Source organism: Passer domesticus, chromosome Z (genome assembly GCF_036417665.1).
Source record: "Passer domesticus isolate bPasDom1 chromosome Z, bPasDom1.hap1, whole genome shotgun sequence".
Classification (NCBI taxonomy): Eukaryota; Metazoa; Chordata; class Aves; order Passeriformes; family Passeridae; genus Passer; species Passer domesticus.
Window position 1 is genome coordinate 42940173 of NC_087512.1, and position 288358 is coordinate 43228530.

The window sequence follows — 288358 nt, forward strand, 5'->3', positions numbered from 1 at the left end:
GGCTGCAGCCTGGAATTTCAGGCAATGAACTCCAGCATGACAAGGAGCAGCTATTCTTGTGTGGAACGTGAAATGGCTTTTTGGCATCACTCTTTTGCCCCAACATACAGCATAGAGAAATGCAGCAGGAGCTTCAACACGCTTGGGTATCTATCTCTTGAATCAAAAAAGTTCAGAAAGTTGTAAGACTGATACAAATCTTCCTTCTTTAGAATCACTCTTGTGTATTAACAGCAAATCTAAAGATCCTTCAGGAACTTTTAATCTTCAGGAACAGGAATTCAGGGTGAAACCGTCTTGGAGGGTATTTGACAACACCTAGCTTTTTTCTTCTGCTGAATCTCTGACATTCATACACACAAGTCTCAGTCTTGCCGCCATGGCAGCTATTAATATGGTCAGCACTGGGATCAATAGTAGAAGAAGGGCCAAAACTGAGTTGTTAACAGCCAGATCTGTAACATATGTTACCTGTTAGGAAGTCCTGTGACACGCACCAGCTAAAGATAAGGTGTATCATACCGTCATCTGACACAGCACAGCACAGACACAGACAGTCCAGCGTCAACGCTGAGCACTCACTCAGAAGATAAGCAAAATGGAACAGAGAGACAGACAGGAAGGATACCCAGCATTATCTTTTTTCTGCCTCTACTACATATATTCACGTTTATCCAGAGTCTGCTCTTGCACTTAAGTGGAATAATAATCGCAACCCCTCTCACTCTAACAGAATTCACTGTGATGATGATTCTCTGTGATGTCTCACTCAAAATTAAAGAACTTAATGGTAGTGCAGTCTGATTTTTGCTCCCACTAAAGACTTGGGCTTTCATATTCTTCAAGAAGACACTTGGTGGCACTCATTCAACATCGTTTTTACTCTCTGTACCACAGATTCTCTGGGTTAACCTAAAAACATGGAAAAAATTTGCCTTAGTAAGTGTATCCTATGAACTCTGAAACTAAGACCAACTTTTGAAGTCATTACTTACTTTTCAACTTAATCATTAATGATGTAAAGAAATATTTCTTTTTGTTTAAAAAAAAGCTAAAAATCACTCTGTGATAGTAACTGATCACTAAAGTTGAGCTTAGATGTTTTTGCCTACCAATAACTTTACAGAGTTGTCATGTTTCTGCTTTCATGGGTACTTAAAATTGACTCCCTGTGTAAAGTGAAATTCTTTGTCCCTTAACAAAGAATTTGCTCACTGCAATTTGCATACAGCTCTTTGAAAACAAACAAGAGAAACAAACCCTGACTGAACCATCTGGTAACCAGGATAGTTACTCAAAGACAGCTGCAAAGGAGGTAGAGAGTTTCACTGGCAGTACTCTGTAGTCCTTCTAATTTATACTTCTACAGCCATTTGCAACCGAATATTCATACTGTGTTTTGAGAAAGACATGGGAGAACCAGCAGCATCCTTCATTTAGATGAACAAATACCTGTAATCCCTCTATAAAATCCAGCTTTTCCAGGAACTACCCCAGTAGTTCCTCATGAACAGTACCCTAAAGTGCTGCCAAGGACCACAGCCTTATCACAGACACATGGCAGTTATTCTTATCAAGGCTGCTGAAAGATCTGACAGTCAGGAGGGGATTTATTTATTTATTACCCTTAAGAGCAGGACAGTATGACATTAGTTAAGGATAACCCAACACTGTTAGGTAGCCCAAAGCTTGCCTGAAGGTGCCTCCTTTGTGGGAGGGAGAAGATCATGCCCAGATGTCCCTGCAACTCTCCACTTACCACACTCAAAATGAAACTTTTGCAAAACAGACTACAAATAGGTCAGTGGCCACTCAGTGGAAATGTGTTAAAGCAACGGAGCACAGCTAAACACATTCTCAAAACACAGATAATGCTCTCACCAACAGTGTAAGTGGCCTTCCTCTAGAACAGAAACAAGGTTCATTGCCCATCCCCACCATCCTTCAACAACAGCCAAAAGAGTGACCCACAGCTGTTACTCCACGGTCACAGTGACCACAGAGCTCGATTACTCCATGGACACCCATTGGTCCTGAACCTATGAAAAACATGCTGCTAGGAAACTCCTTTCCCAGCAGTTTTACATTTGTTCCAAGTTTCACCAGCTGCACCAGGGGAACTTCAACTTTTTCAGTCAAAGTGACCATGCCATTATCTTCATGTACTTGAATGCAATTTGTATACTCAGTGGAGTTTACATACTTGAGGAAACACTTTGCTGACAAGTTCCATAGTTGTCTAATAATCTTTACTAAAATCCAGGAGACAGTTTTTAATGGACACAAACATTTTTGCATGTTAAAAAAAGCGCACCCAATGCAATTTATTTTTTTTTTTATTCCAGCACATTTTACTTCTGGCCTTTCTAGAAAGAGTATTATATTTAAAAATGTGAAAGTATTATCTGCCCCCTTTCCAGACTTTTGTGCAGCTAAAGGGCTTTTGCTCTAATATTCTTCTAAAAAGAGCAGAAGACAACCCATTGTTTTAGTAAAAACACAGGGAGGCAAAGCGCAATCCAAAAGCGAGTTACAATTAATCAGCCGAATATCGTACTGAGCACTATTTGACCACATTAAGCACATCAAATACAAAGCACTTACAATGTGCTCTTCACACCAAGCCAGTACTCAGCGTATGCTGTGTCAGACGTGTTTTGTCACCATAATCATACAGCCTTTCCCACACCAGGTGCCAGAGCATGAGCCGCAAAGGGCAGAGCCTCTCCAAAACGCTTTGATGTCCTGTCCCTTGCAGGGAGGTGGGGCTGCATTGTGCAGAACTGTAAACAGCGCCATTTCTGTGAATTCTAGGCGCTTCATATTTCATTACGGTTATTATTTGTTTTGTTAAAGGTTCGTAGGTGGGAGAAATAGTGGAGAATCAGGGGGAGCCGAGTCACAGCAGTCCCGGGGAAGCTTAGGGCAATGGGCGAGCTGACAGAAGCGGTGGTCCAGCGCGGCTGGTGCGTGTCCGCACGCCGCCCGGTGGGTGGTGCTGCGGGCACAGGCAGCCGGGCAGCCCATCCCGAGCAGCCGCGCTCCGCGCCCGGCGCATCCCCGCCGCTCCCGGCCGGCACCGCGGAGCCGCGCTGCGCTCCCAAGGGTTAAAAACCCTCGAGTCCCACGCGTGGGAGGCGTCGGGGCAGTGTGGGGAGAAATGCAGAAAAAGTAGGTCAGCTGCGCCCAGCGGCGGAGCGGGACAGGAGAGGGGGGCAGGGGGCAGGGGGCTCTCCCTTGCCGGGGTCTGCCGGCGCTCCCGCCCCGACTCCAGGCGCCTGCAGAGAATTTGCTGCCGGCCATTGGCAGGTACCCATAGTATTTACAACACGACTGCTCTACCGCTCGGTACACATTTGTATTTTGGTAAATACAGAGACACATTCAAGGAATTTCGGAGGGGGAGGGGAAAAAGAGGGGGAGGGGGGAATAGGAGGGGAGGGGAAGGGCGCTAGAAATTAAAAGTGAAGCACAATTTGAAACTCTGCCTACACCACAGCTTTTATAATCAGCTTGTGACATGCTTGGCACTAAACGCTGTTTATGTCCACAATTAATGCAGTTAATACTAGGTTAGTAACTGTGGCAGCCAGCCACGTGCACCGCCTGGCACATGGGTGCCTGCTCCCAGCCGAGGAGGCAGGCTTTGCTCTTCAGAGCACACAGCCAGGCCAGTTCAAGCACATCTGGAGCCAGTTTAACTGAGGCCTCCCTCCAATGCAGTACTCAGCATTGCCAGTGTATTCTTTCACACAAAATGCTATAAAAGGGGGAGAATGAATTAGGACAAAAATGGGAGTGAAAGAAGATTAAAAAAAATGGGAGTGCAAGGCTCTTTCCAGTGGAAGCCACCCTGCTGCATCAGGCTTCATAGCCTGCCTGAGCAAGACCCAGCATCAGGGAGCCCCTAACAGGGCCTCCTGAACCAGTTTGACCAGTTTCTGTTTTTCCTATCTCTCCATGCAGTTGGACATCTCAGCAAGCATTACAAACCTGGAGCTGCTGCTAGACATCTGCTGTCTCCACCTGATGAGGGGCAGTAGCAAGGTTGTTCTTGATGAAAGGTGGTTCACATAAGGACTGTGAACACTTACCAGGCATAAGCATGCAATCCCAAGTAAAGTTTTCCAAAAAAGTCTTTCTCAAGACAGAGTCACCATGTTGCAATGGGAAGATTTTATGAGCTGGTTGCAAAAATTAATTTGTACTTTTTAGGTGGGAGGTGAATTTTGAAACTGAATTTTTATAAAGCTCAAAAGCTCTAGCAAGACTTCTGCATCATGTTCAGGGCTTCCTTGGGAAATCCAGTATCTTCAAACATTGCTTCTATGTCAAGGCACACGCCTACGGACCTGCTCACTAATACACGAGGCACACCAGTAATAACATGACCTGTTTTTCTTTTGTGGCCACTTACAACTCCAGTGAGAGCAGAATATACGTGCGAATCGGTCACTCATTAAGTAACGTCACTATCATCTGTCACGTGTTTGTTCACTTATCTGCTTCCCAAGGAGAGGAGTGTTTGTTTTGAGGTTTTACATGCCTTCTAAACGTTTATTCCAGTAATGTCAAGGTCAAAGAAAGGTGTTCTTCACTTGCACTAGGAGCTGGTGTAATCTGAGATAAGGTCCCAAAGGGAGCCTACTTCACAGCCAGGGCTTGGCCATCGAAAACAAATGCATTCTGCACAGGCACACATCACCCTCCATCTGGAGGGCTACCTCATGTTAGAAGAACATCCTTGTCAACCCTCATGCTATAACCCAGTTCTCATATAGTCTGAAATGATCTGTCATATTCCCTCTTTCCTTGGCATGGTAGCATTAGAAGCAAACTCTGGTCTGTTCAAAACAAGTCCACAAGTACTAGAGTCATAGCTTCTTCAGTAATATTTTAATCAAAATTATTAGTATTCTCTTACTTTTTGCTGAGCAAAAGGGAAAATTTCAGCCTGTTTGTTGCTTTGATTTTGTTTGGGGTTTTTTTTAATTAAGCTGCAAATTCACTAAAGGAAATTAATACTTCACAGGATACAAAAGAATACAAAAGACCACATGTGTTTGCTGTTACTGTTCCCCAGGCTTCTTTCCTTTATTGCATTCTTAGTCACCCATTACTGCTTTTTCACCTGCTACAAGGCACAAGCAAGAGGGTAGCAAATACATGGCAATACATGCTTTAAAGTGAGCTATTCTTTCCTGTTTCAAGGCTTTAGAAGTAACTTTAATGCACACGCCTCCAAAGTGCAGCAAGAAACTCAAAATAACTGTCTTATTACCAAAAAAAACCCCAAAAAAACCCCAAAAAACCAAAAAGCCAAACCAATGAAAATTATCTTCAGCTGAGACACTTTTCATTTAGCCATGCTTAAATATCACAGAATTAACGCGCATATAGACAACAAAAGGGTCACACACTCATCAGGAATTAAAAAATTAACATCTAGCAAAGCAAAAGTGGAAACTTTTGAAAAAAGATTGTGTCCAAACAATGCAAGGATTACGAGGAAAGAAACTTCTATGCTCATTGAAGTGAAATGACATCCTATGCAGTGTGCATTAGGTATACTAGAGAGATATCTCCTAAATAACGAGGAAGGGGGGATTAGTTGTCGTCCCTGTTCATTGCGGGGTAAAACTTTTCACTATTTTTTCATCAACACAAACTTGTGTTTAGGAAGACAGGATAGTGTATGACACATATTCCCTCTCCTGCTGCTGAGCTCCTCACTGTATCGATTCAGGTGGGGAGACTTTCCCTGTTTAAAATGTCTTTTCTATCCATTTGCCTGCTGAGGGTAATCAGAGTGTTTAAGCATGGTGCATAGCCCCCACTCCTGGAGACAGAAAGCCAATGGAGCTAACATTATTTAGTGGTTTAAAGGTTGGATTCCTTGGAATCACTGCTATTCATTACATATTTTAAAACTTTGAAGATGGAAATGTACAAAGCTGAGAATGGACATGGAGTACACTCAGTCTTATTGTTGAAATCATTGTGTGTCAGTTATCATGTCCATACTCATGAAGTTAGCCAGACAGCTCTTCTACCTGCAGCTGGAGGGCACAGGTTGCTAGTGTAGCTCTCTTGGATAACTCCTAGTGGGAAGAAATGTGTGAGAAGCCCTGGTTTCAATACAGTGGTGCAGACTATGGAAGTCATTACAATCAATTGGCAGAGAGGTCATTTTAATTCATAGTGAAATCTAAGAGGAAGTCTGATGCATTTATGTACTCAGAGGGAGCCTTTTTCTCTGCCCAAGTGGCTGCAGCTTGCTTTGTTTCTTAGCAGCATGTTCAGGAAGAATCAAAGAGTGGGAGAGTGAGCTGGAGAACCCCTAGGCAATGGTCAGTGGAAGTGGAACGTAAACATGGAAGGCAGACAATGCCACCCCATGAGCAGCTATCAGCCCTCAGAACGAGCACTGCCTGTGGTATTCAGTGCACAGTCAAACCACATTTCACCAGCTGAAACAGGAAGAAAGGAGAATTTTACTCACTTTCTACTTCTTCATCCTGTTTCCTCAGATGTGCAGGAGTTATGAGAGAAAGGGATCATTATAAGATAGCCTTTGACCCACAATATACAATAATTGCCCTGTTACAGTTGCAACTGGATTCTGCTGTACACTGTGTGGGGTAGAGATGACTAAAATGTGTGCCTTCAGTCATTTGTTGACTAACCCAATCTTTGTGGCCAACTCATGCACGTTCCACTGCAAATGCTTTTGATAATGCTGCTATAAAGGCTTGTGAATGTCAGTGTAGGAGGGCAAAATATTTTGAGCTGCTCAGCTTCACTTTATAAATATTTTTGGAAGCCACCAGTGTGAAATGCTCCATTCACATTCAGCACTGAAAAAAATAATGGCTTCTTCTAAAACAAAGACACATCTGTCAGTGCAGTAGAGTATATGAATTTACATAATCTGCAGCACAGAAAAAGTACTTTCTCAAACAAATTAAGTCAAAGCAGGCAGAGAAAGAACAGCATGAAGCTCTCTATGCAATGTCAACAATAATTAACAGAGTACTTTATAGTCTGCCAGTGCTTCCCGTGAATAAGGTACTCTCAGACATTTGGTATGAACAGGCTGCCCTCCTGTTTCTCTGCTGCAACCCAAAGCTGCAAGTCTTCACTTTTACTGGCTAGCCTATCATTAACTTTTAAATGTTGTGTGCCACCCAACATTTCCCCTTAGAAGGACAAAGGACAGAGGGCATGAAGATTCTGTTGCAACTGCTGCAGAGATTCACGGGGTTTGCTTTGCTGTGTCATACTGGGAAATTCAGGGAATTTGCTTCTTTCTCAAATGCATCAAAAGAAAATTAAAAAGAAAAAACAAAAACCAAACAAACAAACCCAAACACGTGTCACCATGCACAGAACTTGTTAATCCCTTTATTCCTCAGTTTCTCTGTTGATACCTTGGGAAAAGGCAGCTTTCTTGTTTCTATTGCATACACAGAAAACATTTGGAAGTTTTCTTCAACTCCTACTGATTCTCCAGGGACGCAGACTGCAGACATTTTGAATCATGGAGTCTCTTCTCTTAGGCTGCCTGTGCACAAAATGCAGAACTGATGTGAGTCTGCTTTTGTGCACAGATACACTTTTGTGTATTGCTCCTGTACCTCTGATTTAATCACAGTGCCTTTGCATGTACTTACAGATTACATTTCCAGTATTGCCACAGAGTGGGACACTCCTGATTTCTTTCTCTTTTTGAAAAAGGTAAAACTGCAGCCCTGCCTAAAGCAGAGGGATTTCCCTTTTTGACTGATTTTGACTGATTTCTTCCATATAGAAGAGTGCTCAGAAGGTTGTCAGGGAGACAACTGTTGACACAGCTTTACCCTGGTATTTGAAGGGCCTGGGCAGTTGAGTGCTTTTCAGCAGATTGTGCATTGGTGCAGATGCAAGCACACTGTCAGACTGCAGACCTGGCTTATTCATTTGCTGGTCTGAGCTCACGAGCAAGCACTACCTCCAAACTACAGCTGTAAGAGGAGGTCAGCATACCTCAGCTAGTGTTATTTGAACTGGGTTGAGCAACAGAAAAAACCTGGTGACCAAAAGTCAAGTACAGTCAGTGTGAGACACAGGACTTATTTGGAAAGCTGGCCTCCACTGTGTACATTGCTGCTAGTAGCTCAGCTGGTTGTTTAAACTCATCCAGACCAATATAAAACACTGTAATAATGCTTCTCTGATGCCAGCATCCTTTGTAAAGTACAGCCCTGAGCCCAGAAATTCCCATTAGCCTGCAGTCTGTGTCATTGCCTCCACAGGTCCTCTGTGGATCTCAGAGCTTTCTTCCTTTCCTTCCTGCAAGCTGTGACCAAAATGAAATGAAAACCAGCCATCACGTTCCCTGAATTGGTGTAAAGGTTGAAAACAAGTATAATAAACTTTGCACTGACTGTGGCTAATTAGCACACAGGCAATCATTTATGATTAAGCCATATAAAATGTTTGTTATTAGTGAGAGAGCTGAATGCTTCAGTACACACAGCAAAGGTCCAGGGCACAGAGAAGTTAAGTGACTTGCTCAGTTTGATGCAGCAATTCAGTGACAGAGGTAGAAATAGGCCACTCAGTTTTCTCTCTCAAAACAGGTCTAATCTCTAGATCATACTTTGATCTCCCTTTAGCAGCAGAAAATAAAACCCCTCTGTTCACGGTATAAGTCTTTACAGAAATTACTTTCAAGTTACAGACTCGCCATTATCACATCACTGCAAGATCAAACAAAGAGAGGGGCAGTAGGAGAGGAAAAGAAGGGTTACTTTGTGTCATTTACTTCTACAGTCTGCTTAACAAAGCCAAAGAGGAAAAACAATTTTTTTCTCAGACAGATGTCTTTTACAGCACATCAAACACTTTTCATGGGTGTATGGCAGAGACATTTTACTACAAAGGCTTTGTCCTTTGCATTCACAGCAGCCCGGATGTTTATCAGGATTTTCCATTCCCTAAATTCAAGATCACATTGGGATCTGTGTTAAGATGGCAGCAGAAGTATATCAACAAAGTCCAAAGTACAAAATTCTTTGCAAAAAGAAAGCACTAACACAAATTGTTCCTGCACCAAGACTGTGGTCGGGGAGTTCCTGTCATCTCTAAAGGAATGTCTGGAGCAGGAAACAGCCTATTTTCAATGCACTGGTTTGGAGAAAGTCAGTAAGAGAGAATGATTGTCTTTCCTAATGGATTTACTTACAGTAAATGTTTAAGTGCTCCATGCAAAGCATGTGGCCGCAATATCATGAAGACAACATCCCATTATTTACTATATAACATCTCATACACATATTGTGCTCTCAGTGTGCCTGCAGCAATCCTCTGATTTGTTTATTCATATGGGCAGTTTGTAATTCTTGAAGTTATCTAGCACAACAAAGAGCATTACACACAGAGACAAACTAAATTTAATATTGCTATGTATTCTTCCTCTCTTAGGCCAGGACTCAACAGCATCTTGCATTTCCTCTCTCCTTGCCCTATGCTTATGGTGTGCATAATCTCAGTCCACAGATTGCTGCAGGATCCTTCAAAAAACTCTTGTATCCATCTTGGTGAGGTGTTCTTCTTTCTAGGAACAAAGCAGGTCACTGAGCGTTGCTCTAAGGCAGTGCTCCCAGCCTCTCTGCCAGTGGAACGGCACAGCAGAGGATGGTGCATGGTCCCCCAGCAAAGTGATCTGCTCCACTCCCTGGAAATCTGAATGACCAAGACATATCAGCAACAGTAGAAGCACCTGTCCCCAAACCCAATACTTTACTTTTTACACTTGGGATGACACTGAGCTTCCAGAAGACATTCTGTTCCCTGGCACCACCATAGATTGAAATGCTTCACTTGAGAGGAAATTTCATTGCAAGCCAGAAGGACAGCATGCTCCAACACTTATTGCAGAAAAAGAGGACAGGCAGAAATAGCAGAGATGTCTGAGGTCCCTTTTGTTTCTGTTTTGAATATAAACAATTTCACAATTCTTCTTTATGTCAATTCTCTTGTAGGCTGAATTAACTGTTTTCCTATTTTAGTGATTCTAGTTTCTCAAGAAGGTAAGACATCAGGTAATCCTATACTTTACTGTCTGCCTACCACCAGTGCTACAGTGTACCATTTGTGCACTGCCCTTGCATTCACCAGCAAGAAATGAACAGATCCATCCATCAGGCTCCAGAAAATGTGTATCTGCAGAGAGGGAGCTCATGTCTGTTTCTGGTAGCAGCAACTCCTTCCCCAGTGAGGCTGAACAGCCTCTCTCTCCAGGTTAAACCAAATGGCTTTGGTTGTCTCTCAGGGATGTGAGTGAATGGATGTGCCGCCCCAAAACTCCCACCTCTCAGATCATATACTACTTATGTGAAAACAGTGGGTAAGCTTCTGGCAGCTCTGCCTGTTTAAAATGGACTGGGGAAAAGCAGCATGTAATTTTCTGGCAGCAACACTGGAACAGTAAAACTAATGAGTCCCCACAGCTATTTCCACCTGTTCTTACAGCAATATTATTTTGGATATATACCCACCCATGAGTCTATCTGTGATGTTAGCTCAAACTATTAAAAAAACCGAAAATAACCCAAGTCAGACCCCAGACTTTCCTGCACAGGAAAAAGGGTGTAAAACAGCAGGTGGAAATTTCACCTGTTTTCACATCTCACTTGTGTCTAAACTCCTTCTATAGAAGGGAATAAAAGCAGGACAGATGTTTATTAACCTAAATGTGATATTGACCAGAGATACTGTAATACCTGAATATGGAGCAAGATGAGGGTGAGTCAGCAGAAGATGTTTGTCTTCTATGCAGAGTCCTAAAATTTGGCTGTCTGTTACAGGAAATTACACTAATACTGAATCACAGTTCTGTATGCATCATCATCATGTACAGATGTTTTCCATGGTGAGGAAGTTGTTGTTAGGTAAGTTTTAAAATTTTATGCAATAATTTTATTTCAAAATGTGTCCCAGGGTATCCAGTTTTTCTTGTGCATGAAAGTATCTGCAGTATTTATGATTTCTATTCTCTTCAGTAAAAGCTCTGACCAAGACACTCCTTGGATAGGTACAACAACCCTTCCATATTCTACCTGGAAAACACAAATAGTTTGTAACTATTCTGTAACAAAACACACAGAAAAGAAGATGAAAGAACTGAAAGGATCAGTGGAATGCTCATAAAATGGAGAGTTATGTCATGACAAATGCACTAGGATTGCCTAGGATTTCCTGAGATATCTTATTTATTCCATATGAATTTTTTGTTACTGGACGTATCTTCAGAAGGAATATACTAATTTAAAAATGCTTCCATTGTGATTAGAATAGGCAAGGTTCTGTGCTCCATAAACTTTTTAAAAAGTCTTGGGAAATAACTTTAAAAAGTCCCAAAGATTCTAGAGGTTGACAGGGAGTTAATTCAACTCATCTGTAGCAAAACATGTTTAACATTTATTTCTTTTAATAGCTATTATGTTGACAGTGCAATAAAGAGATGTGCTGATAATAGAAAAATCATCCTTTTTGCAAATAATAACAGTAATGAGGCATTATTGTACAAGGAGAAAAAGAAGAAACACATTTCATCCTGGATAGTCTTTCCCCTCAGATAATATGGTCATTGGCAAACTGTGATGTTACAGGTCTTTAAATAGTGATGTTTCCAAACAAAAGATTGTGCAAAAAAGATTTGAAGAAGAGATATTTATAATTAATGATGGAGCTTGGAAGAAGTCCAACAATTAAAGCAATTCTTTTTTTCTAACCTGAAGTACAAGCTTTCTATAAACACACAGAGAAGAAGCAAAATGATGAAGTGAAACAGGGTACACATACCATACTTGAAAATATTTCAGACTTTCATATATCCTCAACCAAGATTTAAGCTATCGGAGATAGATTTGGGATGTAACATCAGTGGAAGACTGCGGAGGCAACCTTGCTACTACAGCAATACAGCCCCAAATGATCCTGCTTCCTTTCATAGTTACTTCTGGGTGGAAACTATTCTACTATCTTTTCAGTAGCCCATAAGTCTGCATTGCATAGAGTGAAGCAGCTGAATTGCAGTTGTTCTTTTAGTGTTTAGTGTTTTGTTCTCTTGGTGTGTGCTGTTTTTATACATTCACTGCTAGTTCTCTGATTAAAGCTTTAGCCTAAATATAGGGGGAAAAGGAATGGATGGTTTGGTCTTTGCAAAAGCCAAACCAAAGCTGTTTCAGTTCCCATTTTTTCTGAGCCCTGAAAGTTAAAGCCTGGATGGCTTGGGTAAGTGCTTCTAATTCTAGCCTACTCTTATTTAAAACAAGAGGGAGGATGTGTTTTTAAGAAGCTAAAACTAGTATGGCCTGGAATGAAGTCTCTGAAGACATTTAGGGAGGATTCAGATAAACAATTCCATTCCTCTCCCCACCCCTTATATCTCTCATTAACTTTTACCCTATCCCTTCCTTGCTTTCTATCTCTCAGATATTGTTTGCTTCCCCTTGATTTCCAATGGAGCTTGAAATTAGATTTCATTTACCACCTTGCTAGTGAAAAAAGATCCGAACCACACATCCTGGTGAAAGTTAACTCCCAGACTGAGTCACTGAGTTATCTTCCCCCTCTGTACCTGAACTGGTGAAACCACACAAAAGAAATTACTGTGTAGCTCTGTGTCCAACTCACACCATTATTATTTGATTGTTGAAAGGATAACTCTGAGTTTAGTTGGACAGAAATAGAACCACCAATTGTAATGGATTTAGTCTCCATTTATGACAGCAGAAATTGGGCCACACTGTTACTCAAGATAGAAACAGCACTCATTGTCACAATTTATAACTTCATCAGGAGTTAACTTGGGAGCTGCAAGCTGGCAGCAATAATTCATACATTGCTGCAAACTGTATTTTCATAATTTCTGTTGATACTGGCAAAGTACTTGTTTTGGCTTTCTGCATGTTGCAGTCATTAGTATAATATAACATAGCCACTCAGATATATTTAGGGGAAGGTCATTTTTATACAAATTATTATGTACTGGGAAGTTAAATAAACAACCAAGTTAAAGATATCAACAATCCCGCTCCTTGATCCATGCCAAAGTGAATTTTAAACCCTAGTTTCAATTGGTTCAATTGGAGGAAAAGTCAAGCACTGATTATGTCAGTTGGAAGAGAGAAGACATTGCATTTCCTTTTATTTGAGGACTTACCTGGAATGCTACTCCTTGAAAATGGCTAAATACATCCATAAAGCTAGAAGTGCTCAAACACAAACTAGAACACACCCAGTCACTATACCATTAGCAAGATTACTCAACCTGTTCATAATAATGAAAATTCCTATTGAGACTTCAATGAGCAGAAAGTACAGTATCCTGACTATTTATTAACAGCTCTTTGGAATGTGTTTCCAAGCTACAAAAGGAAAATATCCAAGCTACGGACCTTGAAAATAGTATTTGGGTGGAAGTAAAAGTCCACAGTTTTAATTTTGCAAGTTTGTAACCATATAAGTTACAAAACAAGTCAGTTTTGAGAAGTACTCATCTTTTATGCTCATTAGATTGCAATCCAGCGATGACTGAACATGATATTTAAACAGTAGTGTTTTTGCCAATGAGTTGCATGATCAACACGAACTGCTAATGTTTTCTATTCTAAACCTTCTCAAAATGTCAAGTGTTCTTGTCAGCTGAGTGGAAGTGGCATAAAAGTAACTTTTGAAGTTGTTGTTGATGAGATACCCTTGGGAAACTCAGTATATATACTGAAATGATATTCACAATATTCTGTAATCTCCCCTGCTGCAAAAGAATTAGGCTCCAAATTCACACTTCCATTGATGGTAATGTAGCACACTCTAGGTCTTCCTTCCAAAAAAGACACTGATCATTCTTAAATAACAGAGGTCTTTTGTCCTGAATTTTCTTAAGTGGAAAGAAAATAAAAACCTAAATTAAAGAAATCAGTATTAAAAATCTAGACCTGATAACTACCTCTGTTACAACCCTCATAATTCCAGCAATGTTAATTTTTAGGGGTTTTTTACACAGCATATCACTAGGACAGCAGAAAAATTCACAGTTGTCTGAGTCACACTGGCTGTAGCAGATTCACAGATTTCTTGATTCCCACTTTCTTCTGTGCCTTGGAACATCAGACAAAGGTAAGGAAACTGGTGCATTACCTAAGAAGACCGGGGCTTACTCCCTGCTACTCGTGGTTGTCATGTGTGAACCTGTACAAGCCATACAGAACTATTTTGAATAACAAACTGAGGCAGAACTTTGATGTGCCTGTCCAGAGGTCTCGGAGCCTCAGTAAGGTGTCTCCAGTGCTATTTAGGCCCTTGTAAGACACAGTTGCCTCTCCTTGATTTCATCCCATTGCTGCAGAAAGAACCACAGGCTTCTAGGTTTTTGGCCCAAAGCAGTGTTGATGATGTTACACCATTTACAGCAAAAGCCATGAATTAATTTGCTTCTAAAGTTCCAATTAAGTAAAGATCATCACCAACACTGTATTTCCAGTGCCATGGGTCACAGGTGTTGCAGTTCAGGTGTTTCTGAGTCAAAAGGAGTCCCCTTTTTGACTACCAAACAAGAGTTTTTTTATTCAAAGTATTTCCCAAAAACTCAGTTAGACAGGGGAAACTTTATGAACTACTAGCTCAGGGACTGCACACTTGTGACCACTGTTTGGTACTTTATTCACACATCAGAGTCACAGAATGGGTGAGGTCAGAAGGGATCACAGCGGGTCACCTGGTCCAACTTCCCAGCTCAAGAAGGGCCATCCTAGAGCACGTGGCAGAGGATTATGTCCAGAAGGTTCCTGAATATGTCTTTTCCTCAGAAGGTGCTGAAATGCCACAGTCTCTGTTCACTTCTTGAAAGGCAGATTGATATTTTATGCTGCTGTCCAATGCACAAGTGTCTAATTGCAATAATAAGTGGTATTTTAGACAGGGAAACTCAGTTTTCAGTTTTAGCACACCACAGCAACTACAGTGGTACAAAGCATGAGTGTTTATAAAGATGAGCTTTTGTAAATGGTACTTTATGGGTGAAGTGAAAATAAGCATAAAAATCTAAAAGCAGGGTAGAATTTGGTATGCATTTTATTATTTGATTTTGTATCTGCATTTTTTCACTTGACCTGTAGCAAGCATTAGTTAGGATATCAGTTCCATTAAACATTTCAGAATTTGAGTGCTTTCAAATTGCTAACTGCTCATTTGTGATCATTTAGTAACACTCAGTGATGATGTCTCTATAACAAGTAATTAATGTCTAAACTGGCTTTCACATTGCTGAAATGCAAAAGTTCAAGCATGCTGGTAGAACAAGTTGTCCTCCTATGAACATTTCAGGGTCATTTCACATGTTTGGTCGCATCTGGTCTTGTAACTGTGACACTCCTGGATCTAAAAGCCTGTTTTCACCCAGGTAATATACAGTACTGCAGCCTCATTTGCATTGTATTCACAAACTTAGCAAGTGAGTTGAAAAATGCACAGCGATATTCAGCAGATAGGTTAACCCACATCCAGAGATATCCAGAATGTGGGTTATGTACAGGTAGAAGAGGTGGAAGAGCACAGCTGCCACATCCAGGTCAATGAGATGCATCTGGGTTCTCAGCCCATCCTTGCCTCAGCTGGCTTCCCCTGTAAACCAGGAAACCAGGCCAATTGGAGATGCTGCTTAGCAGCTCACCCTGCAAGGAGGGCACTTTCACTATTAGCCCAAACTGCCCACAGAGTCCTGACAGTTGTAAAGCCCAGCATTTTGCAATATTGACTCACTGCCATGAAGTATTACATTAATCTTTAGAACATAAGGTAGGAGCTTTCTTAGTTACTAACAAGGACCACAAACTCCTCAATGAAGTACAGAGACATAAATGCAACAAAAAAAGTCCTACCAGTATGAATTTTTAACCAAAACATCAGAAGCCAGGGGACTGATTAGAAGCAAGAGGCTACTGGTTTTTGTATGAAGTAATAGTGACTTTAATGCTTATAATTTTCAAGTGATTTTCACAATGAAGGAAGGCAAAACAATTCTGCCTGTGCTACATGGGGAAGACAAGGCAGCAAGAATGTAGAATCTGACCAAGGCCAGCATGAGGACTCTGGAATGCCTGGCTGCCAGCCCCATTCTCAAAATACATAGTTCCTTTCTAGAGAGAGCAGCTGTTTGTTCTCTGATACTTATAGAGCATCTAAGATTATTTCCATTGACGTTAATAATCTGTGCAGTCCAGTGAGAACAAAATTGGGTTGTAGATTTTTAAACTGGCCCAATTTCACTGAAGACTCCTGGTAAACTCATGGTTACACACAACTCTGTAATTATCAGGTTCAGTTTGGGAAGCTGAGTGGCACATGCAGAAGGCTGGGGCAGTAACACAGAAGCTGTGCACTCAGCTTTGTTCTGCCACAGCCATGGCCAGTCTTTTGGCCAGGACAATTCCTGTAGCCTGAAATGAAGCTGAGTTTTGCACACACTCTGTATCCTCCCATGCCATAGCTAGAGGTGTGTACCTTCTGCAAGGAAAATCCAAGCATTTCCCCAGCCTGTGACTGATGCAGGCACTGGAGATGTGAACGCACAATACCTTGGGCAAAAAGGCTTCCTCCAGGATATATGAGCATCCATCTGCATTTTAGATGTGTGATGGGCTTGTGCATCACATGACAACGAGAGCATTTTGGGGTTCAAGGGAAAGTGGCTAATGAGGGTGTATAGACAGGAGAATTGTCCCAGCAAAGCAGGATCCAGATTTGAAGCCCTGGTAGGATGTCCTTGTTATGCTCTAGTATCTTTGTGAGACTTTGGGCAAAACATAAGCATTTAAACTTTTTTCCACAGCAAAGGTGAGGATATTATATGTTTTTAAATGCTATGTTCACCAAAATTTGATCATTTTAAAGCAGCAGAATTGTATTGAAGCTGGTGGACAATATCTTGTGACTGCAAGAAAGACCTCAGTGCTTCTGATTTCCATCATGTTTTTGCACAAGCAGGACATAGAAGTCAGAAGCCATGAGCCACTGACATTTGTATATCAGGAACAGTAGCATTTAAATGAACATGCAAATTTCCATTGAAGAAATTTGTCCTTATTACTTTTTTTTTTTTGAGCAGTGGTAGGCAGAGTAAAAATGGATGTCAATCTGACTGCTTATTACAAACTTTCTCCTGCTTTTTGTTCCAGATTTGGCCTTTACTATATGTCCAGAGGGGATACTGAGACACTATAGGCATTTCACTGGGGCACTCTGGACATCCTTACTGTCACTGAAGAAATGCAGGTATCATGAAATGATAATGAAACCCACCTAAGAATCCCAAAGTGTGTCAAACAGCTAACACTGAGTCTTGTGTAATAACCTACAATTAGCATGTAATGCCCAAGGCATTTGCACATTGACAACATGGCTTAATCCAGTAATAAAGTAGGCTAAAATGATTATTTTAGCTAATAGTATTTTTAACAGAAGTGAAAATACAGAAAAGAAGCTACAGAAACATATTGATTTCAGTTGTGCCTCCCTGACAAGTCTGTATAGATTTTGTTATTTATGGTCCATTTTTTCAAAATGCACCCAAGGCAAATGTAGAAATCCCTGGTTGTATGAAATGGATGGTTGTGCATCAAAATGAGGGATTTGCATGTTTAACTGCCCATATTTGTATCCTTCTATCCACTTTGCATATGCAAAGGCAAAGATTGTTATATTTATCGGTGCATAAATGAAAGGAGAAGAGATAAATGACCTGGTTTGCAGAGGTGCTGAGCACATGCAGTTTCCATTTATTTCAACTGGAGTGTGAAAAACAGGCCCTAAGTGACTGGCTCAAGCTCACACAATGCATGATTGTCAGTGCCAGGAAGAAAACCCAGAAATCCTTCCAGTCTAATCCTCCCAGTCTAAATCCTCCCCAGTCTAAACTCTAAACACAGTCTCTCCAAGAAATAAAAGAAAAATAAAAATAATAAAAAACCCCTGTCCAATAGCCTGACCACACTCTTATTCCTATCTTAATTTGCTAAGAGAATAAAAAGAATGGGACATGAAAAACTCCTGCATAATCTTTAATGACTAGCAAATAATGCCAAGTAGGGCAAGTAAATATGTGTGAAGCATTGCTCACACACCCATCAACTTGCATGTGTGTCACAGATGGTTTTAGTGAAGAGCCAAAAAGAGAAGGAGAGAAAGGAAAAGGAAAACAAGTCTAGATAAAAAGTAAGCTAGAAAGAGAGACAAAGATATTCTCTGTTATTTAAAGAACAAAAAACAGTTAAAAATGCTACAAAAACTAATGATTAAAAAAAAAATCACTATTCCCTTTCCTTGATAACATGTAGGCTAATCTCTACATAAATAGAAATAACAGCCCTTTGAAATGGCAATGATTTGCTTGGAAAACATTCATTAAAAACGTCCTGCAATTATTGACTCTATCATTATTTCTTGGCAGCAGCTGAGTCTCACTGCATCTTGTGTTGTTTCTCCAATGAAAAGCAGAGCATTGTTTGGGGAAAAAAAACCTACAAAAACAGAAACAAAAAAAAATCAGAACAAAAAAAACCCCACAAGGACATTGTGTTTGAAATATGTGCTTGGTGACATGGAGCTGATTGCCCAAAGGAATCAGGATACATATATTTGTATTATTGTACACGTGAGCAGCTTGAATCATGTACTGCTCGCTCTCTTTGTTTGGATTATGCAGCTTGGCTGGGCAGCCATCCAAAAGATTCACATTAAATTCTAGCTATATTCAGCACAAAAGTCATCTAGCATCAGAGGATCAAAGTTACATCAACCAACAAGCACTAAGGAATTGATAAGCCACTAAAATTAGGTCATCTCCTAGCAGCTGCTTTTGATGGATGAAGTAGAATTTAGCCTCAGGTTTTCTATTTAAAGATCTGTTACAGCATCTTTTCCTGCAGCTACAATGAGAACACAACAAAGTATAATGCTTCTGATTAAATGTTTAATCATTACTCTTTACTCTTCTGATTGTTTCTGCCATGGCACAGATTTACAGCATATACTCTTTGCAGCTTTCCTAGCCCTTTTTAAGCTGACATTAAAACAGTCAGGATTTTAATTCCTTAGTTGAAAAAACTAATAAATTATTTTTTAAAATGTAGATAAAAATCTTTCAAAGCTGTTTACTTGCCACACTTAAAAAGCCAGATTGGCATTTACTGGAACTGAAAATGGATATCTAAGCAATTATCCCACCACTGTGCCCTCTGGAAGAATCAGCGCATCACTAGGAACTGTATAAATAAAAACGTACATATCTGTGCATAACTACATGGGAGGGGGCTAAGGAAATTCATACGTTTTTATGAATTTTATTTGTGGCTATATTTTGGTAAATGATCTCATTAATCTAATTAACACATACTTTTAAAAGTACTAGCTAGTGCACTAGGCTATCTTTCATCACTAGCGACCGGCATTTTAATTGCTAGAATACAACATATGCCCTACCAAGACATGCCTGTGGTATCAGGGTAATACAAATAGTGCCATCATTATCATCATTAGCATCAAAACCATGAAACAGCTTTAGAAGAGAGTTCAAAAGGAAATAAACAAGAAAAACGGAATTAGTTTCAAATGCATAGGACTTGCCCTTGACCTGTTCAGAACATCGGCTGGCTGCAGCCTGTGTAAAACACTGTTGTGTCATCATTTCACAAATGAAGCTAATGTAGGATTTCATTGTCAGGGTTTTCAATATCACATCTCTCACGTCTTTTAAAATCACTAGAGTCTTATTTAAATAACCTTGAGAAACAGGAAGGGAGAAGAAACTATATCTGTCCAATGTAAAAAATGAAGTAAATAGTCGTCTTTCCAAGTAAAAAAATGATAGGAGAGAAAGACTGAAAAATATAGTACATGACAATGCCACATAAGACACATAACTTTCTACAAATGACAGACACGTGCATGCTGCTCTAAAGCAGTCATCCTCTGTGTTCCCTTCTGCCAGCCTTGTAAGTGGGCTGTTGCTGGGTAAGAGTCGTAAGAGGTTGAAACACGCTGTCGTTTCCATTCCAAATTTGGTGTGCCTGGTCTTTAGTGCTTGCGAAAGCAACATTATGCACTGTAATTCAAAGTCTAGATCTAGCTTTTTCCAGCTACATACCTCTTCTTCAACAGAAAGCCTAAACTGGGGCGGGGGGGAAGAAGGGGGGGGATGTGTAATAATATGTCTGGAGTAGACAACACATCTGAAACTTTTTCTTTTCAAGAATCTTTACAGGAAGAATGTAAATTAGTTTAATTTATCAGTTCTTCTTAGTACTCTATTCTGCTTGGATCTCAAGCTAATCAGCTTTGTCTTTTGCTTGGGGCCCCAGAGAAAAAGCCAGCCAGGGAGCCAGCTTGAATGTGCCTATCTGGCTCATGGAGTAGGACATCTGGTGAGATGGGGATGCTTTGATGCCACATAAATTTCTGACAACCTCAGCTGAAGGCTGTCTGTCATAACATCTGCTGTCTTACTGCGCTATGACCATGCTATGTATTGAGCATATCTGATATTAAATCTTGGGATTTCAGTTTTGACTGGCATAAGTAGAGGTAGAACAAAAATGCCTCTTCTGTGCTCTAGCTGGCCTCCTTGGCATGTTTTGGGATTAACATCCTTTTTGTTCATTTGTTTACTAACAGTAACCTCGTCACCTCCTCATAAGTGTGCGCTAAAGGCAAAACTGGCCAAAGATGCCAGAAAGCAACAAGAGTTTGGTTTACATGGTTTACTTTGTGATATTGCATCTCTGCATTGATCTAAAGAAATAAACACAACGTTGTCTATTGTTAAACAAAATACCCAACCCTTTTTCCACTGAATAAAATCATGTATTCTCACGATGTCTACAAAGTTTGTTTAATTGAGGGTAGAAAAGTAGAATAACATTTTCAGAAGAAACTGTATTATCCCGGTAACTTTTTCTGGCAGTGGATCTCATTTAACATTAAACCAATTGCTGAATATTTCCTTCTTTCAAATTATTATTATTATTGACAGTGACAAGCACACATAGATGACAGTGGTAGTTTAGTTTACACTGAGTAAACTGAGTATACTGAGTCTGATACTAATCTCAAGGCAATGTAACATTACTTGATCCATGACCATATACTAAAACTTGATTGTTCCAAAATGGAGCTGAGGCAGGTCCATTCTGAAAAATCCAATGGGCCAATTAATCATTTGACAGTTTAAATTTTTTTTTTATTATTATTGTTTAAAAAAAAAATCTTTCTTTTGCCTGTTTCTTTTCCTAGGGTCACTTGCTTCAGCAAATCATGTGATGATCAGAATTTGGGGATAATCTAAGAAGGAAGAATAGCTGCCCTTCTCTTTTGTTCCATTAGCAGCTGTATCTACTATCAATATTCTTGAAAAGATTAATGGATATACAAATAAAACACCAGGAAAAATATATAAAAAAAGAAATCCATTTCTCATATTTAGGGCATTTGTCTGGTACACTACAATTCTTAGTTTTGATAAAATGCTGTTTTTAAATATCAGATTTGTAATTGTGATTGTGAGAAACTGTACTTTGTTAAAAATAATGTGAGGAACTGAAAATAGATCAAATCACATTATTATGAGCTGTAGTTCTATTCAACAGGTATGAAAGCTCTAATAGTGTTAGGTCTTGCTTTACCACACATGGTTGCTATGCATTATGTTCCAAAAACAAATGTACAAATCTCCTGGTAAGAGTCAATAAGAAGAGGAAAATTGTGGTTACACATCTTATTAGATGAAAATACCTGCTTCTTTTAGGTCTTTTTGCCTCTGCTCATGTCAGAAGAGTTGTGCCATCCTATCTGTATCTTCTTGGAAGGGCAATGTGTCCTATTTCCACTTAAAGGTTGAGGGTTTGGCAAGGAACGTTCTGATCTTCTAAGAGTGAACAAACATTGTGCAAGATCTCATTTCAGAGTTCCCAAGTGCCAGCCTAAAATGCTTTACCAGGCAATCACTATTTCCTGGGTATGCTTATGTACCACAAGGAGCTTGATATTTATGCAGCTTGCAGTATGCTGCGCATATAAAAATCAGCTACAAGAGAGAAAAAAGTGTTTATGGAAGAAGAGGTTGGTATACACTGACACATTTTGATGGGTTACTAATATAAACAAGCCAAAGCAAAGATTAAGCTGACAGTATGAGGTTTGGTTTGTGGTCATGTGTGCTGAGGAACCAGCTGTGCCAGCTGTCTTTCAGAAAGTGTTCATGTTGTTTTCCATACCCATGAGCTGCACTGGAGAAGAAAACTGAAAAGAATAATTAGACTCACAAAATCAAGCCCTTGAACCCGTGTAAATTAAGCAACAGGATTAAGGTTTTTCTCTGCCTCTTAACTGAGCCCCCCCATCATGCTCTCCAAGCTCAGTTTCCGTGGCCAAGTTCAGTTACACACTTCATACCTATAGACAAGTAAATAATATAAAACATGGTCAGGTATTTTGCTGGAACCTTGCCTTCTTTCAGTGAATGGGCAGTTACTCAATACTTATGTTTGTCCTACTCATTCAGCATGAGATCTCAGGTGTCATTTGCTGCATGATTTTCAAACCCTATAACAAAAGAGAAATTTTATTTTTCTCAGGCTTTTATCTGGGTTCTACATCATCATACGTTCACATTGTTTCCTGTTTTGGTTTTTGTTTTCCCTTTAAATAAACCTGAATACATTTACTAAAAGTGTGATGTTATTAGTAGCATTTTTAGATGCACAAAAGGATGAGTTTCAGTGAGGAAAAAAAGTTAAATTTGTCTATACTGTAAGCTATTTTGTGTGGCCAGTGGAGTTGCCAGCTCCAATTCTCAGTACTCAAGAGCACTCTATATTTGCCAAATATGATTCTCGCTGCCATCAGTTTCTGCTGTGAGGGTTTAGTATTTCTGCATATCAGATCAACGCTTCTGAACATGGATATTCCTAAATCAAGAACCTACTGTTCTTCCCCAGCCATCTAGGTCCTTCTCTTCACCTGCTATTTCTCACCTTTTCACTGATGCATTGCACCAAAGCTGCCATCTTCCCCTCCTACCAGGTCAGTAAGATTTGGATTGCAGCAAGGGTAGCATCTTTATTCTTGTGCCTAGTATTTAGCACCAGATAACTGCTGACAACACCAATTTCAAGGGAAATTTGCAATGAAAAGTCTCCTCCCATTTATGTATGTGCATGCTTGTGTGTGTAGCAGAAGCGACTGAAGTAGAAAATTAACATTTTCTCTTTTCTTTATCTAGCATCTTGTCTAAAAGCCTTTGATCACATCTCTTTCTCTATCCTGCAGCTTTTTGAAGGAGGTGTAGAACCCAGTTTGGGGTGCTCTACCCCTTTAACCTTTCCACCACTGCTACCACAGAGGTTTGGGCTGGGGTTGCTTATCTCAGGTCAAGACCTATAATTATGAATGGTTTCAATGGTAGTGGGAATAACAAGAAAAAAGAATAATGTTCACTAAATAAAAAGGAAAGAAATTATCATACTCAGGAATTAATTTAAATCCAGACAAGACTTCTAAGTGCAGTGGTGGAAGACCCACATCTCAGAGCTGTGAAATCAAGTGGACAAAACCCATTTTATATGTGTTTGTAGGGAATGATTTGAACATATTGTACCAGACCTTTTCTGGCTAAGATTCCTAGAACTAAAGCTTATTCTTGCGATGCTGCCAGCAGCCCATGTAAGCTTTGCCTACTGAAGTGGTCAAGAAAGGTACATTCACAGCTACATCAAGGCCTTTCCAACTTACTTGCAATAGCAGTAATGAGTATACAAAATATTTAACTTCCATTTTCCTTGCCATATATAGCAATTATTCTGTCATTCATCAAATGTACACAAATTTCTTTTCATATGTAAATAGACCATTTGCTTCACAGTTCTAGCCAAACAGTTGTGCAGTTCTTTGTTAAGAAGATAATATATTTAATGATGGAGTGCCTTGTTTCCATTGTATAGAACAGGTGTTGTTTAGTGGCACAGGCATTGTAACATTATATTCATTTATTAATGTGAGTGTAACGAACACATTGTAGAGACATGAATGTACTGGTCTCATAGTTAGGGTTAGTGGTTTCTTATGATGTGGTAAGTGTAGGATAGTGGCTTAGATTCAGACTGCAGAGAAGCAGGAGTTCATTATAGCAAATCCAAGTGATGTGGCTGGTTTTGGCCCTTGTTCACTTTTGAAAAGCAGAGAATACATGAAAGACTTCATTGAAAATGTGCAAGTTATTCAGTGTGGTTAATTCTACATTGGCTTTGCTCCCACCTTCTTTCAAGACTGTGTATGTGAACATGCTTTCTGAAACAGCAAAACCAATCTGCAATGCATTTATGTTGCTTTTGGATACATGCACAATCCCTAGTATCCTATTTCATGAAGTAATAACCTGTCTTCAAATATGAGGGAAGAAGTTTGTAGGTGATCCACTAAAGCCATGAAACAATACTTGCTTGGATAGTGCAGCTACAGAAAGTCAGTCCTTTGCTCTGTTTCACACATGCTGCCTCATTTTAAAAGTTTCTGCTCTGAGTGCTACTTATCTAGAATTGCTGCTCACTCAACAAGCAAGGTAGCTACAGCTGTACAGGCAAATCAGGTGTATGAGTGAAGTAACTACAGTATCTGATTTTTCTTACTGTGTGAAATTGCTCATGTGGTATCAGTCAGAGGGCCAGAATTGACAAGTGCAGGTAAATACTGGCAGTGTCCATTTGCTTTATGGAACTCAAATGCCCGCTTCAGTTTGTTTGGACATATCTCATATTTTTTTCTCTAGTGCCTCATGCTAACTTTGATGCCCTATATCACCATTATGCAGTGCATTAAAAGTATCTTCTTTTTAAACTACCTTTTTGGAACCATTTCCTTTAAAAATCAAGGTATGTAATGAAGTGATTCTGTTGAGTAAAGTTAATAAATCTGCTAAATCCTCACCTCTCTACTCTACCTTCTAATATATGACATACCTTAGTTTTTGTTTCATCTGGCAATTTAATAATCTTCATCATGTTATTTAGTATTTCATTTCCATCCATAATGTTAACGGGTCCTTTTAGAGCACTTTGTATAAATCAGCCACAACTACTTTCCTAGTAAAGCAAATGACAGCATCCCATTAATGATTTTCATTGCTACTTTCTGAACTCCATCAGCTTCCCAAGTTTTCCTTCTAGTGAAGGATCAACAAGAGGACAAGGTAGCTATGAAATAAAATGCTAATGTTATTCAAATATTTTCTTCACTCTTCTCTTGAATCTTCTTCACATTTTTAAAAGCAACTGAACAAATGACCCTATGAAGTTGCTGAGATTTTTTTCTTTCTTAAACTGAAAAGCCTTATTTTCTTCTCACTAATGCAATTTTTGCAATATTCCATCTCCAGGTGCAGCTGAATTTCTTTACATTTACAACTCAGTTAACAAGAGGAAAAACAGATTCATTATCTGCTTTCCAATTTTCTCCCATGAGGATTGGAATCAAGGCATGGATTGATCAATTCCAGCATGAGAAAAAATCACTTCTGTGTTTATGGTCAGTCACAAACTGGGGAGAGTGAAAAGCTCCCACACATGATGATTCCCTAAGCCCTGGTAGCTCAGCCCAGATAACTGTGCTTGAAATTGCCATGGGTATGTAGGACAGGCAAAACATTTGGGACCTTTATTTGAGCTACTTCACAGATTTGCTGCTGTACGTTAAGTCGGTTGCAAATACCGTGCCTTTGCTCTCAAATCAGGCTCTGCCCCACATCCCACATCTCATCATATTTCATCCTCTTAACTCAGGCAACAGCATCAATCTTCTTGTCCCTCTCATTTCGCTCTCTCTCCTCTGAAGACTCAACATGTTCTATGAAAACTAGTTTTATTGAGCCACCTCCCATACCTACTGCAGGTTACAGAGAGCAGGGGAGTCGTCATCCAAGGGAACATTGGTTCATTTTGCACTGTAATAGTGACACGAACTACAGATCCTCATAGGCTATAGGGTTTCCTGTCTTGGCCATGACCTATCTGGACATTGTAGAAGCCGCCCTCAAAAACAGCCTCTACTCAAAGCAATTTGTCTGCCTAGCAAGGTGGACTAACAATGGATTTCTTTTGAGTGGAGGCATGGGCAATTCGTCGACCGTTACAAAACATGACAGAAAACTGGGAGCAAATGCATCTTTTGGCTTCCTGACACAATACTGTATCTGACAAGCTATGTCAGGCTGTTCTACTTAAATAGTTTTTAACCAAATTATTAACCAGAATGAATTCTATAACAAGATGGGGAAAGTTGCCAGCAGCCAACTGTGGCAGACCACACAGCCTTCCTAGAAGCCTGGCTGCTGCTTATCCCTCTGAGGACACAGACCACAGCACAGGATTGATCACACAGGTTGCACTATCAGCTCTTCTTTTTATTAATAGCTCAGTTTTGTCACCTGCCACCAGAGACCTCAGGACAGGACAGGTTTTTTAAGTATGCCTGTCATGTAAATCAGATTTTAAAAAATCACGCTCTCCAGGGTGAAACTGACAGCACAGCCAGGTTTACCTATGAAATCACTTTGCAACCTGGACTTCAAAAGGAGAGGCAGCAGGGACAGTTAAATCCATACATGGCACTGAGTGGACATTGCTCAGACATCTTTGCTACACAGACTTCAAGGCTACAATATGACAGCTTTATACCTGAACTGTAACCAGAGTGGGCAAAGTAGTTCTCCTATTTTTCACATGGTAAAGATAGGGTAAAACTTTCAACAGCATCCTCTGAACTAGCTGTCCTGTGACATACAAACATAATGCCTTACATGCCAGTTAGAGACACATGAGGTATCATACTCAATTTTTCACAGAGGAGAAAAGAGATCTGACATCAGGAGATCACACTGTTATCTGCAGCAAGCACTTTTCTTAACTGATTGAAAAGTAACATGATGATGGCCAAGAGAAACACTATTTCTCCACACAGGAAAATGAAAAGAATATATTCTTAAATAGACAAAAAGAAATCTCTGACTGATAGAAAAAGGCAAACAAATTCTATTCACAGCTCTGCATCTGTCAGTGATATTGCCCAACCTACTCTGACTGTCAGCAATGTGGCTAAGAGCAAATTCTGACCAGTACCTATGTTGCAGAATTACTAATATGCAAGGTGATAGCAAATCGCAGCAGCATGAAAATAGCAAAGCAGGTAGATAGGGAAGACAGGTGATACAAGGTTTTCCAGAAATAATTGTCCCTGAACAATAGGGGTTCTCTATGCAAAAGCTTTCTAGTGGGAAGATTCGTATTTTTCAACTATTATTTTGAAAACACTACTCTTCCTTAAGAGAAAAAAACTATTAATATTGTCCTGGAGCACTTAAGTGACAATAAAGGCTTTGCAGTATTTTAAGAAGAAATCCTCTGTCTCCAAATTTGTGTTTTCCACCCTAAAAGGAATAATATTACTAAAAATAATCCGTACAGACTTTCTTTTAGGAAACTTCTAATGCTTTTTCTTCAAAGGTTTGTGAAGACTAAAGCATCTGTGTAGTGAATGTAGAGCCTATACAGGTGAGAGAGATGCGGTAATCAGTGAAAGTATAATTCCCTCTTTCTAAAAATTTGACTGTGCCTGAAGCGATATGACATATATGGGCACAATGCAGCTGTTGCATGTTCTCAGGCAGAATGCAAGGGAGAGTCAAGTCATATGGGTGCTAATATGATGTCACTAAACATAGCTGTCATTAAATTATTTTTAAAGTTTTAACACTGAAACATGATACTACTAGCCAACAGTTACTGGACAGACCAGCTGGGGGGATCTACTAGCAGCGTAATTCAGGACATAGACATTCAAGACATTGCATATGAATCTTAAAATAAGCAAAAAGTGGGGTAGAATTCCAGAATTATTTTAAAAAACAATTTCATAACAACACTCTCCATCATGCCAGCAACTCAGTGCTTCAAGACACTCCCTGGTAACTGCTGTGGTCTTGCTATCATGATCTCGTCTTGAATTGTCATTACACAATGGAGCTAAAAAAAAGTATCTTGTTATCAGTGCAGAAACCCCCCTTACATTCTAAACAGAAAATGCACTCACAATTTATAGATATTAGTCACTGTGTTTTCTTCCATCAACTGCCTAAAAATCAACTTGCTAGTGACCTCATGCGATTTAAATTTTCTTCTTTGCCTGTTGACAGCTGCTGGATGGCATAGAGGATAGAATGGGTCAGAATGGAGCAAATGGCACAGCAAGAATTTCTACAGCAGCAGCACACATGGCACATTTAGCAAGAAAACTCAGAGCAGAGGTTGTGCTGTGCCAGCTTGTAGCATGAGCGTTAGCCAGTGACAGGACTCTGGAACAGAAGGGTTTCCTTGCAACATCTACCATTACCTGGAGCTACTATGATGTTGTATTATGAGAACACTACTTAGGAAGTACAGGGCTTTTTTTTTTTTTTAGTGATAGTAATCATGTTTACCCATTCTCACACTACAGACTCCTAGTTAATGAGCTAATATACTTCTCAAGTTATGCAACACTCCTGTAAGATTTTTCAGATTACAAAGGGATTTTTTTTCTAGGCACTATATTGCCATGTAGCCCCAAATTATCAACTGACCTGCATTAATTCAGAACTTCTGAAAAGTCATTATGCAACAGAGCAACAGAGGTACAGGAGCAGAGGTTAGTCATTACCATGCCCCTAATTGAAGTGACAGCACTAAAAGCGCATTACAGAAGAATTTCAAAAGGCTACACCTACAGTGTCTAAGTAAAGAACCTAAATGAAGTGTTAATTGAAAGTCAGAGAAGTAGCAAGTTATGAAATTAAGATAGTAAGAGTTACAGAGGAAAGAGAGACTCTGCTGATTGAAGAGAAATTATTTATAAGGCCAACTGCTGTAGTTTTGGATAAAGAAATCCTCCAGGAGGATTATCAAATCAGACAGTTTGATATTACCTTATCTATGTTGAACTGACCACCATGAGAGATAATTCCTAAAGATGCTAAACCTATAGACTGGGGAACTCACCAGGGAAGGCTGATCATGCCTGACATTTAGGATAAAATGCCATGAGGTTGCACTGTTCTTTTCATTTGCCCTCTGTACTCCTCCATTACTGCCTGCTGGTGATATGCTGAGAAGGAAACCTGAGCTGCCCTCAACAGTAATGAAGTGCCATTGTGTTTTAACAGCACGCTTAACTTACATGTTTCAGTGTTATTTTTGGCAGCCATGTGATAAAACCAAAAAACTCTGTGCGTGTGCGTGCGCAAGTACGTTAAATTCAATTCACATGAGCAGCAGGCATAATTCTGTCCCAGAAATGAATGTAGTATCAAGGCTTAAGTTTTCTAAAAGTGTTTTATCCTATCTGATGCTTATCTGGGCAAAGAGAAATATGCTTGGTCTGCTGGGAGACACAGCAGCAATTTGCAGTAGTACCTCTGCCTTCCCTCCCACCCCAGCCTTTAGCATTTCCCAGTACTACTGCACTCCTATATACAAATTAACCACAGTAGTGGAATAAAATCTAGTCCTTGCCTCATACCTCCTCTACCTCAGGACCCAGAACAGTCCACAATGGATCACTGGGCTTCAACACAGAGCTTCAGTAGTGCAGCAGTGCTCTGTAGATAAGGGTAATGGCATTTCTAATGCAAGTATAAGGTCTTTGCAAACACATCTGCATTAATGCTGAGAAACCCAAACTGTTGATGAGCTTTCATCCAGGCAGGGTAGCATCTGAAGAAAAAACATGGAGTGTCTCCCGGGATTACTCCTCCCCATGGTCTCAGAGTGTCCTTAACATGATGGATAGGTCAGGAAAGAAGAACAGTATGAAAAAGCATTAACTATCAGCTGCCATATCTAAGGCAGGTGAACAGAGCAGGATACTATGGCCAACCCCAAGTTAACTTCAAACAAAGCTAACTCAGGTATCAGGCTGCTTTGGTCCATATCACCTGGACCTCTCTGCAGACTATTTTGCAATCCTTCTTCAGCAGCATGGCCTCATTTCTGGCAAAAACAAACAAACGAGTGGCATTTGGAAGATGCTTTCCTTGTCATGGCAACACATACAACAGCTTTTGTGAATGGCAAGAGATTGCCAAGGGCAAGGCTCTCCTCTTGCAATAGTAACAAATGAAAATTTAAGGGCCCAAAGAGCAACATAAAAAGCAGGAATGGGGAGCAGTGATGAGCTCCAGAGCCTTGTGGAAGGACAATATTTGACATGGCTAGACATATGGTGGGTGAAGATATGTGTAAGCTGCTGGCCACATTGGACTGGACCAGGGCAGTGATTGTCCTCTTGTACTCAGCACTGATGAGGCCACAACTTGAATCCTGCATTCAGTTTTGGACCACTCACTACAAGAGAACACTGAGATGCTGAAGATTGTCCAAAAGGGCAATTGAGTTGGTGAAGGGTCTGGAGCACAAGTCCTGTAAGCAGAGAGAGCTCTGTTGTTTAGCCTGGAGAAAAGGAGCCTGGAAAAAGGGGAGGCTTTATGCTGTCTACATCTGCCTAAAAGGAGTTTGTGGCAAGGTGGGGATTGGCCTTTTTCAAAGATTTTAAGTGGCAGGCTGAGAGGAAATAACTTCAACTTGCACCTCAGTTTGGGAAGGGATTTGATATGGGAAAAAAATGTCTTCAGCAGAAGGGCTATCAAAGTTGGAACTGGCTGTCAAGGAAGTGGTTAAATCATCACCATCCCTGCAGCTATTTAAAAGATGTGCAGATGTGGTGCTTAGGGGTACAATCTACTGGTGGGCTTAGCAGTGTTAGGGTTATGTTTGGGCTTGATGATCTCAAGGGTCTTTTCCAACCTAAATGACTAAACAATTCTAAGCTACCTAAATGTCTATATGCTGTACCTGGCTGCTGCTGAGTCATTTGGTGCCTTTGTGCAAGTCTAAACTCTATGAAGAAAGTGTCTCAGATTCTTCCCTTTGAAAGCAGAATGATGTTTACATAGAGCAAACCTCAGCAACACCAAAAGACTGTCCTGCACTTTGAAGCTCACAGATACCATTTTGCAACAGTCATTCCCTTTTCTCCTGCTGCTGTTTTCCATATGAAAATGAAATGATTCTATGAACACTGAAATGAAAACTGGTTGCTAATGGAGGTCAAACCTTTGTCCCTTCAGATTTCTTTCCCCGGTCACCTGTGCCCAAACCTGCCTTATCAGTCCTCACTGCATTCCTTTATGCACAAAACTGTGTGTACTGTTCCATGGAGCCCCATGTTGACTGCTAACAATTTCTTTATCTGCCTTCCCTTCTGCAGAGGTACTGCCTCTCTTCTTCTAGACAGAAAGCAGTTTCCACAAATCTAGTAAAAATATAATTATTGCAAACACTCTTCAAATTCAGCTGAAGACTGAACAAGCTCAGAAGCTGCTTGTGAGGGCAAATAGCAGACAGGTAGACTGATTATAAACAAAGATTGCAGAAGCACAATTGTCTTATGAAACCAAGCTACAGTAGAATTAGGAGACTCAACATGATGTTCCACAAGGACTAATTAATTCGCCTTATTCAATTTATATATACTAACATTTTTAATTTCACAGAACAACAGAAAATATTACACAGGAAAAAGAAGAGCTGATCACTCATTATAGTTGTTCTAGGGGTCATGAACCTCATTATGGGTTTTGCAAGCAAATATGAAAAGATTAATTACTGCATTGAAGAATTTCACGTAAGAGTTAAAACCTACAGAAAGGTGAATAAACAGCGTCTTGGATTTATCATCAAATCACTATAATGCTAAGCTCCACTATTTTAACTAACCAAAAGATCAATGAATCACAGACACCTACAGGAATACTGGACACCCTTCTAAATTTCAGTAGATACAGCACAGTCTTCCTCACAACACTCATGTCTATATACCTAAATATGGTTCCCACAGCTGAGCTCCACTCTGCGGCTATTTTGCAGTGGTGTACGTGCTTTACATTTTCGTATTATGCATAATAATGTGTCAGCTTTCTATTTAATTTAAGTTCCTTATTCCATTTGTGGTTGCCATCAAAGTATTTAACCTTGTTTAAAACTCACAGAACTGAAGAGTTACCTCAACAATATTGAAGCCTTTGCCTTCCTGATGACCTGCATCCAGCCATTTTAAATCAACAAACAATGTCTTTTCCCTGACCCTTTTGAGCTTTTGTTCAAAAGTTTGAAGGCTGCTTACTGACAAGTGATTTGTTTCCATTAGAACATGCCTCATTCCAGCCATCCGTGACCATTTTGTACTTAGGGCTTTATAACCAGCACGTCTCAACATTCCTAAAATCCCAGAGAGGATCTGAAAATAGAATAAGAAATGAGCATTTAAATTAAAAGCAACAGCACTTGCATGAAGCTGCCAGGTTTTTATGGTAGATAATGTCTTTTTGCCCACCCCCACTCTCTCTACTCCCCCTTTTTCTCAGGGTTGTAAGCCATGTTTTCCATAATATTTTGCAATGCCACCTAGGGTTACATTCACTCTATTTATAGGGGCCTGTTTTAAAGTGAAACAGGTGTCAGATTGAATGAAGCTGTTGTCAGCACACAAGTCCTCTTGGGGAGGGGATGGGAGGTTTACTACTTTCTGTACTTGGGGAATTTACAGTCTGATCGCTAATCTCTCTGCAGGGCTCAGTAGGAGGAGGGAGAAAGGCAGAAGAACAGTAGAAGGAATGGTTAGCTTTCTGCTGGAGCTAGGTACTGCTGCCTCTCCCCCAGATCCATGCAACCAGGCCTTTGCTTTTTTCATGTGCTGAAACTGATCCGATTGTTTGTAAAAGGGGCCAGACAGACAGACTGTCCTGAGGAATGAAATCCTTCCAACAGACATGAAACAGACAGAGCTCAGCTGAGAATGGGGCAACTGAAGACCCCTGTCCCACCCACCCCTTTATGTTGATTACACCAGGCACCAGTTCCAGGGAAAAAGATCAGCATAATGCTTCCATGCCTCTCCATCTCATGCCACCTTTGCCATTATTATTTCCCAAATAGCAATCCATTAACATCACAATCAGGAATGCTGCAAGGATGCAAGCTACAGAACACTGCACTAATAGTGTGGAGCAGTAAATACCAGGTCCACACTATAAAGAGTCCCTGGGACACTGAGCTCAGAGTCAGACCAAGAAGGCAATGAGTATGTGAATACATGAAGGGGGTGGCATGGGAAGATGAGGTAACACTTAAAAAATAGTTTAGAGAAAGAAGTCACAGCTTGTTGCCCACCTTCACTTTGTTTGCAGGATGACCATGCTTATTGTCAAGCTAGTTATTTGTAGGACTTAAATAGAGACCACTAACACATCTAACACAGACCAGTAGCACTTCATGAATTGTTGAAACTATTAATCACTACCTATATCAAAACTAAGATTCCAGAACATACCAGAAATGCTACAGTGGGAAGGAAAAGAGTTGCTACTTGTTCATCCAGATTGCAGAATTCAACTTGACACACAGAGAGAGGACAAAGGTAATGTGATGAAAGTCAGACAGCTGACATGAGGAAGGAGAATGGAACAAGAGAAAGCATGACTGGCTTTTCTTGCTGAGAATATTTAATGCAGCAATGAGTACTTTTTCTGCACAGTATAGAAAGCAGGTCTTTGGGAAGTGTAGGAATGAGAATCTCACAAATGGCATCAATGTGTAGGGAGAACCTGACAGATGTGCAGCATCAATGCCAGAAGCATGGTGTGCATCATGAAGACTGGAAGCAGAGCTGTCAGGGTGAAGTTAGTGTGGAAAGACAGCAACAGAAACTATTTGATAAGTAAGATGACACCAGTGACAATGATTTAGAGGTACCTTGGAATTATCTGGCATCACCAGCTTACCAGTCTGGCCATATGATGTACATTTTTTTAAGTACTCACAGGTATTCATCAGTAATTGGAAGCTAACAGCTTCCATAACACCTGAAACTGAGAGAATCTTTAAATATTCCTCTCTTGCAGATTTTTTCTTGAATGTGGGTTAGGCCACCATACTGATTTCCATTGCAAGAAAGTCATCTGTAGTTCTTGGAAAGATGTAAGTTCATAAAATTGCCATAATTATCCAAGGAACAAGGCGTTAAGGCAAATGGATTTACATGTGCAAAAAAATCCCAGTTCAGCATGTGTTTGTGGATTTACTGTGATTCATCAGTCATTCATGTTAATTTGCTATACAAATAACAACTTACATTTTAAATTTAGTATTTGTACTTGGAGTTATCACTACTGTATAACTCATCATGGTATTTGTGGTTTCTTTTGTGTACTTATTTATGAACACATGGGGTTTAAATATAATGAAAATCACAAAAATGTGAACAAATAATCACAAAAATATGAAAATCCCATTGCACAGAAATGCAGTGGGACTCTTGCAGAACTATTTAGTTTTATTAAACAAGGAAAAAGACTCTGAAAATAACAAAGAAAAAATATCACATAACTTCATGGAAAATGGGATTGGAAGAAAATACACAAATATTTAAGTACAAAAGGTTACATTTTCAGAAGAGCTCATCAGCTTCCATTCCTGAAAATGAACACCAGGCTCATTGGATGCAGAGTGCTGTCAAAAATCTAACCACTTCACTGAAGAGCCTAACTGGGAGCTGAACTGTCTTTGTAATCCGATCCCACTTGGGAAATGTGGCATACCAAATTCTTTGGAAATAACTAGATTTTATCACTGCCATTCCTGAATTAATAGAACACAGTTGATAGAGCACTTTGTGCAATATAAATAATTTTAATAACAAAATTGCATACAGCAAAAACAAGCAAAAAATCTCTGAAGAATCGAAGCGGTTTTAGCAGGTTGTTCTTACATTTGATAGGGAACTTCAAAACAGGCAGCTGGTCCCGTGTGCTCAGAGACCCCGGGCCCAACTTCACCGGTCTTTGCCCTTTCCTCACCTCCAGAGCCTCTGTTTTTTCTTACGCAGAAGAGCAGAGGGAGAGTGCTGGGGACTATTAAAACTGGCATGCCGCTCTTGCCTGCTGCACTGTCTTCCAAAGAATGGTGCAACCATTTCTTCCATTCCACCATCTCTAAAGCTCTTGTGCCCAAACTCTCCCTCACAGAAGGATTCAGGTGTGCACACATTCATATGCATAGATGTTTATGCATATATACAAATGAAAATACAAAAGCTGAGACATTGCAGACAGGTTATCCAGAGGGGATTACAAAACCATTGCTTCCACTCCCTGAAAAGTGTTTGGGTCTTTAATTCAGCAATATCAATAGGAATGCTTTCCAGGCAAGGTCTGCTACCAGTCTCCTGCATCCTTTCAGCTTTTGTCAGACCTCATATCTCTAAGGAAATGCTCATATCTTGAATTATAGGAAACAGAGATGACAATCACTGTAGTCTTTCTTGTCATTCTTAGGTTCTTATCCCTAATATTCTTGGCAACTGATCACTTCAAAATTATCACTATCTCTATCAATCTCAGTAAATCTGCTACCTGCTAGCTGTAGCTCTTTGTTTTGTACTGCTTTCCTACAGATTCACTTCATTTTGCATTTTTTTCTCAGATCACAGTTCTTTCAATTATTTCTGCAAAACATCCTTCCCGTCTACAGCATCATACGATTCTGAGTTACATTTTCATTGTGTGACAGGCCTGCATTCTTGAGGATCACCAAATCTGCATTTGAAAATTCCTGGATGGCTAGAGCAGAAGCTTGTACACCACTCCTTGTGCTGTGAAAGTAACAAAATAATAAAAGCATCACTGTGCAGCAGGAACATCACATTCACCTTTCAAAGGGTTTGCCACCCTTATGGAGTTAATTTACATTAACATAAATATTCCATTAGTAGAAATGTTTATAACATACTTCTCTCTCAAGAGGCATTCTGCAACAAGATTCTTCAACCACTTATGTTTAACTAATGTGTATCATATTTGAATAATATAAAAAGACAACTGAGTTAAGTGATTGAATGCCTGGAGAAAACCAATGTTAATTTCCACTAAAAGCAAAGCATATTCCCTTCATTTTGCTGCTTAATTACTGCAGTATTTGGCCCACAAATAAAAACAGTGGTTCAAGAAGTCTCCAATAATAGCTTGCTGAAGCTTATTTTTGCCCTCCCACATACCTCTAAAAGGATTTTCCATATGCATTATTTCAAGTCCATTCCTGTGATCCAGAGTAAGGCTGGTAAGGCTGAATACCTGCTTCCCAATATGTTGTTGATGTAACCTGATAATCCCTGCAGGAGCTTGGCATGGGGTGGCTTCTGCATCCCAGGCTATATTAGTGCCAAAAATAATCTCAAAGAATATGGAAAACAATCCTCTTCTCCTCAATTCTGATAGGATATTCTCCATGGTTCTCTGGAATTTTTCCAAAGAAGCTTTGTAAGAAACTTTAGTAATGAATTGATCCCCATGCTATTCTGCTACTGTGACTTGTTGGCCATGTACTTTTAAAAACAGTAGCAATGACTTCTCAAGGTAGTTGGTTAAGATAAAGAACATACTGTTTCGTATAAATTTCAACTCACTGATATCCAAAATAGATTGGATTAGTTTTCCAGCCATGCAAAAGGCAATATTAAAAAAATCCATTAAGATGAAGAGAAGGCAAAGGCAAGTCAGTAAGTAAAGAATGCATTAAAAAGCTTAACCAGCCTTCTAGTTTATGCAGAGAAAACATATCACTGACAAAGTTCAGGCAAGCTCAGAACAAACTTGTGGCTATGAGCAGGATCACTCCTTTGACTTTGGTAGAATGAGGGCTATTTACTTTATCTGGAATAAAGCACTGTACTGATGTCTTACATCATTGCTCAGTGAAGTTGTAACCCAGATTTCTATTCCAGGCATCAGAAAACTTATCATAAGAGTTACTTAAAGTGTAATTATTCCTACTTTATCATGGTTATATAAAGTTAACTTGTTTTGAATGAACTTCTGTGAAATTTCTAAAACCCTGTTGCTAAAAATTTAGTTCTAGAGACTGGTTTTCAAGCAGTCAGATGAGCGTGCAACAGAAAAACTCAGAAAGATTAATTTGAGCCTTGTAAAGCTTTAATTCTTTTCTTTAATGCTCTGGCTGTTAATTATTTCTTTCTGTAAGTAATAAAATATTTGATTCTTCACTAAAGCATGTGAAAAAATCTGCAAAGCAGCATTAGCAGGAAGCAAATGTTTAATTTCAACTCAAACTTCAATGACTTTTAAGAAAGAGGGTATATTTCCCTGAATAGATCATATGATCTTGTGTGCTCAGCCCAATTCTCTAGTGTCTTATCTTTATGTCTAGAGTGCACACAAGTGCACTCTGCAAAGAATTTACAGGACCACCCTTTAATGCAAGTGGGCATTCACCTTCTGGCAAGACTTTTAAAATTCCTGGTACTGTATGTGGTACATTGAGATGGCTGGCTTAGATTATTGACTTCTATGGACAACGTATACTGAGAAATGGCTGAATGGCAGATCTCAGAGTGTTGTAATCAGTGGCACAAGGCCTGCCATTAGTGGTGTCCTCCAAGGTTCCACACTGGGCCCAATATTGTTTAGTTATCAATAACTTGGATGAATAAACAGATGCCTCCTCAGCAAGTGCACTGATGACACAGAGCTGCGAGCAATGGCTGATACTCCAGAGGGATGTGCAGCTCTTCAGAAGGACCTCGACAGGCGGGAGGGATGGGAAGTGAAGAAACATCTGAAATTCAACAAAGGCAGATGCAGGGTCCTGCACCTGGGGAGGAACAACTCCAGCAGAGGCTGGGGCTGAGCAGGAAAACAGCTCTGAAGAAAGGACCTGGGAGTCCTGGTGGACAACAAGCTGTCCATAAGTCAGCAGTGTGTCCTGGGGACCAAGAAGGCCAATGGGATCCTGAAGTGTATTGGGATGATCTTTGCCAGCAGCTTAAGAGAGGTGGTTCTGACCCTCTACTGTGCCCTGGTGAGGCACATCTGGGGTGCTGTGTCCTGTTCTGGGCTCCTCAGTACAAGAGAGACATGGAGCTACTGGAGGGGGTCCAGTGTATGGTTATGAAGATGATCAAGAGACTGGAGCATCTCTCTTATGAGGCACGACTCAGGGAGCTGGGCCTGTTCAGCCTTGAGAAGAGACAACTGAGATGGGACCTGATCAATGTCTGTCATTATCTGAAGGAAAGCTGACAGAGGATGGATCCAGGTTCTTCTCAGTGGTGCCCAGCAACAGGACAAGCGGCAGAAACTGATGCATGGGAAGCTTCACCTGAACATGGGGAAGAACTTCACTGTGCAGGTGACCAATCACTGGTATAGTTTGTCCAAAGAGGGTGTGGTGTCTTCCTTAATGAAGATATTCAAGAACTATCTGGACACAACCCCATGCCATGTGCTCCAGGATGGCCCTGCTTGAGCAGGGAGGTTGGACCAGATGACCCAGTGTGGTCTCTTCCAACCTGACCCGTTCTCTGACTCTGTAATTGACTTAATGCAGCATGGGTATAGAAGAGTGCACAAGGATAACACCCATTAGGGACAAAGGGCTGATAAGAAACAAAGGAACAGATGTTAAAAATAGAGACGTAATTTATTTTTAAGAGCCTCCCATTTCTCACTTCTAACATATGAGGTCAGTTTAATACAAAGGCACAGTTGATTTAGTTATTTGCCTGCTCATACAAGGCGTTAGTTGAAGCAATCAAGCAGTGCTGAAAATAACTACTACGCCCATGTAGAGATTGTCCCTAACCGTGTGCAAAAGGGTATTTATGCAGTTTCAATTATAGCTGTTGTGTGTGTAAGTAGGATTTTTTTTCTAATTTGAAGAGGTTCCACAAGTTCAGAGATCCTTCTTATTTCCAGATGTCATGCCAATTATTATCTGCTGATTGAAGCAGAAGCCTTATTTTCAGGAGCTGTTGAAGGAAACAATTGTATCTGACTGTATATGACTCCTACCCAGTATCTTTGTCTTTCGGAATGTTAATTGGATTAAAGACCAAATCCGTTTTGCCATTTTTCTGAAGATAATCAAACAAGGAATCTAAGTGCATGGCTGATTTTACATATGTAATATGTATATTGATGAAATCTGCTCATATTTTTGAAGCTAGACAGGTACTAAAATTCCTTACATGAAACCAGTTTCTTAATGATGGTGGACTGAGACTAGACCTTGGAAGAAAAACTTGGGGATGTTTGTGGATGAAAAGCTCAATGTGATTCAACAATGTGCACTCACAGCCCAGACAACCGTCTGCATCCTCGGCTGCATCCAAAGCAGCGTGGCCAGGAAGACAAGGGAGGGGATTCTGCCCCTCTGCTTTACTCTGGTGAGACTTCACCAGATTAAGCAGAGGAACTCTGTACCCAGCTCTGGGGTCCCCAACAGAAAAAAGACAAGAATAGATCTAGACAAGAGCCACTAATTTGTTCAGAGGTCTGGAGCACCTCTCCGACCATAAAGAGAACACTCTGCGAAGACCTTAGAGCAGCTTTAAAGTACCTAAAGGGGGCCTGCAGGAAGGCTGGAGAGGGACTTTTCACAAAGACATTTAGGAAGAAAACAAAGGGGAATGATGGCCTTAAGGTGAAGGAGGGTAGGCTGAGATTAGATATTAGGAAGAAATTATTTATCTGAAAGTGGTGAGGCACTGGAATAGGTTACCCAGAGTTGTGGGTTATACATCCCTAGAAATGTTCAAGATCAGGCTGGACTGGGCTCTGAGCAACCTAGTCTAGTGGAGGGGGTCCCTGCCCATGGAAGGGGGAATTGGAACCAGATGATCCTATCATGCCTTCCAACTCTAACTATTCTATGATTCTAATTAAATTTTTATTCTCATGTAATAATGCTCATTTAAGTACACTACCAAAGAAAATTCAAAAGAGTAGCCACGTTTCATGGCACTTCTGCAGATCCCAGATACTTCTTATCTGCCAGCTAGGTAGTAGAAGAATACTTACTTTTACAGCCGCAAACATGTCTGCATTGGACAGCACACACAGCTTCTCTGTTTTAGTTTAGATTACTGGAGTCATTAAAATGTTGCCATTAAGAATGAACAATGCTACTTGCATCAAATGTAGGACAGCAGTGAAATAAAATAAAATCTGTGATGTGTATTAATGGAAATAAGAATACAGAAAGAAAGAAGTCCTCAATCTGATTTGGTAAAACACAGGGCAACAGAGCAGAGTGGAGGGATTTCTGAGCGTGCATAGAAGTTATCAGCATGAAGCTGTTGTGGAGAACTTTCGATGCCAGCAGGGATTTCTAGCATGGACAGAGAGGATGCACATCAGATCAGGAAAAATGATGGCACAGGAGAGAGCTGGAGAGAAATGTGGCAAGACTCAGAAGAGTCATGGGGCAAGAAGACCCATGCACCCACCTCTACACCATGAACAACAATTCCTCCTTTCTGGAAAAACTAACAGTGAGCTCCATGCCATAGTCACAGCAGCATCCATCAGACATAAAAGAAAAACACAACTGAAACATATAACAACAAAATAAAATAGCAATTCTAGCACTTAAAGAGAACTGACACTTAATACCTGTAACTGCCTTCCAAACAATAGACTCTGTGCAGCCAAAACTTCATGGTACACTTGACCATAAAGAGCAGAGAAGCAGAGTCAAAAAAGATGAAGCCTTCCAGCTTCTTTGTAAGCAAGCGTGATGAAAGATACCTGTCTGATAGCTACATGAAGGATTCAAGCCTCAAGTTTATTTCAGCAAAGCACAGAGGTACACTGCTCTGGAAGCTCCACTCTTCCCTAGGTGGAAGGAAGCAGAAGCTACAGTTGCTGAAAGGACTACACACACTTGAAACTCACTCACTCTCACACACACACACACATATGTGTGTATATATATCTATATGTGTGTATTACATGTATGTGTTCACATACATGTAAAACAACCATTATCATGTGGAGTTACTCTCAGCTCTGCTCACTAAAAGGGAAGCATAGAGCTACCCAGCCTTCTCTTTACACATCATAAACTTTGCCACTGGAGAACCAGAACTTTAAGAAGAATCACCAAAGTGCCCTCCTGCAGAAAAGTATCTATGAGGAGACATCACCAAGAAGCAGCTACCTTCCTAACAGGCATATTTCTTTTTTTATTTTATAGGAGAAATATATTCTTAGCATTCACAGTAGTACTTTCTCAAAGACAGGTTATATAAAGTGATACAACACACACACACAGAAGCACGCAAAAATAAAACATGAATGACTCACTGCACTTATGCAAACTAAGTTGCGTAAGCCTGTTTTTCTCAACTCTTAAAAAACCCCAAAACAGCACATACACAACCCTACAAAATGAGCTGAAATGCTCGGTTATGAAAGCTAAAATTGTTGAATAAAAGCAGAACTCCCTCAGCCTCTCTGGGTCCTTCACACCCACATCTGGTATAATGTTTACTAATGGATAAAAATAGAAAGTTGAAACTCAACAGACCCTAACATTTATCACATTATTTAAGAATCAAAACAGAAAACATCTGAGAAGTGGCATTCACTTCTCAGGCAAAAGAAACATAAAGAGGGAAAGATCAACAGCTGCGTTTTGAAAGGGACTCAGCTAACTCTCACTGAAATACTACCCTCTAGGTACTTAGCAAGGACAAACTAGAAAGAAAATAATCAACTGTACTTCTTCATTTCAACAAGCAGGTAATTTTAATATAACCTGAAAATAATTTAGTCTTTTTAAAAAATCTTGCAGAATGTCCTGTAAACCATTACATTCAATCTGTTGTTGGCAGATGACATCATAAGACTTGATTTCTTTAGACATGCACAAAATGCATTTTTCTTGCAAAAGTTATTTTCTCATCTGGCAGAACCAGCAGATGACAGCATGAATGGCAAAGGTGGGACATGGTCACTGTTCAGGGGTTCAATAACCATTATCTGTCCCATGAAGAAGGTACCCTTGATCAGCCCATAAAGCAATAGCTGTTCAATTTAAGATTTGGAAAAGTCTGGCACATCAACTTTGAGAGCTGCCAAATCATGCTTTTGAACAGATAGGCCACAACATTTAGATAAAATAAGCCCTGAATTAAGAAAGGTGTAGCATGAAATGAACCTTCTAATGTATTCTCAGAATTGTGATCCAAAATAATCTGAGAGCTTTTGCAAATAATCCTTTTAAATTGCAGTAGTAGCATTAATTTGGTGAATTATTCAACTCTATTGCTGATGAGAAGATGTCAGGCTAGAAAATGGGATGAGTTAGCTAACTCACTCACAGGATCCTGTTCTCTCTGTCTCCCAGACCCAGTATACAAACACACAGCACACAGGTGGAACAAGCCACTCATTAGCCACTGGCTCCTATGAGCACCTGAATGTCATAGAATCACAGAATGGCTTGGGTTGGAAGGGAACTTAAAGAACATCTTGTTCCAACTTCTCTGATACGAGCAGGGTTGCCTTTTATTGGACCAGGTTGCTCAACCTGGCTGTGAACACTTCCAGGCATGGGGCTTCCCTAGACAACCACCCTCACAGTAAAGAATTTCTTCCTAATATCTAATCTAAACCCATTCACTCTCTTTCAGTTAGAAGCCACTCCCCCTTGTCCAGTCACTACAGCTCCTGAAGAAGGATCCTTCTTTGGCTTTCTTCAATAGGCCCCCATCAGATAGTGGAATGTTGCTATGAGGTCTCCATGCAACCTTCTCTCATCCAAGAGGAACAGCCCCAGCTTCCTCAGACTTTCTTCACAGGGAAGATGCCATTATCAACTTTGTGGCCTCCACTAGACTTGTTCCAGCAGTTCCATGTCCTTCTTATCTTGGTGGCACCAGAACTGCACAAGTGGGGTCTCACCAGAGCAGAGCAGAGGGGGAGAATCACCTCCCTTGACCTGCTGGCCACACCTCTTTTGATACAGTCCAGGATGTAGCTGGCTTCATCAATCAACGTTCCCAAGTCCTTCTCCTCCAGCCTGCTCTCAATCACTTTGTTCAACCTGTAGCTGTGTCTGGGACTGCCACAACCCAGGCACAGGACCTTGCATTTTGCTTTGTTAAAGTACATGAGGTTCAGGCAGGTCCAGCTCTGAAGCACGTCCAGGTCCCTGTGGATGACATTCCTTCCCTCCCATGTGCATCACACAGCTTGGTGTCAAACTGGCAGACTAGCTGAGGGAGTACTCAACAGCTCAAGTCTGAGTGCTCAGAGGCTGAAGCACTGCCCAGAGAAAGGGCAGGTGGCAGACCTGAGCCCACCAGCCTCCGGCTAATGCTGAGAAGAGCTGTAGTGCCAGGACAGGCAGACCAGGAGGACCCTGGGTGTGATGGGAGAGAATGCTGCACTGGTCAAGGACAGCAAAGAAGGGAACAGAGAAGGGAGACTGCAGGATGGCTCAGAAGGAACCTGAGGCAGTGCAACAAGAATTTTTAAAGGTGAGGCTGCTTTAAAGAAAATACTAGCAGGCACTAGAATAGCATACATTATATGTAGGAAGAAAACTCTTAGCATATCTTGTATTAGAAGCTGCAGCTCTATCTCAGAATTCCAGCATCTCCATTCCAGCTCTGTGACTGCAGAAAAATCCCCTGATGGCATCCTAGCCTCACAATTGAAAGAGCTGCCTCTTTTCTTTCACATGATACACAGGACACAAGTCCTGGTTCTGTGCCCACTGCCTGTTACTTATTCAACATGGCAGACACATAGAAAACAGAACAGAGTATATTTAGAGGAAATAAAAGCCTAGACTTTAAGGCCACAAGCCACAGCTCATTGGTTTTGTAAGATATCTTTAGAAAAATACCATTTTCTGTGTTGTGGTAAATTAAGAGTTTCTATTTGAAGAAAATATTGATTTTTTTGAACTACAGAGTTGGCAATAAAAATAAAATCTTGCTCTCTTTCACAAGAGCAATCAAAGCAACCCTGATTTTCAGAGAGCTCATGGATGACCAGACTTCAGTTTTGAACTTTTGCCAGTACATCAGCTTTGAAGTACAGGTTTCTAGCACACTGGTAACCCAAAAATCTGCCTACACTACTGCCTCAGCCACAGAGACAGACAGCATTCAGAAACCAGTTCTGTCTGCTCTGGAAGACAGCCTAAGGCAGAATCAGCAGTCCCCTGCCTTCAAATTAATCCCATTTAACACTAGGAAGGCAAAGAACAACTATATTCATGGACTCCACTGTTTCCAAGATGCTTCTGGTGCTAGAGCAAAATGTCCTTCCAAACTGAAAACTAGCCTAGGTTCGGTTTCAGAAAAGAGTCCCAGGTATCATACAGTGACAGTTGCTACATGATTCTGCCTTCCACTTCAAGATACTTTGGGTCACTGTAGGGTCAGGTTGAGCCAGGGGTGGTACACCATGCTAGGCAGCAGCAACACCAGACAAGTGTCTTGCTAAAGATCTATCAGTAAAACCCCGAGGAACCACATTTCAATACTAAAACCACTGCAAAATATTACATTCTGGGGAACCAGATGAAGGCCAGTTTGTACTGGTGACTGCTTTAACATGTTTTAAGCAAGTTGTTATAACTTGAAACTGGCACTGCAGTTTTGCAAACACAAAGTATGCAAACACAAAGTTTTTGCACGGGTTGTTTATGATACACTGTGCCACACAGACCAGGTCCAGAAATTATATAATCTTGCCAGCTACAACAAACAAACAAAAAATCCTTCTATTAATGGAACTTAAGTGCGTAATACCAGATAAATCCCGCTTGACTGCTATGAACAATACTATAGTTGAGAAAGACACAAGGAGGAGCTGAAAGAAATAAGGTGACACCTATCCTCTAATCTTAATTCTACCCATTCTGTCCTGTCAGAAGTCATATAAATTAACTTTCAGATTTTTTAAGATGCTTTTTAATTCTGGGGAATTAAACAAAGCAGAAGAAAGTTCCAGTCCTACCAAGTCGGTGGTTAACTTTATTTCCACAGTTTGTCAAGTCACATAAAGTCAAATCATACATAAGTTTTTGCACAACACAAATTTTTCAGTGTTACCCTTTTCAGAGAAGGAAACATTTTGAATAACTAACACAAGCCAGAATACTGTGCATGTACAATTAATACTATTTCAGTATATTTGGATTTCCATTCAACTTTTGTCTTTCAGTAGTGTCACAAATAACCAAACCCATTTATTTCCTTCATTCTGTCTTTCAAACAACATGATAGAGGACAAAGACAAAATACCCTGTCAGACAGGGCAAAATTCAGTTTTATAAGAATCTATTTTACTGAAATCTGCTAAAAATATCCACATGGGTTTCACAACTTCATCCTGACCAATGACAAAGAGTACTGAATTCCAGTGGAGATGGAGAAGATTACATACTGGTACTTCATAGTTCTTACACTGATAAATTAACTTTATTTTTAGGAAGTACAGACTCTACTTTCAGAAAGTACCACCACCACTACCCCCAGGTTCTATTTTTAGGGACAGGCAAGAATCTACAAATTCAAACCAGATAGTTATGCCACTGATTCAAGCCAAAGGTAGAGGTTTTTCCCTGTGTTCTTTACCAGTTCTTCCCAAGTTCCTGATCTTCCTTCCTTCTGAGCAGGAGGATAAGGAATAGGAGTATTGTGAGACTACATGAGTACAAAGAAGCAATGATGTCTGAAAAAGGAAACTGACAAAAACTCAGAAATTTTGTATTCCATATTTACCATGGACAAAAGGATGCTTTTTCTAAAAATGATAGTCCAGCTTCCAGATTATGCACTAGGGTTTTGCTGAGGCTGTAATTTGAGTAAAAATGAGCTGACATCACAATTACAAATCTAAATGATTGGTCCAAGTCAGAAGGCAGACACCCTAGCCCTGAGAAATGTCAGTCTAAGTAAAGCCCGATAGCTGGAACTTAGTAACTCACACACACAAAATCTCTGCTGTTCCATTCCAGCCAAATTAGGTAAATCAGTTCCTGACTGAAAAGCATCACTGCTGGGCACCCTTCTCAAGCAGACAAGCCCAAAAGGACAATGATGGGAATTAAACTGTTATTCGAGTCCCAGAGGCAGGGCTGTGCCCTACTGGCAGAGCTGCTGTTCAAAGCTAGATTGACTCTGGCATTGCTAGTCTTGGTGTTGATGGAAGATGTTGGGCTCAGCAATTACACTAGACATATCACACATGATGTCCAAATTCACTTCCTGGTCCTAATGAAATCATTGAAAAGTCTGATACAAAGGCTGTTTTCTTTTCATAAAAAAAACATTTATGGTATGCTCTGCACATGAGGGCATAATAAGCAGACAGGTATATATGTGGCTACATTAATTGCATATTAATGTCTATATGTAATAGAGACATTCTAAACATATAGAAGTGTAGTAGGTTTTGTACATGTATGTCACAGAATTACACATCACTCCTTTCTGTAATCATTACCTCAGTACACACTCAGTTAATGCTCACCCAAAGCAGGTTGTGCCTGTTCTTTTGAAAATTTTAGTGCTAAATTTAAGGTATACTTAATTTTAAGTTTTAATTAAGCCATTCCAGATATTAAAGCCACTGATATCTGCTGAAACCATCAAACACTGTGTCCCACAGAGCATTTATACTGTTTAAACAGACCCTTTATCTAAGAGGAAGAGGTATAAATGAGACCCATGTACCCAAGTACCCAAGTGCACTGCACAGGATACTCTTCTTTAGAGTATTGCTAGCAGCTTAAGCAGTGCCACATAGAGCATTGCTTGTGGCTTTGGCAAGTGGTGCAGAGAGGCTGCAACAGAACAACAATGACAACAGAGAGCCCGTCTATAGTTTAATAAAATTTTTTTGTGAAACAGTGTTTGTTTAGCATATAAGTACAGATGGGTCTATTTTCTGCTGTGCCACCCTAAGCCAGTAATAGAAGCCTAGTAACATATAGATACGAACTGCCACAAGAACTATTTTCACCATTTTTATAATCTAAAGAGTAAACTCTAGCTGTGAGTTCATCGTAATTCCAATACAAAATGACTTGGATAACAAAAGAACAGCAACAGTTTGTGTGAATTCTGAGTTTACAGCTATTAAATAGACAGAGGCATATATGCATTGTCCCACAGAGAGCTGGTATATTATGTGACATTTTTTAATATATACACCTATTATATTCTTATTTTCAGGGATGAAAACTCTGATAATATAAAAAATTGTATCAAAAGGTGTCATCTATTTGATTATTGAAACAATTGACAAGTGCAGCCCTACAAGTCAGTTCAAAGAATACTGTAAGGGAAGCCTACTCAGAGGAATGGTAATGAAGTGGGTATGTGCTGGCACATCATATGTGCTATGTAAGCAAGACCCCCTCTCAGCTGCTGCATATCTAGCTCCCTTCAATCACTCACAAATTAAGTCCAGCTGACTACCAGCTGCAGTTGCAATTGCAAGTTCTTTATAAAGACTTCTCTGTTAGTAGCTCTGGGTAACTTGACGAGTCCTGGAGTTTCATCTTCTCGCTTATCTGCAGAGGTATGCTTGTGTGTAGAGTAAGTGAAGAAATAAAGATATGATAGACCAGGCTTGAATGACAAACAGGTAAGATATGGTACACCAAGTTACAAATTTGATCCACCTCTACCAAGTGAAAATATTTCCTGCATGGTCAGGCAGATGGAAGCCCCCTGTATTCTGAGTGGACAGTCAGTACAATATTGTCTTGCAGCTAGCTGAGATATGGGGGCACCTGGAATGAGCTTTGGGAGGAAGGGTATATGGGGACTCACAAGGTAGCAATTCTTTTAAGATATAGATCAGAGGTGTGGGAAATATTCGGAGGGTGCTAACTGCCACAAAATAATGCAGAACTTTTAGTTGTGCACTTCTATAATAACATCTTCTAATGTGTTTCACAAGAAGCCTGTGTTATGTCGAAACAGGTAAATAAGCACAAGCACAAACTATTTCCCAGCACAGCCCTGCTAAAACAGTACTTACTACTTTTCTTTGAATTAGAAAGCCTTAAGATAACATACAGGAATTAAGTCCTGACATCCTGGGGTGAAGTATTACTCTTTTTTTGCATTTGCATATGCAATGCAACAGCAAGCTCAGAAACATCTTGTGTATCCTGACTGCTTGTGTCAGTCCCTAAGCTCTAGGCTGAATCTACATACCACAAAGACCCTCTCTCAACAGACAATTCAGCTGGAGGAGAAAGATGGCAGCAGAGCACACAATTGCTCCCAAGTTGCCTTATGACACTTGACCAAGAAGGGACTTCCTGACCTGTGAGGGGAATTCCTCTGACTAACAGTAAAGTTTCCATTCCATCAAGCTAACTCCCCCGTTCCAGCTCAGCAGGTGAGAATTTAAGGCAGTGGAACCATGAAAAGGAGATTGCAGACAGTGTTCTCTTGGCTGTCATCCAGAGCCTGGTTTGCCCTCTGAGAAAACTCCCTCATGCTGGTGTTCCATGAAAGGGATAGAAAGTCCCAAGAATGACAGAGAATGAAGGGTCCCAAGGACAGAGGGATAGAAGATCCCAAGTATCACTTGTAGGGGTTTCTTGGTTTGGTTTTTTGGGGTTTATTTTTTAGTTTCACTTGTATTAATGTAGAATTCTGGAGAGCAAAATAAAAAGCCCTAAAAGGCACTTAAAAAAAAATTTTCATACCAGATGCATGTTTCAACTTAAAAGTCTTGACGGTCCATTGCCACAGTGTGCTATACCTCCCACCAGTACACCAGCCATCGCTGTCGTCTTCCACTAGAGTTCCTTGCATTTTGCATAGTCTTTTGTGTCTCATATTTCATCCCATTAGGATCACAGAATCACAAAATATGCTGAGTTGGAAGGGACCCATCAGGACCACTGAGTCCAACTCCTAGCCCTGTGCAGGACAACCCAAGAAAAAATCACACCATGTGCCTGAAACCATTGTCCAAAACTTTTCTGAACTCAGACAGGCTTGATGCTGTGACCACTTCTCTGGGGAACCATGAAATTGAGAAATAAGCCCTATTCTATAAAAGAATTAGGCCTAAGTATGTACAAAACACAGTATTTTGCAAGTTCCATGTGTTCAAGCAAAGTCTGACTCTCAGAGACAACAAAGAACTATGTATCCACATTACAATCCTCAGAACTAAAAACCCCAAAATGCTCAGCCCTAGTCTTGTCCATGAAAGCACCTGAAGCCTTACAGGATTGGGCTGGATTCTGCACTCCAAAACAACTTAACACTGTCTCAATCAAGCTGATTAGACACCTCATTCATGTCCAAGCCCTTATCTTAATACATAGAAGCCAGGTGATCCTCCTATCAACCCCTGAAGAAGTTGAGTCTGACACATGCCAGTGTACATCTTCTCCACTCATTGGGTCAGGCTGATGTAAAAAAAATTATAGTCACCGCTTTCTTCACTTTCTTTTTCAGCACAGCTGCAAGTGATTGCAGCTTTTAAATTTTTTTTTTTTAAATGCGTTTTACCCTGGATGTGGGATAATCATAAGTCACTGCCTCTTCTCCCGAAGTGCTATAGGTCTTCATTTCACAGGAAAGCAACCTGAGTGGTGCCTCAGCCTAGAGGGTCGAATTTTCAAAACCACTGAAGTTGCACTAGTGACCAGCAAATCATTGGTGTGGTTATAGGACATGCATGAACACATGTGGAAAAAAATGAGCCTAGATGGGTAGCACACCCACCTGAGGGTAATGAGTTCTCCATTTTGGTCACTAAATTAAGTATGGAAGCAATCATATGAGCAGGAACAAGAACACAGGTCATCTTCTCACCAGTCATACAAAAAAACCCCATCAAAATTCTATACACTGAAAAAATCACCAACAAGGAAAAGCATAGACAGTAGCCAAGAAATTGTACTATTGTCATATAGCAAGAAACAAATATGGATTTGAACAGAGGAGAGAGGTAACTGAATTAATTTGTATCAGAAGCCAGCAATCCACTTGCAGTTTAGAGAATGCATGTTTAATGTCAGTGTCTGGATTCTACTTGGGAGACCCAAATATCTGCTCTTCACCTGACTATGCCTATGATAATCTTTCACACAGATGCTTTCCCTCCAAAAGAGCTGCTTTTCCCTCGACTTAAGTGGTCAACATCAGCCCAATAATCTCATTACAATCTATCATGCTGGTACTTCTTGCATGGCTTCTGACATTCTTGTCTGTTGAAACTCCTCTGACCATGGGGCTGTATCCCATGAATCCTGCTTTAATCCACCCCTACGTTTTTCAATAATAAGGTTCACATAGCCCCACACAACAAATAAAAGCACACATATAGACAATGTTTTAAATAATTAGTAGTTTTCCCTTAAGGGTAAAAATGTCCTGTAATAGTATTTCTTTTTGTTATGAAATAATGTAAACGATCTTGGTGTGGTAATATTTTGTAATATGTCTGTGTTATGCAATTAAGGCTGTAGGATTCAGATGACTTACATGCACCTGGAGATACTGACAGATAGTGGAGACTTGGAGCTGTTGAAAAGCACTTACATATCCTTGTGTTTATATAGATACACAGATAAACACACAAAATAACATACCCATCATCAGTCTACATCCTTTTACTTGGTACAATAAGGTCTGTGTAGTTTATTTTCTGCTCATATCCTGTTCTCTTCAAATTAAGACCCCTTTGTAAATCTTAAAACCCAGTAAAACCCTGCCTCTTTTTTAGGGAGGCAGAACTCTTGCCTTCTCTTCTACCAAGACATGTAAATCTTGTTGACTTCAGCTAGGCCATGGCAACTCAATATCTTCAAGTTTGATTGTGATTCAGCTTTCAAATCAGCTCGAAGAGAAAATGCAGAAACTTGCCAAAGTTTCATGTTTGCAAAGTAAATCATACTGGCCAAGAACACAATTGTTCGCTTGTTTAGTGACTTCTTTCTTTCTAAGATCATTGTGGGTTAAGGTGATCTGAATGACAATATTCGCAGGAAAAGCAGTTTCAAACCTCATCTTCCTCTTTTCTTTAATTCCAGCAAAGACAGTGGCTGACTGCCTAACCAAAAGTTTATCTCAAAATCATCACAGACCATGTGGTCCTGCCTAGGGAAGTTAACCCTTAAGCACCAGTCTGCTTCTTGCCTCAGCACAAGCATCACAGTTAATCACATGCCTGTCGTGGCAGCATCAGGCATTTTTTCACACTTTCTATCATCCCACTGATTCTCTCATCTTAGGATTGTGGGATAGAAAATCTGTGTAGGTAAGGTAGGCTTTTAATACTCACCAAAGAGTTGGTGTGAGAAAGGAATTAATTTCTTACTGCAGGGAAAGGCAACAGAAATATCAGTGTTTGGTGGATAAGGAAGATGATAAGAAGGTTCAGGATCAGTCTTAGCAGATAATACTAAGACAATTATAATTGTGGTCAAAAAGTGTCAAGCCTGTGCAAGATTAAAAGGTACAGAAGGGTTTTCTTAGAACAAAATTTTACTAGTTCACCACTCTAAAAAGAAATTAGACTATTTCCATGTGGTTTCTGTTTTCCCTCCTAACTCACAATCTGCCCCACTCAGTCCTAGGGTTCTGTGCAGGGCCAGATCCAAGTTAGGCCACAGTGTGATTCCACAACATAAGCAAATACACAGATGTGTGTGGCACCAATTACTGCACAGTTATAAATCTGAAACACAGAGCAACTGGCACCAGAGTATTTATATATACACCTCACCAGATATGACCATTCCTTGAAATGGTTTGTAATCTACAGCACTTCATAACCTGAGCACACTTTGCTGATGTCATGCACATCCAATCTACCTGTCCTTGTAGCAAGCAGCATCAGGCTCCTCTGGGTAGGATCTCATACTACACTGTACACTCAGTGCTAGTCAGTGTGAGATGGATCTGAAAGCTGAAGCCATAGGTCAGGACAGAGTTCAGGGTCTTCAACACAGCACCTACACAGGGAGGTACTCTTCAGTGCACAACAGAGTGCTCAGAGTGTATCAGAGGCTCTTCTCCCACCTTTCCTTTACATGACAGCCTGCATGCTCTAGAGCTTCTCTCCAGGAGTACTTCAGTCAATGTGGTTTCCAGCTCAATGGATTCAACACTGCAATGCCACGGTTGCCAACATCACTGATAAGATACCTACAGAGAGAGCTTTTCCAACTGAAACATTGCAGCTGAAGTTCAGCAGCCTTGAAGAAAGGTCTGCAATGGAGCATATGCTGGACTCTGACAAGAAGTGCCACACTGCTTGCTGTAACTTATGTGTGAATGAGGACCAAACTGTGGGGCCTCCTCAGGAGTCAGTGGAAAGGTGTTGATACTGTCAGCAGGGATGATGTACGATTACATCTATCTGAGCACCTCCAGATAGGAAGAGAGCATTCACAGCACTGAATTATTAAGATAAAGTATTGATCTGGGGAATTATTGATATTGCCAATCTCCAAAAGATAATAAGAATGCTTAATACATTGTAGGATTTGGCTCTAAGAAGCTGTACCTCAGAAACAAATGCTGCCAGCCAAAATATTTTGCACTGAGATCACTAAAATGAAATACCTACCTTGGAGAGAGGTGGTTTTGGTTTTGTGCATCCATCCTTTCAGAATATATTCATGTAATATACAGAAAACAGATACCACATTATTTTACCTGTACCCTTATATTTCATCCTTATGCCAAGAGTTATGCCAAAATCATCAAATACGGAAAATACTTCTGAAAATACTATACTGTCAGTCCCTTATTATGTCAATCACCTGCACAGGGAATCCAAAAGTCTTATTCAATTCCCATTCAGTAACTCTGTCAAACCACACTTTTAATACAAGAAATGTATTACATTATAAGGTAAACATAAGAGCCCTATTTGACTCAGATGCATTACCACTGTTTTTTTCCTTTTTCTGCATGAATAACTGTCACTCTCATTTCCATGTTGGCAATTACAGAAAATGGGCTGATTTTTAATGTCTGTTCCAGCAGAGCTGAAGATGTTGATTTCAGACTGATTCAGACTTTAAAGTCTAATTCATGCAGTTGATCCACAAAATTAACAGGAGTATAGGTTTCATCAATTTGGTAGAGTGTCTTTTATAACAACAGATGGTAATTTTTTGATATGTAAAGCATTAAGTGTACTCTGTTACAAAACCACTTTAAATGATTTCTTTTTAAAAAACCACCAACCAACCAAACCGAAACCCACCAGGAAACTACAAAAATTGCTCCCCCCACAGTGCTCACATACTTTAACCCAAAGAAATTGCTGACAGATTTGTTTTCAGCACAGCAGAGTAAAGAACTGACAACGTTTTTGTTGGTTTTTTTTTTTTTTTCTGGATATGGTAACCTAGGTCTATTTTTAGGGCTGCTTTTCTTTTTTTAAAGTACACCAAAATAGCAGTGGGCTTAAAAATCACCATCTGCTTCTAGGAATTAAATAATTCTCTGAAGAATAGATAATAGGCATAAAGAGCCTACTCCCAACTCTCAGATCTTTCACAGCAGGATTGAAAGTCACATGTTACTTGTAAACATAATTTATTTCATCAAACAATACTGCAGGGTCACAACATCCCTGTAAGTGTTCAATATACCTATTTATCAGCTATCACCACCATAAACTGTTTACATTCTAGTCATGAATGACTTACTAGCAAGTGCTATTGCTATGGCTTTTATGACTTAAAGTTGCTGATATTTACAGCACAATAAAGACTCTTCCCATTTCTTTCTTTAACTTTGATTTAGTTAAGGTAGGAAAGACTCTAATTTGTATGGACTTTTTTTTTTTTTTTTTGTAATGGCCATTACAGCTATTCTGCAATTAGCATGGTAGCATTATTTGCAAATGTGTGAAAAGAAATCTCAGCTTGTTTGCATCCAGCCAGTTTGGATCCTGCTAACAATGGATCACTATGTCTGTTCAAGATGGCTTAGGACCCGGACACTTGCTCACTGGCTGAAGCCTGTCAGCAGTTTCCTCAGCATTTGTGCCTCTGACAGCTTGGATGACTTACTGCTCAACAAGAGAAAACCTGGCCCCTATCTCCTATGCTCTACCCATGCATCAATAGCCTTAGAAAATAACATGGTACCATTGCTATCTGTCAGTCCTGACCCTTGTATCTTTTGAACCTTACACTAAGTAAACGGAGCTTGAAAAAGGTGGAAAAGGAGGATTCCTTCTTTTCCACTTCCTTTCTGAATTAAAACTCCCACAACTTGGTCATCACACTTTCTGTGAGGGCTCCAGACACAAACAGCACATACCCAAAATTAGATGGCACATATCCCCTCTCCTCAGCAGGGAATACTCGGGAAGCAGGAGCAGGGATTGTATGAAAGAAGGTGGCAAAGGCTACAGAGGAGGAGAAAACCAGTTTCACTAGTATGTGTGTTCCCTAGTTCTGTGATTTCAGTAAAGATGACAAATTTTCAATTGCAGTAATTTCAGTCTAAAACATTTCCATATTTTGAACCACAGAAGATCATTTATCTTTTTAGTATAATTTTCAAGAAATGTAATTTGGTTTGGTTTTTTTTCCCCGTGATATTCCATTAAAAACAATGCCTTTTTCAGAGAATAAGACTAAATCTTCTAAAATAGAAAATGAGATAAGACACTGCAAGATACTTTTAGTGACACATAGGATGAGTAATAGACAAGTTTACAAAATGAAGACATTTTGGAAGTAGTAGTATTTAACATCATTTTTAACAGGTTTGTCTTATTGTAGTTATTTAAAAGAAAAGTTCACAACAGAAACAGCTCTAAAAAGGAGATGTCCATTATTCATATTTATACTTGGTGGATTAGAATTTTTGTTAAATGAGTTGTCTAATATTTAAAAGGCCTGCTAGTGACCATTGTAGCAACAGTATGTAGACATTTAACATTTTCACAAAAAGAGAGCAGAAAAATCATGAAGAAACATATGCTTTGTTGGTATATCCTGCTTTGGCAGGGACAGGAAGTTTTCAAAGTAACGTGCAAGAATCATCTATTTCTACTAAACAATTAAGAAACATTTTATTTGTGAGGGAAATGAATTATTATTTTTTTCTTAGTCGGTAGTCACTAACTAAAGAAAGGAACTTTTCCAAGAAAGGGAAGAAAAAAGTAATTAAGGCAAGCAGTGTGTTTGAAAACTTTAGTTTTCAAAGGGGACCCTCTTTGCTGAAGAACACTTACAGAAAAAAAAGAAAGACAAGATTACAAATAGCCAAGATTCCTAGTGATCTCACTGGGAATTACACATTTATTTGGAAAGCATTAAAGGAATAAGATTACAGAAGCAAAACCTGATCCAAATTCCATTATGTAAATGGAAAAAGAAAATTTTGTTGTCTTAAAAGGAAATTGAATTGAGCCTTTAGTTCCCAGTTAATGAGATACTAGTAAATATTGAGAATTGCAGGAGAAGTGATAAAGGAGAGATGCCATTTTGGGTTGGGTTAGGTTTTTTTTTCATATTAAATACTTTTAATTTAGGTTGCAATTTACTCAAGATTTATCATCATAAGACTCTTCCTACTGCTGACTATATCTATCTAAAGTGCTATTCAGATACAGTGGAAATGGGGCATACCACAGATTCTAAATATTTCCTTAGAGTCTATGGGTGAGCAAAGAAAGCTATTTAACCTGAATAGGATCCATTCCTTATTCTAGACAATTTATTCCTTTCTTCAATAGCATATAGTTATTGCTGGTTCTAATGGTATTACCTAGTTCGAAACAAACACTTCACAGATTCCTCTTTCTTTTACAGTTGGGACACTTTTGTGATTTGTTTGATTCTACTAAAGCAGCTTTCGTTAGTGCATGGAATCACCTAAATTGTGATCTTGCAGCCAGGGCTGCAAGATCTCACGAACAGGTTTTCCCACCACTGCTAAGTAACATTTAGGCCAACTGGGCTGGTACTCTGCACACACGTCCTAGAATCTGAATCCATCTCCAGCATAAAGGATTACCCCTTTGTGCTGCAAGGTTCTCAAAACTCTCAGCTTTTGCTGGACCCAGAATAAGTTCAAGGCACCCAGCAACTGAGTCTGCACAGCAGGACTGTTCTAGCAGCATGTCAGAGACATGAGACTTTGTTTCTTCTCTGAAGTTATAGGTACACATAGGGGACTACAAATAATGTGAATTTCAATAGAGAAACAGAGCCATTTTCATCTCTTTTTCTTTAAAATTAATAAATTCAGGCCATGTATAAACTATCCAGTCATATCCTGTAAAAGTTTAAACAGTGAAACCACAAGGGAAAATAAACTAACATCTCTTCCCTTTTTATCTTAAAAGTGTCTGAAATGAATTGGTTGCTAAAGAAACCTGATATAATTGTGACAGAGTGTTTTGAAACCCTTAGTGGAGTTCATCTGAAACCTCAGCATAACAAGTGGCCTCTTATCTGCGTACTATTCCAGGAAGAAATGCATGGCATTTCGTCATCACAGCTGAAAGAGTAGCTGGCTCTGCACGTAGGCTAAGCGAGAATAAGAGCCCTCAGCTATAATGAGGGCACGCTGGTAGCTAATGCTTAGTCAGAGGCCATTTCCTTTAGCCTTTGCTACTGCTTGCAGGAGTTGGAATGCAGGAAAAGGCAAAAACTAAAGTGAACATACTGAAGGTCAGTGTTTACCTTCTGCACTTTTTCTCAATGAAGATTAATTCTGAAGACATGGCACATATGCACTAATGTGGTGACATCCCGCTCATTACAAGGACTTTAAGAAGCTTTATTTAATGTGGCAGTTCATGAGCAGAATTACTTAAAGGAGAGAGAATCATAAAAAAGCATATGTCTCTTTTTTTTTTTAGTCTGACATTTAAAGGCAAATTAGTAAGTGGGAGTTTAATATAGATATTTCCTTGTGAACACTGATCTTGAATTTCCAAGCAGGCAAACTGACTTTCTCCTTAATAAAGCTCTTGAAACATAGATAACTTGTAGCAATTACTTCAAAACCAGGGATGAATCTTCATATGTGAGGGAATATGTTAAGGAACATTTCTTTTTATAGGCTTTTCCTCTTCTGTACATCCTGAAGATAATAATATGAGTGATATAGTGTCATGATGCTTTTTAACATAGGAATCTGCATAATTTGAACATGGAATGATTAATCATTAGAATATGAAAATGATAAATATGAATGTGTAGCAACGTTCAGGCTGTAAGTTTCCAAGACACTTCATTTGGGACCACATTTTGTTTTCTCACTCTGCCTGCAAGAACATCAGTAATTATTGTAAATTTAATGAGCTATCACTATGCTGATTTAAGCACACAACTGTATGTACTGTACTACTGAACACACTGGACTGAGTCATTTTACATACATGCAGTTGCTGGTCTAAATGAGGGCTAGATTTGACTTGTTCTGTTTAACTCACTGGCTGAACTGAAAATAGTTGGCACAGATTTTTCTCAGGAAATTCAAACTTACACAAGCAGAGGAAAAACATTGCAAATGAGATGCTGCTGTGTGCAAAAATTCATCTTGGGTAAAACTTTAAACCCTAGAAATAAATCTTGTTTTCAGTTCTCACAAATAGTCTTTTCTATTCAACTCTGAAGGTTTAAAGCAGTTGTTAATCAAATACTGTACACAGTACTAAGCAGCAAAGTGTTCAGTTATTTCTGAAACACGTTATTTTGAGGCTATGTTTGAATCTTCCATATTTATGTGATGAGAGTTATGTCACAAAGTTAATCATTCCCAGGATGCTAGCATTCGGGGTAATGAAAAACTTCTTGTGCAAGCAGTCATTAATCAGTGAGTCTAACATTGCATAATGCTTTCTGAAGCATGTGTTATGTGATCAGAGTACAAGGCTGCATAATACAGCAAAGTGTTTATGCCATATGCTGACCTTTTCTAAAGTAGAAATGGAGCCATGTGATGTGCTGCTCCTGCCAGCATTTGCTTATTGCCAATAATTAAGTTTGATGATATGAAGAAACACAAACTTGTATTGCTTTAGAGTTCTAAAAGGAAGAAGCTTTGAAGTTTTTGGCACTGTAAAGCACAAAGATAGCCAACTTGGCTTGGATACACTACCGTTGTCCATTATAGGCACCGCCCATCAAAACTGGAATCAAGTGCCCTGCTCAAGTGGTTACTGGCATTTGTGTAAAGGAAAACATGTGCATCGTTACAGGACTGCTGTACTAACCAGAAGAGCATAAAGGTCACAGGAGCAAAGCAGCCAAAAGCATGCTTGGTACCTCAAATCTCAGAACATCATTATTACATTTGATGTTCTTGTGCAATAGTGCTAGTAAGCAGCTATTACTTAATCTCCTACCAGTATTACACAAAACTATACTTGCGAAATACTTCAGATAAATATGCTGTAATTATACGAAATATAAAAACATGTATAGGGCAAAATGTTTTTGTAACTCTCAGCACACATACCTGTGGGGATGTGGTTTGAGTGAACTATTTTAAAAATTGAATCCATGCTTCAGAAGTTTCTATGAATAACCTTAAAACTATGTGCTGGAAGGAGAATGGACACATGGACATATATTTTATATCTTATGCATATACACGCACGCACGCACACACACACACACACACACACAGAGCGTGATCAAAAGCTCTGTCCTGAATACAGCTACTTTGTGTCTGTTGGCAGAATCAGGCTACTGAGCTGGAATAACCAGCTTCATACAACTATTTTAGCACAGCCAACTGTAGCTACACCACTGTTGCTCCAACATCACTTCTCCTTTCACTTGCCAGTGTTTCCTTCTCTCCCACTGATGACTGTCTTTTCTACTTTGGAGAGCGGGTAGAGAGGGGTAACCAGTATCTGTATTATTACCTGTTAAAAGCAACTAAGTTCCACCATATGATCTATGATATGGTAATGCCTGGAAAGTGATTTCTGATATCCCTTGCTTACACAGAGGAAGTATTTTCAAGCTTAACTAAGAATTCTAAAGAGTAAAGCACAATCACAAAACTAAGACGTGTCTGTACAGAGACATAGGTGTCCTAGTCCAAAATTCAGATTTTCAAAATTTCTGCTGAGATTTTGCATCAGGAAGTGATGATATTAGGCAACTGCACTTAGAAAATGCTGTATCCAAGGCCTTTTGAGATTAATGAATTAAATCTTTCATGTCAAAGGAGTCTGACTCATTAAGGATCTTCACGTTAGCAGACAGGAGTCTGCACAAAGAAGATGCTGGGGACAAGAGCAAAGTGAGCAGGTCTCCCATCCTTGCTACAACATTTGTTATAAAACCAGCGTGGTACTTGCTGCATGAGGGAACTGCAAGACAGGCCTTACCTCTATAAACTATTAGGTGGATGCCATTATCTTTACATCCCAATAAATTAACTTGTAGAATAAGTAATTAAAGCAGAGAAATTTCTTCATGTGTAAAGAATCCAGTGAACATATCACTACTGTAGGAAATTTCGGCTCAGGTCAGTTAAGTGAAAAGAGAGAGCAGAAACAGTTAATTTAGTGTTTCACGAGTCCTTTAACTACTTAGCAGTTATACAGATGGAAAAGCATGATAGCATATCCTCCTCACTTTTTCAAAAAAGGACTGATATCAGCTAAGATTTGTAAAATCCTAAATGGTAGACAGGAATTTCATTCCATCCGAAGTGGAAAAAACCCATGTCCAGGTGTTATTTATGAACTATTAACTTAAACAGAATCCTTCTTGTTATGCTGTTTTTGTGGCTCCTGTCTCCTTTCGTATGTTATACAGACATTCTAGGAATCATGTTTGGAGGTTACAATCTCTACTAGTCTTTTGGGTACAGAATTCATGAGCTGTAACCAACCAATACAGAAAGATCTACTTTGTGGTGCTGCTCATGAAGATACTAGAAAGGCTGAAATCAACTGTGTATTGAAATTAAATGTGACCTAAGAATGCAGCCGCAACCCACCCTACAAAACCTCTTTGATATATACTCTTCCAAGACCCACTGCTTCTTAGAAGCATGCTCCCTGGCTCTCTTCTCCTTACACCTCTACTTGGACAGAGTGGCCAAAATATGATAATTACAGGACAACATGAACCTGAGGGGTCACTAGTTGAGGATACTCACATGCATTTATAAAAATACTTGGGCTTTGAAGACAACAGTCCCAGCAGACTTATTACACAAAAGATGGACAGCCAGACTCTTTTCACACAAGCCTACAGATGTATTATTAACATTTTTAAGTCGTGAAAACACAACCTTCACAACTCTATCTTCACAATTGTGTTTTTTAACTTTGTCTTTCTAAGCTGCATGGAAGAGACACATTTTAAAAAAATTTGTACAACTGGCATCAGAATTTTTAACATACTAAAAAGAATTGAGCCAAAGATGATATCACAAAGTCCCTTATGCTTAAGGGAAAATGTTAAATCAATTAGCAGTTGCCAGAATAAAGAAGCAACAATTTGATGTATAAGTTCTTTACAAAAATAACAAACTTTCCATGTTCTTCAGAAAGTGGTTATATTATGCAACAAGAAAACTTCACCATATTCTCAGCTCTCTAATGTTACAAAAGTTTTATTAGCATATGCTTCAGAAATTATAATCAAAGGATTGTACTCACCAGCCAGAACCTTGAAGAGTTTATAAACATAAATGTACAGACTATGCCTTAGAGGGTTAATGTACTATTCTGAACTCAAGTATTGCAAATAGGAGTTAGCTTTGACACAGAATGTTCACACCCTCTGTAATAAATTCTTTTAACATACTTCATATTTCTTCCCATGTGAATGAGTGTCCTTGGAAGAATTATCTACTAGATAAAAGCTGAAGATGAAATCTAAGTCTAGACTTATTTAAAGGGGGTAGACACTGATCTTATAATCTGTGACAGTGGCTGATTAATGAGCTGCTCATGATTGCTGCAGGCCTCTCCAAACTGCAGGAGCAAATGATATTATAGGACTGGGAGGAATGTGCTATCTGGATGCCACACCTTTGCTGAAACTGAAGAACTCACGTTGACTCCTACTACATTTATTCTAGCCTTAAACTACCATATGTACCCAACCAGATACACGGTAAGACACATGCATACCCCCACTCCCTGCCTGCTGCTTCTGTAGCAGAATTGCTGTGCTACAGAACACATGGTAAGCATGCCCACTTCTAGCAGTCATGGTATATGCTGTGTGGGGTCCACTGTTTTGCTGGCTATGCTCTTGCATAAACAAATTCAAAACTTCCTGAAGCAGAATAGTAGTATCATATCCTGAGGGATTGATTTGGTCTGGCCTGACAGTCTGGCTAATTTTATTTACATGTATGCACATACATACGCACATACACATACACATGCATGCATAAGACATGCCAGTATACACACACATATATTATAAAGCATAATGAACACACTGTGTAAACACAGTACATTCTGCATAACCAGAGAAACTTCTATTCAACTGTGTTCCAAGGCTGAAACAGAACATGATTTAAATCTATAATAAAAAAGGCATATTACCTAATCTTTAGTGATAACACAGTAATTTCTGATTACATCTTTCAAACAACTTTCAGGAAAATTTTTTAACCTTTAGTAACTTTGCTTATGAAATACCAATGTTCTTAAAGTGAAAACAACCCATATAAATAAAACTGTTTCCTGCACATTCATGCCCGAGACTTAGAGGAAAGAAAAGCCACCAGGAAAAAAGGGCACACATAGAAAAAAAAGTCACTGTAATGCCACAAAGTAGACAAGAGAAATTTTATTACCTTTAGCTGAAAACAACTCTTCCTTTGGTTTATCTGCTTGCCATTTTTCTTCTTCTCAATTTTGGAGATAATTCTCTTTCTAGAACTGTGCAGAAAAATAACATTTTAACCACATCATCATGAACTTTATCACACCTTGAGTACACAGACTGTATCAGCCTCAGTAGACAATGAAGCCCTATAACTTTTCAGCAGTGCCATTAGGTTCAAGAACAAGGCTAAAATTCCACAAATGAGACATGAAAGCACACTGAAAGCTCAATGCACACCACTCAAATGAACACTGATTTTTTTTTTAAGTACATTTTTAAAAATTATAAATAAACCCCCTCTCTAATCTCAGCAGACATCTTTTCACAGATTTTCTTGCATGAAAAAGGTGTAAGTAAAGACTATGCAGTGACAAATTAAGATTTCAACTATACTTTTCATTTTGCTATGAGTTGGGTTTGGTATGTGAAGTGACACCCGTGCCAAAACTACTTACTTTACTCCCTAAATTTCCCAAAACCAGATTCCAAGTAGCATGATACTCTGCTGTCTCCTGTGGTGATCTCTTCAACAAATATGACTATGATTAAATGCATCAAAGAGTAATGACTGAGTAAAATATGAAGCAGTTGAGAATGATCCTGATGTTTACTATTTTAAATGCAGCTGGTTAAAAGCAGTTCATTCATTGACATGAATGCTGATGCAGGATTATGACTAATTTAAGACTGACAGAATTTCAACAATAAGTGGGTATGAATGACTGCAAATGTAATAAAAAGTTTATATAGAAAACATTTCCAAAAGCACTTAACTGTATCATTACACTATATTAGAATAAATAAAATACACCTTTTTTTCATTACAGGTGATCTACTCAAAAGCATTGAACTGACTAGAACCATGCAGACAATCATGAAAACTTTATCCAGAAATTTAGTAAAACTACTAAGAAGGTGAGTTACTTCAGCAATGTTGAAAATATAAACAGTTTGCTATGTTAAAGGCTAAAATTATATGTGTTATATGAATTCACACATTAATTTCTGCATGAAACTGAGAATTTCTAGCAATTCAGCAAATTGAAGTTACAAATGCTGCGAAGTTATTAGCTGATAACTAATAATGGGTAATGGACCTATCAGTGATATAACTTGTCAATATCCAATTCAGTGAAGTCAGAAGAACTCATTATCCAGTTGAGCTGTGCAGAAGCAGGAGAAAAAGCTGCTTATGCTAGGGACCATGAAATAACCTTTCAGAAAACCAGTGGAGACCAGGGCTCACACATCCATGAGGTACTATGGAGAAAAGCACGGCTTTACCAGGAACTGAAAGAGTTGAGCCTAAGTGTTTGAAGGAGGATTCACCAGATTATGCCTTTCATAAGGAAAAGTCAGCCTTTATATGAGCATTTTTGTTACAAATAACCCTCTCAGGGAAGCAGAGTTCTAATACTACTATTAACCAGGAGCACTGCACCCACCATAACATGTCACTTAATAAATGAGATATTAAGTGATTAACACATCTTTTGCTAAAATATAAAATATTGTTCCTCCAGAACTACTTCAACATCACTCCAAAGTACCTTTAAGAACTGTCCTACTTTTACTCACTTTGTAATATATTCAAACTGTTCACTTCAAAGAAGGAACTCAAATTGCTATGATATGACACTGTCTTCTCCTGAGAAAAAGAATGCAGAGACCACTGACAGTAAAATTATTTTCTGAGATCAAAACTACTAGATAAAGGCATGAATCTACACAGTCATATGGTACAGTATTTAAAGTTATCAGATATTTTTAAATAGACATTCACAGAAGGTACTTAATCAGTGCTTGGTAGAAACAGAGGCAGCTCAATAAGCAGAATGTATATCGAAGTTATGCAACAGAAACCCATCAGCAAACGCTTAATATTTTTTCCTATTAACATAATTATTTTGTAGTCAGTAAAAATGAAAATGACATGTTAGCATTTCAAAAACATGAGAAAATGACCCTCTAGGCTTCATATAACTATAAAAACAAGTACCAATACTTTATTTGCAAATTATTGTGCAAGAAATGATCAACTCAGCAAGTTTACCAGTCAACGAAGTGTGAGCTCTACCAGTTATAATCAATTTACATGTAATGATATGTCTAAATATGAATTTAAATGAGTTCTTGTCATTTCATGTTGATGAGCTGCCTTATCATCATAGATATGGACAGTGACCATAGCTAATGTTGCAGAAACAGCAAAGCATGCACAAGTTTCATGAGCCAGTAGTAACCCAGCACAAATAAATTTGCTTTTGTATAAAAAGACAGCCTTGGACTGCTAAGCCATGTTTATTTTCCAGTCAAATTAACAAAAATACTTTCTATGAGGTTATATCCAGACATTTGCTGTATATGCTGCATCCACTGCAAATACACAGTATGAATCATAAGTTTTCTTACCTTGAAACCTACTGCATTTCTCTTGCAATGCATGAAAAGAACTCTGAGGCCAACACAAAATAAACAACCTTTCACCATCATCCCTGTTGTACATAAATATACATTCAAAAATTTGCAAAAGAAATATTCTGGAGATTAAGATAATTCTAGGTTCTATTACAGCACATTGGTCATATCCCCACACAACCATCTTTAATACAATCATCAAAAATTTAAAATAACTGGGGCAAATTAAATAAAGTTCCATTACAGTGCTGATCAGATGATATGTTGGAAAAATGCAAGACAAAGACAGGTTAACATACAATAATGCATAATTAAAGGCTGGCCTCAAAAATATCTTCATTTAATACAATTAAATGAATATAATGGCAAGAACTTTATCAAAAGGACACCATTAAGTGCTAAAGTCAATTTCATTTTGCTTAGGATAGAGTAAGTAAGATAAACAAATCTTAACATTTTCTAAATTATAATTCTTTTCGTTTCCCCTAGCTTTATGAATAATATAGATATTCCAATAGAATACTCAAATATATATTTTTACTGATATAGAGAATAATCTAAATGCATATTTGGTACAATTTCTTATTTTTGGTGTTCAGTAGTTGCTTTTGTTTTGATAAAATGATATAGCAGATTTATGCTTAACATCACAGATACATTTTGTCCATGTAAAGTATTACAGAGCTTTTTCAATTGTGGAATGGTATGTTTCATACATTTGAAATTTTAAAAATGCTGAACCTGTGACTTTGCCATTACACTGATCAACCATCAGAAACTGTAATGAGCATGAGCTGACACACATTTCTATTTTGGCTTCGTACAAGTATGGACACATTCAAAATGTTGTAACATCTGTATGATTTGCTGTTACTTTGGTGATTGTGATATTCCAGGTGCGGATGCAAAGTGCACCTTAATGGTCCTCATAGAAGTGCTTGTATCCCCCTGTATTTTAAAGGCATCAGATTCTTTTATTCTCCCTTGTAGCGAGGAGGTCTCTTCTCCTTAAATGCAAGAAGGCCTTCAATTCTATCTTTTGTTGGGATAGTCTGCAATAAGCAGAGTAACAATTCATTACTGACACCAAAACAATACCAAGAAAAGTCTTTTCATACAAATCCTAGTTCTTCAATGCATCCAAGATGCATCAGAAAAACTGTAATACAACAGAAAAATTAAAACTATATAGTCAGATATAGAAATGTATTAGACACTTCAAGGGCACGACAAAAGGCTGATGAACAATTTGGGTGGAGAAGGAGTAACTTTTCTCCAAACACAAGAGTTTAAAAAATTCTGTAGGGTTTGAGGTTTGTTGTGGTATTTGGGTTTTTTTTTTGGGGGTGTGGGGGGAGAGGGGAAGGTGGGGTTTGGGTTTCTTGAGGGTTTTTTGGTTGGGTTAATTTTGGGGTTTTGGGAGGGGGAAGAAGGTTAATAATCTGATTACCACATCTTAAGGATGCAACACTGATGCTTCTATTTCCATCATAAAAATCTTGTCTCAAAAGTCCAAGAACACAATCTCAAATACATCATTCCCATGTTTTACTGGCAAAGAGGTTTGTCTCAAATTTTTATTGGTCAGCACATATGCCATTAGTGCACGTGTTACTGAAGTGTCCTTTGTTTTCTTTCATGTTAAACCAAAACCAAGCTAAAGCAAGGCAGTCCTTGGACTGGCATGGTACTGTATGAATGGCTAGACGTATGGCTGGTATTGCTTCACTACCTTCACCCTTACAGTACTGGTACCGATGCGTCCTGAACGTCTCCCTTAAATTCCTTACAAAATCAGACCAAGTAGATGAAAGTTTAAATAAAATGCTTAAAAATTTGCAGAAGAAATCACAGAGCAATTTCTAGTTAAATTTCTGCATGTTTCGTAACAGGCATCAACAAAGCCTGTTTTCTGTGATTTCCTCATGTAATTATATTTACATACCTGAGCATAACAAGCTTCTTCAATTGCTAAACCTGTTACTAAGTCGACCTGAGGAAAAGAATACAATGGTTTTTACAAGAATTATTTATTATATATTATTATAATATGTAAATTACAGCTCACAGCTAACATAAATATAGTGGTTTTATATGCCACATATTAAAATACTTCTGCAAAGTTCTTCTACACTGCTTTAACACAGAAATGCTACACTGACATGTGGTAGGAGTGGTTAGTATTTCTGTAACAGACTCCTTATTTAGCCATACAACTAGCATGCACTACACTCAAAACATGTCTGCTCTTCACTACGAGTCATCTGGCAAGGTAAAAACTATTAGCTACCTGCACATTTATAATAATTTCATTTATTACAGAGGAAAAGATGCACTGTATGATTATGTAAAATCTTTTCTGAAACAATGTATCTTCAAAATGTCATATAAGAATAGGATAGCATGCCACAAAACAAGCACAAATTTAAGTTCAAAAGGATTTAAAACAGAAAAATAAAGAGGACCATGTCTGTCCTGCATCATTATCATCATCTATTTTTAATACATTTAGTTTCTTTGTCAGCTGTCCTGATCAGCTGGAAAGGCTGAATTTTGGCCTCACTATTTCTCCATCTGTATTAAGCACCAGATGCTACAAAATTCACTAGCTCTCTACTTGACCACTGGAAGGACTATGGCCATGCACCACAAGCAGTTTTCAAGGGAAGGTAAGTTATAGCGTAAGTTATCAAAGGAAGCCATGAAATCTGTGCCATGGTAGTTTTGTAACATTTGGCTTGATTGGTTTTGATGCAGTAGATCTTGTCTTGGGCCTCAAGACTGAACTAGAGATGATCATTCAGAGTCCATCTAACCCTATCATCTCTAATTCTCTAACCACCATTATTTTGACCTTTCAATCCACTATATCTGGTAGTTAGATAACTTAGCTTGTAGCATTTTGAACCTTGGGTATTGAAATAAATCTCAAATTCCACCATTACTTGTTGTGGAAACCTAACATACTCTGGCAATGGCATCTGAGTTTGATTCTCAGGCCACCACTTACTGGTGTTACGCTTTGCTGAGCTCACTGGTTGCTTTTATGACTTTTAAGAAAAAAGGACAAATTCATCTTCTTGGATTCAGATGCTGCATGTGGCATGATCCTCCTTCTCTTGTACCAGATTGAGCTACCAGGTGTCTTGGTGCAGAGCCTAACTTTAAAAATGAACAGACCTGCTGAACTCAGCATTAGGATATGTACACATGTCCAGATGGGATTTTTAATGAGCTTTAGAGATAGGTCAATAGTGTGGCAATGGAGTGGCAATCAGAATCAAACATGAAATCAGGTTCCAGGTCCAGTTTTAACACCGCTATTAAGCTATTAAAAAAATATTATGCCCTTCAGCCTTTATCAGTTACTAAACACTGAGAGCTTGACAGACTTAACAGAGTATGACTTTGATCATTTTTCCCACCTAAGATTTGAAACACAATTTGTTCATAGTAGTTTATGTTTACTTTCTACATTAATAATTAGCAGAGTACACTACTCTTGAGGTTATTAAGCCTTATTACAGAAATCAGCATCTCAGGAGTCTGAGATTTACAAAATTGTATTTCATTCTTTACAAAGTTTTGACCAAACAGACTTTGAAAGACTACACAATGATAAAATAAAAACAGTTACATAAAAAGAATTTCACAGCAGTACAACTGTGGCCAACCTGACTTACAGCCTACTCTCATGGAAAGTATAGATCCTTACCTCCATTCCCTGATTGATAGCCAGTTTTGCAACTCTCATTGCTACTGGTCCCTAAAATGAGAGAAAAAGTTTATTTACATGTCATCAAAGCCTGCAAGACTTATAACTGAAGAGTCTGCACAATTAACCATCAAGACTTTAGACTTCTATTAAATTTACTGTATATAAGTCATATATCATAGATTTTATCATTATAGTAGGCACTTGCTTCTAAACCGATAATTTGAATATTAAGGAAAAGTAATAGTATACTATTTTCAAAAGAACCTAATTATTGTGCTTGGTTTATGTTTCAAAGGTGCTGAGTATGTCCACATTTGTCAAGCTTTACCAATTTCCTTCAAAACAAGGCTCAGAATGGCCACTTTAAGGTACATCATTATAGGTCTTTGCAAGGTCAGTCCTATATCCCTACCACTGCGCAATGGAGACATGTGAAAACATGTCATCATGAAATAAAATTAACTGATGCAAGCTTCAAACCTGCAGTATGCTACTGCAAAGCCTGCTCTGGTCAAGTGATGACACTCTTCCATGAGTGGCTGAGATCCCTAGTAAGCAGGGGGATTCCCACACTTGCCTCCAATGTGCTGCAGAGCTGCAAGCAAGACATCTTTGGGAATCATCTCAGTCCTGTGCCTATCCATCAGCATCAGCTGCTGGATATTCAGGACTGCTGATTTGGGAAAAGCCAAATGCTTATGAGACAGTACTAATAAGAAGTTGTAACCATCAATCAGCTTTCTAGAACCACTGTATGTTAAATTTTTTCTATACTCTTGTCTTTCAATCAAGGTACTCAAGACACAAATAATCACCAATAAATGCCATACCTAAGCTATAACATTTTACATTTCCAATGAAAACTTTTAGCTGTTACACTTGTGATCCAATAAAGTGGTTTACTAATTATTTTCTTTTTCTGCCTCCTATGAATTTTCTGCTTTGGACCTTTTCTTTGCTTTTAGGCCTCCCTTCTGAGGAGTTCCACAGCAAAAAAGTAATCTATTAAAATAATTGCTATATTAAAAAAATAAAACCTGTATGATTTTTTTTCTTGTTCAAAAGTTGAAAGCCAGAACACATAATGCAAACAAAGACCAGATCATGGCAAGATGAGGACTGATGGAGGTTTCTTCCTTCACTATGAAATAATCACCAAATAACACCATTCAATACAATAGAGAAAACTTTTAATTACTTGCTACATAATTAGCACAGCTTTTTTTACATAATGTTGACAGTTCTCTTTAATAAACCTGTTTCTTTTTCAGTGTTATCATTTGGTAAAAACTAAAAACCAAAATCAAAGTAATTTGTTATACCTGAGGTAAGAATTCTCTCGCCAGAGCTAATGCTCTTCTGTATGCAGCATCCCCTGCTTCATTCTGTTCTACCACATGGCTGATCAATCCTATTGATTTTGCTTCCTCACCATCTACAACACGTGCAGAGAAGATTAGTTCTTTTGCCAATGACACTCCAATTGTGCGAGGTAATCTTTGTGTCCCCCCTAGAGTTTGTAAAAAGACAAAACACAACTATTACTTTCCCAGGTATCTGTACCACAAATGTAGATGCCTCAGTCATTTTAAGTGTTATCATTTTAAATTCCATGAACAATTACAAAGACATACAGAAATTCAACTAGTACAAAAACATTATTAAGTACCTTCTTCAGTTTTTCAGACTGCATCTAAATTGAAATAAATTGCCCTGTTTCTTAGAAAGACATGTAAATAACTGAAAATAGGTACTATTAACAGAGATTCTGTTTTATTACAGACAAGTTACCTTACTTGTATCAGCCAGAAGCTGAACAAAAACTACTTGACAGCAATTAACATATCCAAACCCTCTCTCTTTTTAATGCTACATATTTTTATGATATAAATCACCACTTCCAAAGAACTATACTACAAAATAAAATATACCTTATAAGTCTCTTCTAAAATTTGCACCTTAGGGACAATATATTTACATGTAAACTAAACCAAAAGCGCTACTAGACCTCATCTTACTCCCATATAATTGTTGCAGCCTTAAAGTGCAATTACAAAAAGCTAGGGAAGAAAAATGACAGGTGCAGATCAGTAGAGAAAAGTGTCTAACTTTATAACAGTTAGCATTTGTTAGCACTTTAAAAACTTCTTTGAGTTATCAGCATTTTCAGAAGGTCAATAAGCAGCAATTACATTAACTAGAAATTAAGACTGCTTAGCTGGACTAACAATTAACTTTTGAGAACTAACAAACAATGAGAATGCGGGAATAATCATTATCAAAATGGAAGATGTAGATTCAAATCACTGAAGCACATGTTTATGAATTAAGACAGCAAAAATGGCCTTTATCAAGGAAAAATAATTTTGAAAATCACAAGGTCTACCATTTTGTCATGAATCTGAAACAAATTCTCAATTTATACAAAGAGTCTGTAAGTAAAAATTTTTTTTCTGAATAGTTACTTCTGCAAGAGCATGCTAATATATTTAAATGTAAATATATGTATATATGCAAGAGGAATACATATAGGAGTTGTTCAAAGCCCTGTGGTTTAACAGTGTGCAAATGTGTGTTCAACTAACAAAATATTTTAATTTCTACTACATAATGTCGACTAAGCCACCAGTATTTTAGTCAGCCATTCAGTTCTCTTACTGATGTTTCCTGAAAATACTTTCAATACATTATGAGATAAATAAACTGTCTGAAAACAAACTAAAAGTCTTTGTGATTTAATGATTCAGCTTTCAACTACTATTTTTCTGAACCACAAGCTTTAGACTACTGTATTCTTTCCTATAAAATCAGATCTGCCTTTGAACACCTTACAAAATACAAAACTATAGATAGTTTGGAGAATTTCTGCCTTATGCCTTTCAAGAACAGTAGAAGATGATGGGCTATAACAAAAACTGAGTTACATTTTCAAGGCAAAAACTGGAGGAATAAAAAAAATTATTATAACAACTACAATAAAATTTGTAGAACAAAAGCATTAGTAAATACAAATAATGTGATATTCTCTATGATCTTGCAGTGCTTGAGAGGACTTTAGCAAGTCAGTCCTAATGGTCAAGGGCAACAGATATTCAATGAATTCTGCTAATTCTGCTAATTTCTAAAGCTAAGCCAGTGATAGTGCTAGGGTAAAATTTTGCTACCAGCACAATTTAGAGACATTTTTTAAGAAAGGGGCAAGGGATGCAAATACATGAAAGCAACCCCACACTGGATCCCAAAAAACAGTAGAAGCCCTGAAGCGTAAGCCTTCCCTTCATCTTGGCTTGCCTCACTGGTGACATTCATAGAGAATGACTACGCTGTATCTACCAAATTTATACCAGACCTACATGCCAGAAAAATGTGAGCTGTGTTTTCAAGAAACTCACTGCTTGTGATATTGAGCTGTTCCACCACCACCATCCCCACCAAACATTTCTTGGGTTTACTATTTAAACATTGAACGTCTTTTAATTTTTCACCCAAATAAGCCACCACACTAATCAACATCTATTCTTATACACATTTTAAGCACACATTGGAACATAGCAAATGTCTACCTTATTCTCCTTAAGAATATTTTAGTCACAAGTTATTCCTTTCATGGCAGTCATGGAATCTAGAAAAGCATTCAGTTTGGCTTTTGATTAAAGAAAACTATTTGTCCAAATCATAAAACCTGAAACCATATGAGGCTGTATTTACTGACTCTGTATCTTCTGCTTCTTTCTTGTATATATTCCCAGTATTTTTCTTTGCTTAATTATCTGCCCCTTCCGTTACTGTTTTATCTCTTCTATTACTGCTTTACCAGGAAATGCTGAAAACAAAGTTTCATTGAGCAACAATATTTCATAACTTTGACCAAACAATGGATATGTTGAAGCATGAAAGAGTGTTTATAGATTAAAAAAACTGTTCTTGCCAGTGTCTTACACAATAATGATTAAAGAGCAAAAAAAAAAAAAGCAGACTATAGTTGTTTGGCTGCCTCCTACACTGAAAAGCCATTAAGCAGAGGAGCATACTCTTTGATTAATATTTACAGAACAGAAGCCAACAGTTCACTGCATCAATCATATATATTCAGTAGTAGGGGTAACAAACTTGCGCACACAAAAGCTATAAGACCAAATTAATCAAATGCAAACAGCACACTAAAATACATCCAACACATTGAAGTTGCATCCATTTATGAAGAAAAGATGGAATATGCCACAGATAGATGTTCTGTTTTGGTAATATGCAAAGAACACATAGTGTCTGCCAACTATAATCAGAGCTAAAGGAAGTAACACCCAGTCTTTAAAGACGTTACTTAACCAAGACATTTCATCTAAATGTAGTGCAGAATTTGATGGGAGAATAGTTGTTTCATCTTCACAAATTTAATGACATGTTATTTCAAGGACTAGTGATCTGGTATTACTCACTGTGCTGATAAAAGTATTTGACATACAGTTGCAATGTAAATGTGCTCTTACCTGAAATAGCATAGAGTCAATGTTGTAATCATTGCAAATAGCATTTTTAGATACATTATTTAATATTTAAAGTTTTTTTACTGTGAAAAGACACAGTAAACATAAAAATGCTAATTTCTGGTACAAAAAACTATTAAACAGTATTTTTAAAAATTTAATAAATAGTAGATTTTGTATGAATATTTATTTACTGTGAGTAATTCATCATTTACAAAATATGTACACAACTGGTTTGAATTAAGGGAATTACGTGATAAATGCCCAAGAGTATATCCAACAAGATGAAGCAACCAGCTTACTGGAAATAGATTCATCATTCTGGCAGAGAATATCTACAGTCAGTAGTTTCTCATAGCTGACGGCACTGTCAAAACATATTGGAAAAAATCATGTTCTGACAAAAAAAAAAATCCAAAATGTTATTCAGTAATAATCCTGTTTACTAAATCAAATAAAAATCAGTCATCCTATCCTATCCTATCCTATCCTATCCTATCCTATCCTATCCTATCCTATCCTATCCTATCCTATCCTATCCTATCCTATCCTATCCTATCCTATCCTATCCCATCCCATCCCATCCCATCCCATCCCATCCCATCCCATCCCATCCCATCCCATCCCATCCCATCCCATCCCATCCCATCCCATCCTATCCTATCCTATCCTATCCTATCCTATCCTATCCTATCCTATCCTATCCTACCCTACCCTACCCTATCCTACCCTATCCTTTGATTCACAGCAGATGAATTTGACTGACAGGTTTCTAGCTTTCTTCTTTTAAAGAGTACTGTGTACATCTTATATTTTATTAATAATCAGTGGTGAAACCAAAACCAGTCATCCACAGACCTTCTAATTAGAAGTAAAATGTATCCTTGTGGTTTTTTTGCAGAAAACTCTAAGTAGATTTTTCACTCTTTCATTGAAATTCATAAAAATATGGAAAGCAGAAAGCTACTGTTTATAATAGTGAATCCTCAACAATGTAAGTTCACAAAAAAAACTAATATGGATAAAATTATTATTTTAGTATAACACTTTTCATTGTGTCCTATTTAAAATCTCTGTAACAAACACAGCTTCCAGTGTTAAAGTTCCTAACCACCTGTTGCTAAGTTAAGAAGTTTTCAAAATACAAAACATGTTAAAGGTCTAAATACTGTACCTAGATAACATTTAACGCCAATTTTCCAACAGACTATTTCCAAGATTAGGCCTCAGTCTTGAGAAGTCGTATATGTTTTAGTTAATTTAAATCCAGGTATAAATCTTTATGGGCTCAGGCATCCCCAGTTTTCTCGCAGAAGAATGAAGAACATGAAGAACATGAAGAGCCCTTCTCCAGCACAAACCAGAGAACCAACTAACTACCAAAACCAGCTTAGGCTGGGAAAGACACCCATAAAGATGCAAAAAGATGACACGATGAAAACGTGCTGGAGAAGTGATGGAGAAGAAAAGAAACAAAACACTATTTATGTAAGAGGAAAAAAAGCACTGAGATGACAAAGAACAGGCGGTAGGTAAGGCCACTCATATATATGGCCACACAAGTCGTTGTTTGGAAAAAGACTGGAGATCTGAGGAAACACTGAGGCAGTGGCCTGAGGCTGACTCAGAAGTTGCTCCAGGGTTTGTAATGACTGAGGAAAGAAGTTTTTTAGCAAAATTTCATAGTAGGTTGCCCAGAGGGTTCACACAAATCTGGCTTGTCAGCCAAGCCGAAGAAAGCTCCACAGACATGCCAGACACAATCTCCCTAGCTGAGGTCCAAGAGGCAGGACAACTTGCTGTCTATGCCAGCCTGGCTGTGGCAAACCCCATCTCCAAAACAGCCCACTTAATTTGCAAATCAGTCCTTAACTTTCACAACACATCCTATTCATGTGCATCTGCAGATTGGTTTACTTAAAAACCTATCTAAAAAATACCTATACCAAACTGCCATGCGTGGGTGGCTTGAAGATGACAACTTAAATCAGAAGAATGCAGTACTTGGCTTGAAGATGTATGAATGCTTAAGATGCATGAGAGGAAGTGTAAATAAACTTTAAGAATTCACTAGCAGTTAAATAATTACAGCTTTTGTACTGAAAGATGAAATAGTCATGTAAATTAGAAAAGGTAATTTATTTTCAAAATAAGTAATTGTCTTGTAGACTGAGAAAATAGAAGATGGTTTCCTAGCAGATGGCTGCATATGTGAAATGGATGGAACCAAAGAAATGCATCTGGAACCCAAAGTTTATAAATGGACTCCACTTCAAAAGGGATTCTGCACCTGGCGTAAGGACTCACTACACATTTCACTCACAAACATGGTACAAACAACTCCACTGTCAGACAAAACACAGTTTGAGAAGCACAAATCTGTGTTATTCCCCATGGACACCCAGTACTTGCAACTCCAGGCAAAGCTAATGCACATGCTGACAATATTGTTTGTTTTTAAACTGCAATTATTTGAGAAAAAAAACAACCCCAGAAATGCCAAAGACTGTTCATCTACTTATTAACCTCTACCTAAGAGTACACAAGTGCAACAAGCATGAGCACACAGAGATACTCAGTAAGACCATGTGCCTTCCTGTTACTCCATATAGCAGCTTGGTATTTTGTTTGATGATGCAATCAGTCACCTTAAACAAAATTCAGAAGTAGATACACATTAAAACATAAGTCTTCTTGCTGCAGATAGATATTAATGGCCCACAAGAAGGCATTTTCCAGTTTCAAAATAACACCCACGGATTTATGAAGTCATTACTCAGATGTAACAACAGGTAGGAGGTTTAGACCAGTGCTGCATTGTATGATCCTACTTCATAAATCATGAGGGGTTTATGTGTTATAAACTTTTATTTAACTTGTATTTTAAACAAATAATTTTACTAGTCCATATTCTTATACTTTTCAATTGACTATGACACTAAACTTATTTAATATGAAAATCAAGACAAGAAAGAAACAGACATGCGAAAAACTTTTATTTCTACCTACAATAAGTGAAAGAGAAAAATTAATTATCATGGTAGTATCCTATTTTACTTATATTTTTAATGAGATCACAGTCTGAAATTGGGTCAATTAATATAGTTTTCAGTGGATGGAACTGAAATGAATAAACAATAAGCAAAGCAAAAGACAGACTAACAAATCTGAAGTCTTCACTGCTTAAAAGCAAGTGATTTGAATGTCTTCCTCACTTGAGTGCTCTTCTTACAGAAATAGAAATCTGCTAACCCCCCCAACCAATTCCTATTCCTTAACTCTATTCTTTCTTCCATCCTGACTACTATCAATTGAATCTGCTTTCAACTCTTCCGGAGTAATGGGTTTTTAAGAATTGATGTCTGAAATTATTCATCCCTGAAATTCTGTGACTTGAGCAGCACTAAAGAAAGGACAGCAAAGTCAATGAGACAGCAGGAGGACACAATCTCACCTCGTTCAGCTACCAAATCCCAAGAAGGCAGAGCACTCTCTCTGCTGATAAATATATGCCAAATTAAGTTGTACATACAAAGCACATTTTTAATCTTAAGTAAAATGTACTCTCAGCAGAGGAAGCATACACTGCAGCTAACCTAGTACTTAGGCTATAACATAATATCTACAACAATTTGGGGGTGGCTTTGAAAACACAGATTCTACAAAAAAAATTGGCCAAATCCTTCAATACTGGCATGCATTAATATAGCAATATGCAATCCAAAAAGGAAGCTCTTCCATAAATTGGAACATGAGATACATTAGTATCAACATTTCAGTTTAAAGCCAGTTACTGTGCAACAGTGGACCTAGTCCAATAAGCACAAACTGGTATTTTAACACTTTATTGTCTGGAACTACTCAAACATTTTTCCTTAACTTCAGCTCTTCCATCATTTTCTTCATATGTTTTAATTCTTCGAAAAAAACCCCAGAAATCAATATGTGAGAGGAAATCAACAAAGAGACTAAATAAGCAATTATTCCCAGTCACTACCTGTTAGATAGTTACAACACTACAGGAATGAAATACATTAAGAAAATACCTTTTGTCTTCCTCTTGCCTGATGCTGTGACATAGCAATACAGGACAGAAGTCTCTGTTTTTAGCATGCAATGCAACACGTATTGTATGCAATGGTAAGTCTTTCCCCCATGGATGAAGAAACTAGAGCTAATTATATTCTTCAGTCACATTATCAAGTGCATGAGTTGGATTTAGTGGACCTTTATGGTTTTAAGGATCAAGAAATTAGATAATAATTTTGTTTTCCTTACATCCTACATCCAAATTCCAGGAAGAAAGACATTAGGGGCTATATAGGCATGAGATAATGAAGAAATGAACCCATATCAACAGCAAGAGCTAGAAGAGCTGCCCTGCATCTGTGGAGCCCTGCACTGCACTTATTAAAAAACTCAAAAACATATTTTAATTAACGTAAGTCATTAGGACTAGTTTGTATAAAAAACAATAAGGTTCAACAAGATTGGGAACACCACTCATTTCTGACTGTCTGGCTTCATCCTGCTCTTCAGGCAGGACTGTTCTGAAGTGAACAGAGGCCACTGCTGAACATTTTGTGCTTCTACTTGTGGCTACAGCCCAGCTGCTGGCTCCTAGTGTCTGGATCTCTCAGGGCACTCCTACATGCAGATCCTTTGACCTTTCTCTGGCAGCAATCTATCTGCTTGACTAAAGATTCAGGGCTAAAGCTCTCCCAAATCCTTAGCAGGTTAGGAACATTTTACTGGGGCCTGGAGACATCAAAAGCTCTATTACTACCTAAGTCCTTCAGAGAACACATGGCATTTGAGCAAGAAACTAAAATTTAAAAAAGTCTTTAAACAAAAGACACTTTTCTCTTGAAATCTGAAGAGAATTGTGGAATCTTTAAGGAAAAAAAAAGATTAAATCACAAGTCTTGTAAGAGTCCATTAGCCTGCACGGCCAGAAATTTGATGAGCAAGCATGAACCTACATCACCTTGGCCTCAGTCTCTTTTCTCTTTCTTTCTCAGATAAAATAGTATTCTTTAAAAGACTTACTATTTTTCTTTCATTTTGTGCCTGCAATGTGTTTCACCCTAGTTACTGCCAGCCTTCTTCCCTATCCAGACTCACTTGTAACATTTATTATTCTTGGAAATAGACCACTGAAACAGCTCAGAAATTGAAAAATTTATCACACCTCCATTTTTAATCCTAGTCAAACAGGATTGTATCTTACCATCCATGTGTAATTGAAGGTCACACAGAGAGCTACAGGTGTTCTGTGGAGCTATCTGGTGAAATACCAGAAGTAAGATAAGCTTGCAATGAGTAAGCATGGCCATTATGCCTTTTTATGTTACATAACATAAATATGATTTTGAGACAATCTACCTTGCTCTCTCAAGCTCTCTCATCTGTTTCCTTGTCACACATCTCTATTTCTTTAGATGCTTTTAAGATTCTAAAACAACATTTCTGGTGAAGCAAAAAAAAAAAAATCTGAAACAAAACATCAGAGTTTTACAACTTGTTTTCGGTTGATAATTAAGTGCAGGCATTGAAGCATACTGAACCCTCTGAATATTAATAGTCCTACCTACATCTGAAAAAAACTTATTAAAGTGAATTTATCCCTCCTTTCTAACCTGTTGCTTGTACTCAAGCCACATACTAATTCATACCAGTGAGACTTGTGTGAAAGAAAACCGTGGTTGTTTGGACAGACAAAAATAAAATATAATTAATAAAAATGAGACCATTAATGTGACAGTGATCTTGCACTGTACTCACACTGAATGTGTGGAGTATCCTTGAACAGAAGCAATTTTAATTGTTTTGCATGGATAATTCCCCAACCCTGGTAATAAGTACAACTTCTCCTTATTGGTTCATAACAGAACAGAAGGATAGGTGCAGCTGTGAGCTCAGGCTGCTAGGTTTGAATCCCACAATCTCACCCTCCTTTGACTAAACACAGTCATGATACTCTACAATACCCTGGCTTAGGTCCCTAAATATGAGAGCAGTGGTGTTTTCTTGCAAATATGCTGAATGGGAAAGAAACAACTACTTCCCCTTCAAAAATTAAGAAATGTTTTCTGCAAATATAAACTACATACAGCTGATCTCAATACACACAGAATGGAAGGCAGGGTATTGGGAGAAAGACATTTTTAAAGGAAAATCACTGGGAAATTGAGGGTAGGGAGTAAGCCTGAAATTGCAGGGAGTTAGAACAGATGACTGTAACTGGAAGAAAAATGTTCAGTGATCCAGTACAGAGCTTCTAAATGTCTCCTTTTGTGCAAGATCATAATTCAATTTCCTAGAAAATGGGCAAATAAGGGCTTCCTTTAGCTTGGAATTTTTCTAGAAATGTCTAGAAAAAATTCTTAGGACCATCCAAATTCCCTCTGGCCAATAAATATGTTTTATCATTCTGCATAGTCAAGGAAGCCAAGAAGCTATGAGGACCACATAAGGCCCAAGACAAGGGGAGAATTTCACTCTATCCATAATGAACTAAGAAACTCCTTCTGTCAGGTATTCTTCATATTAGCATACTGAACTAAAAGGTCAAAATTAAACTTTCTTCATCCTTTTTAGTTTAGATAAATCAAGTTTCAATGTACTTATTCATATTTCTTGATACTCAGATGCAAAATAATGTCAAAATATGCACCGGGGTAGGCTTCTGAGAGACTGAATTCTTAAAACACTCATGTCTCTGTCAAGTACATTGCACTCTGTTCCAGTTTTCTTCACAGTTTCACAAAACTGCCAGAGCAAGAATAATCTTAGAATTATTAAAGAGAAAACTTAGATTAATTCAGTCATCTGATTAACACTGTCTTTTCAGATCTCAATTTCTTATTATAATATAAATAATATTAATATAGAGTTGTTAGCAAAAAATTACAAAGGATTAACAACTTTTGTTTTCATGATGAAAAATGGAGGTAAAGAAGGAAGGACAGGAATCTACTATTTCTGGAATTCAGAGATTTGCAATAGTTGGCTCAAACAAATCTCTAGAGCCAGAAAGGTTCTGTGAAATAATTAAGGAAACAGTACTCCATAAATCATTTTGTTCAGCTTGTTTTATGGTGAACTAACTTGTGCAGCTGTTCTTCTGAGGCAGACTACACAACTGCCATTTCATTTGTTGAATTTGCTGTATGCTGAAGAAAAATGCCAGACATAAGAGTGAATTCATTAGGAGTTTGGAAATTATTTTTCTTTCTCATATAATACAGTCATAAATGAATATGAAATAGAAATAATTAGATTCTGTGCTCTTATTCAGTAATGAAAGATCTCCAAATAAGTAAACTACTCAATTAAAACAGAGCTACACAATTCATACTGATATAAAAGATTTATTTTTCATTTCCTTCAAATTTAACATTGACTATAAGGAGACCAAATTTAGTGCTTTGTCTTACATTGGCCTGACACGTTGATGTGACTTACTTCACAGTTATCAATCCCATGGCAGCTGAAAACGGGTACAAAACAAACTAGAAAGCTGTGCTCCAGTATCAGAGATGTCAGATGTTTCATTATATCTTTACATTTCCTAGATGAGAGATCAGGAGATGGCTTAGTTGTGTTTTCCAAGTACCCTTCAGAGATAATGCCATGATGGCAACTATACAATATAATTAAAATATTTTTGAACAATTGCATTTTATCTGTTACAGGATAAATGCCACATAACTGTATTTTGTATGAGTATCCTACTGTACCTCTGAAACAAGTAAGTTTGATTATGTTTTAACTTTAATCAGGTGGTTTTGTTTATTCTTTTTAGTAGAAACAAAAGATTATCACTTTTCATCTTCTGTTCCTCAAAACCCTTAAGTACTCTATAGTGTAGTAAAACCAAAAGTTTAGCCTAATATTTTCTGTCTTCTGTGTCTCAAAACTCCTTAGTAATAATGATTCTTAAATACAGAAAATGTCCACTTGTAATATTCATAAATGAGTAGTTGGGAGGGTTGTTATTTTTAGGTATTTATTGACACAAAAAAGTACTAAAACTTGTATGCACTAACAAAAGCTTTCTTCTTCCCTGTTTCCTCCCCCTCAGTAACAGCTCATACTCTTACAGCTCCTTATATGCAAAGACATGGATTTCTTTTGCTTGAAGGCTAAATTTTTGAATTCAAACCAACTGCTCTTGAAGTATAAAATAGGTTTAATATTTTCAGTTTGCTCTAACACATTATATACATATCTGTGAACAAGGGAAGTGAGACACATCAAAATCTGTTTTGCAGCCTCTGAGATCATGACTAATCCAAGTCCGGTAATTACTGTAAAGATTAAATTGGCTTTTCTAAAAGCAGAGGGGTGGAATCCAATATGATATGTTACAGCAGATGTGGAAGTTTTACGTTTACAAATCTGATTACACCTGTTAAAATTTAGAAACTACCCAGGAGAATACCTCAGTGTATCACAAATTGACAAATGTGAGTCTATTTAGAAAAAATAGAGATTAGTATTTTTGTTGCCCACTTAAAATTGTGTCTAAAAAGTCAGGACATTAGAGGATGAAGGAAGCTGTTTGCTGGATTTTCACCTTGTTAACAAAACAACTTCACTACACAGAGGTTTTGGAAAAAGCAAACTACTTATCATCACCACAACACAGTTTCCTCATAGATACTACTGAAATCTATTTCCAATAACATTCCTGTAGGATGAAGCATCATCATCTTCACGTACTTTTTATATGGATAAATGAATAATTGTTTTCCCAGAACTAGGCTAAAAAATGTAAAGGAAAGAGGGAATGATGTTAATTTTACATAAACAGGAAATAAAATATACAAAATACTGAGTATTAGATGATCAAAGGAGAAACATCTACTTTATAAAGGAGGGGGCCAGTGAAAAAATGTATCATGTTTCATAATGCTTATGGACAAAGGAGATAATTTCAGTCAAAAGCCATAATAGTCACAGTTGAACTTGTTACAGTTTCTCCATCATTAGAAAACGTGAATTTACCAGTAAGTGGAGTATTCAGACATAATTTTCTTTGAGCAGAGCACAGATGGGCTTTCTGTAAAAGCAGCTCCACTTCCTATTCTTTAATGTGTGTAAGTTTAAGTTCACCAGACTCTTCACTGTGAGAAAGCTTAGCCAAGATGACAGTCCAGTCCCACACTGAAGCATTGGCAAGATTATAGCTCTGCAGTGGACTGACCAATATAAATATGTTAGGTTTAAGAAGAAAGAAGTACTAGGCTACCTGGACAGTTGACTGCAGTACACCAAGCTCTGGCCAAATTGAATGACCAAGGCCATTAGCCAAAGGAGAAAGTTGGCCCAGAAGCCTGGCAGCTCTTCAAGGTTCTCCCAGTGGAGGGCCCAGGATCAATGGCTGCTACATCAGCAGCTGCAAGGCCCCATTTAAGATAATTCTCAGGCTTTAGATGTGGCGTGGAAAATCTATGTATGAGGTAGAAAGAAAGGTTTCAAAAACAGCTAGCCAAAAGTCTAGAAAACCCACAGACTTCATACAGTTAATTTCTTACCTTTTTATTTCATTTGCATCTTACTAACTCCTGCCTTAGCTTAATGTGTCAAAAATTTTCCTACTTCCTTCTGCCATACCAGCTATCATTCTTAGGCTCTTCAGTTGTCTTTATCATTCACCACAAAAAAAAAAAGAAAAAGGGTTCAGTGCATTATATACAGCTTTCCCTCCTGGAACTACTGTCAATTTTGTCTCACCAATTTGATTTAATTATGAGATTAAGTTACTTTGTAAGTTTAGCAGGTTAAAGTTGAAGGTTAATAACTTTCCTGGGTTCTGCCAATTCGTAAGAAATGGGCTGAGGCAGCATTTCACACCCTACTGCTCAAACTCTGGGAGTGAATACGAAACCTGTATATGGGGATCAGGTAACAGTAAGAGAGTCTGCAAAAAAGTAGATGTTAATTATCTCTGGCAGGAGGAGAAATAGCTAAATGCTACTTGGTTCAATTTTCTAGTACCCCCTGCAGGTTAATACAAAGGAGTAGCATTTGGCTTCAAAGTGAATGGCATATATATCCTGCCTAATTAAAATGAAAATAAGACCAAAGGTCTTTTATGTTGTTATTAATATTTAATAAAATATTTCTAGGCTTCTGTGTGAAGAGAATACCAAAGGGAGTTCTGACTGTATTTCACCCATCTCCTCAATTTCAGGAAATGATAGTATCTTTTGCACAATACCATAGTACCTACTATTATTGTTGGGATTATACTTAATAGTCTTCCTTGTTTTCAGTTTCTTTGCATACATATCAAGTTATCCAGACTACTCACACTCCTCTGGTCAAAGAGATAACATTGACAGTTCATTTAATTTAGCTACTTCAAGTGCAAACTAATCTTACTAAGATAAATTCAGGGTTCAAAAATAAATATGGAATTTTGTGAGCTCTCTGAATTAAGGTGCTATATTTTTCATTTCTTTTTGCATTGTCTAGCAACCTTGTGCTTTCTACTATTGCGCATTCAGTTTTCATTTCACACCCATATTAATTTCCTTTGTATGAAACAATAGTGTAAGTAGATTATTACAGATTTCATTTTCCTTAGGTGCTAAAAATGTTAAAACCCATTTAAAAGTTAACACTTAATACAAAGAATCTTAGCAATATGATGCATTTATATTTCTATTTCAGGCACTGTTGGTGGCATCATCTTTATTATTATAATATAAAATTTTATACAAAATGTTGTATTTATTTATATAATCTCTCAAGATTTTAAAAAACTCTTCCCTTTATAAGTATTATAAAGAGTCCAGCAATCAGTTCATATTGCTAGATTGGTCACAGGTTTTCCTAATTCAGCCAAAAAAGTTCAGCTGTACCTAAGAATGAAACTCAAAGGAAAATGTGACTTGCTCAAAAAAGAAAGGAGAGTAAAGAAAAGCAAAGGGAAGGAAAAGAAAAAGGAGGGGAAGGGAAGGGAGAGGAAGAAAAAGAAAGCCATGTTTTGAGTTACTCTAACATTTTGATATTGGAATATAGAGTTAAATTTGGCTTGACTTTGGTAGCAGTGTCATTTCCAAGAGGCACAATATATTTGGGGAACTTTCAGTCTTCAAAAATTTCTCATTATGAAATGCACCAGTATATATGCTCATGAAATGAAAGAATATACAGAATAAAGAAGGCAGAGCTGGCTTAAAGCTTTGCAAGCTATATTGTACAATTTTGTGCAAAATTGCATCTAAGTAGCTAATTTTTGGGTGCTTCAATTTTCAATCTTTGCCAAAGTGCATTTTACATATGTCTGTATAATCTTCAAGGCATTGTCCTTGTTTCTGTTTTTTCAGAATCTGTATGAGGAATCATATAAAGCAGACTTTTTGAGCAACCATATAAGGAATGTTATCTTCAGCTGCAAGGTCCTGGATTTCTCTGCTGCTAAAAGAGAACAGTAAAATTTTCCTACAGCAGCACTGAATGCCATGTAGAGCACGGTACATACTGCAGTTGGGACTGCTGATGACAGAAGAGCAATATAACCTGCAGGATGACTGTATGGGAGCATTCAAAAATATCACACTGATTTATATTGAACTAAAGAAACTCAAAGTTAATTAAATAAAGCAAGTTAAGTCCATTCTAACTGAGAATCATTTGTGTCCACTCCACACAGCTTAAGTAATACTTAAAACAAATAAATTTTGAAGTGACTCCCCTCTTCCAGCATACATAAGTCTTCAAAAAACACTAGCTCCATTCCCAGCTCTGTAAGGGACTGTATTTTAGCAAGGACAATAATCTCTAGTATGTTCCCATCCAAATGTTTTTGATGTACCATCTGGACTCCCTATGCCTTGCCCCTTTTCCCATTTCCTTGCTGAGTTATCAGCCCCAGTCCCCTCCTCAGTGTCGTGGCTGTTTGAGTCCCTCAGCTTTTCTCTCCCTCAGCTACTAGTTCCTTAAAACTTTGTCCTTTAAGTTCCAGGATCACCTACCAATTTCCTCCTCCTAAAACAGCTAATGTAACTCCTCCCAAAACCCCATTTCTTCTCCAATTTTGCTTCTTGTTGAAGTACAGTTTCCTGCTAACAAGGTCCTGAGCTGCATCTTCCTTCCATACAGTCCCCATGAGCTGTGAATATCCACTGGGGTGCTCTGCATCCATCCATACACTCTAATATGGTGGGCATTGCAAAAGGGTAACCAAGAGCACAGGCAAAAGCCTAAGATTTCTGCCCTGGCACCTGACTTCAGCCTCTCAATACAAGAAAAATAAAGCTCAGGCCTGGACAGAAACTAAGTGTCTTTGTAAAGCAGCAAACAAATAAATAGTATGTGAAGACTCAATTGTTTTGCTTCAGTCTTCCCACACCTCTGAAGTGGACACACCACAAGACAAGGACTGAGGCACCAAAGTTCTTCCACCATTAAGAGACTGGGTTCATGACCACCTGAGGAACCAGAACATACATATAAGTCTGTGGGACCTTATAAATTGCTTTACAGAGTCTTGAGGCAATTGGCTCATGAGATCAGTTGGTCAGAGCCTGGTGCTAGTAACACCAAGACTATGAGTTAAATCCTCTTATAGGCCATTCACTTAAAAGTTGGTCTTGATGATCCTAGTGAGTCCCTTCTAGCACAGAATATTCTGTAATTCTCTAATTATGTAGTTGTCAAACCATGTGCCATGATATTCAAAAAGTCACATCATACAGCTGAAGTCCCTTCATGTGGGTGGGAAAAGGGGAAACAATGTACCTGTCTGGGAACTAGTGACCCAACAGCCTCACTTCTACTCCTGGGAAGGTCACGGAATGGATGCTTCTAAAAGTTCTGAAGTACATGTGGGAAAGGGAGGTGATTCCAGAGAGCCAGTACAGCTTCATCAAAGGCAAGTCCTGCCTGACCAACCCAGTGCCCTTGAATGATGGAATTACTCTATCAGTGGACAAAGAAAGCTATAATTTATCTGGACTCCTGTAAAGAATTTGACACACTCCCCTTTAATATCCTTCTCCCTAAACTGAAGAGATGGATTTGATGCGTGGACTGTTTGGTGGATGAGGAATTCGTAGGACAGTCACATCCTAAGGGCACTGGTTAACAGCTCAATGTCCAGATGGTCATCAGTGACAAGTGACATCCCTCAGGGAGTCTGTATTGGGACCAGCCCTCTTTATTATCTTCAGAAATGACACAGACATCAGGATTGAGTGCACCCTTAGCAAATAGGCAGATGACACCAAGCTGAATGGTGCTGTTGACACACCGGAAGGACAGGATGCCACCCAGAGGGACCTGGACAAGCTCAAGAACGGGACTCATGGGAATCTCATGAGGTTAAACAAGATCAAGTGCAAGGTGCTGCACCTGGCCTGTGGAGACCCCCAGTACAAACACAGGCTGGGGATGGACAGATGGGGAGCAGCTCTGAGAGAAGGACTTGGGGTGCTGGTGGCTGAGAGGTTGGACATGACCCAGCCATGGGCACTCCCAGCCCAGAAAGCCAAACGTGTCCTGGGCTGCATCCAAAGCAGCGTGGGCAGCAGGGGAGGGAGGGGATTCTGCCCCTCTGCTCTCTGCTCTGCTGAGAGCCCACCTGGAACCCTGCACCCAGCTCTGGGGTCTCAGCACAGGGAGGACATGGAACTGTTGGAATAAGTCCAGAGGAGAGACACAGGAATGATGCAAGGGTTGGAGTATCCCTCTTACGAGAAAAGGCTGAGAGAGTTGGGGTTGGAAGGCTCCAAGGTGATTTTATTGTGGCCTTTAAATACTTCAAGGGGGCTTATAAGAAAGAGAAATTTAGTAGGGCCTGTTGCAGTAGAACAAGAGTTAATGGCTTTAAACAAAAAGAGAGTAGATTTATAGTAGATATAAGGAAGATTTTTTTACAGTGAGGGTGGTGAGGTACTGGAACAGATTGCCAATACCCTACCACTGAAGGTCTAAAGCCAGGCTGGATGAAGATTTGATCTCCCTGTTTTAATGGAAGGTGTCCTTGCAAGCTTTCCAAGGAATCTCATGTCCTCCTCTGAATATCTTAAAGCTTTCAGAGAGAGGTAATGTCCACTCAAGCTATTCTTTATGTTTTTTCTTCTGTATAGAGTAATTCTGTATCACATATCCAGTGTTGTTTCTTGCAATAATCTGACTTTAGAGTCAAAACTGAACCACACAGCAATCTCTCTTCATCAGACACAGCACTGCAACCAGAATCAGTGTCATAGACATTATTCTGTAAAACAACTCAACTCATACATATATATATATTTCATCATATAATTTTAATAGTTTCAGATAGAAAAAGTTAAAAGAGTGAATAATAACTATCTTCATTATATTTAAACAGATGAGTCAACTGGTAGTGTACTTTTCAAAATCAATTTTGAAACACCAGTGCCATTGAAACATTAGAAAATCTACTTTGTTTTCGAACTGCATGTCTGTCTTTCCAAATCTAGAAAATCACAGCTGCAACAAATATACAATATATACACATATTACGTATATACACATATTCGAGTCACTTTGAGATAGCATTACCAATTGGGTTTGCACAGAGCTCCTTCTGGCTTTCTGAAACTCTTTGTGCCAAGAGAAAATTATAATTTTTATTGACATTCATAAACAAACAATGGCTTATGTTTAAAGCAAATTAGTGAACACTACACAGAGAAATGTAACATCATGTTTGCACTTGTTAAGAGCCATTACCCTTTGCATTTGCAAAGTACATCAGTTTTTGACATGAGATATTAGAGATACATAGATCTGTATCTCCAGGAAATCAGTTGGTACCTTATATTCAAAACAATCACTTGCCTTAGCAATTTGTTGAATTCAAGCTTTACAACTTTTCACTCTCAAGAGCACCAGAGTGAAACTGAGGAACTGCTTCAAAATATGAACTTTTTAGATCACAAAAGTTCTCAAATGCAAAATGAGGAAATTGCAACTGGAAAACTAAAAATATGGCAAGAAATCCTGAATATAGTGAGCAATTCCTTTTCCCTCCTGAGCAGTCACTCAGACAGTTTCCTCAAAAACCTTAATTAAGAAAGGTTCACTCTTCACCACATAGAGATTTTTATCCATCGAAGTGTTTCACTTTCATTTCTGAAGCTGAGATATAGCAATATTCTCCAAAGTTTTGCTCTCTCAGTCAAGACAAAAATAACACATGCTAACGTCATACTTAAATATATCATGTCCCTAGTACAATCTTGACATATATTTATGTAAAAAAAAACATACCTACTGGTATGATAACCTTTCATGCTTGCATTCTGTGTGTCACAGAATTTGTCAGCACTGGGGGCTTTCCAGTTATTTTCTTATTAAAGTGAATGGAAACGGAAACTTAAAAGGGCAAGCTCGATGTAACTGTGGGCATAGTGATGCATACGTTAACAGGAGATACTAAATATCTTTCAGAACAAGCTATACAAAGTGCATTTTCCTATTCATTACAATCTGCAGCAACACAGTTTGATGATAAAATGTCATCCATCTGCATACTTCTCTAAATGCTCCAATACCCTCCTGCATGTCAAACACCTTCTCTTCAAACTTTTAGCTTCTGTTGACACTTCATTAGGGAACATTTTGAAAATCCCCTTGATTTTAAATAAATGCATTTTGAAACATAGACTCTCTGGAAGGCTTTTACCAATTCTCTCTTGGTTTTGAATATGAAGTTTATCTTGCATCTTTTAACTCTAGTTTTTGTACACTCGAATAACACAAAGGTCCTCAAATAGCAATTCAATGAGCACTCTAGAGCCCTCCTAGTCTCCTAGCAATTCATATATCGATGACAGGGCTGAACTAAGGACCTTAAGGCCTCCAAAATTCATTCCTCTGCAAAGCCTTGGCATATGATTTCAAATCTGAGATATCAAATTCATTCAAACTCCCTGCTGCAGAGCTAAGAAATCTTACAGACTCTACTACGAATTTAAAAAGCATGTAGACTTCAGAAGGAAAAGGTCTTAGTCAAGCAGGTAGGATACCTAACATATAATGGTGCATATGAGCTCTGACCAGAAAAAAAAGAAAAAGAAAAAAATTTAAAAATAATCAGCATGTTTGATGGTCTGTTATGTTTCAATCCAATTCTGATTAGGATTTCATTATTTTTACTTATATCAGCCTAGCATGTCATTGCTCAGTGAAGTTGTACAGGAGTGCTCTCCTAGCAGCACAGTGTAGGTCAGGATGCTCACACTACACAACTGAGAGTTGAAACCAGAACTCAGAGTTGTGCTAAGATGTCTAAAATTTTGATGCATCTGGTCCAGTACTAGTTTTCAATTCTCTGCTAAATTTGCTGCAGTTTTTTGCAATGCCACAGATAATTTCTGAAATTCTTATTTTAATTCTGACACATCATTACTTTCCTCACAATCATTTAACATTTTTAACAGATATACTGCACATATTCATCTACTGCCTACATAAAGGTAGTTCCTATAGAAAATCAACAACTGAAAGGATATTTTAGATAGCTGCATATTATTTGCATTTTCTATCTGTCCAAGATTTTTCTTCCAGTCATTACTATCCTAGTTGTAGTGTATTTTTTATATCTGACTATAACTTCTAAAACTACTCCTATAGCTCACAGATTAAACTGAAATGAAAAAAGATACACTTTTCAAAAGTACTAAAAATATACAAACACAAGTTGGCATTCCATTGTGGCAGATGTCAGTATTTTAACATTCATTTACCTCCTAATTCAGAAGCCCCTGACCAAATGAGTGACAGTAATATTTTTGTCATCAGTTTCTTTCTTATTTCTCCTCTAAAATTAACTTTCCAAAAAGAGATTTTTGTGGTACTTGAAAAAAAATCTAGTAGAAGAGGCTTTTGACCTACATACAAGTAATTACATCTTAGGTTCAACTAGAAGCTGAAGAATGAAACAACATACTGAAATTCTTCCTTTGCTCTTGTTACATGTCAAATGCAATTTTTTACAATAGTTACACTGTGACTGTATTTTGTTCCTTTATCACTGAAAGATCATCAGGAAGGGATTTTGATAATTAATCTAACACATCTGTGCTTTAAGTAGATTGCAGAAAGAAAAAGTAATTTAAAAGTTTTGAAATATAATATATCTGCTTCTTTATTAAAAAATTATTTTTCAATTTCAGCTGATTATGAAGGTACAGTTAACTATTAAAATATTAATTACTTGAACTGCAAATACAGTACAAAAGTTGTTTCACTTATTTCTACAGACTTCCCAACATGTAGCACTATTCAACAAGTTACTGAAACCATCATATTCTGAACCACAAGTGAGTCATCATACACATTCCATCCCAGAGGATCAAAGCTGAAATTTTACTTTGTTCAACATGAAGTCACCGGAGTTTAAAACTCATTTTAATTCACCACATAAAGCTTGAAGCTGTCACTGAACATCCTACATGTCTGTAAACTATTAAATCAAACCGTTTGAAAAATATGATCTGTGCCTTCTAAACTGCTTTACACCAATAGCGCAATTTGCCTTTTCAGACAAGTCATCATCTCATAAGACAATATTAGGGAACATGTTCTTTTAGGAAGGGCATGATTAAACGTCTTTGGATGCAGTTAAACTCCTAGTTTAAAAACCACTGGAGGCCGGCCCAATTTAAGACATTGACAAAAAAAGCTCTATACTTCTTCATACATCATACAAAATGTAAATACACAATTATCGTACATGATAAGTGCTGCAAACACAATAACATTACAAGAAAATTGTGATGAGCCCATTAAACTGGTTAGTGAGCCCTGAACTACGTTAAATGCATATCCATTACATCTACAGATTGCAGTAATTAAGCTTTCTGCATTTTATTGCCATAAGATAACTCTTCATGAACAGTACAACATTTTACAAATTTCTTTCAGTGAAATAAAATTAAATAAACATTTGGTAATAAAGCTATTATAATAAGGATATTAAAAGCTATGTTTATAATTTTCTGAATTGCTGTTAAAAATAAATTTACTCATCAAAGAATGATTGACTGATTGCTTTAAAAAAAAGCTACAAAACAGGTATTCAGAGGTGCCTATTTTTTAAAGGATTGTCTCAAATACTAAAAAAATAAAAGAGATTAAAAACTGCTTAAATACACACTTGAAACACCTGAGTGCCACTCCTAAGGTTTGAACAAGAAGACTTATCTTCTAATTGCCTTTGTTGGCTTTACGAGCAGACTAAACAGAAACAACCACTCTAAAAATCAGAAAAAGGTTAATCTGATTTTACTCTTCTATGTAAATTGATAATTATTATATTGTTTCGGACTGCACCCTTGATCTCATATTTCAGAACATACTTCTAGTATCACATTCCCACATGGGTTAGCAGGAGCTGCAATTCAATTATGGAACACAGTCAATTACTCCTGAGAAGAGACTTCAGGTTATTGAACTATTTATTCAAAGATAAGTATTTCTCCAACTGAATGCAATGAAATTTCAGCAGCAGTCATCAAGTAGAAAAACTGGGCATGCAAAAATATAAATGCAATAAATACGACATCTCAAAGGAAAATGAGAGAAAACTCCAGAATGTCAGAAAGTGTATGTCAAGTGGAAGTGGGAACAGTTCACTTAAGAACAATACAGAAACACCAACCACATGAGCACGAGTGGAAGTAAGAGCCAGAGTTAGAGGGAAACAAGAAGATCTTCTCTAAGCATGTTAGTACCTTAAAACATTTCACAAAATAAATACGTGGGTCTCTGGTGAATAAGGTATGAGACCAAGGAAAAAATGACAGGGAAAAAGTATAGCAAAGGTCACAGAAAGGCTTCAATACTATCCAGTGCTTTCTTTGCCTTGTTTTTCATTCATCTGCTCCCTGGCCCATTGGAGTTCCTCCTGACTGTCACAGTGGTGTCTGTGGGACTGAAGTACTGCACACAGTAGTGGACGACTGGATCATGAGCAGATGCAGAACTGTGCATTTCCAAGTCTCCAAAGACAAGACAGAATGCACCTAAGGGTGATGAGGAAGTTGACTGATGTCACTGTGATAAGAATCTCTTCTTCCAAAGGTCACAGCAGTCAAGTAAAGTATCCTGGAAGTCATTTGTATTTCACAGGAGAGGAAGTGCCTAACCAACCTGACAGTGAGATGGTTGACTCAAAAGATGAGGGGAGAGCAAAGACTGTAATTTACCACAGATTTAGGGAGTTTTTGGCAATCTACCACAGTGTCCTCAACCACCTAAAAGACAGTTATAGAGAAACAGAGAACAACTCATCTCAGAGATACACAGCAAAAGACTCAGATGGAAAAAGCACAAATTGCAGCAAATTAAATTCCAATAAAATAGAAGGAAAAAGGTCTTCACAAGGAGGGGAATTAAACCATTAGACCACTGGTTGGTCAGAGAGGCTAAGAAATTGCTTATCTTTATGATATACCAAATGGCAACACAAGGCCCTGATTAACCTGTTCATATGTCATGGAACTGATCTAACAGGGAACTGAAGCATATGTCCTAAAAAGTACCTGCCCAACCAAAGTTACTCCATCATTCTAGAATACACAAGAGAAATTCATCTTACATGGCATCAACCTTAGTCAACCTGACAGGTCCAGCTGTTCCAATAAGAGGCTACTGCTCCTCTAAATGCCCATGAGGTTGCTTCTAGGACTGATCCCTGGATTCAGAATCAGATTCTCCAAGTCTGCTGTAGTCCAAACTAGCCTGAGTATCCTAAATTGTAGCTTTTTTGTAGACCCTTTTTTTTCACTATCATAAAGAAGAATTTGAACAGGCTGTTCTACAAATAGATCTAAATGGGTGATGACTTCCAGCAGGAGGGCAAGACACAGCTGAGGGTATGACAGCAAGCAGTAATCTCTTGACACAGCTGCTTGTAACATGCTGACACCCTTCCATGTAACTATTCAAATTGCTTAACCAACCACCTCAGGAAAAAGTGCATCATGACTAGGTTGCCAGAGTTAGCATTCAACAAAGCAACTGTTCTTTGTCAGGTAACACAAGAGACTCAAACAAGCTAATGTGAGTGAGGTAAGGAGCAAGGACCAAGTGAGCAGAAAATTTAAAAAAAATGCATGAGTTTTGTCAGTACTTCCCCTACTGCTCAGAGAATCCACAGTTGCAGGCACTGGTAATGATGTAATGGACATTTTAAAAAAGTGGTACTTAAATCATTCAATCACTTAACTACCAGGTCATTGTTACATTAGAATCCACAGATCCCTCTGTGCAAAATCACCTCAGTGGTACAAGTTCTGAACAAAGCTTGTAACAAAGCAGGGGCTTAAGGGGAGGAAAGATCAGACAAATTCATGGAAGCAGAATCCCACAAGAGTTATTAAAAATATATAAAACTCATCCAGCTCAGAAAACCCTGAATCAAAAAACCAGAGACTGGGAAAGTAATAAAGTGAAGTTTCATTTATAGACGCTTGCCCTGTGGGAGACAAGACACGAGACTAGTCAGATCTTTGGGGTATGCAATACAAGCTCTTTGGTTCTAAAGTCTCACTTGTTCAAGTAAGCCCCATTTGTAAGTGGAGATTCATATGTGGAAAACTATAGCCTCTATTCATCCTTGTACTTGAAATTTTAAATCTGAGCTTACAGACTACAAAGAGTTCTTAAACTTCTCTGTGGACCAATCAACTGTCAAGGAATGCCAGACTGTGTGTACATCAGGAGACAAAATAATTAACTCAAAAACATTTAGTCTATTGCAGTTTCTTTAGCAATGCATTTTAAATTCTGTTTGATTTTTAATTTTATTCTTGTTGCAATATAAAGACAACAAGACAAGTGTACAAAATTGTAAATTTGTGTCAGAAACAAAAGTTCTAATAACACCATCATCTATGCCCTAAGGGACTCATTAATGGATCAGACAGAAAAAGGAGGCCATAAAATGGTTTGCACAATCACCTCAACCAGTAGAAATTCACAGCTCAAGATGTATTTACTCAATCAAATGTACTCTGATTTCCTTTAGTAGTTTCCTATAAGTCCTTTACCAGTTCAAAACCTTTTTTCCATACTTCCACTGAGCTTCATCTGCAGCATCACAAAACTACTCTTGAGGTCAAAGAGGTTTGTCATAAAGATCATAAGTAATGTATTGGGAGAGTATTGAAAACACTTTATTTTCTCTCCACCTAGAATATCTTGGGAGTGTCAGAGGCATTCTTTCCTAGTCCTGTTGAAGGATATAATGGGTTTAGATTACAGTATATGCAATTTTCTTTAACACCTCTGCTGATCAGTGTATGAGGATGAAACTTCAGCAAATACTTCATTCTCTAAATGTCGAAGACAGGGTCTCTGCTCTGTTTCTGGTCTTGCACCTCTTTGCACTTCTTGTTGACTCTACACTGCTTCTCTTCAGTAAAAACATCAGCGTAATGCTTTTAGGGTTTTGTTTTATCTATCCATGAAGTCTCACTCTATACTGTGAGATTTAATCTGCTTTTTGAAGTACAGGAGTAATTCCAGCCTCCACCATTCACTTCTTGTTTTGTGAAACAAGCACCATTGTGCCTTCTTCCTTCAAACACCTTATGCTGGAGAGTAGTCTTGTGGACTCAGTAACTATCCTCTTCAGCTCGGGCCTTAAATTTTTTAATTTACTCTGATGTCTAAAGAAAACTGAAGACTGAAGAGACTCAAAACATTACCTATCACACATATTACAGTCTCATGATTTTCTTATATTTTGAAACAATATATTGCATCTTTTCTGCATGTGTACTTACACTCATAAATATTTTCCATCAGGAGCAACCATTTTCCTCCACTTTGCAGCTTGCCTTAAAATACAGGCGTCTCATCTTTACCCAGGGTATTATTGTGCTACAGTAGTAAAAATCAGTGATACCAAGAAATACTAGAAGTATTCTTTGATATTACAGACTTTAGAAAATATTCAAAATTACTTAGTTCCATTCTTAGTGTGTTAGATTTACAGTTATCAGAATAAAAATCTATCTTTTTTTAATATAAAAACAATTGGAAATTTCAATTAAATCCTTCACTTAAATACCATAGAGATAAAGTAGGACATGCAAATGATTTGGGAATGGGTAGGATTGATTTCTTTAAATCATATTAAAAATTGAAGTGGTTTAATGAACTTAAAAGTAAACAGCAAATTAACAGATTATGCCATTACATCATTGCAGAACAACTGTCCATGTACAAATACATAATATTTTTTCAACATGTAACACAACAGCCTAATTCTATTGCGCTGGCTTCATGGTATGAATAATATAATATCCAAACACTGATTCATATGACTATAAAACAAGAGGCTGCTGTGGATCACAGTTCAATGAGCTTTTATTCCACTGAGACAAAGTGACTCACATAATAGACATTTTCTAAACTTCTGAGAAACTATGCCACATTAACTCTTCCATAAAAGAAGGATTAAAGTATGATACAAAGCCTTAACTGTGCAGAAGGCTTGATATACAGACGTTTGCTGGGGTCAAAGAAGTGCTCTAACACAAAAGGTATTTAGCAAAATCTAAACACTTTATCACTTCTCATGCTGCCAGTCATAAAAAGACTTTTTTTTTTTTTTGAATGTGAAGATAAAAAGAAACTGGGATTGTAGTAACAGCTATTTGGGTAACACAGTCACATTGGCTATGTTTCACTGAGGGCCACATCACTGACAATGTTTCACTTTTCATGAGTTTTACAGAAGTTTTTCAGCTCCTCCATTTCAGTATACAAGGTTCCATCTACAAGGTCTTCCCAAATATGAGAAAAAAAATTTCTGTTGTTTATGCGATTACTATAAATCCCTTTGAGCTTCTTGACAGTCTTCAAAAAATTAATGGTTTATCTTTCAAGTGTGATAACAGTTGTAAGGTAACTGCTGGTGCATGTTGAGACCAGGCAATTGTTCTCCCCCTTATAAAACCAAACATTGAATAAAATGTCTCAATCGTGAAGCTAGTGCAAAAATGTAACATCACTGGCTTAGAGTGGTCAGTAATAAATGTGATCAGTGATCCCATTTACTACAGCTCAAATGAAAACAAACAAGCTGCATGTCGTAGTAACAGAAATACCACTACTAAAATCCTACATTAAATGAAAGCAAATACTTCTACTATGATTAGCAGTCTAAAAACAGGAAAAAAAGGAAAAAAACCACAATATTTAACGAACACTAGTATCACTTTTGCACTTATTTTAGGTTTGAAATTTTCACAGGTAAACTTTTAAATAAATACAAATATCACATAGCACTAGTCAAAACCAGACATTTTTCTAATCTTTTTGAATGTTTAATTGTCAAGCATTGAACAAAGCCATTATTTATACTTCTTCAATGTCAATAGAAGTTAACTCTGCTGACTAAATCTATTTTCTTTCCTAGCAAACAGATACTTTGGTAACTTACTCCTTCCCAAAGCACTTAATAAGAATTTTGGAGTCATCGTCATTTAGATTTTTCAAAATTTTTCCACAAACTGTTTCTAAAACAAAAAATTCAAGCTGGAATTATGCTAAAATTCATATGCAAAAATAGAAGTTCTGAAAGAAAAAGAAAACTGTAGCTAGTGAATTAACTAGCTACATTCACCTAAAACATGTATGGATGCATGCATGGTTATGCAACACTCGGAACAAGGTGAAAACAGGAATTATTTTACTGTTAATTAATTAAAATGTTTTGGATATAGTACCAATCCCTTCAACAGTATCCTTTCTTCACGTTTAGAATATTACATGAGCTGTTGCACAATACTAAGTGCAAGGGAATATTGAGACATGACTTTATTCAGAGGCATTACAAATTCATACTTCCCTATACAAAACAAAAAAAAAAAAGATTTTTATATACTCTGTCCTTCAAAGTGAATACTATTTCTAACTAAATCACAATATATTACACTTTCTTTTCTGTACATATCACTTTTATGTATCTTTATTGCAATAAATCATTCAATAGTAAATAACCAGTGGACTTGATCTTAGAAATCTTTTCCAACCTAAAGGATTCTGTATTGCAGCATTCACCAAGCATTCATTGCACTACTTTTCATTACCTCTACTAAAAGTAATTTAAAGAGCAAGTACAATATGCAGTAGTCTGTAAAATGAACTAGGCATCCTACCGCATGGCCCTAAAACAGAACACTTGAAACTAGAGTAAACTTCAGTATTCAACAACTAAAATTACTTAGATACAGTGTAATATGATGCATATATATCTTCTTAACTAAGTTATCTTGTAAATCTATATTTAGTTAGACTCACGAAAATACAACAACTATGGTATCAGCTTCTACAATTTCAACCTAGGTCAAATAGTTCATTAGAACCTCAGTTCCAGGTAAATTATAGTCCTTAGTTGTATGAAATTCCATTCTAATTACTTGGAATCATTCGTATTTGCCTAGAACCACAAGGCAAGGTCAGTGTTACCAAGCACAAATAAACAGTATGGACTTTATAGTAGATACATATATTCTTGTTTATCTTATCTGCAAAGTTCTATTGACAAGTTTTAATGACGCTTCAGATGTTCGATTTCTAAGCAGAATGGAAGTAAAAGACCAAAAGTACACTAAAGACTACAATGTTTTTGGGTTTTTTTTATGTTGTAAACATAAACTGGAGCTAGAATATTTAAATAAGTAGATGACTTCTAACAAGCTTCTCCATTTTCTGCAAACTGTAGGATTTTCAAAATTATGAACTGTTTCATTGATTACTTTCTGCTTCTACAGTATTAAACTACAGGTATGATGGCAAGGCATGCAATAGCCTTTGCAACAACAAAACATTAGCTACTGTATGAAGCCAGACTCCACCTAGTTTCATATTCAATATAATATTTCTTCCTCAGAATGACACAAAAAGGAGTGTAGTGCATTATTCAATCAATGTGGTTTTTCCTTAATCACACATTTTAAAAGACTGGCTTAGTTAGGCAGAGAGGTTTGTAACTTTTTCTAAGTATTTGGGAGTCTACAATACAACAAATAAGTAATTTTTAAAAAATATTCATAACATCTTAAGAAAATAATTTTGTAGAAGCTTAATTCTTGCTTAATTCTGATTGTGTTTAGAAGTGGTAGATTTTAAGATTTTGAGTTAATCAGACACATACTTGATTATGAGGCTAAGAAATATGCAAATCAGCCCTTTTTACCAACCATTAAAAGAACTTGGTAAATCACAGTGAAAGATGACAAAGAAAACTGCCAGACTGACCGTGGAAATAACTAACAAACAAGTGCTAAAAAAATTTGACCCATCATATGATGCAATGAAAATCAGAATAAGGCATTTTTTAAAATTTATTATTTTTTTAGTGCAGAGAAACAAAAACCTAGGAGGCCAATACTCGAGAGATGGAATCAAAAGCAACTTCTCACAGAGAATGTCAATGATTACTAGAAATGAAAAATATCAGCCATATGGTGGTGTGTTCTATTTAGATGAAATTATATTCAAATGCAGTTAATTCCTACACACACTGTTAAAGCTGATTTTTTCATTGTGGAAATGATTACAACTATTACATCACTTCCATATTTCTACATTGCCATCTCAGTGATTGATGCAATTTAATCAGACATTCAAAAATCAATAAGCTACAGTGTGAACAGTTCATGTTCCAATATCTCAATTCTGCGGCCGCGCAGGTTAGGACTTATTTTACATTTTCAAGATTAGGCAAAAACATTCCTACTCATACTTTGCTTCACAAATATCTAAAGATCAAAAATGAATCAGCAACATTTTTTAATGCAAAAAAATATTTCAAGTTATTTAAAGATAAAACATTTTTCATAATTACAATTATTTAAAACAAAATAACTATGTCATTACACTTTGTTAAAGCTGACCTGTCATGGCTTAAATTCTTCAATGATATTATTTTCACCTGCTTAAATCTCTATACAGAAGGGAAGTACCAGGAAGAAAAATCAACATCACCTCAATTTTTCTCCAGAAATTACTTCCATTTTAGTGGGCATCACAATTTTGCAGAGGAAAGGGACAGTAAAGACCATTCATACAGCTGTGGAAACTGCCAGACCTGTCTCAGTAAATGTCAAAAATCATGTTTGGTCATGTAGAGTCAGCCAACCAAACTCTACACTCGGTCTGTGCTTACGATACTGTTATCTAGTCTACTAAAAATGTATCATTAATGTAACCTTACTATCTATTCAGCTGCATACTAAAGATTAACTGTAAAACATTATCTACACTCATCCTTTCAGAAACCTGTGGTCTGATAATAATGTTACAAAAATAACAGAAATATTCATTATATTATTAAGCATTCATTTCTCTCAGTGACAAAAAAAATAATCTACATCATCACCCAGAAAAATTATGGATCTATGATTTTGAAAATGCACTTCCCCTAAGCGAAGTGCTTATTGATCTGTGTATGTAAATGCCTCACAGTAACACTATCCCTGACAGAATTAGAATATGTACATATAAATAAGAGATTATTCCTTTAAGCAAGGAAATTTTGACACTTGCATTAGTTGTGGGTTTTTTCATATCTGTTAACTTTGGCATTCTTGATGGATTTCAGCCTCAATTCTTTAGGCAATGCAGAACCTTACCTCTATCAATGGCTACTTCAGAGAATGATGAAAACTGCAACAGCTAAACTACATCCCTGATAAGAAAAAATAAATAAAACCAAAAAAAAAAAAACCCTCTCATTTTTCTCCTGAATATCAAAACAAAGCAATTATCTCAGTATTATTTTCAAAAGACAACCTTTTAGTTAAGATCATTCCATATACTCTTTGCATCTGCAGAGGCACTAGACATATGCTAAAAAAAAGATTCCCACTTGGTGTTTGGTCCTACTTCAAACGAATCCTGGAACAATCAATGCAATGTGACCCAGCAAAACCTGGAGCAAACAACCCAAGGCAACTCTGTCAGTAATGTCAGACACACTAGAGCAGAGTAGTGTTAAGTTCAGATAAACGCTTCTTCAGCCACATAAAAGACCTATTATGCTAGAAATTCACCACCAATTTCAGAGCCCTTCTTAGCGGGCTCTCTGCAGTCTAATGATACACTTTGAAATCAGCTACTACAATCTGATCGTCACATCTGTATCCTCACAGACACTCAAATCAAAATTGGATAAGGTGCTGTTCCAGGGTGTCTCCCCATTCCTTTTATATATTGTGTCCTGCTACCCTCTGGGTGGTCAAGAATCACTGGACTTTGCAGATCTCTGGTTCCTTAAATGTGACTGTTCACAATAATCACATTTTCAGTAAGATACAGACATTTTTAAGATAATCTTAGAACATATTTTACTTTTAGAGCAGGAAAAGATCTTCAGGTGAACAGCCAAATTCATCCCAAACTTAGCTCTAACTAAGTACTGTTACAGCTGAAGTACTATTACTTCACTACTCTGCATTTATTTGTAAGGATAACTTCATTTTCCTTCCTCTTACTCAAGCTGGCTTCCTGATGTGACAGCTTAAGCCACACTCCCTTTGGCAGCAACTCAGTAACTGCACTCATCTCACATACCTTTTCCTTGGTTACGTAGGAATTTATTAAAGATCTGCAGCAAACCTATTATAATCAATAGAAGAACATGAAAGTGAGTTTTCTGTCCACACCACACAGAGTAAGAAGAAAGAAAGAGGAAATCAAAAAACACCATTGTTTCAAAGACTAAAACTCATTTCTTTTAAAGACTAAAGCATGAATCATACATGCAATGAAACCTTTGGAGTAGGGGTTTTGTCAGAAGCGATAATATGAAGTTCTATTACTTCAGGAAGCAAGAGAATAGAAAAAAAAAATCAGAAAAATAGCATGAGACTGCAATAATATTTTCTTCTTTGAATGATGTTTTCAGGAAATTCAATGATTTTTCCATTGACACATCATACTTCACCATGTGAAGCACTACTTCCCTTTTCTATGCAAGGAGCAGGGGAAAGGGAAAAAAAACAACCAGATTTAGACTTACATACATATTTAACATGTTACTTTGTGTTGTGTTGAGAAGGAAAGATGTTGATTCTGAGAAATAAAAAAATCAAAACCCAAAAGAACATGTCTTTTGATACTTCATTGAACTGCTAAAATCACAGAATCACTGAATGCTAAGTTGGAAGGAATCTCTGGTGATCACCTTGGCTAATATTCATGAAAGGTTACCTAAAAAAGGTTCAGGACCATGTCCAGATAAAGGGACTCTGAAGATCTATTTTTTTCTAATGCAGTAGCTAGCTCCTGGACGACAGGATAAGCTACAAGACATCTACATAAATCTGCTTAAATATATGGCACATGAAAAACCTGAAACACATACTATGGTATACCAGTCTAACAATTATTTTATTTGGCTCACCAGAACAAGAAATGCAAAACACAGCTTTCACTGACTTTTTTCCTTGTTTTTAAAAAAAACCACTTATTTTCCTGGAGGAATAAACACTGGGAACTTGGGGGGCTTTTTTTTCAGGGGAGTTGGGGTGGGTTTTTTCAAAAGGAAACAATTGAGAAATTTTGTCACTATCATTGTTTCCATTAGGTATCATCACTTCTTCTCTAGGAATAGAAAAGCATGTGTCTTTAGATAGTCAACCATACCAAACTAAATTCAGGTTTTAAAATTTTTTTAGAAGTTATTATAAAGTTAAACATTTAGTAAAGGCCAAAGTAGAGTAGACCTCTCTGACCTGGAAAAAAGGTGGTGTCTAGAGATATTACATATGTATTGCAGGGAATTTCAGAGTATCAGAAAATCTGTAGCTATAATACAATCTGTAGTTACATTCCATACTTTAATTTAGGACCCTACTTTTACAGAACATGGAAACAGCTTACGTGCGGTTTAACCCCTTTTAAAATGGAGAAGCAACAGAACTGACAACATAGCTTTTTTCACTATTTGGAACTTTGGCAATTCCAAGACTACCTTAAATCCTTCTTCATTCACAGAAGCTTATTTTTTTCATATGAACAATGAGCAAGGACAATAGCTGCTTCCTATGCTGCATGTACTATTATTTTTGTACTCCCAGTGTTTCTTTCTTCCTCTGTATTTTTCACTTCAAGACTGAAGAAAAGAAAGCTTTTTAATGGCTTATGTGTTATGCCCTGGGTGACCTCCTATTCTGTTGAAGAGATGGATATCCAGAAATCTGGCACTTCTAAAGTGTTCAGCATGAAGACTTTTGATCATCTGTAGTAATGATAAAGCTGGTTAAGCATAACATCCTTTTGAGCAACTTAACTATCAAAATTCAGACACTCATTTCTGTCTCTAATCTTAGAGAAGCAGTAAGAAGTCTTTCATTGCTATGGGTTCAGTGCTGTAGGAAGTGATAGCCCAATATAACTGGGTTAAAACTGTCTATTAATTTCCTAAGGTGAAAAAACTTCAAAGGACATGCTGTATATTGCCTTGCTCAAACTCATAGCAATTAGTACACAAACCTAGCATCACACTTAGGAATTTCAATAAAAAGATCAATAGCTACCAGCTAATTTTCAAGCAGAGTTATCTTGGCAGAGAGCATTTGGTCTTCAAATGATCACATTTCTCTTCCATATTGGAAGCAGTCAATTCTGTACCAACTCTTTTCTTTCTGACCTTTTTTTAATTTTATGTAAAATGAAGACTAAATAGAAAACAAAATAATAAAAATACGAACATTTACTCTATTTTTGTGGCTTATTACTTATAAAAGAGCTGTTAAAATCTTTTTTGTGAGCTTTTATACATCAAAATTCAAAGGAAACAACTGGCTATGGCCATGCAACATACACTTACTAAATACTTATTCTGAAGCATGCTTTTGCCTCTCAGATTTTATTTGGCATATTTATAATAGCTGTGTGCAGACCTGTGGTATACTTCTGTAACTGCATGAGTTTGTTATCAGAACAAATCATGCACACAAAACTGTATACTACGTATCCCTTTTAAGTATAGAAAGAAATTAAAAAAAAAAATCCAAACCCAGACACATCCATTTGAAAGAACATAAAACCAATTTGCTCTTATGTTCTATATTTTACAAGAAATTCCCCTTAAAGCCTTCTGTGCTTGAAGGGATGGGATTCAACTTAATACACCTAAGTTTGAACAGTGCTTTTGGATGTCGTAGTATCTGTAAGCTCCTGCACTGACAGCAAGACCACAGAAGTAATCAGAGGCCAAACAGACACTCCAAGGCATAGGGACAGAATGTTTAGGGAACTGAGTTCCACATGCTATTTTCTGCTGGTGAGGACAGCCTTTTAGGAACTGCCTGAAGGGAAAGGCTGGCTTCTACTTTAAGTCATGAAAACTCAGAAACACTTAGGTCCTTTTGCAATTGTGTACCATTCAATCTCAATTGTCCTTAAATTAAGATTAACCTACTTACTGGATGTCTGAATTGAGAATTGTCCAACCAGATAGTAGGGTACATGGAAAAAAGCTTTAACTTTGGTTTGCCTATGTTTGACTCCAGGTGTGGTAACACTCTAATGTTTATCGAGAAAGAGGAAAATATATAGAAAATACAGCTTTCTAATCAAACTGATCTTTTCTAAGAGGACAACTTCTCCCATGTTTGTTGCTACACTGAGATAGACTTCCCCTACAGAGAAGTGGTGGGGAAGTCTGTGATCTAAGATGAATTTACTAGAAATTTTTTTCTTCTAATTCTGCTATATCCACATAGCATCTCACTAATTCATATAGGCTAGAAGTGACTTGAGAGATGTTTTAATTTTTCCTTCTGTTTAGAAGACATGTGAATTCACTGAAATTTTAGATGCAAGGCTCCTGAGAATGGCTTGATGACTTTGAAAAGCTACAACAATAAAGTCTTATAGCATACAATAAAGTCTTACGTGAAAATTCAACACATAAAATGTTCAAACCTATGAAAACTTCCAGTATTTTTAATTGGTTCTAATTCATCTGCTTTCTGCAAGACCTACTTTTACTCCAGCTCTGCTGGGAGAAGTATCACCTGCTGACCCTTTACAAGAAAACAGAGTTTAGAGAGAGATTTTCTTTCTCTCTGAGAGAACTTTCCCCAGTAAAAAAGGTGAAAAAAGTGACCTCATGACAGAAAGGAAAACTGCATTTAGCTTATGTTCTCGGAAAATGCAGACATTTGCAAAAGTGTCATAGAAACACATTTGAAACAGTCAATAAAGCAGGTGCCCAGCTCAACAAAATGAAAAAAATTCTGTCACAGTAATGACAAAAAAAAACCACCAAACCCTTAATTTTCAAGAACAACATTCATACATACATTTAGATGATTAAACTGTTCTATTTTATATATCTTACAATACAGGTGAATTAGTAATTCAGGCTGAGGGATTTTCCAAACCTGCCAATTTCAATGTGCCAAAACAACTGTGAGTTTAGAAAGTCACCAAACATTAACATATTTCTCAATTTCTTGCTGAAACATAAAAACAAACAACCCCTCCCCCCATAAACACAATCATGTGAATCATGACCACACTATGTATTAATAATGTAATAGTATTTGAACATTATAAACTACCAAAATAATTTTCCTAAAAGTAATTTAAAAATTAATACAACAAAAAAGATTTCAATAGTATGCTTTTAAGAAAAACACAGGTCTTAAACACAGGAAGATGTATGCAAATCATTTCCATTTGATCTACCTAGCATACAAAAACAAGTATGTCCTGCATCTATGTGATTTACTAGATCAGAATGTTCTTTCACATTGTTCATCTCCAGTTTTTGTTTTATGTTTTATCACATTAGAAAATGAATCACTAATAATTTACTTTGTTTTTACTCTTTTTTATTACAAAGGCTTTACAGTCAGCAGATGCACGGAATAGAGCACAGATTAATTTACTGTCACTTGAAAGAATCTGAAAACAAAGGAGACATCAAAAGATGCATTGGACCAAGTCATCAAAATTTACTAGCATTCCATACTAAAAGACTGAATATTATGTAAAGCAGCCAGACCTTTCTTTGTTCCATGCAAGGAAACCATATAGTTAGCAGTCTGATAAGATAAATATCACAAAACAGAGGAGTATACAGTAGCTATTGCCTTTTATACAAGACTCCACTGAAAATACTGGCTTTATCAGGAGTCAGTGAGAAAGCTGCTATTTTTTGCCCCATTTCGCCATTTTTTTAATTTAAAAAATGCATTTCCTATTAAATTACAGAAAAACAACTAGCCTTCAAATTGGATTTCATAAATTCTCTTCCAGCACTACAGAGGTGCAGGATAATACTTCAATGGGTATAACAACAAGATATTTGGCCCCTCAACAGAGTTCATGTACACTGTATAAAGTTGGAATTTTAAAAGATACTCCATTTTAACATAAAAGTCACTGTTAAAAAAGACCTCTAGTGTTTTTCCATCCTCAAATACCATTAAGACATTTAAGCAAGACTTGGAGAAAATCAGATTAGAAATAAAAATAGCTATTCACTTACACCACACTTCCAAGGCACTATGAAGAAGGGATATGTTTCCAACTATCATTGCTCAGCCATGGAAGTTCAGGTCACAAATTTAATCTGAAAGTAAAACTTCAGAAGAAAACCACTACTGGTTATGAAACCCGAGCACAAAAAAATGGCCACTCTTTCCATGCTTGCAATGGCAGTGACAGCAGATCAGCACTATGCTCTGCTGTATGTTCCATAAGAAATTTAATATCTCAAATATCACAACAAGTACCCTAACTGAGAAGCTCCTCAACTGTATTAAATTACACCTCAAAATCCCTCAAAGAACAACCCTCCCATAAAAAAAACTAACCAAAGAAACAAAAAATCAAAAAAATCCTTTAAAAACCTTTTTCATTATTAAGATTTAATCTGCGCCCAAAGATCAGTTTTGTACAAGTCTAGAAAAGCTTGTCCCCAAGAGTTTACTACTTGCAGTGATGATGCCTGATACTTTAATCAGAGCCATCTTACTGCTATAGGCAAAATTTAATTTTTCAAGACGGTGGATTAAGGGCCAGGATGCTGTGCAGCTTATACCATAGGGAATGGTAAATGAGGAACAGGAGAAATATTCAGCCCTAAAGTAAGGTAAAAGGCTCAGAGCTAGGATGCACATGGCGGGGGGTGGAGGGAGAATCCCTGTAGAGCTAGGTTTGATGCTTCTCTACAGCAGAAACAGAAAAATTGAAGATCGCAGCAGCATTGCTAGGGATTGTTAGCCAGCTGTGTCAGTGCACAGTAAGAACTGTTTTCTGACCATTGAACCCTTCTCCCTCACTGGCAGCATCAAGCTTGTCTCTCCAGGGCTCTGGCTCATGTGAGGTAGAAAAGGGCTAACAGCTATTTTGCTCTGCAGAGTAATCCACTGCTACAAGTGACCGCCTGCCATGCCTGTGGCTGAAGACAATTCTAATTTCAACACAAACATTGTAGAGATTGGGATGAGAACAAACCTGAAACACCAGCAAATTCAAATTACTAAGCTTCTTTTTGTTTGACAACACTACTACAATGTCCTTTTCCAAATAATTATATATCATCTACAGATGATGAATCTCTGTACTTTTTCAAAGGTAACCTGAATAGTTCTCAGATACACTGTAGTTTAATGTGGGTTAAAAACACTACTTCAATCTCTCTCCCACATTTACTAATTACATGCATTTTCCTTTTGATTAAGTTGCTGGTTTGTTTTCATGAACAGTCAGATTCTTCTGCATGATCAAAACCAAAAAATGTTACATTGAACAGCAGTCCTGTAACTGATCACCTGGTAGGGTGAGCATGACTATTTCCAGACACTTCCTCAGCCTCTGTTAAGCCAGTGACAGATTGCAGTTATTAACAGGTCAGTGAATAAATTAATTCCAGGGCACTGAAAATGATGTTCATGAAATGAAAAGTGGCCTTGCTGACATTGCATCACTATTTCTAGACAGTGTGCTTGCACACCAAATAAATCTCACAACCTGGATGAGTGCCAAAAACTAGTGACCTAGTTTCATTAGTGTGGGAAAAGACTAGCAATTGGTCCTAAGAGAGCAGATTACCAAAATAACTTCACACAAAAACATTCCATAAAGAATTTTCTTTAAATCAGACATTTTCCAATCTAACAAGTCACTGAAAGTCCTGTCTTCCTTTGAAACGTCAGTCTGAGATCCATTAAATTCTAAAGTTAAAATACATTTATATTACTCAGGCTGACATTCCTATACAACATTTCGATTAAACAGAATAAATATTATCTTCTTTCCATCTCATTATCTCTTTCCATCTCATTCATAATAATTTAATACTGTTTTAAATCAAAACAGCTTTTGCATGTTCAGTGAAAAATGTAACACTTCAGGCTTAAACAAAAAGTTTTACTAATAAAAGTAAGTCTATTTTTAAGCACACAGTAATCTGCTCAGTAATCTTCCTTGATTAAAAATTCCTTGGCTTCTCTTCAAAAAACACACTGAGCATAGATGAGCTCAACAGCTGTCAACATAATTTTTAGGAACTTACCAAGTATTGTTGCGTCTATACTAGCCCCCATTTATACACTCCAGCTGGTCCACCAGAGCCCCACTCCCAATCCTTCGCCTCCAGTAACATCTATATTGAGATGAAGACATTTTGAACAGGGGAATCTTAATAACAACACAAAGTAAAAAGATACTTCATCTTCTTTTCATCTTTCCAAAGCCTGTTGCTTTCTTTGAATTGCTTTCCATTCACTAATACAGCAAAGTGCAGAAGATTAACTGTAATACTGTAAGAAAACTATTACAGCACTGGTAAAAATCCCAGAACATTCTTTCATAAGTCAGATTTGAACATGACATAAGTAATGCAATGCAATTAATTTCACCCAGCAACAACTTCCCTGCTCACAAGCTCTTACTAACACATGCCAACGACAAAACTGCAACTGTTCTCTGCATGCCATGCGCAGTGAGGGTCACTTGCACAATGACTTACACAAGAGGTCTAGAATTTACAAGGCTGAAAAAATCCCTGATCATTTAATCTCCTCAAAATGTTGGGTTTTCTTTTATCCTTCAGATTCCCTCTGGATTCATGGCTACTGAAAAAGTCCTAAAGGATGATCACAGTTTTTGCAAGCTTTACTGTAGCAAACACTCATGTCAATGGAAATTTTGAGCAAATAATGTCATGAAGACTGGTGACTATGTTTTGGAAGGACATACCCATCACTTCAATTTTAAAAATGCTGTGGAGTATCTGGGGAAGAAATAAACAGAATGAAACCCCATACAAATAACTTTCTTCTTAATAAACCATTTATGTAAGAATATCAATAGGAAAGTTTCAGCATCTTACTTCTTTCTCCTCAGTCATTAAAAACTTTCAAAATCCTCATGTTTGTATCTGCAACCCATTTTGTTTATCTGTTAGTATCTTCCTGATCAGTGTGCATATTTTTTTACTCCTTTTTCTCTCCTACGCCTTCAGTCTATGTGTCTATGAACAATGACTTTGTAGGCTATGATCCCAGCTACGCATACAGGCTGTGGCACAATTGTAACTAAGTGCTGTCAGCTGCAGACTTAAAAATAATAAAGTGAAGGCATGGGGACAGGGGGATGCACCAGAGAAGTTGAGTCACTTTGAACCACTTAAAAGTGGGTAATAAGCTGTTTTATGCCAATTTATGAAGCTTGCTTATCTCAGCCATAAAAATCATGAAAGTGTTCTACACATACTTTTATCACAACTAAAATGCACATTTGGTCACAGAATACTGAAAATGACCAAGTGACATGTAATATGATCAGCTACACAGGTTTGCATCCAATGTCCCATCTTCAGGATCTTGTACTAAATTATGTCTATCATGGTACAGATTAACAAGCTTCTTAACACTACAAAGAGTATTTTCATCATCACTTTTACACATCTCATTTAGCAACACACCAAGAATTAAAATAGTCTGTTTATAGGGCTGTCAATGCAGTGAGACAGGATAGGCACTAAGCCTCCCAAAATTACCTAGATGAATAATCTTCTTTACTCCTTTTATTTTGCTGTATTCTACTGCCCTGGTATGTTTATCATGCATATATACTGGCAATTTGATAATAATATATATCTGCTTGATTCCATATTAAAAAGATTCTGCTTGATTCTATACTAAAAGATAAAATTAGATTTTTCCCTCACCACCTCAAGGTTTTAGAAAGCAAATTACAAACCCAGACTGAGTTGCTTATGCATTTTTCTCTTCATTCTTCATTGATTCTTTAAGGTTAATAATTTTCTGTACTTCACTTGCCCATTTTCTCTACCCCTCCTAAGGAGTTCTTTCTCCTTACCACTTTTGCTACTGTACAGATAGAATGAATAGAGAAAAGGCTGCTTTTGTAAAATAAAGTAAGTGAAGCTGCAGGAAGAAAGGACACTACTGAGACAATATTTAATCTCTGACAACAAGCTGAAGTAGCAATGAGGCTCTTTATAGAGGAATTGAAAAGGTAGTCAGAAAAGATAGAGAACCTTAAAATTCAGAAATGCTGGCTATAGAAGAGGTCCAGCCTAGAAATCTAAGCTAAAGATTTTTGGTTGAGCCTCTAGGCCACCAGAAGGAGTCAAGTCCTTAATTTGTCCAATATTTACTTCCAAAATGCAATATTTTTTTAATTTAAAAAGAGACCAAAACAACTGAACCACCAATTTTCATCAGAAAATTTCACACAATTCTATTTTCCATATCCAGCAAATTTTTTGTTTCTCTCATGCCCCATTCTTCCCCAGAAACACTAGTTACTATTACTTGGTCTTTCTTTTGTTTTTGCGTAAGCTCAGAATTAACATATTGAAAGAAAATAATAAAAAAAAACTTCACACGAAAGTGTGCCATTGGAAGTTTCTATTATGATTTTCAGTGGACAAGAGAGCTTGAGACAGACACTAGGTTCTGGTTTTAGGACATCTTTAGGGAACAAAAGGGTGGTCTTTTACAAAGTAAAAAGTGGTGGTCCTTTGTACAACTCTTAAAATTAAGTCCAAACTTAATACAAGGGGAAAATTATTTCATCAAAGGCATTCATGAACTATGATAGATCTGTCAATAGATGAGTCAATAAAAAACTCATTTAACTGATTAACTGTGCAAGTCTGTACACAGGTAATTTTTATATTTTAACTGGCTTTGAAAAAAATACAAAGTTCCTTACCTAGCAGCATTTTAGATCATTCTTTTCTCTATGTACTTTATTCTTTCTATGTCCTCTTCACATGAGCACTCCAAGTGAATATACCCTACTTTGCACCTATGTTATGAAATCTAGTGTGAGTTTCATTCATATTGTTACAGTTGGCCCAGACCATAATTTCTGTTCAGTGTCATACTATTTTAATATATGTGGTGAGAAAAACCAAGCTGCAAAACCCAAGTTTGGGTTTGCTTTGTTTTCAAAGCTTTACTGTATAGTTCCCTGCAGTACAGAGATGGTCTGGAAAACATAGAAATGCAACAGTACAACCCATGCTCAGTGAAAGAGTACCTGAAGTCTACATTATTTAAGGACAGAAGAAAACAAATTACTTGTTGCACTTTTTCATTTTTCTGGCTGTCACTCAAAAATGTGCAATCCATGAATCTCATAAAACAATTTTCCAATGCATGAAAGCTTTCTTACACACCCATGGTAATTAGGAAAGTAACTGATAACATTGCTAATGTTGTACATTGTAATGTACAACATTACAGGTTGTAACAATAAATTTTAGTAAAGACCACTACAAAATTCAATCTTGACATACCACAAATAATAACACTTTAATTTTCAGCATTTATCAAATACTATTCCTATTGTTGATGAAACTGAAATACAGAAATGTAAATATTTTAGCAGGTCATTGTAATGTGCATTGGATTTCAACTTCAAATTGACATTCAATTTAACCTTTACACTTGGCTGAATTGGACAACTACTTCTGTTAGCAAGAACATGTTCTGTGTGAGTTTTCCCCCATGCAGAAATTCCTTTGACATCTTTCTCATCCAAAATAGAATATTTTTTTTTAGCTTTCAAGTAGGTATTGCAACAGAGAAAATAAGGATGTTTTTAAAAGCAAAGAATTAAGGAAAATATACTATGATTACCTATATTTACTTTTCATTCTTAGACTGGTTTTCTTCCTATGCAAAAAAACCTACTATTTCAGTGTTCTTATCTCTTATTTTGTAGTCTTATAATCTGAAAGCTTTATAAGTCTCCAAATACAATCTGAAGTCTAGAAAAACAGCCAAAACAATACTGTCACCAAAGTAACGGGAGAACAGAAAAATGCTGTGATTTAATCTCTCCCTTGTTCTATATTTTAAAGATAAAACCAGTCCCATCTCCTACAGCTTGAAGCTTCAGTTTCACCTTTGGAAAATAGGGTTCAAAGCGACTTTTAGATGTAGAAAGAATATACCGCTTATTTACAAAGACCTTCTTAGAGAGTTAGTAGAGTTTCTTTTTGTTTCCTTCTTTTTTCTAAAAAAGTTTTCTTCATAAAATATGCTTTTCATCTGAATGCTCTCAAGGAAAGCACGATCCCAGGGCTATGTGCTTGGTTTTTATTTTAATATTAAAGAGTGGAAGACAGCTTGGTAATGAAGTAGTGGAATTTCTGGGAGGAGCATGGAAGAATAAAGGCAAAATGATTATGAAATGAAGAAAGCCTTGCTAATTAAAATGCTGTTATAAACACAACAAACAAAAAAAATGACAGCCGTAAGTATGCAGGCCAATAGACAGTTTTTATCTAGCAATGTCAAATTACCTGCTTACACAAGCATATTAATTTCAATGAAGGTACCAATTTTTTTGGTGGAAACATAATTGTTGATGTATACCAATACATCATTTAGCTTGGACCTAAATGTTTTGTGGAAATAATTTGCATACATAAAACAGAAATTATAGTTTATATATATGCCGTCTTTTCTACTTCTTGCAATCACAGAATACTTCCCCTTGTGAAACTAATGCATCTTGTTCTATTGAGAAATTGGGAAGTTTACGTATGTTTTTTACAAGCACTTTTATCTTCACAATAACAGATCTAATACTGAGTGGTATATAAATACAATACTAATAAACAAAAGCAGACGTGCCTGAAAGGCATCATCTATCAATTACAGGCTTAGTATGACATCCACTGTGAAAATCTAGAGATAAACAACTGAATTACATCACAAATTGACAGTTTTAAAAAGTTACAAAGCAGAAAAACAAAGGACTTCAACAAAAAAATGCTCCAAAAGACAATCTTTGGCTGAGGAGAAAGTTGTCACTGAAAGACACTTCCTTTTCAAGCTGAGAGACATCAAAAACTACATTCAATTAATGACAGATAATTGCACTTTTTCTAATGTCAGTTTGGGAAACAAAATAAAGAGAATGAATACAATTTTCTTGTGTAAAAAGACTCTGCCCACACTACTTTGAGTTCTGTACAGACACAGGATTACACAGAAAATAAGTTGTTTAAAAAGCTTTTAACTAAGAGATCAAAAAATAGTAACTCCTTTTAGCAATGAATAGCTTTGAGAAATAGCAATGAATAGCTCCTGACTGATAACAAGCACCTCCTTAAACTGCAAAGCTAATGGAGTCTGCTTTCTCATGAAATCCTGTCTCATACAAAATACTTCCTGTCCACTGCAATGAGTATTCTGACTGAAATATTATCCACAGCTAAGACACACACAACTTCTTCCTGTACCTTTTCTTGCATGCCAAAGATCAGGTTAGTTTGTGCTGAAACTTTTTCATCTGAGGCCAACACAATTCTTCTTTCATCTGGCCACCTATTTTTAACAAAATTCTGGGGACTGTTTGTTTTTGCAACCTCTACCCTGTAAACCACAAATTATACCACAACAGGCTAACAGACACCGAATTCAACTTGAGGAAGAGAGAGGATGAGCAAACCCATACACACTCTGAAATACAATACAGCACAGAAGAAACAGTCTAAGAGATTCCTGGACTACATGGAAGATAATTTCCTGACAGAATTGGTGAGTGAGCCAAGAGGCCAGGTGCTCTATTGCTATTTATGAATAGAGAAGGATGATTTGCTGCTCAGAGGCCATCTAGGGCACGGGTAACTATGAAATGATAGTTTTCAGTTCTCAGAGCCGTAAGGAACGTAGTCAGCAGAATTGCCACCACAGACTTACAGAAGAGAGACTTTTGCTTGTTTAAGAGGCTGGTTGATAGAGTCCCTTGGGAGGCAGTCCAGAAGGGCTAAGGCTTTCAGGAAGGTTGGACATTCTTCAAGAAGAAAATCCTAAAGGCAGAGGAGCAGACCATCCCTATGTGGCAAAAGAAGAGTCATTAGAAGGAAGACCAGCCTGAGTGAACAGAAAGTTTTACTGGAACCCCACAAAAAAAGAAAAGAGACTTGGGGAAACCCCTTGCTTCAGGCTTGAGGCAGAGTGGCTGGAAAGCAGCCTGACAGAAAAGGACCTGGGCTGCTGGTTGACAGCAGCTAACATGAGCCATTTGTGCCCAGGTGGCCAAGACGGCCAATGGCATCCTGGCCCGTGGCAGCAATAGAGTGGCCAGTAGTACCAAGGCAGTGATTGTCACCCTGAACTTGGCACTGGTGAGGCCATGCCTTGAATCGTGTGTCCAGTTCTGGATCCTTACAGAAAAAATATTAAGGCGCTGAAGTATGTCAAGAGAAGAGCAATAGAGCCAGTGAAGGGAGCACCAGTCTTGTGAGGAAGTGCTGAGGATTGTTAAGCCTGGAGAAAATGAGGCTCAAGGGAGACCTTATTGCTCTCTACAATGACCTGAAAGGAGGCTGGGGTCAATCTCTTTCACCAAGTAACAAATGCTTCAAGTTGTACCAAGGGAGGTTTACACTGGATATCAGGAAAAATTTCTTCACTGAAGTTTTATCAAGCGCTGGACAGGCTGTCCAGGGAAGTGGCTGAGTCACTTGAGTGGTGTAGATGTGGCACTTAGCAACATGGCGTAGTGGTGAAATTGGCAGTGCTTATTTGACAGCTGGACTTCATGAGCTTAAAGATCTTTTCCAACCTAAATGATTCTATGATTCTATGTTTTTTGTGTAGGCATAAGACCACTTTTGCAATGGTGATTGGCAGACTCTCCTTAGAAAACAAAAAACCTTCAATATTCATTCTCAGGTAACTTTCCCATTGCCAAGTTACCAAGCTTTTCTCTCTGTTACATATTTCACATAGTTCATTGAATGTTGCCTTCCTTACTAGAAAGTGGGATGTACTCAAGAAGAAGAACAGAAAGTTTTTCTGCTTTTCCTAGTTCATGTTCTGGCAGTTTAAGCTTTTCCCATAGTGAAGAAAACTGGGTTTAGATTTCCAAATGCAAAAGGATAATCCTGCTCCCTCACAATGTGAACAGCAGGTCTGTAAACATAGCTATTGTATAAAAAAAGGTACTGCTGCCATCCCACTTGGTCTTGCTATATTGTCTGTCCTGGATGAATTTGCTGAGGAGATTCAACCTGCTACAATACAGCATACTCTATAAATGCCTACTTGGTCAAGACCCTCAGCAGACTTAGAAGGAACATTTTGGTTAACTGAACTAACTGCTGGTCAAACTCAGCCTTTAGAAAGTTGCAGTACATATGTGCATAATCAAAAGAAACATTTCTTGCACCTGGGAAATCTGTGTTGGTCAATAGACAGCACCTCACTGTGTCTTGACAATCACATTTTATTAGGAATGGAATAAGCCATAATATACAACACGGTCCAAAACATAACAGCTGATATGCCCTGGATCTATATTTTAATTCCATTGAATTCTAGTAACAATCTTCTAACAAAGCTCTTTGATTATAAATTTCTGGGGTATTAAAAAAGCAGACCCTCAGAGTATAAATATGTTTTCCATATAGCTTCAAGCCCTCACATTAATTATCACCCAACTTAAAGTTACATCTGTCAGATACACCTGGCAGCTGACAGAGCAGAATAAAAACAGCAGCTTGCCAGAGTACAGGGACCTAGTTCAAAGAAGCAACTCAGTTTGCCAGCAGACGTCAGGTGTACTAGATGGCAGCAGAAATCTATGTAGGCCTCTTAAGAGCCATAGCTCACTTTTCAGCTCCACTCTGTTTTGGCTCAGAGCAGCTTGAAATAAACACTCTCAGAAAATATTCCATTAACCCATGAAGAGTATGGTTCAAGTGTGTATATCTGGCTTCTCTAACTAAATTATATATCCAAAATTCCTTCACTCACTCTTCACTTTCTTTCTTGTGCCTTTCACAAAAGGCACAATCAGTTACTATTTGGATGACAAGAAGCAAAAAGGACTGAAATACTGTCATTGCTCAACAGGACTGTTGTAAGCACAGCCTGATGAGGAAAAAGTTGTGGTTGGCTCAAATATATTGAACAAAAACAGCTGTCAGAAAGGCTGATAGGAATAGGCAAAAAAATTCATCACTGAACATACCCCAAAATGTTGTAAGTTGAAAAGTCAATGTAACAAGATTAAATCTGTCACATTTCCAAGGACATACACCTGAATCATTATTTTAGGATGAGGAAAAAAAAAAGATTTTTCACAACTCAGTCTTTGAATAGCAGTAAAATACTCTGAATGAAACTTAAAATTAATCAGCTAACTAGAATTTTAAGGTAAGAGCACAGAAGTTTGAAACATCTGTAACTAACTGAAGACAAGGAAATAAGACAACCTCAAAAAGTTGAATACAGGGAATATATGGAGAATTTGAGCTGAATTTCTTGATCTAGAGAGTATGTTTCTAATACTGTCCTCCAGAATTACTTAGGAAAGGAGGGAGTGGGAGGACAAAGAGCAAAAACTGACAACAAAGATAAACAACATAAACTTCTGTCTTTTTCTTTACTGAGACTTATTTCCAAGGCATATAATTTCATGACAACACCACTATCAGTAAATACATCTTTAAAATCATCTGCATTATTATCTTAATCATCCACAGAAAAGAAACCAGACATCAATCATAACTGTTTTCCTTATGTAAAACGTAGCTCTGACCACAGAAAGTGTTGATTGAAATCACATCTCAACAATAACCAAAATAATATAGCAATTGAAATTGTACAATAATTGTCCAGATTAGTCATAGGATGGGACAGTTTTATACACAAAGTTCATACCACTACTGCCATTATGGTTGATTTTACTGGTTTTTTTTATGTGACCTGCAATGGTATCCACTACAATTGGATATAGTGCTTGCAAAATAGGTTCCATCCATTAGAAAGAAAAAGGGAGCAAAGAAAGAGTATAAAGTTCCCAATAACTCCCAGAAATGAAGGCAAAAAATGACAGGGATGCACTTTTTTTCCCAGCTACTGCCCTTCTCCCAGAGTTCCAAATATCTTAATTCAAGTAGCAATAATTCATGCATAAAATTATAACATAAGGTTTCATAACAACTCCTTGAAAAATATGTATTACACAACTTTCATTCACCTTGAGTATGTGAAAAGCAAGTCAATTGGCCTTCCAAATAAAAAAGAAGATTCTGACTCAAAAAATCTTGGCAAGCCAACAGATTTATCCAGAGCTACACTTTCAGCTCTTAAACTCTTTACAGCCAATATACAAGCAGCTTGAAAATAGAATTTGAATCTTAAAGTACCAAACGTTATGTAAAAGTGGATCTTAATTCAAATAATTGGTTTTGTACATCCTTCTTCCTCGCTTGATCCTTTGCAAAATTATTCAGCCTCCACATCAAGACATTAAATGTCATTTACAGAATCACTCAATGTTGACTTAGTTAATGAAGACTTTGCTTAAAAACATAATATACAGGTGACCATCCCTGAAGATACGAAATACACTTTTTAATCATTTTTGGTAAATAATACAAACAATAAGCTGTAACACATGCTATAATACTTAATAGAAATATAAGAATAAGCACCATAAACAATTAAAAATCTAACACTAAGTACATATGTTATTTAGTTATCTGTGGTAGCAAAAGCAAAACATTCATACCTGCACCTGGAATGATCGCCAACTTTGTTTCAACCAGGCCCATTTTAGCAGAAGATGCTAAAAAATAGAATGTAAAGGAGTTCTTACTCTAATGTAGAAGGAAAAAAATCTATGGAAAATAAATAATGATGACCTAGCAGTTTGTTAATATGTTAAGTTTTCTTCAAAAAGAAAAATAAATCACTTTTCAAAGAATTTGTTTATTGAAAAAAAATTCACATAGATCCAATTGACCTGCTTTTAGTGAAAGATCCAACTACTTCCATCAAGGCAAATTCAGTACTTTATTAATTTTCACATAGCAAGTAAGCAATAACAGTGAGTAACAGAGACTTGCTTTCAAATGGAAAGTACTAAAAGAAAACAGATGTTATTGCTTAACATCTTATAATGGGGTAGAATTCTGTCTCTGATTATTTGAATTCTTTAGGTGATAGAATATTCTCTAAAGTAAAATAATTTTATAAATCCTAGCTTACTGGCTCAGAACCAAGTATCCATTTACTTTCCATCAACAGGCTTTACAGTACTGACAGCTTATTAGCTCAAGGTTCCTCTTTTCAAGAGTGGTTGTCAATTTTATAATTTAATTTCTTATGTAATAATACACTTACTAGTAACTTTTGTTTTTTCCCTGCACTCTGTTTAGATAAAATCAAGTCTCTGTCTAAAGCACTTCAAATGCACAAAAATAAAAAAAAATTAAAAAAGAAAAATAATTGCATGACCCTATTCGCAAGACTGATAAAATTAGGGTCAGAAGAATCACATAAACGTTTAACAAAACAAATCCAGCTAACAGACTTAAGCTGTTATAAATTAAATATTAGCAAGTACTTAGACACGTTTCTGCTAAAGCCCTTTAAAATAAGGGGTTATAAACAATGTCAAATACAAAGTAAGTTTTATAAGACTGTTGCCAACAGACAGATTAGTCAAGCCAGCTATAACACTAATTACCCCATATTCCATAGCAGTATTCAGACCTACCTGCCACCCGTATATCACAGGCTAACGCAAGTTCTAGGCCACCACCTAAGGCAGTTCCATCTATTGCAGCAATAGTAGGTACAGGCAGATTAGCTGAAAAAGAAAGTACCAATTAACACCAACCTCATAAAGAACACCTCTGGAATGTGATTTCATTAATTTTGCTCATTCTACAGTCCTACTTTCAAAGCTAGAAGCTGTGTCTTGACATTCTCAGACCACCACTGGCAATAATAGCCAGCACCATTGCCCCTTTTCTCTTGTAAAGCAGCAGCTAACAGCTCAATAGAGGTGGGAAACTCTTCAGTCTGACAAACAAATGCACATACTGCCAGCACACATGACAGGTAGCAGGGCTCCAGAGGCCTGTGCGACCATGGCATGGTTTGTATGTAATTTATCATCGGTGTTCTGACATAAGAAAGTCATTTCAACAATCAGCCTAAAGTACTGCTTTTCACCTTGTGCAAATTCAAGTTCTTGTCATCCCCATTCACCACAAACTCAAAGTTTGATGAAAAATGCATTTTCATTTTAGAAACACACTTATATATTACAGCTTTAATTCTATTTAATGTAAGAGTTAACACAAGCTATCCATTTTAAAATATACTCAAACAGTAGTCCAGTAGTATTTTGTTTGTTGTTACTAAAGTTTCAAAGATAGCCAAAAGGAATTCATTAGCTGGACACCTGGGTGTACAGCTTGTTGAAATGTTAAATCAGTTCTTGACAACAGGATTTTTTGCAGATGTTAAAAAATATTTTCTTTGTTTTAATGTTTCAGCTACTTTAATTCAATGACCGGGTCATTCAGTTTCATTAGCCAAAAACAGAAGAGAAAAAACTCTTCTGTTAACATAAAAATGAAAATTATGCATGAAAGACTTTAAAATACTTATTTCCTTTTAAAATCTAGAAGGATAATATGACAAAAATTATTATTTCAATGTATTAATTAGAACTTTTCCTAGTGAACTAGCTAGTTCTAAATTTAGAAATTGTGCTACCTAGCTTACCTTTTTCCTGTCTGACAAATAAACTTCAGATGACTTCATTCAACAAAAGAATCAATTAAATATTGGTACACACCAGCATGACAATTATTATACAAGCCTGTAGTCCTTCATTGGTTAACAAACAAAATACATAATTAAACAAAGGTTATTTTAGCTGCAAATTGACCTGCTTTTATGATTACCAGCTAATGAAAATCCAACTGTCTTTAAAAAAAGAACAAAAACTTAGCAATGCTTTTCAAGATTCTAACAGATGCTTTAAAACAAAGTTCCTGGGTTACTGGTTTAGATCATGATTAACAGTGATTATCTGAATCAATTTCAGTACCAAAAGAGACTACTGATTACTGTGTGCAAGAGCTCTTTCAGTGGCTTAAAAGAGCTCAAGGTATCCATTATAACTGCCATCTGCTACAGAAGGCATAGGAGACAGAGGAATAGTAGAAAAATCTGTTCTTTCTCTATTTACTTCTTCTTAGTTATATGGAAAGGCAACTCTCATTTCCAACAGGGCACGGTTGCTGACAGAAACTTATAACCCTGTCAACACAACCAATTTGCCAAACAGTCTTGCAATCTTGCTAGCTGACACAGCTAGCCTTTCTCTTAAAGAAATATGCCTTTGCCTTGGGTAAATAAAAAATAGTTTGCCTGAACATGAAGGCAGGGTCATTGTTAACTGCAGTTTCCAGCAGTTACTGCCTGTATGAATGTTCCATTTATCAGAGACCAGCAAACACTATCTTGAGCACTGTTTGCATGGCTTTTGCAGTACTCCAAGGCCTTCCTAAGATAAGCAACTTCTGGAATTAGCTATGGTGCAATTCAAGTAGACTATTACACATGGAAATGGAAGTTACAGAATGAGTATTATAAAACAGGTTGGTTTCAAGAATTACAGCCAGCTCCTATCATGAAATAATAAAAAATCATAATTTAAGGGGATAAAAAGCAGTTTGACAATGTTAGAATCATCACTTCCCAAGGATACTAATTTGAAAAGATCACCTGACATAAGAGTTGACAATGAATGAAAGGCAAAAGACAAATTCCCAGTAATAGACTTGTGTGTATCTATTACACAAATTTAAGATATTAATCCTTTTAACATGTTCTTGCGAAGCATCAGAAAAACTAGCACAGAAAAAAGTTAGTAGTCATTGGAGATTGCAAACTGAGTTTCCAGGCAACTAGAACTTTATAACAAGGGTAAAGTTTCCTGGAGTATTAGTATTTTGTAGCATAAGAAACACGTGATCACATTTATCTGCTGCCAAAACTGTTGAGCCCATAACAAAAGCAGAAATGATGTTTGACAAATAATGCCCTGTAGGCTTAATTGAGTTGTATGCACTCAAACTTTAGGAACAATAAATTACACATACAGACAGGTCAATCTCCACAATGATTCTACATGATAAGGCTCATTTGCTATGAGTGATAAAAAAAATATTTAAAGGTTTGCCAAGAGCCCTAGTGGTTTTATACTTCAGCATTCCACATTTCTGTTAGTTCAAATAACAGGATATAAATTTCAGGCAATTGTTGTACTACTACTCATTAGTTCTAAATTCTAAATGTGATACAGGTGTAATCATGAGCTGCATAGTGAATAAAAAGGAGTTTAAGATATATATAAACTAAACAGATTAGCTAAACTAAATGAGAGAGTACAACACAGAGACAAGAGCAGACCATGTATATATAAGGATTAAAGTTGTTAGTAGTAGTAGTAGTTAAAAAGACTAAGTAATGAGCAGCACTAAACTTTAGGTAGAGAATTTCACTGAGTTACTATAGTACATCAAAAGTGTGAACTATGAACTACTAAATAATAAGGCAGTTCACACAATTAATTCAGAAAGGATTACTTTACACATCTATTCTAATGTAAAACATGCTTCTTATTCGGTAAATACAGTTCTATTCTGCACACAAAACATGTTCCAAGCAAATGCCAATAGTCACATCCTAATGTAACATCAATGCTTAATTATATTATATACAGAAAAGTAAGGTTCTAAGTACAGTAAAGAAATAGAAGGGTCCAATTCAGTTTATGTTATGTCAGCAACAGAGCCAAACATAAGAAAAAACCACATCCCTATATTTGAGATCACAAGAGCAGAGACTTCTAGCTGAAGAGAAGACAACTGTGAAGAAGGAAAAAAAATATATTTCATGTATTAAGTTGTTTAAAGAATAATCTCTTGGCACAGAAGCTGACAAAGCTGGTAAAACAGGATGCTTAGTGGCTATTCAAGACATGATACATGTAGAGTGACCAACAGGTAAACTGAAAACCTTCAATAAGAGAAAATATACTTAGTAACATTAGACACCTCAACCCAAAACCAGCTCAAACGAAACAGAAAATATGACATATAGCAATATAAAGAAATTAATCTGCTTTCTATTCTACAGTAACTATGAACTTTCAGCTCAACTTCAGAAATACATCCCTGGTAAACATACATGTCACATGTAGTTTTAGATTAGGTGGACCAGCAGCCTCTCAGGTCTTGAGATACCTCCTGCTTTCCTGTGATTCTTCATTTCTGAAAGGTGTAGAATAGATTCTCCCACAGTTTTGCCATGAGTACAGAATGCCACAGAGGGAGCACTTTGCAATTAAGCATATAAAAACATACATAATGTGTTGGAAGTAATTTCAAAGAATCACAGCTGTTCTGAGGCAGGTAATTGTTATTTCCCCTTCAAATGACTTTCCACATGATGTCTACTGCTGCTGACTAACAAGGGATTTCCTTTCTGCTTAGAGACCATGATATGACAAACAACAAGCCAGCATATGAATACAGGCACCTGGTCTGGAGGATTTGACCACTAAATAGTTTCTCAGATATGTGCCATAACACCCACACAGCTGATTCATACTAATGCAGATACTGACATTCCCCAAATAGAAAGCAGAAAATGCCTGGATTCCACTGACCTGAATCATAAATTACTGTTCAGTCTTCTCACTAATTTATTAAGGAAGTTCTTATAAAATTACAGATATGTAAGATAAAAGATGGGAGGAAACAGGATTACATGTGACACTTTCTCAGTAACTCTCACATAGCCTTTTTTTATTCCTACACAACCTCAACTTCTCATTACTGACAAAAAAATAAATGGCCAGATCAACAAGGAAAACCTACTTTCCAAGTTAGAAAAGATGAAGGAAGTATGAAGAATGAATACATATAGTAAAACCAAAATGGCAACAATTCACATATGAAAGCAGCCTTCTTTTTATGAAACACTACACACAGGAGATTTCACATAACAGGCAAAAAAACCACTTTCTTTAGCTGGTGTCCCATTACTCAAAGAAAGACCCATTAGTAATGCTGATCCCTTACTGTGAGTTCTTGAAACAGGCAGAGGAAGAATAATATGGTTATCCAGAATTCCAGACGTTGTAATTTATGTTCCTGGTCAGCCTGCATGAACTTCTCCCAGCTGATTACCTTAAAATATTTAACATCCAGGAAAAATAATTGCAAATTCAGAATATATAAAATTAAAAAAGACCAACCTCCTAGGACTATCTTCCTTGCTTGCTAAACAAATTTATACATGTAAGATTTTCTGTAAGCAATTGTACCACATACTCATATAAACAGAAAAAACCCTCACTCCTGTGCTAGAAACAAGATTTTGAGATTTAGACTATTCAAGTGCCAATGAAGTGTATGAGAATCACCCATTTGTAGCCTGGCAGCTGTTGCAATCAACCTGATGAATACCTGCAGTACTCCCTTCCTTTAGCTCAGATGTAGGAGTCATCATTAAAGAAATAAAATCTATGAGACACAGAATTCTGTTTCTCTAAAAGAAAAAGGTCTGCAGTGTTACTGCAGTACCACTTCATGATTCCCACGAATCAGAAAATCCCATTGAAGTCCACTCAAGCCCTAACAATGCAAAAATTCAATACAGATATAATTAGATACAATTAGATACAATGAGATATAGAGATATAATTAACTTCTTATATCTTAGTTAACTTAGATATAATTAATTTCTATTTTTGAAGTACTTTTTACAGATTAGGGCAAATATTTTCAATTCAACTAATTATAATAGTCAGAATTTGGTATCTACAAATATGCAAATGAAGCCCCAGTTTAAAGCCTGCCTTTTTATGCATTTGATACAAAACATTAATGAAACGAAAGACAGTCACCTTAACTTCCCTTGCTATTCCTGTGCTGTCCTGTACCTGGACAATGTTCAAAAAAGGTCCTTATTGTTCCTTTCTAATCTTAATTCAGTGGCCTCTGGCAACCAACCTTCAGAAAGAACAGCTATTCAGATATAAACCAGAAGCTTGTCACTACCTCTAGTACCTACCGAACCAGATTCAAAATTCTGACTTGTCTTTAAGAATTCTTGTTACCCACAACTAAACTGAAAGTAGTGAGCATACTCTACTTGCCTCAAAAACTGTGAGTATCCATCTAAGACAGAAGTAGGTACAAAATTCAATTTTAAATGACAATACAACTGAATTGCCACAGAACAAAGAAACAGATTGTCCAAGCTATTTATTCCACACATGCATTTCTGATTATTTGACAAATAAGGCTGATTAGTGAACAGCTTACTAGGACAAGCAACTTCAGGGGGCATTTCCAGCAAGTAATTTTTCCTTTTGAATAATGGACTTCATAAATGAGGATGAATTGTATAAAAGTATCTTGCATACTGTCAGTATTATATGGATTACTAGAGGAAAATATGCTATAAATTGAGAAAGAGATTAACAGTTCCCCAATTTGTTATTTAACTCCAGCAAATACGAAAGTGTGGCAAATATCTGCAGTACATGGGAAACCCTCAAATCACAGAACAGCTGAGACTGAAAGAGACTTCTGGAGCTCACCTTGTCCAGCCTGTCTGCTCAACCAGCATCACGTTGAACAGGTTGCTCAAGCTCATGTCCAGGTGATTTTGGAAGATCTCTAAAGAGGGAGACTTCAGAACCTCCTGGGTAACCAGTATCAATGATCAGTCCCTTCACAGTGAATAAGGACTTCCTGATCTCAGGGAGAATCTCTTCTGTTCCAGTTTGTGCCCATTGCCTCTGGTTGTGTCAACAGACACCACCAGAGATAGCCTAGCTCCATCTTCAAACAACCTCATATATTGCTGAGATCACCTTGTGAGCCACCTCTTCTCTAGTCCTACCTTGCTCAACCTTTTTTCACTGAAGAGATGCTCTGGAGCATTCATCACCTTCAGAGCCTTTCACTTTTCAGTAGCCCTACCTTTTACTTAGGAGTGTAGAACTGGCCATAATACTCCAGCAGTGGCCTTACCAGTGCTGATGACAGCGAAAGGATTACCTCCCTCAACTCTTGCTAACACTGATCCTAATACAGCCCAGGATACCACCATCCTTCCTTGACACAAGGGCACAGTGCTATCTCACATTCAACTTGGTGTTCCACCTAGACCTGCAAGGCTTTTTTGCGCTGCTGCTTTTCCTATCATTACCCCCAGAATGTATCTGGTGCATGAGATTGTTTGCATTTTCCTTTGTAGAAATTATTGAGGTTCCTATTAGTCTGTTTCTCCAGCTTGCTGAGCTCCCTCTGAATCCCTACGATTTTACATCATCAGCAAACTTGCTGAGTCTACATTCTATCCCATCATCCAGACCATAAAAGATGTCGAACAGGACTGAATCCAGCGCTGCCCCTGGGATACAGACTGGCTAGGGGCCTTCAAGCAGACTTCATGCTGCAGATGCACAGTCTGGACCCATTCATTCAGCCAATTTTCAATCAATTTCACTGCCTTTTCAACCAGTCCATACTCAACAGTTACTCAACAAAAATTTTACAAGAGGTACTGTCAAAAGCCTTACTAAAGTCAAGGTAGACAATATCCATGTTTCTCAATCTAACAAACAACAAGAAACAATGTTTCTCATCTAACAAACTTATCATTTCATCATAGGTTGGCAGACTGGTTAAGCAACATTTCTCTCCTCTGACTCCACCTTATGACTTTCTTGTCCCTCGTGTGCCCAGTAGTAGTTTAGCTTCCACATTTAGCTGTTCCAGAACCTCTCTATGGAGAAATTTTAATCTACAGATAAGAAAGCTCCCTCCTCATTTCTTAGTACATTTATTTAAATGTAGTAACAACAGAGACTTCAAATTAATAAAATGGTCACATGCTCCCAAAATACTAAGTACATATGTGTAGACAGATTCCATGATTGAAGTTCACCCATTAGGAAAGCAAGAAAGGGGGGAAAAAGACTTATATCTTAAGAGTGAGAATGTCAAATAAAGAATTACAAATATTAGTCTTGTTATTACAAAGCAATGCACTTATTTACGTGCTATTTATCTTTAGCATATATTTCAAACTAAAAATAGCTTAAACCCATATAATACTGCAAGTCTATGGGCTGATTCCCACACTAGCATGAAAGGTTTGAGATCTGTTACTTTACAGTTTCTTTATGAACCCAAAATCTCTAAGTTGTCTGGTTACAAGTCATAAAAGAATTTTCAAAAGGTCACAGATATAAATAGGAATTTTGAATCAGCAGTAACATTATTCAAAACTATATCCTAGCTTGCAGAATAACTGGGAATGGATTTTTACTTTGTTTTTAAAATAATTAAGTTTATACCTAAATATTCTTATTTTGTGACTCAAATAAATTTCTCTTCCACCTCTTCACTACTGAGATTCTTGATTTCTCTTGCTGATGTGGCTCTTGATTATAAAAACGAAGATCTTTTAACTTAAAAATAATAAAGGGGGAGGCATAAAGGGCATAAGCTATGCCCCTTGGCTGGCAATTAGAGGTGGTCCATGCGCAGTTCTGATAACTGGAATATTCTTTATACTAGGAACATTATGATCACAAAATTACATTTAAAATACTAAATAATTTATGTCACAGGAAATCAGAAAAAAAATATTACAACATAGCACAGTATCTTGATTTCATTTTTGGGGACTTTTTCCTGAAAAACAACATTGTGATGGCATATAACCTTTGCAATGAGTTTTGTTTCAGGCAGTTACCTTGCCTTGCAAAATCTGTAATTGAGTCAGTGACTACAAGAGTTTCCTTTCATTTTCAGTTGCAAGCACTACTGTCAAAAAAAGAGTCTTCTACAGGGGGAAAAAAGCTAACAGAAACAAAATACTTAAAACAAGTACTTTCATCCATTCTGTAACACTAAGAAATCCAACCAGCATATGCAGCAACATTTGAAAGTAGCTGAGAGAGACTATCAGGGTAAAGAAGATCGGTCAAACCATTCTTGCACATGGCAAGTAATCAAATGCTACAAAGCTTTACCTCTCATAACTGCAAAAATAATGATAAAGTGATTATTCAATTTATTTCTATATCACTGTATGTTTCAAAAATATATTCATCTGCAAAAACAACCACACTTTAAAGTCTGAATACAGAATTCTGTGCCATACATTTGCTTGTCATAACCGTGAAAGGCTTTTAGGTACCCTCTAATTCCTGTGCTTTAGATAAGAAGCTTAATAAACTACAATTGTTGATAGACTTGAACATTACTGTCTTTGCTTTAATACCTTCAAAGTCCAGGCAGACAATCAATAACAGTAAAGAAGAGCTGCACAAGAAAACCCCATATTTTTTAGTATTTGTAAAGAAATTTTCCTTGTTAACGAAAATGGTTACTGCACATTACAGCTGATTATTAAGCAAAATATATCAATAAAATTTTTCTTCCATTTATTTTGACAGAGGCTAAAGGACCTCACTCAATCCTATTAATTTCCCAGTTTCGTCCATTAATCATTCACTCTCATATATGACATAGAAACACTTGTTTTTTGAATTTAAAAAAAAGTTTCAACTTTAATAGAGGAATATTATGTTCTTTATTTTAAAATTTTCTATTTGGTACTTTATTAGAACACACACAGTGTGTTCTACATTCTTGATAATAGAAACAGAAACTGGGAAACTAATGGGAATGAAAGAGGGGGTTTAATTAAACCCTTCATCTACTGTTTTCTGTATCCAATGCTTCCATGATTTTTTTGTTCTATAGAAAATAATTTGGATATTTCAATAATCTCTCAGTCCGAGAAACAGATTCTTCACTTTCTTCATATTTACTAACGTTTCATCTTGTAGTCTCATTCTGCCCTCAGTAAGACAATAATGAAGCAAAACCTAGATAACAAAATTCTCTTTCTGAGTGAAAGCTTTGGAAAAAAGAAAAATTAAAATTTTTTTTTTTACTTTTTTACTCTTACTAAATACATTTAAGAACTTATTACTCGCACAAAAACCGCACAGCATGTAATCAAGCAATGGATTTATGAAACACAGAGATGTTAAATTAATTCAGTTACATTTTTACATTCTACTTCTATAAAAGTCTTTTTTTCTTTCTTAAAGAGCACACAAAATAAAACTCAAACTATTGTCTATATAATATACACAACAACTATAGTCTCTAATATAATCTCTGGTTGTTAGGAGAATCAAATTAGATATGGTTTTCATTCTTTTAATTGTCTATTTGTCTGATTTACAGTATAAAGATAACTACCATTCTTGTTTGACAGAATACTTTCCCCAGTCTAGTGCTAAATATTTTATTTCTAAATTAGCATAATTTAGCAAGTAATAGTTTCAAGCCAATTAATTTACAGAACACGAAACACTCCCTAATATTTCACAGTAAGCTTTTCTTTTTCTTTTCACAAGCTAGCTTAGTAATGTCATCAAGTCAGAGCCTACCTAGGCAAAAGGTGTATTCACTACAAGACTTGACAATTCTGAAGTCAAAATCTCATGCTTGGCCCAATAAGTGAGCTCAGGATTTCTTCAATAGAAGAGTAACTTTATGCTTTCAGTATCATGTCAGGAGTTACTACCCTCTGAATATCAATTCGTTCAAGGAACAGAACCAGAGAACAAGACAGGCAAAGTAAAGAGCTAACAAACTTTTCTTTCTCATTCAATGATTGAAACATACCATTTCAAACCTGAACAGGGTGAGGAAAGGATAGTGTTACCAACACATCAAACATGCACAGTGCGGCTCTGGGACAGGGAATGGAAGCCCTGGACAGCAAGTGATACTGGAGGTCTGTTTTAACACAATGCAAACTGGGTATGCTGATCTCAATATACCATTTAAGTGAGCAGCACCCTACTTTTGGTACAGTTACCTTTGTGGAAGAAAACTTAAAGAGCCATGTCCAGAGTATATTTTCTTGTCCTCCAGAACAACATTAGGAATTACTACCAAAGAAAAACTTAACTACTGCTGAGGTTATGTTGATTTTTGTCACAGCTGCACAGCAGCACCAGGATCAGATAACACTTACTCAAAGGCTATCTTAAATTAATTCAATATCAAGAGAAGAAATAAATCTGCCATTGGAAAACAATGAAGAGCCTAGCGACACACTCAGAATGCTGGCACTCAAGGACTGTATCAGTTATGCTGTACACTTAATCAAACAAGCAACATCATAGCCCAGCAAGAGAAATACTGTGCTAGAATCTATATTTCAGTGTCAGCAACACAGAAAGAGCATGATGCCTGAGGCCAGCTGTTAAGCATGGCTCTGCTAGCTGTAATTTTTCCTTTTTCAAATTTGATAGCTATCTGAAATTTTGTTCAGCTTCCCTATGAACACAATTCATAGTCTGTATCTCCCTTCCCTAAGAGAGAAATCCACAGTTCTTATCACAGGATTTCCAAATTAGAATACTACATTTTTGATGGCCAGATCTACTTCCAGCAAACACAGATGGATTTGATGAATTTGGTAAATTTTGAGTGTTCATTCCTAAACCAGGATTTAAAATGCTAACCAAACATCTACAGAAGCCTCACAGATTCAAACAGTAAAACAAGGCACAGCGCAGACCTCATCAATGATAATTCTTGATTATTTTTAAACCTTCACAATGGGAAGGTGGGGTAACAGTTAGCAGATCAGCAATCAAGTGAAATATTTTGTCATCTTGATACAATTCTTGGGACCTCTGAAACAAATTTTTGACAGCCTCCATCCAAAACCAAACTGTAGCATATAACATGACACCAAAAAATGCACAAATGCACAATCTTCAATAGTCAAACTAGGAACTTTTCTGAAAAGAGGATGTTTGTCTGAAGGATGAAAAAATGCGTTCTTTTAAGTAAATTAAAAGTTTGTTGAAGACTGAAAGGCAGAAGGACAGAAGAAATGTTAAAAAAAGGAAAAAGAATCTATAAATATACAACTGTATCTGCACTCAATAAAATAAAAAGAATACAATAAAAAACACAAATGCAAGCAACCGACCACAAGGTGCTTTTATTCCAGATGATCTCATTCAAAGTGGAGTATGTTAAAACTAACCTTATCTGACAGAACTATGTATAAACAGCTACTAAATATCACCACTTATTAAAGTTGTTTCACATCTTATGGAGAAAAACGAATCAAATATTTTCAACAAAGACCTGTAAAATTTGTTATAACACAACAAAACTAACAGAAAACAAGCAACCTTAGCATTTTATTAAAAAATTCATTGTTACTTCAGATCTAGGTTCCATCAGGCCATGAGTAAGGGGTTTTGTCTCCAAATGTGAAAAAAAAACCAAACAAGCCTGACCACATGTTAATTTTTAGAAGCAACCAAGAAAGTCAGTTTCCAATTTTTATTCCCTGTTTATGGATTTGGGAACTTACATCTACATGCTTTGGAAAAGTTTTGCTAGTCAATGACATTTCTCACTTAATAGAGCTTGGAGCTAAATGTCAATTTGAATAATTGCATGTATTTGTTGAATTAAAATTATTTCTACATCTTCAGTTTTTATTTTTTATGAAATATGGTGTTTTTATTGAGGAGTGTGGTTATTGCATTCAGCTCCATACATAGCCTCAGTCTGTTTTGCAACTGAAATTCTGAAAGATAACATATACACACTATCACAGCTCTGACCCCACAGTCAGTATAAAGAACAACATGGATTTAACAAGAGGCACACCATAAAATACATATTGAACATCTGACCCATAATGATGGGGTTTTTTCCTTCCCAAAGCCTCAAGAGCAAGGCTTCTGGAGATCATTCTCATTTGACTTAATTTAGCCAGGCCTGTCTTGTCGTGCTTAGTTACAAGAGATCTATTAAGGCTTTTCTCTCCCAGTTTCTTTAGGGTAAAGACAACCTTACATCAGTAACAAAGTGCTTCAAGGCAGAATATGGTAATGGACAAGTAATCTTATAATTCTTACTATTAAAAGAAACAATAACAAAGAAAAAACTAGAAAAAAACCCAGACACACACACACACACACAAACCCAACCCCCAAACAATTCCACAATTCTGGTATAATTTTAGCAAAAGCAACCACTGCTAAAAACAGAGGCTGTTTTCATTTCCCCCTCCCCAACTTAAAGTTCCAAGTGCCGCAACTAATGGGGCTCTGTTCAATTTTTTCAGCTATTTTTTAAGCATTTATTTAATAACAAAATCACATTTGCTGCAGTCTTACTTCTTCACCCAAATTTAGTAAGAACTTATAAATTATTCCCATATAAATAAGTGCAGTATGCTTTTAATTTCCAGAAAATTCCCTTCTGCAGCTGTATACCAAAATGATACTATAGCTTTTTACAGAACAACCAGTGTAAGAATTTTAAATGTAATGACATCAACAGAAACTAAAGAAAGCCAAAGGATGTAAATTCTAAAAAGTTAAGTTTATCTAGTCGTTCAAGACATAATTAACCTTTACAGTAATTTGTCTATAAAGGTAAGTTAATGGTCTTCTTTCTGAAAATATACCTAAAAAGACATAACTCCTTACTAGGTCACACATCTGAATACAAATGCAATTATCAAAACATGACCCAGTTCTGAAAAGCAATAAGTAGAATATATTTTAAATGAGATTATAGTATTAAACTCGGATAGCAAAAAAGAACAAAATAGGAGATTGGAAATATTGTTCCCTAGCTACAAACAATTCTGCAGTGGTAAATATTAATTTGAAAATTGTTTCCCCTCTTTAACTATCTCACAGCATCTTAGCTGTTGCTGGGCAAGAAAAATACCATTATTATTTTCAATTTACAGATTAATTGCAGTGACCAAACACAAATACAATGTCCCTATATTATGTAATGACTTGCTGTAAAATTAATATTCACTTCTATTCATCAGGGCACGACACAATGGGACATCATATGCACCCAACCAATCTAACCTCCTGTATATATTTTTCTGATACTGTCTACCATTTCCTGATGTAGAGAATGGCATAATGAGACCCCATCTGGGGTAATGCGTTCAGCTCTGGGGTCCTCATCACAGGATGGACATTGACCGGCTGGTGCGAGTGCACTCTGGAGCGAGCCCAGAGGAGGGACACCAAGTTAATCAGATCGAGCACCTCTCCTATGAAGGCTGAGAAAATTTGGATTGTTCAGCCTGGAAAAGAGAAGGCTTTGGAGCGACACAAATGCAGCCTTCCAGTACCTGAAGGGAGTCTAGAAGAAAGAAGGAGAGGGACTTTTTACAGGAGTTTGTAGCAACAGGACAAGATGAATGGATTCAGACTGGAAGAGAGTAGGTTTTAGGAAGCAATTCTTCACTGTGAGGGTGGTAAGCTACTGGAAAAGGTTGCCCAGAGAAGCTGTGGATGACCCAATCCCTGAAAGCATTCAATGCCAGGCTGGATGGGACTCTGAGAATGGTCTAGTGAAACTGACTGAGGTAAGTAATTCACTGCAAGCCTTTAACGTAACAGTGAAAATTTGCTTATATATTCAGTAGTTAAATACTCTCACAGCAACTTTAATAAAGATGGAAAAAAAAAAATCAAACATTTTTCTCAGGGTTTTTCAACCCTGAGGCAAAACAAAGCATCAAATAACTGAACATTTTCCAGTCATTCAGTGAAGAATGCCAAGTCCAAATATTTCTTCAGACTTTAGAAATATTCTCACTTAAAAATTTCAAAATAATTCATTTAAAAAAAACTATTTACTAATCATAAGAAAATCTTGAAACCAGTTGCTCATATTTGAACACTAATAGTAGCTTAAAGTATTTCCAGTAACTTCAAGCCAAGAAAGGCTGAAAAATTATTACTTAATGATAAGAAAACTACCCAAAATTCTTATGAAGAAAATTATTGGAACAACTTGTTGCCACTTGCTTGGCATTCCAATCAAAGGGCAAGTACTAGCATGACATATAGTATCAGCTGCAGGAAATTAATGATCTATTCACGTTGTCTAGGTATTTTACAGATTTCGCTTATTTAAACAGCCCTGAGTGTCTACTTCACTTCAAAGACATGACAGTCATTTCAGGACATAAGTATCTGCATGAATTATCTAATCAAAGTTTCATTCTTAAGCAGGTTGTCATTTACCTAAAAAAACCTGTGTTATCCATTCATAACATTCTGCCAAATGAAAATGTTACACAGCGTTCTTAAAGAAATGCATTGAAATACATTTCAGAAGCTAAATGTAGAAAAATAATTCCTTAAAACATGGAACACTACACTTCTCTTTTCAACAGATCTTATTGGCAATAACCTGTTGAAAAGTAATTATATTTAAATTGATCAGCAGAGATGTAGAAATATAATTACTTGTTGGTGAATTCCTAAACAAAAACCTGCAGAGAAATTACTATCCCTAAGAACTGGTACAAGTTGATTAAAATCCAAAAGTATTAACAGGTTTTACTACTTCTTTGTTTTTACTACCAAAACATATTACACAAAATTTTAAAAGACCTTAGTAGCTAAATTTATATTAGCAGCTGATGTTTAGCATGCTTCTAAAACATATTAGACCGTACTAATTATAGAAACCACAAGAATGCAATTGTAAAACCTGAATTCTAAAGCACATTGATGTCATTGAACAATCCATCCTTTATGAAAACAGCAGGACAAATCACGTCTATTTCAGTTGAGATTTACCTTATCTAGCTTTCTTTTAAAAAAAGAAACTCAACTTGGAACATTTTAAAGGAATAAATGTACCATGATTCATATGTATCAATATACTCCATAATCCTTATGGGTTCTTTCCAATTCAAGATCTGTGATGCAATACTACACAGTCAGGGATACTCTACTACCTGTCAAGAATTAACTGTGCATGTTTATGTCATTCCTCTGATCTACCATTCTCAGGCTAAAGTTACAACAACATTTTTCAAAGGAGAGGTTACTTACCCAATTCATTAATAGTTGCTCTTGCTCTGGAGACAAAAGAACTAACTTCACTTGAGTGCATTTTTGCCCTTTCCTTAAGGTCAGCACCTGTAAGTGACATTTCAGACATGTGTTAGCAAACTGTAAAAAGTATTGTAGATACATTGTAAAAAGTAAAATATTTTTTCATTTATAAAAATTTTAAGTCTACTTCTAAACAAGGAGTTTACATTGGTTGTATAAATTTTCCACAGATTTCAAGGAAAATATTAACTATTTATCAAGGTAAGACAAAAACAAAACCAAAAAGTCCAAAACAAACAAACAAAAATTAAATTATCCCTAGAAATATTTTCATTAAGTATATTCTTCCCAGTGACATTTATTTTTCTCTTATTAAAATAGTTTATGAAGAGTAGCATTTATGCTTATGGTTCATCTGTCATACTATTTTATTTTCCCAACTGTGTCAGAAAGTCTGATAAATACATGTTTTTCTTATTGTACTCTTGTTATTCTCTTATTGGTACATCATACAGTACCTACATTGCATGATTTTACACTAAGAGACTCTATATCTAAATAAAAATGCTATGGTGGACCAATTTTTCAGTTCACTTTCCACTCATTTACTTATATTTATTTTGGAATAAGTAACATACCATAACTTTTTGTTTGTCAAAAAAAAAGCCATGTCTTGAAAATTTTTACCTATTTCTTCATGAGTTTATAAAAATTAAGTCGGTTTAATAAGCATAGATACGGACAAAAATGTGTTTTTAAAATCTGAATTATATGAAAAGCTGACATTTTCTCTCATGAGTGTGTAAAAAAAAAGAAAACTAACAGAAACAGTAATAATAATAATAATAGCTAAATATAAAAGTTTATCTTTCTTGTAGATGGACAGTACATTAAAAAGGCAAAACCTGCAGAGACACATTTATTCTCTAAAGAAATGAAACAGTCACAAGGCAACTTAATGTGCATTTGTTCCATTTGGTAAAAATTAACCTATTGATCTAGTCTCTTTGCATGCTTGAAAAGGCTAAAAAAAAAATAAAAGAAAAATGAAAAAAAAAAAAAGTCTAACCCTGCGAATACTATCCATTCAGGAAAATGCACTGAAGCCAGATTATGTGAAGACTGTAGCTCAGAATTTTAAATTATGCAGTCATAGGTTTCATTTCACCTTCTAACTTCCTGGACTTAACTCAAGAGAAGCCATCCTGACCCTCTTCATCAAACATTGTTTTAGACATAGTTTTGTTGACAGCATTAGCTGTAATGCTAAATAGCTCTAGACTAGCTCTGTGAAAATCAGTATCTCAATCAAACGTCTTCTGGTGGACACCCAGTTGTTGCTTTAAAGTACCATGCCTAATAATGCAGCTCTACATCTTTCCTTCTTCTTCTGTCATAGCAAACCTCATCATTTAACTGTGACTTCTGTTCTCTTTCTATATATGTCAATATAAAAACAATGAAGCATCAGTCCTGGCTGCATTTGCATATTTCTTGCTAAGTAATGTTAAGCCTAATTTACACCAACAGGCCCTTTGCCAAAAACTTCCAAACAATCTTCTAGAATGTGCCCCAACTGAGACAGTAGGACAGGCCAGTTGCCCAGACAGTACAAAACAGCTTATTACAGTCAAGCCTGCACTGCAGAAAAATTGCAACTGCTACCTTAGAAATTCATAATCAATGCATAAAGAAATCTTGCCAGGAACCCAAAAAGCAAACAAAATTTGCACCCATCAATCTGGACAGAACTCCAAATCAAATAAAACTGCAAGCAACTTTCACAAATCCATTTACATATAGAGTTCTGGAGCTAAAAGGAGCTTTTGAAATGTCGTGTTTAAGAAGCTAAATGGTAAATTGCTTTACAAGTCACATCAGCAAGGATGAGAATGAAAAAATATCATTTACTTGATATCAGTTAAAGTCTGGATCTAGCTTCTTCAACTCTGTTCAAATCACTGCCTATGTAAGAAACTGTATGCTTTATGTACAAAAACGTCTTTGGCTGTGCAATATGACTCAAAACTTCCACACACTGAAATCCTGCTCACTGGGCATTCCCTTGAAAAACATTTTAAAGAAAATATCTAGCATTACTGCAAAGAAAATCTTCCGTCAATACAAGATTAAAGCCATTTTTAGAGTTTGATTTATTCAGACTAGAATATATGCATAGAAAAATGGACTCAGCCAAAAGGAACCAACACTTCTAAAAAAAAATACACTGTAGACTTCTTCCATCAGTTAGAATACACATTTCCTTGAAGACATTTACATAAATTGATTGAATATTTAACAAAAACCTTGTTTAGGAATAGATTAAAATATAGCTGCTAATTTAAAATTAACAATATAGTCAACTGTAAAGAAATTTCAAGTACATAGCTGATCTTAGTGCCTTAACCAACTTTTGTAAACTAACATTTGCTTTTTTATGTGTTTCTCCCTCACAAATGTCAAGGAAATGCAGCGTCCTTTTGATAGCCCTTTTTGTATTTTAGCTCTCCAAAGAATAGTAATAGTAACTGAAGCTTTTTTAGGGGGAAGAAGTTTAGTCAGAAGCCATTCACTGCACTCCAAAAGAACATATGCCTTGGCATCCTCCAGGTCACAGGAGATGGAACTGCCACCAACTTAACTTTTATTCCTGTTTTAAGATCTGACTGCTCAAAGAATTATTGATGAATTCTGACCCATATAGCAAAGAACTGCTCACACATTTCTTCAAAATCTATTCTTAAGTCAGAAGTAGAAAAGGTTTTGTTTCTGAAGCTAGCCATGAAGGAGAATGCAAGTTGAACCAGAGTTCTGCTCAGCTACTAAAACCAAAGACCACCCCTCTCACCCCAGGTTTTCTACTTCAAAGTAGCTGAAAATAGTCTTTGCTTAACTGCTGAAAGCAAAAAAGTAGCTAAGGTTTTCAAACCACAAAAAGCCTGACACAACAAAACTGTGATTTTTCTATGGGCCACAGCTGAAATCTGTGGACAGTTTGACCTATCTGCTCTCCCACATCCACTCCCAACAGACTCCAGTGACTCTACTGTGGGTCCATTCCTTCCTGCCACACTGAACACAGAGCCCTCTAAGACCTCCTACCCCAGAAGGAAAAGAGCAAACCCAAGCTACCAGGGAGCAGAGGCATGTGAACTGTTGCAGTTTTGATGGTACACTGTAATTATGTCCCCACATCCATCCAGTTTGTACTGGAGCACGAATCGTTGTTTTCTCCATATTAAGCTTCCTTAATCTTGATGCTTTAGCTCACTAAATGATTTTAATCCACTCAGAACAATAACAGAATCTGTGGTTTAAGGAGTTATGCTCCCCAGTTCTCACCTCACTGCTCCCAGCATTTTAGGAACCACATTTTAAAGCTTGTGAAATGCCATTTTCAAACTACGACCTGCTACTGCAGGACAAAAGAGAATTGCCACAGTGAAAGACTACATCAAGACTACCATCAACCACTCCCTCCTACAGCTATGTCAGCATTCAGTCAGGTACTCACCACTTGTGAATAAACTCTAATCAATTTAATTCACAGAAGTATCACTTCAAAATTTACACAGCAAACTGGTAGAAGAGAACTTTCCTGATGACTTCCAATGAAAAGGTATGTTTGAAAAATACCAGTACAAACAGCAGTTGTTTAGTGGTCAAGTGTTGATTTGGTCTTTCCAGATCAATTCTTGAAACTGATGTAAGGAAGATGCATACTGTTTTAAATACTACCTACACTTCTATTGAGGTTGGTCAATCCAAAAGAAAATCTCTGTAGGATTTTGATCCATGACTTTCTCATTTTCCTCCTCCTATACTGGAAGAAAATAGGAAGATTAGTTTGTTTGCCTTTTTAACCTTACTTTCCCTAAATATGAAAACCTTGTCGTAGTAACATTCTTTTGCATGGTTTCAAATATTCAGCTATTTAATGGCCGGCTGTAATACAGTAATTCTGTCAGTTGAGAGAATTATTGCAGCATGTGCCTGGCTTCTACTTCACAATGATGCCAGAGAAAATGTTTATTCGAGAAAGCCAAGGGCAGTCCAGCAAGATAGGGATATTATTGTTATTCACCAGAATTTTCACCTACACCTATGTATGACAAGGATGGCTTGTAACTCACAGAACACACCAAAGGAAACCAACGTTTATAGTGATTACTCTCAGCCCATGGCTCCTGCCTTATTTGGATATTTTTACAAACTTGCAGATCAGAATTTATATACTGTTGAGAAGCTGTATGTTGTGTTTGTAAAATACATTCCAAAAATAAGCCTCACTTTCCAAATAATATAAATGCCTAGAAATCTTCTTGTATAGACTATGCAACTTACAAAACACACCCCAAAATCTCTAAATTAAAATGGCATAAAATGTAATGATTTATATGTGATACTTAAAGAATTTACCTTTATTCAATAAATACTTTGTATTAAGAAGTAGGTCTTTTAGAAAGTTGGCACACCAAAATTAAACAGTGATGTTTCTATCAAGTGTCTAAAGGTCTTTTATCTGAGAAAAGGAAAGGAAGTGACAAATGCGCAGGTATTTTAGGCAGAATAAAGCATTAAATTCTTAGCTCAGCTGTGTTATTGTGAGCTTGCCCTTTGATCTTAACAAAGACAAACCAACCAGTTCTGTCAATACACCAAGGGGTCACCAGGGAGTATCAGAAGATACTTTCTTGCATACTATATCCTATTATTCTGTATCTTGTCAGCAAGAGCTAAGAACACTGCAAACAGCAAAACAAACAAAGGCACCACCAATCCACTCAAACAAGGAATTTATGAAGGAAACTTACAATGGTTTCAACTAGAAGTACGAAACACACACTACCTCATCGATTAAAATGCTATGAATTCCTGTGAACCTACATCTTACTCCCACTCAATGCATTTAAGCAGACTGTGAATTAATATTTGTCCTTCTCCTGAAGGGGAATATGCACATACTGAAATAAGTAAAATACTGAGGGCAAAGGGTCAGCTTTGACAGACATTATAGATTAACTCTAAACCCCTGAAAAATAAACCCATTTAGGTACATGGAAATATCTTTATTTAAAAGCAGATGTGTGCAACTTCCAGAGAAGCCATTCTAAGAAATCCAAGAAATCTTATCAGAACACCCATAAACTTCTAAGAGGTTAAAAAGACCTCAAGAGGAAGCTGTACATACATATGTGAGAACAACCTTATAGTCAACTTACATGTAAAACCAGAAAGAATTATCCACATTTCTTTTTCTCTAAATTTCAAAGAACTTCAGAAATAAAGGTTTTAAGCTCTGAAATCTATTTAGGACAACTTAGCTCCCAATTTTAAAACTACAGTACCTCATGAAATGTCACAGTTGAGACAGACACACGTGACAACAGCCGACTCGAGGTTCACGTGACAACAGCCAACTTTTATTGAGCTCCCTTGATATAGTTTTCATAAACCCACAGTTGCCCAATTGTCTGAATTTAATTGCCATTTGGCTTACTGGCCAATAGCTGTAAGTCTGCATCCCCAACAGCCTAAACTGGCTCCCTAATGGCCTGGACCGGTCAAGTTATATAATTAGGGTTATCTATAACTGTGAAGCCTCCAGGCCAGCTGTAGGCCACCGCAGTTCCCCCTTTTTGTTTCTAAATACAAAGGCAGCATCTGTCTTCCTCTACAGGGCCCTTGCAGACAGTATGAGGAACGTGGCACAATGTACAGAATAATGATGATGACACAAATAATAAACCTAGGCTGAATTAAGATTTTTACCCAACACGACAAGTCTTTCCTTACCAGTCCTTGGTTTATCCCCCATACCTTAAAGAGGGTTTACAAACATGTCCAGGAGTCATCAAGCACAGCTTCATAGTATGGTATGCCACAGGCTATTTACATGTATGGCCTAATATGATAAACGTAAGAAAGGTACAAACAAGCCAACTCAAACAACTGTCAGAGATAACACTCAAAAAACTGTAAGAGATAACATTCAAAAAACTGTCAGGGGTAATGCACTGCTGTCTTGTTTCCTCTGTAAAATACATGTCCTTCTTGTCAGTCCTGCATTTAAATGTCTGATGCTTGAAGTTAAAGGCAAATTGTCATACCGAGGGTATATATATCCTTCTACTTAGTCTGGTCCTTAAATAGTTTGACTCTTCAGGTTCAAGTGAAGCAGTGGGCAAACTTTCCCACAGTTGCTGACAACATCCTGCATCTGACAACGTTGGTTTGTTAGGCCACAACTGAGAATTTTAAGAACATCCAAGGCTTTCATGGGAGTATATACCATCCTTTTCTTTGTTTTTTAAACATGTGTTTTGACCCGCCATGGGCATGCTTGACAATGTCTTCCTTTTAGCTACTACTGCAATTACGTTTTCTTGTATTCTTTCCAGCAGCTCATACAAGAAAGCACTGGATGTTCTCATGCTACTCCATTTTTTTATATAAACAATCATAACTGCTGTTTAGTAAAGCCTGGTTTCTTTTAAACACGCATTGTGATATTGTTCAGCTGTCTCTAGTACTCATTTGTGGTACACAAATCGAGTTGGGACTGAATTAAGTTCAGGTAAAAGACCCTATCCGTATTGGTCAGGCACATTAATTTACTGCTTAACTCTTTGATGCCATATTTTCCGCAATAAAATTTGTAGCTCTCACAAAAAGAAGGAAGTTATATGTTAAAAGCATAAGGGCAGATAATAAAATTAATTTAAAGTCACTGACAGTTTTGTTACTTTCTCAATTAATAGATGCTCTTCAATTGCACATCTAATACATGTAGACCATTAGTGCATGTTCAAATCTAACCAGAATTATTATCATTTAATGGTTTTCATTAAGGCAACTAAAATTCAGTTCAGCTTTAGTGTTATACATAAGGAGATTCTCCTCACAGGTAACAGTGTCAAGGCAGCTGTTTCATGCATGTTCAGCTGCACAATGTGGTCCAGGTGACTTAGTGATAGCAGCTTACAATAAATAGTCTGGGCTACCGAGATTAATACATGTGACTTTCAAGTAAAATTTTGTTAGTCAGCCTCTGATAGGCTGACTGATAAAAAATTCACTGGATTATGTCATCTTTCAATAATCCTTTAAGAAGGATTATCCAAGATAAATGCTGGCTAGAGTAAAATAGTATTTTTAATAGAATCATTTAAAAGGTTTCAGTGCTTATGCAGGCCTTGACCTGGTGAGCACTAGTCAATCATAATACATATTTGTATACAGTACCACTTAAATATTTTCAGGTTATCAGTATCTACTTCTGTTCTCAGCCTTACTAAGTATAATATCAATAAAATTCAACCTATTAAATTCAGAAGGGTATTTAGGACAATAGGGACTTATCCCATTATGAACAGTAAAACAACACATTCAACAAAATAATAAGCACCACTGAACAAAAATACCTTCAACTGCCTAAATGCTTACCATCACCCAGAGTCTGCCATAGCTGGGGAGCCCCTTTTCCTAGCAAGGACTTAGAAAGCCCCTCCTGGAAAGGTCTCCAAGCCTACCTCGAAAAAGGGGGTCCAATTTTTATAAGACCAAATTTACAATTCTAAATGACTTAATTTCATTTTTAGGACAGAAACTCCTGGGTTTGATGGTATGCTTCCCCTGCCAGCCAGGGCCATGGCTTGGCCAGAGCCAAGACCTTGCTGGGAGGTTTTCCCTAACATATCTTAAAAACAAACCTCTATTAATATCTACTGAAAAAGTTTCTTAACATAAATAACTTTTGAATAATCAAAGGAATGCACACAAGTAACATTAAATAATATGTTATGGCTGCATCCCTGTATTGCCAGGCATTGAGTTTAGAGCTTAGTAAAAATACACACTTAAGAGACAACGTGAGAGACTTTAATTTCAATTTTGTCAGATGTCACTAAATTTTGCAAATGCGTCATCAGTATACTTAACAACATCCCCCTCTGGAATCTGTAACTGACATGATCTTACACCAATTCCAAAAAGGCACCCTTAAAAACTTTGAGCTTATTTCTAAGTGGGTAAGTATTAAAACTAGTTAGCAGAATTAAACACCAGAATCTTCAGAAGTCATTCCCATGCATGGTTAAATGTTGCAAGACAATTTCACATTTCATAAAGCAGATTTTCATTAGAATTGTGTAGGCAATAATCAAATTTAGGTAGTTTTTGTTAATTCAATGTTTACACCAATATCAAAGCAGACTCAGCAAACATCAATAGTATTTAAAAACGCACAGATATGGTACTTAAATTCCATAATGGCAGGCATTTCAAATTTAGCTGAGCAAGCTGTTGGTTGTTGTTGTGTGTTTCTAATGCTGGAATCTTCCTGGCTATGAATTTTTATGGTAATCACCTGCCTTGCCACATCCGATTATCAATTCTTTGGAAGATCTCACCAAAGGAGCCTTCCTTGATGGAGTCCCAACTCAGTAAATAATTCCAGGTCCACCCTGCGTGTTGGGCACCTGCACCACCACAGGCAAGCGGGCCACAGTGGCCAGGAAGGCACGGGCTGCTGCTCCCCATAGCTTGCCCATGCCCCACTCGCCAGTCCCAGCGTGCAGCTGGCTGCTTGGGGCCCTCCCAGGATGGTGGTTCTGGGCGCAGCCAGGTTCGTTCAGAGCTCTGTGTTGGGCTCCAGCTGTAGAGAGTGCTTGCTAGGCGATGTGACCCATTGTCTGCTCAGGGGTGGCTCTTGGTGGCACATGGTTCCACTCTGCTGGTCCCTGGGGCTGCAGTCCCTTGGGCACTGACAGCAGAGCTGGCTGCCTCAGTGCTCTCTAGGCTTCCCGAGCTCCAACTGTGAACACAACAGAATGCAGCATTCCACGGTTCTGGGTGCCAGCAACCTCCCACCAGCACTACAGGGTTTGGGCACATGCAGCTCCATGTCAGCACTTCCAGCGCTTGGTGCTGCTTGATTTCCAGGCTCCACCTGCGTGCCAAAGCTGTAGGTGAGCGTGCCAAGCAGTGGCGGGGGGGGCCAATCAGCTGCAGGCAGGGGCGTGCCGAGCGGATTGACAGTGACGTGGAGTGTAAAACAAGGCTCGTAAGGCTCCAGGCCACAACACAGGTGAGCCTGGGCACTGTGCCTGCACCCTTGATGCCAACAGCAGCAGTCGTGCAGTCACAGCATGGGTGAACCCGCGCATGATGCAGACGTTGCCGATAGCGGCAGCGACAGGAGAGCGTCAGTGGCACAGCAAGGCAGAACCACAGGGACATGGAGCTTGGATAACAGTCGCTTCTCCCTCAGCTTCCCGCCCTTCCTCTTCACCTGCACAGCCGAGACGGAATTCACTTCTGCCACCGTTCCCTCCCACTCTCCGTCCCTGCTGGATGTTCCAGCTGGCAGTGCCCGCATCACCTCAGCTATGGCTCTCATCTGTTTTAAGGTGTCCGGCACCAGCCAACAGGTCACTAAAAAGACTTTATCAGTTGCGTCCACTCCATGGATCACGACAGCAAGGCTTGTAGAGCCTGTTTGTATATGTATTTTATCCACTATTTGCACAAAACGAGGGACCATACCTGCACAAAGCATTTTCTTCGGTAGAAACTTGTGTCCCTGTGTCCAGTGGCTTTTTCTATTTACACGGTCTAGACCTTTGCTGCTGCTGGCAGGTCGCCTTGGCTGCCCTCCTCCACTGGGGTTCCATCTCTGCCTCTATCCCCCAAGGCCCGGCTATTACTGTTCACGTCGGGGTCACCACTTGGTGCAGTACAGATGGATACATGATATGACACCAGAGGTTCACGTGACAACTTTTATTGAGTGCAGTTCCCTTTACAGTTTTCAAAAGCCCACACAGTTATCTCTAATTGGCTGAATTTAACTGCCACTTGGCCTAGTGGCCAATAGCTGTCTGAGTCCCCAACAGCCTAAACTGGCTCCTAATGGCCTGGACTGGTCGAGTTATATAATTAGGGTTATCTATAACTGTAAGGCTCCCAGGCCAGATGTTAGCCACCACAATGAAACAAATATATTTATCTAAAGATAGTGCCAAGTCTAACATAAGTTGAACTTTGTTAACACAGTAGTAAGTCATGAGTATTATTCTGCTGATACATACTTCCGATTTATATCCTTAAAATCTTTTCAAAAACACACAAATGCATAATTTAAAACTGATCATAATAATCTTGCCATATACATTAATGACTTTGCTTTCAACTAACATTTTCTGCGTGTAAAGCTACATGCTTGACAAATCATAGACAAAACAATATCAGTCACTACTGAAATCTCTTGCCCACGCAAAAGTAAAATATTTTTTGCTTGGCAGATAATATATGCATGCATACCAGTAATACTATTGCACCTCCAGCTCAGCTAATCCCAGGATACTCAGACCATTAATCTGTAACCATTAGAGCTATTACTGACTGTAACTCTGAACACAAATGAGTTCGGGCTGCTCAATCAAGGACAAGCACAATGCATCATCACTACTGACACTGTGGAACCCATTCCATAAAGTAACAAAAAAAAAAAAAATCACCTACTTGATAGATTAATAGACAAGCCTAGCCTGAAGATTTTATTTTATCTTCTCATATAAAATCTCTAGAAATGACCCAGCCCAAACTTCTATCAAATGCACAGCCCTAGATTAGGTTGCCCGGGGGTCCTTCCAAGTCTTTAATACTCTTGGCAAGGGAGATTCCACCATTTCTCTGGGAAAGTTATTCATATGATTAATTCTCAGTTAATCTTCTCACACTGTTTTTGTTTTTTTAATTGGCATGGTATTCACCTAGAGCAACCTATGCCCACTGCCTTTTCTGTCATTGTATAAACCCTTGTAAATACAGTATTTTTCTCTGAATCTACCTGGCACAGGAAGACCAGTTCTCTCTCCCCTCACAGCAACCTCCACGCCTCTAATCACGTTATGCTGCCCCATGAAGTGCTGAGCAGAATAAGCACGTGACCTGATCCGCTGATGATTCTCTTCCTGATGCAGTCCCATGACACTGTTTGCTTTCTTTACGCCGTACTATATTAAGCTCATATTAAGTTTGCTGTCCCCTAGAACCCACAAGTGCTTTGCAGCAGAGCTATATCTCAGCCAATGTGTTCCCAGCCTGTTCCGCTACTTTAGTCTATTCCATTCTAGATGCATTTCCTATTTATTTTTGTTAAAATTCATGCAATTCTTGTTGGTCCAATATTTAGCCTCTCAAGCTTTCTCAGAACAAATGGTTTCTCCTTCCCAGACATCTCCCTCTCCTTCCACTCTGAAGTCACCTGCAAACTCAGGGATGGTTCAGTCCTATCATTAAAATATTTACAAATATACTGAATAGCACTATGAGACCCAGCATCAATTTTCAAGGAACTCCACTCCAAGGACCACTAACAGTTTGACTCTGAGGCACTAACATCACACTGCCCTTTGATCTCTAGGGATGAGACAGCTTTCACAGTCCGTATATCTAAATTGTATCTTACCAACTTGTCTACAGGAATACTACAGGTAAACATGTCAAGTGCCTTTTTAAAGTCAAGGTACAGAGCATTTGTAACTCTTCTTTCATCCACAGAATAAGTAGTTTCATCACAGAAAGCATCATGTTAGCAAAGTACAATTCACCCTTGGTAAATCCGAGCTGGGTTTTCCCAGCCATTTTCTTTCTTGTCTATCACATTTTTGGAAAAAACTTCCATAAACACTTGTCCCACAACCTCCCCCAAAAATACAGGGAGACTGAAAACCCTGCATTTTCCCAAATTTTTATTTCTGTAGATGGGTATAATATTTCCAGTCACTTAGGCCTTCAATGACCTTTCAAATAAGATAGATGGTCAACCAATTCAGATTGATCCCACCAAATCCTGTTCATGTGTATGTGTCCAACTGCTACAGCTGGATCTTAACTCAGACCTACACTGTTTTGCTGTTAACTTTATTGTTGCTTCTTGGCATAGAAACTTGGGACCTGAACTTTCCCATGCAGACCAAGGCAAAAAGAAAATGGAATTACTTCTACCTTTACTGTGCTGTCCACAATCAAGCAGCGGCAGATCTACATTTTCCTCGACCTTATGTTTGGTACTAACATACCTACAGGAGTTTTTTTCGTTACTCTTGTCACCTCCCAGTTCAAACTCCAGCTGAACTTCTTCCATCCTAAACATATTTCTGCATAACTGAGCGCTTGGGAAGTCTGTCCCATTTTCCAAGGGAAAAACAACTTCTCCAAAAACATAAAAAGTATGTTCAAGAGATTAAAAGATAGGACTTTTTTTTACAATGAAAATAAATATTCAAATCAAAATGTTTAAAAGGTAAAGAATACACAAAATAAACTTAGAACATACTGACTATTCTATACTGTACTCCTAAATATTTTCAAGATTCAAACTGACTCTACCAATACTCCTAAATCAGTTACAAACTCAGAACACTAAGAAATGAAACATCGTGTCAGATGTAAGAAATGAAACATCATGTCACAAGAGATCTGAAAGTTATGGACAAAAAGTGAAAAAACATACCAAAAGATCTACTAAATAAAGAACTACTAGCAACTTGCTTGTGAGGATCAGCTTCTTTTAGGAGTACTACTGAAAAGGAAGATCTTATAAAGCAGTACAACTTCACATTTTCTGAGCTCTGAGATTTTATATTTAGATTTGAAATCAAATGTGCATGTAACAGGTAAAATTTATATAGAAATATCATTTCCTCAAAAAACAATCTGTAAAAGAATAATGTATTGTTGTTAAGACCCGGCTTTGCATAACTTTTTGCTTGTTTGTTTTTGTTTTGTTTTCTAATTCCTTAAGGATTGGTAAAAAATAAGATTCACATAAAGTTTGCCCATGCTGCAGAGTACCTTGAAACTTTGCAATGAGGAAAGAATCTCACAACATTTATTCCAAGTTTCTTCATACTCTCACATGTTCTCATATTTAATTTTTCCTTAATATTTATTTCTTAATTTGAAGTTAAACAGACATGAACACCACTTCTGTGTAGCAAACATGAATTGGATCTCTACATTTTAGTGCATTTCTGTTGTGGTTTAACACAAGCTAACACCTAAGTATACCACACAGCCACTCACTCACTCCACCTCCCTTGCCAGTGGAATGGGAATGAGAATCTGGAAAAGAGTTGAGATAAGGACAATTAAATAACGAGATTCAAATAAGAATAATCATCTTCATAATGACAACAACAATAGCAATTGATATAACTACAAAGAGAGAGAAAAATTAAGGCCAAGGAGAAAAACCACATGATGTACAGTGGCTCACCACTCGCCCCGCCTGTCTCCCAACAGCAATCAGCAGCTCTCAGCCAGCTGCCCCCAGCTATAAACTGGGCATGATATTCCATCGTAGGAAATATCCCTTTGGCCAGTTTGGGTCAGCTGTCCTGGCTGTGATCCCTCTCAGCTTCTTGTGCACCTGCAAAGCGTTTGGCTTAGGGTAAGCACTACTTAGCAACAACCAAAACATCAGTCTGTTGTCATCATTATTCTCATGCTGAATCCAAACAACAGCACTGCAACAGCTACTAGGAAGAAAAATAACTCTGTCCCATCCAAAACAGAAACCATGTAATGATTTCAACAAAGGTTGGAAACAAAAAACACAATGGTAAAGAAATCAGTAAGATACCACTAAAATATTAAGCCAGTGCTTCAAATCTCATATAAAATGGAATGGAGACCTTCAAAAGTTACATAAAAGTATGTAGAACTCAATTTTCCATATGTACAAAATTCTTAGAAAGTCAGCAACTTGCATAATCCAAAATTATTTGAAACTAATATAAATAAGGGCCCATATGTTCATGAGCATTAGGAAGATATTTGAATATGCAACACATAAGGAACCAAAAAAGCAAAACCAGAGCACTAACACAAGATTCAGCTTTAACAGTGAATTAATATACTAAGATCAGGCTCTGAAGTGCCAAAGAGCTACAAACAAACAGTCACTGGCTGACAACACAGACCTTGGCCCTATGCCCATCTAATTGGGTTATCTCTCAGCCTTTGGTACTGTTACACAAACATACTAAGGAGATTATAACATATTTTTCATAACTGCCTGTTAAATATCACTTTATCTAAGAAATTAGTTCACTATATATGATTAAAGCACCTTTCATAACTTAAGAGAAAGCACCTTTCATAACTTAAGAGTAACCATCTACTTTAAGTTGTAGCCATTTGCTTTACTTAAGAGCAACCATCAATCCTGTGGCACACTGTACAGACACAAATCTTTGCAACCATCACTTGAACTGAGTACAAAGGAAAATGCATCTACATATAATAATAATAAAAAGCAAGCTGTATTCTAAATTTCAAAACAAAATGGGAAAGATGCTCACGGCAGTATTTTAGTGGATGGAAAAACAGTTTGATGTGAAGGCTGCCACATATATTTCCTACATAAGAAAGTAATTTAAATTAATAAAACAAATTTTTTCATGTATATTCCTGAAGTAACCTACATGCAGATATAAGATTTTTAAGCCAAAATGGATATTGATATCCTTTCATGTAAGATTGGCTATCATAATTTATTAACATGACTTGATATCGGCAGTTTTTGCACATATGCCCTCTGTATCACAGAAACATTCCTGAGAACCATTCAACTGTGAAAAACAAACAAAATGTCTGCAATTCCTATATATTTAAGCCTGTGGCAAGGTGCCAGTCCTAAACACTCCCTGTGGTAAAATGGCAGCATTATAGCTCCATTTATGTAAGTTATCTTACATATCTTGCAATAATTTACACACAGATCAGCATATTTAAAGCACTATCTGCTATATCAGTTCTCCTAAACAGGATATTTCAAAGGTACAACTTCAGGGATAGAGGGGGAGGGGTTGCCTAATTTTTTTCCTTTAAGCTTTTGAATTTTGAGACTTTCTGAAAGGCCCAGGTGCTATTTCACACAGGTTTCCACCTAAAATCCAGGAGTCCTGGAATATAAACAACTAACTTCATATTTAAAGGTATAACAATCTTCTTCCAATGCCTATGAAAATACAGACCAGCATAGATTAAAGTCAGATGGCTCTTTTTTCCATACTGTGTGTCCAGCTCTAAATTTAGACACATACAGCAATATTCCTCCTGCTAACCTCTTCAGCTAAAAAAAAAAAAAAAAGATAGTTTACACCTCACACATGTTTCCTCTACTCATCTTCACTCACAGAAAAAAAGAATCATTAAAAAGATACAAACCTCATCTCTTTAAATGTAAAGTCAATTTTTTCCCAAACACCAACCAGCTTTCTTTGTGAAACTTTCATCATCCAGTCACTCCCCAGACCCTATTCTCATACAGGTCTGTTACAACAGGACTTCCTAAAGTTTTCCCCACAACACATGAAACAGACCAGTTGTGCTCATTTTGGCTGGGGTAGAGTTAATTTTTTTTCTTTTCAGCTGGAATGGGGCTGTGTTTTGGATTTGTGCTGAGCACAGTGCTGATAATATAGAGATGTTCTTGTTATTGCTGAGTAGGCAAGGCCTTTTCTGCTTTTTGTACTGCTATGCTGGTGAGGAGACTGAGGGGCATTGGAAATTGGGATGGGACACAGACAGGACAGGTGACTACAACTGACCAAGGGGACATTCCAGACCATATGACATCATGCTCAGAATATATAGTGTGGTGGAAGAAGGAGGAAAGGAAGAACATTTGGAGTGATGCTATTTTTCTTTCCAAGTCACTGTCACACTTGATGTGGCCCTGCTCTCCCGCCGAAGGCTGAACGCCTGCCTGTCCATGGGAAGTGGTGAATGAATGCCTTGTTTTAGTTTTCTTGTGTTTCTCTTGATTTCCCACTTAAACTGCCTTTATTTCAGTCCATAGGTTTTCTACCTTTTACTCTTCCAATTCACTCTTTAATTCCACTGGTGAGGACATGAGCAAGCAGTTGTGCGTGCTTAGCTCCCTGCTGGGGTTAAACCACAACACCCGTAATGGCGGAAAAGTACGACGACAGGACAGTTACATGTTTCCAAATAGTAAATTAAGACATTATTTTTGATTCTGTACTATGTCTTGGTTCCACTGATTTCTGTCAGGCTTACAAATCAGGACTACCAGATGACCAGCACAAAGGCTGCATAATTTTTGACTCTCAGATGGATATAGATTCAATGGAGAAGATCCACAAAGAGAAAATGCTGTTAGCAGTAGTGAACATCAGCTGGTAAGTTGCTAGGACACCCAACTACGGACCTTTAAATGAACCAAATCATGACAAACATGTGTGCTCCAAGCTTAGAGTAATACAAAATATCCCAGCTAGAGGACAAGATCGTGAGTTTACAACTCACATCATGGTAATGATAAATACCAGCACTTAATAAAAAACAATGCATGTGGCAATCATTATTCAACACAGAGCTTTTTCTTAAAAAAAAAAAAAAAAAAAAAAAAAAAAAAAAAAAATAAAGCTTTTTCCTATAACACTTGTATTTCTACATTATTTCCACAACAAGCAGAAGTACTTACAGAAGTACTGAGTACTTCTTTAGTCATTGTGGTAGTCTGAAAACTCAACTTCACCAAAAAACTTTTCAGTTTCAAATTAAGCCTTCACTAGGTGAACTTCTACATTAAACATAACTGAATTCTTATACAGAATAGCAAAGTTCAAGCTAGACAACCACAACAGCTGTATTTTTACCCTACTCTTTCCCTCCAAACTAATGGTGCAATTATTACTTGTGATTTCTATTAACACTACATCTTCCAAAACAAAATCCTCTGAAGAGATCAGCACCAAAGTTTTTTTTTAATCAAAAAAATTTAACTAATTTACTTAATAGAATAATCATATATGGCTATTCTAACAACATTACCACTGAAAAAGATAGCATTAATGTAGTACCACATCTCATTTGTATAAATTGTAACAGCTTTGCAGTAAAGTCTGCTAACATATAATCCCTATAACAACAACTGACACATAGTTTTCTATCTTCTGATTCACAAGAAAACATGCCCAAAACTTGCTAATGGTGAGACTCTTCATCTTTCTTTTCAAACCTTAAATGAATATGCAGACCAAATATTCTTAGTAAATACTACTAAGACTTTCAACTCAAAAAACTCTATGAACATATCCAAAATTCTCAGCAACCTGTTTGTTCCACTTTGATTTCTAGTAAATTCAGTAATCAACAAAAAGACATTTCATCATGCTACCGCAGATGACTGACTCAAATATTTTGCATATACTGTCCATTTGAGCATGGCAGATATGGGGTTTTAACATTAAAAGGAATTGATACTGATGGGTTTATCTTTTTCTGATTAGCAATACTTACAAAAATAGCTTACTGACAGCACACCCATTTTTATGAGCTGTAAACAGAAAAGGAGGAAGTGTGGTGTGTGGAAGAGAAAGAATTTCTTCTAAAGAAGTCCTGAAGTCAGTATTCTAGCATAAATGCTATTTAGGAAAGAAGGATTTTTTCCTGATAAAAACCATGGTTTGAACTGCTAGATCACTTGAATGCAGACAAAGACATGAGTGAAATTATTTTTCTTCCTTTTCACTACTTTTCATTCCTTCCCTTGATTTCGCAGGCATCACCCTGTTTCTCTTCCCCCCCCCCCCCGCCCAGTGATCTGTGTTAGTCATGATGGTATATTAGCTGTAAACTTCCCACAGGTCATGATTCAATGACACTGAATTCTGTGCTGCTATGCAGCAAGTGATACTTTCAGTGGAAAACTTAAAGAAGCTGGTAAATAATACATACAGTATATGAAAATAGAGACACCTTCTAAAGAATATCTGCAACAATAATCACATTCTGTTGTCCCCAAACTGTTATCCCCAAATTACAAAATAACCGTTCTCTGCATACATCAAACTGTAAACAAACTTCAAGAAAGACTTGAAGTAATGGCCTTAGAAAGACTGCATGAGGTGAAAACTGAGTTTGGCTAGAAACCTTCTCAAGCTGCACTAGGTAAGAAGAACACAGATTTTTGTGGGAAAACCCAAATGGGAGAAGAAGCACCTGGGTTAAAGACATAGGGCTCAGCTTTGGCCACTCTAGGTCTATTCAGAAAACTTAAATCTTGGACTTTAAAAAAAGACCCAAAAAACATTAAAATGGCTGGCATTCCTGCTGAAACATCTCTGGCTCAAATTAATACTGGACCAGCACTTAAGGACAAAGTCTTCCCATTCTACACAGTAAAATGTGTTCTTCTGCATGGAACTAAGGACAAGTAAGTACTTGAGCCATGAACAGGAACATCTCTTAACTATCCTTTGTTCACACAAAACTCAGACATGAAAACAGCAGCTGGAATTCTATTTGTCAGTACACCAAGTTAAGCAGTTCACAATCAGTACTTCCCCTTACTCCCAATGTCCCCAAAGGCTTCAAACTGACTCAGAAAAATAAATCAAAGACCTTGCAAATAGCAAAATTTCCCATCCACTGAATATATTTTCAGCACCAATATTGCAAACTGAATTCCATTTTCTAAGGACTTGTTTTTTAAAATACTTCAGAGACATTTGAGCTCTTCTATTCATGAAAGAACATCCAAGAGACTTGTCAGCAAATTACTTTAGAGAAAGAAAGGAAAAGAAAAGGAGATCCAGCATAGGAGTACTACCTGCTGTCTGAAGGGATTAGAGAAATTATACAGATGGGTGATATTTGCACCCAGAGCTCAATCACTTAAAAACCATGTCCATCCATATGCATTCAGTAAGTTCCAGCTGAACGGGAACAAAGAAATCTTAAAATATCAAAAAAATATTATTTTAGATCTAATTTTCTTATATCCCAGAAAACCCCGATGCTTCACTATTAATATGAACTACATACATTAGATTGGAGGACACTGAGGGAAGTTCAAGACAACTAATTATCTACCTGCTGACAGAAAACAGAGATTAGAAATTTTCAGTTCCTGGAAGCTGCAAAATAAAGCTCAAAATTCTAACTAGAAAATTAGATAAAACTCTAACTAGGAAATTAGATAAAAGAATGTAAAAGCAGACATACAGGATGCTAAACTAGTAGCTGAAACCCAGTGGATAAACATAATGAGGAACAGAAGTGGTTTTTGTGGCAAAGTTATATAACAAGAAACAACTGCGCATGACCTAAGTGTGGTTCAAGGCAAAGTCATTACAACATTGGGGGCACCCAGTGAATATGACAACCAGAGACTCCTATGGACAAGTCTCTAGGATCATAAAAGGATTTCCAGTAGGAGGCAGATACATGCAAATTAGTTCTAGGAAAAGCGATGTTTATGTATTACCTAGGAAGTATGCTGTAATGAATATGTATGATCACGATGGAATAAATACCCAGTTGTAAAGTTTCACGACACACATTCAATTAGAGGAAAAATCCTCCAAATGTGTCCAGACCTGCAATAAAGAATGCCTGCTTTCTAATACCTCAAATTGTGTTAGAAGTTCATTCTTAGCCAACTTCAGTATCAATGCAGCTTTTTATCATTAAACATATTTGGGAGAACTGCATTTTGTTACAACAGGCAGGATCTGACTAGAAGTCACAGCATTTCTTTTACTTGTCTTATAAATTTGGTACACAACAACAAAAGAGTCACCCAGTCTGTATAAAGAGAAGCACCCATGTATTCCTATTAATTAATTATACACATGGAATCAGTGCTTAACTAGGAAAAAAAGCAAAAATTTTACAAGGTGAAAATCAAAATAGAAATTTCAGAATGTCTTCATTTTCATACTACCTATACTGCTTTTAAAAATAAATTTTTAATGTTTTCATCAATTTTTAAATGTTCAAAACAAATGTCCACAGATCACACATTAAAAGAAAAAAATCTACATAAAAAATTCAAACCATTTTCACTATGGACAGGTCTCTACATTTTCCTGCATCACTCCATGAACATGTTATAATGGTGATGTTACACGTGCATATATATATAAGCAATTCCATACTCCATTTATGTACATCCAGTTGCTTTTTAATCCTTCAGCTTTCAATAGCATTCAATTCCTTCCTTCAGCACTCAATTTAGATGCTACCAAAAAAAAACTTTTTCTGCAGTAAATATACAACACAGGTATTCTTAAAGTAAACAAGTGTCAGCTGCAGGCCAAGACAAGAGAGTAAAAAATTTCAATTTTTGGAAGTTTTTCTTCATATTTGTGGCAATTAACACACCTATGTTAATGCAATGTGTCCAATTCTATGCCATTTAGAAAAGCAGATGTGAAACTGACTGTTTCAAACTGTCTTATGATTAAAATGTTATAGATTCAGATCTATGTAAGTACCTCTGCTACATGCCACTTTTATTCACTCTTTTCAAAAGCAAATGTGAAAGAGTTCTTTACCATGTAATAACTATTTTTGCCATGTGTTGCGCACATGTATTCTATTTCCAGCACACTACCACCAAGCACATGAGATCAGATTATTTTTGCCAGCAGGTTTTCTCTGCCAAGGATATAAATGGCTAAGTAGGCTCAGTTCCCTCACCAATAAAGAAATCAGGTGCCACAGGCACTTAGTATTCCAGAAAAAAGGCATTGCTTAACTCATACAATGCACTGTGACAATCTGCCTCAGGAAACTGTGAAGAAAACTAGCACCCTTTCTTCAGAAATCAACATGACAAATACGCACTGATGTGAAATGAGCATTTCAAATGGAAGTGACTACTCAATTTGATGTAATATTTATGGAAGAGGTCTGGAACTTAGCCATTGCAGTGGAAAGTCAAATATTCCTAAGTACATAACAGAAACAAAGAGGAATTAAGTTCCTCATGTAAGAACAAATGCATTTACCAGGGCCTCACCAAATTTATCTTATAAATTTAGTATGATCAGGGCTAATCAATAATCTGTAACTTCTGGTTAAAATTATCTTCACATGGTTTTAGTCTGTTTAAAACCACAAAGTTTTAAACCATTGTATATGGATCATAGATGAGTGAGTTTAAGATCTGAAAAAAACTGATCCATGAGCATGCTATTGCTCTGTTTTTAACTAAGATTTGAACAGTGAAAATTGCATTAACTAAAGTAGCTAGCCTCCACCATAATCATGTCAAAATGGCTCTTGTATCATGAAATCAGAGTATTGTTTAGGCTGAAAGAGATCTTTAAGATCATCAAGTCCAATCATTTACCTTGTCCATGTCCCTAAGTACCGTATCTACACATCTTTTAAATAACTCCAGGGATCTTGCTGGACTCAGCAATCATTCTACACCCCTACAAACCCATTACAATCATCGTCAAACTATGAACAACATGCTATTACAAAAAGATAGAATTCTACCTAATAGAGTCCTCTGTGTTTTCCAGGCAATTATATAAAACTCTATTTCAAAATATACAAAGTTGTCTTGGAAATCTAAAAACGTATTTATTACAGAAAGTGCAAGGAATTTGAAAAGATAAAGTTCCTGATTGTCTTAATGCCAGTTATTATACTAAGCCAGCTCTCAAGAGATCTGATAAAAAGAAAAATAAAGTGAAAAATTAAATGTTTTCTGTCTTAAATATAGACAACTTTTTCTCTATTCCAGGATTTGAAATGAAAGACTTAAAGCAAAACCACATGGTTGATAAAGGTCTACAAAGAAAGACAGTCAAACAATATTTTGTGATTCAGGAATATATCTCAAATTCATAATCCTATACCTAGTATTCTAAGGTGCTACAATTTCAGACTCCAAGGAAAAAAATGCAGTGTGTGAAGCAGTGAGAATAACAATACACATAAATCATCTCTCAGGATTTCTCTAACTGCTAAGCATGAAGGGCTAGAAGTACAGACAGAATCTTTTTCCAAAACCCAGGTTTCTACCAGAAGAGTGCTAATGGTACTTTTGGATTAAAAATAGCTAAGGAGCACCTCCCTAAATACTAAGTTCTTAATTAAGAATTCACCACTGTATTCTGGAAATAGAATTGGGAAAAAGAATAACCCTCTAGGGCTGTAACACCTGTTAGAACAGTGACTTCAAGCATACCTCTAGCAAAACTGAGAACAGCAGCATTATAGCAATGTTGGTGTACATAACCATACAGGACATTTTTGGAACTAATCCAACTAATGACTTCAGATTTCATTTTTCATGACATTCACAGCCATAGTTTTGCACTGCTTGACTCTGGGTAGCAGGTAAGCCCCCACTCAGTTGTCTTCCCACTACACAGCAGGATAGAGAAATGAAAAGAACATCAAAAGCAGTGGGGAGGAAGAGGGGGACCCACCCTGCAGGTTGAGATAAAGGCAGTTTAACAAGTACAAGGGGAAAAAAGAAGAAAACAAATTATGCAAAAACAGTCATTCCCCACCAGCAGACCAATGTCTTTCCAGTCCTAAGCAAGGTCTGCTTTGGAAAAACAACTATCCAATTTTACTACTGTGTATGATCTCATAAGTTATGGAATATCCCCCTGCTCAATTCACATCATCTGTGCCAGCTGTGCCCCGCCCCGGCGTCCTATTTACCCTTAGCTGACTGACTGGCACAGTGAGAAGCATAGGGGACCTTGATGTTGTGCAAGAACTATTCAGTGACAACTATAAAACACTGGTGTCTTTCCAACACTGTTCTGGTCACCAATCTACAACACAGGACCATATGGGCTGCTACACAGGAAGTGAACTCTAAACCACACATGCCCAGTACAAGTTTTAAAGATAAGACCACTAGTACCTTTTCAATTTTAATTTAGTCTGTTCTGGTATATCCATTCCAGAAAATATTTCATTGCTTGAAAACTCATTATAGCATTATAAGTAAGGTCTGCTCTGTTCTAGGTAGTCAGGTGAGGTACACCAATGATACATTTCATTCCTTCATAATCATCAAGATGTCACTTTTATTTAAATTCTGGGATATGCTGAAGTTGCATATCCCAGATACTCACCATTGCTGTCTGTGTCAAGTTTGGACAACAAGTCACTACAAATGTCTACTCTGGAGACTTCTTTATTATTTCTGTAACAATCCAAAAGATCTAAAGCATTGCATCAATTTCAAGCATCTCAAGAAACTTCAGTTCTCCAGCTGTTCAGGATCATACTTGATTTACTTATTAGTAAGCTATATAGTTATCCTTATTTTCATTCATTAACTGACTTTCAGTCATTTGGTTATAAAAATCTTAGCTCTAAAGTTAGACTCCAGTCCTCAATTTACCATTATAAAAAGCAAGCTACACCTCCAAAATTTTTTTACTTAACATAATATAAATAAGGTGTAGGAAGGCACCCAAAAAATGGCCAACTGCCTCCTTAAGACATTTGTCTCCCTAGGTTTTCTAGGGCTACTCAGAGGATATGGTGAGCATGATTCTGACTGCCATACACAGAGTAAACAAATAAATTCCTCTTATCACCAGATATATTTATTTGTAACTGCTTCCCCAGACATAACAATTTACTTTGTACCGAATATTTCAATTTAACAATTTTAGGCATTCAATTTGATCATTTTTTTCCATGGTTTTATAATTTTTCATAGTTTTTTGTTTAGGTAAGTCACTGCCTTTCTTGTTACTGTCCTCTAGAAAAAGAACGAACCAAATACCACTACCTCAGAAATACATCTTTTACCTAGAACTTAATACTTTTAGTATTTTAGATGGCTTTCACTGGAAAAAATATTTCCATAAAATACTGCATTAATTGTGTACATTTGTTGTAATGGACTAAAAGCCCAAGGCAATTTGTTAAACTACTAAAACAGAAAATTTTTTTTAAATATATTTTTTAATGAGCAGGTAAAACACCCTCATTGTTCTCCAACAGCCAAACATACACTTTAATCCTGCTTGTATACTTCCCAGAACACATAAACCAGCTGAATGATACCAAATATAGTATAGCCTTCTGTTGCTCAAAATGAGTTCTAAAGACAGACACAAAATAACGTAACATAAAATAATCCCACATTTCCAGTGACTGAAGTAGGTGCTGGATTTCTATATAACTGTATTACAGAGTCCAGCCTTTGGTAAATATTATACCAGTAAAGCACCAGCTTGATCAATCAAATAAGTTAACTATCTACAAAATATTGATTCGGTTGGGCAAAGCTCACCACATAACCAGAGAACCAACTCAGATAGATCTGGATCTTTTTTGTCAATTTTAAGTAATAGCATAGATCTCAAGTTCAAGATGACTACAATCCTATTGAGGAAGGAAAAAGAAGAATGCTTGTATCACTGGAATAAATAAATTTTTACATTTCCATTTTTTGTCAGATGTCAGAAGCCACAAAAGAGAAGGAACAGTCACATGTTGTTTCACCAGCTTGAAAAAGCAAATCTCAAAATTGCATCCATCAAGGAAAAATACTGCTGAAAAGATGACTCTCTAGCTGGAGCTCATAATTTATCTTTCACTAATGGCCTGATCTTAAATTTGTTTTTTTTAATTTGTGTGCACAAATAACAGTAAGCTATGGTCTACAGCTCATTCAAGACCAAAAAAGGAAGAATAATGGCATAGAAATATCCACAACTAGCATTACAGCTGAATATATCCAATTACCAAAAGCTTTTTTTTTTTTTTAAAGCTTTATGCTATGGTAATATTAGCTATTAATTAAGTTGTCTTTACTTTCACTAGACCCTTAGAAATCTTTGACACAGGAGACAAGTACACACTGGTTGAAAGTACTTTCAATTCAAACTGTCTGTATTCAGTGAAACAATGGAATCCCTCTCAGACAGAAATACAATATTTTTATAAATTGCTCTTGATACTAGAGGAGTAACTAAACTGAAGCTGTCATTTGAGAACTTCTAAACTGGAGAAGGACACACAATATTTCATACACAAGTTTGCAGAGCACACAAGGTAGGAAGAGTGAGTCATCTAAACAGAAGCCATACACAAGCCTTAAGAAAAAAATCCTGCCCCTCAAGTAAAGGATAGAAAAAAGAACCAAGTAGTTACAGATTTAGTCTTTTCTGTTGAGGTTATTCCACTTCTGTACCATACTTATTACACAGCTCTGATCACTACTCACTCAACTGGAGAAAAATCTTCCTAACTACTTTTATTTTAGACCATTTTTTACAGAAGTTCCTCTGAGACTTTATATAACCAATCCACCCTCAATTCATAGCTCTTCAAGAAAAAAGGTCTTCCCTCAATCTTACTTTGAAAAATCCGTAATAACTGGATGTGTGGGTTAACTTAGGCTCTCTGCCAGTTCCCCTCCTCAGCAACATAGGGAAGAAAATACAATTAAAAGCTTGTGGATCAAGCTAAAGACAGGAAGATCACTCACTTGCTACCATCATGCACAAAACAGACTGAACAAAGGAAAGATAAATTTAATTTAATGCCAATAAAAGACAGACAATGAGAAACAAAAAACAAAATGAAGCCATCTTCCCCTCACCATTCTTTCTTCCTCTTTTCCTGACTTAACTTTGTTACTAAACTTCCCCACTCCTTCCTACCGCTGTGCAGAACAAAAGGGAGGGAGAACGGAGCTTGCAATTCAACCATAACACTTCATCCCTGCCACTCTTTCCTCCTCACTCTTTTTCCCTGCTCCAGCATAGAATCTCTCCCACACAATAAATACAGTCTTTCCCAGGACTTCCCACAGGAGACACAGTTCTTCAGGAACTGCTTCAGCATGGTCCTTTCCACAGGGCATAGTCCTTTAGAAATAGGCTTCTCCAGCATGGGTCCCCCATGGGCCACAACTGCTAGAGCATCTGGCATATACAGGCTGCTCTCCCACAGGTCACAACTCTGCCAGGACCCTGCTCCTGACTAGGCTCTTCATGGGCTGCAGTTTCCATGAGGGTGTGTCCACCTGCTTCAGCAAGGGATTCTTTATGGCCTGCAGTGTAGATATCTACTCCAGATTGGTCCTCCATGGGCTCCAGAATGACAACCTGCTTTGACATGGTCTTGTCTTTGGGCTGCAAGGGAATCTCTCCTTTGGCACTTGAAGCACCTCCACCCCTTCCTTGCTTCTGATCTGGGAGACTGCAGAGCTGTTCCTCTTCCATTTTTTTCTCACTCCTCTCTCATGGCTGCTGCGCATGGTTCTTTACAATTTCTAATATATATGTCATCACAGAGGTGCCACCAGCACCTCTTAAAGACTCCACATTGGACAATTATGGGTCTGTTTTGGAATTGGCTGCAGCTTGCTCTGTCAAGTACCAGGACAGCTCCTGGTCTTATCATCTCAGAGAGGCCCATGTGAACAAAATACATTAGTTTAAAAGCTCTGTTCCCAACTGGAGAATAACTTTCAGAAAGCTGAACAAATGAAAACCAAATTCTATCATTTTCTCAAGTAAGGCATTGCACCAACCAATGAGAATACAGACAAGTGATTCTTAGCTTAAAATTGCCTAGTTGATTAGATGCTGATTTGAAGACTGCACTGTTGAGTATAGTCCCACCCAATTTCCTATTATATTCCTTGTGCCTGCTTCCTCATCAGGAATGGATCAGTCTTCTGCAAATCAAAAAAAACAAATATTGTTAGATTTTCATATACTTACTGAAAAACCTTCTGGAAAATTCCTTTTTGAGCTCTGAAAAATCCCCTGTCATTCTAGTTACTTCTGAAATTTAGTGTGTGTTGTCAGGTAATAGAGAAGCATTTGGAGTTAGATGACTAAGGTACTTCCAAAAGAAAGATACTTAAACCAGATTTTCTTACTGGGATTTTTTTCTGTATACAGAATTGAGGATCAAACCACAATCCAAACTCTCTATTGGCTCAGTTGTTCAACATGTGCTCTAGAAAATAATGACAGGAATTAATCATTCCACAAAGATAACATCAAAATTAAGAAGCAAAAATCATCTACATCGGTCAAAGCAAGCAGCAGAACCCAAATGTAATAGATGACTGTGCACACTCACAAAACAGAGCTGCCACATGGCTGACCAACCTAACGTATTTCATGTCACTGATGCTGCTCTAGGAGAAATGCAGCTGTTGTTGAGTCTAATAGTCTACAAGCAGCCAACAGCACTTGGAGTCTGAACACTGGTGAAAGCTTGGAATGAGAAAGAAGAAAGAACCTAGCTACAGTCTGCATCATAAGGCATTTATTTGGGGGAATGAAAGGTACATGCAGCAACAGAAATATTCAGAAGATACTAAAACACTTTCATGCGTGATCTGAATGCTTAAGAGGAAGAGTGGAGTAATACACAAAATCTCTTCTCAGTTTCTGGTGCAGGAGCTGAAATCTGGAGAACCAAATATGGTCTGGGAAAGTATACATTCCTCCTTGCTTGCATAACAGCGACTGAAAGAAAAAAGGAGATTACACCCACAGTAATACCTCCCTACTACTCCTGCTAGTTCTATAAAAATAAGAGTAGGTCAAGTATTTGAGACCTATTATGAAACTCCTCTACTCCTCCATATCAAAACCTCATAAACAAAGAAGTCTTCAAGGATCTGCTCTACCAGGCTTGTCTGCTTCATAAACTGCTGCCAGAAAAACTGCACCAGCTGGAAGTAGCAGCCGGGAATTAAACTCCATATAGCCATTTCAACTCTGATGGAAACAAAATTTTGATGCAGACAAATTATGCCAACAGGAAAAGCATTTGGGTTGGCTTTACTCATACCACAGATTCAAATGGTGAATTTTTTTCTGGCACAGAGATTTCCTGCTTTTCCAAGAAGGGACTTTATTGGCCAAGCTGCAGTAACTTTTAGGTCAAAGTGGTTTAAAGAGCTCAAATACCAGAATTTTTCAAACTGTCTTGAAAGCCTGTTACAACAACAGCAAAAAGTTAACCGTCTATATTCTGATATGTCTCAAGGATTTTTGAAATAAGGTCTCCAAAGAACATTTTCCAAATATGTCAAGTAAAAATTGTTCCAAAGCTTGCTCTCTTTGCATGCACGCATATACAAAGCAAATAACCCGTCAACCTCACAACATCTATTTCATACAGTCTAGTTCACTTTGAAAAAACAATCCTGAAGAGAGACAGTTCTAAACACTTACACTCTAAACGCACTCACCACAAAAGTCTCAAGAAGTTACAAGTTAAACAAAAAGCTCTCCTAACTCTCCCCGGCAAATCAAAATCCAGAACCAGCATGTTCCTCTAATCCTTTTCTCCTTTAGGAGATATTAGGATTTTTTTTCTGCATATCAACAGAGAACAGATGGATGCAGGGAAACTGACAACAACTCATATGTGGATTTTTAAGAGAAATAATCTCTGACTGGACTTGGACAGTAAGAGCTAAGCAACTGTCCTGGTTGTTGAGGCATCAGAGGTACTACTCTGAATGGTAAAACTACTCTGAATGGTAAAGGGGTTTTATTTATTAGCATGAGCTGTAAATTGAACCAATGGGCCAATGAGACAAATACATGAAGAATCTGTTTTTTTAATGCTTTCTTGACTGGACATGAACAGAGGGATGGAGGAACATGACACAACCAAGAAAAACAACAATACAAGGAACAGCAAACAGGTAGATGTAAAAGAATATAATCAGTACCTGTTTCTTTAATCACTATAACCATCAACACATAAAACTCTTTAAAATGTAACATTATTACTTGATCCCATAGTTTTCAGTTGCAAAATATAGCATAATCCCTATTTCACATCATCAAACATACCCTTAAGAGTGTGTGAGATAGGAAAAAACAGAAAACAAGAGACCTAGAACCATGCTGCAGTCTTCAGCTTCAGCCAAAACATATCCAAAGGTAAAATTCTACAATAACTAGAAGTTTTATAAATATTATCTCAGCTTCTATTCAAAGCCTTAGAAAATTGAACAACAAAAGCTTTAAGGTGCAATATTAGCTTGTTCAATTCTCCAGACAAAAGCCATTCTCCAATACTCTGAAAACTGAAAAAACTGCTCTTAAACAAAGTATTTTACTTGTACTTTTTTTTTGACCTCATGTAGTTAAAATCAGAAGAAGCTCTAAAACTGTCTCCAGAATGACTCTGACTGAGCAGTGAGGTTGGACCAGATGACCTCACTGAAGCGTCTTCCAATCCATTCTGCAAACATGCCAACACAAAATTAGATTTTACAACAACTTGTGGATACTGCCTCCTCTCTTCCTCACAGTACTGTACCATCCAACATTATTATGCAGACTTACTTCTAGAAATATTCTGAAGATGAAAAAAGCCAAAAATCTGCTCACAAAAAGCACCTCAGCAATATCATTAATATACACATGTTAAAATTATATTAATAAAGAAAAATCAAGATGGATTTTATTAATAAAGAAAAATAAAATCACATGTGAATGTAATTTGGCCCCTCGTGTGAACACAGCACATCCCACGATTACTTGATCACAGACGTTTTACCCATGAGACACCTGCCTTATTCCATGCATAAGCCTATGCCTTCCTCAAGAATGGAACACTGTCAGGAAATAAAGACTCCTTTACAGACTCACCTACTTTGGCTGCAGAATGGTGCAAGTACACAGCCTCAGCTTACATAGGACAGGACTGGTCATACATATTCACTCCAGAAAGACCAATACTTAACTTATTTGATTTCAGATGTAGAAAGAAAGGAGACAAAGAAGTGACTCAGTGACAGAACATTTCTAATGGAAGCACAAGAAGCCCTTACAGACATATTTACTCAAAGACATAGCCTATGCATAATCATAGATACCCTTAACCCCAGACACGCAAGGCTTTGATTTCTGGGCATCCCTTTTGATCAGTCCTAGAGCATTAATGAGGAGCTTTCTGCATACATGGATGCATAAAACATTAAAAAAAGAGACACAAAAAAGACAGGTAAAGACTTAAAGTGAATTTTTATGCAGGAATGAAAGGATATAATTTCTGGCACATCTCTACATTTTTTTATACAATTCCATTTTTGTCCCCCTCCAATTTCACCATGCGAAAATACCATAATTTGAAATCATACCCAAATCTGCATCAGTCATCAAAAGAGTTTAAATATTTTAATCATCCACATTGCTACTTTGAAAAAAATGGTTGGATGTCATGTTTTGTGGACTAGGCCTTAGAAGGAAACAAGACACTTGGCTTGTGGCTTTCACAGATATGTGCTGATAGCTAAGGAATGGCAGGATTTAATGATCTTGGACTTCATTCCACACATAAAAGGGAACTACATTCTAGGACAAAGTTTCTCAATATGCAGTCTGTAAAACATCAGATGGTGGTCCAAAAAATAGTCATAAAAGTGTATTTTAAAAAACATACATTCCCACACATGCTAGCAAGAAAACATTATTGAGGAAATACAAAAAAAAATAAATTCCAGGTTTAGCCTAACTAAATAGCACTATAAGGCATAAGAAAATGCGACATTTCACAAGATGATCCTTGCATTTTTTAAGGAAATTAAATGTTCTTGAAGTAACATATTCTCCTTTAACATTTAAGTTTGAAAACACTTTCTTCTGTTCTACTGAATTTCCTGAGTCCCCTCCAGAAACTGCCTTCTTACATCCAGTATGTTCCACTCCTTATCTCCCTAAGCTACCAACCTGGTTTTTCCAGATCTCACTATGCTTCCTCTATTATTGTTCCCTTTAGAGACACCCATTAAAGTCACCTACTGAAGCAATCCATCCACCCACTGTGCAATTTTCATCTATTTTCAGTAACAAACTCTGCATCAGGTATTCTGTTTCATTCTAGATTTCAGTTACCACTGTTGGAACATCATTTAATTCACTTGTTCAGCTACAGAAATCTCCTTTCTTAGGACACTTGTTTTACCCATCACTTTTTTAAAATCAGAGAGACCTAGAGAGACCCTGTCTCTACTCCCTGGGTTAAGATCCCAATATAGCTACCCAGCCGTTGTCTTTCACAGTCTTCTTTTCAGGACTAATTTTCCTTCCTAATGTCCTGGTATCTTCTCTATTGCTATGTCTTAATACACATTCTGAATTGCTTGGTTTTCTAAGCCAGACAAATAAGCAGCAATGAGTACGTTAAATCTTTATACCAAAACAGCTCAGAAAAAACAGCTAACAAAGAATACTGGAGACATACTTGGAGCTCATAAGTACAGTAATAGTAGCATACTTGAGATACTCTCCCTTAAAATCAGTATTTCTGCTCTCCTATTTCCAATATACCACTATCACAAAATTCAAGAATGTAAAAAAAAAATCGTTAAAAACTCTAACAACATCTTTTTATTTCAAGTACATAACATTTAACTTGAAACACCATTTGCATGTGTTGCTCTGATTCTTCATCAGTTTAAAAACTACAGATTTTTTTCTGAGATGACTAAAATTTAAAACAAGTTACAACCTTTAAATTACATATTCTGATTAATACATACACATTTAACCTATTTATATGTATTACTAAGCATTGAATTGATTATTCCCTTTTTTCCAAGACAATTATTTTCACAAGTCTTTTCAGTGCAAACTGTATCACCATGAAAACAGGCTTACTAAAAGCCACAAGAAGAATTTTAAACTCAACTAAAAGTGCTTAGGCACATTACATATTTAAAAATTGGAAAAACTATTTTGCATTTAAAACTAAATTAATTATGCTATTTGGGATTATCAAGAATGACAACTACACAAATGATCAGAAAAATAAAGTTTCAGAACTGATCTCTTTCTTGACAGTTCTATTAATGTATTAGAGCAAACTGGTTTACTGCTGTTTTCCATTTCAAATGGATATAAATTAAATTTGAATAAAGTAAGAACTGGTTGAAACATTTTTAAATAAGATAATTCATTTGATATTCATAAAAGATACTGCTGTATGAAGTGATCTTGACATGTCAGCAAATTCTGTTTCTCAGCATCTGGTAGCTGAGAGCTCTTGCTTTTCTGAGCACTTTGGCAAGATGCATGTACTGTTGGATATGTGGGCTGGGGTGTGTGCTTTTTGTTTTGATTTGTTTTTAATTTGAGAATACATTCAGCCTGCAGTAACATGCATATTCATCATGAAATTTTAAGTTTGCATATGTTTCTTTAATTAAAAGTTCAAGTTTATGCATTGAAAAGAAAGGTTGATACAGCTTTCTACAAAGCCTCTTTATATGGCCTCAAATTATTTGCACCTTATTCTGACATGCTTGCAGGAGTTTCTAGATCAATTGAATGTTTTTTTACTATCATGGTTAAACTAGTATATATTTTTAAATACTTTATGACACAGAAAGAATAAACCCAATATTTGATTTGTTTTAGCAATTGAGGAAAATAATTTAAAAATGTTTTGTTACTGAAATGAATATAGGAAAAAGACATGTTTCCTTGGAATCTGGGCCTTTTTTTTTTCTTTGCCTTTTTTTTTTTTTTTCAGTGCAATTAGAGAATACAGATTTCCAGATTTTTAGGAAAATTAAGTTTGCATACCAGCACAGAATATCCCCGGGACTTCACTCCGGAATACAACAGTTCGTACTTTCTTATCAGATTTCAAAGCATCCACAGCTTTTGACATCTACAGAGAAAAGGAGGAAGAGGAATCACCAAACACTTTTTAAAGTGCTTCATTCCAATACTTCCCCTTTATAGTAAAAACTATTCTTTTCACTTACCATTTTTACAAGGTTTTTGCTAAGTGCATTCTTGGCATGAGATCTGTTTAATCCAAGCACCACAATTCCTAGAGAGGAAGAAAGATCACATCATGGTTACAATGTAGTGAAATATGTATCATCTACACAAATTATTATTATTTTGAAATCATACAAAAGGCATTGAGGACTGAAAAAAAATGCTAGTGTAATCACTACTGAGTTTCTGAAAGAAAATAAAATTATTTATTCTTTTCAATACTCAACAGAAATTACACTTACTTTAAGAACAGAAATAGGGCCCTAACACTGTCATGTGGAAACAGTGCTTACAAAGGTTGAATGTAGAATTACACAACTGCATGCAAAAATTTCATGTTTGTGCATGAAGTGCTGACACACCATCAGGAAAGATGCTTAATTGTAAAGCACATATTTCCATATTTAGAGAGCCTATCTCCAGAAATTTTTAAAGCATATCAGAGCAAAGACCAGCAACTCTGATACAGGTACAAGGAAGTAATAAACATAGAAAGAATGCCACCAATGGGAAAAATTGATATTTTTGTTTAAAAGGGAAAAAAATCAAACAAAAATTCTCCCTGGAACACAAAAATTAAGCTCAGTGCTTGGTACGTGGCTCCAAAGACACACTCACAGCTCCCTTAGTCCAGTTACAGATCAATTGTCTAACTGACTGATAACCTGTGCGTTCGTTGGAATGTTGCAGTAGAAACAAAAATTGTCTTTATTATGCTCCCCTCACCTTAACTGGCATTAATATCAAAGAGGAAAATTCTGAAAAGTCTTTTTTGGCAATGCCTAAGTTTACCACAACTATAGCAATTTTTTAGACAATTACTGCCTGAACCCACACAGCTGCCTGAGTTCAAAACACCAGCACACAGTCCCGATCCTGTCCTGGTAACATTTTATCAGTCAGGACCTTCTATGCAGAAAATGCAATGATAAGGGGGAAAAAAGGACTAGGGCAAGACCAGGAATGAAAGGCAGAAAAGAAGCTCTTTTTCAAACAAAAATGACCACAGTATTGCCACCAACCTACGATTTGAAAAAACAGAATTCCAGAAACTTAATGTTTGCCCAGGTGATTACTACTTCACCACTCAGCTTTGAATGTACAATCTATACATAATTATGCTCTTGTAGCCTTCCTTGTCATCTCAGTGCATTCTGCTTCTGTTTCTGGAAAACCTGTCCTCACTTAGGACACAAGACAAGATTTAAAAGAGCTCCTGCTCCTTCTGCAGTTACCAATTTGAAGACAAAGTCTTCCATTTGCCAGCTACCACTGTCAAGATTCAAATAAAAATAGTGTCAAATGCAGCAATAAAGCACACATGCCTTTCTTGTTCTTAAGGTACAGTCAATTGTTAAGTACAGATACCTCTTAAAAAGGCGTGGAGCCAGTTCAACCCAAATGACCTTCATTGCCCTGTTCTACTAGCCAAAATTCCCACGATTACACCTATGGCTGGAGGTATTCATACAGGTTCACCTGCAAAAGTTGTTACTCAGCACTTGCATAGCAATCTGTTTATATGCTGTTAAGCAAAAACAAGTGGTGCTGTAGCACTTTTCTTCGGCTGTTACAACTTCTTCTCCAGGAGGAGGATCACTCCAAATTCAAATATTCTGTATGTTCAATACAACTAGATTAGGCAAAAGCATCATCCTACGTTAAAGCAACAAAAAGACCCTTCACCCTGACTTCACTTTGATTTTCAGACACTACAAATCCCATGCTTGAATAAACCGGAGATGTTATTGCCCCAAACCATAATTCAGTCAGGAAATAGCATCCTTTTCAGAGGCATGTTATACTTAATGGCAATAACACTTAATGACACTTGAATTTTTCTTCTCTGCACTGGAGCCCAAAGACTGCTACTCCACCACCAAAAATATTGTATTCAGAAGGAAGCTTCTCTTAACACTGAAGTACTTTAAACATTTTTTTCCTACAAAGGAATTATCCTTGAAGACAAATCATAGAAGTCAATTTTTGCTTAGCAGTGTCGATATCAAGTCATAAAACTACCACTTCTGCTTCCTTTTAAAGAAATAAAAGATAAAGACAGCACCCACCCAGTTGTTTTCATTTAAGTATGAAAAAAATATGAAGTAAGAATTGCAAGAGGAAAAGTATAAAAGGTTTGGAAGAGAAAGCTACATATTGCAGTGATATATATACAAAAGACATGCCTTACAGTCACATTTGGATCATTATTGTTCTGATATGCCATTACTACAAGATCTGAGCATCCTGAGGATGGAATGGACCTTGAAGATCATTTAGCTCCAAGCCTCCTGCAGGGACACCTTGCACTAGACCAGGTTATCCAGAGGCCTGTGTAACATTGCCTTGAACACCTCCAGGGATGGGGTGTCCACTTCTCTGGACAACCACTTTCAGTCCCTAGAAGTAAAGAATCTCTTCCTAATATCTAAACTAAAGCTGCTCTCTTCCAGTTTAAAGTCTCTCTCTATGTTTCTTACAGGTTCCCTTCAGAATATGGAATGTCACAGTAGGCCATCCCGAAGGATGAACAGTTCCAATTCCCTCAGACTTTTTTCCCAGGAAAGGTACTTCATCCTTCTAATCATATTCATGGCTCTTCTGGACTCACTCCTACAGCTCCATGTCCTCCCTGTGCTGGGACCCCAGAGCTGGGTGCAGGGTTCCAGGTGGGCTCTCAGCAGAGCAGAGCAGAGGGGCAGAATCCCCTCCCTCCCCTGCTGCCCACGCTGCTTTGGATGCAGCCCAGGACACGTTTGGCTCTCTGGGCTGGGAGTGCCCATGGCTGGGTCATGTTCAGCCTCTCAGCCACCAGCACCCCAAGTCCTTCTCACAGGGCTGCTCTCCATCTGCACGTCCTCAGCCAGGGCTGATACCAGAGGTTACTCTGACCCAGGTGCAGCACTTTGCACTTGGTCTTGTTAAATTTTATGAGATTTCCATGGACCCACTTCCCAAGTTTGTCCAGGTCCCTTTGGATAGCATCCTATCCTTCAAGTGTGTCAAAAGCATCGGCTTAGTATCATCCAAAAATTTGCTGAAGGTGAACTCAATCCCCTCATCTATGTCATCAATGAAGATACTAAATCACAGTGGTCCCAGTATAGACCCCTGAGGCACACTGCTTGTCACTGATGTCCATCAGGATCCTGAGCCATTGACCACTACACTCTGAATGCCACCATTAAACCAACTTCTCATGCACTGAACAGTCCATCCACCAAATCCATCTCTCTCCACTTTAGAAAGAATAGTGTTGTGGGGAACTCTGCAAAAGTCTTTACAGCAGCCCAGATAAATGACATCTGCAGCCATTCCCTTGACCACTGGAGTGAACTCCATCATTCAAGGCCACTGGGTTGGTCAGGCACGACATGCACTTGGTGAAGCCCTGCTGGCTATCTTGAATCATCTCCCTGTCCTCCATGTGCGTCAGCACAGCTTCTAGAAGGATCTGTTCATCACAGAGGGGAGGCACAGATGTGTGGCTCACCGGTTCCTAGTTCCCAGGCTTCAGCTGTCTGTACCTTTTAAAGATCGGTACAATGTTTCCCATTTTCCAGTCATGGGGGACTTGACCTGAGGGTGGTGACATTTCAATAATACCTGTTACATTGTCATCTAAAGCATTTAATCATGGTTCATTCTTCCTAAAGCACACACATATATATATGCTTTCCAAAATACTTTAAAATAAACTGTTTGAAAACTCAACTTGAGAAAGAAAATATATAATAAAGTTAATAAATTAATAAATATATAATAATTAATTAATTAATTAATAGAAGTAGAAAGTAGTAGTAGTAGTAGTAGTAGTAGTATTTGCTTTGTTGATGTATCTGTAAGGTATCAACAATGTGACAGATCTACTAAGAAGGAACAAGCATTCACATAATGCTAAGCCAATTATTAAGGTCATAGTTTTTCCTGGGAGTCATCCCCACATTATTTCTGCGACACACTTCAGCACATAATGTGCATCTATTAAAAATACATCTGTATACTGAAAACTAACTTCATCTTAACTGGCTAGGCTCTTCAAGAGACAATGATTCCCAGTGTTGTCTAACATAAGCAGCAATATTCCTGTATACTACTTTCCTAGCCAACCATTAGAGGCAAAGCATACATAAATGTACAGTATGTTCTCTACTTACAAGTCGCCCCTGTTAAAAGAGAAAGCTGCTTGTGGTATAATTCTCAGTGTTTAAGAGAAAAAGGAAATGAAACTTATAAAAGTTATATGACAAAAATGAAATTTATATTATAAAATGAAAGCATAGTAAAAGCAAGAGATGTCTTTCACTGAAATAAGGACACATACATATCTGGAAGATAGGTTCAAAATATCCATACTTTCCCAGAAACATCCTGGCTTCATAGCAATCACTAAATTTAATACTTGAATCAAGTGAAGAGATTAGATCCCAGTTTAACTATTGTTTGTATCAGCACATAGGAGATCTTAATTTTAATAATGTTTTTAATATCTTTTATCTTGCACATTTTAGAGATCAAAGTATTCATCCTCACTGTTTGGTAGAAACACATTTAAATGGTTACTTAAAAATTGATCTTGTCTTTAAATCAATACTAGACATTTTGCCAGAGTTTGAAAGATTCACTACATCTGCATATAAAGCACTTGCAGAATTCTTTTTATTTGTATTTATTTTATTATTTATTTCCATTAAATACACACACAGAGATCATTTCCCATAATTAAAAAAATATTTTAAAAAGTATGAATTATGCTTTGAAAAGTGGAAGGGGGATAGAAGTAAGTTATTTTTTAGCTTGTTTCACTTAACTAATCAGATAGAACAAGGCAGAGAAGTGGACTTAGATGTTTATTATTCTGAAGTAGTTTCTTAAGCAAAACAGGAACATATGGTGAATATATCATGCACAATTCTGGTGGCTTTCATTAATCATATCAAGAAGTATTTAAGTGAAAAATCACACAGATGTGTACCAACCAGCATTTTTTAAAAGGACCACAAGACTCTTCAAAATCCCCTATCTGAGCCTGTTTCATCTCTAAATTCTGAGAGTTTTCCACATTCCTTAAGTTAGTAGATCTCACCTGCTCAGCCCTGCTTTAAACACAGCAAATGGAAGTTTTTCCAATTTATTAGCTAGCTATCAGTTTCCAACCTCTGAGCAAACAACTTCAACCAAGACTGTATTTGGTTTTGCCCATTCCATGTACATTAAAATTCTAACTGATGAAGACAACAAGCTGTCTTATTCTAAACTGAACCAAAACCAGCTCAGAAATTTGACCATAAGGAGTCATTCTAGCATAAAATCTAAATTTTAAAAATATTTATATCACATTCCAGCAAGTGGCACTGCTACACTGGAGTCAAGACTAAAATGGTATTTCTCCCAATTACACCTATAACTTAAAAATCCAAAGCACTAGGGTCATTTAAATTTGTAATGAGATCACTAATGGAATTTGACTACGTTTTAAAATGTCAATAGCTGTAATACATTTCAGCCCTATTGATGATCAAACAGAATCTCAAATAAAGTAAAATATATATACTTAATTTTAAAAAAACAATACACTGACAGTCATCTTTATACATAGAAAACTGACACTAAGAGCTTCACAAGTTGCAACACAGGCAGAATATACAGGTATTTTTCAATCACATTCTTCACAAATCTCACTCCTTTTGTATTCTAGTTCCAGTTAAATTTCAAACTTGGAAGCTGGAAAGCCTTGAGTTAAAATTTCCATAACTAGCCTTTGCCAACATAGTCTCATTTTACTTCATGTTTAACAACCGCCCAAGACCTGAGGTATGCAAATCACATGGAAGAGATATGAAGCAGAACAGTTTGCTACTTTGCCTAAAGGCAAAGATTTGTTTAGTGCTACAAGACATGTGCCTGTACGTGAGGCAGATACAGCTGGTTTTCCTTCCTCCCCAGTATTCACAGTGCTCTCTGAGCAACATGGAAACACTAGGCATGTGCTCTTAAGAGCACAAGCACAGCATCAACAAAGATGTGTGTGCAATAAAAGGTAGTCAGAGAGCAGGGTCTGAACGTGCATGAAGTCAAGAAGTATGTAGCGGGATGGCGTGATGAGGCCATGGGGGAAGTTCCCCAGAGTACCTTGTGGGGAAGTCAAGAACATTAAATGGTAGCTCAAGGAACGGCAGGGTAGAAAGGAGCAAGAAAGGCCACAGGGGTGTTTACAGAGCTGGTGCCCTCATTAAGCAGAGATATTACATGCTGTAAGCAGATAAATACAGATGAACTTGGCGTACAAGGTGAGGAGGAGGACATGCACTAGCACTACAGGGAGGAAGCAGAGCCATGTTTCTTCTGCAAAAATTTTTGTTGCCTGCTCTTTGTGCTGCTGAAGAAGGCATATGAAGCTAATGTCTCCTTCTGGCCTATTTCTACATCCTTGTTCTTATCTTTTTCTAACAAACAGCGCTTGTTTCTATGTTCTTCTGAAAGACAATACGAAAGAAAATCCCTTCCATTTAAGAGAATTCATTAATTAAAAATACACTGATTGAATCCTTCCTTATGCTAGCAACAGCTGCTTTAACATTCCAAATACTATCTCCAAGTTTTGGGGCATTAGGCTACATATTCAGTATGAAATACCTCCATAACATTACAAAAGCAATGATTCTTAGGCGATTCAACAGCTGGAACACACTGCCTAATTATTTTTTTTTGTTGTGTAACAGAAATAAAAGTCGTAGTAAGTATGCATGTAAAAGTAAGTATGTAAAAGTATGTAAGATCGTGATATTTTCTACCACTTCTTGGTAAAGCACAAAAAAAGCACGGAAAAACACTCTTCTAAGATTTTACAAACTCTTCTTTGCTCCTGTCTTGTTCTCTTCCTTAACTTAAAATGATCCCGAAACAATATGAATAGATATTTTAAACTAATTCCAAGTTCCATAGTCAGCTGGAAAAACAGGACTAAAGAACCACATTTTAAAGAAAGTGGAAGGAGTTGGGAACAGAACTACAAGACAGAAGATAATTTCAGGATCAGATTAGATCCTCTTTACTAAATAATGACAAAAACCTGCCCTCAGATGAAAGCACAACATCAGTGTTCCCTTGAAAAAGAAAAAAGAATCTTCTAAACTCATACTAAAATTCAAAGTTTTAAAGTTACCTCTCTGTATATGTATACAAATCTATGTACAGGCATACGTACTCAACTCACAAGCATTTGCCTAAATTGGCAGGAGGTGTGAAACAGCTGAGTTAATGTGCTCAAAGATGTAAACTAAACTGTACCTCCCAACACATGGCAGTTCCAAGATACATTTTCCATGTGAAGAGATTCATATGCTGCAGATAACCAAAACCCTATACTATGGCCCTCTCCATAATAGCAGGTATAACATCATGGCTAAAGAAATAAACCCTCAGGAACAGAGTTTGCACGCACTTCTTCTCCACCATTCCTAGCCCTGCTACATCCACAGGGGAAGGAAGTGACAAACACCAAGGGAAGTAGAACACTTCTAAAATCCAGAGAGCATCACATCAGAAGAGGAAGTACAAAGTGTCTGTGCTGTGATGCACTGGCTGCACGTCACTAAGGAGCACAGACTTTCATTCTTTTTTTAAACAGGTGAGTTAAAATAAGACTCTTGATACAGTTGAGTAGAAAAAAGTGAGTAGTAGTTGACAACACTAAAAGCAAGGAGGAAGATGAGATGATTATTAGGAGAGTGGCATGAGATGAGAGAATACTGAAGCCATACCTTCTGCCACAGAAAACATGGATATCAGTTTTTTGCCCTCTCTGCCCCCTGCACACAAGCACAAAACTGATGTCTGAAGCAGCATGACTCTAGATATTTGCTGCTAAACTTCATTTTCTCAGAATTAGAGTGGCAAACAGATGCCAGTTCACAGAGGTGTATGTACCTCACAAACACAGTGCGTATGCTGCAGTACTCTAAAAAAGAAGAGTGATGCTGTTGACACACCTCAAGGACGAGATGACATCCACAGCAACCTAGACAAGCTCATGAAGTGGGCCCACGGGAATCTGCTGAGGTTTAACAAGTCCAAGTACAAGGTGCTGCACCTGGGTCAGAGTAACCTCTAGTATCAGCAGAGGCTGAGGATGAGCAAGTGGAGAGCAGCCCTGGGGAGAAGGACTTGGGGAGTGCTGGTGGCTGAGAGACTGGGCATGACCCAGCCATGGGCACTCCCAGCCCAGAAAGCCAAACGTGTCCTGGGCTGCATCCAAAGCAGCGTGGGCAGCAGGGGAGGGAGGGGATTCTGCCCCTCTGCTCTGCTCTGCTGAGAGCCCACCTGGAACCCTGCACCCAGCTCTGGGGTCCCAGCACAGGGAGGACATGGAACTGCTGGAGTCCAGAGGCCATCAAGATGATAAGAACGGGACACCTCTCCTACAAAGAAAGGCTGACAGAATTGGAACTGTTCAGTGTAGAAATGAGAAGGCTTTGAAGTGACCCAATCACAGCCTTCCAGTACCTGAAGGGAACCTACCTGAAAGAGCATGTAGCAACAGGAGAAGGTGGAATTGGCTCAAATTGAAAGAGAACAGGTCTAGATTACTCAATAAGAGGAAAATCTTTACTGTGAGAGTGGTGAGGCACTGGAATAGGTTGCCCACCAATGCTGTGGATGCCCCATTCCTGGAGGTGTTCAAAGCCCGGCTGGATGGGGCTCTAAGAAAATCTGGTCTAGTACGAGGTGTCCCTGCCCATGGCGGAGGAGTTAGAACCATTCAAGGTCCTTTCTAACCCGAACCGTTCTACGATGCAGTGAAGAGCCGAGAAAAACCAAGCCGACCCAGTTCTGCCACTGCCACGCCATGCCGGCAGCTCCCAGCACTCTGCGACGCAACCCCGGCCGCGGGGACAGGGGGAAGGAGGAGCCACCGCTCTCCTCCCGCCTCTCGCCGCCGGGCAGCTCCCCCAGGGCCGCCCTCTCTCTGCCCGCAGGGGTCACCCCTGCCAGGCCGGGACAGCAGGTGCACAGCCGCCTTCCCCTCGTTACCTTTGTGCTCATCATCCAGGTACCGGACGCGCAGCTCCTCCTCTTCCTTCGCCTGCGAGCCGTAGCTCCTCCCGGCCGAGGGGAGAGCGGCAGCGGCGACGCCTCCCCGCAGCGGGGGCGCGCGGTGGCCGCTTCGGCCGAGGGCGGCCGAGGTCGCGGCGGCTGCGGCTGCGAGCCTGAGCCGGGCGCGCAGGAGGCCGAGGCCGAGCCCGCCCAGCGCCGCCGCCATCGCTGCTGCCGGCGCCGCCTCAGCCTCTCGCGGCCCCGGCCCCGGTGCCGCCGCCCACGTGACCGGCTGCGGCACGCACGGGGCGCCGCTCCCCCCCCTCCCCTCCCCTCCCCTCACGGCGCCGCCGCCGCCGCCGCCTCCGCCCGGGGCCGCGGGGAGGGCGCGGCGCGGTCCCATCCCTCTGGGAACGAGGCTCGTCACTCAGGGGAGGTCTGAAACTTGGCAGAGAAACAGCCCCATCCCGGGCCGCGTCAAAAACAGCGTGGGCAGCAGAGCGGTATTCTGAATGCCCCTCCGCTGCGTCCTGGTGAGAGCCCGCTTGGAACACTGCATCCAGCTCTGGGGTCCCCAGCGGAAAAGAAGGCTGATGAAGTCCGGAGGAGGTCATGAAGGTGATGAGGGATCTGGAGAACCTCCTCTGCAAAGACAGGTGGAGGGAGCTGTGGCTGGTGAAGACATGGGGAAGAGAAGGCTGTGTGGACAGCCCATAGCAACCTTCCCGTATCTGAAGCGAATTTCGTCAGGATCTGTAGCTACAGGACAAGCAGTAATGGGTACGAATGAAGAGAGGAAATTTAAGTGCGATTTTAGGAAGAAATCCTTCACTGTGGTAGTGGATGAGACACTGGAATAGGTTGCTCAGAGAAGCTGTGGGTGCCTCAGCCCTCAAATCATTGAAGTTGAATAAGGCCTTGAGCAGCACGGTCTGGTGGGAGATTGCTTTGCCTAGCATGGGAAGTGGGTTGAGACAGGATGGTCTTCAAAGTCCATTCCAACCTCTTGACATTCTATGGTTCTGTGATTCTCACACAGACCTTGAAATAAGCAGGTGCATAGACAAATTTCTCATCAGTAAAAGCAAATGTTTAGTTTCATCAGGGCTCCGTGATACTGCTGGAAGTTGTGCAGCACATTTATTTGCAGTGAACTTGAGAACGTCCCACCCTAAAGGCAACATGCTCAGACTCTGTTGTGCTGTGTTATGGTGGCACCAGAATGAATCCTCATGAACTCTACAGCACTTGTTTCTTTCCCCACATCAGCCATGGCAAGACCTGGTTGTGTCATCGGCACTGAACAAAGAAAGGAACCATGGTCCATAACAGAAACCAGGTAGCACACGGTTCTGTATGCTGCAATAAAAGACTGCTTGGATTGGCCATCCTCCTGTTTTGGGACTTAGAATTACCATTGTGTTGCAAAACTAAGGATCAAATTAATATGCCTTGGTGTTTACAGTTGAGTTTAGGTCTCTAAGCAACACTGCCATGGTGTCTGCTTTGTCCTCCGTGCACACCAGCAGATATACAAGCATGAAACCAGTCAAATAAAAGCAGTAACAATGGAGGTAGGAGGTAATTGCTGTGTTTTGTTGAAAATTCACATGATTCAAGACTGCTGTGACCTGTTTCAAAATGGTTGAAATTTCAGCAGTCCATGTGTTAATACTATAACAATTTAGTTGAGCCAGAACATGCATTAGATATAAAACAAGTTGACTTGTTTCCTTACACAGGACGTGGTAAAGGTTGTTATAACCGTAGTTAGTTCAGGTCAGTAATGAAGCTCTTAAAAGCTGTGAAGTTTGTCTTCTTCAAGTTTATTTCCTTCAAATTAAGCCTTGAGAAGTGAAAACATGCCTTTGTGCCATCCCCTGCCATTTTCATAATTCAGTGTTACTTAATCAGGGGAATAAAGCTGTACTGCTTCTGAGCAGAGGCTCAGATGGAGCCATTCTGGTGGTTGTTTTGGAGAACTAGCTACTGCATTCCTTCATGCGGTTGCTCAGCAGCTCCTCCATGCCTTCCTTCTGGAGAAGCGAAAGTCTAAAAATAATGTCCTGTTTGTTCATGAGGAGCACCATGAAGGGCAAATGTGCATGTGGGGGCAGGAACAGGCAGGCTATCACCTTGCATTTATTATGTTTTTCTATTTAAACAGGGCGATAGCTTGTGATTCACAGCCTTTTCCAGTAGAGCCCACAGTATGCCAAAGACTTCCAGTAGAAAGAAATAAAAAAAATTTTGTTTGCAGTTGAAGAACATTTTAGTTTATGAGAAGGAAGCTTGAAACATCATATAGAATTACATCAATAGAAACGGAGAGACAGCACTATTCTAAAAGATGCAGAAGATAAAAAGGCATTAAAAGCAGAACTAAATTCACTGCCACGTTGTAATGTTGCCTTGAAGCTGAAGGCAGACATTTAGTCATATGCAGTGGCTCCCAGACTGAAGAACTAGTGAACACGTTTCTGAGCAGAGGTCAATAAGTGCAGTCAAGCCAACCAGATTCATCTCTCTTGTAGAAACACCCAGTCACTTTTAAAACAAAGAATTTTGGAAATGCAATTTTCTTTTACATGCCACTGTCTGATTTTACTTTCTTTGTGTAAGAAGTGAAAAGAAAATTTAATTTCTGGGGTTTTTTTTCTCTATTAATATGTAAAACGTTATGATATGATATGCATATGTGTGTGGTTTATTGCTGTTATTCAATACTATGCTGCATTTTGTAATCCTGGGTATTCAGTTCCTCCCATTTTCTGACATGCAAGCATAATTCAGGACTCGGATGAAAGCAACGTTTTCCATATTCTCTTGTTCCCTGATTTTTTCATTGTAGTTTACTTCTAAAACACAGCTTTGGGGTCATAGCAGTACATTAAAGGTAAAATATGTTGACATGGAGATTTTTATTTAAGGATCTATCCTAATTTTAACACATGGATCAACTGGAAAAAACTGTAAGTAAAGACCTAAATAACCTATCACACTTGGTAGCCTGATTGCTGCTACACACAGATATCCAAGTATTGATATTTGGTGATGGGTGAAATAAACTGGTTATAATAAATCTTGATTTAGCCTCCCTTATGTCAACAGAAGCAATGAATGAAAGTAGAACCAGTGTAGATGGAGACTGGCTTACCAAATTCGCTGTACTCACCTGCAACTTCTAGTATGGTCCCTCAATCATCGTCTGATGCCAGGGGAAAATCTTGAAGGTCCTTCACCCTCATTAAAGTTATATTTGAAGTTGCCTTGGAAAGCTTATTTGCATCAGGTTACAGGTTCTCACAGTGTACAGGACTGAAGCTGGCAGGTGAAATGTGCAGCCCCTTTTGTGGCTTGATTATAGCCTTTGTTTGATAATATAATCTGGAGGGGGTTGGTTGGGGCTTGGGGTCAGGACTGTACTGTTGCAATTTACACAGCATGGGGCAGAAGTACAGAAACTGGGAAACTGTTTATGTAATTTATGGAGAGAACGTTTCTTCATAATACTATTCTGCATGTGTTGGTGCATGGCACCTGCCATGGGTCATTTTCTAGAGGAACAATCTCACTGTTAATTAGTGTGACAGAAGCATGTGGTCTCTAAACTTCAGATCTAAATTAAGTGCCTAAAACCAAAGAGTGTGAAACTACTTGTGGATGTTCGCTTAGGGATCTAGTGCTATTAAAAATGCTAATAAATCATTTGAAATGAGACAGAAAAATAATTGCATGTATATTTATATAGTATGCAGTTTTAGTGTGAACAATGAAAGGGTTCAGACAGTATGTACAATGAAGCAAGAATATGGGCAAGGAATCCCACCTAGTTCTAAGTTGCTCTAATTTTCTTACTTTGATGCATGTAGATGAGGTGTAACAAATGCTTTCATTTTCTCTGGATGAGAATATCAGTGTCAATGGGTAGAGTAAAAAGGGAACACTTTTTAGAGGATAAATGTAGCACCCAATTTTGGCTTTTCAAACTAAGTTCTTTGTCTGTCTTGCAAATTGAAAAGTAATTGTCTCTGTAAAGGGACTGTGATATTTGAGAGTGAGATCAGCTATCCATCTCTAAAGTTGGTTTGCAAAGGTTGTTTCAATTTCACACCACCCACCAGAAGCATTTGTCTCTTCTAATATTCACATATTTGCTTTTTATCAACAGCAGGATTTTTCTGATTGTTGTGTTATGCCGTTAGTACACTTGCCGTTCAAATCTTGATTTTTAACTTTTGTAAAACCTTTTTGATATTCTAAAACTGATAATGAGGAAGACATAACCCTTGTTATGTATTTATTATTAGTAAGCTTATAGCACACATTTTAGCATGTTCCATTTTTGGCACTGAGCCTATTCAATATGTTTTGCAGGCAGCTGTTTCCTTACATTGTCTATTTTCTTTCTTCTCAGTGCAGCTTTAAGACTGTAATGCCAAGATATAAGATGTTTTTACAACTAACTTTTTCTCTTCAGGAATTACTAAACTTAATCTACTTGGCTATCCTTACAAGTTTGTTACTTGGAACTTGTTATGCAGCACCAGCACATGTTATTAAGAACTCTACCTATGTGTCACTCATGCCTTGGAGCACAGAGCAGATTTTGGCTTTGAATAATGTCAGCCCCATTTATTTGTGCATATACTCCTTCATCTTGAAAATAGAGACAACTGCATTGGATTAATATAGTGGAAAAATGCATGGCATATGTGGGCCAATTACAGAGACTTCTTAAAATCCTGCTTCCCAAAATTGTCCTCCCATTCTCTTCAGATCACAAACAAGACATAATGCTAAAACAATTACAGGAACACAAACATGCTGAGCAAGGCCTCTTCCATGAGTAAATTTGCACTAGCAGCCACAGGGCTACAGCTCTGTAATAGTGGAAGATCAGAGCCTAGGGAGGCCCTTAGATACTTGAAACTGGAATTGAGCAGATATTTATTAAATAAAATTTATAGAATGCTTTACTTTGAGGCAAGGTGCAAAATTTATCCCTAAAGGACATGAAATAAAGGTATTTGTTTTTATGAAGTTAGATGTAAACACAGATACTGAAAACAGAGAATTTACAGACAGTGAAGATTCTTAAAAAGTTATATATGTAGGTACAACTCCCAAATATGTGTGTGCTGATACATCTCCTTTCACCAAAGCTTTTAAAAAGCTTTCTCTTGTTTTTATAGTTCAGCACATCAGAAAATTTACTGAGCCAGCTAAATAACTATGCATTCAAGCAAACTGCAAACCAACTCTAACATCATTGAATACTTTTCTTACAGTGAATATACCCTGTTCTATTAAGATTGTTAAAATAATTTATTTTCTTTGTGATCAGGCATCCCTCTGTCTGAAGGAATACTTCCTTTTCTTACCTGTATCCTTCTGAAGAGCTCCAGCGCCAACAGTGATGTTAACTGTGCCCGAGAGAATCTTTGCTTTGGCGACAGGCAGGACAACCACTCCTAATATATATGGGTCAGTGAACGCTGCACAAGAAGCACAGAAACCAGGAAGAACACGACTGATGTAATCAGCATTTAATTTAAGGTATTTTACATGAAATTCTAGTAGAAAATGGATTTCCCAATTTTATCAGGGTACTTTTATGTGTGGTGAAAGGCTATCAGGACTGCTGCTGAGGAGGCAGTCAAACAATATTGTCAAATCTGTGATATCAAGGATAAAATAGAACTGGGCATTCTATAGAACTTAGCCCTCAGAAAGAAGCATTTTGCAACAAACAAATACTATCTTCATCAAAACGGTACCATCAACATCATCTAAATGCAGAGAGTGGGGTTTTCAAGCAAGCATTTGGTGAAATAAAAGGGAAAATTCATCTGAATTACATTTTGTTTAAATGCTTTTTAATTAAAGTAATAAAGGACATTTGAGTACAACTCTCAATGAAACAAAATTTTCTATCACCATTACAATGAGGAGATGAAAAATATTTTTATACCTCTGTCCTCATGTAATGTGATTTCTAGTGAAGAGAAGTTACCAAGAACCTCTGCTCTGTTTGAAGACAATACATTTGTTATGAAAGCCAGCTCACTATGAGGAGCTAAGAGAAGTCTGGTATTTTATGCTTAAGTAACAGAGAAATGAAAAACACTACATAGCCTGTTTTTGTTAGTTGTAATTCTTTATTACTCTTCATGACCAGGCCAAGAGTTAAGATGTATGATACATTTATGAATACCATTATTACATTTCCTTTCTGTTTAGCTAATTATTTTTTAAAATTTTTCGGGGGTGTTTAAAAACAAAATTCAGCTTACAGTTAATGTACTATAGATAATACATGAAGTTTAAAGTATTGTTCACTTTTTGGCTAAAAATTTCAGCATTTTTAAAGAAGATAATTGCATAACTACTGCTTGAAATATATGATGCATTATGCACAAATCACTCTTTTATGATATAAAATGCATTTGTGTTCACTGCCTTTCCCTTTTAGTCTTTTATGAGTAACAGTATGTTGTGCAGAGTTTTACTGAATATATTGCATTCTTTCTAAGGAATGCCTCACATTGATTTTTGCACTGTATGGGGAGAACACTGGAGTCTTTTTTGATCTTCTCTTCATTTTCATTAGACTAAATTACCTTTTACATTCTAGCCTTAACTATATTTTCCTGCATTCTTTATTCTTTACATACTATTAAGATACTCTGATAAGTTGAATAAACATTTCAATGAAAACATATTCAGTCCCATATAGAATTCTAATGTCACAAAGAATCTGCATGACTTTATGACCCAAATTTCCAGGACAGAGCAAAGATTAAATAATCACATTCTTCACATCTCACATGGATTCAAGAATAGATGAATTGGGAAACTACATAAGCAAAGGACTCTGCTTTGCCAAAATGGATTAATTGTAGTGTTTCTTCTCTTTAATCACCGCATTGTAAGTTACTTGTCTATGTAAGAAAGCAGGATCCTTATGATTAAGAACAATGAACATAACAATTGGTATATGAAAACAAAAAAAATTTATACTAGGTGGCTAGCATGCACTTATGTGCCTGGTCACAGACTCAATGCAGAGTTATTCACCAATGCCAGTCAACAGCCACTTCCAACACATCATTTTTCAGACTTCTGATTGCTTAGCATTCTGTTGCATGTAGGTAAAGCCTTATAAAATAAAGGCCTTGTTACCCTTGTAAAATCATGGCTCAGGCCTGTTACTTAGGCTAATTAGAAGGGAACTAGGGGAGAGTGACTCAGCTGGAATAGGGGTAGAGAGATGTGAGAGACGAGCTGGGTGACTGCCCTGTGTCCGCATCGTGGTGTGTGGTGGTGGATGTGCCTTAAAACTAAGTAAACTGATAACCAGCTAACTGCTTAAAAAGGCCTGGTTTTTGCAATAAAGCAGCTCTCCTTTGCACCTGTCTTGGGACTTTGTGTCACTCTGCTTCATACAGCATTCCATAAGGAATTTGTTTTTGTAGATCTGTAAATAGTAGGATCACATATAGGAATCAATTTTTGCAATGCTTTGAAACTAAACATCAGTTAAAGAAAACATATTAAAAAAAACCCACCACCTGTTTGCAAAATCATAATTAACATTTTCTTTCAAGAGAAAGAAAATGTTAATTATGTATATAATATTTTTTTGTGTGTATCATTTTATGTCTGGGAGGTGAAATTATAATCCTGTTCCTTTATTCGTGGTGAAGTATGTTTTACCTGCTAAGCAGAATACAATATACCATGTCTATTACTTAAAATACGTAAACCAAATTTTCTAGACTAGGTCAGTATGTTAAACTAATATTGCCCACAGCCTTCTGTTTCAAAAATGGTCCCTAACATTCAGAAACTTTGCAGCAGATATGCTGTTTCAACAGTGTACCTGAAAAAAAAGTTAAGACTATTGCTTTCCTGTTCATTGAAGTCTTTCAGACATGCTATTATCCTGTGGAAGATGCAGTCTACCAATAGGTGAAAGAAGTAAAATATGAACAAGAATGGGGCATTTCCATATTTTGAAATAGTATTTTAAAACTTCTTAGTGAAAAAAAGGTTCCCAAGATGTTCAGAAGAGCTAGTAATCTGTGAAAACTGGAATATATGTTTAATACAATTGGGTATATTGGGACAGTTCTACATATTATTCTTAATCCATGTATTAATCAGGCTCTAATTATGACTTAATATTGATATTTTTCGCAATTAAGGTATTGAATATCCTTGACATCTTTCTTCTAACTTCACCGGGCACCCTCTGCCAGCAAAACTCACAAGGAATATGTTATACTTCTCTGAATTAATGCATCTTGAGCAGAGCAAGACTACACAATTCTTCCAGTAGCCACTGAACAGAAACTTAGAATTCGTCACAGAATAAAACTTTTGTAGCTTTCCTTGTAGTTTTCATATCTGCACAGCTTCTGGTTCAGTATTACTATGAGCCTTGTCAGTATAAGCTTCAATTGTATGCAGTGTAGGGTGAAGTTGGAACAAGACGGAACCACTGAAGTCTGCTTTGACCCTGGAATGAGATTTTTACTTACATTTCTTATGCAACTTGTAGCTCTTTAGTCTGGAAAACAAAGAATTTGTAGGAATTTTTGTAGGAATTTGATCCAACAGAAATCTACATCCATGTGTGTATCTGCATTATACTCAAGGTGCTTCATAACAACAGAATTCAGCTACAGAGAGTGCCATTTACAAAAGACAGATCTTTTTTTCCCCCTCATTATGTAAATTGGATTGTGCTGAACTAAAAAGATTTTTTAAAATAAGTGCTTTTTTGATTATTTATGTTAAGCATGTAGAACTTCTTAACAAAAACTTACTAAGACAAATTAATCTGCAACTATATTTTTAAACAGTTCTCTGTGTTCCAGTTTTTCAAAGTCTGAAATGTTCCCAGTATGATTTTTCAGAGGTGATGAGAGCCTCATAGCTCTACTGAGCCTATGGAGCACTGTGACAAATCATGAAAACCACCATGTTTTGAGTTGAGTACACACAAGTAAGACTAGTGAATGTGTCTGAAATTTTTGGCAGTGTCCAAGTTCCACAGAGATTACATCAAATATTGTAAACGTATGAAGTAAATAACCACTGTATGGTCCATCACACAGAATTTTAATGCTAAAAAGTGGAAGTGTACTCAGCATTTATATTCCTTTCTCCGCTTTTTTAACAGTCTGATGAAATCTAATGAAATCTAGACTCTAATGAGTCTAATGAAATCTTGCTTGCTCATGGTCTTGTTTCCATTTTACTCAATCCTGTGTTGGATTCATCATAATCCTGTGTTTAAAGCGTCAAGTCTGTTGTCATAGAAGTGATTGATGTCACAAATTCACTTAGAATTTCATAGCACGAGCAAATTTTTTTTTTAAGTGACTAGAGAAGAAGAAAATTGTTTAAATAGTAAAGCTTAGATAATGAGTAAAAGGAAAAAGTATACAGGGATATACAAAGAGTAAGTGTTTTATAACTGAAGTCTATTGGAGGAAATTTCTCTTTCAAATACAGTGTTGTTTTTAGAGTTGTATGTAAAATACATGTACAAGTGTATCATATAACCAACCTTGAACTATTACATATACCAAAACAAAAGAACACAAAATAGACACAATAGTGAAGAAGAAGTGAGGATGATAAATGGATTTTTTAATGTCAATGATTAAAAAATAAATGCATTTTAATTAAGAGTTGGTGCATATACTCTTTATTCATTACTGGAAATGTTAATTGAAGTACCATTTAAAGATTTATTCAAATTAATGTTGGTATGTTCCCAAAATGACATTTCTCTGACATCAAATTTTGCATGTCTTTTTAGTCATTTTTACTGTATCCAAGTCTTCAGTTACATGTGTTGGCTGAAACTTCTTACTAGCTACGTTATGTGGTCTGTCAGACTTGTCAGATACAGTATGTCTTCAAGTAAAAACGCGCTTACAAGATGCTCAGTGGCACCAAGTGAGCTACATTCTCATTCCCACCATATAATGTAACCAGCTGTTACACTTTTACTAATAGAAAACTAGCAATAAAGGTAAGAGACAGATAATTGCAACAATTTGAAGACAGCAATTTTGAAAAAAAAAATTGAGGAGTTGCTGCACCCTTCTGAATATATTTGTTCAAATCCCAGTAAGTGGCAAAGCAATTTGTTTCTTCATAACAGGACTAAACAGCTTTGTGGATAGGATAAAGTATTTAAAATAACTTTTTTCCTCAGTGTTTCCCTGTTGGCTAGCTTAGATTGTTTGCTGCTTACATTGCTTTTTTGGCTATCCCAGTCTTAAAACGTCCACCTTTTCTCATGGAGATTCCAAAAGCCTGTAGAGCCCAGCAGTGTACCTAGGTGTCCTAAAAATTGTGTGTTGAAATATTCTCTATCATGATACTTTTATCATGTTTGTACAGAGTAACAAAGGCCAAAGTGCTTACATTAAAGATATGTCCTACAGGCAGGCCTCATAAAGGGTGCAGGTGGAGATGTAGAATGTAGACGCTTTTTGTTCTGTACCTTTTCTAAAAAAAGTACAAATGCCCAGATCTTGCCTAATATTGGAGCCAGGAGACAGGTGGAATGTGCAATTTGATCTGAATAGATGGAGAACCACCAGCTACATATGACTGGGAGATCTAAGAAAAAGGACTAGATATCCTCTTGTTTCTGTTCTACCTCCATGTTAGATTTTTGTACGAGATAGATTTATAAACCACTTCTGGTACTGGTTTTGTGTGGTATTTGAATACTTACCCTGTAACAGCAACAGCTGCACATCTAAGACACCAATCCAAACCTCACTGGAATCAATGGAGGGTCCCACTGACAAAAAATACTGGCAATGTTTTAAAGTTGAGAGGTCGGAGGTTGCTGATAGCTAACATAATCCATCTTCATAATAACAAGGAGTTTATGCTGCCTAAGCTTATCTTATTAGTATTTAATTGGAAGCCAGGCATAAACTTCTTTCAGTCAGCACTTCATTAAATTTACAAGCATTCCCACACACTCTTGTGTGTGGGATGCAGAGTAAATGAGAGACATTTGACTACTTGGAGGCTGACTTTGGCACAGAGCTATTCATGCAGACACACAGTTTCTTTTCCATATTTGAAGAGAAAAAGCAGAAAACTATTTCATGCTATACACCAAGCTGCCTACCTTTGTCCCCCTTTACGCACTGTGAAACAGTTTACTCTTGTAATAAATGTAGCCATTCAAACTAAGATTTGGTGTGGTGAATACCTGCCACAGGCTTTCTCTAAGTTTAAACCCAAATGGCCCAGTAATTTCTGAGATTTTTGAAGGAAATTTATTATCTTGAAAGATATGCCAGCTAGCACTTTTATCATCTCCATGTCTTATTACAGAGTACTACACTTCATCAATTACATAATTGGAGTGCTAAGGATGTGCCTTTTGCTGACTTTTCATCCTTCTGTCAAAAGTCACCTTTTGCTGACTTTTCATCCTTCTGTCAAAAGTCATGCAAACAGGCTAAGTTGTAGAATTTCCATCTTGAAGGACCTAAAATTTAGAAATAAACCATGCTAAAACACAAGTGTGTCTTAAAGAAAAGTGGTGCCATATGGTAACATTGAGGCAGTATCACAGAAGTAATTAAACTCATGCAAATATCTGCTAAATATGTTTGAAAGCACTTTTAAAGCTACATTTTCTATATATTGACTATAAGCACCAAAACAAGGTACAGACTGTGCACATTTACGGTTTTTTTCCCCTTGGTGGAACAAAGAACTGCTCTAAGGTAAGAAGTTATTCATTCTTCCAAGATTATCAAAATCATGAATAACATTGTATGATCCCTTAGCAGCAGTTCAGGCCATGTTCTCACGTAGAAAGTTTGCCTGAGCTCAGACATAAAAGGGGAAAACACCTTTTGCTTCAAGACACCTATGTCTTTAGACACCTATGTCTCTCATAGAGACACCATAGGTGTCTCTATGAGAGACATCAAAGATGGAGGAAAAATAATTAGCAAACTCACTCTGACTCTCAGTTTCTCATGTCCAAACGCACCTGTAAGAGTTTTCAAGCAATATGGTGTAAGATCAATTAATTATCTGGGGCACTGAGCTTGTCAGTGATAAAGGATGTGTAAAATTTCTCGGGTAATTTGTAGGTGACCTTTCTTTATTCTGCCTCTCTAAGAATACCTTGTATGCAAGAATTGCAGTAGCAAGGTTTCCATGAGGCCAAATGGAAAGTAGATTCAGTCTTGATCTCAACAACTCAACCCAAATCTGCTGCAAAACACTTGCTACAAAGCGAGAGGAAATTTCTCATCCTCTCCCAGGAAAACGCCTAAACTGACTGCAAGATCTGCAATTTTCCCTCCTAATAAGCACTAAAGATACAGGAACAACTTTTCATAAAATTGAACTTTCACCTCTGACCTATTTGTTTTTCTCTTCTTAATGATAAATTACACAAGCAAAATTATATGCATTTTGCTAATGCTTTTTTCCCCTAAATGGTTTCATAGTGTGCTCAGATTCAATTCCCCAGTTATGCCCTAACATTGCTGGCTATGACACTTGTTATGCTATAATGCTACTGAATTATTTTCTTTTATACATGTAGGAGTTTCCAGAGATTTCCAAAGAAAGTAATTCATTTTACAAGACTTGGCAGACAAACAACAAAACATTATTGGAAGAGAAGTAAAAAAAAGACAAAAGAAAAAAAAAGAGAGCACTGTATTTTAACTGACTAAACAGGAAGAATATATATTCAGTTTTGATATACCTTGGAAACTTTTACTGCAAAACACTGTAAATTTTTTAATTTGGGGTTTTAAATTAAATCAGACAACTGAAACTGGATTATTGTTGGATAATTCATAAAAGACAACATTTTTATTCATTCAGCTATCTGAAAAATAATTGTAAAAAACCTTCACAGTGTTTTCAGCTGAAATTAAAAGTATTTAATATGTTTAAAGTATTAACACAGTAAAAATCCTGGTACCACTGAACTGAATGGCTATATCCCTTATGACTATATTAGGAGCAAGATTTTGCTTTATTTCACCCTGGGAAAATAGTTTTCTCAGTTTTTGTGTATCATTTTAATCTGAATTATGTATATTTCTTTTGCTTCCCCTGCCTTGAAGTTAATTTAGATGTATTTTCTCATTAACTGTGTTACTAGAAAGACATAATGCAATTCCAATCGCCTGCATTTGAAAGTGACTGGAATTTAACTGCTTTAATCTGAGTACATGGAAAGGTCTTAATTTTAGAAATTTTTAGTTCCTCACTCTGAGAAGCCCATGTTCCTTAAAAAATAAGGTAACTGAGAAGGCGTGACTCATAAAAGCAAGAAAGGATACTGAGTCTAGGCAGATCTGTGTTTACAGTGGTACATGGTACAGTCAGAAATAGAAAACTTGTATTTAAATTGTTAGGAGAAATTGGATTCATGTCAATGAAAACAAGTAAGGGCATTTCTACAATATGAACAATCCAATCTAAAAATTTGACAATTTTTAGATTATCCTGGAAAAATAGTGAAGAGTATGTCCTTTTGCATTGGTGGTAGATATGACTTTATTGGATTTTTCCGATGCTGGTGTCTGTGATTCATTATCTGAAATCAAAGTAAGGAAAAGAGTCAGAAATAAAAAATTAATATCTGGTCAAAGGTATTACAAATGCCATGTCTTAACAATGGTATTTTCCAAATAATTCCTATGTATTTCTACTACTGCAGCCTAACTAATGGCTCAAAATATCTTCATTGGACAGATTTTTCACATTGTAAATATGAGTTATCACAGCTTTGTTTGTCTGCATTTTTAAAGTAAATCAAGTTCCTTCTTAGATTTGTAGGCAAATTTTCATCCAATTACTAAAATTTTTAAAAGGATTGGGTTTTCTTACTAGTATAATTCTTATGCAATAAAAAAAACCAAACCAATGATTTGACATTTCAAACAGGAATTGATGAGGTGAGATAAGTGTTTCATTAGGTAGGAGTCAGATACAGTGTAATAACAGGTCTTAAAGGTAATGAAAATTATTTATAAATCAAATAGTCCCTTCAAAAAGTGTGATTATAAAAAACACGTATTTCTAGAATAGAGCCACAATTCAAAAAGCATTCAGACAGCAGAAATAGCTGAACTACTGTTTGACATTTTCTGGTATTATAAGAGAACAGTAAATTTTCAGTATTGCTCAAAGTCAGACCGAGAGCAAATCATAATGGCTCTATATGTATTTTTACGTGCTATAAAAAATAGCATGCCATCCAATTATACTAAATTTCATTCTGTAAGTTTTTATTTATACCAGCAATAAACTGCAAAAAAAAATAAATTGATGAACAGGAGGTGGGGATAAAAGTAAAATGCTAACACTGTGTAAGACAGTCAACAATACAACCATCTTGCTCCTCTTAGTAAGGACTGGGAATAGTCCTTTTTCTACATACCACTGACTTCCATGGCATCTCCACTACTACATATAATTTGGTCATATGTTCATTTTTGTGTAATTCTGTGTTGAGCAGGGAATTGGGCTCCATGATCCTTATGTGTTTCTTCCAGCCTGAGATGTCCAGTGATTCTGTGAGTCTATGACATTGCTGGCAGTGGTAAATCCAGGTACAGCTGAGCCTATTTTCCCAAGTAGGGTCACACATAGCTTGTCTAGCTGTAGATTACTGCTTGAGTTCCTTGAAAATTATCTAAACATTGATTCTTTATTGTACTTATAAAACAGCAATCTGATTAGCACTGTTCCCGAGTGCATTGCAAATACTGATTTTTATACATTCATTCTGAGGCAGAGAAGGTTAGTTGAGATAAGCAGCTAGGGCAAAGACAGATTACAGAACTGCACAAAGGTTGGTCTAAAGGAGCTTAAAGAAACAGACTATTTATCCCCTTTTCCAAAAACTAACTTCCCGACAAATCCTTATCTAAGGTGCCTTTAAATATGTCCAGCAAGGGAAAATTCATAGTCTTCACAAATAATCTGGTCCAGCACTTTTCAGCATATTCTTAATGTGAGTTGTTCTTATTGAGCGGCTCTAACTTTTCTTGCTTTTGTTGAAGCCCATTGCTTCCCATCTAAAATAAACACTAATTACCTCTATCTTTGCAGCAACATGTTATGTACATGAAGATTCTTGTCTGTATTACTCCTTAGTCTTTTAATTTTTCTTTTTCAGGTTAATTAACTTAACAGATTTTTGTGTAGGTCCTGCATTTGGTGAGCTTTTCATGGCCCTATTCTGGGTTTTCTGCTATTGTTTGGATTTTGCTTTGTATTCTTCTTGAAAGTACTGTCCAAAGCTGAAAAAACCCATAGCCATAATAATGCAGATTTTTTTTTCTACATTTTTTTAAACTGTTCCCCTGTTCGTACGTCCCAATATGCTTTTCTTCCAACATCATGAACTTACTAACTAATAATCACCTGGTAAGCCAAGTCACAGGTCACAGCCATGGAGGCTTGTTGTGAGGCAATTTATGCTCATCACACAACTGTGCAATCGAACATACTCGTTTGAATAAATTGTCTTGTGTTTACTATTGAGTATCATCCATTCACTTGCATATCCTGTTTCAAATTTTGCCTCATCATTTTCAGTCTTAAACCTCTTTCACACATCATTTTCAGTCTTAAACCTCTTTCACTTTACGCAGTCTCCTACGGTTCCAGATTGTCTCCAAATTTTATAAGTACATTATTACAATTTGTAATTTTACTGAAAATATTTGACATAGGAAACTAGGTGCAGGCTACTGGAAAATACCATCTGCTCCAGGTTTTGTTTAGAATAAAAAACTGGTAACTCACCATGAGTTTTCATGTACATCGTTTTGCCATCCCCATCTTAGCAATTTCATCTTGAGCACACATCCCTGACCTAGTATGCATCTGTCATGTGAGAAAAAAAAACCCTTACAATAGTCATATTCTTCCCTTCTCTGTAGCCATCAGGGGCTGTAGTAGAGTAAGAGAGATTCATGTGTCCATGATCAACTCCTGTGTATTTTCACCCATTTCCTCACTAACTTGGTAGTGTTGGCAAGTAGATTGATTCATAATTTTTCAGTGTGCCTCCCATTTTTAAAATAAGCAATCTATTTTTTTTCTCCCTAGGGTTTCACCCCATTACTCGCAAAAAGCTACTACAAATTCTGAGATACCTTCAGATGATTGTTTGAGCAAGGATTTCATCAATCATTAGTTTGAAGTTGTATTAATGGGTTGTATTAACAGGTGAAATACTTGGTGGCTGCCAATTTGGGAGTATCAAGCTCAGTGAATTATTCTCATGCTGTCCTGTACAGATATTGTCTTGACCTCATGCTTATCTTAATGTTGTTAGAGAATACTAATCAAAAAATATGAAACCCATGAATTTCGTGCATTATCTGTCATTGTTTTCTCTTCTTTTTCTTGCACAGAGCAGCAATTCTCAGCCTTACAGTGCTGATGTTCTTGTTCCTGGTGATGTATTTCACTCATTTTCTACCTCAGATCTGCGTATCTGTTTATATACCTATGTTGCTTATGTTTGATGCCAGTGAAATCCATCATTAAACAAATTGCTCCCTTCCTCCATTTCCCTACTTTCTGTTCTTAGTATCACTGCTTTACCAGTTTTACTAAAACTTCTACTTCTTTGACTTGATGTCCTGATTTCTGCCTTATTTTCCCCCAGTTTGCTGATTTCATGTTACATTGCACCATCTCTTTTAAAAGTAAATCAGCCCTCATGTCATCATTCATAGTCCCTTTATTTTGCACTCTCAATAGTCTCAAACTCCTTGGTGAGAATGAAACTTTAAATCTCTTTACTGCATATTTCACTCTCTGCACCAAAACATTATTACTAATGCATTCCAAGAACTTGCTGAGCAGTCTGCATACTGTTCTGTAACTTCCCCAAAGTCACACCAAATTTCTGCAGAATTTAGCAGAAGTTGCCTCTGTTAACCACAGAACATCTTTGTTGAGTGAAAACCTAAATAAAGATAACCATGCATTCCTTGATCTAATGTGCACCACACACACCTACAATGCCAGATCCATCCACCCCTCCCTACAATTTGGAGGGTTACAAGTAGAACCATTCTTCACTTGTTTGGAATTATTTGTGCTTCTTCCATACTATCAGCCCTTCAAGATGAAGGATAAGGGAATGTGAGTAAGAGAGTTTTGTCAAGCCTAGAAGGTGCAGAGGTTGTTTGGGCTCACTTCCTTCCTGAGACATTTTGGGTACAAAAAGGAGAGTACAGTGCAAAGTTTAGAAAACAAAACCCTTAGCTCTATATCCATATAATATCTTAGGTAACAGCAATGTGAGACAAGATACAGTGTTCCGTGTACATTCATAGGTCTGATCCACATAAAGATCGCATAGGAAATTAGACCAGTTGATTTTCCTTACAGCTGGAATGTGCCTTACTTTGTAATTTTCACAATGAAAATAATGAGATTATAGACCCTACAATTATTTTCTTAACTATACATCTCATTTTTCTCATTTTATTCAGTAAGACAAGGCTTTAACCTGGGATCTGAAATATTATTAAGTGGACAAAATCCTCTAGTTAAAATGTAATTTTATTTATAAAGTACTCTTAATGTTCCCTAATTCTTTAGCTGATGATTGAAATGGTTTTTTTTGATAATAATATATGCTATTTTATCTAGTTTAGGGTCTTTCTCTCTGTAAACATCTGTGAAACAGAAGGGATGAGTCTTCTCTTAAAAATTGTGGGAACACATAAAATATACAGTACACTTCCTGTTATAGAAGGCTATTTATTAGTCTAAATATTTGTGCAATATTTGGCAAATGATCAAAACTGGTTTCCCCTAGTGTGTTTACAATGTATTAAATTAAAAGCAAAGCCCATGTTCAAGTGGCATTTGTCATAGAAACTGAAATGTTTCTCTCATGCTGCATGTAATTGTACTTTCTACTTGACAGGGTAAGCTCCAAATTTTAAGCACAACAATTGCAGCACAGTTTGTAACAAAGTTCTTGAGAGAATTAGACCTGCCATCTAGCAATTCTTTTTATAAGAACCAAAGGACTCTTTTCCCCAGTGTAGGGTCTTTTATTTTTTCTCAGACTGTATGTTTACTTAACTTTCTGCCTGATACTGTACTTAATCAGCTATACTGAGGGAAATTCTTTTGATTTCATTGCAAATTCAGTTGCTCTTTATCCCGTTTTAATGTTCTTTCCCATAACCTTTGAGTGGTAAAATGGTCACAGACAAGAACATCAGAGCTCCCATTTCTCTAGTGAATGCTTCAGAAATGTACTAAGACATAAATTTAGCAAAATTTTTGAGCAGACAGTGCTTCTGCACCAAACTCTGAAAAAGTAGCTTGGAGAGCTACAGAAATGCACTTTCAGTGAAAGAAAAATTACTCCTCACCATTCTTTTCAACTCAGGTTCAAAACCTGATGGAAGAATAAACAGGTTTATTAATTATCATTATTGTTACTAAAGAGGTTTTGACAAGTTTGAGAGAAAAGTGGGTCAGTTCATAATAGTAGCTTTTGAGTGTATTTCACCATTACTAAAGTATTCAAAAGCCGTGCAACACTTAATAAAATGTTGCACAGGAAAAATGTGCTCGGGTCATGTTTCATGTTATAAATAGACAGATAGGCAAACACATACACTGTACCATTTCCAAGAAAAACACCTCCTGTTCCAGTAACCTGTCTCTCTTTTCATATCTCAGATTTAGTAATCTTTTTACTGAATTGCAGACTGCCCTTGGACTTTCAGTCATCCTTGAATTTAAATAAAAGCTATTGGCATCTGTAGTTATTTTTCTTTTTTCCTTTACCTAAGTACTTTAATAACCATGAATAGTCCTGACTGAAATTCTGATGCACTTCAGGAAAAATTCTACTGCACTTAAGGAAAACTACCATTTGCCATATGCAGTCAGCTGGTCTATGGATATTCTAGGACTGTGGCTTCGGCTGAATCAGGGTTACTTGAAAAGAGAATGAGTAAAAAAATGTGTGTATGTGCAGCCTTCTAAAAACAAATCTGCCTTTTGTCCAAACACTTGCGTACTTTTCTAAGGAGTACCTGCCTCTCAAAGGAGCATATTTTGCTTCATGATCTAAAGGATTCAATTGGACAAAAAAAGAAGATATAGATGGAAAGCATTCCATGTAGCGCACCATAATTCTCAGCTTGATATTGAGAGATAGTCTGTAGAACAGGAATAAACAAGGAGGTCAGTTTTCTTTAGGATCAACTCTAAACATTTTAATTTTTAAATTTAACTGGGATTATTTATTTATGCTTAGAACCCATAAATGCTTTTTGAGGAGAGGTTGATAAGGACCATAAAGATAGCTGAAGAAAGGAACATTTCAAACTCAGCAAGGATGCTGAAATCAAGACAATAGTCTTTGGCTAAACTGTGATTTAATCAGCAGTTACTCATGGGACAGAACTAATGACTGTGACTTCCTTATTTCAGGAGATGGCTTCAACAACCTGTAGAAAAACTGAGCATATAACTAACTGCAATGGATAGGAAAGTAAAACAGCTTCAGGTAGTTCATTACTGCTACGGACAGAAACTCTTGAGATCTGCCAGTGGGAATTGACAGGAGAGAAAAACCTCTTAGTCAACAATTGTGGGACATGTGAAAATCACTCTGTAGTGGTAGCAGTGTGTCTAGGTCCATTGTTACATAGATATGCTCCAATGCTCTTCTAAGAAAAAAGGCCACTTCCAGTCAGTTTTGAAGACATAGTATGTACAATTAAAGAAGAGAGAGAAGACTCTCTAGTGTAGTCTCTGGACTGTTTCTGTAATCTCTTGAGGCCACACTTGAACAAAAAAGAATATTTTCCTTAAGAAGCATTATCACATGGATTTAAGGTGAGCAGGATTATCAGAAGAAAAATAAAATTAACAAATGCATGAAGCAAGCTAGTGAGTGAAAATATCAGATTCAGAAATGTCACATTGACAGATTGAAACAGATAGTGATAACATGGAACCAGGAGGCTCTCAGGCTTTTCTTACTACTTGGATTCATTGTATGACATCATACTTATAATCTTCTGACGGCAACCTGACTTTTTGTACAATCTGACATGGTACTTAACTGTTTATTCACATCAAACATAACACATGAAAGTGAGAAGTTTGTAGCGTTTTTAACAAGGGTATTTTCCTTCTCAACCTGCACTTGTTAAGAAGATGAGAGACGTGAAAAAAACCAGAGTGGTTTCTAAAGAATTCAGACTGCAGAAGTGGTTTTCCTCCCTCTGAATGTCATCTACTTGCCATGCTTTTGTTTTTTTTATATGCGGAGAGACTAGTGCAGAGATATTACATGAATCATATACAAGTATAGATCATATCATATTATCAGTATAGAAAGAGAAAATTCCTTACTGGACTCTCATATACAAACCATTATTTTTGATTTCCATGTATGTATCACTGTGTTGCTAGGACTTACTGTAAAATTTATTGTTGACACAGAAATTGATATAGATTAATATATATACCAAAAGACTGTACCTCCCTGCCATACCCTTTTTAACACTTGCACTGATGAGTTATTCTATAGGCAATTAAGAGACATCTCTGGATTGTTAGCCCTTGTCCTTGCGGGAGACTTCAAATTCACAGACATTTACTGGAAATGCCATACTGATTTTACAGGCAAGTCTGGGCAATTCCAAGAGCTACTTCAGGATAATTTCTTGCCACAAATCCTCCAACTAGAAAAGATTCCTTCCTATATATGTTTATAGAGAAGTACTCATGCATATGATAGTAGGTGTTTGTCTTGACCGAAGTGATGATGAAATGGTTTGAGTTCAAAATTCTTAATGTAATGAGAAAAAAAGTTCAACAGGGTTTCTAGTGTGAATTTCAAGAGAGCAAATTCTCAGCTACCCAAGTAGCTACTTTGCACTGTTCCCTAGGAATATGCTTTGGAGGCCTCTATGGGTGCTGGTCAGTCTTAAAGAACCACTATTGATAAGTGTGGAAGCAGGCCATCCTATTGTGTCACAGGTCAAGCAAGAGGGACAAGCTTGGCTTAACAGGGAACTCCTCTTGGAACTCAAGAATTAAAAAAGATTGGATGATATCTAGATGTAAGATCAGAAGTTGCAGGAAGTTCATATATGTTCACAAACACAGGAGATGGCCTGCAAGGCCAAAACTCAATAAAAGTTGAAAATGGCCAGTGTTGTGCTCAACAACAAGAAAGGACTTGTAAGATATGTTAGTAGCAAGAGGAGGCTCAAGGAAAACAATATACCGATTCTTGTTGAAGATAGTCCTGTGACAAATAGAAATACAGAAAAACTGGAGGTATTCAGTGGTTTGGAGTTTTTTTCCCTCAGCCCTTAATAATACTGGTGAGACCTCAGAGTCAAAGGACCACAACTGCAGGAACAGTGACTCTCCATTTGTGCACAGAAATTGTAAGAGACCACCTGTATTACCTGCGTCACTTTTCATAACATCATGAGACCACGTGAGGTTCATCCCAGAGTATTGCAGGAGCTGTTGAATGTGACAGCAGGATCAAAAGTCAAAAGTCATTGCTGTCTGGGAAGGTCCCCACTGATTGGAAGTTGGCCAGTCATTGCAATTTAGAAAGGTGTGCTAGAAGACACAGGAAGCTACAGATCTGTGAGTCTAACCTCAGCACCTGGAAAAATTATGGAGAAGATACTACTGGTCATGAAAGGCATTTCAAGGAAACACAAGCATCAGGCATAGCACAGGTTCACAAAGGGAAGCCCTGTATGATTAAGCTAAGATATTTCTACAATTAAGTCACCTGCCTAGTGAGTAAAGGGACAGAGGTGGATGTTCTTTTCCTGGATTTTCATAATGCTTTTGATACTGTCCCTTAGAGCATTGTTTTGGACAAGTTGTCCAGCTGTGAGATGAACAGATGCTCACTGTGCTTGGTGAAGAACTGGCTTGTTGACATTCAGAAGCATTTCCTTACTGAGAGGATGGTTGCACACCGGAAAAGACTCCCTAAAAAGATGGTTGATGTCCCATGCCTGATGGTGCTTTAAAAGGAGGCATTTGGACAGCACCCTCAATAACAGGCTTTAACTGTTGGTCAGCTGTGATCAGGCAATGGGTCTAGATTAGTCTTGTATGCCCCTGCCAACTGGAACTATTCTATTATCCCCTAATTAAAATTTTGTGAAAGCTGCTGAAGCAAATGCAACTAGAAAATAAAAAAACTTTTCAAAGCTGTTGCTCCTTTGCTGTGTTTCCTACTGTCAATACTTTTTCTTCCAGGACTTCAGCCAGCATCCATTCACAGGCTTGTGACTGTTGTGCTCTGGGTTATGGCCACTCAGGATTTGAAGACCTGAGCATCTCACTTCTGTGCTTTGTGATTCTTACAGCAATTTTGGTTCTATTCCTTATTTCTTTGTTTTTATTCCAGTTTGAAACTCTCGAGTTTCAGTAGATGCCACCATCTCTCACCCTCCCATGAATCTGTTCCCACCCTTTTGATGTGGGATGTCCCCATCCTTAGAAACAATGGGTTGCACTGTGAGAGGTCCCAACACCTTGTCTGCTCCACATTGAACCAGCCCCAGCTTCACAGAGCATCTTTACTTTAAAGGATAGAGCCTCTCTTATTTGTCAATCTGACGCCAGGACCCCAAAGAGGGTCCAGTGCCTGGAGAGGTCTGATGCGTTCTGAGCAGAGGGAATCACCCTAGTTCCTTCCACCTAGAGAAAAAAGATAGGAGAATACATGCCAGAGCAAGCCAAGTGCTGCCTGTGACGCATCGTGCGAGAAAGCAGAAGAGACCAAAGCGGTGGCCAGCAGTGTGGAGTGTATGGAGAGCCTGTGGGAATTTGTCCTGCAGCCTCTCAGGGAGGCACAATTTGTTGCTGAATGAGTCCTCTTGCTTCATGTGCATGGTGATGTCTGTCACGGCCAGAGCAAACTGGCAGGACTCTGGGGAGGCATATCCAAAGCCTCAGTGACTGTCTTGTAACATCAATGTGAGTACAAGATGACAAGATGGGGAATGGAGTTGGTGTAGAGGTAACCCCAAATGCATGTACTGAGACAGTGTACCATGGGTGTTGATGGCCGTTTGTGATATCACCTAGAGATGGATTGTGATGCCCTTGAGGGATAGATTGTGACCCAGCAACCCTCTGGGTGCACCAAGTTGCACCCAGCCAGCTCATGCCCAGAAACATCTGAAGAACAGGATGCCATCCAGAGGGACCTAGTCAGGCTCATGAAGTGGGCCCATGGGAAACTCATGAGGTTAAACAAGACCAAGTGCAAGGTGCTGCACCTGGGTTGAGGCGAACCCCAGTACCAGCACAGGCTGGGGATGAGCAGATGGAGAGCAGCCCTGGGGAGGACTTGGGGGTGCTGGTGGCTGAGAGGCTGGACATGACCCAGCCATGGGCACTCTCAGCCCAGAAAGCCAAACGTGTCCTGGGCTGCATCCAAAGCAGCGTGGGCAGCAGGGGAGGGAGGGGATTCTGCCCCTCTGCTCTGCTCTGCTGAGAGCCCACCTGGAACCCTGCACCCAGCTCTGGGGTCCCAGCACAGGGAGGGCATGGAACTGTGGGAGTGAGTCCAGAGGAGGCCACCAGGATGATCTGAGGGATGGAGCAATTCACCTGTGAGGAAAGGCTGAGGGAACTGGGATTGATTAGCCTGGGAAAGAGATGGCTTTGGAATGACTATCACAGCCTTTCAGTACCTGAAGGGAACCTATATCAAAGATGAGAGAAGACTATTTATAAGGGCATTTAGCAACAGGACAACATGGAATGGGTTCAAATTGAAGGAGAGTAGGCTTAGACTAGATATTAGGAAGGAATTATTTACTGTGAGCGTGGTGAGGCATGGGAACAGGTTGCCTAGGAAAGCTGTGAATGCTGTGGACGTTGTCCCTGGAGCTGCTCAAGACCAGGTTGGATGGGGCTTTGGATAAGCTGTTCTAGTTGAAGACGCCCTGACCATGGCAGGAGGGCTGGAACCAGATGAGTTGAAGATGCCCTGACCATGGCAGGAGGGCTGGTCCCTTCCAACCCAAATCATTTTCTCAATCTGTGACTCCCACTGAGCATTTGGCAGGGTTTGGAGTGCTGAGTGAGGCCTTTGATATTGTCATTGTACAAGGAGAGTTGTTTGTTGCAGCTCTCTGTGTTCAGCTCCAGAGCCATTGAAGGATTTTCCCCCTCCCTGCCAGGTTCAGACATCTGGGACACCCAGGAGGTGCACTTGCAGCAGCAGAGGTGAGCTGAGAGGTGAAACCTACTGCAGAGCTGAGATGGTTTCCTTCCTGAGGGACCACGGCATTTCTATCTCTCTTTCTGGGTCCAGGCAATGGCCATAGTGCTTCTTCCCCTTCTAGAGTAAAATCTGCTGATACAATGCTGGTGAAAGGGAGCAACTCATAATCCCAGCTCCTCTCAGGCCACTGCAGAGAAGAGCATGGCCACAGAGATGGACAGCTGCTGTCCCATCTGCCTGGACAGCTTGAAGGAGATCAGCTACATATTTCCATGCCTGCACCAGTTCTGTTACACTTGCATCCTGCAGTGGGCAGAGACCACACCCAAGTGCCCCCTCTGCAAGAGGAGGATTCTATCCATCCTGCACTCGATGGAGACAGAAAATGACTACATGGAGCATGTAATTGCACTATCTGAGACACCATCCATCATTGTCCACCAGGCGAGAGGAGACCCCAGACACCTTGACCTCCATTTCTCTGGAGCATCTCAAACATGGGCTGCCGAAGGAGTGCCCAGGCATCCCATGGGCAGCCTCCAGCCTGAGGAATGGATGGTACTTTTCCGGGACCACCCATGCCTCCTAGATACCCTGGTGCTCTGGGTCCGACCGAGGCTGAGGCAGATCTTCAGGAACAACTGGATGGAGGCAGACCTTGTGGAGGACACTGTCCTGGACATCCTGACCAACCATGGAATCGATGAAGACCAGCTGATCCAGATGCTGGGGGTGTCCCTCCAAAACCATGCGGCAACATTTGTGCAACAGCTGATCCGTGTTGCTGTGCGACAGTGCAGCAGGGAGGCCTGTCGTCTGCTCACCCACCAGCCCTATCTCCCTGCCCAGGTGCCAGCCCTTCTCACAGCCCTGCAAGATGCACCATGGATGAGGTGCCCAACACCCCCTCCTCTGCCATGGATGGGGATTTCAGAAGCTGCCCCTCTGTACCCATTACCATCGCTGCTGGAGCAAGAAGAGCCCCAGGAGGAGCCAGAGGAGTCTGTTCCTGGGTCTTCCACTTCCAGACAGAGCAGTGACCCCTCTTCTGAGGGGCCATGGTGACCTCTGAAGAGGTAGGCACGTGGCCCTGGGGTCTCTTCAGCTACCCCTGCACCTGTGACTTTGGAGGATGCCTCAGAGGTTAGCCAAATTGGGACCAGGCCACTAGCTGGAGCATGCACCAACCCTCTAGGGCTCCCAGCCCCTCATATCCAGCTATTCAAATAAAATCAATGCATGGAAACTCAAAAAAAGTCTCAACATTACAAACAGGACAGGTGGCATTTCTGTCCTTGTTATTCTTCCATCAGACATGTGGAAGGCCCATTCCTGTAGCCAGCCCCAGGGCAGACATTTCCAACAGGAGGGTCTCCAGGTCCAGACTGTGCCCCACAGCCCATTACCCCACGCCACTCACGAGCTCTTCAGTGCCAGTCCCTGCCCCCACATCCTGGTTCTCTGCTCTCCTACCAGCCTGTGCTGCCCAGTGCAGCCTCACTATGGCCACGACCAATTCCCTGCCCAGCCTGGAGTCACAACTTGGTGCTGCTCTCTGTGTCGCCCAGGGTCATACCCTGCCAAGGCAGGAGCCTCCAGAAGTTCATGTAGGAGAAGCACAAAGTCCGGTTCCTGGGAAGGGGCAATGCCAGACTGGCACATGCATCAGGGTGCACAGCTGGTGAGCAGCCCAGACAAGGCAACCATATTGCTCTTAAGCACAGATTATCCTCCCACTGGTCCAGATCCAGCCTCAGTGCTGCTATTTCTGCTCTCCTTAGAGAGGGCCTATCTGTGCCAGATGGATGCCAAGCAGCTGAAAGCTTTGTTTGTCTAGTTTGGAGAGAAAGAGTTTGAGGGTGACTTCACTGCTCTCTACAGCTTCCTGAGGAGGGAAAGTGGAAAGGGGTTTGGTGATCCCTTCTCCCTGGGATCCAGTGACAGCAGAGGTGGGAATAGTTCAAAGCTGCATCAGGAAATGTTCAGACTGGACATAAGAAAATATTTCTTTACTGTGAGTGTAGTCAGACACTGAAACAAGCTCCCTGTCTGCCAGTGCCTTAAAATGCCCTACATGACGTGCTTTAACTTCTGGTCAACCCTGAAATAGTGAGGCAGTGGGACTAGATTATCATTGTAGGTCCATGACAACTTGAAATATCCCATTCTGATACCTGTCTATACCATCAAATAAGTGGTGTTTGCCCTCTTCCTCTTTATTTTCAGTGACATAAGTGTTATTTAATGAAAAAGCTAAGAATTTATTGCTTAAGTAATCTCATTACAGAAAATGAGAAAATGTAAACAATTCCTTCCAGTCCCATGCGATACTGACAGTTCATATATGTTGTCTGTTATTGTCACTTGTCCAATATGGTTTTGCTCACACAAATATTGATGATGTTTGCTTGTTCACATTTTTAACCATGAGGCTCTTATAGAACATATGTCACCAAGTTATTATTGAGTTCATGTATTATCTATTCATGCGTATAGTGTCAAGAACACAGAGGAAGGAAAACAGTGTTCTGTCATTGCATTTTATCATCTTTTTAGCTCTTAGGTGTGATACAATATTACACTTTGATATTTTCTGATTTTTATACAAAGCATTTATGTCTCAGCTTTCAGGGTTTCATAACAGAACTGCCATGGAAATGAATGCATTATGTTCTCAGCATATTTATATACCAAATGTAAGAGAATTTTTGGAGGTCCAGATTTTTAGAAACTTGTTTAGCATCATGCCTCAGAAAGTAGACATAATGGATACTGATGCTGGCACATACAGATAGTGGGGTAGCCTGATTGTTTTATGTGTAAATTATTAAGTGAGATGCCCATTTGCACATCTAAGAATCTGAATAACATGAAAAGGTCTAATAGCTGGATAATGTTTTGAGTTGTGCATTGATTTGTCAGGGGAGTGAGAGATGGTGGACGAAACATTGACCTTGCTATCTGAATGTTGGTGGTATTAGATGGCCATTTAGCTTCCTCAGAATGTTTGGACTGATGCAGGCTTTTTCAGGTAAGGTCTCTTTCAGATGCACTAGAAGCAGGGAGGATGCTTGCATGCAGGAGACATACTCGCATCAAATCATGGCAAAGTCCCATGCCCTGTGCTCTTCCCAGGCACTTCTGTTTGTAATCCTGTGGAGCTCCATAGTGTTTCAGAGGGAATTACTACAACTCTAGTGACAGCATTGTGATCAGTGCAGGGGTAATAGCTGGGCAATTAATAAAAAACATAGAAGCATTCCCACTATTTTTTGGAGTCCTAAAACCAAATGTCCTTTGACACTTTCTCTTCCAAGCAAATAAACACTATGCCTCTACTCTGACCTTTTGCTCCTAATTCACCAAGATTTTCTAGAGGCTGTCATTGAATAAATATTAGTTGAGTATCTGGCTACTTTCTGTTTTGCAGTGAGGAAGTCCTTTACAGTTCCAGTGATATGTATAAAGTGACTTATGTATCACTGTTTTGTCATGAGAAGTAGCCTTAGAGATAGAACAATCAGTAGGAATTTGTGCCAGGAGGGCAACTGTAAAGTGTCTATCCTGGCGATGTTACTTCTCTTGAGTGAGTCCCTTCTTGTACACAGAAAAAGTCTACTTCATCAAGGGGAATAGAACTTAACACTGAGTTAAAAGCTCTAGGATTCTGCCTGGTGTTTTTAACTTTTGATTTGGCATTGAAATGGAACAATATGTTACTCATTCTTATGCAAGAAATACCAAAAATTCTTTTGTTGCATTCTTGTAGTTACCAATCTTGTATTGTGCAATAAGCTATCAAAGTATTTTTCAAACAATATAGTAATAATAAAGGTCATATTAACTGGATTCTCAAGAGTTTCTTGATAAATTCAGTGTATACAATTTTCAACAGCATATTCATGTACTAGCAAGTAGAAAAGATTTTTAGCAGCTGTTTTAACCAAACTTCAGGAATGTGTTTATTGCACCATTTTGCATTTATGCAAGTTGCACAGATGTGGTTTTGGTCTCAAAAACTACTCAAACAGACATTAGGGAGAAAATAACAAGAGAAGAATTATCAGGAATTGTCAGTTACCTGTCTCCTATTCATGAACAAGGGCATATTGGGCTGTACAGAATAGTAATAAAATTTAAATATATCCCATGCAATATGTAAGTTTTACTGAAGACAGAAATTTGAATGTATTCAGAAAATCATACTTGGGCTCGGTATATGTATGGGCATATAAAATTCACCTGTTAAAATATTGGCATTGATAGAACATGGGGCTATATTACTGTGTTTATACACAATTAAGTTAGGCAAATTTAATGAACGAGCTGTACTCACACTTTGCTTTGTTAATTAGCCATCAGTCGATATCACTAGGAAAAAGTTTACCTTGCTAATCAACAGTCATTTTTCAGACTTCTCTTATTTTCCATGAAGCCCTTCACACTAACTATTATCATGAAAGAGAATTTATACTGATAAGTCTCAGAATTACCAGTTTCTATATGTAGCCTTCCATAACATTTGTAATTGAAGACACTAAAATGAGAAAGATTCCCTTTTTGCGATGTTTCATGTTGTTTTGTCAATTGCTGAGTTTACAATATTTTTTGTAAGTTAGAGCCAGTTTATTCACACTTAGATAAAGCCCATTTTGTGCTCAAAAACAACCTTCTGATGTCCCATTGAAACTAGATGACCAACCAGGGATACTTTTTCCATGGAGCCTGATCATGTTTCCTGCAGTGCAAGGAAGGCAGGTTGGAAGAGCACAGCTGTCTGGTCCCACATAACTGTGTACCAGCTGAAGGCTGGAGCAGGGCAGTCCCACTGCACTCTTTCCCTCCCCACCCCCACAGGGTGACACTCCATCTTTCCCATTTCACATCCTGAGGGGAAACGGGCTAAAGATGGGCAAGCAGAGTGATGGCTCTGCATGAGGAGGGCACCTACACAACAATTACTGCAACTGAGCAGTTCAGAGTCAACAGCTGTAGCCAATAAAGGGGCTTTGCATGTACCACCCACACTCTTGCAGTTTGTACCTTTAACAGGTATGGGAAAGATATTCCAAGTATTAGATGGAGAATCAGCAACTTCAGCTCGGGAAGATCGGTCATCAACCAAAATTAATGACCCTGTGTTGGACTATGATGATTAACATAATAGAAAAGCATGTGGTAGGTTAGATCTGTTTTGAACAAAAGACAAATTATTTATTTCTTTCTTCAAATGAAGCATAACACTAAGGTATAAAGGGAGTATAAATAACATCTGATTGTGCTCCTAAGCTCCATGCTATAACTTTCTTGCAATGACATCCTTCAACAAATTAACTACATCATTACTGTTAAGTATTAATTGCACAAAACAGATACACAAAATATATAATGAGCTAGAAAGAGGACAACATTCTTCCATTATGACAAACAATTCTAACAAGAAATGGAAAAAAACCCAATAGATCTAGGCTTACACTGATGGCAACACTGAGAGTTTTAAGTCCTCTCCTTGAACACATTACATGTGATAAATAATATGCAAAATATTTAAAGAATTTTATTGTTGCTTACAGAAGATACTTAGCAAGCAAGGAGACAGTAGCCATAACTGCCTCATGTCTCATATCCCCATCATTCAATGCAAATTTTTACATTTCATGCAATAATCCTGAGCTTATTTTCAGTAACATTGAAATGTCATCTATGTTAATTACCAAATACATACAGAGCCCAGCTATGGGGTCTATTGTATTATTAAGGCATGAAAAAAGAATAGCAGTTTATCAACTCTGAATGCCACAAATACAGCACAGCAGTTAGAAGGCTCAAAAAAGCTCAGAAAGTACCAGTGATTTCTGTGCGAAGGTCCTCCCAGAACACAACTGAATCATCAGTTCCTGAAAAGGCACAGAATCAAATCCTGTCCTCACTGACATCAGGGAGTTCTGCCATTGCCTTGACTGCTGGACCAAGCTTCAGAGCTATCAGGAGTGACTCAGACTCCTCTTCATATCCCCAAAAAATTGACAAACTTCCTCTCACTCAAGTCAAGTATTAATTTAAAAAAACAATACCTACATATTGTTTTGTTAATTAGTATTTTAAGCCTATGGAAAGGTTCAATTCATTATACAGTACGGCAATTAATAAAAAGCCTTTTCAGAAAAAGCTTATTTGTTAGTCTGATTTATTAGTACGTTAAAAGAAAGGGGAAGTATCATGAAAAGAACCTCTGCCAAGTTATGCTCTGTTTATTAATTAATTTTAGTTTTAAAATGAAAGATTTTGGTAAGCCGAACCAAGGATATGTAATACAATTCTAAACTCCATGGTTCAATGGCTCTTCTAAAAGAAAAAGAGCACCACAGCCCTGTCCAGTCGTCAAGTGAAGAACTCATCATCTGCATAAGTCGTAAGGGGCTAGCAGTGTCTAGATTGTGCAGTTCTTCACACAGTCTCTATTTTACATCTGAGAAATTCTTGCAAAATGCCCTTTAGCAAGCCAAGATATTCCAGTTCAGTTAATTAAGCCATTGAAACCAGGGACAAATTGCTGGCAAGACTTACTTCATGCATAATTGCATTATGTCCCATTCTGGGAACTAAAATAGCAGATGATCTTTAATTCTGCAACTGCTATTGCCTAGCCTTTGTGTAAGTATTTACCTAGCTGAGCTCAGAGTTTACAGATCCAGTAGCCTTATACTTCATGTACAGGTGGCCCATGGTCTGCCACAGACAGAATGCTGGTATGCAAGAGGGGTTGACTTTCCATGCCTGCACCCCTTGCAGATGCAAGCCACCCCTTGGCAGAGATGGTGCCATCCATTGTGTCACTGCAAGGCTCTGGAAACTTTGCAGATGCACAAATCTGACTTAACTAATTTCACCTAAAACACCAAGTTATAATATTGAAAAATTGTTTGTCACACTAAAACATTCAGGAAACTCATTACTGTCTCATTTGAGACTGAAGGAGAAAAAAAAGGTTGTTGATATTAGTTACTGGGTTAGAATTTGCAGGGCTTTTGGTTAATTTCTACTAAGAAATAAGTTAAAGAAGGCTAAGGCTATAAATTGGTACTGTTTCATTTATAAATATTCACTTTACTTCTCTTCTAAAAAACATGTTAAGGAAAAAGGTGGCCAGAAGGATCACACATGTTGTAAATTGTAATTTGGTTGTCAGGCTGCAAAAACCAAAAATGTAAGTGAAGTTGAGCACAGTGTAAGAAAAAACCCAGTTTTTAATTAACAACTTATTTACAAGTTCATAAAATCAACTGAACTGGAGTAGATGTTCTATGTTTGTCACCAATATTTTATTATAACTGGTAACTTGCACGCTTTGTAGTAGAACAAAAAGAAATTAAAGTCCACTATATACAGCCTTTGTACAGGCTACTTGACTATACTCAAGGCATAGTGATCATAGCACAACCTAGTCTTCATAATAATTTGTGCACAAAAAGACACCAATCAGACATTATGTGAACATTACAGTGAAATGACATCACAAGTCCAGTGAAAATTCAGCATCATACAAAACATATTGATCTACTGCAAATGACATCCTTTGAAACAATAAGCCTTTTTTCAGTAGTAAATTAACCAGAGTCTGATGCAGAGATTTGTGTAGTTATAAGTCTTTTAAGTGAAGCAACCTCTGCAGATAAGTTTGCTATGCCCTGCTTCAAATAGAGATTCTCTGACTCAGAGACATTGTAGATATTGTCTTTTATTTCAACAACTCCAGTTTTGCAACCACTCTGAATTTTAACGTTGAGTTCCTTCTGATGCCAGAGTTCTGGTTTAAGTGACCAGTCTTGGATATTAGTCACTTGAACCGAGAAAGGAGTGTGAGAAGAATGCACCAAGTTTTGTGCACTGTGTTTTTCAAGCTCAAAATGTCTTTTTGAGGACATGTCAATGGGTGACGACAACTTCTGCGTTGCATCATAGTCATTATCCACTGCTTCCACTTTAACTTGCATGGCTTTGGCTTTGATTCGAAGCTTGTGAGGCAAAGCTGAAGAATTCACTTCTGGAACTTTAACTGTTGCATGAACATTTTTATGTTCAACTGGGGAATGAATTGGACCCTTAGGAACCTGCTGTTCATCTTCTCCATCAGATGACTTTCCAACTACACCATCATCAGTTTCTGACGTTCTCGGCGAATTACTGGAGGACCTATTAACTTGCAAGAGAGGAGGAGAATGTGAGTACACATTAAAGGTAGCTCCCATGTAGTTTGGATATATGGACGCTTTATATGAACCTCTGTCATCTCTTGGCTCTCTCTCTAATTCCATAGGCTCCTGCTTTATAATCTGGAACTTATTTTCAGGGCTTCTACAGTTGCTTTGTATACGACTTGGTTGAGTATGCTCTACAGTTGACGTTTCGGATACATCAGACATCGAGCTTTGAGGAGAATGTTTAATGACAGAAATACAACTGCTACCAACTATAGATGGTTCATGTTCATCTACAAATGAGTTAATATTTGATTTGGAACTCTGATAATCTTGAAAATACACAGTTGTTGAGCTACTGAGTTTCTGTATCTCTTGGGCATAGGCCGCAGAACTAATTAAACCAAACTTTAACTTCAATGAAAGCAGCTCTGCCTTCAAAGTGGCATTCTCTTCTCCCAGTGCAATTAGTTTGTTCTCTAAGACAAGGTCATTCAGTCGTCGCTTTTCACGAGATCTTTTGGCAGCTTCATTATTTTTCCGCCGTTTCTCCCAATACATAGCATCTTTCTTTTCATCTGGAATGAATTCTCGCTTTCTCCGGCAAGCTGAAGATTTGCTCTTTCCACTACTTGCTTCAGTAAGTAGTATATCTTCATTTGTAGACAATTCTTCAGATACTTCTGCTAAGGTTGACTTAAGTACCATGATTTTGTCCACATTGCTACTTGTGTCAACAGGTCCGTGCTCCTTTTTAAGGGTCTGCATTTTTCTCAGCTGCATCAGAAACAATTTGTAGAAGATCTACAATCAGCAACAGAGCAAGCTATCTCCCCAGTACTTCTCACTCCACAACTTGATAAATACAGTAATTTTAAATCCACACACATTCTTCCTTTTCTTTCATAATCTCAGACAGAAATGTCTGTCTAGAACCAATTTTCTTAGCAGATTCAATGGGAATCTTCTTAAAAACCTGAAATAAATAGAGAATTTTATTACTATTTAGGAATTGCTGGATCAAAACACACAAAAGTAGCTATTGATAAATATTTCAGACAAGAATTTGGTTCATTAAACCTGCTGTGATATGAAGACAGTTTAACACTGAAATTATTGATATTCTAAATTTTATGACACCTAGAGGTAGCAGATTTGCTTCCAAAACAAATATTATGTGATTCAAGGACAAATCAATTAAAAAACATTTTGAGAGTTTTGACTCTACAGTAATGCTATCAGAATGTTCCATGACATCACTGGCCAAACTAAAACCTTCCAACACTTTAAACTGCAGGACATGAAGCACATTGATGAGCAGCATTGCAAAGTATCCTGTTCCACATTAAAGCATCTCTTCTGAAAACAGCTGTGGTGTAAGACTTAGAAATACAATGTATTTGGGTCCTTCAAGGATTAAAAATAACACAAGCTGATTTAGAGAAGGAGTGCTTTCTATTGTCTTAAAATACCACCATTATCCATGATCCAACGCTTATCTATTAAGCATTTAATTGCTGCTTTTGAATCCTGTAGAAATATATATACATATATATCTATATGCAAGTGTTTTTATCCATCATATTAATTCAAACTAGCAAGTTCACACACAATTTGGGCAAGTACCTAACTAAAAAATATGACAGAAAATTATGTAATTTTCTAGTGTAATAGAAAGAAAACATTAAAATCAGTATTGAAAGATACATTAGAGAAATAAAATTTAATTTAAAATTTCCATTTGACAGATGTTGTATTAGGTCAAAGTAAAGTTTAATATCATTGAGGCATGTGCACCTCCAGGAAACAGTATTTGCATTGAAGCAAAAGTTTATACCCCTAAGTCTTAACATTAACAAATAAAAATTAGCTTAACCTTTAGCTTCAGACATTTTAATCATTAAATAAGAACTTAAGAGTTTATATTGACCTTTGTTTTATTTAGTGCCTTTTAATGCAAAAATATTAAAATCACTTGGTCTTGATCTTAGACACAAATTCTCAGGATATGATTTTTTACAGTCAATCACATTCCTGGTGAAAAGTATGTAGTATGCCAAGTGCTTTTATAGAACTAACACTCAAGTCTGCTATCATTCTTGCCTGTATGACCAGAAAACAAACAAACAAAAAAAATTAAATAATCAGCCACTTCAGATTAATGTCTCTATTTACTGGGAATGTTTTTACAATGTCTAATGAAACTAATTTTAACATTATCAGTCAAGAAAGTTAAAAGAATTAATGAATTGTATTCTGCCAGTTTCTCTGTCTTTTCCAGAAGACAAAATGGAATGAGTGATGAAGTAACAATTAAGAAGGGTCATAAAGACTAAGGTTTCAAGCTGGGTTCTGTTCCATCAAACCATGCCAATTCTTCTGTCATGAAAAAATTAACACATTTAGTAGAACTAAGTAGAATTTCCTAAAATCCATGGTTAATTACTGACATGTAACTATTTGTCTTTGATAATACAGCCCTAATGAAAAATAGAGTTAGACACCAACCACACCAAAGACAGGATCTAATATTTTAGTGCAAAAGCAGCACCATAAATTGTCACGTTTGAAAAGAAGAAATATACCTCAAATACACAAACAGTTACATAGTTAGACCCCGATCCAAAATTTCAAGTGGAGTCAAAATGGGGCTTTCTGTCAAGATGGAAGGAGCTGGATCAGGTTTAAAAATAACAATGAACCCTACGGCAAAGTAACATCTGTTTCTCCAAATTTTCAGTACAGTTTGATTTGCTGAAGTAGGTGTATAGCTATTTTGTCTATTTCACTGATTCATGGAATCAATTGTTTAATTAATATGTATATAATTTTAAACCTAGTGTAACTCAACACTTTAAAAACTCACTGCTGAAACTTTAAAACAACAACAAAAAAGAGAAGCCAAGGCCGCTTGACCTGTTGGCACATTTGTAGAATATTCAGTCTCTGTAGCATCATTTTATACTAATAGAATTAATTTCATTATGCAGTAGAACTGGGAGTACACAGTTACAGATCCATAATTGTCTTGATCCACTGCAATCACTGTATTCATCTGTACCAGTAACACACACATTCCATGGCACGCAGAAGGAAACTGTATCATGTACTCCATACCTATGAAATAATTATTTGTCTCTTACTATGTATCTCAGCCAACTCTCACCTGAGCAAAAAGTGCTCAACAAATTTTGTGAAATTTCCTTACCAGTTCACAGCTCTTACTGAATTTAACAATACCGGAGAGCTACACTCAAATCAAAATATTTGTTCTCCCAGAAAACACACACTAATATGCATATGTCATCATTATTATTACCACATATATATATACATACATAAGTGTATATACATAAATGTAGATGTTCTAGGGTATATGGCACATGTATATATATGTGTGTGTGTGCGCCACATAGCCTAGAACATCTACACTTACTTGAAGTGGTAGCATAATCAAGGAAGTACTTATAGAATCATTGGATATTTTAGAAGAACAAAACCATACCTACACAGATAAATACTTCCCCCCCTCCCCCCATAATATTCCCATCTTTTATTTCCATATGATATAAAAGCAATGTTAAGTCTTGAACAAGATTGTATCAGGATAAGAATTTGGACCTTGATCTCCAGCTCAAAGCTGTTCCACTTCAGTGTTTGTCCAACACTGTGCTCTAGGAAAAATAATAATAATGGTAATAATAATTAGCAAAAAAGTTTCTGGATTGTGGGTTGGTTTTTTTCCTTAATGAATGTAGACCAATGACATTGTTCATTAATATGATCATATTTATAGATAAAAACACAACTACATGTCCAAATATCCTCCTGTAAGGCTAAGACTGGCACTGAGCTGAACTTAGCCCAACCAGCTGCAGAGTTCATGTCCCTTATTCCATGGGACATCTGCAGATCGTACACTGGAATGGCCCAATCTGCTCACTGTAGCACTGTTAACTCCTGTTTTGGCCAGTCTCCTTCCTGTACACATTGCTCCCGGCACAAACAGACAGAATGTAAGTAGCACGCAATCCACAGCAAATATTAAGCATGTACCAAAATAACTGTGTTTTTGCATGCAATATTCAACTTTGCTCTCTGACAGAGTCCATCAGTAAAGATGTCAAGACAGGCATGTAACCCACTGACATAGTCATACGGGTTTGCTATTAATGCAGTTACACCTAATGCCATTACTCCCCTGAATGAGCAAAACAACAAAAGATCTTTAACTCTTTCTGTATTTCTTGAGCACTTTTATTATAGTAACTGGAACTGTGACTTTACACAGAGGAGTCAAAACCCTTGTTTAGTTTCATACTTCTAAACGCTTGTTTAGAAGTTTCATACTTTGTCATGTGGATCAGCTCAGTGCTGAGTCTGTAAACAAATTAAATTCCATCTGATCATAATGGCAACATGCCTTCAATGGAGCCAGCCATTTCACTTCACTTGCATTTTATAATTCCATTGGAAAACATGAGTATTTAAACATAAATTAATGAACTGTAATGATTCCTCTGACTACATTTCAAATTCCAATATTTTCCCTTATGATTAATTTTTCAATTGCTTTATCACTCCCTCATAAAGTGTTATAAAACCAACATTTGGTTGGTTGATGTTAATGGCATTGAGTGCCAATTCTACAATGTAATAACACTCGACCCTATTAACTTAATTACAAAGCCAGTTTTGCTCCCCCAGCAATTTTGCCATTGACTTCAGCAGAAGCAGAATACAATCCCAGATCCAAGTATTAATGAGACTGTTGTATAGGACTCATACTACTGAAGCAAAAAATTATGCATGCAGAAATCACAAAAATTAATTTATCCATGGGACTTCAAAAAATACTGAAGTGACAACATGGCACATTCAATATCTGATCCTGAGGATTTATGTATTCACACTGTAATAATTGAAAGGTCTCAAAGTTTGGACAACAAGGCCACAAGCTTGCTCTCTTCTGTGTAATTTAACTACATAAATGATATCCACTTTAGAGAATGTATGGGAGCCTCCTCATGTACCTAAGCTTCTCCACAGAGTAACTGCATGCTTTCATTTATATTTAGCAAAATAATTCATGCTATTTCCAAGGATAGTTTTTCAAGCATATCCTAGGATAAAATGACTGTTTAATTCTACAGCTCTAGCATTTTGATAGTGATTCTATCACACTAAATGAAATCCCATCTAACATTGGATGCTAAAGCACGATTCAGTTTTATATCATTGTGTCTACAAAAGGAATATATATCAGTTCTTTAAAATGGAAGAAAATAAAAGTATAGCTGCTTTTGTGCTAGGAAAAAAAGCACGCTTCTATCGTCACCACCACTATATGACACACTCTAGAAAAACAATTGCACTCGTCTTAATGTCTCTGCTTATTTTTAGTTGATGTTTTCCATGTTTTGCATAAGTATCTTTAATTATATTACAGCCAGCATTCTGCCCCAGTTTATCAATTTTGAAAATCTGGCTACATACCAGATAAACTGCCATAGAAATTGTTCATAGATTCAAAAGTCACCAGTTTGCAATCCAAATTTTGTAAAACTGAAAGATGTATTTTGCACTTTATCTTCAAAGTATTCCAAAACCAGATGCTATCTATTTCAATACTTTTATGAGGTACAGAAAAAAATATCATTCTCATCACACACGGGACAGGAAGCTGAGTTAAAGCTCAGATGGTGCATGCACAGCATCCCTAAAAACTGCTGAAAAATTTTGGAGACACTCTACCTCCACTGCTTTGCACAGACGAAAAATATGCCATGAAACTCTGCACCTGCCAATATCCCTATCTATCAAAATTCAGAAATCCAGGGTATTTCTGATCTCCACTGAAATCCTTCAACATACTTCTTCTTGCCCTTTACTGTAACAGTTTGTGAGTTCATGTTCCTGTTGAAGAAAAGCTTTAATGCTGGATATGCTGAAATAGTGAAATCCCTGGGACAGATTTGTGGGCCAGAGGGTCTAGACAATGTAGAACAAATGAAGGTAAAACTTTTTGAGAAAACCTAGGTGACTGCATTTTATGCTACAATAGACAGGTTATCTGCAGTCAGAAAGGGGAAAAGCATTTACAATACAAATATTGCCACCAATTTCTGCTGTTACATAATAATGTGCATAAGGACCGCGAATATGTTTCAGTAGCATGAAGCAATGCAGAAGTACTGCTCCTGTATGCAGTTTCCTTTTCCTACAACTTCATGGACATCCTAAGTGCTTACTGTTTCAGGACCAATGTGTAATTAGGTCAGTGGAACACTGATGATGATAACTTTGTACAAGATGACCCACTTTTGCTAAAATGTTGATCGTGTTATCGAAGGAAAAAAATTGAATACGTCCACACAATATATTCCATCAGGCACACCAGAAATCATTTATTATGACACTGTTCAATCAAATTTAAGGAAAAAATAAGTAATATTATAATGGAACTTGAAATACTATTGCAAATTCATATTACTCAACTCCACATTGCACCCAGAAAGCTGATGTCATACATAATTTTTACGAAAGGCTTTCTTCGTTAGAAGAATTACTTAAGTTACAGTTTATCTCTAAGAAGTACAAATTAACTCATTAAAGTATGGCCTGCTTACCAAAGGTTAATTACAGAAATAAGATTTCTATTTGGAGAGCACAAGACATATGTTAAGGGTAGCTGTTGTTCAGAAAAAAGTCAGTGAAGCTTAGTAAGTGTCCATTTGCCCCACATTTTCTTTCATTTCCTTGTGAAGACAGTATGATTCTCCCAGATCTGTTCATGTTTCCCAAAACAAGCTATTTATTGCTCTGGTTCAAATGGTGAAAAACAAGATCTAAGAATATTACTGATAGCACCAGGTAAAAATTTAAAACTGAGGAGGAAATAAATATGTCTTGGGTAAATATTTAATTCCATATATATAATATATATAGTATGCATATGTAAATATGCACTTTAATAATACCATATCACTTTCCAGTATTTTAATAAAGCCTCAGTAGAAACAGCTGTTACTGAAGTTACAGTACTATGACAGTATGTTTCTCATTTCAATAGCTACTTGACAGCAGGAAGAACCAGACTGTGAGAAGCTATAACTTAATAGCAACCATGTTCTGGAAATACAATTTCAGGTTTCACTTAGTTACAAACCATTTAAAAAAAAAAACAAAACCTCAAAATCAAATATTAATTATTCTGACAACAAATAGCTTTCTATTATTGAACTGTGTTCTTAAAATGCCAGCCATGGACCAGACCTTCAGCTGACCTAAATTTATATGGCTCTATTTAAAGGCAGCAGAATTATGTCAATTAATCCCAGCTGATGCTCTAAACATGCATCTTGTTATATAACAACTGAAGTAAATATATAAAATAAATGCTAGCTGTAAATTGTTGTTATCTACCACTCACAGCAGACAGAGCAGAGAAATAGCAACCTTTAGAGCTCCAATTCTGTGAGATGGTCCAGACCACTGCCCATGCTGAGCATTATTTTCTTTGTTGGGTTGCATTCCACTTACAAAGAGAAGTCTTGCAGCACTGGCATCTATATTGTCAGCTGTTCTACAGACACCTCGGTAGCAAAAACTGGTTAATTATTCAAATACTGCAGGACAGACTGAAAGTTACACCAAGGTGGAGCAAGTCAAGAAAGGAAAAAAAGCTGTGTCTTAAATAGGTATTTTTCCTAATTGAATTTTGTGACATATATTAAATATAGATTCTATTTCATAGCATGCCATTTTGGACATGTACCAATTCAACAAGTGAAGTGGAAAAAACAGAAGGTATCCAAGGTGGCTTTAGATTTTTTCAGACCTACTTTATAATACAATTTTTTAATAACATTGCTCCTACCACATTTTTAGTCAAGACCAAGTATTCCCTTGTTTACACAATCTTGTTTTTGACAATCATGCTTCTCATGAGTATTAGACAGTTACATTATCTTGTAGCTACTAAAAAAATATTTTCAAATACTGTAAGGTAATGCTTTAACACTTTAAAATACTAATACGGAAATCAATTGTCATTTTCTTTTAGATTGGACTGCAGGAATTGGCCATCTATTTGCATTTTTTTTCTATTACATAGCCTAAGCACATTTATATCTCATAACTGGCTGTAATGATCATGGCAAGGTCACCTAGAAGAGTCAATTAAGCTGATGAGTCAGATACATTGCTTAACAGTGTGTAATAAGACTCAAACAGAGGATTTTATTGTTCATATTATTGCATCACAGTGATGTTATAACAGCAGCGAGATTGCTGTCTGGAAAAAAACTATTGCATAAGCCTAGTTTGCATAACTATTTGTTAAAATAAGTCAATTTAAAATGAGTTAAAGGTTTATTTTATTTAAGAGTTTTATTTCAAGATAAAGGATTGGAAAAAAGCAGCATGGTGCTGAGACCTTTCTCAGACTCTTTTTACTCTATTGCAATAGATAGAATGCAATGTTCTATAAATTTCATCCAAAGCAAGGCAAATACTGTTCCTTCTTAAGATGAGATAAGCTCTTGGAGGTCATGTAAGTTCATACTGCCCATGGGAAGATTCTTAGCTTCTTGACACCTTCACATCAGTTTCTTAAAAACAAAAACAAACAAACAAAAAAATCCCCTCCCCAAATCTCAAAACAAAATGCAAAACAACTCCCACCAAAACAGCAGAGGCTTGAGGCTTTAGATGCAAATTCAGGAACCTGGATATTTTGAAAGCTAGTTAAAAGTCCTTTGGAGCACGAGTTAAAAATATAAAGTAAATGAAAGTGGAGGCAGAACATTCTAAAGCTTATTTGCGTTTTAACAGTCTAAGACATCTCCTATGTGAGAACTTGTTGCAATAACTGTTAGTGCCAATGATATTAATGATCCTTATTCAGTAGTCCTTGAACTTGTTGGTTTAAATCAGGTTTTTGGGCCAAAACACCAAATCCTTATTCATTCGAGTTTCCTATCAAAGTCAACATTTTGATTGAATAAGAACCATAAAAGCAATGCACATAGCAATATTTCAAACGAGGCTCTGGATTTGATTAATTACTGAGGAGGGCAAAGATAACTCAAAGTAGGTTACATACACACTGGAGCAAACATAACGAAACTAAGTGCAATCATTCAAGTTACAAGGACAACAAAAAAAAAAAACCAGGGTTGTTTTTAACACAACCACAACTCCAAAAGATCCTCACTGTCAAGGCTGTACTTGGCCCCAACAATCAAGCAGCAGAAAAGTTTATGCAGTTACCAAGAATATTACATTTTTAAAATGCTTTGCTGCTTCCTATACCTACTTCCTATAGCAGGTACAACGAGCATAAAGCCTATGGCTGGGGTACTCCGGAGGCTTGTGGTCAGAAGCACAGTGATGTTGGTTCCACATATTGGAGAACCGTTTTAGTTATTAAAAATAAAAAAAAATAAAATAAAAAATGTCACCTCATCTTGAAAGGCAAGTTTTCGTCAGCAACTTTCAAGCTATACTTCTATCGAGGACACAGCACAAGCCGGCCCCAAAACATACAGCCACTGCGACGCCGAACTGACTTGGGGAAAAAAAATTACAGAATTGGGCAATGATGATTTTTTTCCCCCCCTTTATGATGTTGGTGTCGTTCGTTAAGTAGGAGACGAAAGAAAACGCTCGGCTCGTGCCTACCTGCGAGGGCCTTTGTCTGGCGATCCCTGCCTGCAGGCGACGGTGGGACTGGGGGGGTGATGGGCAGCGGGGTGGGGACGCTCCGCGGAGAGCGCCCGCCGCCTCAGCGCCCTCGGCCCGCACCGCGCCCGCCACAAAGGCTGCCCGGCCGGGCCCCTACGTGACCGGCGGCGCATGGCCCCGGCCCGCTCGGCCCCGCGCTATCAGCCCGCCGCCCCCCCGCCGCCGCCGCCGCCCCAGCCCAGAACAAAGGGCTGAGGGGGAGCGCCAGCGCCCCCAGCCCTCGCTCGCCCGCCGCCGCCGCGCCCCGTCGGCCGCCGGGGAAGGGAGGCAGCGGCGACCCCCGCCAGCCTCAGGGAGGAGAAGGTGGACGCGGAGGACGCGTCGGGCTCCGCGCACCCGCTCCGCTCCACCGCCCATCGGCTCTGTCACACTGACCTACTAGCGGCGGCCGCCCCCGGAGCCCGGCTGCGCTGCCCCACGGGGGCCGGCGGCACCTGGCCCCCGCCCGCCGCGGCCGTCAAGGCACGGCCGGGACGGCTCTTCCCTCCATCGCGGCTGAGATCTCCCGTAACCGCCTTTCTTGCTTAAATCAAGCCACTCCCGTTTGGTTTGTTTTGGTCTGTTATTTTGTTTGGTTGTTTTGGGGTTTTTAAAAAATATTTTTCATTATTTTTTGCCACTGAAAGCCCGTACCGGAGAGATGCCACGGCGTCTAGGCGAAACGCCTTCCCTAAAAAATAAATACAGCCTGATCTAAAACGCCTCCGAAGGCGTAGAGTTAAAAATCCGAGCAAATGCCTCGAACGTCTTACACACGCACGGCTCTGGAGAAAAGACCAGAAATAGCACATGAAGCCACAATTGCTAAAACGCGAAGGGGCTAAATATAGACCCAACACAAATCTCGTTTTAAGGCACCCGGCACGCAGCCGGCGAGCGCGCCTCGCCTCCCCACTTACCCAGTTGTCTACTTCCCTTAATAAACACACTTTAACAAAACCTGTTACAGTTACGGGTTTGGGGGGCTTTTTTTTTCGGGGCGAGATTGTCCTAGTTTCTTTGTAGGGAGATTATAAAATCGCATAATTAGCTCCCTCTTCCCAGCCCCGCTGCCAGCATATTTTGTGGTTACATAATGCAACATTTCCAGGAACTATTATGCGATCGGTCCCGCAGCGCCTAAAAAACAGCGACAAAAAGTGACGGAAAGGGCTGGCTGAGACAAGCGCAGCCCCGGTCCCGGGCCGCTGCCATTGATCCCGACTGCCCGCGGGCAACATGCCCCTACGCCGCCCGGGAGAGGGCTGCGTCTGGCCGGCGGGCTCCGGCAGCAGCTCCCGGTGGTTTTGTGGCCGAGGCACGGCTGGCGCTGCCCGGGACCCAGCCCTCCGCCCCGCACGGCGTCCGCCGCGGCAGCTCCGCTCCCCGCCGGCACATTACGCAACGCGGAGAGCCGCTCCGGCGGCGCTGCCGGGGGCTCGCTGCGGGGACACGCGGGGGGCAGCGCGGCACGCCAGGAACGAGCACGCCCCGACAGCGAGAGCCGTCGGTCGGCATCTCCCGGGCTGCCGCCCGCGACACCACCCCTCCGCCGAGCCGCCCGCCGCCGCGCAGAGCGGGGCCGCCGCCGGACCCTTCCCCGCCCGGCGGCGGCCGCAGCCGGCCGGGCTCCCCACAAGCAACAGCCGACCCCCGCCCGAAGCTAGAGCGAAGCACCGGGCGGGCACCCCAACTTTGTACGCGCGCCTTCCTCCCTACCTGCAGCGCACCGCGGAGCGCCGAGCATTCCCGGCCCCGCGCCGTTGCCGGGGCAGGGCGGGCGGCGGAGCGGAGCGGGCGCGGTGCGGTGCCGCGCCGTGCGGGCGGCGGCGGAGCGGCGGGCGGGCGCGCGCGGCGGCGGCGCGGAGGGATGTGTGTTAGTAGGTCAGGGCTGCGCGGCGCGGGGCTCATAGCCCGCATGCCGGCCGCGCCGCGCCGTGACTGGCGGCCGCGCCCGGCCAATCGGCGCCGGGCGCCGCCGGGAGCCGGCCAATGGGAGCACCCGGGGGCGGGGCGGGGCGGCGCGCGGGGCGGCGCGCGGTACAGTAGGTCTGTGTGCTGCGATTGCATAACCGCCGGCGGGGGCGGGGGGGGGGGCGGCGCGGGGGGTGCCCGCGCTTACGTAACCGGCGCGGCGGCAGCGCGCTGGGGGGCGCTCGCCCCGCGCAGCCTCCGCCCGCCGGGGCGCGGCGCCTCCGCTCCGGCGCGGCGGGGCCCGAGCGCCGCCTCCCCGCCCCGCGCCGCCGCCTCGGCTCCCGCCGCGGTGCCGGGGCGCGCGGCGTTACGGGGGTGTGTCTGCGCGGCGTGCGGAAACCGAGCCCTCACACCCGCCGCCTGCGCGCCACCGAACAAGGACGCGGGAGCCGCCCTCCCGAGGCGCGTACCCGCCGCCGCGCCACGCGCACGGGCGACCCGCCGGCGGATCGCGCTGCGGCCGCTGTCACTCGCGGAGAGCAGTGGTGATAATCGTGAAAGGACGAAAGGAGGAGAGGAATGGCAAGGGGGAAGGAGCCCGCTGGCGGCCTTGCCGGGGCGCCGCTGGCCCTGGGCGTCGCGGGCGCCGAGGTTTGCCCGCCGGCCTTCGTGGCCGTCAAGGCTGAAGGATTTCGGTGGCGTTGCTTCTTCTCCGCCCTCGCCTCTGAGCTGGCAGCGCTGAAGTGCTGCGCAGGAGCGGGGACGCACTTTGGGGAAGCTCGGTCCCGCTGGCCTGCCGGGGCGATCCCCGCCAGGAGCCCCCCGTCCCCGCAGGCCGAGCCTTGCCGCCCGTGAGCGGAGTGCCGCGGGAGCCTGGCGCTGGTTTGCCCCCTGCTCAACCTCCGCTTTAGAAAGTGACACATGGCCAGCAAGAAATCCAGTTGTCATCCCAGAATGAGCTTGATTAGGTGTGAGATACGTATCTTCCTCTTTTTTATCCTCACAGAAGGTTTGTATCTCCATCTCTCTCTTTTTTTCTTTTTTTTTTTTTTTTTTTTTAACTTTCACAAGTAAAATTTATGGAGACAACAGAAAATGTTATTTATTAAATCCTAGTTCCAGAACGTAAATGATTCCTGATTTCGTTCTGTTAAACACTTACTGAAATAGTATAGTCCTCACCAACATTATCCTGCTACATTACTCTGTCATCCTGTATTATATGTCAACAGAGATAGCCCTCTGAAGTAAAGCAAACCTAACAGAAAGCAAATTCAGAGGTTTTTTTTGTTTATCTCAGCCCTCAGTGTTTTATCACAGGTACCATAGTATGCTCACAATACAATCTATGTGCCTTGAATCCATTTCTATCTATCTCCCCGGATTATTTAATATGAAAGGTCTAATAACTGTTATTCACATTTGTTTACCCCTCTTCGTTTCCTATTTCTAATGTCGAGCATATGCAGCCTTGTTAAAGGTAACGGACTATGGAGCCCACTGTGACAGAAACGGGGATTCAAAAGCAGCTCTGAGACCGAGAGATCAACCACTGCCTCCACCTGGAGGCTGCACAATCAGGGCTTTTTTTCCCCATGCTTCCACTTGCCAGTGGATAACAGACATGCAGAGACACTTGGCATGATACTGGAAATGTCAGACATGAGATCCAGCAATAAGCTTGAAGACCTGCTTGCTCATGAATATTGGTGTCTTACTTAAGGTCTTAGGGACTGAAGAACCTGTATGAGGAATCTTGTGTGGCATGCATTATGTGCCACACATATTGTACCAATCCAGTGCACTGAGTTCTCAGGACTGTCAAAAGCCAAAGTAAATCCTGAAACTTCAGGCAGTTTTTTAAAATTAAATGGCACATATTGTTTTCACCCTGATAAATGGTTTCTTACGAATCCTGGGTATACACTTTTAACAAATTTAACTCTCATATCTAGAAGAAAAAAAAAAAAAGGCAGTAGTTAAAATTTGCCTTCATGACTCAGGTTCTTGAAATTCTAGAATTCTAGAAAGAAGTCTCCAAGGCAAATAATATCCTTTCTATGTGGGTGGACAGTCTTGGAAATAATATTCCAGATGGAGTTTGGTCACCTATTTGCTTATATGTTTGTCACTAATTATAATCAGCCATAAAAACAGACCTGATCTTTCTCCCAGACTAGTAGCAAAGATGTTTTCTATATTTCACCTTACTTCTGTTGGTGAAGGTCAGGAAAGTTGAAACCTTTTACAGCAAAATCTGCTCTTACTCTCCAAATCTTACAGTGGGCACTTGACAGATGCAGGGATAAGGTGGGATGCAGGGCTGAATGCTTGTTGAATGTTGAAGGAACGTATTCACCATTTTTCCACCTCTCCTGAGTTACAGAAAAAATAGTATGGATGAAAGACATGGCTTTTGTGTATGCTGCACAAAAGGGAAGGCTTTTGGGAAAACTGTAAAAAAGAGAATCTATGATTATCCAACTCTGCTGATTTTCCTATTGGAGGGATGAAGTAGGTCATGAAGATCTTCAGCTAAAATCTCAGCTGATTCTAGCATGGTATGATTTATACTTGCTTTTGGACAGCACAATATTAATTTCAGCTCCTTTATATTCATTGGTATTTATTCTGCATGACTTAAACTCTCTTAACACTACGTCTGATTTTGGCTTAATGAGAATTTCTAAGGCTACACTGAGTCATAGCACTACATACAAGTCTAGAAAGGCATTTGAGAAGCAACTAAGAAAAATATAACAGAAGCAATGCCTGTCACCTCAAACATTGGTTAACACCTTGGCATTCAGTTGTGTCCATGCTTCTTGGGCTCTCCATAATATCAGCTTTGAATATGACCCAACTTGAAATTTAGAATCAGATGAAAATAAAAGTTCCAATGTGTCCAAAGAAAAAAGGCTCTCATTTCTCACTTTTATTATAGTCCACGTACAGTACAATGTAGTAATTGAAATAAATATGGAGCAAAATAAGAATAAAATGTTTCTTAAGATTGTGCTCTACTAAACAGTTTAATGATTTATTTACATGTGTATACACACACACATACTCTCTGAAATTAACTAAAGAGATGGTGACTTCTGCTGTTATCTTTGGTTCTCTTGCATTGCTTTCTTTATATCTGTAGGAGGTTACTACATAGCAATACAATTACAGAAAACTGTATTCACCAATCTTTTTATATATTTAATGTGATCAGTGCTCAAAAATGTTTAAAACTAACTGACTCCTCCAGGGCTTCCTTCTCAAGAAGAGCAGTAGTGCAAATTCCATAAAATAGATGAGATTGTGATTTTATAAAGATCAAGACAAATAAAATGCACTAAAGAAAAAGGCAAGTCAATTGACTACAGTTGCAAGTATTAATCAAAATATTTCCATGCATCTGGGACCATTTGTGGAAACTGTTCTGGAAAAAATATTTGTGCTGTAATGTACTCTTGCTAAAAGCAAACCCGAGAGAAATAGATGTTCACATTGTAACTTAGGCAGACATAAGTGAGGCAATGTTTACTGGAACTGTTAAGTGTGAAGAAACACCGAAAATTTCACAATAAGAGCATGGACTAATAAAGAAAATTTACATGATACTTTTGCACTGCAACAGCCTACTTAAGGCTTCATGGGTATTCATATGACAAACTAAGAAGGTTATGGGGTTCAAGTATTTTAGATGAGTCTAAGAGCAAACAAAAATATCCTGTATCTTATGTTTCAAATGCCAATTCTGCCCATAGAGCATGTTACCCACTTAGATTGAGAGACAATGTCAGGAAAAGCAGGATCTCAAGGACTCACGGAAGTATCTGATTTCACCTAAATATTTTAAACACAAAAAGAAGTATTTTCAAATGTTCTTTTCATTAATGAATACATATACTACTAATGTGTATAGCACTGCCCTTACTGAGGCTCTTGAGATAATGCTGCCAATGTTGTGGAAAGTAGAAACATGTAACACCATTCATTTTCAATATTGGACTGTAAAAAAAAATCACTGGAAAGTCCTCAAGAATGTGAAAATGTGGCATTTTATGAAGTGTATAGTATGCATATAGAAAGTGGGAAATACTAGGAATATCACTGAAGAGAAAAATTAAAAAAAAAAAAGTGATGAGTCCTAGCTTCCCTCTTCCCATGACTGAATAGCAGACATGTTAAGTAGGAAATCTGTAGCATACCACATAAAAACACTGGAGAAGGTAAGCCAGCAGGCACTCTGAGTGACTGAGATGGCAAGGCACACCTTACTCCCACATTAATTTGAAAGGAGGGGTGGAGATGATACACAGGTAGGAAGGTCAGCAGTTTCTCATGGCCAACAGCACAGGAGGAGACAAGTGACAAGTCATTGCCATTGGGAACTGTTTCAGTATGGTGAAACAAGCTCTCCACGCTAAGTTCCACTTTGTGGCACCTTGCTCAGAAATTGCCAAGGACCAGTGGGGTTTCACATGTATACTTACTCAGAGCTGCCTCGTTGTTGACTTTTGAATCATTCAGATTAAATGAGACAGGCCAATAATTTGAAGGATTTTGCTGTGAAGTGAGGATTTCTTGAGAAGTAAGATCAGTTCTATTAGAAGGGACTAAAGATCCTTCATGTGCAGAGGCTGTCCTGGTCTGCAGCAACAGATGCAACTGCTGGCAGGATCTTGTCTAAAGCCCCAGCAGATGAAATTTTGTGACAGAAACAAACAACTTCCTCCAACACCTTTTCACACTTTCCCTTTAAACAGTTTTCTGTCCATGTGGATGTGAGCAATCTTAACTCCAAAACAAAAGTGTCTTACGTAAAAGTTTCCCAAATGACAGAATTAACACAAAGCTCATTCAGTTAGTCATCTAAATATGATTACTCAAAAATGATAATAAAAGTCACAAAATTCTCTGCCTGGTCTCCAGCAGAGCCAAGACAAGGGAAAGTAAAAATTCTTAGTCAGAATATTTTCAATATGACCTAACACTATTCACTGCTACTTTTCTAGTCATCTACTTTTCTGCTTCATTTGTCATACTCCAAGGTGAGAAATGTATAAAGAAACCAGTGGGATGGGGATTTTTGGCAGTCATTTCTTAAACATAGTTGCGACTTGGTCTTGCCATTTAATCTTTGTTCACATTAGTCATCCCACTGACTTTGATGATTTACATTTGTGATTAATCCTGACTTCAATTACAGCACTAAATCCTTAAGAAATATAGCTCACTTGGTTCACCAAGATGTTTGGAAATCAGTGTGCTTGACCACTGCAGGCAGAAAGACGCTGGGGACAAATATTTTTCTATGATGTTGTGCTTTGAGATAGAACACTGAGAGCAAACATCTCACGATGGGTTTTTACAGCCACCATAACAACTAAGAATAGTGAAATGCATAATAACATACTGAGCAGTTGGCTCTCCTTTCACAGTAATTATCAGTGAATCATTTGGTGAAGCTGCTACGCTTTGCAAAATAGTTGGAAATGTATTCTACTGAATAAAAATTTGAATAGTAAACTTAAAGACAAGAAGAACTATAAAAAGTTTGTCACACAACTATGATTATCAGGAGGACAAGAAGAAGCCTTTGTTCTTTGCAGGTCATGATTCTGCTACTGTTTTATGGTTATTGTACACTAAAGCTGTGCAGGCATTGAACAGGTTAATTATAGCCTTATTGAGAGAATGGAGTACAATTCTTAGTCCTAGACCCTTTCTCTCAAGAACTGTAAAGGGTCTGCAATACACCCTTAGCAGAGATCGCTGAGAAGCATGCTCTTGGCTGTTCAACAGCTGTTGTTGCATGGTCTTTACCATTTAAAGGCTGGTAGATAGCTTAATTCAAAGTTTTGTTCCTGAAATTCTCTCTTTGCTGCTTGGTAACACAGGAGGATGAGACATTACATTACTGTAATTCCTTTTCATCCTCAGCATGCTCAGGTGACAAAAGTTTTTCCTTCTACGAATGCAGAAGGGAAGTATCTTTCTTGCCAATGAGTCCAACTGGGACCTAGAGATATGGGAAACTGGGACCTAGAGATGTGGGAAACTGGAACTGCTACAACTCAGGTCCAGAGCTTTGTCTGACAGACATTTTGAGAAATATCTACCAACCACTGCTGGTATCAACCTCTTTTGCACCATTGACTTCCTACATTTTGAGCTGCAGAATTGTAAATCTGGCATCCAGAAAGGGGGTAGGAAGTGGCCTAATATACAGGAAAAGACACAAAGACCAAAAGTGAGCTTGCCTTTTGTGGCATAGCCATCAAGACACTCACCATGGGAGAAGGGTATATGTGTTCATTACTTACTGGACAGTTTATGCGTTGAGCTGGATGGACCCTAACCTGAAGACTGTACTGTGTTAATAAATGTACCTGTGGTAATAAACAGTCAGTCATCATGGATTTTGAACCATGGATTCATACACTGGTATTGTGGGTAACCCTGGGTGGATGCCAGACACCCCTTGAAGCCCTCTCTGCTTCTATCAGTCCCCTCTGCAACTGGGCATGGGAAAAAAGTATAGCAAAGTATAGCATGGGGTTAGATAAGGATCAGGTGAGGTCACTCACCATCATGGACAAAACTCAAAACTCACGATGGGGATAGTAACTGAATTTACTGCTAACAAAGTCAGAGCAGGATAATGATAAGTAAAATATATCTTAAAGACACCTTTCCTCCACTCCTCCTCATTCCCAGCTCTACCTCCTCCCTCCCAGTTAGAGAGAGGACAGAGAGGTGGAGAACGGGAGTTACAGTCAGTACATCACATGATGCTCCTACTGCTGTTCAGGGAGAAGAGTCTTCCTCCTGCTCTTGTGTGGGATCCCTCCTAGGGGAGATTGTCCTCCATCAACTACTCCTGTGAGAGTCTATCCCATGGGCAATAGTTCTCCACTAACTGCTCCAACATGGATCGCTCTTCCACAGTGCAGTCCTTCAGGCACAGCCTGCTCCAATATGGGTCCCCCACAAGGTCACAAGTCCTGCCAGGAGACCTTCTCCAGCATGTGCTGCTCTCTCCATGGGTCTGCAGGTCCCTGTCAGGAGCCTGTGCCAGCACAGGCCCCCCAAGGGCTCACAGCCTCCTCTCAGGCATCCACCTACTCCAGCCTGGGGCTCCTCCATGGGCTGTGGGGGCACCTCAGCATCCCCATGGACCTCCATGGGCTGCAGGGGCACAGCTGCTTCACCAGGGGCTGCAGAGGAATCCCAGCTCCAGCTCCTGGAACACGCACTGCCCTCATTTTCCACTGACCTCAGCGTCTGCAAAGTTGTTCCTCACATGTATTCTTTGGCACCAATTATAATCTGCCTGTTAAGGGTTTTTTTTACATCTTAAATATGTTATCACAGAGGCTTTGCCATCACTCCTGACCAGCTTGGCCCTGACCAGCAGCTGGTCTGTCCTGGAGCTGGCTGGCACTGGCTCAGTCTGACACAAGGCGAAGCTTCTGGCAGCTTCTCACAGAAACCACCCCTGAAGCCCCAAAACCTGGCCTCACAAACCCAACACAAATGGTTTGAGTTTGGAAGGGACCTTAAGGATCATCTAGGTCCAACCCTCCAACATTTGTCCAAACATGTCCTGAACCGCCCTTATTCCTTCATAGAGCACTACATGGAAAAACCTACTTACTAGCGGGCTAAAAAGTAGTTCTCTAAAAATAAGTGTGATAGAGACTTAATAATAATGTATACACAGTTTTCTTCATTGTGTTTCATGAAAGAAACAAATATCAAATGCAAAAAATATTTAAATGTAGTAAGAGAGCAGGGTTGGAGAATATGTGGTCCAACAAAGCCATTCAGGCTCAGAAGTCTTTAAACTAAAAAATAAAGCTATTTCAGGGGTACATTATGTCTCAATGCCTATGTATGCCTTTAGATAGGAAATGGAAATATAGTGTGTTAATCTATTTCGATAATCATACTCTCATTCTTCATGCATAAACACCAGCACATCAAGAATATTCAGTACAAATTTCTTATATTATAACAGATAGACATGAATAAAATATATTACAAAATTAAACTGGAACTAGAGAAAAGGAATTTAGTGTTGCACATACCTATGTAACTTCAAGATTATAAGTATCTTCTCTACAGAAAAAAAATTCATTTATGACTTCAGACCTGCTGCTAACAAGAGTAATATGTGAAAAGAAAACACACAAGAAAACGTTAATCTTGACTGTAATCTGCTTTTACATTGAGCTGTCTTCAACACAGGACAAAGGCTGGAAATAGTACACTAAGTTGAGTAATGGTTCAAAATGTCTGTAGTGTTAGTGGCAAGCTGCGCTTACCTAGTATTGTTAGTGAAATATTTTTATGTTAGAGCAACTAGAAGAGTCCTTTGAATTAGCTCTAAAAGCTGAGCTGTGGCACACCAAGAAGGAATGAGGCAAAAAAACTGAAGGGAGGGAGGTTTTTTCCCTGCTATCCCATTATTGTTGCCTGCACATGGCACACACCCTTGCAATCCACCCAACCTCCCCTCAGAACTTGGCAGATTCTGTTCCTTATGTCTGCTAGTGATGACACATCCTGGAGGAAAATTTTCTTGAGATTTGTTAAGTTAGCTTCTGAGGTGCCTTTCCTCATGTTCAAACAGAGGAGAAACCAGAAGGGGAGAATGACAGAGCTGGGAAGTGTTGATGTTTGTCCAGGGGCAAAAGCAGTTGTAGCCGCATTGGTATGAGCTGAAGTGTGAAATATTATCTGTGAACTTCTTACTGAGCAGTGAGAGAGCCATGGTCCAGAATTAAGTCAAGGAAACCAGACTTCCACTGCTAGTGGTGATGAGCACAAAAAGATCCATAAACTAAATATTCTCTCAAATGTCCCCAGAAAACAGTCTGAGGAAAATAAAGGATCAGCAAAGTGAGACTTCCTGAAAATATTTAACAGTGAGCAAACATGGAAAGAGTAAGAGATTATTCCTTTATCTAGGCCAAGTCTCAAGTGCTGTCCAAGCAATTTGTGAAAATAAGCATAGAATTTGCCTCCACAATCTACAAGTTCTAAGGACAATGATTCTACTTGCATTTGGTTCCACACATATTTGAGAAGTAAAATGTTATTTCCTTGGTACTAATAGTCTTCTCAAACATGAGCCTTTTCTCTTTTAAAATGAGTATGTTTCTAGAAGCCACAACACTCAGCACCTTAATCTGTGGGAGCTTAGAAACACAGTTTTGTTGCAAATGTCAACCAAATGGTAGTTGATGCAGCTGTACTCCTGCCCTATGTACCTGAGCTAAATTCTACTTGGGCTAATTAGCCGTGAAAGAACGTCGTCAAGTCTCAGAAGAATAAACATGGACAATTCCTTCCAGACTGACATATTATTCTCTAACACAAAGCTGTTTTAGTTTTCTGTCAACAATTCTCATGGAGATGAATTGGTGTTAGTTAAGCCCAGTGCCCAGTAACAGCAATGCAATAAAATGGTCAAGAACACTTGTCATCCAAAGCCTCAATTTGCTATTTTGTTTACTGTTCCTCAGCTATTATTCTTAGAATAGAATATATTGCCTCATAAACAGAAAGAAAACAATAACACCAACTAAAAAGGATAATTTAAAGAGGTGTTTAGCAAGACCATTTTCTCAGCCTCAGGGTGTCAGCCTTCATTCCTGTGCCAGGCTATAGGTAACATGCTCACACAGTTTGTGAACTGGTTTGCTACAGAAAACTTGATATCAAGCAAGCAGCAGATGATGGGGAAATGTGTAGTTTGAGACCTGACAGAAGTGCACTGATATTCACTAGCCTTTGCAGAGGTCCTTCACACTCTTTTCCATTACAGGATGAGAGGACATCCTTTAAAGAATGAAGAAGACAGTGAGAGACTCCAAGTTTCACATAAAGATAAACTACTGCTATGATTACCACTATCAGAATGCCTTACCAAATCCATATCCTATTTCCTTTTGCATTTCTGAGTTGTTCTTGAGAAAAAAGAATACAGAATAAAAAACAAAACACAGTATTAAAAAAACAAACTCTGAAGAACAACAAAACCAAACAAGAAGGGAAAAAAAACCAAACAAACAAACACCCAAAACCACTACAACAACAAAAAAACCAAACAAGAAGCCCTCACAGAACAAAACAAGCCAATTAGGACAGCTTGCTTGAATTTCCACTGGCCTTCTGGATGGTTCTTATGGCAAACACATATCTGTGAACATGGTGAATTCTCTGCTGCTGGAAAGAACTTGGTCTACCATCCAGAGGAATGAAGTCACTCTGCAGTACACATCAGTAATCTGAGCTTAGTACAAGCACACCATATGACAAAAAAGAGACTCTACCACTCCATCCACCCCAGCAAAGGAAAGAGTTAAACTGAACCTAGAGAGAAAAAAAGGTCAAACCACTTCTTTACATGCACATACAGTTTAATTGATAGGGGTCTTCTAGTAATTGAGCCAATTTAGTGCTCACCTTCTCAATGGATATTGGATCCAGAACAGAAACTCCCCCAAAACGGGGTCAGTTGGAGGTCTGGTCACTAATTAGAGTAGAAGGAAGTTGATGTTTCCCTGTCCTTCATGCAGCCTGACTCCTCCTCACCCTTCATTTACTTCTTCCATTACAGAACTCCTAGTCAAACAACGTTCTTGCCCTTCTCAAAGCAGGCAGCTCTGGTCTTGCCTGCCTTTAAGGCTGATGACCATTTTAGCTTTGTGATGAACAGCCTGCAAGCCCAGGGTCACCCAACAGTGAGGTACTTAATTCAATGGGCTGCCCTAGCACTGGGAAATCTGAAGGCCTGGCATTTTTTCTCCCCAGCAGACTGCTGGACAGACTGTTAAGGAGCTGGGTTGGCAAGCTGGCATGAAACTGGGCAGGCTTTTGACTGAAACCTGCCTGGCAGGCGAGTTTGGAAATGTGCCTGTGTTTTGTCAGAAGATTTGTTAAAACAGACACATTCCCACAGAATGTTCTGATTTTGATTAATCAGCATTTCAGGGTGGGTAAAGTTTTCCCCTGAAAGGTTTCTGACTATCTCTGTCAACAATAAACTGCACATAAACAGCATTTCCAATTGCAATGATTCTTCAGTGTCTTCCACTCCAAATGCTTACGCTGATGATAGTGCAAATGCTTCCTTGCAGGAATGCTAAGCTCCACCATGTCTGTCATGAGCAAGGGCAGGGTGTGACACAGGCATGGATTCCCAGCCTGGGTTGTTTGGTATTAGAGCAATATTTTGCAGGCAAACAGAGAGAAATGTCATTCCTTAACCAAAGTACCTCACAAAATTCATACATACGAATTGCATTGCTCAGGTTAGTTCATCTCACACATACCTGCTCCCAGTTTACAATTTAATATTATGAATTACCAGCACTGGAACTGCTGAATTAGAAAAACAAAGCAAGCATGCAGGTTAAAGAAAAGAAACTTATATCATTCTCTGCTCTTCTTTCTGTGTCCTTGCTTCACATTACCACCCTGCCTTCCAACCCACCCCCTGCCTCCCTTACCCTCAGTGTGCCTGGTATACATTTTAAAAGCCAATATTATTTTTTTTCATCCCTGTCTTTTTGAGAATAACAACAAGGTTCTTCTTGCTCTGACAAACTGAGACTTATTCTCAGGCCCTGCATTTCAAAGTGGGATTTGACACACAGGAAACCCAGAGGAGTATAAACCTGTCACACTTGGTTTTGGTTTTGGTTTAACTGATTCACTAATTTTAAAATATTATAGTGCATGAGATTCTACTGCCCTTTTGTGCATCTGTGAGTCATGAGGTAGACTGGTAGTCTAAGAGAGGACCAAGTCACAACATTCACATGCAGATTTTGTTTTTCCAAAATCTGAGGAAGTTCAGATTTGAGGGTTTGGGTTTGGACCATCTCAGGAACATCCAAGGATTCAAAGATTCCTGTCCAATTAGCTGTGGAACATTTATTTTTCCTTTCCCTTCCATTCCTACCACTTTGGATTTTATTTCAATGATTGTATTTGCCATGACTAGAAAAATTAACAAAAAAGTCATCACTATTACATTATCCTTCTGCTGGGATTAGAAGGAAGAAGGAACAGAAATGTTCCAATGAATGATAATAATATTTCCCACATTTGTAGTCACCTACGGCTAACTAGTTGTCAGTAATGTCTGAGTTACTCAGAGGTAATATCAATAGCAGTGACAAACTCCCTAATGGATTTCATGATCAAGGATTTTCAGGCTCTTTTTTGTGAAGTCAAATATCTCTTTCTCAGGGAAGTGAGGAAGCTATAAGTTTGACAATTAAAATATATATCTGAAAGGAAACATTTGTGTTATAAAGGCTTTTTTAATGTAAAGAGTTGCTCCTGTTTCTGAAGACTATTAGTCTCAGGGCTTTCTCATGTTCTCTACAGATATTAATTAACAGATGATATTTTGTTCCTGGTTCATCAGTGCTTATCCAGTACTTCAGATTCACCAAAGACCATTTTTTTATGCAGGGGTAATTTTTCTCTGGTTGTCTCTTGTTTTTGTTTTCTTCCGCTGTAGCCAATCTCTTGTTGCAGAATCCAAATTTACCATGCAATGTGCAAGTGTTGCTAGCTCTTTGACCTTTCTACTTCATTTTCTGCATGTTGCTATATAATACTCTCTGCAGTCCTTTCTCTTAAAAACCACACATTTGCATACATACTTTTAAAATATGGAATGAACATCTTCAGGCACAAAACCTTCTTTATTTGTTCTTTCACAAGTTGGTGGAAAATATGTTTTAAAGCAATATAAACCTTGCCCCTACTACATAAGAAGGAATACGGTGGTAAATGGAAGTTTAAAAGGGAAGAAGTGGTACTTTGTGGAATAACATTTTGAAACACACTTGGATGTTAAAATCAAGAGAATAGTTGATTCTGATAACTCAAAAGAAATTTAGTTTACTAAAGGGCTAAAGAACATCTTATACTTAATATTTAGCATTAATAGAAAAATACCATCTTGCTTTTTTGACTAATGGTAGCAGCATAATGTTGCTAGATATATGAGAAACTACAAGCATAAAGATTGATGTCTCTAGTAAATGCATGGTGTTAATGTGCAGATTGTGACTCTAATAGAAACATACTTTGAAGTAAGCAATCATACTATGGACTAATATGATCAGTGGGCTGATGGCCTACATCAAGAACCTAACGGGAAAAGGAGGCATAAAATCCTGCACATAGATGACACAGCCAAAAGGTAATCTTACAAAAATAAAAATAAAAAAAAAAAGGGTGAAAATAAAAAATATAATAGTCAAATAATAAATTAGAAGAAGTAGGAAAGTGATTGTAGTAAAACAAGGAAGGAGGCATAGGAGGAGAATGAATAAACAGAGGTTAGGGCAGTCAGTAAAGATGTCAGAAACATACTGGATGCACAGATTAATGGGGCTGGACTGAATGACATTGATAATGTCACTACTTTGGGTAAGCTACAGAAGACAGAATCTGACTGTGAGAACCAGTCCAGTCTTCAGAGTGCAGGAGGAGCCTGGCTTAAAAATATCAAAGACATGGTACAGGAGAACCATATGCCACCAAACAATGGCCAAGCATGGACTGCAAGTGTTTATTGTTAACACCTAACCTCAGATAATGGGACACAATAATCTAGTTTTCAGTTAAAGTTTCTTAGTATAAAACTGAGATATTCTTTACATGTTCTCTCTTCACAGATGTGTTTCATGACTTAAATTGACCCAGTTTATTCCAATCATAAATGCTGCCTAAATATCCTTCTGTAATTTGAAAAGAATTAGCCACAGTCATTCTGAAAAAAAATAAAATCCCCAAACATTAGTAATAAACCACATCACTAGATGTAGAAATACCATTTGTTATATTATTATTTTATTTCAGCTTGAAGATTAACAGAAGCATAAAACCTGCTGTTCTGTTCAACCTCCTTCCTTCTTTCTCTATTTACAAATAGAAATATTTATTTCTATTTGTAAATAGAAATAAGTCTATTTTCATTAATAAGCCCCAGATGTTTCTCACACAACAGTTTTCTGCAACAAACTAAACAAACTAACAGTGTTGATACTTCTGCCCTGAATGACTCTACCAACCATGGGAATATTTAACTGACTGTTCCTAACATCATATCATGTTAAATATGATGTTAGGAACATCATATTTAACATCAGTTAAATATGATGTTCCTAAATATGATAGGAACATCATATTTAACTGATGTTCCTATCACAACATACCAGACACAGGATGTAGCAGCAAGAGAGAAAGAATTGTCTTATGTTCCTCTTTGCAGAGTCTGATGGGTCAGAAGTACACATTAGAGAAATCTTCCTTTTTGCAGAAGATACTAATCTTTTTGACAAGGGTATGCCCAGGTACCCCAGTGATTGATTTGTCATCTGTTTCCAGGAACATGCTCTGCTACTCTCCAGTTCACTATCACCTTTTCTGAGTGCAGAAGTATACCTCTCATGCTTGTCAGTAGTTTTTCTTTGATTCCTGGCCTCTACAGAGCAACAACCTCACCTTCACTGTGGAAGAAACGAGGGCAGGCTCCTCTATATAACAGCATATGTAAAGGTTTAACTCCAAGAACACCTCACAGCTAAAGAGTAAAAATGAGGTTTTTTGAGGTTTGCACACCTCTCAATAGATAATGGTGAAATAAAGCCCATGAAAGCAAACTTTATGTGAATTGGATGGTGTTTTAACTGCACTGTACATGCCTACCTTCAGACATATTTTGTCATGTAATACTCCCGGTTTTCACGCTTTAACCGCTAATTGGGATTTATGCAGTGGCCAGTGCATCAGCACAGAGTGTTTTCTACTCCCCCAAACATGGCTAAAAGCAAGCAGCAGGGCTCCATATTACTGCTTTAAATGGCTACACTCTGCATACAGGAACATGTCTCTCCCAGCCGAAAATTATGTGTGTTCACTGCTGGCTATGTGCTGAGCAGGTAGGTGTTTCACAGAAGAGCAGAGTGAGCTCACATTTCCCATTGTGAAGCACCAAGGCTTTTATTACAGGTTCACTAGAGCAGATGCTTTGTGGGTTGCACAGCCATAAAATAGTTCTTGATTAGTGTTACTTCACTGCTAGTAAGTTGTTGGTGTTTTTACTGCAGCTGGACTTTGGAACAGAGCAAATTGGGTGTTAGTACTTTCTTTTTAGGAAACAAATTTTCTTGCTTCTTTCTTTTTCTGTCTGATACCCCTTATCCTAAATTCCATGTCTACTTATCTTTTTGATGAGTAGCAGGTGATCTGTCTATGATTATAGTCATAGCTAACCAGCAGAGTTTCAGGGAAAGGAACTGTCAGGAAACACAAAGCTCGTCCAGTCATCATATCTGTATGCTGCTCCAAATTTAAGAGCTACTAGTAGCCAGCTTCCTATCAGGTTCACAACAAGCTTTGCAGTGTCTGGAAATCCAGTCCTTGGCTTGAGGATTGAAGCAGATTAGCCTCTGACTAACAGCTAGAAAAACCTCTGTAGTACCCAGGGCCAGCAACATGCGTTTCCTGGCACATTTTTGGTCTTCCATATTTCTATATCCTATCTCTTTATACAGTACATGCATAGTTTTGAATAACGTGGTTTTAAGATAATTTCAAAAATTTTATTTGCTCTCTAGAGTAGTATCAGGTGTGTATTTCCATTTCCAGGCTCTGATCTTCCAGATCTGATCATCACCCATGAACAGATGCAAACAGTTTCTATTTCCTTTTGCAAGATACTTAAACAAATCAGGTCATTACCAGCCGTCTGTGTTTGCTGCTGAAGCTGCAGTAACACAAATGAACATTACTGGCAAAAAATCTCCAAGAAAAAGGTTTATCTTTGTCAAGGACTGACATATGTTCCTTAAAATCATACAGGATTCACTTTCAAAGCATTTTGCTTCTGTTACTGAGCAGTAACAGAGTTGCTACTACACTGACAAAGCTCAACATTGTGCTGGGTTCAATTTTATGAGGATGCCCACACTGGCATGTGCAAGGAGAGCTAGCCAGAAGACTTTTATTTCCTGAAGCTCGAGGTGCATGCAGAGCCTGAGTGGTGCGCAGGGCTGGGGTCAAATGCCTTCCTGCCCAGTGCCACGCTGTGGGTAGGATGTGGCACGTCAGGCACCCAGCAAGATGGGATGTCGCAAGCAGCTGCCTCAGCACAAATCTGTATTTTAATAAGGCACATCCCCGGCAGTATGAAGCACTACAAGGAGATGTCCAGCTAGGAATAGCCAGCCTGTGGTCCTCATCACTGAGGTGGAGTTATTGAATCCTGAAGGGTCACTTAATGCCACTCTCTCCACTTTGCCACTTCATCAGTTTGCTAAGCTTCTTCACTCTTCCAGTTATCTTTCCTTCTTCAGCAAAGTGTTGGAAGGATAAGGATTATTACACTGGCTTTACATTAAAAACTTTATTTTACATTGCAAAAATTGCGTGTTTGATATAAGTTTAAATAAAGGGTCTAATTAGATTGTTGAAAACACTGAAAAACAGTAGCATGATGGAGAGAAAAATAAGGAAAAAGGTGGAGTCAAGAAACAGCTGTGAGGATTTAAAGAGATCTCTACATCTGATTGCACAGATGACACACCCTGCCCAAAGCAAGCCTTCCTTAGGCCAAGCATGCATACACAAACTTCACAGGTTCTGTTTGGCCTACAACAAACTTGCAAAGTAATTGATATCTATACAGAGGAGCTCCAAGCATATGCAGCCTGTTTCAGCTGAGTGTGCTTTCTACAAACCTAACCTGGCTGGTGAGTAGTATCCTACAGCCAGTTTCAGTGGGAGGACAGTGGTCTAAGGGTGTGCATGATTCAGGAACGCCCTGCAATGACAAACTGCCATTTTTACACACTGCTCTTTCAACTCTAGTGGGGGAAAGCACCATGAGATGACAGAGGTTAGGTTTGAAACTTGAAAAATATTTGTATAAAGTTGTGTTTTGTGATAGCCCAATATCACAACATACCAGACACAGTGTGTTCTCCTACCTCTGTAACAAGGGGTCTGCTAGTAGCTTTGACCTTCACACCACAAGCAGCTTAATATTTCTAGATGTCTGTGTCTCAAATGTAGCCATATTGCTGATGGTGATTTTTGTGGACCAAGTGGTATTAGTATCAGTTCTGAAGCTAGATTAGATGTGAAGAGCTTGAGATAGTGCTTGATTAGTGTTGAAGCTGCTTGAGATAGTGACAGCTAAGCAAGTAACTCCTACGCTTCTCTTTAGACCAAACAAAAGCTTCAAGTAGTCTTGCAAGTTCTCTAGTTTTAAGCACATATAAAGAGCAGCACTCAGAAATTACTTCAAAATAGAGGTAAATTTAAGGAAATAAATTGGATTTTCTTTTACCATTTTCTGTGTTCATAAAAATAAAATTGCCATAATATGAACAGCAGGGGGAAAATAAGCAGTGAAAGAACATCACCATTAAAGCACTCATCGTGAAGCTGACAAATGTATTTTCATAGTATTATTTGAGTTCCAAAGATAGCTCTGGAAAAGGAGGTCAGCCTGGAATTGGGGCATTAAAAAAAATGTTGGCTAAAGACAGGAAAGGTCATGACTGTTTGCACAGTGCTCTACTTTCTACAGTAAAAAAAAACCCACCAACAATAAAAAACAGTTAAGAAGAGATGATGATTCAGTGCTGGAGGAAAAAAAAAGCATGTGTGTGATTGGTGAGCACACTCGCCCCATCTATGAAATCATCTACATGCGTGGCTAGATGAACATCTGCTGCATAAAGTCAGCACTGGTTTCAGTATGCCACAAAACAATTTGGCTTTTGCTTATTTTCTGAGGAATGGTACAGGAAGAATATATACTATACCCGAGTAGCTAATAATGTAGCATTTAATAATGACATCAGTGAGCAAGCAATGCTAATAAAATTCAGCATCTTTGTCTCAAATGTGTTGTTAATCCAACATGATTCAGAAATGGATGAACGGGGGTGGGAAAGTAATCAAGCATACTTGTTTATGTTATTTCCTCTATTCTTTATCAAGAAAACGAAATGCCAGCATGTGATCAGCTCTGATTCCAGCACAGAGTCGTTTGCAATGAGTGTTTTAATGGAATGCTCGAACTGACGGCAGAAATGAGAAAGATCATGCCACAAATTCAGCACATACATACAATATAAATCTGGCCTGTATTTATCAGTGATTAAGTATGACAGGGAGTAGTAGCTTATCCAGGAAATTCCATATGCTATGTGGGCCAGATCCTCAGCTGGTACAAACCAGTTTAGCACCAGTGAAGTACTAGCAGTACAGTAGGGATGATTGTAGCTGCCAAGTTTGATGCTGCACCATGTGTGATATTCTATGCCAATTACTTAACAAGCTTATTAGGTATTTGCATGTAATTTGCATATAACCAACTTCCTTTTTTGAAAGCCTGCACTCTAGTACTGTGGGGGTGGAAAGCAGCCTTGCTGCACAAAACCCTCAGCTTAACTACTGAGCAAGTAAAAATTGGTGGAGGTTTTCATAGCCACTCATGTTCTGTAGTTCCTCACTTATGACTGACAAACTTATATGGCATCTTCTAGTAACGAAAAATGGTGGCAAGAAACTTGTGTCTAGGAACTGCCGCTGAGAGTCTTTGCCTCTCAAACCCTGCCCCAAAATCCTGTGCCTTACAGCAGCCACAAAACATCAATTACATATGAGCATGTTTAATTCTACAGATCCAGCTCAGATTTGTGCTGGTAAACTTCAGTCAAAAGATTATCATCAACCATGCTCCCAGGCATTTAGTCTTCTAATACAACGCTAGTAACTTTCACAAGAGAGTTACTAGGGGGTGCTTGGGAAGTTTCCTCTGTGAAACAGAGTGATGTCTGAGACTTGGTAGCCACTAGCAGGCTGGCACATATTATTTCAGTTGTTCTACCCCACCCAGTTCCTAAAAAGTCAGCTCTTATCAACTCAGTGTTGGTAGACTTCACATGCAAATACACTTCTCTAATGAAATATTTGCATCAGATGTCATTTACATCTACATCAGCTGACATTTACACTTTTTTCTTTGACGTGGCCTTGGAATGGTAAACTAGAAAGGCGTTGCACAGTCCTCTTGTATTCTTTCTGCAGAAGAAAGGGTGGAGAAAGTCATGCCACTGTCTGGTGGAGAATGGCCTTCTGAGTGCAACAATGTTCAGGAGTGCGAAACTTGGATTTCAGGATTTTCTGGGTTCTTCCCTTACTCCCAGAGTACATTGTAAGGAGTCAGAGATACTTTGAGGTTTGTGTTGACTGCAAGAAACTAAATTCAGGACAATCCATATATTTCATCACTTGGAAAGATTATGCACATTAAAATGGAGCCTTACAAAAAGTTATGCGTCATCTAACCTGCTCAAGGATAAAGTCATGTCCTGCACCATGAGCTTGGTTTCTTACTCTGAGAGGCAGCATGACAAAGCAGGGGAGAATGAAGCCTAGAATGCTTGAAAAGTAACTTTTTAAGCCCCTCTGTAATCTAACTGTAAAATAGATGAACAGCTGCTGGTTTTCTGTTTAGGAGCAGGATCCACTGATTGGCAAGATCATTAAGTCAGGAACACAAGAAGCTCCTTAAAAAGCTGCAGTTTCCTGACTTGGGTTTTATTGCACTTTCTCCCTTAAGTTAGAGAAAGGACAGAAAAGTACAGGCCAGCTGAAGTGAGTGGTTGAGCACCTGCTGCAGGTGAGTTAAGGCACACTACTAAAATGGGAATGTCATATTGGGCTTCCAACCACTAGCAGGTTTGATGAGGGACCAGGCTCTGATACACTCCTCAGTGAGCAAGGGCATCACACTCTGACCTAGATGGGAAGCTTGTCTGAGAGGATACCAGAGTGACGATAACACCCCAGTACAAATTATTACTGGCAGCATGAACTGAATGTCTTACAACACATTCTCTAGAATAATGAAATAAAGTAATATGAATGCAGCACAGATTTTCTTCAACTAGTGCAGAGACTATCTGCTACTTCATTTGCTCCCCTTGGTGCTCTCTAGAGCATCCCACAAAGCCTAAGTCTCAGGCAATGCTCTTTCTCTTGATCTTGTTTAATACTTTTTCCTTTGCTGTGCTGATTTTCACTGTGTTCCTTCTTCTGGCCCTTCATTAATTTGAAAGGACAATATCAACACATTTTGGCACTTGCTGTGCAAATACATACCCAAGGTGTGCTCAATGTGGTATTAACAATTCCAGCTCCAGTGCTGCCATTAGCTCTCTCAGTGCAGACATCAAACAACAATATATTATCTTAATGCAAAGCTGTCAGCTGCTTACGACATTTTACCTACTGTATAGTATTCCCAGGCCAAGACTATATTAACAGCAGAGTTAGAACAGAGAGCATAGATTAAAAATGTGGACAAAATAACCATTGCAAGAATACTGCAATTATCCCCAAAGCAAACATTAAAACCCCTTACAATTCAAAGTTCAATTTATACTAATAGAAATTCACAGTAAGGTCATCCAAACTACCTCAACTGTGACAAGTACTGACAGCCTGCAATAAACAAGCATGTTAGTCTTACAACACCAACAGCTGCAGTAGTATCAAATGTTTCTACAGTTAAAAAGTAATTCTTTCTTATTCATATGCTGTCTTTGCAGTGAACTCATTTATGGACAGCAAATACGTGCCTATTTTTTTAGCATGTGGAATGTCCTCCTTCTAGAACAGAATGGAAAATACAGGAAAAATGTACTTATGTTGGACGTAGAAACAGCTTTTATCAAAACCTATGTGTCTTAATGCTAAGAGTCTCCAGAAAGAGTCTTAGCTCTAATATAAATTGGATCACCTGCTTTTATAATGTATATTTTGACTTGCATCCACAGAGTTCATGACAGCAAAATAGCACACATCCTTAGCATGTAATTACATGTTCAACTCCCTACAGTGTAAATCGTATGCCCTTTAAAAATGGTTACTGGCATATAATTAATTAATGAAATTATTCAGGGTTATTGCCCACATACCAGCAATATTCGTTAGAGAAAGTTTACATTCAGGTTTAACCAGTTTGAAGCCCTGCTGGCTAACCACATTATTTTCCATGATAATGGTTTTATCTGGCTTATAAAAACCACATTTTAAGGAAAAAAGCTGTGGTATAAAATAAGGCTGGAAATAAACAGCATTGAGGGCAGTGGCACCATGCAGCAGCACAAAGCTACAAGGGAAGAGCCTGTAGCCCATCTGACTCAGGCAGAAAGGATGAGAGCAGCTATTTGGGGAGAAGGAGGCCTGGAGGTCATTTATGCTTGGCAGCATGTTTTGAGAAGTTGCGTATGATCACCCTTCTAGCTCCTGCTGGGAAAGGAAACATCAGCTGAAAGGAACCAGGAGCTTCCCCCATAACCTGGCACTTGAGGGGAGACTGGCTTGGAAAAGGGCCCCATTCCACATTGTGTGTGCTGCTCTGATCTTTCTCTCTTGTTTGGAGTCTAGCCTGTCAAATTTTGTCCCTTAACACCCAAGGCCCAGCAATGTGAGTTAAAGTTATGCCACTGGCCCTAGAGCTGTATTTCCTTTGTTTGCAGCTCTTTAAGCAAATTCCTCTTAATTACCTAATGTAATTTATACGTGTAATTGTGGACCACATGAGTATAAAGAGGTAGGCATGGCACCAGAAATGTTCATGGAACCGCCTTTGCTTACACCAAAGGCTGAATTTGGTCCAGTATTTTTGCACAGAAAGGCAATGTGTAATGTTACTGCAACACATTTGCTCTGGCACCGTCTCACTGCTGCTGGCACAGACACAACTCTTTGATATTGAGTAGGTAAATGATTTTCCTTGCCAGCTTTCTATCTGTAACTTTGACTACCAGTAATATTTGCTAGCTACCATCAGTATGGCAGCTTTTAAGTTTTGTTTCAGTTGTAGCTCAGACATTAAAACAAAGCTAGAGGCAATGCCTGTCCTAACAAGTCACGATATTCTGTGATGATGCACTTCTGCATCATCTCAAAATGACAGTATGTTCCATGAAAAAGAAAAGGAAGGGGGTGTAGGCTTATGGCTGCATTTATCAGAAAGCACAAAAAACCCATTTCTGTCTCCATTCCTGTGTACAAAATGCATCCACAATTCTCCATCAAAGAACAGACTGCAACATTGTAAAACAGTCAATAAAACCATCTGAGTGAGGCTGGGTTTTGGGATGGGAAAAGAAAAAGATGAACAGCTACTAATACCAGATTTTAAGTCCTAAATCTTTAGATTTTAAGATGTTGAAGTAGGATAGTTTCTTATCACCAGCCACCCAGAAACCACAGGGACCAACTTGTACTTTAATGATATTTTAATTTGTATTTTAACTTTATATCAAAACATTAACAAATGTGATTCAACCTGTAGGGCTGACTGGACAAATCCTACATAATTTATTGCCTCCTTTCTTCCATGCTGGCTTATTAGTCTACTGAGTAACAGAACAGCACTGCAAATACAATGCCTTTTTGAGTGTCTAATAACAGAAATAACAATCTTATACAATTAGAAATAATATTCTACTCAAAACATGGGATCTAGATTAGAAAGGTGCAGCACTCCTACCTATAGATAAGAGTATGCCTCACAAATGGGAAGGGGTTTGTGCAGGAGAAACGGGAGAATATTTGGCTCCACATGCTTTGCTCAATGTGCAGTTTCACACCACAGCCAGCTAAATGCAATGGGGATATTACTTCAAATGATCTCCTACTTCTTGTCCTCTCTCCAGCATTTTTCACTTGCTGTTGCTCATATCCCATTTTGCTCTCAGGAGCTGCAGAGCTGGCCAGTGAGCAGCTCAGACAGATGGTGGATTAGCCCCTGTGCTGGTTCAGTGAGCTGATCCCATGCTCCCTTCAGCAGAAAGATCACTGGATCTGCTGTACTTATGCCAGTGTTTGCACCAGAGCTGTAGTCATCTCTGTCTGTAGCTTGGACCCAGCATATGAAGCACCTCGTATTCCTGTGACTTGAATCTGTGGGGCTGACAATCAATCAGCTATTCCCAGCCCTGCTAAATTAAGTTAAACAATGACAGCTAATTTTGTAATTTAAAGTGACGGTATTGTCGTTACACCCAGTGCATATTTCTTTGAATGTTGCCCATCAGACTGCCCTACTTTCTGAAGGTTGTGAGGGTGCTGTAATGAAAGGGATGCAAATGTTTCATAACACCAGCAGAACTTCATAAAGGCACTGTTTCTGAAAATTACCAATCATCAGTCAGGGCCTGTTATTGCTAGCAGCACTTGGGGCTCACAGCCTGAGGTACACCACTGCTGCCTCTGCTCCTTTGCATGACTTGTTTGTCTCGTATCCTCCACTGACAGGTCAGATTGTAATCTCGGGTGGATTGTAAGCAGCACCATGTATCTGGAAATGTCTGCTGAGATACATGTTTATGTATGCTGTGTGCCCAAGATTAGTGCTTGGCCCAGCACCAGGAGTTAGGAAACCAGACCCTACCCAGCAGTTAAGAAACTTGCTTACATTTGTTGTGTACTATTTAAAACATAAGAACAAAGAGGAAAACACTCTGCACTGATCCTTGCTGATGTGGAAAGTCAGACTAAGACACCTATTTAAGTTTCACAATGTTGAGGAATATCTATTACTTCAGGATGACAGTCGTGCTGAGCTTGTTGTGCAATAGGGATTTACAAGAACTTCTGCAAACTTACCCTCTTAGGTACCAAACGAACTTAAGCCTCCCCATGTTTGCTACACAAAGTTCATTTTAGTGCTGAAATAGTTCATGGCACTCTTTGTCCCATACTTGCTTCACACCCTTCAGCAAGCAGCATGTCATGCAGACCTGGAGGCCGAACCCTGCTGACATGTACGGGATGGTCTTGCAGTCAAGAGCAGGGTCTTTTTCTGCAGGGTTTTTCCACATGTTTTTTCTTGTTTTTTTTTTTCTTTTCTAAAGGGAACAGAATAAAGCCAGTAAAGACTTTGAATTTCGAATTTAAAGAGTAGTAAAGGACTACTCTTTAAATGAGGCAAACACTTTAAAGCATCCCCTCTCTCCTGTCAGAGGTTCAGTGGAGTTCTGGAACTGAAATATGGTGGTCCCTGGTCTCTCCGAGGCAGTCAGTGAGGTCTAGGGAGCTGGCCTAGGTTCAGGCAGCTCTCAGTGCACTCACTGCAGCCTGGAGGAGCCACTGCCTTCAAATCACAGAGAGCAGTTGCAGACCCACACCCCCAGATTGCTCACCTCCCTGAAACGTGTTAAAAAGATAGAAGAGATGAACCCCAGCCTACTGGAGGGGGTTTGCTGGTAAGTAAACAGCAGATAGGGCAGCAGTGAGTGCAAGACAGATGCCCAGTTTTGAAAGGTGTCCAGGCAAAGCAACATTGAGCCCTTGTAAAATTAGGTGCTGAAGCTGGGCTCTTACTGCAACAATTAGTTGCTTACATAAGTGACCTGATTTTTCAAATGTGCTGAATATCCAACAGTTCCCATGGACTCCAATTAGGGCTGCTGGCTGCTCAGCAGTTTTGGAAATCAGACCATTTCTTTCGATGCCTTAATATGGGCTTGGGGATTCTGGCTCTAGCCACGCCAACTTACAAATTCTGGTCATACTATTTCTGCAGCAGAGGCAACCCCAATTACGCTGAGCAGAGCTAGAACTCATTCTAGAAAAGGAACATGACAGCACTTGGAAAATCTTTCTGGTCTGCTGACATGAAGAAATGAATTTGAAACTCCTGTGTTATTTATTGATAATCATCTGTAAGATAAAATAAGAATGCACATGTCCTTCATACTTCACTATTTGCCATTTTGCTTGGACTTTGAGAGAAGTTGCAGAACACCAGGAACTGATTTTGAAAAACTGTTAATTTAGTATACATTCTGCTTGCCCATCCCAAAACACAATGTACTTCACCACAGGGAAAGACTTGGACTTCTTTTCATAACAAAGAAAAGAAAACAGCAATAAATAAAAGAACTAGGAGGCAACGGTCAGTGTTGAAACTTGTTCTCAGGTTGTTCTGCAAGACTTCCTTCAGTCTACCCCCTCCTTCTATCCCTTCACAGGGAGAAATGCTTGGGGTGACAGTTAGCAATGGGCTTCAGAAACATTCTGACAACAATGAAAATTTTGCATTTCCCTTCAAATTCCATCCAATCGAATGGAAGCTCTTGTTAGCCAGAAATAACACTTAACAGTTGTCCAACAGTCAGAAGTGACAGTCCAATAGTCAGCAGTGAAAGTGTACAGTGCAACCTGAGTTTGCTCAGGTTCCTTGTAGCACTGGTATGAATGAGACAAGCTCTGTTAGAGATATTCATAACTCTGTACCTTAAGCAAGCTCTTTCTAAATGCCTTCTGACAGCCCAGTCACTCTGAAATCTCTTTCACCACTGTCTGTTTAATGTGCCCCCATGCTAATCTCGAAATGTGAAAACAAGGTTGAGAGCCAACACAGGTTGTCTGAGCAGTGACGAAAAGGTGCTTTTCTTAGGTGTTCAGCTTAAGCTTCTGTATTTGCCTCCCCAAAACAGGCATGCTTGGCAAGTTGGTGTCAAATGAATTACTAATACTGGCTTTCAGCAAATTTTCTGTAAGTTTTTATACTGATTTATTCTCCTGGCAAGCATTTTCTAAGTTCTGAAAACATATTTAGATATTATCACTAACTTACGTAACACTTACAGAAAGCATGGCAAGTAGTATGGAAAGGGAACTAATTTTCATTTGTATAGCTGATAGAATCATGTAATTATATGTTTGCCCATGGCCTGTTTGCATGCTGATTCCTGTCCCCATAATGCTAATGTAATTATATAAAGTCTTCACCATGAGTCACATAGGAAACTTCAAAGACAATGAAGTTCATTCATTTGTACACTATGTATTTCCCAAATTTAAACAGGAAAGTTATCATCACAGCATCCCCCGAGGGGTCAGCCCAAGTGATAACAGTTCCCTTCCCTTTCCCTTGTAAGTATTGCTCAGAGTATTAAGTAACTTTCTCATGGACATTCCAGAAAGGGTAATGTGTAATCTATGACTTCACATAAGACAAAGAAATCCCTGCTCATCTCCCATAATGGATCTCCACTGAATAAAGACAGTTCATTCTTAAATATATTTACTTTAACATAACAGGGGCATTTCATAGCCTGTGACAGCAATTTCATGTAAGTGTCCATTTATTCAGGAGAGCTTTTGCTGCAGTACTGGAGGCAATGGTGCTTGTAACACCATTTCTCTTTCTCTTCTGTTTTTGCTCCACCCTAAATGCCTAAACACTGATTGCCCATCTTCTGGAAGGTGCTTCTTCTAAATAAAGAGAAGAAGAAATATTAGTCTGGGGCTGGCTAGTGTATGGCTGTGTCCTTTGAGAAAATCCTGGCATCCATTTTTAAGATCCAGTGGTTGAAGGACATACCATAGAAAAACTATCTGTATGGAGATCTGTCCAGGAGCTCCATTGCTAGAGTTTCAAATTAATCTCTGCCTGAACACTTTGGAAAAAAAAAGGAAAGAATTTTGTTATTGTGCCAAGTGAATATTACAAGAGAATTAATTTATTTTTCTCCTTTCTGTCCCATCAGAGTTGTATTTAGGATTTGATTTGTCATTCCTCATTCCTGACAGGAAGGGAAGTTTTCATTTGTTAGTCATAAGAAGAATAGAGAATGCTGGACTTCACAAGATATCAAAAAATTTGATTGCAAATACAGAAGGTTCTATCAATGCTGCACAAATATTTGTAAGTTATCAGTGATGTGATTTTCTCAGATGGGTGTCAAACTTTAGAGACTGAGCCACTGATTCTTGAATTTAAAAGGCACCTTCACTTCCTGGACTACCCTTACCTCTTTCTCATCTGTATGCCTCAACCCTGAATTCCACTGCAGTTTTGTAGGTTCAAAGCAAGCCACAGCTGGTGAGAATTTTCAGCAAGCAGGTAATAGACAGTCATTGTAGCTAGGTAAGGACTATGTCTGTGTATAAGAAAGATCTTAACTTGACTGGGGACCTGGAAAAACATATCAATTAAAAAATTATTATTTCTCCAACTCCTGCATAGATCACATTCAATAGGCATACTAATGAAATGTAATTCCAGTTACTATTCAGAAATAACAAGGTCAGCCAAACTCATCCCAATAAAATCTTTCAGTCAAACTTTTGCTATGTATTTTCTCTATGGATTATATATCTGTTATATTAAAGCCCACCTTAATACTGTTCTTCTAAAAGACAACAATGTTAAGCATTCAGGATTTAGGAAATCCTGGCAATTAAGGCTCCCTGTGCAACCTTAATTCAACCTCTGTGGCACATATGTATTGTCATCATGTATGGTGAGACAGTCACATAGTGGTTTCTTCTTACAAGACCTCTGTCTCTTTCAATTACTTAGGAAGGACAGTGCCCTGTAGGTTTTTAATATTTAATTCTTTCCTCATGCAGTACACTGTTGCCTAATGTGTTATTTATTTAACACTATTCAAACACTATTTTTTCACTCTGAAAAAAATCACATAAAATTTCCTCAAGGGCTTTTCTTGTGGTGCTTACCAAAACAGTGCTGCACACAATGATACACAAATGTTAATGATCATTTCACAGGCTAAGAAGTGAGGTAGAGACATTAAAACCTGGTAAGCAATTTTGAATGTCTGCAAATTTTTCAATAATTATTTAGCATTATATTTTCAAAGCTCATCTTCCACTAACTGCAGCTGTGAGCATTCAGAATTTCTGCAGCACAGTCTTACAGCCTTCAAGTCAGAAGATCAAGAAATATGAGGGGAAAAAAAAAATGGCCGGGTCTGGGAAGTCACTTAGCTGTTGCTTAGTTAGGGCTTCCTTCTGGAACAATCCAGGTTTACAAAACTGGTCTGAACCAACCATAAATTGAATTCCTAATCATGAAGATTCCAGTCTGGACTTTAGAAAAGTTGTGTCAAAACTGGAATGTGTCCATTAATGACTTTGTTTTGATAGACTGGAGTTTTGTGACAAAAACGTTGTGTGGGAAAATTCCCAAACAGCTCCCTTTTTACTAAGGACACACCAAGAAACCAAATTAAGGTTGTTCCAACATTCATTTCTGGTATTTCTTAGCTTTTTAAGTGCTTTAGAGTGTATCCATAATAATAATAATATAAATAATTTACCAGTGTGTGTGGTCACTCTGGATCCATATCAGTGAATGCAGATGTGTTCATATTGACAACTGCACGTAGACACAGATGTGCTGGGATATGGGACTGCTTTAACTGTCAGAATTATCACTTTCATTTGTGTACTGCAATTAAGCAAGACAAAAACAGTATATAAACCAAAGATAATCTGCTGCTTCTGACATGTTTTATAAGTAATGGCAGACATGTCACTTAGGAATATGATTTAGAGGTGGACTTGGCTGTGCTGGGTTAATAATTGCATTCAGTGATCTGAAAGGTATTTCCCAACTTAAATAATTCTATGTTTCCATGAAGGTGACTCAAGCATTCGTTTACACTGTAGAATCAGGTTGTTAGCAATTTTCACAGCTATGAACAACTATATACAGAAAATAAATAGATTTTCAAAATATTGCTGTATTCATTGTTGTTGTATTATTTATTTCTCTAGATAGGTTTCTAATTCATTCAGGAAGGATACTTCAGGGGAGGGTTACGAGATGGGGAGGACTTTGCAATGGGAATAGGCTATACTTTTACGCTAGATGTTATACAGAAAGAATTTTAATAAAACCACCAATTGTATTACATCAGTGCATCCTCTTAAATCCCGCTGAGATTTTCCTAAAGAGAGCTAAGCCATTTGCTTCAAACATCTTATCTATTTCTGTCACTACACAAATCCCCTAAATATTTCAGTCACTGCAAGGCCAACTGAAATGGTAAATTACCTCGTATACTAAAGGGAAAATGTTGAATAGCACTAGGTTTGGATCCTGCTGAAAATGAGGCTGCTGGGATTGAAGACAACTGCAGGAAAATCAGAATTATAAGCAGTATCGTCCCTGTCCAACTACTACACAAGTGCCTATTGGTAACATTCCTTTATACTTCTCCTTGCTTTTATTTTGTCTGATGAGACATTGCTATTTTTCTAAGCGCATGTTGAAAGGGAACGGACAAAGGATGGCCTCACCTATTATTCTTTGCAATGGAACTGTTTGCAGACAGGTCATCAGAGGCTATTGCAGCTTTGGAAAAGCTGACAATAATACAATAAAAGCATTTCTGAAACCTAAGGCTGCCTCTGCTGTACTTTTCCTTCTTTATTTTACAGTGTCAAATGCTTTTCTTAGTGCCCTCTAGCTAATTTTGGAAGCAGGGATTTTTATTAGATGGATGGTTTTAACCTGAGAATAAAGCTAGCAACACCAGGGCACAAACCCAAGTGACTCAGATAAGGTTCAAATTCACTTACAAACTTATTCATAAAATGCTACAATGAAGGACAAATCCAAAGAACAATTAGCTTCTGCCACTACATGAATTATCTTTCTAACAAAACCACCAGAGCGTTAACTGTAATCCCGGGAACTGACAATTCATAATGATGACATCAGCCTACAAAGGGAAAGCAGAAAGAAATGCATGGAAAGTATTATTATCCTCCATTATTCTCTAGGATTATTATTTGTGGTTTGTGGTACTGTCTCACTTGGGACACAGCCTTTCAATTGTAAGTTTTGACACTGGATTTTTTTTTTAAGATGTCCTTATCAGGAAAAGACATAAGGATTCTATTTTCAGCAAAGATCCTGAGTTTTGAGGCTTTTCCACACCCTTTAGAGATGAGTCTGAAGTTCAAAGGCAAGTCAGGAAGTAAATTACATCTTCAGTAATAGGGAGCAAACCCCAGAACACATGCCTGTAATTCTCATGTACTATTAAACCACCAATATTATTAAATGGAGCAGGGATAACTGAGCCCAGAATTTTGATTGATCCTTCAAAATTTGACCTTATTTACACTAGTAAACAACCTGCTGGCAACTCTAGTGTAAAATGAGCTCTACTCTCAAATCACGGAGGAGACCTTCAGGAAAGAGCTAGTCATACACTTTGCTGTATGCCAGCAGATATACCTCACCAGTACAACCCCATCCCAAGGCCATGGAGGAGGTCCCAGGTTTTGGACTCTGCCTCAATACCATACTATTTCTGGCATGGACATTTTTTGTCCCTGACCACCTTCCAAGACAACAGCAAGTCACAGTGGCACATTAGACATATGGCATCTGTGTGGAGATGCCAGAGATCTCGCTCTTCTGCATTAAAGAACTCCTGCTCTCCTTCTCATTACTCTAGCCTGCTCCTTTCCTCACTAGTGCTGGCCTCTGCACTGGCTTGCTCCTCTGTAACTTAGGAAATCTGTCATCTTCATGTTAGATGCCAGAAACATCTCCTTCTGTCCCAAACAGCCCCCCAACAACCTGAGTTGCTGCACTGCCCCTCCAGGAGACAAATGCATGCCTTAGGGCTGCTCTGCTTGGTCTTGTAACAAAACTGCTCACTGTTTGCCAGGGACTGGCCTTAAGATCTTGGAGTGCTTCCATCCTGCTGTCAATCCCACCCCCTGTCCCCACAACCACCCCTGTCTTTGTTTTCACTGATGTCTAGTACTTTAAAGCATTAAGTCTGCCTGGGTATGTATCAGATGTCAAGTGGGATGACAGTGTAGCAATGCTGTCACAAAGGAAAATTAACAGCATATTTCTATTTTGGCAGAAACCAGTTGTTCATGTGGGACTGGAATCTCATTGAGTTGTGGCTCATGCCACTTGTACCTTAAGAGCAAGCAGCACAGACAAGATGCCTGGTGGAACACGCATGCCTGCTTAGCATCTAGATTTGAAAATACAGCTATGGGTGCACTAGAAGAAATACATGTTTTCCTGAAAACTAACCATGGTGTTTGGATTCAGAAAATTCCCTGCTGGGCTTTTAAAAATAGGCTGTCATATTTACATGCCTCCAAGAAGTAACTTCAAAAAATTAAAAATAGTTCTTTCTTGTATGATGATGACACAATGATACCAGCTTTCTTTTCCTGTTCTGAATTGAAACTCATGTCTACAGAGAAGTGGAATGGAATCTTCATCTCTCTCTTTTTTTTTTTTTTTAACTTTCTTGAAGACTGACACCAAAATGTATTTATATGGGTTGAGCACGTTTTTTAACTTGAAAGAGGTCAGAGGGGTGAAGTCCCAGTTCCCTCTGACTTCACTGTGGAAAGAGGCCACAGCATATTTCTGCTAAATGTCTCTACTTTTCTTGGGAAATTTCTTTCTTTTTCTTCTTGAAACAATTTATGACATTTTCTGGAAATCAAGGGCAACAGCAGCATGTTCAAACCAACCTAAAAAGCCAACAGATTCACACAGATGTTGGGACAAAAGCTTTTCAGTTCATTATTTTGAAACAAAGTCAGAGAGAGAGGTCGAATGCCACACTTGGTTTTGTTTGGTTTGTAATTATTCGAAACAGTGGCAGGCTCTCCTGAAGTGGGACCTGAGTAGAAAATGAGGATGAGGAAAGACTGTAATTTCCATATGATCTCTGTGCACCTGCATACGTGCACACGCAAGCTGCATTTACAGTTGTGTGGCTCCAACTGCAGTGTCCCAGGCAGAGCACCCAAGGACTGTCCCTGATCTGTGCAGGTCAAGAGAAGTGAAGAGGAAGGTTTGATGATGCAATGTGAATACACTCTCCCAGCAGGTGGGGGTTGCCCAGTGAACTCCGTTCTCCTTCTGGCACAGCTGGAATCTTCAGCCTTCCTGCCATGGGACTTTTTGTAAATGCTGTAGTCCAGCCCCAAGCCTGGAAGGCAATGCTAGAACTATCATAAAAGGCAAAAGTATTGTTGCAGTTACTGCTCAAAGCTAATTCAATCTGCTATTGAAAACACTGGTGTTTGTTTGAAAGAAAAAACTCACTGTACCTGTATGTAAAGAGATAACTGAAGTCAGCTATAAAAGAAAGACTAGCTGACCGGGGAAGCATTTGCTGAATTCTCCCAACTACAGTATACTGTTTTCTTCCATTTGATACCTTAATTGCATCCACAATTCTTTGGACACAAAAGGTTAATGCAAGAACGCTATATCCCCTGCTGTGCAGGCTGTTAGTTCCATCTCTTCATCTAACCTTCCAAGTACAAACCAGTTCTTAGATATGGAAGAAATGCAGAAAGGTCTGATTAATACTTGAAGCTGTTCTCTAGCTTCTGTTCTCTTGTCAGAGGCTGTAGCAGCAATGATCACATCAGTGCCAGCCTTCCTGCATCACACTTTGCACAATCAAAATCCCCAAAGATTTGGTGTAATCCACAAAAATCCTGGAAGACTGTATTTGAATCACTGATTTCTGATGTTGCCTTTGGCCTTTAAAACTTCAGTACCTGGGTTTATTTTTCATAAGATCACTATGAGTTAATACAACTGTTCTCTCAGTATAGATGTGCAAACATTGGAACCAAAAGTCATCCTGAATAGTTTTCATTCTAGTGCCACCTTTCTAGTGAAAGATTTCAAACCACTTTGCTAAGCACTAATGAAGACTCACAGCACTCCTTGGAGCTTAATAGGATTCACTCTTACCTTTTCTGATCCTTCCTTTCCTCATGAAGCAGATGAGACACTGTAGTTACAAGCAGTTTGGCCAGCTTTTGCAGCCCAGAACAGTGGAATGTTGTCTATGAAGAAACATCGCCCAAAATGGCAATAGAGACCTATGCTCCAGATACCACAGCTCACACTGACTTGTCCATGAATTAATTTTAACTTATTCCTGATAGCAACCACTTGCACGCAGGTTGTAAACTAGACTTATAAAACTAGACATTACTCCATTTCAGTTTATCCCTGCTTGGTTTCTCTCCACTTCTAAATAAAGCCTGTGATGTTATTTTTAAACACCAAGTAATGTGTTTCAAGTATTCTATCACAGCTTTAAAATGGCTGTTTACTATTTGATGTGACTAATTAATCTAAAAAAAAAAAAGAGAGCAAAACTGATCAGCAATATCAGAAAGTATTGAAAGCAAGCCTCTCATTCTATTCACATGGAGCCATTTTTTAGGACACTTCTTAGGTCCTTAGGAAAAGTAATAAAGCAGATTTGACAGACTAGAAATAAACAATTGCAGTTAAGAACTTTAAAATGAAACTCAAGTAAAAGTCCAGCACAAGAAAAAATTAGGCTAACGTATAGTAGCAGAGCATCCCCCAACACAAATAATAATGTACATTGACTCTATGATTGCAGAAGACTGATCAAATACTTCATTGTTACTACACTATACTATACTACACTATACTATAACTCTATACTGTATTATACTACTAAGAAAATCCCTTCGCCCTTGCCACACAGTCCAATACACACACGTGGATCCAATTGGTCAATGAATCAAAATACCAGTGTCCAATTAAAAACCCACCTTTTGGTACACAATCTCCATAACATATTCCACATGTGCACAACAACAGGTGCAGAGATTAAGATAAGAATTGTTTATCATTCCCTTCTCTGAGCTTTCTTACAGCCTTCTCAGGAAAATCCTGGGAGAGAATTAATTCTCTCTCTGTTCAGAAAATATGTGATTACCATACTATCATCGAGGCCACGTGACTAAACTTAAGACATTGCACAGAGATTACATTTTTTCCCACTAGCAGAAATACCTGTCTGGATCACTCCTGATGGGAGAATCTAGTTTGTACATTACAAACTAGTTAGATGTAGCAGCTTAGACAGGAGACAGAAATTCTGCAGCAGGAAATTAGCCAGTTAATTAGGTATTTGTCAACAGGAAAAAAGCTACAGGCACAGATGGATTCCCAACTGAGATTTTTAAGCTTTTGGAAGTAATATCATCTTCTAAGCTGTTTAGAATCTTCAATGATGTTTTTGAAGTCAAGGGCAGTTAAAACTGAATGAATCTGATGGAAATAAGGTCACCTTTAATGAAGATAAACCAGTGAGCCTGTTGCCATTTGCCAAGTTACTTCAATATAAAAAATACCTACAGATAATTTGGCAAACAGACTGGAAAACTGCATAAAGCACTTGATTGGCAGAGATCATCTTAGTTTAAGTTCTGGCAGGTGGATAACATCTGGCAGCTTATGGATTGAGTTGTTAAAGGAATGAAAGTGACATAAATGCTGTAAAAGTTTTTGTTACAGTCTACAAGGATAATTATTATAAGCATGATAGATAATGGAGAAAGAGCAGATCTAAACAGCTGGACAGCAGTAAGATAAGGCTAACCGTTTTGCATGAAGGAAGAGCTGTACACTTTGGAAAGAACATGTAAGCAACATTGACCTCTCCCTTTCACCTCTGATTTTCAATCTATTAGAAAAGGACAAGTGCAGCAGATCCAGAGAGCGATAAATAAAGAAACAGCAATAACTGGCTAACCCAGATTAATGGATTACTGCACCAATGCAGGCGTAACAGGTGTGTTATATTAACGTTTTGAAAAATCTACCGACAAATATCTACTGATAGCTGACTGATAACTGGTTAACACTGAAGAATAAGCAAGCTGCCTTTTTTAGAGTACTGGCAAAGGACACAAGTGTGTCCATAACCCTAACACCTGACATGGCTGAACGGCTCCAAATTGTTTTGGGCTGATGTTATCCAAGATACAAAACTGTACTAGTGACTAACTTATTGACTACCTGGCAAGTACATCCTTGCTGCATGCAGCCAGTGTTGTCTCCATGATCGTATTTTTCTCATATGCCCAAGTATTTTTAAGTGGCAAAAATAAGTGCAGAATTGGTGAAAGAAAATGCCAAACACTTGCTAAGATACCAATGAGTTTTTGATTACCTTGCTTTAAGAAACAAGAGAATCCACCCCATGGGATTTTCAAGATGTCCCCAGAATCTGTTAGAGGGAGAGAGGTGGGCTGAGATACCAATTGAACTCATACCAGACTAAATACAAATAGTGCAGCCCTGCTATTCTGGTAGAGAAAGTCCTTAAATATTTTACACTGGACAAACAGTATTAACTGGCATTTTCAGAGGAGCCAAATGAACTAAAGTGTCCAGATCCCATTACATTTTCTGCCTAACTCCATTAGGCTCTAAAAACTTCATCATTTTATACAGAGACATAAAAGTTACTCTGTTTTCCCAATTTCATTTAAAATCACGTTGCATTTCCATTGAAATTCTCCTCATAGTTAAGAACTTTGCTGAAAGTCATGCATTAAGAATTTAATTTTCACCAAGATTTAAAGTTAAAACACAAACACATTAGTTGCACTTTAGTCCTTTCCTAAAGAAAAGTACTATCACTGATATAATGAAGATATCCAGAATTTTTCATTAAGAAAATGGGAAGAAAAACCTTAGAGTAAAATATTTTACTTTTTTTTTAAGGTTATGGCTAGAGGGGTTGTTTTTGTGTTGGTCTTCATATTAAAAAAACAAAACAAAACAAAAACCCACAAACAAACAGAAAACCAGGAAAAAAAAAAACCCACACAAAAAACTCAACCAAACAATATCTTGAGGACCAAGAATAATGACACAAATATAGAATCCAAATTGCAATAAAAATTCTTCCTTTTTACTTTAGCCCCAGGGTCCAGAAACCTCCTGAACAACTCCCAGTTCCCAAACAACAATATGCCTTCTTTTTTTCATAAATGGGAAAAGGCAGGACTCTAAAGCACAAGAGAATTAACTAAGGGAAGGTTGGATTTTGAGATATCACAAAAGCATTTATATAAAATTAATTTTAAAATGCTGTTATTTCAAACCTCAGAGAAAGGGTAGAGTTTGCAGACCACATGCAGAGGCAAAGAGGTGATAATTAATTCTGTGAAAGGACCACGGACATAATTTCAAAACACAGCAGTGAACCTAATAAGCCTGATACAGAAGATGAAAGTTAATTATAGGAGTAAGAAGGGGAAAGACTTCTGATAAGAAAATTCCCATTGTGTTTTGGACCCCTAAAGTGAAGGATGTTGGCTTTCTCTACAAGATTTTTTCCTAGCCGTAAAAGAAAATAATTAAAAGTTATTAATTCAGAAGCACCTAAAAAATTTATTCTTTCAAGATAATTCACAAAGATGTCTATCACTGGCTATCAGAGAGAGTGTGGGCTGAAAGGCAGGTAAATTTTATGCAGATTCTACCAGGCCATATGGACTTTAATTGGATGATAAAATGTTGCAATATTGGATAAAAGGTAAAATTATCACTTCCTGAATTTAATGCTATAATAAGACTCATGAGTATATGCCATAAAAAGAAATGCCTTTAGCAACAAAATGTGAGTAATAAGCCAAATTTTATTAATTCTGGACATTTAGCATGCATGTTGAAAACCTGGATACATAGACGGCAATTCAATGCTCTCTTCTAGAGAAGGAAACTTCTTCTAGAGAAGGAAGCAATGCAGACCTTCTCCAGTATTTTAATGAGGAGGGTTTTGTTGCGGACATATGGAAATAGTTTGCTTTAACAGAAGAAATATGTGCAGTACACGGAGAACTGATTGACCCTGCAGTGCACATAAACACATGGGATATCAGGATGACATCCACAGTACGCAAAACCTAAGCAGTATTGAGACACACATCGAGCTGACTCAGAGGACAGCAAAGATAGTAAACCAGGGCTGTGTTAAAATATCCTAGACTCAATTAAAAACAGGCTGCCAAGAAGATACCAAACACAGAAGCAAAATCTTAGAATCTGGTGCATGCTACAAATAAAAAATATTAATGTCACAAGCAGTACTATTTTGTTATTTTGCTTCTATCTTTCTATTTTATTATTTCATTAATGAAAATTGAAATGTGCAGGGGAAAGAATAAAAGAAGTTAAACATGGAACAGACACCTGTTTTAAAAATTTCTATTCGCCTTGCAAGATAGTTACTGTTTTTTCCTCTGTGGTACGCACCTTTATCTTCCAAATAAGATTATTGGTGTTTCATTTCTAAGAGCCAATTTGGAGTGAACACAAAGAACTCCAGTGCATTCACCAGGCATGTCTACAGCTTGTACTTTCTCCACTGAAATATACTGAAGTGCTCATACCCTTGGCCTTATTCAATGTTTTCATCCCCCTAAGCTCATAAAATATTTTTAAATGTTGTAGAAGACAGCATGAAAAGCAGAAGCAGAGATGAAGAAATTTTTTTGACAAAGTTACTCTGTCATCTGTACAGTCTAGTATTTTCCCAGGAAGTATAAGCTCCCATTCACACTTGAGAGTGATATACGAGATACTTTTTACAGATATTTTGATATACAAGATACTTTTTACAGATATTTTTGTTGCTGTTATTTGCACTCTCCATTAGGAAGAGTGGATTGGAAGGACAGGAGCATTCAGGCAGGAAGTACTTTGGCCATGCAGGTTTGCTCTCAGTACACTAGGAATGCTCACAAGCAGTAATCAACTTTACAAACCATGACACAAACTGCACCAATTCCTCTTTGCAACTTTTTAATAAGTATTGTGGTCCTTGGAGCACAAGAAGAGGCTCTGGAATTATTATTAAGCATCCCTATTATCCTAATTAACCCCTCCCCGCTTAAACTTTAAACTTTCCTTTTACTGTGCTAGTGCTAGCAGCTAGTGCTGCTCAGCTTGTAGCAATAAACACCCTGTATCATATCACACTGCTCAGTGCTGCCTTGCACCTCCCTGATCCCTAGTTCCAATCCTCTGTACACATGTACAGGCCCTGGCTGCTGTTGGCACTTCTGGCTCACTTTCACTGGGTGATTTCCAGTGGTTAGAGCGACTCCAGCTTGTGGCTGACTCCACAGACTGAGACTACTTGGCCCATTTTATTTTGTCTGCCTTGCTACTAGTGTGTCTAAGAAGCTTCAGTTAATGAAGACACAATTGATAATGGTCTTGCCTTATGAACAAGTCTAGCACACAGAGTTGTTTTTCTTCAGCTGATAAACACTGCTTACAGATTAGCAATTTATTCAAAGAAGCCAGTTCATTCCTCTTTTTTTCTCTTCTCTTCTCTTCTTTCCTCTGTCTCTCCTTTTTGTAGTGGATTCCATTTTGCTGGGTACTTCCTTCTGATTTTCCATAAGATGTCCAGAAGAAACATGTGAAGCAATGTTTTTGTATTTCAAGGTTAAATTGTTCCTCCTGTCTCTTAAAGCACTGCCTGACAAGTAAGTCTCTAAATAGCAAAAATAAACCTGTTTGTTCTGGAGGCAAATGAAGGCCAAGCTGATCTGTCCTCTAGGGTTCTTGTTGTCTCTTCCCAAGCAGCTGAAATCGGTCTTCACAACAAGCACAGGCAACAAAATTTTTCCAGGCCAGAAATATCCCAAGAAAATATCTGAATTGTGGAGGGAGCTTTCTAACGGGTGATTCATGTTCGGCAGTTTCTTTCCATAATCATAAATGCCAGAAAGACCTTGGGTCCCTTGCTGGAGGTCATGACAACTTTCCTCCTCCTTTTCAACACATGAAGGACGTTGGCACTCTGCAAGACTGTGTGATTGTCTTTTTCCATCTTCAATTCTGGAACTTGAATAGGAGCTGAGCAGGAAGGAGATACATGCCCACATGAACAATGGAGTTCCCATAGCCTGCAGCCCACATTTCAGTCTTTTACCAAAAAAAGAGCCTCACACATGAAAGATGAAGGTATATCCAGAAAAACAAACAAGGGTCTAAGTAAAAATTTTGTTGCACACAATGCTAATATTCGTTACCTACTTCTATTTATTTGCAGTCTCCTGCACATAAACACATTGGTGTCTGGGATGTAAACAAGCCTGAGATATTTGTAAAGTACCTTCACTATCCAGGCTTTAAAGGAATTCAGTGGGGTAACAGACAGTAGCTGACCTTGAAGAGATATTCTTTTAACCTCTGTGCTATTCACCACCTTTCATATTTGCTTGTAATACCCCAGAATCTGTCACAAGTTGTCGTAGCTACCAAGGGGGTAGATTTTCAAAGTTAAGTATGTGCCAACATCCATCTAAGAGAAAGATATAGTACATTTTAAATCTGCAGTTCTTTTCAACAGAAGTTAATGATGCAGCCAATTTGAGTATCACAAAGCACACAGACATTAAAAATGTAATGATTTAAAGAAAATAAGTTATGACAAGGCAATTTAAAAAATGTACTTACAATCACAGATCCAACCCAAAGTAAACAAAACCAATCATTTCACTAAAGTGAAGCATGCGCCACAAGAATTTTCTGCTGGCTGGTGTTTTCAAAAGAGTTCTATTGTTCAAAGTAGCTGACACTGCCAAAAGATACAATAATTTTATTACATTTTCTCAGTGAACAGTAAACTTCTCTGTGTACTACAAAATGGAGGACGAACTGCAGGGTTTTGAGAGGAAGAAAAGTCTGCATACTAAAACATCTCTGCTGCAGGCCTCTGCCATGAAACAGTTCAAAGAAAATACAAAATAAATACAGAAATAAATGACCCAAATTTTACTAAAGGATCAACAGCACCTAGCTGTTTGTTTCTCTGATTAATTACCTATAGACAGCTATAAGAGCAGAAGTTTATAGGTCTGTGCTTAAAGTAATTGCAAAAAGCATGTAAATTTAGACAGCTAGTCAGTGGGAAAAAAGGGAGACGTGATTAATCAACAGGATTAGATAGAAAATTTCTTTGCATATAAATGTAAGGAGCAACTGTACTTTAATTGTAGCATTGAGAGAATATGTCTTTCAAATGTTAAATTATTCATCATATTACATACTTGAATGATCTTTTCTTAAATGCTCATGTAGGAGGTAAAAATTCTACAGACAATACTTCAAGGAAGATACAGTAGGAAAATTTATATAAAAATCTTAGGAGTTGCTTGTCTGCCTAGACTGATAAATAGTAAATATGAAAAGAAAAATAAAAAAAGAATGAAAAATTACTTTGAGAGACATCGTTTGAGAAGCCTGTTTCTTAGAACAACAAATAGTGAGTCATCACAATAGAGAAAGAATTAGTCATTCTTTGCAATGCTACAGTACATCCTCTGCATGACTTATGCAGAAGATATGCAGAATACGGGCTAGACTCTAAATCAGGACACAAATGGCTGATTTTTAACAAAGATTCATAAAACGATCAACCAAAGGATCAAATCCTGTGCTTTATAGTGTTCTGTAGGTGCAGCATCAAGGCAACAATGGAATGTAAACTGGATTCAGGGAGGCAGGTTGGAGATGCAGTTAATAGCAGAATCTAATCCTGACATGTCACATCACTAAAGCTACCCTGGGTTATACCAAGAGATCTTTCCAGGATGAGGAGGAAATTAACAGAATTAAGCGTGCCTTGCAGAAACCAGTGTACTAGCAGAAGATGTAATTCATCAGGATTACACATGTAATTTGGCTTCCTGACACTATTTTATAGGCAAATGGGGCAAAATTGAGCCAAACCATCATTTTTTTTTCTATTTAATGCGAGAACCAGTCTAGATTAAAATATGTAAACCAGAATATTTTATTCCACCCTAAAATATCATCCCGCATAAAGCCAGAGTAAGTGCCACCAAAAACCATGGAGGGTATTAGTTATTGTTGACTGACATGGAAGAGGCCAGTTTTCATCTGGATAACCTCTCCAGAGCAGTTTACTGCCTACAGGACACAGCTGAGTTGGCATTTGGGATGTCAAAAAGAGGATAGCAATCCTGCTAAAAGCTCAGGACTATCATCCACTCCTACTCTTTCATGTAGGATCATATGATGCCATGACAAAGAGATTCCAAAATACCAAAAGATACTTCATGTGTCTCAGAAACATACTGAAAAAATCCGGAGCACAGATAGTATTACCTTCCATCTTCCCAGGTGGGGCGCTGGGACCCAGGCAGCTAGACAAGTGGATAGAATGAATGACAAGACCGGTGCCTGTTCCGTGTTTTGCGTTCTTTGGTCTGGGACACGCCTTCAAGAGACCCAGGATGTTAGCAGTTGGGGAGCACCTGACCAAGTGGGACACAAGTGTTCTGGGTAGTAAGCTGGTAGGACTCATTAATGGGGCCTTGAACTAGATTTAGCAGGAAAAGAGTGCGTGTCTGTGAGGAACCAGAAAACAACAGCATGTTAGGGAACAGCAGGGAAGTACTTGTAGATCAACCCAAGGAATTGGAAAGGGCTCCTCCCAAAAGATGAAGAGGTTTCCATTCCAGATGAAGTGCCTCATCACCAACGAGCATGGGTCATAAGCAGGAGGAATTGGAAACTGTGGTACAATTAGAAAACTATGACTTTAACTGCAGTCACAGAAACATGGTGGAAAGAGTTGCAGGACTGGAGCACTGGAATTGAGTGTTACAAACTTTTCAGAAGAGGTAGGCTAGGAAGGAGATGCGGGGTCAATGCACTCTAAGTATAAGAAGGGATAAATTGTGAAGAGCTGCCTCTACAAACCATACAGGAACATGTTCAGAGCCTGCAGATGACAACCAAGGACAAGACCAAAAATGCACACCTTGTGCTGGGGATCTACTACATGCCTGACTAGGAGGAGCCTGCTGAAGAGACCCTTTGCTTCGGATACAAGAGCCATTGTATTCCCAAGCTTTCATCCCAATTTCAATTGGGATTTCAATTGCCCAGACATCTTCTAAGAAAGCAATATAGCTGGTTGCAAGTGATCTAGGAGACTCTTGGAGGACAACTTCCTGGTCCAGGTATTAGAGAAACCAAACCAAATGTCAGGTGATGCTGGACCTGGTGCTTGTCAGTGGGGATGAGCTCATTAAAGAAATGCACAGCATGTGGAAGCAGAGAACATGACCTAAGGAGAGTACAAGAACATAGCTTAAATCTGTAAGAACAAGGTCAGGAAAGACAAGAAAAAGGTGGAATGGGAGTTGGAAAAGGACTTGCAGAATAACAAGGATTTCTGTGAGTGTTCAGGTGACAAAAGAGAGGCCAAGGAGTATGTACCCACCCCTCTGATAAACTCGAAGGATGAGCAGGTGGCAACTGAAATGGAAAAAGCTGAGGTACTCAATGGGTTCCTTGCCTCAGTCTTTACCAGCAGTCACCCTTCTAATTTCTCACAAGTCCTTGATCTTTTGTGCGGGTATGGGGGAGTGAAGTCCTTCCCACTAAGCGAAGAGCAGATTTGGGATCACTTGTTGAAACCGAATAGCCCCAAGTCAATGGGACCTGATGAAATACGTTCCAGAGTCCTGAGGGAACTGGCTGATGTTATTGGCAAGACAATCTCATCATATTTGAAAAGTCAAGGCAGTCCTGTGAAGTCACTAGTGACTGGGCAAAAGGAAACATTACTGCCATTTTTAAAAAGCAGAGGAGGGAAGATCTGTGGAACCACAGTCTGGTGAGCCTCACCTGTGTGCCTGGGAAGATCATGGAGCAGACCATCCTAGAAGATACACTATGGCACATAAAGAACAAGTGTTCTGTGGCAGCCAGTATGGCTTTACTAAGAGCAAACTGTGCCTGACCAATCTGGTGACCTTCTACGATGGAGTGATGGCAACAGTTATCTTCTATCTAGAATTCTGTAATGCCTTCAATACTGCCATGTTTTTTCCTGGCTGGAAGCTATGCCCTTGTTCCCAGAACACAAAGAGTCCCTTCCTCCCACCCTCAGCAATGACCTGATGTGCTATTAAATAACACCTGAGTTCTAGCCATGCCTCCTCCCAACTACTGCAAAAAATTAATCCTGTCCTTGACTGAAAGCAGGACAATAGGCAATGTGTTATACCCACTCAATTCTCTGCTCTCTGGCTCATGTGTCTGTGGGGCTCCTTTTGAAATGAGTCCCATTAGTCCAACTCAGTTCTTTCTAGGGTGCCATGTTGCTGCAGAAGTTGCATCTCAAGGCCCAGGATGGTGTTTTGGGCCTTGGTGTGAGGTACAGGGTTCATTTCCAGACACCCAGTGGTTGTTTCCACCATTGTGAGCACTTGTATAGCTTGCCTTGGTGTGTTTGCAGCAGTGTGATGTCCCAGTTTGCCAGGCTGCCCCATATCTGTGTTTCAAACATCACCCACCGTACCAGAGAGGCCTTACCTGCATGGCCTGCTCAATCACAGCGCATGTTTCACAGTCATGGGTAACTGGGGGGCATTGCCCATGGTTAAGCCTCTTGATCACAAGCCCACATGTATGTTGTGTCTCTTACTCTGACGACCTGAGGCATCTTGAGCCCACTGAGCCAGAAATAATTTGCTCTCACATTGCCAGTCCAGATTAACCCGAGCTACTTTAATCTTGGTGGTCTGATCCACCTCTCCATCACTGCGATGCTCTTCAGCAGCCTGACTCTTGGGCACACGTGCATCTCATGATGTTCTTCTACAGCCAGCTTCTCCACCAGGGCAGTGATTTCTTGCCACAATTCATGAGCCCAGATGGGTTTCCATCTGTACTGCCAATCGGCCTTTTTCTGTCAGTCCTGTCACCCAAAATGGCATTTCCCACTATCCACAAGTCAGTGTAGAGGTAGATTGCTGGCCATTTCTCTTGTTCAGTGATACCCAAAGCCAAGTGGATGGCTTTCAGCTCTGCAGCCTGGCTTGATCCACCTTGTCCTTCAGTAGCTTCTGTGACTTGTTACACAGAATTTGTCCTTGTGATACAAAAGGAACTGTTATTTAAGAGAGTGTATAACTTTTAATTTTCAGGTAACTGATTTCATGGTGGGACCTCCTTAGCATGTGTCACCTTCCCACCTTCTCCTCTGATGATGATGGCAGTCTGAAATTTTCGCCTTCCGGCCAATTAGTGATGACTTCCAAGATCCCTGGGTGATTAGGGTTTCCTGTTAAATCTTGCTGTGTGATCAGCACAACCCACTTACCCCAGGTAGCACCAGTGGCATGATGTGTGGAAAGGACTTTACTTTTGAATGTCCAGCCTAGCGCTGGCAGTTGGGGCACCAGGAGAAGCTGTGGTTCAGTCACAATCACCTCTGAGGCAGCTTGAATCTGCTTATAAGCTGCCAGTATCTCTTTTTCAGTGGGCAGGTAGGACACTTTGGATCCTTTGTATCCCTGACTCCAGAACCCCTGGGGTCATCCTCCCTGGGTATATTTTGCCAGAGATTTCAGGAAGGACCATTCTTCGTGGCTGCAGGGTACAGTGCATTTTTAATATCTTGTCCTGACCTGATTGGCCCAAGAGCAGTTGCATGAATCCTTTTAAATTTGCTCAAAAGTTTCTTGTTGTTCGGGAACATACTTAAATAAAATCTTCCTTCTTCCACATGATAGAGCTTACTAGAGCTTATCTGGAATATGCATCCTCCAAAAAATGACAGTTTCTAGGAAAACCTGTATTTCCTTCTTGCTGGTTGGTGGGGACAAAGGTACTATTTTGTTAACCATGTCTATTGGAATAAGACAATGCCCATTTTGCCATGCTACTCCTAAAAATCGAATTTTCCAGGCAGGTCCTTTGACCTTACTTTGCTTTATAGCAAAACCAGCCCTCAGGAGGATTTGTGTTGTTCTCTCTCCTTTCACAAAGAACTTCCTCTTCTGTGTTTTCCCACATAATGATGCAATGTGTTTCAAGTATTCTGGAGCCTCACCATTTCCCAGTGCAGTCTGTATCAGACCATGGCCAATGGTGGGGCTGTGTTTCCACACATGGAACAAACAGTTCCAGGTGTACTGGATACCCCTCTAGGTGATAGCAAACTGTGGCCTGGACTCTCCTGCTAAAGGAAGAGAAAAAAAAAATTGGCAACGTTGATGACGGCACCATCTCACTGCTTTGGACTCCAGCTCATCCTGAAGTCCCAGCATGCTGGGAACAGGGACACTCACTGGTGGTGTGACTTTGTTCAGGCCATGGTAATCTTTTGGTCCCTGGGCTTACAGACTGACCATATAGGACTGTTAAAGGGTTAACAAGTCTTGCTGACCACTCCCTGGCTCTCCAGTTCAGGGATCATCTCGTGGGTGGGGGTCTCTGAGTCCCAGGTGGTGCAGTGTTGTCGATGGCGAAGTAGCCATGTGGTAGCGATTGTTTATGTTGTTCTTTCACCCTCAGCAGTCCCTAATCAGAGGGGTCCTCTGAGAGACCAGGCAAGGCATTCAGCTGTCTCGTTTCCTCTCTCTCCACAGCAGCTATCCCAAAAATCCTAACAATGCCTTTTTCGGTCCTTGAAATACCTACCTTGAAATACCTACCCTCTTTTGGGGTAACCTATGCTAGGGATGTGCAGGGCCTCTGGGCCCGTCACAGTAGGGTGTTTTTGCCATTCATTTCCAGTTGTGCTCTCTCCACCTTCCAGTGCAGTCAGCTGTTGGGATGCTGTTGGCACCCCAGGAAAAGATGGATTGTGTCCCCACGTATCTTGGTGGCATCAGGGTATATCACATGCTGGTCTGAGCTAAAACCTTACACTCTTGTGTGTCTGATGTGCCAGAGCACTGGATCCACACAGTCCAATAGATCTGATTGTCCCTTTCCATTACCTGTCTGGAGTCAGGGCCTCTCTAGTCCTGGTCATGGCACACATTGCTCAAGCCTAGTAAATATGAACTGAGATCCCTTCAAGAGGATTGTAAGCAACATCAGCCCCTGTTATGGCGTATTGTTTGGTTTCAGTGAAGTTGGTTCATTCTGTTACCCTCATTTACAAAAATGGTTCGGTCTTGGAATTCCCCTCCCTCCCCAGTTAGCCCCTCCCCGAGTATAAGAGCTGTCAGCTTGTTGTCTCCTCCCCTGTTTCCTCGGATTCCTCCTGTTACTCCCTCTCCAAAATCCTGTCTGTCACCCACTGACCCCTCCCCTTATTCCAGAAAGCTCTCCTCCTTGCAGTGGGTGATTGGATCAGGAACATGAGTCCCTCCCTACTACTTTCCCTAGTAGCTAGGCAGTGCATCTCTCATGATTATGCTCCCTCTTAAGTTCTCTCTCACTGGTTGTTGTATTGTACCCACCCAATTGTTCACCCCCTTTATATCTTATTGTATCCCCTTGCTCAAGGTCTTCTCTTGGCTGCCTCCCCTGGAGACAATAAACCTTTAGACTTTGCCCCCAAGAGGAGTCCCTCTTTTCTTCATTGCTTCGCCTTTCCGCTGCTCACCGCTGCCTCCTGCTGAGGCACTCCCCGGACGCCCCTGGCACATCTGGGAAGTGCCCCCGCTGCTAGCTGCTGTGCCTCAGCTCGGCCAGTGCAATCTCCTCCCCTAGCCGGGGGAGTAGAGAATTTGGACAGCAGTGCGGCAAGCCCTCCTATTCTATCTGAGGACTTGCCCACTGGAAAGTGAAGTGGCATTTATCAAGAACTTCCCATGGAGGCTCATCTTCCTTTCAACTCACATATCCATTCTGTAAGAGCAGAGGTGTGTTTTCCATCCCATTTCCTCATGTCCTGTCCGGGGTCATGCAGGTAAAACCACAGGTTATCTTGTGGGATGGACCCTCTTTCTCAAGCATGAGGTGCTGATTCCCAATGGAAGATACTCTGGTCCATGCAGGTGAGGCATGGGACATTTTCTCTCTAATTTGCTTGACATTTTGAATCTGTCTGTGGCATTGGACGGTCTTTCCACAGTTAAGGAACATGCCATTAGGGAGGAGAAAAGATGATCTTCATATTCCCAGAGAAGGGTAGTCATTTGAAGTATTGTTGGTTCTCCTTTCATTGACATCAGTGCTAATGAGCTAGCATGCAAAAATGGTGCACTCTTTATAAAGTTCTGCCACATAGATTATGTACACTGGACCTCATCTGAATCTACAAGGGATCATTATTTGAATCCTTATAGATTACCTCCAGCACAGCTCATTCTCTCAGGTACTGGGCACTTTTCTCCATTGTGCCTCAATGACTTAGGTGCATTATTAGACCACCTGTGAGAGAATACCTTTCACTCATGCTCGGCAGGAGTCACCTCCAAAGGCTGAAAGTTTCTGTCCTTTTCCCAATCCCCTTGTCAATGTCCGCATCCCAGAACAGGGATGCCTGTTGCTTGGCTTCACTACCTTCTAGTTTCATATCATGGGCTGCCGCCGTGTCCTCTCAGTGACCGTCCAGTCACTGCCCGACCAGCCTGACACCGTTGACTGTGGGGGACACTCCCCCGTGCCCAGGAGGTACAGGAGAGCAGCTAGGGATGTTAATCCTAAATCAGAGGAGAAGCTGGCAGCTGGTGATGGAAGAAGAAAGGGTCAACTCTAGGCACGGATAAATCCAAGATTTATTTCAGGGCTATGGGGAGCTCCAGGCCTCAAAGGAACACGCTGCAGAGAGCACAGACTGAGCCCCTGCACCAGGCTATAAAGGTGGGTGGAAACAAGGGAAAGATACATTGAACAACCAATAGGGGAAATGGGGGGTGTGTAAACCGGGGAGATGGACATGAAGGATCACATATTAGGAAGTACCTTAAGGGAGGGTCCTGACCTCTGCCCAATCACTCAATGCCCCTGAGTGAAAATTCTGGAAAGAGGGGAAGGGATGTCGGGTGATTAACAGGAGTCCAGGGAGGAGACTAGGGAATGGCTCTGCAGACATAGGGAGGATTGACATGAGGGAGGAGGCGAGCAACTGGGGGCAAACCATTTCCAGGAAAGAAGCAGGGGTACATAGGTGAAACCATTTCAAACTGAGAACAAGGATAACAAAACAGAATGCAACAAACGTGGATAATAAAACACAACATCGGGCCATGATATCCCAGCATCAGGGTGGCCAGGTCACTCAGGGCTCATTCAACTGGCAGCTAAAATCTTTTTTTATCTCTTGGAGATCACTCAGGGATAGAGATAGGGTAATTACCTCTGGCCCTGCCTCTTTCTCCTGTTCTAAGGGCTCTGCTTCCTCTTCATCCCTCACTACGGGATCTATTCTCAAATTTCTTCTGTCTAGGAGGAGCTGCTACCAGCACAGGTTGTTTCTCTGGCCGTGTTTGAGTGGCCATGGTATGTGTTGGTCTCCTTTCTTCCTTCTCCCCATGAGGGTACTGTCTAGTGAATAGCAGTGTCCAATATACAGTAACCAGCATGTTGCATAACTTTGCCCCTCTCTGGAGCTACCACAGCATTTTTCTTTCCCATTTTTTGTCAGTTCAACAGGATGTAATGCCCCAAATGACTCACTGAAAAGGTGTTTATAGTGGTTCCTGTACTCTGGGTTAAACACACAGGAGAAATACTGACTTGATGTTCTCAAGAGAGAAGTGTACTGACAAACTATAGAAAAATCAAGGAACTTTAGCAAAAGGTTTCCTGCAACATCCAACCAACATAAAGCATTTCTCACAGCATTAATTTGCCCCATTCAACTTAGCAAATGTTAAAACTGTTCAATGTTAAGGGGTACTCAAAATGTTTCAAGAAGAGGGAATTAGAAGAGAAAGACACAAAGATATAGGAAAGCACTCATATAGCTACCAGCTCACAGGTGCCAGCAGTGCCCAGAGACAAACTCCAAGAGGAAGGTAGGTTCAAGATGTGCTGGCCTTGTGTTCAGCCTTAAATACCTCTGGGACTTTATGGGCCCTCCCTCCAGGTGAGACTTCCAGTCATTTGGCCCCTCAGGAGCTGGGTTAGGGAAGAGTGGAGCCCCAACTCCATTGTGCCAATGATTGGCAACTCTGCTGCACTGGGATACAGGCTCTGGGATGTGGAGTGCAGGCAGTTCACTATCTAACCAGAGGAAGGCTTGACCTGCTCTGTCCCCCTGACAAAGGCATCCCAAAATGTATTGAGACAGCAGTCCCTCCAGGCTCTGACAGGATCCTGTAGCTTTTCAGGGGTGGAGGACAGAAGTCTTCCAAATACTGACTCATGTCCTCTCACATTCCATGCCACTCATGACTACCAGCTCTCAAGGCAGATCTCTGAAAGGCTTCCCTTCTTCTGTAACTCTAAACATGGTGTGGACTGCACTAAGGAAACCTGGCAGACTTAGCAACAAGAACATGCTTTCCTTAACATCTAAGGAAAATGAAAAGTTCTCAACAGGTGTTGTAACAGGCCTGAGGGAGAAAAAGGGGGTGAAAAGCTGGGGAAAATAATTCTCCCCTGTTTCTCCTACAGACTGAGTATAGCCTGGACTCACAAAGGTAACACATGAGGTAAAGGTACAGAGAACAACACTGAATACACATCCCAAATAACCCTCACTGCCCTTGACATTATCATGTTATAAGCTAATATCACACACAGTCCAGCAACAAAGCAATCCTGATCCCTCTCCCTGCTCTGAAAAAGAACAGCACAAGAAGCATGAATAGGTTGGGTAGAGCACCCACATGAGCAGAGCAAGCAACATTGTGACCAGTGGTGCCCTACCTAATGCAACAAGTGCTTAGCTCAAAGCTGCCAGATGTATTGTTACCTCAATCCTTTGTGCCACACATTGTGTGACAAATAAGCTACAAATAGTAGTTTAGGAATGGTATTCAATTTAGTACTCCCACTAAAACCATGCATGCATTACTTGCTGCACCCTCCACTTCACCTGCAGCACCCTGGAGAGGGGAATTGGAAGGACAGAAAGCAAAGAAATATGAACAATTTACTGGAAACAGCAATGAGATAAGAAAATTAACAGTAACAGAAAAAATACTAATGACAGAGGGTACAAGAGACAGGGTCCTCCTGACAACAGACAATACTGGGTGGCTCCATCCACCATTTTTACTTGCCCAGACTAGAACCCTGTCTCCCCTTCTCCTTGACTCCCAGCAAAGACATGAAGTGGTATAGAATAACCTCCAGGTCATAGACATGCCCCTCCTGGCAAAAAATTAACCCTGTCCTAGCTGGAATCAGTACAGATGAGTACATCTAGATACAGACACATAAAAGTTTCAAGGCAGTATATTGACCCATTAATGTATTTCTTAACTTCCACATGCTACCTACATTAATTCTGTAAAAAAGGGCATTTAGACACATTTTTAACAATAGTGTCAGAAAAGCAGGATAATCAAACACAGGATAAAACAAACAAACAAACAAACAAAACCCCAAACAAACATACCAAAAAACCCCCAAACCAAAACATGCTTAAAGAAGAGGTGATTCACTGCCCTGTTAGTGAACAAAAGCAGGTTTGTCTGGCTGTGGAACACAGGTTGCATCTTGCACTGCAGACATGAACTCAGTAAAATACAATTAAACAATTACAGAACAGTTGTTGATCTATAATAGACAAAGGACATCCCAGAGCCACCAGTTTTCTCCACAGAACAGGGACACTTGCCTTTCAGGAATGTGTTGAAAGATTCTTGCCTTACTTTACTTTCACTGCCACTTGAAAGACAAAGATTGCTCCTTCTCGTCCCTCTATGTTAGCATGCCAGTGTCTTCTGCTTGTTTTCACTAGAACTAGCATGGTCAACAAACTAAAATGCAGCTGACTCAATCTGACATAGGGTGTCTTTCATGAATTACACTTATATATATGACATGCTCAGGTTTATGTTCCAAAATATTTCAGTTGTTAAAGAGCCAAGTTTGCCAAAAGAACAGTTCCTCTACACAAAGAAATGATACTTGGAAATTCTGCCAAGTGAGAAAAAGGTCATTCATTTAAGCAAAGAGTGAAGTTGACAAGTAGCCCCCCTCGCACAGGCCTGTTCAGATCCATCGTGTGTGAACTGTTCATCTAAAGAGACACTAGCTAGCATTACCCTTGACTTGTGTAACATAACAGTTTCACACCTGACTTTTTGTTTTTAATGGGGGCTCATTGTAGACTGGATATAATTTTTTCTAATTCCAAGGCATTTTGTATTCTAACTTAAGTTTTTCTACACACAAAATGGTTTGAATACAAGGGAGGTGAAGTGCCTTTTCTTTAAAATACATCTCTACTTGAATGACTTCATAATCAAACAACTTTTCAAAAGCTAGATTACTGGAGAACTGCCTCAGGATTTAGGCAGAACATCCAAGATGCCAGAGTTTGGGGGTCCAGTCTGAACCCCTCAAGTCAGGTGCCAGCAAAGCCTGGAACTGCCTAATACATTCTCTGATTCCCACATTTCTGGGTACCTCCAGCAGTAGCATTGTGGATGGCCAAAACCACCCCTGATTTTGGTGCCAAATTTAGCTGCTGTGCAAAGTAATAAGAAATCAAGAATAAGCTCTGCTTCTGCTTAAGCTTTCTGTGAGATGTACCTTACAGTAGGCATTCCTGGAGCTCACCTCACCTTTGGCAACAAGTCACAGTATCCTCTTAGAGTGTTTCTCTTGTTCCTAATGCTTCTTGTATTTCTTGTTTTGCAGGAGAAAAGCTTACACAGGAAGGGTGGGGATTGCCTCTAGCCAACTTCAGAACTAGTCTGGTGCTGACAACACTTTCATAGAAGAGAGGTAGGAGATAAGGGTTTTGGCAGCCTCAGGCTGAGTAGGGTAAGTACATACACTCTCCTGTTTCCTAAGAGAACATTCCAACCACTTGACTGCTATGCTTAAGGGGCAAGCCCAGCTACCAGCTTCCTTCATGTCCATCCAAGTTTCAAGTCCTTCTAAACAGCCACTTTTCTCTGAAGAGAGCCCTAACCTGTGAATCTGAGGGGAACTGAAGAAGTAGGTGCTTAAATAGCATGCCTTTGCTCCCTCCCTGGTTAGTATTTCCAGCATCTTGATTTCTGGTAGCTCTAGGAGGCAAGTTTCTCAGTAGGAAGGCTACAATTTTCCCCATGTAGTTCTTCCAAATGCCCATTTCTCAGCATGAAGCTCTTAGAGAGCTTATATGCATTTTGTAAAGTCCTGGGTGGTTTTTCCCAGGCCAGAAAAACTTCACTGCTGGGTGGATGAGAAGATCACCATCCCATGTCTCTTCCATCTCCACCTATTTGACTGGCTGCCATTGTGCATTTTTCCAAGCCATGCAGTTACAGCTATGCATACTTCTCCATTAGAACTGCAGCTACATTGCTTAGCTAAAACGAGAGGTTTATCCTCAAGGCATTTGTGAATTTCATTGCTAGGAAAGTTCAAAATACGTTCTTGAGTTCAAAGCTGAAAATGACATACAGAAAAATTCTTAAGAAATTAAAATTCTCCTCAAGATGAATTTGATATGTCATGGAATTAAAAACCACCACCCGTAAAATAGTGATTAGACCTAATTGCAGTGATTTGATAGATTTCAGTGGACTTAAAACTGCTAAATACTAGCTCAGGTTTTACCCTAGACTGCATAAAATACTAGGCAGACTACTGTGTTGAAAGCAGCTAAACTCTGTGTGTGTCTGTGTGTGTGTGTGAGTGTGAGAGAGAGAGAGAGAGAGAAATAGGAAACGTTAATAAGAGTTTGATAATTAGAGAATTGGATTAAATTAAATCCCTCATTGAAATATTAGTGCCCACTATGGTCAGGGTTGTGTTTCAGATTAATTATCAAATTTACTACTTTGTACTGACTCCCAAAAGAGGATGGCTGATAACTAAAATCAAAATAATAATAATAAAGGAGCTATTCACTTGCGGTCTGATTGGGACTCCAAATTCTCATCAAATCAGGAGCAAATACAAAAAAGTGAATTTGATCACTTCTATTTTAGGAGTTTTTTGATTTGTATTCAACAAGCAGATATGGAAAGATGTTGTTTTCTTTTTCAAAAACATGACTCGATTTTGTTGATTGTTGAAAATTAGCTTCATGAATATTTCAGTATGGAAAAAGCATTTCATCAAGTATTCACTGACTTCATAGAGCTAATACACAATTGACTTAAAATAACTTCTGTTTACAAGGCTGCATTACATGGAAAATGTGCAATCTGCTTGGTCTAAGATGGGTATTATTCAACACAGATATCAAACCAAAAGATCTCTGACTATTCTGTGGCCAGTCAGTATGAAAAATACTGCAAAGGATATTCCTTACCAGCCTAGATATTTTTAAGAGTATTGCATCTGAGACAGGTCCAGAACTTCTAAACTGAGTTTCTCTGTTTTGACTTCTAAATGCATTTCAGTATATCAGTGAATGGATAGACAAACTCAGATAAAATTCTGAGCATTTTTAAAGATTTAATTTTAAACAATATTGAAAATAAAAATCACATATTCCTAATGATTCATAGACTACAGCAAGATTTCCTTGGGAAATCACAACTTTGTGACAGATAACCAGAACAAATTTGGCTATAAGGGATGATAAGTAAGGAAGTAAACATTGCTGTATGGCAAACTGTCTGGAAGCCCATTTACTAAAAGCTCCTACCATCTTTATGTTGATTTACTAAACACAAGTTTACAAAAATTCACTTGTGTAGGTTTGAATTCATACATTAAATCTAGAAGGCACAGGGATTCCAAATACAAAGTGCTTGTGTCATGTACTTACCATTATTTTGAAGACACATATAACAGAATTCATCTGTATCATGTTTACTATTTTTTTTTATGAAAGGAAGCCACCATCAATTCTACTACTATAATGGGATTGTTCTGAGTTTATTTATAAAATAATAATTTAACAGAGAATCAGAAATTCCCCTATTTTACCTTGCATTTTGTCAGTCGTTATAAACAGCAAAGTTGTGATGAACAACTGTGATTTTAACTGCTTACTTTAACAATTTTCACTTGTTACCTCTTAGATCTCATAAAAAGAAGGATGTGCAAGGAATATTTTGTGTGTATACAAGACATTATGGAAGGCCAGGGCAGACTCCAGAGATCTGATTAACTAGTGCAGAGATCTGATTAACTAGTGCAGAGATTTAAGCATTCAGACTTAGGGTTTTGGATTGATGCTGCTGAAACCAGAAGTAAATATATATAATTTCATTTTTATAATGTAGATAATATTACCTGAAGTGTGGCAATCTCATAAAACCAGTTGATTTTACAATTTCCCCCATCTTCTAAAAAAATATCTGTCTAGAAAGGTATCTCACTGCAGATAAGTACAAGTATTTTGGTTCTCACCACAATCTGCTGTAGCTTAAGTGAATAGCAGAAAAAAAATCTTCCATTGCACATAAAACTCCAACTCTCTGGACTAAAAAAATCAGATTAAGCCCAAGAATTATTTTAATCTGAAGGCACTTCTTCTAGGACAGCCTTAAGGTTCAGAAAAATGTCAATTCTTATCAAAGGAAAGGTTACATTGATAACTACAGTATGTGTCATATTTGTGTGATATTACTGGGGGCCCTCTCTAAACTGAGGGCCAACATGTCAATTACTAATAGTTCATACAGTGCAGCCAAAAGTGCTAAGTTTGTCTAATGGAATCTTTCTCTTTTTCTTAATGAAGTGCATACCATACAGACATTTACACAAACTTCCAAGTAAACATATTAGCCAGTTGATTTTATCTGCTGAAGTTTTACATTATTTCCATACAAAAGCCCTGCAAAAGCTTACTGATTGATTATCATTGGTGTGCTTGAAAATTACTATGTATAAATTCTCGTATTTCTGAAATTATACCACGCCAAAAATTTTAAATTTTCGTCTTTGATTAAAGCACATGATTTTTTTTTTCTAATTAAATTTGAGAAAGATTTTAGAGAAATATAATTATTCTCAGTGCATATTTGGCAGAATGACAAAGAAAACCAATACAGTGTTCAAATATACTTCACAACCAGTATTCAGTTTTGTCACATGGGCTCAGCTGGGCTCAGCCACAGGGACAAGTGGTTATCTCCTTTCTTCTCCCACTGCTCCTCAAAAGTGAGGGACAGTTGATGCAATCAGCAGTGACAGTGTACAACAGAGTTCCAGGTCTATATGCATGCTACCTGGAAAAGTCACACCACTGCTATGTGAGAGCATAGATTTGCTATTAATGCGAACATGAAGGTTTTTTGAACCAAAAGAAGGCTATTCAACACTAAAACAGTGCTGATTTGTGATACCATTGAATAGTTTGTGTCACAGAAGTCTTTAATGAAAATCAGTTTCTTTCACAGTGAGCCCTAAATGTTATCAATCAAAATCCAGTTTCCTATGGATGTGGACACCCTTTGAAATTATATGCTATCAGGATAAATAAAGACAATTCAATTTCTCAGCATCAGTGGAAAAGTGCTCAAAGCTTTTGGTTGCCTGTTTATGAATTTTAATGAGGCCTGGATTTGTCTCAGAAGGAGACAGCCCTAATTTTCAAAGTGATTCAAACAAGTCAGTGCAATATTAGAAAACAGTACAAAAAAGCATGAGTGATAATATAATAAAGCACTTTGATGAAGCTATGTTGAGGAGGGGAAGGCGGCTTATATAAAAATCACCCCCGCTGTTTCTCCTCCTAAACTACAAAATTACCAACTTTAGATCTCAGTTTCCAATGTTATTTTCACCCTTTTTTTTTTTTTTTTGCTAAATAGTCTGTGGTATGAAATGAACAGTAAATTCAGAGGATGATTTGACATTTCTCAGCCATCAATTACAGGACAGATGCAAGTTAATTTTGGTTTTAGAAAATGTTTGCCTATTTGAATTAATTCACCAGGATATTTATGTGCAGAAATTGATTAATCCTTAGCAGAAGCTACTCCATTATTAGCAAGACCTTCAAAGTTCCTGGTCCAAACTCTACTCTTACATCTCCCAGACGTGTGTTCATATCTATATACCACAGCAGCCTGGCAGTGCTCTGTGGCCACATGTGAAGGGAAAAGCTGCCCTGACAGCCCCCAGGATCCTATTCCAGCATCTCTCTTCGCTGTTTTTCTTACATTTCCTATGTGTCCTAACTGTGGATAGGCATATACATTGTTTTCTTACCTGCAAAATGGAGAGCATCACTGCCCAATGCTGCAATACCAGCAGGAGGCTCATCTATGCAGCATCCTTGATCTCTTCAATAAACCAGATTTCAGGGCTCTGTGAAAACCTGTACTCTGTTTATGTGGGCTTAGAAAGAAGCAATAGATGAGAAGAGTCAATATTTGCCACATAGAAAACATCAACAAACCTGCATAAGTTTTCCACATCCTAGTGGGTCATGTGGAGTGAGAAAGGACACTCAATTCATGACAAACTGATGGATTTATGTGAATGCTGTGGTGGCTAAAAAGATTAGCGTTTAGAGCAAAGAGTCAGCTCCTAGGTGATCACACCCTAAGCCATGGATGAGAGAAAGACCGGGGAGATGGAGGAAGGAAGGGTATGTTTCATGTTCTTGTAAGAAAGAGGCAGTCCAGGACCTCCATGAGTTGGAAGAACAAACTGATTTCTTGCACTCCCCCAGCTCTATCACCTCGACTTTCAGCACAAGCAACATGGTCCTATCGCTTCTACTGGAAAAATGTGGGATGGGAGGGTCCCTCATTCAGACACCCTTCTGCAGCTCTTCCTGGTGGATAAATTACACTTCTGTAAGACATAGCAGGTGAGCAGAAATGAAATAACCTAACAATTTCCATCAATGATAGGGACCAGAGCATGGGGTTGTTCCAAGTTTCTTAGGGAAGACTTTCCTTTGCTCTCTCATCTGAGCTACTTAGAATTTGCTGTACTTATCTTCAGGATCTCCACTCAGCGTTCTGAAGTCAGACCCTTAAACGCAACAGCAGATGGAAGTCCCAGGTTGTTGGGAGCTTACGTGAGTTTTCATATGTTCGGATAAAATTGTCTTGGTTCTTCTGTTGACCTTACTGACATGAACATTTAAAAACATTTAACATTCTGTAGAAAGGAATTAAGTCACACTAAATCAATGCTGTTGTTTTTCTCATCTTTTTTTTCCCATGTTGTTATGTTCATTTTCTTCCATCTCCCTGTTTTATTCTCATCCTTACCTACTGGATTGCTTTGTTTTCCAGCCTTATTCCACTTTATCTTGGTCTTTGGTTTTTGTTCTTATGTAGCTCTTCAAAGTGGTATCTATTCTTCTAATATCTATTACCTTTCATTTCCATTCTGGTCCCATTTACTTCAAATTGCTTGCTTATACTGAGGCCTAGCTTTCAAATTATTTTACTTCCCCTACACCTACATTTAGTGCCAGCCCCTCAGTTTATCTATTTCATCTTATTGCATTTTCCTCCTCTCTCCCATATTTCATAGATTTGTTGAGAAAGATAAAGGAGACAGTGTTCTTAGAATGGGAAAGACATGAATAAAACAACTGCACATTTGCAAAGAACCTTGTTCCTTTTAGCCAGAAATGGCAGACTCTAAGCCAGGTATTATCATAATATCCTTCAAAAAAAAGGTAAGAAGTAGGTGGGAAAAATTTTATTTACTCCTAAGTTAAGCACTGGTTCCTACTGCATAAGACCACATGCTATGTTATATTCATCACATTCAGATAATGAGATCAGTTAATGGTAAAAACAACATTTAGGAAGTGTACATTTATGCAGTATATAAAATGCTTGATTTTGGCATTGAAATACTACCGCACACAGAAAAAAAGGCTTTCTCCTTTTCTGCCTTGCAATACATTAACTATCAGCCCAATACCAGAGTAGTTGTTATCTGGCTCCATTTACTAAATGCGCAGGTAATAAACACCCCTATCGATGATGAGAATCCTTAACATTTTCCTGGAAGGAGCATAAAATAGCTTGGATTTCTGAAACTTTTACCTAGGGATTTATTATAGGCATATAGCATACTTTCAGATCACTACCAAAAAAAATGTGATCTCCAAATTCCTTCTACCATTTGTACATGGAAAACAGATTAAGCACTGGCCTCAGAACCACAGAATAAGTTGTGCAACTGCAAAGCATCATAACCAGCAATTGGTCAGACAATACCAGGAAAAGAACACTTTTGGATCTAATTAGTAGTAAGTCGATTTTATCCTCCTTTTGCTCACTTGCTTCTGTAGCTATTGGCATTTCGTGACCTATGTTTGGATTCTGCCAGAAAAAACTATGTTATATTCTTTTAACTTAGTTTTTCTTAGAGCAGTTATAGGGTAAATTGCAAATGTGAAGGAATTAGTAGGCTTTGCAACAGTAAGTCTTGAAACACATGGCAGTGTTTCAGTTTTTCAGACAGATCAGAAACCTAAGACATTGCTACAGGACATCTAAAGAGCAAGCCTTGAATTTCTTGAATTTCTGGTGTTCAGACTGTAGCTGATAGTCATGTCCCTTTCATGTTTTTTAATGTCCATAATTTTTTACATTGTCCTTGGAGTCACTGTCATGGATTTTTATTTCCTATGTGCTGGCTTGGGAAACACCCTGCAAGATAATTAGTCATTGACTCTGAAATGTGAGTATAAGGAAACATGTTCTGCCCTCAGGCTCCCAGTGATACTTTTTGCTGTCTAGGAACATATACCACAAAGCCTCATCTGCTAAGAGAAGTGTGTATATGTGTGTGTGTGTATGTGTGTGTGTGTGTGTATATATAAAAATATAAAAGATCAGAACGTTCCCTCACTAACTAGATCATACAGCTAAGCCATACAAAAAGACTGCACACTGGTCCAGGGGACAATTAAGAGAATTTCAGTTTATGTGAGAGTCTTTTGCTCAGGATTACTAATCTACTAGCAAAAGGGCTGCTTAAGAATGCAGTAAACATTACGAAATCAGATAAGAATGCGCAAAGATTTCAAGAAAGGTCATAAAGATAGAAATATATTAAAAGACACATTCTCAGGCATCTCTGGGCAACCCATCCAAGGAAAACAATCAAAATTTTCAACAAGCATGTGAATTTGGAGCTCAGAGGTCTGATGCTATCTCAATATAAAAGTGACTTTTACTGTCCAGCAGATGATAAAAACATTTTATATCCAAAAATGGAAAATCAGATCATTGAAATGCTCAGGAGGTGCAATGCCTATTTTACTAAGAAGGAAACAGTGGGATTAGAATTTGTACGATAACATGACATTTCAAGCCATGGATAACATTGATGGTACCTGAGATGATAGGCATTCTTGGCTCCCAGTCCCACAACAGCATTGGGAAACTTATGTCCATACACTGAAGAGTAAGTAGTAACTATAAGCCTTTTCCAGAAAGTTCATGAATATCAAAACAACTGTCAAGCTCTAGCCTCATCATGTGGGAATGAAGTTCAAAACAGGAAAGTATTAAGAAGCACAAGCCCTAAAGCCACATTCTCTGTCTTGAGATACATATTATGAACCACAGAAATCCTGTGTCATCAAATCTCAAATCATGTCAGGCATGAAGGGAATAAAGAGATTATCAAAACTGGGATGAACTAAGCCCATGGCGTACAACCCTGCAAACGATCTGCTATTCAACAGGTGCCAGCGCAGAGCTTTCAACACTGGGGACAGATGTTTGAAATGCTTAATGGGAGCAAGAAGCCCTGCCTCTGCATGTTGAACCTGCTCCCGGAGCATCCACAAGTGCTTGGCCAGACAACTTCAGCAGCAGTTCAATTTTCTGTTCCCAGAATTATGACTTCCTACACAAGACTTCCTGCTAGATCTAGGTGTAATGTTCAGGTTTTATGCTTTTGAATAAGCAAGTCTCTGGCAGCTGTATGAAATTTGACTGGTTTTCATATATACAAATACAACTCTAAGTATTGCAGTTAAACTCTAAGTATTGCAGTTAAAAGCAGATATGAAAATTTGTTACAGGGGCTGTGTATTCACAGACGAGTGGCTACCTATAAATTTAGTCTTATGGCATATTAGGAAAAAATCATGTGTTTAGTCAAGTGATCTATATCTTAATAAAAATACAGTGATACACATTTCTAGCACTGCAAACAAATAATCTTAGATATATTCTCTTAGGTACTGGGGAATGGTGGTCTTTTCATCATCCCATTTTACTGATGAAAAAATCAAGACAGCAGCTTATTACAGGAGGAAATTGTCATAATTTACATCTAAGAGAAAACTCTTTCCAGCTGTAACTTGAATTACCTTTGTTTCTGTTTTGGGTGTGCTTGATTCTTTCAGGACCTTGAAATGGAAACAAGATTAGTTGACCTAAGGTTCAAATGATCAACTAGCATAAATAAGCATACTTTCCTCCGTTTGACTGGACCAATGAAAATATATGCAACCATATATTCCTACTCTTTTATTTTATGGGAATCTGAAAGTATTAAACACTTTGATCTTCCTTTCTTAATAATTATCATTAGGAGAACTTCTTCAAATGAATAACAACATCAAAATAGTTAACTTTATTGGCCTATAGAATCTATCTTTGCTGCCAACAGGTTTTTCTTTGTCATATCCATTGCTGGGCTTTTTAAGGATTAATTTTTCTAGATAATGTCCTGTGCTGACATTTTCTTCTTTGGCCCATAAGTTCTGCCTCTACAGATTTTTCTTCTTTATTTGGAAAGGAAAATTGAAAAGGATTAATTTGATCTCAAAATTAAATACAAAATAGGAAATGGAAAGACCATACAAGTACTTCCCTTCTCTCTACATTATATCTTGAACTGACTCTACAGCTGCCTTTTTTGGACACTACAGGTTATGGTACAGATGCTTGTACCATAGCATTCTGGTACCATAACAGAGAAATCAGGAAAATATTTCCATTCTCAGCAGATTTTTTACTTTGTACTTATAAGGCCAGGCTTCCCATCAAAAGAATCTTTGGTAACCTTTTCGCCATCATGATAAGTACTAAATGAAAAGGATTCATCATAAAAGGAAAATGGACAGGTTGATATTCTCCATATCTGTATACTGAACTTCACTTACAGAAAGCCTTTAACAGTTTTTATTAAGAGAGGACACTATTAATTCTTCTTAGAGTTTGTCTCCCACAAAAATAGTGTTGTTTGAAAACATTGGATTTTTCCTACTGAACTTTCTATGACCTGCCTGTTTTAAAATGTCACCAAAGCTACAAACCGCCTTGGATATTCACAGAAAAGTCCAAAAATCCTTCCTCTGGATATTTGAATAGAGGTGCCTAGGGATCTTGAAATTTATGTAGAGACATTAATGTCTGCACAATGAAAATAATTTTTCAAGCTTTGAAATGTTTTTTCTAGCTTCTCACATTTCTCTAGACCTGTGATTCCAGACTTCACTCATTTTTTCCCCACCTCTTAAAAACTAAGGTATTAGACTGCATCACATTCTTTATTCTTTATTACAGGAAAAAAAATGCAATTGCTCCTGTCTGAAATATTCTTTTTCCCAGTAAGCCACTCCTCCTCCTTGTCTAACACTGAATTTAGATCTGATAAACATGGTGAAGAATAATACATTTTGTGGGATCCCAAGTCATTAGGGAATCAGCAAGTACTCTTCTTGTATTTTGCAGCAGTGCTAACAAAATACATAATTGCTAGAGTTATTTTTTCTTCTTTGTAATCAAAGGCAATTAAACATTATTTACTGTGTGGTCAGTATGAGCCTGAATAATATGAATTATAATCACAAAAGAGCTTTTAGGTGAGTGGAAAATAGCAGCCATGATTTTTTTTCTCCCTTAAAAAAAACCTAACAAGCAAACCCAGGAACACAACAAACACAATGCCATTTTAGAGCATTTCTGGGAATACTTAATTAGAACTACACAGCACAAGTCAATATTAAAGCTCCATAACAAATTTATACCTTTTAAAAATTCACTGGGTTTCAAATCCAAACAAAAGCTGCTAAGTGACAGAGAAATAATAGAATTACAGCTGTATGCTAGGATACTGGCTGTAACAAAGAATCATGCTATTCCCTGTTGCCAGTCCCACAGAGGTTCCAGTAGAATGGATTCTTCTTGTGCTCCAGAAAAGAAAAACAAAAATACAAATATTTTCAAACTTGTTCCAGCTGTACAGGTGTTACACACTTTCTAAATTAAGTGCTAGTCACACAGTTTTGCAGTTACTATACTGCAAATGAACAATACCTTGAACTAATTTATCTTTTTAAAAATATAGGGAGGATGTCATATGGCGTAAAAATGGCAAATGCCTTGCTGAAGTATACATTTAAACTGTTAAAAATACAAAAAATTTTAAGACTTTGAGCTTTTGCACACCACAGCTTCATTAGCAGCAGCATCCCTTCTACAGACATCTTCATTTTCATAATAATTGTTCAATTTTGTTTCAATACAGAAACATATCCAAATTCAGTGAGCTTCATGTGAAGACAACCTAACATTTGTATTACAAAGTAAAATGATCAGCAAGAAATCTAGTTCTATGATCTATTATGATTAATCTAGTTAATCATATCTACAGTTTGGCTTCAGTTTTTGTACATTATATTGTTATTACATAGAAAAATTATTATTACATAGAAACATTTTTCTCCTACCCATTCAGTCTTAAAAATTATGTCCGGCCTATTTTTTACAGCTCAGTAACTGACAGATCTTTCTCGTGGCCCTTGACAAATGCTGCAACACATCGCCCCTGTTCATTCACAGCTGTTCCTTCTGACCTGCCTATTTTTCTCACTGACTGTGTTTTACATCTGCTGCAGCTTTTCTTCTTCCCACACGTCAGCCTAAGATGAGCTCCCTGGCTTACCTACAGTCCAGTCTCTCCCTGTGTCTGACTCCTGCCTACACACAGCCAGCTACACCAGGCATTACTTTTCCAGCCAGTGCCACCCAGCTTTTTCAGGTTGTCCTGTGATAGACGGAAGGAGTGCAAAGGGAAGGGGCAGCAGCCATGTCCTTTGTGAGGATTCTTGGCAAAAGGCTGTGTCCCTGTCATGCTTGTCAGTATTGTTTCATTAGTGTTTCTTCTCCAGATACTGCTGACTTGCAAGAGAGACTTAGTGTTTGATGTTGCAAGACCCTGCCAAGTGACCTCTGTGTTGCACCATTCAGTGATTTTTGGCTGGTGGTTGTCCCCAGCCCCCTGGGACCCATGATGGTAGTTGGCATTACTTCATTAACAAAGAACCCAGAGCAAAGGTAGCAGCCACCCAAAGAATTCAGACCTGACATTTTTAATTCCACACAATTTTTTATTTCCCTTGGTCTTATTAACTTTATAGCATAAAATAAAGCTGGTTTTTAAACCTGATGATATTACAGGACTGTGAGACAGAACTTATGAAAGTCACTATTGGCTTGCTACAGAGTGCACCAAGTACTTTAAGCGTGATGTTTGCAAATTCCTCCACAGTGGCTGGTTGAGTGAAGACATGACATAAAAGTGATGTTTTCAAAATGTCACATAACCAGAAATTTTGCTCAAGAAGTTAGATGGCAGAAGCATGAAACAGTTTTCATATAAAATGAAGAAATCCTGGCTTTGATTAGTACTTAGAAGTGAAAGCTATCCCAAGGCCACTTCTTTGAAACACAGGCATCAGGAGAGCAAAACAGCATCTTGTTAGAGACAGACTAGGCAAAGAAGGTGCTAAATGAGAAAGACCTTTACAGACCCTTAGTACCCTGCGTTTACTAGAAACCCAGTAAGTGTCTCAATCAGCATACCTCCATGGAGAAAAAGCATTTCATAGTCCAGTGTTAACTATCCCTTCTTTTATATTAAATTCTACATCGGTGACCTTGCTGGTTTTCAAAGGAAATGTGAATAAGAAAAGGTTTTGCATTCTTACTAGCATTCATATTTCATACACGCCCTGAAGTCTGAACATGCTTTTAAAAATTCAAGTGTAACCAAGATGTGGCAAAGCAGATCATACATATTAAAGTGCACTGTGGATTGCATATACTGAAGTCTATGTATCTATCTAGACACATAGCTGGAAACCAGCCTCTTGTCAGAGATGCTTTGACTAAGCACATGATATTTAAACATTCCGTGGTGTAGATTTTCACCCTTTAGGTTTTGGTGTGTGAATTTAATTTTCAAAATAAATGTTTGTGGATTAGCTTTGGTCTGCAGACTACAATTTAGCACATGGATGAAAATGAGACAGACTCAATTCTAATTCACAGTATAAAATGCAGCTGGATGTACTGAAGTACAGCTGGGATGCACAGGCATGGAGTTTTTTGATGGCTACAAATATTGTGAAATATATCAGCATTTCCAAAAGCAGTGAATATAACACTATGAAATTATATTTTATATTTTCAGCATTCTGTATTGAAGAATGAAAAGTAGAAATGCAGTGTGTTTTGTCTTTCCAGCAAAATATTTCTCCCCTTTTCCATACAATTTATGTTGATAAGAAATGATCAACCTGATTTGATTTACTTTTTTTTATACACATCATATATCAACACAATCCTGAGCTGAATTTTATGTTCCATAATCCTGTCCAGAAATGTTTTTATCATGACAAAATTACTGCCTTCTTGAAATTCAAGTCTATAACACTTCATTGACATATTAACTCTAGAATTGTAAGAGAATATGTGGAACTATTTTCAGCTGCTATCAAGTGTACATGACTGTGCTTCTGAAGCACTTAGAACATGGGGATTGCTGAAACATTTTGTGAAGGGGATAGGTTTGAAGAATGATTATTTCCTTAAAGAGATATATCGAAGGTTTTTGCCTTCGCTTTCCACAACGCAAACAGCAATGCCTGGGAAATTTAAATACATTGTAAAGAAAGCAGACCACACACAAAAAAAAAAAAAATTGAAACCTGTTTTACACTGGCAGTGGCATTGCTTTATATATAAAGAACACAGGATGCACAAATATTTTTTCATCTGGCTTCTGAGCTGAAGATGATATGACTGGAAAAAAAATTGCTTATACAACTAAAATTTCATCTGAATAGTTGTGTGTGTGATTCATGCCAAAAGTATAATTTTAGACTCCTTTCACTTGCCCTTGAAAAGCTTTTCAGGAAAACCTTAAGAAAGTCTAAAAGCCACAGAAAAGACAGGATGTAGAAAAATATCATCATCTTTGTTCTCTCGGTATTTAAAAGATGAACTAAAAGAGCTTGTTGTGATTATAGGTCATATTCAGTAAGAGATGAACTATACAGTAATTTAGCCACAGATTATGTGTCTAAATTTGTCTCTTGTCTAAAGCCAAGAGACTTTCCTGTCCAACTCCATTATATCTTCATTAAACACTCTCATGTTTCATGTGCAAAGCATCAGGTTTGTCTGCGAGCCGTGGTGCAGGATGTGACCTGTCCACAGCAGCAGGGGAGATGCTTAGGGCGGCACCAGGCTTGGCCACTCTTTCCCATAGCATCAATCCACACTCCAAGGAAAGTAGTGTAGGTGCTTGGATGGAATGTCTTTTAAAATACATATTTTCATAACAAAATGTGGTTTTGTGGCTACTGCTCTGTAGAGTAAGTATTAGATTTCATATACATTCAGCATATTGCTGCAGATCAGTTTAGTGAACTTACTTTGCTGAACAGCTGAAATTTTCGTGATGTGGTTTGATGTTTAAAAAATATACACCTTTGACTTTGTAAAAATAGTTATGAATTCTGTAGCATAGGCACATTCACTATGTGGAACCCAAACATTTTCATTATCTTCATTAAAACAATTTTTTTTTTCTTGAGATGCTCCACCAGAATTCTTCTACAGGTTTCCCTGCTGATGCAAGTGGGTTTTCTTGTTCAGTTTTTGTTGTTGGGATTTTTCTAACATTTCTTCTTTCCATGTCTCACAATGACCTTTACAACATAGCCATTAGGCCCTTAAAGTTGTTAACCAATAGAAGGAATAAAATCCAGCTCACCAATAAATTTGGCTGGAACAAAATCCAGCCAAAACTTTGAACCTGTTACAGACTCTTCTTCCACACTGCTCTCCTGCGTCTCTTCTAATGGGCCACAGACAGGCATATTGCAACTCCTCTGGGGGAGCAGAGCATGTGCTCATGGTGCCAGTCCACCTACATGTGCAACTGGATTGGCTGGACCGCTTCTGCCAAATATCTTGATCCCTTGTAGGGAAAACTCACCTATTACAGGGATTTGAGTCACTTCCCACCTTCCTCCTATGTTGTTTCAGACACTAATTTCAACAGACATTAAGGAAAAATCCTTTGAGACATCTGTTCCAAAGCTGATAAAAACTGGTCAACAGATTCAACTTTCTTAAGCAAAAAAGAAAGACAAGTAGAGATTGCATAATAATAATTTCATCAGGAAACTATGTTAAAAACAAGTTCCTGAGTCCTTAGATGTAATAATTACTGTTATTACTGCATAATACACATTTCTATTAGCTCACTAAATACAAATAACGTTTGGAATTTTCAGGGGATCACACCCCTTTTAGGTCATTTAGAACTAAATTTGAAGCAATTGCAAAGTCATGAAACACGGGGATCCAGTTTCCAAATCTGAAGGCAGAAGTTAGCAAGTTTTCTGTATTAATGTCTTTAACCAATGTGCTAGATGGTATTTGCCACATACCCAGGGATTCTGCTGGAAATTTCAAACTCCAGATATGCTCTTGGTCTCCTTAATTCACAGAAAGATACCTGTATGGCAAAGATGTATCAAATCTGTTTTAGTTATACAGATTGCCACACAGATTCTCAATTTAAGGGTCTTATATTTGTCCAACTATTAAAAACTAGACTGCCTGCTTATGACAAAGCATGTAACAGATCAGATAGGGCATATTATAATTTTATATGATCACAAGCAGTGGAAATGTATTGAGTTTTCACCTCAGTTTTCACCTGTTTAAAAACTGGTAAACTTCATTTGAAATTAGTAGAAGGCAATTTCAAAGCAAACAGGAGAAGATGCTTCTTCATCCAACATGTATGAGTTCAGTGGTTGAAGTTCTTCTCTCTGGAGATGATTGAAGATGCTATCAGTCAAACTGACAAAACCGCTAATAATCTGCAAACCACAAATTATTCTGGAAAAGTATCTACTTCTTGGGCATTTTCTACTGACCAGCATTTCCTCTGTTACTTTGTTTTGTAAAGAAATAGGACTTTATTTAGGCACGTATCTCTGCAGTTGCATGTATCTGTCAAGGATCCCAGACCCCAGGCACAGCAGCAGCATGCTCTCTGCTTGCCCTGTGGTCAAGACCACACCCTGGTAGCTACTTGTTAGTGCAGCATGGAAAATATTCAGCCCATCTTGGCTATCCAGATATCAGCTTTTAGTAAGGAAGCGGAACTGGGATGAAAGAGACCAAAACAAGGTTCAAAACTGTTCTTGGATTCTTGTAAGCCGAGTTTTCAGTCTATTGATAAAGAGGCCCCGGTCCTCATGCTGTACTGGGACATGGTGCATACTGATAGAAAGCCGCAGTATACTTTGACATCACTTTTAATCAGCTATTTTATATTAAAGGAGTATTTTATCTTGTTATTAATTTTCATACTAATTATTTTCTCATCATTTCTGTTCTTCAGAAGTCCTATTTCATAAGGCATACATATATTCATAAGGTATATTCATAAGGTATTATATATATATTGCCTTATGGAAGTTAGCACTTCTGTAACTGCTGAAAACACAGCAGAAGGCATCAAAAGTATTTTTTCATCAGAACATATTTCATTCCTTAAATACAGCTTCGCATAGCCTTTTCACACTAATGCTTTATAAATTAATCATCATGAAAGGATGCCAAGTAGGTTATATATTTTCTTGGTAAAGGGGAAACGCAAAAGGCCAGTCTTCTATTTGCTCTAAAACAGAGGCCTCCTGTTTATCTTGTTGCCTATTTAATAGGAAATATTCTGTTTGTATTTTCAAGAAAGTTCCCATGCTATTCCTGTGTTGCAAAAATGAGACAAAATTTCCAAATTAAATGCACTGAGGTTGTTCTTGATTTGAAGCATGCTTATTAATGTGCATCTATAAATACAAAGAATATCCTGCATACATAGTTTGTTTGCACAAAGTAAATTATCTTTGGGGAAATAAATGTAGAATAATACAGTGCACTTCACTGGAAGAAACTGGAAGTGTTTTTCAGGTTTTTTTTAACACCATTTCATATTGATAATGAGTGTGCACATTACCTCCAGCATAAGAAATACCAAATACAAGGGATTTTGAACATTTTTAAATGAATGCAACATTACATTGTTTCATCTGGAGAATAGCTTTTAAAATTTCAATTACGTTAAAAAATATTATTCTCAAGAAGAATATTTCCGTTTAATAAGAATCAATGTTATTACACTGTCCAGACATAAAATGGCTCAATAATTATCTGTAGAGTTTGGCTTGTAGGCAAAGTTGAAAGGAGCCATTTGTATACAACTACATAGAACCAACATCATCACAACCTGAATATTACCAACCAAAGTTCTAAGCCACAACTACACAAAAATACTCAGAATTTACTTCTGTAAAAGCCTAAATCTTATCTAATGTTCATTGATTTACTTAAAAATGAATGATATGTATGCCTAGAGAAGGTCTCAAAAATGTATGCAACTTCACTATTTCCTCAGGTCTGTCTAATTTTAGTGATTTATAAGTGCATGAAACCCAGAGCATATGAAATAATTTTGAAGTTTACTTATACAGATTACTCTCAATTTTACATTAGATAAGGCAATTAATTTCTTCCATGTCTATATTCAGAAAGGTAGCTATTATGTATGGCAAAATTAAAATTATATAAGAGAATATCAGAATTGTGTAGAGATCCTACAAAGACTTGCAAATCAAAACACAAAACCTTTAAGCTCACTAAATTTCCTTTCTTGAGTAACAAGACCTGTTTTCCACCAAGGTTTTAAAAACTAAATTGCAGAGCCAGGCAGCTCCCCTAGTAATACTGGAATGGTGAGAAATTTTTCTTCCAATGAAGAGAGAACATCAGTTTATCCAGTTTATCCAACTAATTCAGACCAATGCACAATATTACTGATAGTCTGAATGAGATATTAAGAAAAAAAGCAACACCACAATCTAGAACTTTTTCAGTTTATACAAAAATAAGCTATTGAACCTTATATCTTCTAGTAGTAGGTCTTGGTGATGAGAACAATTCTTTCATTTTAATTTCTGTACATGCTGCTTAATTGCTTAACTACATACATTCATTAAGTGTCTAAATAATATTTTAACTTTAGAAAATGCTTTACATAGCCAGTACATTTACAGTAGTGCTATTACTTAATAGAAATACTTTTTTAAACACCATTTGTGTTCATTTTAAGTGAATTGCTGCTCTATTCAAAAGCAATTTGGCATCAGCCATAAAAAAAGAATAATCACAGAGTAACTTAGAAATACATAATTGATTATTTTTAACAAAATTAGCTACAAACTGTTTAATAAATTTGCATAGGTACATAATTAGATTTTTGTTAGCCTTATATATAAATGCCAAAACTAAGTTCATTAATTTGATAATCAAAATGTTTATGTTCTTACCAAACAATAACAATTTAATATTCTTCAGAATAAATTAATACTACTATTAAAAAAACAAAAAAAGCAAAAAAACCCAAACCCACACAACAAAACAAAATCCTCCAAAAACGCAAAAAAAAACCAACCAAAACCAAAACCACCAAAACTAATTACATCAAGTTCTTGCTTATTGATCTAAATCAATCTATCTGCAAAAAAAAAAAATTGTTTGGACTCCCTTAATGTCTTTCTGCAAAGGAAGATATTAATTTTCAGAGAAGCCACAACCATGCAGATTTGTTGTTCTGTAGGTATGACAAAATGGTGTTGACTCTCCTGTGTTTTAAAATGGGGCTATTATTTAGAATGTTTTCTGATAACTGAATCTTTACAGATCATCATAACATGATGTTGGAATTGAAAATTACATCAATGATTCTGCACCATGCATTGTACATGACCTGCATACTGAGGGAAAAGAGTACAAGCAGTAAGGAATGCTTTTTGCACTTGCTGAAACTCACCTCATCTCCCTACATCCACTATGTTCAGTCTCAGTGAACAGATTTTACAGATGTAAAATCCACATTCTACACTGTGTTCCTGCTTAAGTTCTTAAGAAATGCTGAAGTAATGATGAAATAACCTGAGATAT

The 288358-nt window shown here is 38.3% G+C and overlaps 3 protein-coding genes and 4 long non-coding RNA genes across 27 annotated transcripts; 3 read left to right on the forward strand and 4 right to left on the reverse strand.

Moving 5' to 3' along the window:
* Nucleotides 1-5062: 5062 nt before the first annotated feature.
* AUH (AU RNA binding methylglutaconyl-CoA hydratase) lies at nt 5063-174887 on the reverse strand. 14 transcript variants are annotated; one of them, XR_010353229.1, is made up of 19 exons: nt 174398-174818; nt 165346-165413; nt 165161-165248; nt 132759-132845; nt 117486-117578; nt 116496-116552; nt 69291-69478; nt 67966-68016; nt 66196-66243; nt 64245-65302; nt 63411-63480; nt 61801-61885; nt 36229-36466; nt 35588-35826; nt 32182-32415; nt 25053-25175; nt 21832-22641; nt 10767-11102; nt 5063-9726 (listed from the first exon to the last, which is right to left on the reverse strand). XR_010353229.1 is itself a non-coding variant. In XM_064404380.1 (10 exons), exons 1-10 carry the CDS (start codon nt 174801-174803, stop codon nt 65225-65227), a joined length of 1089 nt encoding a protein of 362 aa, XP_064260450.1. In that variant the 5' UTR covers nt 174804-174887; the 3' UTR covers nt 63587-65224. The 14 variants fall into 14 exon arrangements, 6 of the variants coding, with proteins under 6 accessions (XP_064260450.1, XP_064260449.1, XP_064260451.1 ...); XR_010353230.1 differs by lacking the exons at nt 10767-11102; nt 21832-22641; nt 25053-25175; ... (1 more) ...; nt 35588-35826; nt 36229-36466; XR_010353231.1 differs by lacking the exons at nt 10767-11102; nt 21832-22641; nt 25053-25175; ... (2 more) ...; nt 36229-36466; nt 63411-63480.
* LOC135290465 (uncharacterized) lies at nt 141743-149157 on the forward strand. The gene is made up of 2 exons (XR_010353239.1): nt 141743-142819; nt 144190-149157. It is a non-coding gene; the product is annotated as an uncharacterized LOC135290465 (long non-coding RNA).
* A 427-nt stretch (nt 174888-175314) lies between the features above and the next one.
* On the forward strand, nt 175315-202565 carry LOC135290462 (uncharacterized). Of its 5 annotated transcripts, XR_010353237.1 has the most exons (5): nt 175315-175981; nt 179748-179959; nt 193919-197754; nt 198673-198718; nt 199161-202565. XR_010353237.1 is itself a non-coding variant. In XM_064404388.1 (3 exons), the coding sequence occupies exon 3, from the start codon at nt 198918-198920 to the stop codon at nt 199779-199781; it is 864 nt and encodes a 287-aa protein (XP_064260458.1). In that variant the 5' UTR covers nt 197597-197754; nt 198621-198718; nt 198807-198917; the 3' UTR covers nt 199782-202565. The 5 variants fall into 5 exon arrangements, 4 of the variants coding, with proteins under 4 accessions (XP_064260458.1, XP_064260457.1, XP_064260456.1 ...); XM_064404388.1 differs by lacking the exons at nt 175315-175981; nt 179748-179959 and having other exon boundaries at nt 197597-197754; nt 198621-198718; nt 198807-202565; XM_064404387.1 differs by lacking the exons at nt 175315-175981; nt 179748-179959 and having other exon boundaries at nt 197597-197754; nt 198621-198718; nt 198838-202565.
* LOC135290464 (uncharacterized) lies at nt 192849-196055 on the reverse strand. The gene is made up of 2 exons (XR_010353238.1): nt 195916-196055; nt 192849-193644 (listed from the first exon to the last, which is right to left on the reverse strand). It is a non-coding gene; the product is annotated as an uncharacterized LOC135290464 (long non-coding RNA).
* Nucleotides 202566-203895: 1330 nt separating the features above from the next.
* On the reverse strand, nt 203896-218534 carry NFIL3 (nuclear factor, interleukin 3 regulated). Of its 2 annotated transcripts, none has more exons than XM_064404377.1 (2): nt 218360-218534; nt 203896-207890 (listed from the first exon to the last, which is right to left on the reverse strand). In XM_064404377.1, the coding sequence occupies exon 2, from the start codon at nt 207695-207697 to the stop codon at nt 206324-206326; it is 1374 nt and encodes a 457-aa protein (XP_064260447.1). In that variant the 5' UTR covers nt 207698-207890; nt 218360-218534; the 3' UTR covers nt 203896-206323. The 2 variants fall into 2 exon arrangements, with proteins under 2 accessions (XP_064260447.1, XP_064260448.1); XM_064404378.1 differs by lacking the exon at nt 218360-218534 and adding an exon at nt 216599-216746.
* A 22424-nt stretch (nt 218535-240958) lies between these two features.
* LOC135290913 (uncharacterized) lies at nt 240959-261626 on the reverse strand. 3 transcript variants are annotated; one of them, XR_010353746.1, is made up of 6 exons: nt 261347-261626; nt 257757-257877; nt 246751-246881; nt 245440-245603; nt 245010-245085; nt 244231-244900 (listed from the first exon to the last, which is right to left on the reverse strand). It is a non-coding gene; the product is annotated as an uncharacterized LOC135290913 (long non-coding RNA). The 3 variants fall into 3 exon arrangements; XR_010353747.1 differs by lacking the exons at nt 244231-244900; nt 245010-245085 and adding an exon at nt 240959-242526; XR_010353745.1 differs by lacking the exons at nt 244231-244900; nt 245010-245085; nt 245440-245603; nt 246751-246881 and adding an exon at nt 254942-257153.
* On the forward strand, nt 261433-269957 carry LOC135290914 (uncharacterized). The gene is made up of 3 exons (XR_010353748.1): nt 261433-261492; nt 265805-265880; nt 269838-269957. It is a non-coding gene; the product is annotated as an uncharacterized LOC135290914 (long non-coding RNA).
* Nucleotides 269958-288358: the final 18401 nt, after the last annotated feature.

What these genes read in the sequence shown, in the direction of transcription:
- AUH (XM_064404379.1), bottom strand. Translation starts at nt 174,803, where the DNA reads ATGGGACCGCGCCGCGCCCTCCCCGCGGCCCCGGGCGGAGGCGGCGGC. An exon ending in CCTGGATGATGAGCACAAAG is followed by an intron (nt 165,414 to 174,397) that starts GTAACGAGGGGA and finishes CTTCCTCTCTAG; the next exon opens with GAATTGTGGTGCTTGGATTA. An exon ending in GCAAAAACCTTGTAAAAATG is followed by an intron (nt 165,249 to 165,345) that starts GTAAGTGAAAAG and finishes TTTTCTCTGTAG; the next exon opens with ATGTCAAAAGCTGTGGATGC.
- LOC135290462 (XM_064404388.1), top strand. Translation starts at nt 198,918, where the DNA reads ATGGCCACAGAGATGGACAGCTGCTGTCCCATCTGCCTGGACAGCTTG.
- NFIL3 (XM_064404377.1), bottom strand. Translation starts at nt 207,697, where the DNA reads ATGCAGCTGAGAAAAATGCAGACCCTTAAAAAGGAGCACGGACCTGTT.